Source organism: Hippoglossus stenolepis, chromosome 23 (assembly GCF_022539355.2).
Source record: "Hippoglossus stenolepis isolate QCI-W04-F060 chromosome 23, HSTE1.2, whole genome shotgun sequence".
NCBI lineage: Eukaryota > Metazoa > Chordata > Actinopteri > Pleuronectiformes > Pleuronectidae > Hippoglossus > Hippoglossus stenolepis.
This window is the reverse complement of record NC_061505.1, coordinates 9,070,820-9,325,587: the sequence shown is the minus strand read 5'-3', so window position 1 is coordinate 9,325,587 and position 254,768 is coordinate 9,070,820. Positions and strand designations below refer to the sequence as shown.

Here is a 254,768-nt window from a genome sequence, read left to right as displayed (position 1 = left end):
AATGCTTCCAGACCTGGTAAAATGCTCCATTCTCAGCAGGACGTTGAGGTTTCTCTGCTGTGTTACAACTGGAATTATAGACGACAGGCTCCTTTTAATGCAGCAAGGAACAAAAAAGTTTTGTTTTGCAGCTCTGGTTTTCATTGGCTGCTCCTGGTCTCATTTTTAATTGTTTTGGACAATGGGGTAGCGTCATTGCATCCTAAGCTTTGTAGTCCTCCTTCATTCAAAAGGATAAAAACTCAATCAAAAAACCTGAGTAGTGAATCTTACGCAGGGCATAACTCCATTGTCCAGGCTGGGGTCACGTTTTGTGTGGTTTATTTTGACATTTTCGCAAACAAACAAACGGAAAGCAATGGCGTCTGCGGTCTCTCTTGCCCTGGTAAAAAAACATGAACCCATGAATGTTAGCAGGAGGCCACCAGCGGATGTTAGGGATATAACCTCAGTTGTGCGTCTTAGCATCATAAGGTGCCCAAGTGAGAGTACACTGAGGCTTAAAGGTAAATCTGACTGGCTGCTGGCTTGTATGGTAGTACTATGGAAGCCATGTGGCCCACTCATTAGATCAGACATCCTTAGAGCTCTAAGTCTCAAATCAAATTAAGTTTATTTATAAAGCATATTTAAAAACAACCAGAGTTGACCAAAGTGCTGCTGTTGTTCCTGAAACACAATCAAATAAATGCAACATATGCTGCAAATACAGATAAATATGTTATTTAACGTTTATCGTTGGAGACTGATCACAATTGAGGCACAATTGGTTGAGCAAACGAAAAATTATAAACTTCTTTGTTCGGTTTACTGGCAGGTGGATCCCAACGTCAAGGTGCATTACCGCCATCTACTGGATCTGCTTCTCCCAAAAAATCAATTATCAATTAAATACTGCATCAATCAGTATAGCAGTCAGAAATCTATGACATCAAGGTGGCTCCCATGTAAAGGAAAAAGGGAAGGTAAAGGAACGCATTTGATCTAAATCTTAACTACACCTTGCACCTTTCCACTCCCTATGAACTGTACCAAAGGCATTTTGAAGCAGAAAAACACTTCACTAAACAGGAGCTGCATTCACTTGTTGGCAAGAGGAAAAGGTATATCAAACATCTGTTACAATCCATTTGCTCCTACAGACCCAGAGCAGGTAAGAATAATATATTAATTTCTTTATCCTATATGTAACCCATCCATAAATCCTGTTAGTTACAGTCTAGTTTCCAAATATTACATAAACATGACTACATCACTATTTTGAAATGATCTAAATTGTATTATTAATATAATTGATTCTTTTACCCTAGAATGGGCCCTTTAAATACTTTATATTTACATTGGCAGCGGGTCTTCTCTACGGAAGTCGCCATGTTTTTTTACAGTAGCCCAAACTGGACAATCTAAACATCTTTTGAGTTTTTATGACAACTGAAGGCTACCACAGGTTGTCTTTGATGTTTGGAAGGGGGGGCTGAGATGAGTGGTATTCAGCTGCAACATGCAACTTTACCACTAGATGTCACTTAACTCTGCACACTGAACCTTTAAATGTTTCACAAATATATACCTTTGTTTTCACCGTGGAAATTAACTAATGTGTATACTTTGTACGTTATGACAGTTTGATTCGGAAAAAAGCAGCTATAGACGCAGATAAACGGATGATACAACTTTAACAGACTGCGCACACTCCTGTGGGCTGCAATCACTTTCTGGAAGACGATGCCTTTTTGGAACAAGTCTGTTGCACCGCTTATTCGATCAAGGGTGCCGCCCAAAACTGCCTGGCAGCCCAACATTACACAGCCGACCCACGTTCCACAAAGCCCATCAATGTGGTGAGATGATCCTTATCTCCATATTCTTTTTCATGGGATTGTGTATGGACAAAACAATAGTTACAAACCTGCTTATGCTCTGCTAAATTTGACATTATTTTCAATGGAGTTCTTTGAGCTGCAGTTACAGGGAGTTAGTGTTTGTTGTGATGAGTAAAAAGGTGTGTTCAGACTTACTCCTGCATGATGCTTAAACATTAGGTTATCCAATGATATGAATGTTGATAAAAAGTTATACAGACTTAAATACAGCACATGTTGCATTATACATTTTCAACATGAGCTTTGTATGTCTTGTGCAAAACATTCTGAATTGCCTTGTTGCTAAAATTCAGTTCGAACTATATAACTTATATAGTATCCACTCTGTGCACCTGATATCTAGGAGGCAGTCCGGCTCTCAGAGAGCCCCGAGAGGGCCCCCTATGACTGCAGAGTACAGAGAGAAGTTCCTCCCTCCAAGCTGCTATAAGACTATCGTCTCAACCACAATAAAGAGAGACCCCTACCATTCACTCAGCAAGACAAAATACTTACCAATGACCACTTTTAGGTAAATTCTTTCTGTCACCATATATGTTCATGAAGGTATTGTGTATGGGGAGATAATGGGGTATGACATGTTATGAATCCCTGTGTAACTAATGGAAAATAAATCAGATAATGTAAAGCTAAGATATCTATGATTTCTGAAGCAAAAATTTAAAGTTTAATTCATGAGAATACATATGTTGCAGGAATTACCATATCCCCTGCAAACGGATAAAAGACCCACCAAAGGCCCAAAAGCCATATTTGCTGCCAAAGGCCCCAAAGTCATGTTTCCTTAATAAAAATTTTAAGTTTAATTCATGAGAATATGTTTCAGGAATATCTCGTACCACTGCTGATGGAAGACCCACCAACGGGCCCCAAAGCCATCTTTGCCGCCAGAGGCCCCAAAGATGTCATATGTGTTGAATAAAAAATAAGTTCCAAAAAAAAATGTTGCTCTAATGTGTATATGCACATCTTGAAAGCTCCAGTTCAAACAAAGAACAATCAGACGTTTTAACTCATTAACTGTGGTTCAAGTCGTCTGTCAAACAGATGTGCGTGCGTGTGTGTGTGTGTGTGTGTCTTTATTACATTGTGGGGTCTGGAACCCGATAGCACAATCACAGGGTGGGGTCCAAAATTTTTGTGGGGACCAAAAACCTTGTGCTTAGGTGTGCTTAGGCGAGGTAACTCAGTACCGCCCCCTAGTGGCAGGGGGTGGTACTACCTCAACACACACTCATACACAAACACATCCTTGTCTTTGTGATATTGTGAGGACACCAGTCAAGACCATGCATTTTGGCTAAAATGCATATGTGCAAGTTTGTTTTTTTCTGTAACCAGCTGCTGCTCTTCAGACCTACAACTATGAGCTGGTCAAATGTAAGTGACTTCATCTCCTGATGAGCTTTTATCAACAGTCGCTGAGCATCATGGGAGCTGGTTTGGTTTAATTATCACCACTTAGTTTAATATTGTAGAAGAAGATGTTCCTGTTCCCGGTGTTTTCTCAATGTAGCCACATCACCTTCCTTTATTCACCCCCATGGCACTGAGGTCCGAGCTGAGATCTACTTTCTTCTTTTAACCAAAACACACAATCAACTCTCAGGAAACTGACCTGAGAGAAAACACGTTTACATACATGTGTAATTAATTTACCAGAAAAACCCTGAACCAGCAGAGACATCAGGTTCCTACAGTACATTCACCTCTGCAGTAATTTCACAAGTTCTTACTCTAAATACTTGTATCATACTACAACTGCTGCTATCATCTCATCCTGCTATTTACTACATCCAACTCTTCATCCTTCTCAAATTCGTAAAACTGTGTAAACCAACAATGTTCAATTCCTATACCTCACGGACACAGGACAAGTGGTCCTGAGGAGGGCTAGAAACCGAATAACCTCTCCCTTCTCTTCCAGGAGGAATCTGGGAATAAAAATCTGCCAAAATTTTGAGTAAATGATAATAGGCCTTCAAAATGGCAATGTCCAGGTATGCCAAGACAGGGAAATTGTCCCAACAATTTCGTAAACGTAATGTTCACCAGCTTACAAGAAATAAACTCACAATAAACTGAAAGGAGGAGGAACCGTTGCCGCCTCAGGAGAAGTATTAGTATATAAGTTAGGAATAAACTCTCAAGACAAGCTCCCTAACGAACTGTACAGTACTCCAAATAAAATAAAAGAATTGCGATATGGATACTATGAGACAGCAAGGTCCCATTACAACCCAGGCGATTGGTACCATATGTACAACTATGCAGCGGATCTACAGAAACAAAGTAGACAGCTGAAGTATTTTTGAAGAATCAGTTTTAGGTGTTAGAAGGTTGCTTTGGAGTAACACTGGAAATGGTACAGGTTATCTTATACCAAATAAAGATGTATTTGAAAAGGTGGACATTGCTCCCATGATGTGGAAAAATACAACAGAGGATTTCGTAGTGGGAATAGTATGGAAGTTAGCGATCGCAGTAGCAGCTCTTATAGGTGTACTAATAGCAGTAAAAATTATAATCTGGTTGCTGCCTAAACTACTGAAGTGGGCATTTACGCCCCCCGGAAAAAAGAAAAAGGCTACGAAACTTCTGAAAACAACAAGGAAACTAACATCTCATATGCTTTTCGTATCTTACGAGACTTAGAGAACTCACAATCAGAACCTCACAGAGGAACTGACTTTATTTTTTAACTCCAATAAGGACTGAAGCGATATAACTCGACTTAAGAGTTTGTTAGCACAGGAAAATCTGTATCTTTTGCTTTTCTAAATAAATTTGCTGTTACCCATTGTGTAACAGTCACAAAACTTGTTACCAAAGTGGTGAAAATTTACGTTTTCTGGAGTAATTTTAATTATTATTGATGTTATTATTATGTCAAAGACAGATCTTTCAATACAATTCTACTGTGGGACTAATAAATGATTATCTTATGTTATCTACACAATCTGAAACTTTTACTAGACATACTTTATATACATGTGTTCATTACACATATGCAACTGTGATTTAACTTCACATGTCCAAATTATTTTGAGTGGAATAGAATTAACCTTTGTAAATGTGGTGGGACAGCAAATGATGTAATGCAAAACATAAAGACAGCAGATAAAATAATACAACATCATTTAAAAGTAAAGACAAACGAAAATTATGAAAGAAACATGGGTAATAGCAAAAACAATCATAAATAGCCATTGAGTTAAAGTATTTTTTGAGAGAGAAGTGTGTGATGTAACAGTAATTACATTTAGATTTTCATCAATTTGGCTTGTTTGTTTTTGTATTGTGATATTTAATTTCATTTGAGTCATGTTTTATTATATTGATATTTTATTCTAAAATTGATTGTCTATATATTCTGTATGTTTTGCAAATAAAATGACTGGGGGAAAAAATCTAATTTAAGTCTACATTTTATACTGTGTGTAAAGATACAAAGACTGTGTGCATGTGTTATTTGTGCTCAGATATTTCTCATGTTGATGGGAACTAAATCTGTTAAAACAATGTTATTAGAGGGACTTGTCTTCCTCATGGGGACAATAAGTAAGTGCCCATAATGCAAATCATTAAATCTTAAGTGGAATATGTGTTTTAAGGTTAAGAATAAAGGTTTTGGTTAGGCTGAATTTAACATTCCTGTTGTACTTTCTGCAACTGAAACCAAACATTGTTCACAATCCTTGTTCCCAACACATTCTTTGAAATGAATTGTTGACCTAAAGAACCTAATAATGATCTGGCTATCTGTCGTTAAGTTTATTCATCTCAACTCTGACACTCGTAAACCAGTTTAAATCAATGAACTTGACAGGAGTTTCCCTGCTCGACTCTGAAGAGGAGTCGCAGTTAGTTCTCCTGAGCTGTGTTTCAGCGGTTATCCTGGGAAGAGCGCGCCGTAGCACAATCAGCCAATAGAAATGCAGTAAGTGCAGGCTTAAATCTTGGTAGCGGTAGCTTGTAGAGGCCCAGGGTCAACAGAAACTGCCACTGATATGTAAATCGTAGAGACCCTTCCGGTGTCAAGAGAAACTGCCATTGATATGTAAAGGCTCCCTCCTCAGGTCCCAGCAGTGTCTCCTCTCAGCCTGTGAGAATGCACACGTTAGCATCAGTGACAACACAAGAGCAGTAACACTGCGCAGTAACCGCTCGGTCTGTAGCAAATAGATATACATAGCGTTATTAGGTTGCTCATGCTCGTGTTTGCCAATAAAGTTAATTTAAATTTGAATTTGATATCCAAAAAGACAGAGGGGGATAGAAAGAGAAAGAAATATAGAAATAGAGTGAGAGGGATACAGGAGGGCTTCACTGCACTTGCAACTTCAAAAGTTATAAAGCAACAGGTTTTGTGCCTTGCTGATTTTTACTCGCTAAGGATAGCCAGGAGGGACAGCTACGTATACTAGCTAGGTCGTTAGCCACCTGCTAACATTAATCAGCCGGCACCTGGCTGATTAAACATGGTGGGTAGTCTGGTTTGTTTTATCATTAGCTACTAGTTACTTGAATCAATAAGACACGAAAACAGTGTGCTGAATGTGACACAAGGAAACTCTGTTTCAAGTTTAACATGCTATCTATCCAAAAACAGCATTTTGCTGAGGGTTATGTTTAAAGTTCATGTTGAATTCAGATGCGAGGCAGACATTTTACTTAATGACACGTGATGATGGGGTAGGGTGTGGCACATCAAGTTGCATCTTTGTCATGCTGCTGTTTTTTCCAAGTTAGGCTTCAGTGATTGGGAATGGGTAGATTTTTTTTAACCAGCAGCAGCATCCTGTTACCCTGCAGTGGTCTAGATGTGATTGTCTTAACTGTCTTTTGTATATGTGTAAGTAAAGAAAAAAAGGACCATCACATAAAATAAGGCAGCAGTTCTATTGTGGTACCCTGACTGATTATTTGCCATGACCTTGAGACAGTTTATGAATCCTTTGCCGTATTGTATATATTACTTTAAGCCAATTTGAGTACTGGATCTGCTTCTCCCAAAAAAGAATCAATTATCAATTATATACTGCATCAATCAGTATAACAGTCAGAAATCTATGACATCAAGGTGGCTCCCAAGTAAAGGAAAAAGGGAAGGTAAAGGAACGCCTTTGATCTAAATCTTAACTACACCTTGCACCTTTCCACTCCCTATGAACTGTACCAAAGGCATTTTGAAGCAGAAAAACACTTCACTAAACAGGAGCTGCATTCACTTGTTGGCAAGAGGAAAAGGTATATCAAACATCTGTTACAATCCATTTGCTCCTACAGACCCAGAGCAGGTAAGAATAATATATTCATTTCTTTATCTTATATGTAACCCATCCATAAATCCTGTTAGTTACAGTCTAGTTTCCAAATATTACTGAAACATGAATAATAGACATAATAAATAGAAATGAAAATCGGTGAGTAGTATTATTGCCATTTATCACCATACTGTCTATCACCTACTGCAATTAACTCTGATGGCCTAAATTGTGATTTTGTTAAAGGTTCAGTGTATGAGATTTATTTGAAATGGATCTATTAGCAGGAATTGAATATAAAATAACCTTTGTGATATTTTCACTATTTTGAAATGATCTAAATTGTATTATTAATATAATTGATTTTTTTACCCTAGAATGGGCCCTTTAAATACTTTATATTTACATTGGCAGCGGGTCTTCTCTACGGAAGTCGCCATGTTTTTTACAGTAGCCCAAACTGGACAATCTAAACATCTTTGAGTTTTTATGACAACTGAAGGCTACCACAGGTTCTTTTTCATGTTTGGAAGGGGGCTGATATGGTGGTATTCAGCTGCAACATGCAACTTTACTACTAGATGTCACTAAACTCTGCAAACTGAACCTTTAAATGTTTCACAAATACATACCTTCGTTTTCACCGTGGAAATTAACTAATGTGTATACTTTTTATGCGTTATGACAGTTTGATTCAGAAAAAAGCGCTGTAGACGCAGATAAACGGACGATACAACTTTAACAGACTGCGCACACTCCTGTGGGCTGCAATCACTCTCTGCAGGCGTTCCACAAAGCCCATCAATGTGGTGAGATGATCCTTATCTCCATATTCTTCTTCATGGGATTGTGTATGGACAAAACAATAGTTACAAACCTGCTTATATTTTGCAAAATTTGACATTATTTTCAATGGAGTTCTTTGAGCTGCAGTTACAGGAAGTAAGTGTTTGTTGTAATGAGTCTGCAAAAAGGTGTGATCAGACTTACTCCTGCATGATGCTTAAACATTAGGTTATCCAATGATATGAATGTTGATAAAAAGTTATACAGACTTAAATACAACACATGTTGCATTATACATTTTCAACATGAGCTTTGTATGTCTTGTGCAAAACATTCTGAATGGCATTGTTGCTAAAATTCAGTTCGAACTATATAACTTATATAGTATCCACTCTGTGCACCTGATATCTAGGAGGCAGTCCGGCTCTCAGAGAGCCCCGAGAGGGCCCCCTATGACCACAGAGTACAGAGAGAAGTTCCTCCCTCCAAGCTGCTATAAGACTATCGTCTCAACCGTAATACAACCAGACAAGCATCAACTGAAGGGGACATCAAACTTATCAATGACCAGTTTTAAGTAAGTTTTTTTCTCTCACTATATATGTTCAGGAAGGTATTGTGTATGGGGAGATAATGGGGTATGACATGTTATGAATCCCTGTGTAACTAATGGAAAATAAATCAGATAATGTAAAGCTAAGATATCTATGATTTCTGAAGCAAAAATGTTTAATTCATGAGAATACATATGTTGCAGGAATTACTATATCCCCTGCAAACGGATAAAAGACCCACCAAAGGCCCCAAAGCCATGTTTGCCGCCAAAGGCCCCAAAGCCATGTTTGTCTGCAAATTACCCAAAGCCATGTTTGCGCCAAAGACCCCAAAGCCGTGTTTGCCGCCAAAGGCTCCAAAGCCGTGTTTGCCGCCAAAGGCCCCAAAGCCGTGTTTGCCGCCAAGACCCAAAGCCGTGTTTGTCGCCAAAGACCCCAAAGCCGTGTTTGCCGCCAAAGTCCCCAAAGCTGTGTTTGCCACCAACCCAAAGCCATGTTTGCTGCCAAAGGCCCCAAAGCCATGTTTGCCGCCAAAGGCCCCAAAGCCATGTTTGCCGCCAAATTCCCCAAAGCCATGTTTGCCGCCAAAGGCCAAGAGAGGGCCCAGCATGACCACAGAGTACAGAGAGAAGTTCCGCCCTCCAAGCTGCTATAAGACTATTGTCTCAACCACAACAAATAGAGACCCCTACCATTCACTCAGCAACACCAAATACTTACCAATGACCACTTTTAGGTAAGTTCTTTCTGTCACCATATGTGTTCATGAGGGTATTGTGTATGGAGAGATAGTGGGGTATGACATGTTTAGAATCCCTCTGTAACTAATGGAAAATACACCAAATAATGTAAAGCTAAAATATCTATTATTAATAAAGGAAAAATTTAAAGTTTAATTCATGAGAATATGTTTCAGGAATATCTCGTACCACTGCTGATGGAAGACCCACCAAAGGCCCCAAAGCGACATTTTCCACCAGAGGCCCCAAAGCCATCTTTGCCGCCAGATGCCTCAAAGATGTCATATGTGTTGAATAAAAAATAAGTTCCAAAAAAATGTTGCTCTAATGTGTATATGCACATCTTGAAAGCTCCAGTTCAAACAAAGAACAATCAGACGTTTTAACTGATTACCTGTGGTTCAAGTCGTCTATTTTTGTCTCCTGCAGGTGTGATATTGCAAATTTCCCCATTGTGGGACAAATAAAGGATTATCTTATCTTATCTCAAGTGTAATGGCTGTGTGTGTGTGTGTGTGTGTGCAGGGATGTGCAGTATTTACTATTTTCAAATCCCAATTTGAAACAAAAAATTGAATTTTTTAATTTTTATTAGATAGATCTGATGAAAATTTATTCAGATTTTGTATCAAGATACTTCAGTGTTTTGTATTTTTTTTTAATATCGTCTGTGAGCTATATACATGATGTGATGACGTCATAAAAATGAAAATCAATGCATGCAGCCTTTGATTGGTGTCTACTCAGTAATTTGCCCAGCCTTGTGGAAATCAAAAATTGATGATCCAGCAAGACACAAAGGAGTGTGAGAAACGTGTTGGTTGCCAGCTCTCCATCGATTTTTAGCATAAATTGCTGCAATTCTTAACAGTCCTGTTAGCTTATGGTGTTCGTTTTATTCTAGGCGAAATCAAAGTAATCTAAGTGTGTCACGTAAGCTGCTTTCAGACACGCACTGAACTCTGGTCAATGGATTTATTAGTATTTAATTAATTCTTTGGGTACTTTTATTGCCACCTAAAACTGTAACCAAGTACACTCAAATAATTTAGTAAGTTCAAAGTGTTTCTCCAGCTTCACTTCAGTCCCTGGGTGCAACGTTACACCTTTGGATTGAAGCCAACAATAAAAACTTAGCCAGAGATCCATTCATACTGGAAGAAATGTTTTTCACACAACACACAAATATAATTACAATTGTACGTTGTTATGCAACGTTTCATTAGATGGATAAATGTCATCCCCTCTAAATTTGGGCCCTTGTAAATTTGTATTTACAAATGGATTTACATAGTTTTGTTTTATGGATTTTTGGCTGTACAATAATTGAATCATGGACCAGTATTTTTTGGGGGGGCATTCTGTGGGGATGGACAGGAACTTGACTGTCCTATGTTGAAATTGTATTTCTTTTGGTACATATTTGGAAAATAAAAATACCTTAAAAACAACTTTGGCGTTAATAAAAACTTCACATTCCTGCAACATTGTGTTTTTGAAAGCTACACCATCAGACTATTTATCTACCACATATATAAAGCTAGTGTATCATTAATCTGGGTTTTATTTTGTTTGGGTCATGACCTTTACGTGCAACATTGAGAAGTCTTGCTTGTCAGCTACAAGAAGACATGAAGGCGTATTAACTTGGTTTGAAGTCAATTTAACTTCTCCCTGTTGTAAGAGAAGAGAAATGTATCCCATAGAGCAGCTTGTTTCCTTAAATTCATTCACTTCCACTTCACCACCACTTGCTCCCTCAGAATTTGTCATCCCTCTCATTTGTTTCCTTGCCCCTACTCCCCCTACTTTTCCTTGCAGCCTCCTGACTGATTTCCATACTATCCCCACTCACCAATTCGTCTGACTCACCCCAATCTGGCCCTTTGAAGGGGCACTGTGCGTGTGTGTGTGCATGTTGAAGGGGAGCAGCTCGCAGCAGCCTGAGAGCCTCTTAAAATACACACAAGTGGATTATTCTGTGATGCAGACCCAATGTCAAGGCAACGACCTTGTGATAATGGGCTTTTTTGGCGCGTCAAGATAGACAGATAGATAGATTGATGGGTGGATAGATAGATGAAGAGATGGGTAGATTGATGGATGATAGATAGATTTATTGATCCAGAGGGAAAATGTAGGCATCCAGTAGCAAAACAGATTCTGAAACACAAGAACCTAAAACCAAAACTGCTACAAAGATGTCACTGTAAAGAGGTATGTGCCAAATTCACAATACAAATATTTTAAGTAAAAGGTGCTTGAAAGACCCAAGTAACTGAGGCAGAGTATTGAAGCCAAACATAAATACATTTATACAAAGTTGTGTATTAGACTAACATAGCTTGTAAAATGATGGTACAGCAGATGTAGGTGTATTTCAAAAAAGGGCAAACACTGCAAAAGTAAAAATTTAAATACAACACGAGATATAAAAAAAAGAAAGGGAGAGAAACAGGAGTGAGACGGAGAAAGTGGAGAAACAGGAGTGAGACGGAGAAAGGGAGAGAAACAGAGGAGTGAGCCGGAGAAAGTGGAGAAACAGGAGGGAGACGGAGAAAGTGGAGAAACAGGAGTGAGCCGGAGAAAGGGAGAGAAACAGATGAGTGAGACGGAGAAAGGGAGAGAAACAGAGGAGTGAGACGGAGAAAGTTGAGAAACAGAGGAGTGAGACGGAGAAAGGGAGGGAAACAGACGAACAAAGTGGGGGAGTGGGATATAAGAGGGGAAGAAAGTGATTCTAAAACTGTTCAATTGTTAAGATGTGTTGAGATTTATTATCTGTAAAATTGGTTGAGCAAGATGTGAAACAGAAAAAGGGAAATTCAAGCTTTTGCTCCCTTTATTTTATTTTTCTGAAGTTAAGCCCTTTATTTGAACATGCACAATTTTCACATTTTATTTATTTTCTCTTATTTTGAAATGCAGCCCTACTTTTATTTAGTTAATGAGAGAACATTATACATATCTGCAATCATACATATATGTTCAGTTCTATGTTACGTGACAATAAATATTGTCAAAAGGTTTTTGAATCGTACTGAATTCATTTGATTTGACAGTCAGGTATTTAGTACATGCAGATGTTGATAGAACTACTAGGCTACTTAAATATATATCACACTAAATAGTTAGACATTATGATCTTCCGGACCTTTGCTTCAAGAAATTTTCTCTAACTGGACCTCTTTAAATTTTAGTTGAATACCCCTGGTCTACAGCATCCTAAAAAAAACACTTTTTAAAGTGACTCTTAAGTTGTGTCATCATGAGGCATTGGACTGTTCGGCCTAATTGTGTTCTTTTTAATATGCTGAATATGCAAAGTAACCCTGACCTTGTGGCCTTCACACACCCTGGGGTTTCCAAACAGATGCTGTCATTAGGGATTATTGTGTCCATAAAGTCAGTGGCATTATTGTGTTTGTCCACTAGATGACGTCCAAAGCTTAAAAATATTCAGACACTGAGATGACCGCATACCTCCATTAAAGCCTAACAGTCTTCGTATGAAACCACTTTTTAATTCACTAGGGTATTTGAATTAGCAGACAATCATAAATATCAACCCACTTAATATGCCAATATGCCAGATTTTTTTCCATCAAGATCCACAAATCATTCTCTGAGAAATCAAGGAAAATGGAGAGAAACACCTTAATGTTAAAGAGAGAGAAAAAAAGAAAATCCTGGATCACACCCCACATTCAATGGGTTCTTTCTTGGGTCATGCCCTACCTATCAACAAAATTTCATTGAAATCGGCTGAGTAGTTTTTGCGCGGTCCTGCTAACAATGTAACAAATAAATGCAAACATAACTCCATGGCCAGAGGTTAAATAAAAAGTTGTATAAACCTAGAGACCACAGATCATTGACATTAGATTGCTACAATTTAACCTTTGTGTCTTTTTGATGTCGCAATCTAGTTCTAGATAAGAATATAAGTGTACAGTATTTTTTTTTATAAGTCACAACCAAGGCTGTAAGTTACTTGTGCTGACTTTTATTTGAACAGCAAAGTTAATACAACAGAATACAATCAGAGCAAGAGTAGGAACAAATATAAAATGAGAGAAAATAGAGAAACTGCACATTTTAGGTAGCCAGTTTTTGATATTCAGTGCTTTTGGCTCATGTTTGCAGCATCAAAAAGCATCTGAGACTGTATTTAATTTTTTACCAACAAGCCCCCACTTATTTCCAACTGGAGGGGAAATTCTGAGGCTGTTAAATGAATCAACTTATTATTTAATTAACAACAAAGCACGGCTCAACAATGGAGTTAATCAACTGGGAAAATAGCAATTATGGAGTCAGAGAGAAATCATAGCATCAGAGGTGGACTTCCAACGTGTAAGGGGATAAAAGGTACAGTATTGGACCAGTATGCTAAAGCACTTGTCCAAAAGTCTAACAAATACATCACATTAGTTTGACTGGATCAGACCTGTTTCATTTAGTCTACATGGCTCATTGGACTTCTTCTCAGGCTGAAGTTGGGAATTACATTTTATTTTATTGCCCATATTCAAAAATCACAATTTGCCTCATGGGGAGGGTCGCAAGTGAGGGATCCCTCTCCAAGGACTGACATAAGTGAGGTCATATCTAAACCAATCAGATTAATCCTCCTTATAATATTAGTAACATATAAGTACACAACATATAAGGGCTCAAGTGACATATTAATACGCTTTCAAAAAGGTACAGATAGCATATGAGCCTGTAGTGTATGATTGTAGTGCAAACCGGAAAAGTGCAAAAATAGATTAAGCAGTGCACATACTTTATGGCTAATGTGCAGAAGTAATGGGTCATTATATGAAGCTTGTTGGGCTCAAATTGGGTCTCTGCAGACTACTGTCACTTGCAACTAAGTGTACATATACTAGTTTTTATTCCATACATATTTTTCTATATTTTTTACATTACCTTACACTTAAGTATTGCATGTTTATTATTACTTACTGATGTCTATTTTTGTCTCTTGCAGCTGTGATATTGCAAATTTCCCCATTGTGGGACAAATAAAGGATTATCTTATCTTATCTCAAGTGTAATGGCTGTGTGTGTGTGTCTGTCTGTGTGTGTGTGCGTCTGTGTGTCTGTGGACATTTGTCAGCATCTCTTCACCTGAAAAATCAATCTGGTACCTACTGCATGCCAGGGAGCCAAGAGATAATTTATGAATCAGATTATAGAGTATATTATTTTAGGGGTATTAAAGAGATAAAAATCTGACCTGATGAATGTCATGATAACCCACAGGCGTGCAGCTGTCCCTTAAGACTTACATCCATTCATTCAGAGTGAATTGGAGCGAAGACATATTGACATTAAAATGCAAAAAGGCTGAAGAGAGGAACCTCAGAATGAGGAGTCAAGAGTCTCTGGGAGGTTTATGGATATTTTAAGCCTTCTCTCATTAAGAATTCCTGACTGCACATGACAAACTGACTTTATTCAGTGTCACTCATATCACTCAAAAGACATTTTGGTATCATGAAACGAGTGAAGCGTGCAGAGAGATGAATATCTGATCTTACTGCTGCTGATTGAATATGGCTTTGATTAAGAGACAGAGGACACTTGTAGCCTGTTGGTGCTGATGTAAGCCAGGCGGTGGAGCCAATGCTCAGTAAATACATCGATAACCCCTCTGTGAGCCATTTAAACAAAATGCTCTTGGTGCAAGTGGATTAGAGCCAATGCAAAGTGCAAACATGTATGGAGTAAATGTTCCACTTCTGCATTTCCAGTATTTTTTATTGGAATTAAAGAGAAATCACTGCAGTTGTAAAAACCCATGTTCCAGGTTTGGATGTGGAGTTAACTCATTGTGGGATTTGCGCATTGTCCACTCGTGTCATCATCACAGTAAATCCACAAAATAGATAATAACCAACATCTCATCAGAATTCAAGACATCAAACAGTCCACACGAGAGACAGACGCCACAGGAGCACCTTTTGTCTGAGCTGCTGCGGGGCTCCTTCATGGATCTCTCCTCTCCACACGAGCTCCAGTGCACACAGTCAATCAATACGATGCGCTCTTTTCTCATATCTGGACTGTTTGGTGCGTGCCTTTGTCCAACCAACCCTGAAATGTTTTCATGCGTTTTTACGCAGCGCAAAAGGGCAAAATCAGTGTGTTTACGTTGCAAAGCGGCAGTTGTAGTGACTCTAGTTCTAAAAATGAAAGCAAAATGAATACACACAGAACATGAACCTATTCATGCTTTAGTATCTTAAGCGTGTTTGTTGTTTTATGATGCTCTTACTTTGAGCCATAAATGCGAATAAACATGCGAATATAGGCTAAATGGGTCTAATACGCAGTTTTTTCATAAATCTCACATGGGAACAATATCATAAGTGCACTTCACGTTAACTGAGAGCGCGTCAATAAATGATGATAATCAGTCAGGATGGATTGGAGGCGTGTTGTTGGCGTAATGAGGGGGAGCACGCCTGCACAGTGGTAACGCTGCCTCCACCACATGTGCGCTGCCTTGTGTTTCCCCAGGCTTTGACTTTATTGTGCATGAGGGCATTTTCCTGCGCGCGAGACTACTGTGCAAGGTTCTGTGCAACAAGTTTGCAGGAGCCCCAGCGCGCCGCCGTGCACACAGGTTCACTTTGCTTTGGCTGGAGCAGAGAGGAGAGGGTCTCCGCTCGTCTGTCTGTCGCTGTCACCACTAAGTCCCTGTACGTGAGCGCAGCGTCGCAGCCAAGCGCGCGCGCACACACACACACTTACACTTACACACGCACACGCACAGGAGAGTGTGCCACAAAATTCGTGACTCCGCGCCAGATGCAGTTTGCTCCCCACAGCGTGTGTTGCTGAATGGAGATCGCGAAGGCAAGAGGAGCATCAAAGTGCGTGGAGAAAATGGAGAAAGTGGCGCCTGAGAAGCGAGGGCATCGCCGCACAACACTGCTGAACATAATCTCGTCTTTATGTTCAGTGGCGTCCGTCGCCTTCTGCGTCCTTCTGAGCATTAACGCAGCGGACATTCAGAACCGGGTTGTGGATTTGGAGAGTGTGAATGGCGGGCAGACCTTGATCCGCGCCCCCGGTTCCTCCATGGATGACTTGAGCTCACTGGTTCAACAGAGAGTTGATGAGCTGCTCTCGCAGGTAAGTCTGGCTCTTGCACTTGCTCTCCATGAGTTAACTGTCTTCAGCTGCTTAATTGGCCGCGGCGCACTGACCCTGTTCAGGCAACACTTCCTCCAAACGCTTGAAATTTACGCAAATAATCTTGTGCACGTGAATTAAATCTGCTTTCTTTTAATATTCCAGCGCTCCTATGAAAATTTTGTCAAGATTCGGACTGCCAGACAAACCTCACCTGAATGCAACTGCCCTCCAGGTAAAGGAAACTACTTTCCCCAGTGCATTTTCTCTCTGTCTCTCTGTCTCTCTCTGTGTGTGTGTGTGTGTGTGTGTGTGTGTGTGTGAGAGATTTGAGAGTGGATTTGAAGCCTGTTTAAATTGATGTAAGAATGAACAGCTCCTTAATTTCTTCCATTCAAACCGATGACACCCACCAGTCTGGATATGTGTTGATAGTCTGGTGGAGCTGTGACTGTGAGGGATGCGGACAGCTGAATGGTCATTACGCATAACAGAGAGAAAGCTATTTAACTGTGGTCTATACATAGAGGTGCTGAGAGGTTTGACTTTTGATCTTGCCCGTCCACTAAAGCCACATGAAATTCTCTTTTCTCCCCAGTAGATGGAAACATTTATTCCTCCAGTGTGGGTCAGCACCCTGATCATGTTGGGACAAGGTTGGATTATTCAGAGCATCAGTGAGGGAGATGTTGTTAAAGAGGATGCTGCAGAATTTGAACAGTGATATCAAATAGTTTCCTATAAAAGTCATGGTTTTCACTGTTGTGCATCATCGTTATTGGGGTGAAATCACAAAAATGGAGAATTGACAAGGGATTGACAGCTCCAGGTTGATGGCAGTGAAGATTAAAATGGAAAGAATTCCACCTCTCTGGCATCTTAAACAAATAATTCATACAGAGTTTTCTGTTTTCTGCAATCTGAGTCCATTAAGACTCCTTTCCTCTTGTTGTAGATTTATCAGGGCTGTTCCTCATAAAATTCAGAGGAATAGAATTTTGTCACTGTTGAGTGAAAACCAGGTATTTCCTTTTTTCCCCCAGATAAAATTAAGGATTAAGTGCACTTTTAATGAGTTGAGGAAATTCTCCCGCTATATCGGATAGATAAATTATTTAAAAACCCATTGGATTGTGAGAACTTTTTATTGTTACTAAGCTGTACACATGGCTGGTTTTCTTGGCTCGCAAAGTTTACAAAATGAGTGTTTCCATGTGGATTTCTTCAAGATGCCACCAGACACCATTATTTCATTCATTCGCTCTTAGCCTTTTATACATTTTTAGGTTGAAAAATCAGTGATCACTGACAATTGGTTTCCACAAATGGCAAAGGTCTGTCAAACATGATCCTTTTTAAAATGAGATAAAACTAGCATGTCACCCAGTAGATCGCCTAACTCCGCAAAGGCACAACAGTCCCCTTAAAATTCAACCAAGTTGCACCAAATAGATATCAGATTTTTACATTTTTCCATCTAAATCCATGACTTGGATAACTGTGAAAATGACAAAAAACGCTGAAGTCTATACTCTCATTGCTTAGTGTGTCCATTAGCAATATCTACATCCATGTGCTCAATTAGCCACACGTGAAGCTCATGCTCGTTTTTGCTGTCGGAACTGCAAGGTTATTTCCTACATGCTGCAAGAAACTGCTGTGTTTTCACAACTTTTAAAAGCTTGATGAGGAGGTATGTTTCTGTTCAGCTTTGGTCACCTTTAGTTGGGAATGTGAACATATTGTCGGTAACATAGATACATAGTGAGAGAGAGACAAAGAGGAGCATTGTGGGTGGATCTTCTTAGATGGACAACCCAAGTGTCGGCAAGCATCTGCACTGCAGGGCCAAAGTGTCCTTGAGCAAGACGCTGAATCCCAACTGAAGCCAGAGAGTCAAACCATAAATAAAGCCATTAAAAAAATCCCTCTTGTGGAAACATGCAGCAACACATTCAAACGAGTATCATGTCTCATGAAAGAAGAACCAAGAGCAGGGAAAGTGATAATCGTAAATAAATGGCACTAATTCTTCACTTTTCACAAGTGGTTTATCTTTGGCGAATGACTCATCACGCTGAGTGAAAACGCCTGAATTAATGAGCCCCAAGTATTTACAAGTATTAACCGTAATGAGATGCTCTCAATCCCTATCATGTGTCATGCGCTATTTTTTTCTTCTTCTTTCTCTCCCACCACATTTCTGTAGAGGGCAGAAATAAAACAATGAAAACATTTCACATGAAATGAAGCACGACAACGCTAAAACCAAGGCGGTACTGATCTTGATCTTGGAAAACTGGTGGATGCCAGTTGCCAGTTTGCCCCATACTTTGTAAATGCTCTGCTCTGGGCTTTTTTCAGGCCAAATATCTTTATGAATGCTGAATGGGTTCACTCAATATTTATCCTCTCTTCTGTCGAGGAAGACTGCATGTGGCTCAGATGTGGTTTTTCTTTTTTCTTTGAGGGGAGGACAGTAATGTGCTTTTCGCAGTCTTCACTTTATTGCTGTCAAAGAAGATGGAGTGGTTGCATAGACAAAGCAATGGTCCATAGCTTGGGGATATTTTATAGGTTGTCTCTGAATCGGAGGAAGTTTTTCTTGTGCCATCTTTATCTGAGAATGTCTGTCGCTAACTTAGATTTAATGCTCATGTATAAATTAGTGAAAGAGGGGGAGGTTTTTGCTGATGTCTGTAGCCCCGTCATTTTAGGACTTGGTTATTAGCTTCTGCGTGACTGAAATCATTTCGACACTTAGACGGGTTCTCAACCTGAAATGTCTTTTCAGCCACGCAAGTGATGTAGCTGTAGGGACGCGAATGTCAATAGTTTATCACTTTGGTCCAGGCTGAAATAATGACTTCTCATCTCGGGCCGTCAGCTGGTAGAAATTTTTTATTTATGACTAAATGCATATAAAGACATTCCCACCAGCCTCTGCTGTACTTTGTGTTTATTGTAATGTGAGCATGTTAACTATGCTTGTGTTAACCTCAAAGTGCTGTTGTGCTTAATGTTAGTTCACCCTCACAGAGCTGTGTGTGTGTGTTTTTCCTTCTGAAATTATAACAGGGACCCCATGTTCAGATTAAACCCATGTCAGAATTTATGGGCCGCACATTGGGTTTGAAAAACAGTTTTCACACCATACAGTTGGTGTAAAATGTCTCTGGTGTAGGGGCAAAGAAAATAAATCTCAAACCAACCCGGTGTGAAAATGTCTATCGTCACACCCGCTCTTTGTGCCGCTCTGCGAAGCGAGTCCCCTTCTAATAATTGTCAGTGTTGGCAGGCTGCTTTTCTTTTTCCATTTTTTTTTTGTTTGTTTACCTTCTCCTCCCCTGGGATCTGAATTCCATGCAGGGCCTGTTGTTTAATGGGACTGTAATAAAATGTGCATTCTGCAAGCTCTGGTGCTTTGTGCTTTCCCTGTTTACTCACCCATACACCTCAAACCCCCTCCTCCCCCATACATCCCCCCTTTTCCCACTCTGCAGCATTTCTTGAAGTTTACGCTTCAAAAGGCCTGGCTGCTGAACAGCAGCTGAAGGTGCACTGCAGGAGAAACGACAACGTACAACTTGTTAATGTGCTGGACTTTTTTTTTTAACCAGGCAATAGTGGTTGTGAAGGGCGAGGGGAAGCAGGATGGTATGGACCAGGTTTCAAAATAAAATCGATAGTATATCCACATTCGATTCACTTCACAAGAGGGGAAACCACACACGCCGCAACTCTATCAACCCAATCACCTCTTTTCAACTCCTTTAGCCAACCCGCGCCCCCCCGCCCTTTCCCCCGCCTAACACTGTGTAATCCCAGCAGCCTGATACAGTTACAGTTGTGCCAATCCCCTCAAATATCAACTTGGTGGGCAACGGGTAATTAATCACCGACAGCTTTTTAAATTAAGCCCTCTGTGTGGTTTGGTGCTGGGAGGTGCCCTAATGGTCGTGTAATTACTGAGTGCGATGTAAAGCTAAACAGGCTTCCAGGTAGCCGCTGCTCCCAGCTGCTTCTGGTTAGGGGGGGAAGCTGTCGCTGTGAGCAAACGAGGCCGGAGGCTAACGGTGGAGCCTCGTTGGTGAATGGGCAATCATGATTTTGATTGCCTCTTAATTGCTTTAAGGGGAATCTACATGCAAACCGTGGGCATAATGTACTCCATTCAGTCAATAACATCTTGCAGGCATAACAAGCTTAATTCATTCAGCTCAGGTTTTACGTCAGTCCCAATAAATTAACATGACGTGGTTTATTGTGACGAAAAGTCAGAAGTGAGGCATTTCCTCTAATTTCCAATTCTCAAACACAGTTTATTTTAAACGGCAGGATGCTGGAAATAGCACTGATGGTCTCTCTGTACCTTTGACTCAGCATTTTTCTTTCTTTTCTATCGGAGATGATAAGGCATGCGAGCTGAAAGCACTAGAAGTGAGTGGAGGGTTTGAAAGGGTGGCACACTTTTCTCCTTTTTTACAATACACTAACCCGAGGGAACGCTCTGAATTGAGAGGAGATGACATGGTTTTTATACGAGCAATGTCACAACAGTGCTCCGCAGGAGATTGAAGGTACCTTAGGCTGGGAGAGCATTTCAAAGGAGGGGAGCTGAATTGAAATGCTCGCGCCTCATGGTCCGTCTCGTGTGTCCTTGACCGTTTCCTGACGCCCATCCTCAATCGTAATTTTTTTGTGTGGGATAAAGTAGGAAGCTTGGCTGGGATTTCCATCACCACAGTGCAACCCACATTTGAATGAAAAGATTGTCTCCAGTTTAGCATTTGCCCCAGAAATGGGCCGCGTTTGTGAGAAAATTAATGTTTTCCCTTTAGGATTCATTGCAGATTTTTACATCTTCAAAGCCCAAAGTTGGACAGTGACAAAACTGTTGAATGTGGCTCACAATTCTTCCAGTGTGTTTTTTTTTCTTTCTTTTTGGGGCCATCAGCCTAGGGCTTCAATAAGCTCCTAGAGAATGTCACCCAAGTTGTTTTGAGGACAGTTGAATGCTGAATGTGCTGCATTTAAACTTTTCCTGGTCCCTTAACTCAAGCATGACGCTCGAAGGAAGGTCTGAGCCAGTTATATTTGCAGTGTATTCAGTGTGGTGTTTGCTCATGTAGATGCTCTCTCTTTATCCTGCGTGGAAGCAAATTTGTTGTTTAAATATTGAACAAAAGAATTGGGGAGCATCGCATTGGCAGGGCTGGCGACGATCAACGGGCCCTTTTCTGGTGTTGATCCGACATGACCCCATCCTCCATCGCCCTGCATCATCCAGTAGAGGAGGGAAATCAGTGTCGTTCCCCCAAATTCATGCCGCTCCTCCATGGCCACAGCAGCTTGACTCCTCTGCCTCTCTGTCAGAGCTGGGTGGCAACTCCTCCACAAAAGGCCGCTCTCACACTGTCGCATCTGCACGGTGCCCTCTGACACCCCACTGAACTTTTCAGTCATCCTCCCTCTGAAGTCTACTGAAGTCTCCTTTGTGATGGCTCGAGTTCACCTCCCATCACGCGCCCACATGTCTCCCTCGTCCCTGAGCCACAAGTATTCAAAGAACGTTTAATGGCCAAGGAGGAACCTCCAGTGTGGCCCTTCTGGAACAGCTGGTCTACTGTTCAATATGGTGATTTCTCTGCGACCCTTTAAGGCTTATTTATGCTCAACGTTAGATACGGAAACGGACAAAGCCCTCTGTCCGTACTCTGCGTTAATTTCGTCCATATTTGTGCGCACCTTCTGAAAGTTTATGGATACATAGGAAATGGAGTAGTATCACAGGTAATCATGGGGGGGCAGTGTAGCCAATTGTTTGAGCGAGACACATAGACATTTCATCAATGGCGACATCATCTATATGATTTTACTTTGCCCTGGCAATAGGACAAACAGATGCTTTTGCCTCGTTATCACAACCTCCTCCACGATGCCATTTTTATTTTTGTGAGAGGCTCTTGACTCTGCGCTGCCCCCTAGTGGATGTACTCCTTAACAACCATGCCAATGCAAAGGATGATGGAAGTTTGTGGGCAGTGATGATTACATCGTTTGACGTATCTCTTCATACGTAATGGAAGTATGAATGAGCCTTAAGGCCGCAATGATGTTTGAGGAGTTTTCTGTTTACTCGAACTCTAATGATCTAATCTCATTTTAACACTATTTTTTTTACCAGCTTGTCTCATTTATGGTTTCCTGGCGAAACATCTGATATATAGTCCATATTTCCTCTTTATGAATCATTATTGGCGTGATGCATAAATCCATACTCTGTAAAACGCAATTAAGCACCCGACGCCTGTTTCCTTGCAGCAACCCTTATATCATGTGCTTTGACTGAAATTGAAGGAATGATTTTCCAGCGTCTGTCATCGGTTTCGAATCACAAGTAATGCACGGCGATGCCAGTGTTCGCCCGTGTCATGGAAATTCTAGGGCTCCAGAAAAGAAAAACGAGGAACCCCCGAGGCACTCCCTACACACTCCGCCGCTGCCCCCCACCCCTTCCCACCGCCTGTGGCTTTATGCCCCAGGCTTCTCAGCCCTCGCAGGCAGGGACGGATGGGGGGGTGAGGGCCACAGATGCTGCTGGTCTGCACTCCATCAGTCTAATAAGAACAGGCACTACAAATAAAACAGGCTGGTGTGCAGGAAAAAAGAAGCAGTGGGACGTGGCTCAGCAGGAAGCTATAATTTCACCAACGTGTGCCTGACATGCAAACTATGGTTAATATGGTTTTGCCACCATTCATGGGTAAAAAGATACATTTTAGAAAAACGATGCATGACTGGCATTTGCAGAGTCTGTTTATTTTCTTGAGGCCACAGACTTGGAGCAGCATTTGCTCGAGAGCTTTTCCTGATATCTTCAGCTCCTGAGTCCAAAAACAACGCACCTTGACACAGTCATTTGTCAGTTCGGTGCTAAACCTGTAAGGGACTGTACAGAAATGACTGGTGTGTGGAGGTGGGGTGAACTTTATGTTTCAAAAAATACCAGACAACCATCTACAACAATGGCGTTTTAACAATGTGCGTCATCAGAGGTAAAAAAAATTGGCACTTAACCTCTTCACAGCAAACATCCCTCCTTCACACTGTTTTTGAACTTTGAGCTATTATTTACATGAAGTGACATTGTCTATGTCCTGGAAGTCAACTCAAACTCGGTACCAGCTCTGGCTTCTGTTGATTCATAGACTTTGTTGGAGATAATTAATTAATTAATTAATTAATTGGACTAATACAGGAATGTTGGTGTCCATGTAAACATAGTCATTGTCTTTTGCTGAATTGGACATTATATACAAATGTCAATCCCAACCTCCTGTTGCGTCCCCTTCACAACATTCACTTTTGCAAAAATGTTCATTAGAGCGAACATTTTCTGCGAGTCCTCTTTTCAATTTCCAAAACCTCCACTTCTCGACAAAAACAAGCGAGCAATCCAAAGACAGCGGGGATTCTAGCGATTTTACTCAAAGTGGAAAAAGTGATGGAGGCAAGCAGAGTTTGCCCAGCAGCTGGCCAGATGATGTATGCTCCCAGACTCCCCGGGGGCGCCACCAAGAGGTTAGACTCAAAGCAAACCAAAACGGTCTCTAAACAGTTGGATCAGACTGTTTCCTGTCCTCTGAGCCACACATCACTGAGAAGTCCAGTATTTTTTTTTTTTCAGTTAAGGGCTTGCTCTTATTTTTCCCCTCCAGTCCTGTTCTATGTTCAGTGTGAGACGTCTTGCTTGAGATCTCCCCCCCCCCCCTCCCCTCCACACACGCTCCTCTCCACCACTCACCAGGGGACTTTCACTTCACTCGCTGGCTCTTCTTTCTCGAAGCCGTATGTGCTAAATGTGACATGAAATTTGAGTCATGCCTGAAGATCTGAGAGGCTAATAAACCGAGCAAACATTTGAGCCCGTGTGCACTCACAAACATGCTGTCGCACACTCACGGACACAACTGGATCAGGAAATGCACGCGCTCGCAGACGATCCCACTGGCGCATGTGTGGAGACCCCGCAACAACATGCAGCTGTGCATGCGTGACGCCCTGTGGTACCTCACTGTAGCTTTTGTAACTCAGTCCACCAGCGGCAAAGATTTTTGAAGTTACTGTGGTTGGGTTAATTTTATTTTCTAAAGTAAAAGCGGGAGAAAGCATAAAATAAATGGATGGAAGCCGCTCATTGTTAATTTCCTCAACAAGCCATGATGTTAAAAATGTTGAGGAACTCTGGTTTCTAATTAAACCATAGGCACCACTATTATTCCTTTTTATTTTTATGTATAGGATTCCCCCTGTCGCATGTGATTATCCTGAATATGCAATGAAATAATTGGGCTCAAACACAAACAGTACAGTCAGGAAGGTGCCAAATTTAACAAACGTCTGATGACCCCACTGTACATGCGACCACTGCGTCGGTGTCAGGAATGATGGATTGATACGCAGACGGTTCCGCTCATGGTCTGGACGTACAGCACAGTCAGTGTTGCTTTTCAGGGGCCCCTCCCCTTGTATCTGATGAAGAGGAGGGTAGAAACAGCTGTGTAAGCCACAGTTAAGGCCTGGAAACCGAGTGGTGAGACAGACAAGCCTATGCACTTTAATTTAACTGGCTGGTTATATGATATGGACCAAGCAGGCGAGACGGCTGGTTAGATTGTAATTTCTGACAGCTTGATAAACAGCGCTGATGCAGCCTGAAAATAGGTTTGTCTGATGTCTTGTCTTAGTTTGGGACACTGTGGTGTAATGATTTGAACTGTGCTCGTCTGCGGAGATCACTGATGCCCTTTATAGTGGAGCAGTTTTCAATTGTTCTTAATTCTGCGAGTAGAAATTAGATTGTGGTGATGTAAGATTAGATGTGCGGTGGTAAGGTCAAAGGGAAAGCACGGGAAACAAATTAATGAAATGATTGTCTGGGGGGCTAAAACTATTCCCTTGATATCAGGGTTTAGGATCAGTAACCGTACACAGCCGGTCTGTCAAGCTTTGGATTTCTTTGACATTTTGTATTTCAAGACATAGATAACGTTTGCAAGGGATAAATGAATCAGTGTGTTTGTCAGTGTGTCTCTGGCGAGGCAGTTTACCACCTGCATTAGAGAGGCATTGCGTCCAAAGCAAAGAAAATGATTTAAGTCTCAACTAAAAACAAAATTTCTTCTGGAATTACAGATTATTTATCAGAAAAAACTAATTTGGGGGATGAGCCCACATCCTCAAGTTCTCATGTGAAAATAACAAGTACAATCTGAAAACAATAAAGCATGTCATCTCAAGCCTTTTGAGCCTTGTCCCTGGTTTCTGGCTCCTCTCAAAGCCAAAATAAAATAATAACATTTTGATCTTGGTTAAACACTTGCACACGGATGGCTTAATAGATTGTTCTGTGGGATCATCTGGGGTTTTATCTCATGCCCCTTTTCCACAAAGGCAGTTCAAGAGCTTGTTTGGAGCCAGTGCCTCATATCGAACCACAGACAAACTAGTTGAACTTAGGCACCAAAACTTTGCTGATCTGGAAAAAGGAAGTGTTTACATGAGGGGCTGGGGGCAGTGACCAATAAAACCAACCAAACATTGTGACCACCAAAAAAAACCCCCCAGCTTGTGTCATCATGCAATTCCTGCAAAAATTGAATATTTTTAACCTTGATGTCAATGTGAAGCATACAGTACAGTACAATAAGACAATCCTACCACTGTCCAGTTGTGCGTCCCTGGTCACCACATGGACGCAGACCTTTTTACAGCTAGAAACACATTTTAACAAAATATAAGAATGACTAAGAATGAAACTGCTGATACTGATTTAAAGTTGGGGTTGGATTTGTTTTCCCTCTTCCTGTGCATGGTGTTGAAGAAAGAATATCTCGGCTGATAATACCATTCATCTGGATTCATGCTGTTCACTCCGAGGCTGATGACTTGTTTGTGTGTGTGTGCACGCAGTCGTGTTTGTTAGGTTTTAATGAATCGGGCCCACTGAGTGGAAATGTTATGAGATTGTAAATCAGAATATCTCATGCATATTTTATACATTCTGCTTGCAAACCTAAAAGTATAATGCTCATTTATGCCGAATGCAGCATCCAAATGATGCACAGACACAAACAAGTCAGTGAAGTTCCCTTTAATGTGTTCTACATTCTCGTGCTTAACATGGCTGCATTAATTCCTATATTTGTAGGAAATGACCTCAATTGCTTGCTGTGCTTGTACACAGATTAGTTATTTTTCGGTTGGGTTTGTCAGTGCTGTGGACTTTTTCTGCTCCAGTGTCGTCAGAAACATTGAGGAAAAGTTGCAAAATGAAATGATAGTGTGTTGTTGTGTAACAGTATTTTTTTTCCTGGTTATAGCTCATTAGGGACTGACCTTGATGGCTGTAAACTGCAGATATTGCACAAAAAGTCCCAAACAGTGATATGTTTTATCTTGTTTGCACATGACAAAAATATCTTAAGTTACTAAATATTCATATGCATCCCTCACGACTTCACATGCACACACTATGATGGAGAGATCAAGTTTTATTTTCACCTTGGAATGTCATATAATGAAATTCTTTCTGCTCTTAAAAGATTTAAAAGCAACTTACCTCAATGCGTTTCAATTAAATTGGAAATTAGAGGAAATGCCTCACTTAAATTAAACATTTACTATGCAGATATTAACTTGTTCCCATGAGATATTTATCGCGTGCGAACAAGTTATTATCTTGTGCACACAAGATAACAAAACATCACCTTTATGGGCTCCATAGTTTCCCTGACATCATCTAACCTTTTTGACTCTCCACCAGTCAACACGGCGTCCTTCGAGGCCCAGTTAGGATCAAGGTTAATGAGCCACCTCCCACGAGCCGTGCTGCTATATCTCAAACATTTTCTCATCTTGTGAGATTCCAGTTACTGCAATGCAAAGTTATCAGCGAGAAGGACAGTGTGTTTATGCTGGCTTGAGCTCTAAGTGCCGCTCATTTCACGCAGAATGTGGCACTTGCCACCTGCTGTGGCAGCTGCAGGGTGCTTCAGGTAGAGCATGAGCCGGATAAATTCAACACATGCTGGAAATTCTATGCATGTACCCGACTAGAGGTGTTGAAATATGCAGTGCAGTGTATTATATGTTGAAGTTCTGTTGTAGGTCGACTTGGATTTAAAACGTTGAGTTGTTGTGTGATCTGTTTGTAGCTGGATTTAATGCTCATAAATAGATATGGTGGGAGTTTAGATTATGCAGCGCTGAACTCCGGAGAATCTCCTGACATTCTCCAGAGGGGACTGTATGTGAGAAGGCAAATGTCAGAGAGAGAGAGCCTCCGGACGTGCTCGGGAGTTTCTCCAGCCAGCCCCCTCGTAAACAGTCAGCAGAATGTCTGAATGAGCCCAAAAACAGCAGGAGATCCTCCGCAGGATTCACCACCAGCGAGTGTAGTGCCACACATGTATAAGACACAGACAAAGATGTCAAGGGAGCTTTTGGTGATTAGGGCCGACACTGGTGTCTACGCAGCAGAATTGTAACTTTAAGTCCTTTTGTCTGCTTGCTGCACCACCCCTCACCTGAATGCTGTTGTTGTGAATGTGTACAGTAATGAATGGCTTCTGTGTTTAAAGCTCAACCAGAGTTTGGTCAAACCGCCTGAAAACTCGGTGGTGATGGCTGATGGGAAAACTGTCTGCCCTGAGTCACTGTGACTTAATGTAGAGGAGTCTGGTCAAGGTTATCTTTATTGTGAGTAAATGACAAGTGAACCCTCGTTCTTTCGCAGATATATGGCGTGTCAGCATGACTGATCTGAAGTGCTTGGAGTAGAGATTATCGCTTTTCTCTGTTCTAAACAGGAAAAGATGAGCAGGGATCCATCACAGCGCCCTTGACCTTCAAAACAAATTACCTTTCCACGCGGAGCTCGTGCTCCCCGGCCTCTGCTGCCACTGTTGAACGTTTAAATAGCCACAGGAAAAGATTATGGAGACGTGACTTTACACGACGTTGATTTCATCTGATTAAATGTGACAAGACATGCCAGCAGTTTGAACTTGATATCGTGTTTTTAGTGCCCAGGGAAAGATGGTGGAGCAGATTAATTTGTCTCTCTCCTGCTGCCAAATCTGTAATATCAATTTTAAAGAATACAGAACATTTTCTAAACATACTGACGCCCAAATTAAGAGCTGGATCGGAGCTGCAGCACGTGTTTGCTGTCAGCTTTGGCATCCTTTTTCCTCACTTAGGAGGGAAAGTTGTGCACATGGGAAAGTTTGTAGTTACTCATGCACTCCTGGCTGTCCCACCTATACTTGGAGCCGCTTTTTGAGGTGGAGGTCCTTGGGCAGGAGGTGGCAAAGTGTCCGCGTCACCGCAAATGTCACGTCCCGGTAATACGCAGGCTGTCGGTTTTGTCTGAGCGAGAACGGGGAATAATACGACATAACTCAGTGCTTTAAACCGAAGAGTCCCACATGAGTGAGGGCACTGCTGCGTGTGAATGTCATACCCATAAATCTACACTGCCGGGCTCTAGATCCAGTTGCAGTTTCAGCAAATGCTGTGGAGTTGAAATGAGTTAATTCAATCTTAAAGTTAACATTGCCAGTCCCTGCTCAAGACGGAAAAGGGAATACTGCAGACTCTACTCAGTACAAATCTTCAGCCTGTCATCACAGAGAACTCATCACCGTTGAAAATCTCTGATACCGTGATGTGTGTGGTTGCAGCCTCACATCCCCCACGGTTGTTTGTGCAAAGCAAGACAAAATCAATGGGCCGGATATGAGGCTACCTGTGAGAGGTGCCGCCCGAGGCACGGTGCGGTGCTGACAGAGGTCAGGGCTCTGCTGCCTTCGAACTAACATTTATCCAGCAGGAGAGTTTTTACAATAAATGTGTCTGTGAAGAAAACAGTTTAACATGGGTATATTTCACCATTACATAAAGCATTCTGCATTAAGCTGAAGTGCACGTGAGGAGAACCTCCGATCGGTTGCAAGTGCAAAGGGCCATCGTCTGAGTGCTTTGCGCGAGACGGAAAAAGGGGTTTGCACCACATTTCGCCCTCTCTGTTTTTCTGACGTGCCGCGCCAGGTAGACCGCTCCCCCCTGGCCTCTTCTCGGATTAGCGTGCGCCAGCCAAAGTCAACACGGGAGGAAGTGGGGATATGACTTCCCTCGTTCGCACCGCGGCTGCTAATGCTCCAGCGGATCTGGTGTCAGACAAGTCAGGTTTGAGAAGGTGTAATTTGTGTTCACATGTGAGGCATCATTTAAACCTGACAAATACGAATTAATTATTCTATATTTTTATTATTGTCTGCGACTTTGGGCATATTGAAGTGTTTGGTTTCTTATTCTAAAGAAGAAATTTATATTATTTATCTAAGGAACAAAACCTCTGATGGAAGAAGTGAGTTAAAAAAAATTATGTATCACTTTGAAATTTTTCTGGTTTTGTCCTTTTAATTAAAGTGTATAAAGAGATTGCAACACATATAATGAGTTTTGGGGTTAGAAGCTGCTTACATCATACACATGAGCAAAACTGAGATCAATTTATGGGAAAGGGGAATATTTTTAAGGGGGAAACAAATTACATTTAATAACTTTACAAGAATAAAGTTGTAACATTACGAGAAAATCGGGCTTGGAGGAAATTGCCTCTTTAGTGGGGGAAATATTTGGTAGTGGTCAACTCTTAGATTATCGATTTCTCATTGTGGTTTATTTCCATTTCTTTTTCTTGTTATATTATGACTTTTTTCTCATTTAATTACAACATCAGTCATGTAATATTATGACGTTCTTCTCAATTACATATTTTTTCTCATAATATTACAACAAAAATATTATTGAAATCTTTTCTTTTATGTCTGTCGTGGGACAGCCATCACAAGGAGATAGCTGCAGGCAAAGCATGCTGGGAAAGTATGTGTGCTAACTTCATTTTAAAGGAAAAGATACATTTTGGGGAGTATTACATCTCACAAAATAACCCCAAGGAAAAAGGCAATTTGTAATTTTAACACTTTTGTAAAGACTAAAAGAAACGAGAAACAGCACCTTATTGCCATTTTGTTACCTTCACACAGTCAGGCTAGCTGTCACCCCCCATTTTACAGTCTTTGTGCTAAGCTAAGTTAGCCTGCTGCTGGCTGTAGACACATTTTTACGGCAATGAAATTAGAGTAGTTTAAACTTTCCCATCTAACTCTTGGAAAAGTGTATTCCTTATAGGTTGTACATAAAATGTTGAATACGAACGTGTAAAAAAAATGGGCAACAGATGTGTTTAAAAAAAATAATCCATTACATATGTTGTCAACCTGTCAATTTCACTCGTAAATATCTGCGAGAATAAAGTTGGAGGGGAAAGTGTGATGCAGTGTATCTCTAGCATTGAGAGTTTTACATTCGGTGGCCAAAACGGAGGCGTAATAAGTCAGAAAATGAGGCGAGCTGCTCGTAAAAACGGGTTACGCAAAAGGCACCGAAACATCATCAAGGCGCTGCTTGCCACCTCTTGATGTCAAAATTGGGTCATGTGCGCGGCCCTTCCCAACCCACCCGTGTTTAATTGCCATGTGTTGAAGAATTTCCCATGTGCACACGAACCATTCAAGTCTGGTGCGGCCTAATAATTGTTCGCTTAAATCGCCTCTTTGTGCTGCTGTCTGCACTTGGGCTGCCAGTTCTTTTTTTTTTTCTTCTTTTTTCCTCCCTCCCCCTTTCTGCACGACCTCAAATGAGATCTCTCCGTGCTCGAATTGATGACGCCGATGGAGCCCGAGCGAAATATTCTCTAATGGGACGGGACTTATCTGCTCAAAAATCCCTCAATCGCCTCCCTCGGTTACCGTCCGCCACGACATGAAAGGCGTGTTTGACGATTTCAAACCAGGAGCAAAGCTGTCTTTTACAAGCGATCTTTGACTCAGAGGAGACATTCATCCTTTCCTCTGCAGGCCCCTGCTCTGCTCCGTCCAATCGCCTCTTTTCTCTGTTCAAAGGCTCTCTCCAGCCTCAGTGAGACCAGCAAGCTGTTAGGGGTCTCCGGCTATTGACTGGACTTATCTACGAGGCGAGACAAAAAAAATAATCAGCAACCGAAAAACACAAGCAGGCTGGTGGGCAAAAAAAACAACAAAAAAAAACACTTTAAGCGGAGCAGCCTGTGTGTGCGCTGCTGATATGGATCCCCCATGAGAAGATTCAGGTCACTAAATCCCTCCTCAAACAGGCTACGGAGAAAAAAAAATGTTTCCCTTCAAAGTTAGAGGAGAAACAAACAGGGCTTTTTTTTTTTGCTCTCTGCAAAAAAGAGAGTTTTCTGTGACGCTTCAGAATGATAAATTATATAAATGTCTTCGGAGGCCACATTAAATGGCTCATGAAAATAGCAGGCCCTGTGAGAGTCCACTGTGCCGACTCTGTGCACCGCGCTTTGATGATAGTGAATGTAACACTGTTTTATCTGCCGTGACAAAATGCCAAAGTCCTGGAAAGGTTTCATCCTGAGTAATTTTCCCTCTGTCGGTGTTTTTTTCACCGCAGCAAAGCACGGCAGTTCACCGGCGTGACTTTCAGCGATTGCTTCGGACTCGCCGATGACGGAGTATTGTAGCCGGAGAGCTGGGAGTTTTACCTGCGCTCGCCACATTCGTTAGAGGCCTCTGAAACTCTAAGCGTGTCACAGAGATGAAGCGGGTCAGGTTCTGCCTCGTATTGATGTCTTAAAATATTGAATATGTCAGTTAGGTCTTGTAGCTTGTTCGGCTGTTGTGTGTAGGTGTGTGTGTGTGTGAGTGGGTGTGTGTGCGTGTGTGTTGAAATTCAAGCTCAGGTCAGACGGCTCCGAGTTCAGACCAAGAAAGCAGCCCCTGTCAGACTCCCCAAAACCCTCCGGGCTCGAGATGAAACAGAGAAGAGAGAGTGTGTATGTGTCTATGAGCCCTGTACATCTCTGGTTTGCCCGCGCCCTGGACTGATATTTCCAACTTGTGCTGGTGTAAATAAGGCAGCCAAAGCCACAGCAGGTGTGGCGAGCAGGCCTCTGGGAGCAGGGGAGGTCTGTGCCCCTTCAACCATCAGTCTGCAGTAAAAGCGGCCTGGAGAAGTCAATATTTGCGCTCGCTATCAAAGCCGAGACTGTTTTTGTATCAAAATCCAGGCTGCACAGAGGCGAGCTTGTCCGTGGATCCAGGAGATGTCGGGGATAACATGAAATCTTTGCACTGGTGTCCAACGCTTGTTATGTTTTGTGGTATAAGCGTAAACTGTCTATGGCTGTTGACGACGTAAATTGAGCATACACTGGATTTGAGTTTTGTGGCAGTAGCATGAATTAACCCAAGGTTGTGGAAGGCGTCACTCACAGTCACATATTCACAGATACTTAAACGAAACCCTGACCCCTCACTCGACCGCATTTCACTTCTACGTAGCTTTTTAGCCTGTTTCAGCTTAACGTCCACCTTACCTTTTTGCAATATCTCAACAAAACTTTGCATAACATTAACTGATGCAGGGTTATGTAGAGCTTTAGCATAGCAGCTAATGCGGGCTAATGGTAAAGCCCCTGCATATCGGCCAGTAGTAGATCCAATGATCACACCGCTATAACCAATCCGGCTTTAGACTAGAGTTAAGCCCACCTACCTAATTAACATATGGGTTCAGAAATAAAGAAATACAGAATGAATCAATAAAGGTAAAAATACATAAATAAATATATGAATAAATGAATGCATGTAAAAATACATAAATATATAAATGTAGAAATACAGAAACAGCCTTTTTCCATCACAAACTGTTTATTTTTTCATTTATTTAAATATTTAATCATATTTCTACATTTATGTATGTACTTATACTTTTTATTTTTTTCCCTTTATATTAACGTGACCACGTCATTATTGACAGCTGAGCGTGACTCACGATTGGTCGGGTGCGTGTATTGGTGGGACCTCGCCACCGCGCCTCTGGCTCCAAAACGCTCATGATGGTGGCGTCCGTATTCCGGGATATTTGGGATTTTATTTCTGAATAGTGGGAGGAAGTGGAAACATGTCACCCATCTATAGATTCAGTGTACGGTTGGACCACACAAACTGTGTAAGCTATAGCACGAGTCTAATTTGAGACTGTCCATCAGTAGATTTATGTCTCGTCCAATCAATAGCCGTCCTCTTTTCGCTGCACATCCTTACCTGATTCCCATTAGAAAATTAACTCACAGAGAACATTTTAAGACATTCACAGGAGATCAAAGAGCAGTGGTCTCTGCGTCTAACCCTCCCTGCCTCTTGAAAGTGTGCGGAAAAACACTTGCATGGCTTTGCATTGATTTTCAGTGTTTACCGAGGGGTTTCCACCACAGCCACTCTCATGTGGTCGGCTGCTCCTGTCTGCTCACTGAAACCATCCGCTCACAGGACAAGGCGGTGTCCTAACTCGAACGCAGGACGTCGCAGTGGAGTTTTCACAACTTACAGTTTCTATAAATGTACAGAAGGAGGAATAGATTCATTGATTAATTGCCTCTGGAGCAGCAAAGAGAAACCAGGGAGAAAATATTTCAGGTAAAAAAATTCCACAACGTGCCGGAAAATGTAGCAGCATCCTGATTCCTACAAGAAAACAGTTTCTCGAAAGCAATTACTCTTACTATTGTGAGCAGACCACTTGAGTCACAGGCAGACAAGCTTTGGTTAACACCTAGTGAGAGCCTGCGAGGTCCAGTTTTAAATTTGGGAGAGTGCACCACATTGGTTTTCACATGCCCTCTTGCATGCGAAGCAAATCAGCCACACTTAGAGCTTTAACGGTTCCACATTAGCGGGGAGCTCGTGGTAAACAAGCCGAGCGGGGCGCTGCCTCGCCGACTCTCCTGTGCTGCAGTCTCTTTTTTAGTGTCCTTTTATAGCCTCCTTCCTTCCTCCTCACACTCCACAGTCTTCCGAGAGGCCGTGCAGGCGCACACAGGGGAGCAAGGAAGTCAGCATGCTTCATTAAGTGAATGCGGCACACCGCGGATGTCACTGCAAACAACAGAGGCTCTGTTCAGGAAAGAAATGACACTTAGAAATAATAGTGAGCCTGAAGCTACCTTCTTAAAGGACGGCTGGTGGTTACATGGCCTCCAGCTGTGGTTCGCAGATTTTTATACTACATTAGCAAACTGGTAGTGTTGAAAAAAGGCCCACTTCCTTTTCATGGCAGCTTTTCATTATCTTGAACATGCATTTCTCTACGCTGTGTTTGTAATGGCTGTAGTAGTACAACAGAACAGAACATGAAGGCCCTTTTAAGCCATTTCTTATTCAGATCTGCTATTTCAACTCTCTCAAATGTTTATATGGGGAAGTATTATTTTATAGTCATGTAATTCATTTAAGTATCCCATTCGAATTTTTGTTCGACTGGGTCAAGTATCACTAGATACTTAAACAAGAATACCATGATCAAGTCATTAAATAGTGGATTGACATGGCACATGTCCAGTGTATCTATACGTGCTGCCAAGATGGGAGATCAACACCTTTTCTTTAAAATAAGGTGGTGGGGATGGATGTCCACTAAGCTGACTCTAGTCCAGGGCTCAGACGTGGAATGTAGTACAGCTGTAAAAAGTTGTCTTTAAAACTCCACACGCATATTAGATGCCACAATTATCTGAGCTTTATAAGTGGCTCTTTGAATTTGTGCTTGATGAGTGACAATATTCATGTTAAGACAGAAAACGGTTCTACCACAATTCCCATATCCTATGAATTATTCAAAGATAGACATTGACAGACATTGTCAAAAATATATAGACGATTAAATTTGCTACAAAAGGCCAAAGAAAACGGTTTCTTACTGGCATGAAAACAGGCTGACGTGTGCAGTGGAGTTCACCCCTAAGATCCATGTTAACTAGCAAGTAGTCCACTTCTTCCTGCCCTTTGTTGGTGCATTTCTATACTTCTTTGCATGTTACTGCCACCAACTGTCAATGGGTGGAAACGCGTGAAAGAGTTGCGTGCTTCCTCACATGTGCATATCTGCGTCTTCAATACAAACATAAAAGGGACACACTCATAACAGCATTGCTCTGTAGCACTACTAGTGGTCAAATCTAGACAGTGTATATATTTAAAGCAAGACAATATAAGAATCGCTCTCTGATCCACCAGGGCCCCCTCCTGCAGGTGGAGGGCGTAAATTCACATTTCTATCAGTGTCTTAAATACTCTCAGTTTGAGCCTCTCTGTGAACTGATATGTTTACAAGCTGACTGAAAAAGAAGAGGCAACCTCAAAAGAAGAAATTCTCTTTGTGTATCATCAAAATAACTTTGAAGCTTATTTTAAGGTACAAAAACTACATTGTGTTGCTTTGAGTGGTTGTACAAGAAAAAAGGCAAAAAATCTCTCACTCCAGCTTTAAAAATGTGAGGATTCTCTATTATATATTTTGTGGAGGGCAATTTCAGTGATGACATTTCATCATACGCTTGCATCTTACATTTACAGAGCATTTGCATAAAACATATTGAGCAGCAAAGAGAATATTTATTTTTCAAGATATTGTATATATGCCTAATGACGGCCCAGGGTCTGGTTTATGGATGAGACTTAGTGAATCCCCTCAGACAGGTGCATGTCTGCAGTACCTCCGGGGTGGCTGCATGTGCCGGAGGGGGGGGATTAAAGAAGGGAAGAGTGTTGGAGCTCTGCCGCAGGGTCTGTCCTGCCTGCTGCTGTTTAGCCAAGACAGCACCAGCGAAACACAAAACAGATGACAGGGGGTGGAGGAGGGCTGAAAGTCTGGCTTGTGTGTTCCTTCTGTTATGTCTGTGTTTGCCCTCGAGGGGTGTCAATGGAATATGGCTACCATATTGTCTGTGATATTACCCATGTTGCAGCATGGTGTGGTTCCTCCAATTGTCCTGCTTTGCTGGTTATTGTATCATCTGTCAAGCCTTTCTGTGTCGAAACAGGCTCAACACTCCCCTTTACTCAGATGCATTTAAATGTTAATTTGTGTATTGCTTTTTAATACTTCTAACAATATATGTGTTCCTGAGAATTTAATCCTCAGTCTATCCTGTATAGAAATTCTGGTCCATCTTCGACTTAAACCTCATCCCCTGTGCTCGCTCAGGAAATTTTGACAGTCCACTCGCCTTGCAGCTGTGCAGTGGTCCATTTCAATGTGGCTTCTGCCAAGCCTGACAGCCTCAATTAGGACTCCTGTGCCACCTCAGTTCCTGCAAAGGCTGAACTGGTCCTTGCCGTAATCTTCGAGGATCATGTTATTTTTTCTCTAAGGATTTTTCAAATTATTTTATGTCGTGGTAACTTTTTGCAGCCGCAGACCCCGTTCCCTAAGCTCCATATCCTCTGAGGTTCTACTCCACTGGCTGCAGGATGCTGTTTGGGTGTTTGCTTTCACCAGCCTGAAATGGCATGGAGTGATTAATACCCAGGTTTGTTCCAGCAGCTTGTGTGTTTTGGCAGCCATTGATAAATTTGACTGCTCCGTGATCAGTATTTTTGGAAAGTCTGGCCTCTGAATATTTGTAATCTCCAGTTAACATACAGAGTACCTCTCCCAGTCCTGTGGATCATTAATCTTTGTGTTTCTTTGCATCGATCTGAAACATGACACACATTGGTAACTGTAGCCCTTACACTGATTAGTAATTTATAGGACTGTGCTGTATATATTGATGAATTTATGTATTCTAATCAATGACAATTTGAAGTTGACACTGCTGATTTGAAATTCAGACGTTCACGATGATGATCGCTCCAGGTTGCACTGACCTTAGGCCACTACCCGTGCCATCACATCAGCCACACAGTGATGACAAGATTTTGTCAAAGCATGGCCATGAATGCATGTGGGTGGGCAGGCGGACTATGCTTTCTGGAACAGACGAGGCTCTGAGGCAGACAGCTGAGCCGTGTTTTTCTCCCCCGAGCTTATCTATTAATCGCCACCTTTCCAAACCCTCAAGGTTCTTTGGAGATGCCACAGATACCGCACTCTCACGTCAGTGCTGACAAACCAAAGAGGAAGTTGGGAGATGGCTGCTCATTTGTTTATGGCCTGGTGCCCTCGGAATGGACAAGACCTTTGACCTTAGAGAGCTCTCGTCAGAATTGCGAGGCAGGCAGCAGCAAAAACACATGAGACTGAAATAGTAACAAGGGGGCAACATGAGATTCCGGCCCATCTGTTGCGATGCTTAAGTCCGAGAGAGATGGTGCTGAAAGAAATCTTAACAATACTATTTGCGGTATCTTCATTGTGATGCACTATAAGGTAGATGTTTTTGTCTTTGGTTGACAGTCGCCACACGAATGGATCAAAGTTACAGGAGCCTGCTCCACAACGTTTTAGGGAATGAGATGCATGCCCCACAATCCAACCTTAGCATTTCACGGAGTGCTGGTGAGGTGGCAGTGTGAGTGGGGAGATCAGTGTCCAGCTGGCTTTAAATCCCCTGAACAACCCTGACCAACCCTGTGCACCAGGTAATTTCGATAAACACTGATGTCAAATTAGTACCTTTACGACTGCGTTGAATATACTGGCTCTCTCTACATACGTTTTGAGTTGTTCTGGCCAGTGCACACAATATATAGTTTCTCCAAATGGCCTTAAAACAGCAAACCAGTACGAAACGGCAGTGTTCCTGTCTCTGTAAAGAAGTGCCAAGAGACCCGAGTGTCATTGGTTATATAGAAGATGAAGTGTTCTTTAGTTTTTTGCCCAAAACCAAAATAGAGCATTGGCCTTCCTCGAGCATATTTTCTTTGTGTCTGTGGTACAAACCTTGGCCTTGAACACGTTTTGTAAATCTTGTGGAGCCAGTTCATGTGCTGTGCTCTGTAGCTGCAGGGACAAGGATTCTCTTCCCTCCCTACAGTCCAGTAGTTACCCCTCCATCCTCTCTCCTTCTCACTCTGAAGTTACCAGTGCTGCCGGGGCCAAAACAGACTCCTGTACCGGGGGGGATTGATGGGTGCCAACGGCTGCCCCTTCTTCTGGGAAACAGATCCTTGAATGAAGGCTTGTGGTGAAATGTTTACAATGTGGTAACTATTAGCAACCTACGGGGAGAAACAACCCTGCATGGTGTAATCAATAGTTCTTTTGTTCGTTGAACCCGCACACTCAAAAACCCCAGCGTTTTCAACTCCATAGCTATATGGCCCATGGTCATTGTTGCAGTGAGGAAGCTGCTTTGTGTAACCAATGTAGTGAAGTGTAATAGTAGAGGTTTAAGAACATGTAAACAGGCTTACTGATGCTTAGCACTGAGAACATGACAGTAATGGTTGGATGTACGAATCAGGCTCTTGTTACTAGCACCAAGCTAACCTGGAAAACTAACCGGAAAGACGGTTTCACAGCATCAAGCTCTGTGACTGTTACATTGATTGAAAGTATGATGCCCAGAGGCCAACTCTGTGCAAATCCATCCTCTGCAACAGACACCGTCAGGGAATGTAAGCGATAATGGGAGAGATCAATGAGGGAAGCTCATGTGCAGGACTAGTAGTTAAGTATTGGTATTTCTGCAGCCGTCCCCGTGTGCAACAGCTGTGCATGTGTACAACATGCTCATTTCCGTGTGAGGACACATGCATGTCAGTCATGCGGTAAAGACCCCACAATATCCTGGATACGATCAAGCGATCTGGGTCAGTCAGCAACACCTGCCACTAGAATTCGAGGATCAACACTCACGCCACAGCAGCTGATTACCCCTTTTCACCCAAATCCCAAATGTATTGGGATGATTGATGAGTTGAGCATGTGCAGAGTAACTGTTTATCTAAGGCATCGTCTCTCACTTCCTTTTAAATTAGTCTCTCATGTACCTTTTGTTGTATTTTGCTTTAAAGCTCGCTCTAAACTGCACACAGTCCAGCAGGCATCCGTGGTAAAAAATTACCATGCACCTGTTCCCACTTTGGCACCCTCCTCAAGTCCACAACAACTTGGCTCAATGCTGAAAGCTTTTGGGGCTGAACTGAGATCAGTTTGCCAATGGATCCCCTGCAGTCTTCTGTACTCCCGACCAAATATCTCTCTGCAAAAGCCGACATTTTCATCTGTGCAGGGGAAAAAAATGACTTCAGGGACCAAGCTTGTGACTTATAGTTAAAATGTTCTAATCCAGTCTCTCAGCTTTAATTGAAATGCAGCTTTTCTGCTGTGAGGATTGTGAACGACCTCAAAGGTGTTACAGAAGCAATTTCACCGCAGCGAGGAGCGAGCACACGCAGCCGCTGTTAGGCTTCCAGGTGCCTTCAAATCAGGCAGATGGGTTATGTTTAATGAGGCAGTCATTGATTTATTCTTGGCAGGAAGGTTACTTGCCTAGTTAGAGAGGTGCTGCTTCTCAGAATATGATTTTATTAACTCGTTCACTTGCAAAAATACACTTGAGGCAAGGTCAGAAGAGACAGATTGGGATTCAACACTAGGTAAATAGATATATACAGTACATATATAAATATACACATGTTCCTTTTCAGGTAGACCTGTACAAACACCTTATACATTTATGATGACATTGATCTGCATAATTAGACAAGTATTGCAGTGCTAACCTTTGTAAATGATGAAGTTTAAACCTCAGAAAGATGTCTGGAGAAGCTCTTATTAAGTTTTCAGAGAGGGGAGGGTATGTTGATGTCTGCCAACTAGGCGTGGACAGCTGTGAACATGAGAGCCACAACAGAAGCTGTGTACATTTCCTTTTTTAGCAAACCCACGTTTTGATACTACACTGTGTGTGTGTGTGTGTGTGAGTTGAGCGCATGAACAGCCAATATTTCATAACATTCCCACATGATCAGTGTAGGCCGTCCAAGTTACGCTGCAATCTGATTATATTGGCTGTTAAACCGACAGTTATGTCAGAAGTAAGACATCCAGTCCATGTATGCACCTCACGTAGAGAGCGATCACACATGACATAATTTAAAGCTACACACAGCATTTACTCTTCAGTGTGAAATATCACAGCACTGTTGGTTATTAGGATTTAAACTGTATGTAAAGATTAAATCATTCAAATGTCTGTGAATGATACATGCAATAGCTGTCGTCAAAATCGCATTTTGCAGAAATGTTGCCGGTGCTTCTAACAATGTGCGACAAATTAAGTTGCCTAAAATGTGTTAAACACTTTACATACTTAAACGTGGCATGAGCTTGAGTTGAAAAGTTACTGTGCACTTGTTCATGATAATCCTGCCGATTAGCAATCACCAAATGGTGTATTAACTGTACACCAGTTTCCTTTCCGACTGGACCTATGTTATATATTTACCTCCATTAAATTTTATTAGCAACGGTGGTGAACACGACACTGCAATACGATATCTGACCCCTTGTGGCCGAAGTTACATATTGTGAACTTAAATTAAATGGCATGGGAAACAAAACAGCATTAAAAGACCAGCAAGATGGTTAAAATATGAAGTCAAGGCATGTGAAATGTCCCTGAAAGTGACGAGTTATTTATACGCTATGAACTTGTGGGTTCACATAACTGCAGAATATAACACACATCTACCAATCTGTCAAACACAAAATGGGAAAATAACCTAAAGGCGACTGTTGGATGTCACTAAGAAAGTTAAATATACGAACAGGCACAGACTTGAACACTGATTTGACATTGTTTATTTCTCTATTTATATTCAGTGGGCAACATTACTATTCTCCCTATATGGTAACAGTATGGTTTCCCTCCTTGGTGCTTGCAGTGCGTGGCAACTGATTTGACGCCAAGCCACCGGCATTGTTTTATGTTCGCCATTCAATGCACTTGACAGCTGCAGTCTCCGCTGCAGCAGCAGTGTCGTCTGTCAGTTACTTAACATCGTGTGCTAATAATTGAAACCTGGTTCGGTGCCTGAACTGTGCACTGTGGCCGAATCAATCAGCCGGCAGTTTACAACACCTTGCTACTGCCGACAGTTGGTTGGCAGGTATATGACCCGAAGTTTAAAAGGCAAAACATGTGATTCATCTGCCAAATAAAAAAGAATGTGTTTGTTTATCTCTTTGCCCAAGACACAACAAACATAAAGTATATCACCAAGTCAGAATGCTGTCAACTGTTAACCAGAGAAATCATGGTGACTTATTGTGGTCCAACCTGCGAATCATAACCATGTTAGGCATGCAGTGTTTTGCAAATATTGATATTTTAAGCAAGGGTTTAACTTTTTTCCTAAAGGAGCTCTAAGCAAGATGTAAACAAGGTCAGATCAATCTGGGCAGTGAGTTATAAACAAAGTCTCAGCCTGTCGTCATCATAACACAAGATCGACGCCGATGGTATTAATCACTGCCGTCTGTAATGACTGGTGCTCGGAGACTGGACGAAGCTACGCTCTGACTCTTGAACCAGCTCGGTGTTGTGCTTGGATTTTCAGTTGTAAACCAAAGGCGACTGCGGAGGAAGAAAGTGCCTGCTGTCTATGACTGCATTGTACCCTTAAATACCTCCACCCTTTCTCAGAACACTACCTCATACTGTGCACTGCTGCCAGCCAGCGCTGATACTGTACAGTACAGGCAGCCTCTTGGTTTCTTTATTCGACCAAAATCGTCCGACTGAGATGAGATACATGTTAAGTCAACTTTACTGGACATATACATATAACTGTGTACACCTGCATATCTGTTTCCTTACTTTTACTGAAGAGATTTAGCTCTTATGTTTCTTTTATCATTTTCCTTTGCCATACATTTTCAATTATATATATTTCTTTTATTTTCTGTCCTTAATTTTAGATTTAGTATTGATTTTAAATGCTATTGTATTATTTTTGCTTGATGTCTTTAATGTTTTGCAGTCTTCATTTGTCCTCTTTGTGAGGCATTCTGCAATAAGTGAATGAAAATAGATTGTTATTATTATTGTTATTATTATTATAATTATTAGTGGTATTAGTAAGTAGTGGTGGTAGTAACTTCTTTTCACCTGCCTCTTGGCAAGATAAAAGCATATAGGTGTAGTTTTTTTTCCTTTTATGTTCTCTGGTCAGTATCAGCCATTGTTATATCTGCTTATATAACTACCACATTTTATAGACTTGCTTTTTAGTGCTGTCTCTTATGTTTAGGTATAGGTAATAACCTGAGTACAATGACAACTTTTGAGAAATTGCATCTCATTAATGCGTCAACAAATCTGTGTTGTGAACCTGAGAGAGAACCTGAGGGTGATAGTCTTAGCAGGGAATGAGTAAACCATGGGAGCTGGATCACGGAATTCCTCGTAGCTTAAACCTTCTGCTCTTCTTGCTCAAGAAAAGAAAATCTAGCAGGAGGAATTCTTTACCAGTTTGCGAGAGACAAAGTGAATATGGCTCAGGTCACACTTAACTGCACTCTAATTATCTGCTGTTTCAACACAGTGGGATTTATTTCTTTAAGCATAAACGTTTTAGACCAAACCTGATCTATATATATTTTCAACTCCATTAGTTCCCGATAACTCAAAGCCTTATAAACTCTTTGATCTTGAGACACAAATGCACCCTGATATGCCCCCAGCGCTTGTCTTTCTTATTGTAGGAGAAACATTCTGGTATCACATTTTCATTAAGTACTCAATGTGGTCTTTGTGTGGCATTTTAAAGCGCCGAGACAGTCGCGGTGAGGTCGGGCACATGGCTGCGGGGTTAGAAACGGTGCCTCAGGGACGGCACCGAGTTGGAACTTGGCGTTGGTCAGATGGGGCTCAGGTTACCTACTACCAGCTGCCCACCCAAATTTGCTGGCAGGTTAAAGTGTCCAAAACCAAATCCTTGCCAACAGTGAGCTCAATCCCGAGGCCTGAGGAGAGTATTGTGTCTCTGGCACAATCCTAAAGTTCAGCTGCAGGAGAGGGGAGCCTAAGCTTTAACACGATGCCTAGGTTAGTGCAATGGTGCCCCGCCCGTGGAAAGAGAATCCCCATAAAATACTGGAAAATCTGTGTATGCAAAATCAAAGCTGTGATGGAGAGTGGAGAAGCTAAAGGTGCACAGGGAATTTTGGAATTTAAAAAAAGCGTATTTCTCACAAAATGATATAATTTGTACAGTACGTGCTGGTTAATTGGTCCAATTGCGTACGTGCTTAGTGCATTGAGTCTTATTGCACTGGTTGCTGTTTGTATAAAAGATGTGTGGGGAGCTTATTTGTTCATAGAGAGTAATGGAGTTGCCATGCAGCCTGCACACTGGCACACTGACCGTGAATATGTGAAAACTAATAAAAAAAACAATAACTTTGTTGGGAAATAAACCTGGTGGACCAAGCAGCAAACCTTTTGTGATTTTTAGAATTTCAGGATGAGTCTTCCATTAGTGTGCAGTTAATAGAGCTTGAAATGAAACGGCAAAAACTACAAGTGAACCCTTTTCTTGTTTCATGATCTTTTGCCTCTCTCCTGCGATCCAAGCCTTTCATTGCCTTCCCCTCCTCATGCAGCGTTTCCTCCATGAGCACTGCGCCTCCACTCTCCCTCATCACATTAATCTTTAATCAGAGTTAATCAAGCGTGTTTTCATTTGATTTTGATTTCCGGACAATGGCCTCATGATGGCCCTCTTGTCGGGCATTGCTCCGTTTGTGTTTTTGCCGCCATGACAACGAGTTGAGGCTTGGGGTCCGGCGGGGGTGTGTGTTGGATGGACTTCTGCCCGTTCCCATGCTCGTCCGATGAAAGGCCAACATTGTCAGCATCCCAAAGATCTCTTTGTGTGTGGATGTGTTTGATGGGGGCGGCTTGTCATCTTCATGAGACAGCATGTTTGTTGACTCACGACGGGAGGCTTTTGTGAGGGCCTGTCACCAGAAATGGCTGTTTGCTCCACTGCAAGCTCTTCAGTCTCTTACAGTATCCCAGTCCGGTGACCCTGAAAGATGAGCCATTACAATCATGAAGATCGTATCCATACCAGAGAGGTGGCTTCATGGATAGTAATGTCAGTCGGCTGGTGGGTCACTGTGCTTCTTCGGTGTGGACTGAAATATGATCCCTTTTCATGGTTCCCAGACTTTAAAAGCCCCGGTGATTCTGACTTTTCCCCTTTTTAATCATCTTCAAGTTAAACTTTTAGTTTAAGTAATACTTGGGTGTATTTCGAAAGGATTCCGTGCCTCTGACAACGAGTGGCTGAGACATTGTTGTCCGTCCATCCATCCCATTTTTGTGAACGTCTTGAGGGAATTTCTTCACATTTTTTTAACAAAAGTTCAGTTTGACTCAGGGATGAACAGATTAAATTTTGGTGGTCAAAGGTTGAAGTCACGGTGACCTCACAAAACCCTATTTTAAAGTTGTGAATGCATTATCTTAAGAACGCCCCCGAGAGAATCCGTTCAAATTTGGGTGTTGTGGTGTAATCCTGAGAAATCTAAATTTAAACTGGAGATTAAATTACTCTTGAGTCATATTGTCACATTGAAAGAAGACCTGTCCCTTTTTAAAGAGGTGTCACAACCGTTGTTGGACAGTCTGTCTCAAATCCCGTCATCTGGAGATGCTGCTGAGAGGGAACAAGTGGCCTCTGTGGAGTTGGGGGTCTGCTTGAATCACTCAAACCTTTTGGTGGAGTTATTTGTGTCCGCCCTGATCCACTGTATTTGCAGCCTGTGGTATCAAGTGTTGTCGGTGTGTGTATGTGTGTGTAAGGGGGACGGATTTGATAGGGAAGTTGAGATTTGGCGTCTTTGCAGGGGGAGTTGGTCGTAGTTGAGGTGCGATGGCAGCTGGTAACTCCACTCTCTGAAATGTCTGGCGCTGAACCTAGAGTCAGGAATCGAGCCATCCATTCCCCTGCAAGAGCAAACGCAGCCAGGTCGATATCTGCTATCACGGCCACTACACTCTCTTGGCCCCCGGCTCTCAGAGGAGTGAGTTTTTGACTATCTAGTTTGGCCATACAGGATTTAGTGTTAAGTCTAAGACAGCCTGAAGAAGGGCCTCTCGTAGAAGTTTTCCTTGGCACTTTAAGTACTTAAAAACTCGTAGTTTTCTTTATGTGGTCAATTTAATTGTACTTTAGCTAAACCATGATTTTCTCAGGAATTTTAAGAAGCATATTTTTCATTTTGAATGTCATGGTTTTCTATGACCATTGGAGTTCTAGGTTGATTTAAAATGTTAGATTTCAGTCCTTCGTCACCTTCAAGCCTGGGCCTCTGTGGTATAAACCGGCAGGACATTTCCCTTTATTTATATACCATTAAATTGCAAACATAGACATATAGGTGCTTTGTTTGGCGTTGGTGTAAGATAATGCATTTTAAGTTAATTGTATAAGCCTTTGTGAACCATGAAGCAGGCTTGGTTTGTAGAAAAGTAGAAGTTGTGAGACCAGACCTTAGTTCACACTGGCTACATCCACTGGAGAGCAGGACTGAAGCTGAGAGATGCCCTGGCTGTCACATTAATCACCATGATCAGTAAGAGTCTTCCCATCTGTCCGTGCACGGGCTGCTGTGATTAATGGTGAGGAAATTAGCCCCACTTTGACTGAGTACACTGAAATTGCCTGATCGACTCAGGGCAGTGCAGAAGGCCTTTAACTAGTTTGTCTTGTGTCACACGCTAAATTAGCAAACTAATGGAAGAGCCACATTACTTGTCCAGATGAAATCTGCCCAATTGAAACTTTGCTCTCTCTCTGTCAGGACATTTTTAAGACTCTGTGAAACTCTGTTAGGACCATAAAGTGACGTCAGATGATATCATATGTCATGTTACATTTGGGCTTGTGCAAGCGCCAGGCCCAAGATCTTTATAAGAATCTGCGAGATGCTAAAACAGCCTTGGCCCTGAGATGCCCTCAAAACAGGCAGGGAACTCCCATTGCTCTTGGTTCACTGAACACATTCAGGAAAAAGGTCCTTTTGAAAGGAAAATAAAGCAACGAGCTTACTCCGCTTCCCCGTCATCGGCCCTCAGGCCAAGTGTGCGACTGACTGACAAGGTTTTCAGTTTCAGACCCCTCAAAGCTGTCAACATCAGGCCTCAGCTGCCAGCTGCTTACCACACGGCCTGTTCATGAGCGCAGACACATTTGGTCCTCTGACCACAAAACGCCACCTTGCTGTTTTGACCGCGTGTTGTTGCTCAAACTGCTGCTCATACGGGGCTCTGTGGGTTCATCCCACAGCGATTTTAGATCTAACGCAGCAGCCGTTGTTTTACTCCTTGCAGATCTGCGCAACTGCACAAGAATTGCCATCAAACAGACATACAATCTCCCCTGTGCCGCCTCTCGTACCACCGCACGCTCTGGATTCACAGCAGTTCTCCAGACCTGCAGGACAGGGCCATTAGTCCCAAGTGTCGCAACCGAGCCCAGGTCACAAGCATATGTCAACTGAGCACGACACTCTGCCTGGTATCAGGACACCAGAGCTCCCAATCTTTTTCATTGCTGCCACTGCAGGACACCAACGGCTGCGAGTCCTCAAGAGAAATGCCTGGTTTGATTTATGAAAAAGTGATTCTGTTACACAGACTATGTTTGCAGCATGTATTTACTCTTCAATTGCTGTCGCTGGATCGACATCAGAGGGCAGAGTATTGGAATGGATCAGGGGAGGATGCTTCTCAGGCTGAGTCAGCCAGTATTCACACCTGTTATTTAGTGCCGTATTAAATTCTTAATCCTCCATACCATCATTATACAACATACCAAAATAAATCTGAGCATAGTTTGTTGATCATGTTGCCCCAAGGACAAATAACACAGAAAGACAGTCATGCACATTTAAAAATTAGGTCATCAAATATCTCCTTTTATTTTTAATCAAGCTGAAATCAGATTTTTCCTGTTTAAATGAATCTGAAGATGTCACGTTTTACACCAGGAAATTATAATGGGAAAAGATTAACATTAATTGAAAAGATAAACATGGAAATAATCACCACATAATAGTTCATTTCAGCTATTATAGATATATTGTAATGCTGGTCCAAAAATGTTGAAGCCAAATTTCTTTTATTTTTTATTATGACTCTCCTAGTAATGAACTGGATTGTCTCACACAAACATGTTATGACGCTGCCAACAAGCTTTATTAAAGATCTACAGTAATTCATAAATAATATTAAATACTCTGGGCTGTTCACAATAGTCAAATTCTCCCTGCAGTTTTATTCAGATGCCAGAAAACATTAGTGGATTGTACAAGTCAGCATTACAGAAAACACTGGCCGGTATACTAAGCTTAACCTGCCATCCCTCATGACTCATACATGGAAATAAAGTTGAAAATCATTTCTTTATATTTCCAAATTGCAACTGCTGCACGTGACTTCTCAGTTAACTGTTTGCGTTGTGACATTTGGAGGTCTCTTCAGAGACATTAGCACGAATGAGCACTGCCTCGTGAGCCAGAAAGAACTGATAGCAATTTGCAATCCCCCCCACAAACATACACACACACCATCTAATATCCTCAGCCGTTGTGCTCACACAGAGCAGAGTCGTTCTTCCATGTTTTTCTCCAGTATTTACTGAATTTCATTTTGTTTAGAAACTGGAGTGTTTGCAGCTGAGTGACAATCCAGGAATAAATGGCCTGATGCCCAGTGACAAGATGATGGAGGTTCTTTGAATCTCGGGTGTGGAATAAATTTGTCAGGGATTCAACTTTTTTGATTTGAATTTCAATTATTCGACAGCGACATCCAGGCCTTTGCTGGGTATGTGTTGAAGAACTGCTTAATGAGTCTGGGCTTATTTCACTGGCTTGAGGACGTTTCAGTATCTTTCCTCCGACCAGGACTATTCTAGGCTTACGTCTCATTTCCTTACATTTTTGCAACCATTTTTCAAACTGCGATGCTCTTTAGCGTTGTGAAGTAGAAATCGGACTGAAGCCCTCGAATGCCCCGGGGTCATGTCACTGTTATCCACAGCAGCAGGTTGCACGTTGTCTGCTTTAATTAATTGTGATGATTATGACTTTACTGCATACAAACCAGTATCTGCCCCATAAGTGAAACATAAAAGAAAAATGTACTTCCATCTTTTATGGTCATATGTACACATTTTAGATACATTATGTTCTTAACATTGTTACCTATTTCATCCATGTGGTTCTTATTACTGAGGACCAGTATTTGGATAATTACTCAGGAAGTGTAAACACACAAAGAAATTGACGAGTCGTCTTCGATCAACTTCTGGTAACACAACCAATAACCATGCTTGCATGTATTATTTTTAATGTAATTTGAGTGATTTTAAAATTGCACCGCTCACTTGAGAAAAACTGTAACACAAACGCAGAGGTCACGTAACTCTGTGTAACCCTGTGACTCTGTGGATTAATCAGTGTGAGTGATGCAGCTTCCACATTACACACAGTCATTTGATCCACTGTTGACTTTAACTATCAATCAGTGCCGTGTTGATTTAATGCAGATTGCTGAGCGTTTTCAGTCTTTACTTTAGGATGTTGCTGCTGTGGAGCATTCATCACTTATTTATGTGAGTCAAGGGTTCGAAACCTTTCCTATTCAAAAAGTGTCACACGCAAGATGATGTAGCACAACACAATATTATTCAGCGCTCCACTGGGAACTCATTTGGGAGGAGGAAGAGACAAACCTGCTCACTTCAAACTTTGCTCTTTCATATGACAAAGTGTCAATGTGCTGCAGTGCTCTTGAAGGAAGGAAGGTTTTGTTGAAGACTTTAATTTTGGGAGAAAACCAGACGGCTCTCAGGGCCACACAAGTGGATCCAAATGCAATTTAACGATGATGAACAGTAATTCTTGGAGCAGTGGATTTTCTGTTGACAGTTTTACTGCAAGTCTTTTAGTGATGGGATGTAACATATTACATTTACTCCATTGCTTTAGCGTCTAAACAGGAACGCTATCTCACGCCGTCCCATTTGGTTTCCCTTAACTTAAACTAGAATCTGAGAAGGAATATCTTGGCCGCTGTGCCTCAGTTCAGCAGCGAGGCACAAGGACGGTCTGTGCTCATCCTCAACAACCGAGGCAGCGGCCAACATCTGGTGGCCTCGCGCCCACATTGATGAGTAAAGGACTTTTAACCATGTGTTGTGGCAAACCAGCATCTTGCAGCATTATATTCTGACAAAAAGATGCATAAAAACCATCTGGATGAAAGTAGAGCTTGAAATTGCAATTATGTAATTAATATAACGACCACCTACCACATGAGACACTAATATATCTGATGAGTCATGTCATATTTTTAGACCAATTAAAATGCAGTAATGGAAAATTGGTCACTTTATGATCTAAAAAAAATAAAAAAATAAGATCCAACTGAAAGGCAAGAACAACTTGAAGTCTGAGACAACTGCCATCGATTTATAAAAATAAAAAAAAAAGTTGCTAACTTAAAACATGAGATGTGTCAGTTGCTTTCACACACGTTTTGTATAGCGCATGGTGCAACAATGCAGCTACGATACAAATTTAAAACAAATCCTGCTCCACGGCTCGTAAACGTTTCAGAAGGACCCCTCAGGACTTGCGGTCAAACAGAGACAAAGGACAGTGTTCTTTCTCATCCAGAGCACTGTCGATGGTGAAGTGTGTAACTCTATCTGCAGTTTTGGGGTTCTTGCAAAAGAAAACAGCAACAATATGGTTAAAAAGCTGCAGGTCCAAAATGTAATTCAATCTATTTTAGCGGTAGAATCTTTTTTTTTTGCCCTCAGTTTCCTCTTGCAGAGCTGGTTTTGACTAGGAAGTGATTTCATCTGATGCAGAAACATGACTCATCAAACGCACATCAGATAACAAAGCATTACCAAGAATTAGGAAGTTCAAAATATGCTAATCCAACACTGATTGATTTAGTAACTCTTCTCTGCTCAGCCAGTGTCCAGCACGGAGATTAAAGCTGAGCTGCTTCTCTCCCTGTGTACACGCAGTTTCACTTCCTGGAACATGTTTATGCTTTCTCTTTCCCCACTCATTACTCCTCCTGCACGCGCTTCCTGAGGTTTCTGCCTCATCCGAGATGCATGGGGCCTTTGTCTGCACCGTGCACATGAAAGCTCCGCGGTGAAGCGGCAAACCGCGCGGAAACAAAAGGATTCTTTCTCCTGCGCTCACACATTGGAGCAATCTCAAAGACAGCTGTTCCCCTCCCGGGTGTCCCGTACTCTCTGATTTGATCTCTCTCGCTCTCTCTCTCTCTCTCTCTCTCTCTCCCTCTCTCTCTTTCTCTCAATTCCATCCACCGTGCGTTTTGCTGATTTATGAAAATATCAAAAGGGAAATGAAACGGCCCACCAAAGTGGTACAGAGCAGAGGAGACGTGTTTAACCAAACTAAACCAACCCCCTCCTCCTCCTCCTGTTTACCCTGTCCTTGGCAGCTCAGACACTCCATACAGTTCAGATAGCTCGGATTCTGGAGCAGTGGAGCAACCCAACCACCGCAGCGGATGCACTCCTGTCACAAGTTCCCCTGGCTGATCAGGGCAGATGACTTTTCAGCACCCACAATTTTAACCCGTGGTGGGCGGGTCCGTGCGTATAGGGGATGTAAATCAAAGCGGCGTATACTGTAGCTGCAGCATGTGGATTTGTGCTTAGAGGCAGAGGGCACTCCAATTACTGGCTCTGTCACCCAAGCATGATGAAAGTCCTCTTAGCGCGGAGAGCGAGTTTCTCAACACACGGGGACTGAAGGAGTTTTCCAAGGAGCGGCTGTGAGTTTATTTGAACAGAGAGAACAGGATTTCAATTCATCAGTTTTTATTGTGCGTTATCGCTTTTTCAGCTCCTGCAGATGGGAAGACGGCCCGACAGTCGTGATCAAATCCAGTCTGCCTGGTTGTCCTCTTCTAATTAACACCAGTGGTGTCTGAGCTGAAGTGCAGTGAATTGCATAATGAATAAATTCCAATTCTCTCTAACTCATCGCATTTAATCAGCGTTTTCTGCCTTAGTTGCGATTGTGGATTCTGTGCATTAAATGAATAAACAAAGAACCAGGAAAAATCAGGTCAAACTTCAGGCTTCGACCTGGCAGCTCACCACAAACTGCTGTAGCTCGAGAATGAACTGAGCGGGAGAGTGCTTGCCTGCACCCTGGAGCTTGGAAAAAGCACGACAGGTTTACTAGTCCTGAACACAAGAACATATTAGGAATCCAAACAAAGGATTTATGGTGCTTCCTGAAGGCAACTTGCACAGTTGAACTTTATATGAAATGTGTAAGCCCTTGTGTGAAGCACCTCAGCAGCTACTTGGTCCGTGCTCAGCCCAACTGCAGCATAACACATCTGATTCCAAACCATTGATCCGGACATAGATTTGGAAAAGACCTGTATCTTTTCTCGACTGTATAAGTATCATGAACGAGTGATCATGATTCTGCTCTACTGTTCCACCTGTGACTGCTCACAGTCTCAAACAAAAACAAACACTCACACTGCATCCAAAGTCATAAGCCTTCCCACTCCCAAGATCTCAGACTAGAACGACAGAAACCAGCACTCACCGTTGCAAATGACACCGACCACCCCCTCACTCACCACTTTACATTACTGCCACCCGGACGGAGGCAGGGGAGCGTTTATGTTTTATGCTTTGTTCTGTCCTATCTGTGGGTTGCTTCTGTTTAAAAAGTGAGAATTTGTGTTTGGTCTGGCTGGGAAAACAAATTACCCTTAGGGGACAATAAAGTCTAAAGTCTAATCATTGTGCAAACTACTGTTTAAAGCTAAACGCGGTTTACTGACTTGCACCGTAAAAAAAGCTCGGGGGAATTTACTGTGGTGAAGTTCGGAGGAATTACTGCCAATGGGAACAACTTTTACTGAGGAACTGAGCGATCTCCTGAGTTAAGAGGAGGTGGTGCTGACCCTGCTGCTGTGGACGACCTCATGTTTCATGAATGAGCTGACTCATGGATTGGCTGACAGTGACGGTGTCTCATTAAATGTAGAATAAAATATTTATCAATTCACAGGGGCATGACAAGGAACAGAGATTGTTTTAATTTGACCCTATAGTTGATGTTTATTGCAGTTGACTATTAATTTATATGTAACATAACAGATTTGATCAAGACGTGAAGGAGCTAAAAGTTCTCGTTTACCAAATATAAGCACATATGGCACACAGAACATTCGACATAGATATAATTTTTCATTGAATTTGACCAAAGACTATTCAACAAAATATCAGTGACCACTTGGAAATCACAAAAACATCTTTCAGGACTGGACAGCACCCATGCAGCAACAATTCATAACATAAAAACATCCACAACAAAAGTGCATTTATTCCACACACATAACAAGACAACCATGCAATTGTAATAATGTTGGACAGATCACAAAATCAGAAATGAAAATTGAGAACATCCAAAGTACAACCACAACGGCAACCGTCCGCACACGCTTTGAATATACCAGTATGGAGTACCATAGAATAAATGTCTATCACAACATCAGATGTAAATGAAAAATATCCACAGTGCAGCCACCAGGAGAAGTGCATTACACACACGCGTCATACGGTACAATGGTGGCATGAGCACTCAGCCTGGGTTCAAGTTGGGAGCGAGTGGCTTTGTGGTTATTAACTTTAAAGTAGTCTTTATTATTTATATATTTATTGTAAGAAAAATAAAAATATTGCTTACTTAAATGCCTGAGGGGGCTTGACTGGGGTTGCAAATATGTGACATGCCGATAGCCCACCTTAGCCCTGGTGTAGCACCACCACCTGCAGCACCTCACACCTTGTGAAGTGGTCCTCTTGAGGTATGGAATCCTCTTAGACTTCCTCTAACCTCTCTGACTCGGCATTCATCATTCTACCTGCATGGACAGGCACATAGACAACTGCAGAAGCCACAAATTGTTCTTATTATACTACTTTCTAGTCAATTTGGAGACCACTACGAGGTCGAGTTGCATCCATCTTTCTTGCCTCCTCAATCTGTCTCTTAAATATGATCACTTCTGCCGACACGGTTACTAATGGAACCGATGATCGTAAATTTCAAACGTGTTGGATATTTACGGTTCGAGATCAGGGAGGCAACAACTCAATCTGTAGCATCGAGATTATTTTGTTAACCCCTCACAAAATCGGATCTGTCCGAGTTTATCCTCTAGTGTGCAGCAGCCTTAATTTTTACTGTGAATATGCTTTGTGAATTTCTCTTAAAACCAAAAGTTGACTGACGTCTCTTTTACTTGTGGGTAAAAATGAGGCGTTTCACATAGATACAGCCTTAAAGCCACTGAATCCTTTTAAATGTTTTGTGAAAACTGACCCTGATCAACCAATAAGTAAATATCAGTCTTGACAGCAGCGACCAACATCACTGTCATCTTTGTAATGCCGCCAGTCTCTAACAACCCATGTGTCAGAGACAATTTACAGTCTTAGCCCCTTACTCATGCACAGAATAGCATTAGTACATTGTAGTATGTACAGTGTAGATCAATGTGGAGACAGCTGGCTTCTGCAGGCAGCCAGAGATTCATGAAGGCACCGCACGGCGAGGGATCGATCGGCTTGCTCAGTCCAGTGGAAAAATGCAGGGATGTGAAGAAGTACTGGAGCTCATCGTTCATCACAAGCAATGCGTTGCCTTGTCGGAGCAAATTTTGCAAAGAAAAAATAATTGGGATTAAATAGAGCAGAATAAGCAGTAAATTAGGCTCGGAGTACATGCACAAAATATATAAACGTTCATGGAGTGTAAGATTTGGAAAGCCAAGATTTGAAGACCTGTTTGCACAATTCCCTCACTCAGCTGAGAGGAAAGTTACAATCTGGAAGACGCTGCCCTTTGTCCCCTCCAACATGTCCTGTATGTCTGGGACTCATCAGACGGGATGCTGGGATTGTTTGTGTTTAGTCGATATCCCATGTATTTATGCACGCTGTCAACAGCACGGCTACAAGGCCATGTAGCAAGTAAAAAAAAAAAAAAGTGTCAACAAATCCATCTGGATAGTTTTCTCTGTCCGGTAATATATCCCCAAGTCGACACCGCCTTCTCCCTCCGTCCCCGCTCCCCGCAGCCTCAGCATACTGCAATGAGTGAACCAGATATTTAACTTGGAAGAGTTCTTATCGGTTATTATGACGACATTGATCAAATATCAAAACGTGAGGAACTGAAGGAAAAAGAAGGGAAAATCAAGTGGTGCGCTTTGGTGGAATATGAAGTCATGTTTTTTCCATTAGCCTTGGTGAATCCCTTCTGTCTGTATTTGGAAATGGATCTGAGAAGTTTTGACTCGGGATGTTTTTAGACCGGTTGCTCTCGCAGAAGGCCAGTGTGTTCCATCGTGCACTTGAACTGTGTTGGCAGCTGAAGAATGTCGTGTGTGGTGTTTTGCAGACACCAGTTGTACACTCGCTGGCCTCAAATCAAGGACTGTTCAAGTGAAATTAAAGTTACTTGACCATGAAATAAAAGTTTGAACATGCTAACCGTGCTCTGCTCTCTCTTTTTCTCTTTTTCTCCGTCCCTCTTGGCTGGAAAACCAAATGCGTGTCTTGGACGGCCTTGGATGACTTCAGGTATGTCAAATCACTTTGCACCACTACTGCAGTCACTAATACAATGACCTCCTTTACCCATTGTGCAATGCTTTCAAATGGTACTTCAGTATATTTATACATACTGAATATTTGAATATACCAACAAATATAGCTTAACTGTTCTGCAAATGTTGCCGTCTACTACCAGCAGTGAAACTTGGGGTCGTTTCACATCAACATTCTTTGGTTCAGACCTTCAGACTTTTATGTTTAGAGTGAACCAAATTACCGTGTGTGTCAAAGGGGTTTCGGACCAACGGACCAAAATTCGACAATAAATATGACTTGGTTAAAAATAAGTGGTTAATAAAAACGTCTCCCGTGTTTTCACTGCAGAGATGAAGAGTGGAAGTCCCAGTTAAGCTCCTGTGTTCAGTATCTACAGTGTGTATTGCACAACCATCAATTTGCACCAGAGAACAAACGTGTGCGTCCAAACAGTCAGTTTGCGGCCACCAGTGCACGCGTGTTTTCTTAAATAAAAGACGTGATTTATGCAATAAAACCAGAGACGGTGGGAGTAGAGAGTCTCGGTTACATTGGATTTCCTTCAAACCTTCTGCACATATTTCTTCCAGTGTTTCACTTTGTAAAGGAATAAGGACGTGTATGTCTTATTTAGCAGAGGGGAGAAAAGAATGAGAATCTTGGCTGCAAAATAACGGTGAGAAACACCAAAATGGATAATGACAATATTTGGGAGGCTTTTGCTTTTAATGCTCAATTCAGAAGACTTCTAATACTGGGACTATAATCTGATCAATCTGCTTGATATGGTCATTATAGTGTGGATTAGAGTCGTGCATATGATCCCTACTTAGGTCGTTTTTTTCGCTCAAACTCTGAAATGCCCTCATTTAGTCTGAAAATATCCAAGCTATTGCTGCGAATATCTGCTCAGGAAAAAGCTGTCATGATTATTTATAATCCAAATTCCAAATTTACAAAAGACGCAGAATAGAAGCATGCGTTTGTGTGCGGCACATGTCAAAGCGATGACTAATTTGTGTTTGGTCTGAGTAATTAGCAGACGGAGCTACGGGGCCGGGGCGACGCTGCGCTCGGAGCAGCTTGTAGCACTTACAGCCTGGTTGTTGCTAAATCTCCAACATTCCGCCCCATCCTTCACCAACCACCATGTCTCTTCCCCGATTTAACCTCTCTTTAGCTCGCGCTGCTCAAAAATCTCCCTCCATCATGTCACCGCTCTCCTCATCTATCATCTTTTCCGCGGGGTCCTCTCCGTCTCGCTTCCCCGTCCCCCTCCCCGTCCAACTTTTCAAGTCCATTCTCTGACCTCCCTTGACTGCTTGTATAAGGTACCTCCCCCTGGTTTCTATTGAGACCTCTCCCTTGCTTCATTCCTGAGCCCCCTTCCACTTCATCCAGCTGACTATAAATAATGCCACCTGTTGGGCCGGGGCCTTCATTGCACTCATGCAGAGAAGGACAGTCCCCTCCCCACGCAGGCGATAAGCAAGTCATAGCACTAGCACAGAGAGAAATCCCTGGTTCTCACTGACTAGTGAGGCCCGGGGGGACAGTCTGAAGGTTAAAACTACTTTTGATTCCCTGCAGATATGGCGATTTGAAAAGGTTTTATGATTGCTTCTGTATTTTTTGCAGCATGATCTCAGTGCTTTCAAAATGCAGATATGTACAGCATGCTGTAAGCGTGATGGAGCTGCAATCCAATATTGCTTCTCGGAGAGGTTGCTCGGCGATGCTCGGCGGAGGAATTGAGTAATCGATACACGTCTCTCACTTTAAAGCCAAGGGGACGGGGCAGAGGGTCGAACACTTGAAAGCACGCACAGTGGGATGCGATAGGGGTGTGGGCGACGGGGTCGGGGGTCAACTCTCTCAAATAGCCTCTGCGAGTACAACGGGGCCCATCGGCTCCTTTGGCTTTGAAATGGGAGGCGGCGCTGGCTGCCGTCGTGCTGGAGCAGCGCTCGACATGCCATCCCACACAGTTGTCGTGTCAGGTGTCTTCCTGGGAGAGGTTATTTTTAAGACGATGAAGGATGGATTTATAGGATGGGTGTATTTGACAATCACATGATGCATTGGCTGTACAATTAGCAAATAAACAGTGCAGTAAAGAGCATGGATGTCGATTTAAGCCTTGATACGCAGCTATTTTTTGCAGCACCACAACAACTGCATGGCGGAAAATGCAATGATGATTCCATTCGATTTAGCTTCACCGGCTGGTAAATCATTTGAGTTACTAACTAGGAGGAAAATAAGCATGTGGTTAATCAGCTCCCTGCTACATATCCGTGAAGAAAAAAAGGCTCTGAAGCACGGAAAATCACAGCGTTGTCGTGACATCTGTCTTCCGGCCACTTCAGTTCATCTTCTAATTACTGTCTGATAACGTCTGCGAGGAACAAAGTGACACGCCGCCGTCAACCTGCTCCTGTATGCCAAATCAATTAGTCATCAAAAGTCCCTCGGTGAAGAACGGTTAACCTTTATCGCCATCAATGTTTCATTAGTTTTTACGCCCCCTTCCCAGCGCCACATTCTCTCCACGCGCTGAAATAAAAGCAAAGCCCTGTGGTGGTTCAATGTAAATAACAGTGTAAATGTGGTCATTAGTATTCTCTCTGTCCTCTCACAGAGATGTTGTTCAAAAAAAGATGTTTTAATGAATGTCTCTGAGCCACTTGCTTTCATGGATTATTCAGAGAGAACGAAGGCTGCGCCGCTTCTCCACGATCACGGACAATAACACAAATGCTTTCTTTTCCTCTCTGTTGCAGAGTCAGGTTCGCACAGTGAGTTCTACATATTTTATCCTGAAAAAGCACAAAATTGTCTTTGAGAAGTTTTTCTCATACTGACATGAATTCACAGAGAGGACTGTGGTTTCTTAGATTGGCTGTCGTTGCAAGAAAAACAGCAGTTCAAGCCAAAATTGTGAAACGAGACTTGTTCCCTTAGTTCAACATGTTTTTGTTTTTTTTACTGTTGTACTTCTGCTGAAGCGCTGTGAGAATTATTGTGGAACTGGGATTGCTTTTGTTGTAATTAGCTTGTTTGCTGCTGGTTTTGCAGCCACCACTCAAGTTGCAATTTAGTGCTCATCCATAACGCTTCCTCCTTTTCTGTAGGGAGCATCTTTTTAAAAGAATAGATCGGTATTCTGGGAAATAGGTTTATTCGCTTTCTTGCAAGCCTTCATACCATACTTATATCCGACCATTAGATATTAAACTATAGCAGCTTTCAGATGTTCTCCGGAGTTTCTCCTGCTAACCCCAAATTAGCACATTAAAATCTCCTGGGAAACTTAACAAACCTCATTATAACATTTAATAAAATGATAAATAACAAAAGACATGTGGATTGTGAGTATACAGCTGCTATAAAGCGTAGTGACACCAGACATGAAGCTGCAGCACAATAACAAAACTGTCATCGCCCCTGTTTCCAGAGTGCTATTTTTTTCCTTTGTGACCTTTTTAATTGGATCCTGAAAAGGGTGACGACTCGGTGGGAACTCCTGCTGCTCGGACTTCCCTCCCAGTTCTCCCAGCCCAATCACACAGTGCCGCAGCGCCCGTGTCCCACTCCATTAGGAGAGCCCTGACAGCAGGCGCAGAGGGGAGGAGCCGGAGCGCCGTCGTCTTCCTCTTCTCTGTCGAGCTCTGAGCTGTTCCGTTAGGTGGCAGCCAGACAGACTGCAGCTGATCACTGCACTCCCGGCTTCATGCCCTTATTTCCTACAGGGTTATTTTTTTCCTTTCCCGTCCATGCCTGAAACCACTTATTGTTGACATATGACAGGCTAATACGGATGAAGTTGGAGTCATTCATTTCTGGCATTGTCGGCGCTCCACAGAACGAGCTGAACAATCCTTCTAATGAAAGCTTTTAGAAATAGCATTAAGGTGACAGAACAGTTAATATTCTTCCTACATTAAGTACCTTGAAAGAAATTAGTTTGAATGCAAAATCATTCGCCATTCAGACTCACTCGAAGCAGCCAGTCAGGGCATTACATGTGATAATTAATATATCTGAGTATCAGTTTGTCTGAGTGCACTTTTACCTGCTTCAAACTCTTATGTTGTTATGCTTTTAGGAACAAAACCAAAAAGCTATATCTTATGATAATTGAAATGTCTTTGCTATATTGCATTGTTGTATTCCTGTAATATAGTTGACTAAATTAACCATATCTAGTGGAATGACCCACTGACTTTGATTGTTATCTCCACCAAGGAGATTGTTTGTCGGTGTGTTTGTTTATAAGCGGTATTAATGCGAAAACTACGGGACACCATTAAATTTGAGATCAGGCCAGATCCAGGAATCTTTTTGAACTTTACTTAACATCGGGAGATTTTTCCTGGATCTCGTGAATTTAAATGTGGTTCCACAAGCGGACAGAGGTCTGTGCTCTCTGAGTGCCATTCTTGTTGTGCCATTCTTACTAACTACATGAAAATCTATGCTGGCGCTGCTCTGCTAAGAGAATGTGCCAGAAAATGATGTGATAAGTTTGATATTTTTGGTACATTGCGGTGCATTGATGTATTTCTGCAATTAAGTTGCCTAAAATTAACCTTACAGTACCTGACCCACTGATATAGGATGTTTTGGAAAGTGACAAAAGACTTATAGTGGTTTAAGTTTTAGGGCTTTACTGTTTTTCAGAGATGCATTGGTTATTTTTTATCACATACAGGGTCTGAATTCACTTGCTGTTCATGCAGTGTTTAGCCTCTCGCTCCTGTCGACTCACAGATTAGGACAAACAACAAAGAAATTACCTGGATGAAGTTGCTTTACATACATTTTTCTTGCAGAAAATGTATTTAATTTAAGAAGTGCTTAGAGGTGTGTTCCTCCAGGACGTCCTCCTGAACTTGGCTCCTGCAAACCGTGTTGTAGAGCAGAGTTCGGTGTGAATTTTTCTCTCGCTTTTTATTTTGGTTTGGGGCCTGCTCCGACTCATTAGCAGCAACACAATTTGCCAGGCAGAGGCAGTCATGCAGATGGGCAAAGGTTCAAACTGATGGTCTTTTGTCACCTCACATTAATCCTGCCAGCGATGATTAGAAAGAATCCACCGCCCCAAAATTCCTAATGATCGGAATGCCCATCTCGATGAGAAAAGCCACTGTGGATGGTGCTTGTTTGCTATTGAAGTTACTTCCCAGAAAAAAATTTTTTTGTTGCCATGGGCATTTCATTAATGCTACAGAAGAAGCAGAGGGGGAAAAAAGACTGTGGCCCAGTACCAGGAAAGGTTAATGAATACGACCTTCCAGCGAATCCCCAGTGTCACAGAGTAATGATAGCACTTTTCACTGTCACTGCAAAGAGGCCAGATAATGGTTCTTAAACAGACTTTCTGTTATGTAAGTGGAAATCGCTGCTCATCAACCAAATTCCACAGGGAATAAGTCAAGTAGTAAACTAGCTTCTTTTGTGCAAGCTGGTTTATTTGTAAACAGTTTTCTGTGACAGATGCACCCCCCTCTATTTCATGCTCATGCACAGGTCCTGTCACAGCCGGAGAACACAGCAATCCTGCGTCTGCCGCTCTGTCACTGCATTCAAAACAAGAAAAAAAGAATTCACCTCCCCAAAATTGGAAGCATCCCCGGCAAACTTGGAAACAGCGCTGTGCACGGAATAATTTGTTTTCCCCCCGTCAGCAAATCAGCCACTTCCAGAACAAAGCCCGTCATCTTTTAAAGTCATTTTTTTAATGTGGCGTGCAAGGAAAACAAGGTTTCACTGAAGGATAACTGTTTGCTCTCAGCACAGGCCTGTCGGCAGGTTTTTTTGTTTTATGTACCAATCCTGTGGAGTCGCAGGATGCTGCGTCTTGCGGGGGGGCCCATGCTCGACTGATCCTCCTGATTATTATTTGAGTAAATACTGTTGCATTTCATTAAAGCGACGCCGTCTTCACCTCTTGTGGTCAATTAACTGCATTTTGAATAAACTGCTCATTAGGAGGAGCTGTCACGCTTGCATTGGCAGCGAGATGCTCTGACATTGATTGCCTCCCTGAGAAGATTGTTTTGGTGGAACATCCCCTTTCAAATTTATTCCCACTGTATCGGGACATCTTGCATGTTGTACTCTTAGTGGAAACTTAAGATTAAAGAGCGTTGTCACAAAATGAGGGTTTATTTGGTTAGATGAGCAAATAAGCATCGCAGTGCTACTATGAATCATTGCCCTGTTCGTGCTGATGACTGAGAGCTGCAGAGAAAGTTACGGATGAAAAAATATATGGTGTAAATTGGTTTCTGGCAGAATTGCAAATCATTGACAGCCTCTCATTTGGGGTTCATGAGCTTCAGTGTGAAGTATGATCAGTGGAGGGGAGCCAGTTCAGTGGGGTGCCATCAAGGACCCGTCTGCGCTCATTTGAAGTCACCCCAAGTGATTCATTAAATGATACTGGTGACCCAAGGAGGCTTTCGGGAAGGAAACCAAAACCGCCGGCATTCCCACCAACGCGTTCCCACCATCCATTCCCGCTCGGAGATGAGAAGGTCCGCTCGCTGCAGACATGTATTTGGTGGCTTTCCCAACTTCATTCTCTCCCTGTGCGCGAAACATCAAGTTACAGCTTCCCACAGACACACACACACATCCAAAGAAAGCAAAAGCCAGAGATCCTGTCTAATAACTCTAATAAGACACTAGAATGTGAGCAAACACATTTGTCTCTCATCCAGGGCTTAATTTGTGCTTTTCATGTACCTTTAGAAGTGAAAGCTGCGTCAGACCATGAAAACCCCCACCAGCAAAGTGGCAAAGCTGCTGCCAGCCCCAGACTCTAATCTCACTGTAACCCAATCTGTGCACGGGGGTTTTTGTGTACAAACGAGCCCCCTCGCTCACTTCAGCCCCGCAGTTTGTGGTCTGCATTCCGCCTGTCGTAGACACAAGCTGTCTAAATAAATGCTCGCTGTTGCCGCTTTATTCTGGTGGCAGCTTGTGTTTTGGGGGGGGGGGGGCAACATCCATGCTGCACACATGCTCGCGAACATCCGCAGACCAAAACAGTGGCATTCTACCAGGCTAACGCATACACAAGCACACAGCAGACACCAGCTGGGGACCTGTTAACAGCCAAATAGCATTGGTCTGTCAGTGAGCAGCTTGACGCTGGTGCTGCCTGTTCATTCTGGTGCCAAGCTGCTTTACTTACAGCGGCCCAGGGCTTTCAGCTGGCACTCAGGGCTGGTATCGCATGTGCAAAGTGTCACTGCCAGACACTATAGCCTTGTGCATACTGCTCCCGATATACAATTAGCCCGGAGGCCCCCTCCTCTGCAGACGGCATCTGCTGGGCGCCACAGGGGCTAAATGGTCCTTCTAGGTTTTTTAAAATTTCATTTTCTTCTTATTTAACACTTCTTATTTTAAGGAGTTGGCAAAGTGAGGCTTCATTTCAAAGCTACGTTGTTGTTCTGAGCGCACGTTTTAAACATTTTGCATCTGTTTTGGATGAATCCGCGTTCGCCCGCAGATCGATCCTCTCCGCATCGTCCCATACCGCGTCCTCCTTCACACCTCCCTGTGTGGTCTCCTCTGGTGACGTCCCCCCTCCTCCGAATGCCAAAACATGTCAAAGCCGTAAAAAAGGCTTGTAACAGGAAAGCATTTCACTTCATCAGCAATAATTACACTGTATTCTAGAGGAGAAGAGACCTTCATCCCTCTCTTAATGAAATAATGACAGGGGGGGGGGAAGCGAGCATCCAACAGACAGCGGATATGATTTTTTACAGATGTGCAGGTTTACAAGTACAGTTGATGATAATTTTTCTAAAATATTTTCATCTAATTCCCAGGAAACTAGCTTGTAATAAGCGCTCGGTGGAATCACTTGCTGCAAATTGTAGGATGCAGAATCAGATTCCTGATAAAGGTCAGGGGTCGAAACTACCGCAACACTTGACAAATGAAAGACGACAACAGCATGTTGTGGACGAGTTTTAATTCAAACCCAAGACGCAGGCATGGATTGTTCACACAGATGTATTTGTTTAATAGAACAAAAATCTTCAGTGGCTATTTGAGTGGCAGCACCATTTAACATTTTATATCTGAAGGATATTATGGTTTTTCTCTGAACTGTTATTTTTTTTTTTTTTTGGTTTAATCCCTAAATACCACACTAAGCTCTGCACCGGCCCATGAAATTGTCAACATCTCTTCCTGAAAATGATGAAAAATAATGGAGCTCTTGTGTTTGGCTACAACTCTGAGTGAACACAGGGGTATTAGTGTTGGTATTGATCTAATAACGTGGATGTGTCGGCTTACGCGTCTCATATTATCAGCGGACTTTTAGTGTCTATGATAGCTTCAGGATAACGAGGATGAGACTTTCTGTGGAAACTGAAGAGTCCATACCTCTTTTAAAACTGGCTGCAAAATGAGCTCCAAAGAGTGCTTCAACTTGAAATCCCCCCCTGCCCACCCCCTCCTGTGTCGAACCACAGAAGGAGCCAAAGCTTTGGTGAATCATAAGCACAAATTGACCCTGTTCCATTTCTTGTCATCGGGTCTCATTAAAGGCTTGGTTTTTGAGGCCACAAGCATCTGGATTTAAAAATAGGACCCTAAATTGCCTTGTTGTATTCCCATTTGGGTTTGTTTATTTATTCCGTGTAGGCCGTGCATCATGCAAAAGCACTTTCTTGGGCGCCTTTTCTTCATTATGCTTGTTTGCACGTTGTTGCACTTCGATGCAAATACCTTGATGAATCAAGCCCAGATGTTGGAATGCCAGAGGTAGGCCTTGGCAAAAAGTGCTCTGGCCACCCCTCAGCTCAAATAAATACAGTCAACGTTGAGCACGTCAATTATTTCTGCCTCCGTGGCCAGAGTCAACATCCATTGCCCTGTCCAGCAATTACACATCTCAAAATTAATTTTCTTATAAATCTTGACAGGGAAAATAAAATGGTAATGGTGCTGATTTTCTTTAAAATGTGGCTTCTAATGACTTGAACCGGCAGCTGCTTTTAAAAACCGTCCCACCCCCAGACGGCAAAGTTACAGCGAGGCCACTCCGATTAAAACTTGGCAACTGTGTTTTAAAGGGGACATATCATGAAAATTCCACTTTGTTAGTGCTTCTACACATTAATTTGGGTATCTGGCATGTCTACCAACCCAAAAACTCTGAAAAAAAACACTTGCGCGTTTGTTATGGTTCCTCTAAGTCAGAAACGTCATGCTTGAGTGACTGGAATGAGCTTCCTGTGTATTGTGTCGTCACAATACACTGGAAGTCTCCCTACATGGCCTTGGCCCACCCCCCACCTCATCCCCCGCCCCCCACACTGCGTTACGCCGGGTTTACACCGGACGCGGAAGCGCCGCGCAGCGCAGCGCCATTCTCAAGCACGCAGCCGCCTGGTTGTTCACATGGGACGCGCATTTCTCCGCCCTGGTCAGCCCGCGATTCTGCTTTCTCCGCTTGTTGTTGTACCCGTTGAATGTCGGGGTTCGGGGTAAATGATGGTCTTCATAGCCCCCCCCCACCCTCTTTCTCTCTCTGTCTGTCTGCTTGTGTGCTTGTAGTGGATGGGCAGAGGGGGACATTTAATTATGTGATTGGGAAAATTAAAACTCCAGGACAACAGAAGGGAATACAAAGTATGGGATGCATATTTGATAATTTATATCATATAAAATATGTAATTTATATCATTTAAAATCATGGGGGGAGAGGGGGGAGCTGGCTCACTAGCATTTAAAGGAACAGGCACTCAAAACAGGTCACTCTGTGGAGGGCTGTTTTAGACAGGGTAAAAAGGGTGCTGTTTTAAATGATCCTTGTGGTATTTTGACCAAAGTATGTTACAGACATTTCATTAAGACCCCAAGGAACCATATCAACTTGTGGTAAAATGGGCATACAATGTCCCCTTTAAGACCATCATTGTTGTGAAGTCATTGCGAGGTCCAGTGTAGATATGGTCAAGAAGAAGATGGACACTTGGAACCGTTTGTGGAAATCCCAAAGCTGATCGATTTTACTGCATTGAAATATCTTTGCTCAAGTTGAAAACCTTTTCAACTCTGGGAATGCTGCTTCCTCGCCATCTCCCCAAAGTATTTTAGTTGTACCGCTGACTTTTTGGTGGTCTCCATACTGGTTAGAATTTGTCACCACAGACAAGAACCTGCTTTGCAAACCATATTGGAGGAGTCGAGGTGCCTGCTGCCACTTTAGTGCAGATCTTTTTATGCATCAGCAGTCTGATGTAAAAAGGGTCAAAGCTGGCTTTGCCTCTTATGCCAAACACATTTCCTCAGTCCTGCTGGCCTGTCTGAACACTGCTGCATTTCATTCAGCTCAGCATTTCTTCTTGGGGAAAACGGTATGAAAATGCACCTGACTTTTCATCACCTTCCTTATGAGAATGGAGGAAACTTTCACATATACAATGGAATCCCCAGCACATAGATTGATGACACATGCATTGATTTATTGCAGCTGCATGCATCAAATATGTAAATACAATGAGTATTAATAGTTATTATGGCCTCATGGGTGCATGTGAGAGTATTTGAGTGAAGGTTATGTACCTGGCTGTTGATTTCAGGCAGATTAATTAATTAGTTTGGTAATCAAAAGAAAGTCTAACCTCAAAGTCCTGTGTGTGAATGCTCAATCGATTGTATTTGAAGATGGACGACATGACATCTCCCCTAAAGTGAAGCCAAAGCATCTTAATCGCTACCTGGTGGCTTGCTGCAGTATAGGTCATAAATCCCAGCTCCTCCATGTTAGTAGATGGGACATCGAACAATAAAAAGTCAAAGTTGGCTTTCACGTCAGTTTGGTTTTAATTAGTTATTTTATGCATAAAAACCAAGTGAAACGTCATGATTGACAGCTGAGACTAACTCACGATTGGTTAAGCAGATATTTCGACTGGACCTCGGTACTGTGGCTCCCTCCCCCGATCACTTCTGTGCAGATTCTGCTCCAAATGCTCAAGATGGCATCGTTCATATCTGTATATTTTGCTTCATTTCTGGGTAGTGGAGGGAAGTAGAGATATTTAAATACAGTCTATGGAATGTACAGGTGCCTGCAATAAGGCCCAGTTCATACCTGGAACAAAGTTCTATTTTGGGTGATCACAAGCATACGGCTCTAAATGCAAGTGTGAATGCACACAGATCATTTAGAAGTTTGGAGGTGGTCCCACCTCTTTTGCATTGTGTATGTTAGTGTGTCTTGGGCCACAGTGAAGGACCACATACTCAACTGACGACCTCTGGTCCGTTACAGTTTCATAATAAACAAAAACAATTTTACTTTTAGAAATTCTTTGACATTGATTAATTTGTGGCAGTTGAGCACCACATAATGTTTTTCTTTTTGTTTTACAGTTTCAAAGTGCAGTTTTAAAATCTTTCCCACCACACACACACACACACACACAAACAAACAACAGGCCCGTCCGTCATAGTCAGACCGACTAAAAACAACAAGGCATTAGGTAATGATGTTGGTGTTTATTTGCACACTGAGCACGGAAGTGAGTTATGATCATAAGTCGTCACTGGAGGCGTGTCTGGACTCATTCGAATGCCAGGTGTGAACTGACACACTCGTAGCTGTGATCAGATCACCTGAGACGCACGTTAATCTCTGGTATGAGCAGGGCAGTTAGGAAAGAAAATATGACACAGGCTGAAAGGATTTCTGCTGTGTTTTTTCAAAGTCACATTGAGTTGTATAATGTTAACAGGGGAGTGTTTGTGTCCGTTTGTCATAGGCCTTTCATTTCTGTGTCTACTTTACCTTAACCTAACTTATGTACTTGTAATTAATAGATAATATATTAGGACGTCAATTTAAATGCATAAATCCAGTGTCAAGTGATCAGGTGTCTCAGCGAACTAAGATCGATGACATTGATGTGACACTGAGGTTTGTCAGGTGAGGTCAGGTTGGGTGTCATGTTTGAAAGGTAATAACAAGGTAATTACCCCCCAAATATAAGTATGGAATGTGGCCCTCTTGTTTCCTCCCACTTCTGCCCATGCGATGCATACTTACTCGAGACCATTACTCTAATGATCTGCAAACTACCTCACATTTAAAGTCAACGCTCATCCAGTCCCTGGGCCAGCAACCGAGCGCTCAAGGGCAGCCTGCACTCCAGCAGACCTGCCTGTCGATAATTTCCCAATCCCCCGTCTCACTTTGCAAAGCAAACATACGTCTGCTGGCCAATTAACTACTACAGCTCCTCGAGTGTTATTGGTGTGTGTTAGCGGTGCCTCCGATTATTTAGTGCACGTCCGCGTGCGCTCAGGGCCTCACGTTACAATAACATTTTTCTTCGCCGCAATTATCACGTTGGGGCAGCAGGAAAATTGGGATCGTTTTTGTGTTGTGGGACAATTAACCTCGTCTGGGTTGACCTGTCAGGTTTCCAAATGTGTTCGAGGAGCCTTTAATATATTTTTGAACGGAGTGACTGTGCTCGCTCGGCTTCTGTGATCTCAACAGTTTATGTGAGTTGAGCAGAGATGCGGTCGTATCTTCTTATGACGCTCTTAAAGTGATAAACTGCTCCATAATGAGCTATGAAGTGAGTTGTTTTGTATTGAGTCGGACAAAACGTGGCTGCAGTTTTAACACCGAGGCAAAGAACAGTGTGGTATCGTAAAAGCAGTGTTAACACATTCAGCGGTAAGTGGGAACTGTATTCCCTTTTAGCTGGTTTGTCTTTAGTCCTAAGTTCCGTGGATAGTGCGGGTTTAAGGGGCAAGTGAGGTGACGTCGTTGGAATAGTTCCATGGGAAAACAGAGATGTGAGAGGTAATAAGAGGCCGTAATTATCAAATTAGTTTGGTTTTCGTAGGGAAATGGTCATTAATGTGGTGCTTTATCAGGCCTGTTTCCTCTGTCCGCTGTCTCCTTAGTGCCTGCTCCAGATTTATAGCCTCGCTGCTTTTTTTCCCCCTCATTCTCTCCCCTATTACTCTCAGATACAGACAGAAAAATCAGCCACATTATTGTGGCGTTAGCACCATCACCATGGAACCTTCCTTAACATGCAAATTGACCAACATGAATCCTCCCAATTCCTCACATCGTAAGAATTGAAAGGGATTCAAACTGATGGGGATCAAAAACACTTGTGTGGATGGAGATTGTTTTCTTTGTAGTATCGGGGAAGAAATGTCACGTTTCTGTGGATGTCAGCGCTGCACTTCCACTCGTCCTCAGCATCAGAGCCCGTCCGCTCTCTCGGTCTTCTTCCTCCCCTTCCACTCACCCTTCATGTCATCAGCAGTATCTTCCTCCCAGCAGAAGCTCTTGTTATCCTCTCTGGCTAATCAGCATCCCCTCTGACCCTCCTTGTTTACCCATCCTCTCCTTTCTGGAGGCTGGCACGGCTCAGTAATGATTCCCCCAACTCTAAGGCTGCTCCTCTCAAATCCCTGACCTCCCGTTTGTTGTGGCCGGTGGGCTCAGGGAGCTCTCCAGCTTTGATATCGCATACGGTAAACAAACAAAGAATTACTCCCCCTAAAATAAGCATTTACGAAACAGTAATAGCATTTTTGGGGATTATTACACTTGCAGCATGCCTTTGTTTTTCAAAGCGTGTGGTCGATGAAATGTCTCTGTGAAAAAGTGTGTTCTTCCAAACTGTAAAAAAAAGTTTGTAATTTGAAACACAAACGCACACGGCTATGAACAAAGACTGCTATGTTCTCTTCGGGATTGATTTCCCAATCATCACTGTAAGTGACGCCACCTCATTTCCTCGTTTTGATGAAAAGGCCGAGGTTGCCACTCCAAATGTGAGAGCACGTCTTGGGATGGTTTTCCCCTCGCTGTAATCGATATGTGTACACATGCCTGGATTTAATCAAGCTTGCAATATCAGTGTTAACACAGCAATGCTAATTTGCTTCCTGTACAGTAGACAGCAGATTCTTAATCTCCCCCGGCGATCACAATGTGACTCTGTTTTAAGGGATGTCTGAACTACTATAGTAGCTTATATGCAGTTGCATTTAAGATCATCTGATAAACGATGTCTGTCTGTTTTCTGTGCTGTAATTTTCATTAATTACAAAAATGTGGGAAAAAGCTAGTGCTCGGTTTTGATTTTCCATTTCGAATAATTTTTCACGTTTTGTGTTTGGCATGAGTTTACACTCCCTGTCCCAGCTCGATTTCGTGTTTTAGTGTGTTGTTGTCACAGTCAACGTTTTCACTTTTCCTGGATGTGACCAGTGGCTGCAATTTAAGTTCCCCCAAGTGGGGAACAATAAAGACAACTTTGAACCTCGAGCATGAAAGCGAATTCAAGTCCCACATGATATCCAACCCGCCCTTTCAAATAAGGTGGTCTGTTTAAGAGATCTGCCCACTGTATTACTCTGCCTGTGCTGCCTCTATTGCACTTCATGAGGTCACCTGCTGTAGTTGGCTCACTCTGAGAATCCTATTGTTTGTGCTTTCGATTCTGTGACTCCAGCCATGTCGAAGTGGAAGCTGTTTTCCTGTCTGACCTGTAGGGGGCTCTGGACCGTGTATACTCATTCTTAAGTATTCATTACATCTACCGAGGAGGTTATGTTTTCATTGCCGCTTGTCTGTCTGAACTGATTTTCTTGAAACTTGGTGGAAGTGTGGGGTAAAGACCGATGGAGAACCCATTCACTTTTGGAGCAGATTTAATTAAGGGGAAATAGATAAAGGATTTGTTTTATTTTAGTTTTTTGGGAATTTTTCAAGAAATAATGCAGAGATCTTGATGAAGAAAGAAAGAAAAATGAGGCTTGTGTAGAGTGTGAATCTGGATAGTAACCCAGATATTGTGAATCAAAATAAATATTTGTTGGGGGGGGTGATCTCCATCCAGTTACTGTAAGGTAACAAATATTCCTTTCATCTACATCTGAGAATGAATATGTTGCCTGTTTAGTGGTTAAGTGAAGCTTTATTTCAGACTCATGGGTCCATATCAATATAAATAAAATATATAGAAGGGATTAAAAACACTTCGACTTATGTTGCCCTCATGATTCCGTTTTTTTGAGTCAGTTAATTGAAACATAAAATTAGGCATCGGTTTCCTCAGCAGATCATAGAGGGTGTAATGTTGGCAGTCTGCAGAACATTACTGTGTACATGCTAGATCTGATATCAGTAGATGTATATGCAAAGTGGGCAATCAGCCTTGCTGGATGTATGTACACTCTGAGTGCCCTTCTGGTTCTCTATTCAAATACCCACCTCATAAAACGAAGGATTACTAATTTAGCCGTCTGTCTTCACTTTATCTCACTTGACAGATTTCACTATGGGGTTTTTAAATTATGTCTCACCGACTCGTAGTCCACTTCTATTGAATGAGCTGCATTAGCACAGCACAATTAGCCCAAACGCTTAACAGTTATTCACCCACACTGCCACAGAAGTAACATGGCTATCAAGGGTGTTTAGAGTTCAGTGTCTTGCTCAAAGAAACTTGGATGTTTAGACAGAATAAGTGATTCAAACTGACCTGAGATCAGTGGACGACCAGCTCTCCCTACTGCGTCTGCTAGAAACTGTTTGAACATCAGGATGCTTCATGATGGTCGTAAAAACTATGTGTATTTGTGGACAGGCTGATTTATTTATTTAGTTTTTACATATTTTCCTATTGGGATGTGTTGCGTTGTCTCTTGTTGATAGTTATGTTGTATCCTGGCTTTACGGCTGTGAAATAACTTTAGTTTTGTACACAGTGAGTTCTGAAGTCTTTTCTATTCTTGTTTAATTGTGATTTTTCGCATATTATATCTCGTATAATTCGAGAGGGAAGTTTATTCGGATTCTTGCTGAGCTCAGGCTAAGCTTGCAGGAAGTGACAAGGTCAGAACCTCGAGGGCGAAACTCGCATACTCTTGTTTCACCTCAGTGGACGTATTCGTATCCAAAATATCCCCAAAAAACAGCAAGTCTGCGTTAATGTTCCTTTGCCCCAGCGTGTGGTTTGGATGAGGGAGTCAGAGCCTGCACTGGGGAACAGGGAGGATGAAATACAGCATCTGTATTGTGCTCCAGAGAGGGCACTCACAGCCACTTCATCTTCAAATTAATTTCTGTCAAAGGTATAATGTACAGCCTTGGTTTAATGTCATTTTATGTTTTTCTCTCCTTTGTTGCATTGGAAAGGATGGATGATTTGGCGCATTATCACCTCGGCTGGGAAAGATCACGCCTTATCTCTGCAAGAAGGCTGAGACAAAATACAGCAATTACCCCGGAGAATTGAAATGTCAAGGCAGGTTTAGCATTTCCAGCAATAGAAATTGGATTTTCCGACATACCTACTACTTTGATAAAGTAAGATTTCGAAGTCTGTATTCTTCAGTGGACATGCTGCATGTAACCGTCTCTGCAGGTTGGAAAACAACCAGCCCCTCACTGTTGGCAGCTGTTGCAAACCACACACTGTTCCTCAGGCTGCGTTCACGCTGCAAGACTTGGTGCTCAATTCGGATTTGTTGCTCACATCCGATTTTCTTTTTAGTTTGGAATCAATCTCCTATGTGAACTGGTCATGGTCCTGAAGGGATGGCTGCAGGCACATTTGCGGGTTCCTGTTTGCCTGCATCGACAGAGCTATCACCTAAAACACGATGGCATGATTGGTTCGAGCCTTCAGCTTCTTTGAACTTAGCTTTCAGAAAATACTTTTTCCTCTGACATTGGAGCCAGATTGTTCTGTGGCACCATTAGGCCATTTATTGCAAGATGTTTTTAAACACATACTGGTAACGATAAAAGCCCCCAATAAATATATAAACTTTATTTATATTGCGCCTTTCAAACAGTTCACAGTTACAAGATGCTTTACAAGAAAACGTGCCAATAAAAGTGTGTCTCTAAGAGAGATTGAAAAGAGTTTAAGGAGTCTGCAGACGGATGTCCTCAGAAAGATTGTTCCACAGATTAGGAGCTCTGACAGAAAAGGCCCAATCACCTTTTGGTCCTCAGCCGGGACTGTGAAATGGCGAGCGAGGCCTTCGCTGGAGACCTCGGGTAACGACCAAGCACAGACGGTGTCAAAAGATCTGAAATGTAGTTCGGTGCAAGTAAAATCGATTCTGAAATTCCCTGGAGGCCAATGAATAGAAGCTAAAATGTGGTATCTTTCAGCAGATCTCCTGAGGAGTCTGGCTGCTGTATTTTGGACGAGCTGTAATTTATGTAAAATGGTTATTTTATAAAACTAATGCAGGCTAACGTCGCTGAAAACCTTGATCTTCCATTTTTGTATTAACAGAGTGACTCCCATCTCTCCAATATTGTGACGTCAAGGTCCTGTGGATTTGGAAAGCATATGAAAGTGGCCTGAATTGTAATAGATCAGATTCAATGTGACTTGTGCTGTTCACACTTTCATGAAAAAAAAATCCCAGACCTGTATCCTGTTTTTTTTATACATCGACTTCCTTTTAATTAGTAACGAGACCTTTGGTTACAGTGGCTGAAAAGGCCATTCAATGAGGATGATGTCATTTCTAAGGGCTTTTTGTTTGGAACACGTTCTCTTCATATTCTATCAGGCCAGCTATAATTACCTCAACAGTCGTAGCAACCAGTTCCATTACATGTTGCCATGGTTCGGAAAGCGTCAGCGTTTGGGGATAAAGATAATCGAGCAAGAGCAAACGTATCAAAACTCAAGCCGTGGAAAATAATCGACACCATAGACGGTGAAAAATGAAAAGATAAAATCAAACACATATATGGGAGTGACTTGTCAGAAGCAGCAGGAAATGAACACTGAACGATTATCATCACATGTGCAACTGGCCTGTCTCAAAGTTTGTCTCCAGAATCCAGCCTCTGCCTTTCGGAGATTTGAATCCCCCTCTGCTTACACGCCGCTGTCACCACCTGCCAAAGAATTTTATAAAAAAAGTGGAGCAGTCAAAACAGCCCGTGACCTCGTCTGCAGCGTCTAACCTCTCTCATCCCCCTGGTCTCTGGCATTCTGCATTTTGCACCATGGGAAGCACCTGTCTCCTGCTTTCCCCTGGAATACACTGAGGACATCACTCACTGCGGTACGCTTGGTCTTAAATGAGTCTTTAAAATTAGTCCGGAGGCAGGGAGCTTGGTGAGGCTTCTTACCGCCTGTTTGACATGTGCAGAACCGTCACTGGACGAGACAGGAACAAAGCATTGTCAGGAAGGAAAATTTAGTAGTTGGGGGAAATGTCTCCAGTATGGGAAATGTCAGCTGTCTGCTTACATGGATGCGTCATCAGAGGGCTTGAAAAGGAAAAGAGCGTTACTCGAGAATATGATGAGATTTCTCAATGTCGATTGATTTTTAAAATTCAAACCCTGAAAAAAAAGTGAATCATTTTCTGCTTGCGTCAAAATTATTAGAAAACCGTAATTCATACTTTGCCCGATAGCGTGGCCTTCAAAGACTAAAAAGAGCCCTCCCAGGGGGTTTGCCACTCCGCAGTGATAAAAGGCAGATCCGCTTACATCCTCTTCCGTCTCTCCACACCACCTCCACAGCCCCACTGTCTGTCATTGGGGCGAACACTGAGCAAAGACAGGTTGCATGGAGAGCTCTGAATTCCCACACCCTTCTCTTTACCCCTCGCTCCTTATTTTCCTTTGCATCATGCGCCTGGCACTGGCACAACTTGCAGCAGGGCCCATGATCTAAGTCCAACTACCCGCTCCACAAATCACACAACAACAAGCGGGTCGAAGGGGCTTTTTCATGCCGGGGGTGTACCCTCACCCTCTGCGGTAAAGTTTCACATGCGTAATGTCTTCTGGCAACGCCGCGCAAATGTCCTACGTCTTTTTATGTGACAGGATAACAACTGAGCTGTTTACTGATTGTACAACAGCCCCGAACAATTGCGCCATTGTGCGCTTTGACACAGCTTATACAGTTTTTCACCGCTGCACAACACTGGGAAGCTTTCGGGTGAATTTATTCCCCCGTGTCAGAGGGAAAACCAAAGGGTTGACTTTGCATTAAACATCTTAATGTCCGGGTTGGGTTCGCCTGTCTTATCCATCAGACTCTTTGGGAACAGAACCGTTCAAAGTATTTTCAGTAAAGGTTCAACATTTGGTGAAAGGCCTTTATTTGCTCTCTCGCCATGAGATCTGGACCACTCATAAATAAAAACGCTACAGCCAGCAGCCAGTTAGCTTAGCGTAGGAACAAGACTGGAAACCACTGGCCGTGCTCCGTCCAAAGGTAACAAAATTAGACTACCAGTCCCTTTAAAGCTCTTAACAGGGAGTCTTTCGCTCAGGCAAGCTTTGCTTTGAGGTAGATCATGAAATAAAATAGCTTTTTAAATTAAAAACACATGAAATTTAAAGGTTCCATTTTGTAGAAGGAGAGATTTAAATACTATGAAAGTATATAAACGCTCAATCCATGTAGAAATGCTCACAGCTCGGATTCAAAATCTGAACGGTCAATAACTTTGTGATGCTCCCCGCTGAAAGCTGAGCCCCCGGGGCAGCCCACTGTCATTGTTTGTTGTTGTCCTAACATGACACCAAGCAATTATTCTGTCGGGAATATTACACAATCCCTTTTAATGTCAGCCTAACCAAGGATGGTAACATTATACCAGTCACAAAAGTTTTTTATTTCTGACGTCCAAATTTGACCATCTGTCCGGATCATTATTGGACTCACTGCCTGTCGCCATTTGCAGTTTGTTACCGCCAGTCATACAGTGTTGGACTATAATCTGTTACCTGTGGTTGGAAGAAGGACTTATCGTTTCTTACATCTCGGGAGCAACGTGAAATATCAATGTTTTTTTTTGTATTGCGTGAGATGCATGCTGCTTCCGATGTGTTGGTTTCCAGGGTGTTTGTGAAATCAAACCTGACTCACCGGGGGGGGGAAAAAAACAAACCGAACGGGAAATTCACCCTGTTCCTTGCTTGAGCTTCACAGAGGAAACTATGTTGAGATGAATTTTGGGTCTTAAACCCAGAAATATATCTTATGGATCACAAACCCTCAAATAAAATGCAGAGAAATAGTTAGAAATGGGACCTTTTGATAAGTACAGACAGGAATGCCAGCAGGTTTTCTCATATTGTAGCAGCTTGTGTCAATTTTGTGATGCATGCATTTTGTCACATTCAAAATCATGAGTACAAACAGTATCACACAGAACAGTGAGGTAAGCCTTGGCAAATCCCACCATGGGCATCTTATTAGCACAGTCCTGCCCATAAAGGCCCATTGAATCAAAAGTTATGTGGAAACCAATGTTGCAGGATTATTGTAGTGTGGCTGTAAATTGTGTGTAAGGCTCATTATCAAAGGGGGCCTCCCTGGCAGAGCTTTGGCACAGGGGGAGCCCGACAAGCTAGGGTCTCACCATCTGTATCTGCGGTGTGGAGGGGAAAAGCCTCGCGCTTCCACTGGGTACATGCACTAGACAACTTTGGTTTTGGGCCGAGGCCAAAGCTCCACAAAGTTTCCCAAGCTTTATTGGAAACGGTAAAAAAAAAAACTTTGAATATGGTGGATCTAGCTGCAAGGAGAAGTGAAAAACGAAGCACATGGTGGATCAGCCGTGGTGGGAATTGAAAATTGAGTTTCCCCACAGGGTCAGTAAAGTGTGGTGTGTATATTTAATGGAGTAGATATTTTTTGAAAAAATAGGATCAGATGTGACATAACGTAATAACATACAGACACTTTAAATGCGGAAGTTGTGGCTCAAAGGGAGTTTTATAGGATGATCTACTTTAAAACGTCTCCTCCATGACATTAATCAGGGCATCATATTTGTTGACAGGAACAAAATAAAGACCAGTTTATCAAAATTAATTCCACAGAACAGGCTTTTTATCCTTTTTGCTATGTATGCACTGTTTCAGTATTATGACCACAGCTGCAGCAGGGATGAACATGTCGATACGTCTCATGTTTGCCCATGTGCTGCTATCTGGATACGTCAGTGAACGTTTTCAGACTCAATTGCTGCTTCTTGTACGTTGTGATAATTAATTGATCATAACAATGAGCTTATTAGATCCAGCAGCACACAGCGTAATGGCCTGACACCGCTGGCAGAGACAATCTTGGCAACCTGAGCGGAGTCTGCTGACAACCTGCACTAAATGGGTTATTATTAGGCTCTGAGATAAAAACAAGATATGGCTGTGATTATAGGATTTTCCAATACGGAGACGTCTGCATTTACTCTGCTTCCCTTCCAGCCTTGTTGTAACTCGGGCTGTCTGAATCAATGCAGCTGTATATACGACTTGAAGCCAGTCAGAGGTGAATTGTTGCACTCCTAATCATGCTGAATATATTAAAGCCTGTATATAAGAGATTTAAACATTAATAATTAAGTTTGGTAGCCGGGCTGGATGCATGTTTGTGTTTGTGCACGAGTTCCTCCTTGCACACATTCATAGCGCCAGCTTTAATCGGAAATGATGCCAACTTGATGCCCTGGTGGACACACTCATTTTATTATTATTATTATTCTTATTATTATTATTATACAGCTGCCTTTAAGGGCCCCTGAGAGTGTGCTGCAGTTGTGGAGTGAGAGGGAGAACGACACCAAAATCAATTCTAGAAACACACATTTAGTGTCTCACTCGGAGGCTCCGATGACCGGATCAATAACCCGCAGAAGAGAAGCGAGTGAACCACTTTACCAGTCTGCATGGCAGCTAGCCGAATAGTTTTTTGTTGACTCCATTAGTACGTTGTGCTTCTGATATTGTGTTTATTTCCGCTTTCACTGTAGACTTGTTGACTTTCTATATATACGAAATGTTGGGGTAGTTTGACGTTGTTGCGATTGTTTTGTTTTGGGATGCCGGTACTCTTGTGACATCTAGTGGCAGTAAATTTCATACCCTGTTTAGGAGTCTCTCTTTTCCTTCAGGTTGGATTTTTACCTGCTAATCCAACTGTTTTGTCATAAAATCACGAAGGCATATTTGCACGGACATGGCAAACCGCAAAACGTAATGATATCGATAATCCTTTCCGAGATGCTTATTCGCTTAATAGAAAAAAAAAGTGAAGCCAATCTCTTCTCCTTAAACTGTTTCCCAGAATCCCCTACTAGTACATATAAAGCTATCTTATCAAAATGTTACATCATAATTGTTTATGTTTACAAAATGTATTTGCAGATTTTTGTGCAGGCTGCAGTTTGGATTCAGAGTGGAAATGGCTGACTGTGCCACTAACAATGAAAACTGCAGCGATCATAGAGATGTCATTACAGACAGTAAATATATCAAAGTGGCTATTGCTACAAAAATGCTGACCACAAACGGAAACAAAAATCTTTTGAAAATCTATTATAAGTTTCAACAAATGAATTATATGATTTGTAAATCACTGATTAAAGCCAGTCATCAGTATCAAGGAGTTCAAGCAGAATCGGTTCTGACCCATCACAAATTGATTTATATGTTTCTTTATTTAGTCTTTAAGTTCTAAATGTGGAAAAAGTGTGATTCTGAGATCAAATATTTTATCTATGACCTACATAATTCTTCACGCCAGAGACGATCTTCAAGATCAACGAGATAAAAATCCTCCTCGCCTGCTTCTAATAATGCCCATCTGCAAGTGTTCAGTGTTTACGTAAATCACAACTGCCTTAGCACGCACCAAATGATCCCCTGAAATTACTGCTGAGGGCCTCTGTTCGGGCACTTTTCCAGCAATGATTGATAAAGTGGAGCTTGTGGAAAGCGCAGGCTGCCAGGGTAGGTGTTATATGTAAAACATCACAGGCAGTTAAGCAGGCGTCGCACGCACGTTACAAGACCCCTCGCGCACGAGCAGTTCCTGTGCCCGTTAGAGCGCTGTGAGAACGCGAGCACGTTGGACGGCGGAGGAGACGCTGCATACCAGGGTTTCCGAGGCCGTTGGATTTCAGAGAGAAACTGTCAGGGATGGCTTGGTGCTGAATTTGGACCAGAGCGTCTTGACATGCGGGCTCCGGAATAACCAAACCTCTCCTTGGGAGCGCAGCAACACATTGCCGCGTCTTTCATCTGCATCCCACAAGCGCAAGGCAGTGACAAGTTCTCATGGAACATATGCAGCAATAAACGGGGTAACATGGCGATTGTAATGCGAACAGCATGCTGCCACTCGAACGGGTAATTGACTTCAGCAGACCCACAATCAGTGGCCCGTTCGCAGACATAAAGCCCACTTTTCTCCTCTACAAGTGTCCACAATTAGGAGGAAGTTCGGCTCTTTTCTCTCTTTAAATCTCCTTACGGGTTGTGTAGGTCAAACGATACAAAAAAATTCTGCTTTTGTAAATGAGCATCATTTTTAGGGGGGATAGAATGCAAATTAAACCAGTAAGCAAAAATGAATCCTCAGCTTCAAAGCACGGACATTGAAAAGCGCTTTCTGCTATCGTAGCATCTCTGACGTCCCCCTTTAATAAAAGGCTTAAAACAAACTGTCTTTTTTTTTTTTATGTTCCGTGAATGGAAAGCGCACGCATGTCACGTGTGTGGCTTGGGTTGACGCCCAGTAGCCACCCCCACATACTGTAAATAAGGAAACATGCATATGCTACTGTCTAATTTCATTTTCATTAGTGTTTGGAAATTGGAGCTGCATGATGCTCGAAAAAGAGGAGCCAGCTACGTTATTCGGTCAGGAAAGAAAGCAAAATCTGATCTACGCCCAAAACGTTTTCAAGTTCCCTCAACGTCATCATCTTCGGCTCAGCTCTGTCTTTTCTAATGAAGCGACCAAAAAGCTTTGTAGTTTGATTAAACAGAGACTTTGTGGAGGGCGACAGCGACATGTATGTTCAATGGTCTGTCGACATTTAAGGCTTTTTTAGAGAGGGGGGGAAAATAATGAAGCAGAGAATCCGAAATGCCATGTATGAGCCGCTGAAGTAGAAAAATGATTTTCCTTTTGTGTTTCTTGGTTTCCTCGTTATGCCGTGAAGGTAATACAGAACAGCATGCGATCTTGGATCCTCGGTGCAACACATAAGCTCTAAATAAGAATAGATTTTTATCACCGCCCCATTCAGGAACTCAATAGCCGCATTGTGTGCTGAAGGATTTCTCCTTTGGCCTGGACTGGAACAAATGGGTGGCCTGAAAATAGCATCCAGGTTCCTCTCATAAGCCATTTAGCCAAAAGATCCTCCGCCGCACTGCTGGTTCTGCTCACTGTTTATCTAATAACAATCTCGACTCCTTTCTTTTCAGCCATGGTTATTAGTTTGTTTGCCATTTACTGGTACGGCCTGCCTCCTCAAATCTCTTCTGTAAATACCTCTCGCACTGAGCTCGGGGTACTCGGTTCGGTGTGCGGTTTCCCTGCCGCTGAGGTTAAGCGAGCAGGACTAATTGAATCTCGCATGTCGTCTTATGATTTATGAAGCAGCAGAATAGATTCGGAGGCTTGATCTCCCGTAATCTCACTCATTAAGGGAGATGTAAGAGGAGATGATTGTCCGTCTTTATTTGAAACGTCTGCGTATTTCTCATAAGCACTTTGACGGTGCGGTACGGCTGCCAGCTGGAGCCTGTGCCAATTGAAGGTGCTCCCATGCCCAAACTTTAAAATCTGTTTAGTTCACGAGCTCACGGAAATGCTGCCGTTTAGCAGAGTGGTTGTTTATGGGTAAAACATAACCACAATGGAAAGGAACTCATGTAGATCAAATAATGAGAAAATGTGTTTTCTATCACGTCAGCTGATTTCCAGCTTCCCTAATGTACACCTGGAGCATTTAAACTAACTCCTCTCCTTCATCCTACACTCCGTAATGGTGTTGAAATAGCAGGAGTTCAAAAAATCATTTGTGGATGCATGTGCTTCTCTAATTTACCATGCAGGCTCGTTTCCAGGACGTTTGAGTCACTTTCCCTGTTTACCATGCTTCACGTTTTACTGGAAATGTGTCAATAGGGGAGTTGAACATTTTCGGATATTTCATTCCATGGTGTTTTTGTTATTATTTGTCCGACAATGTATTGAGTGTTACAGTGGCAGTTTCTACCCTGTTCCTTATTCATGCAATTTTTTTCTGCAAAGGAAATTAGTGCCATTTTGGGAAATTCCCATATTTTCCTCTTTCCTCACAAATGTGTGTCTTATCAAATAAAGGTAAAAATGCCCAAATAACAATTTGGCGAACGGAGGATGCTCGCAGTTGCTCTGGCCAGAGCACGAGCACTTATATGTTGTTACAGTACCAACCAAATCACCACGGTTATCACAGTAATAAAAGATTGTAACAGTACAAATAACGGTCAGGAATAATATATAATATACTCATACAGTAACATACAGTATATATATTATCCATCGAACATTCTTCTTCACCCTCTTGCTCCGGTTCGGCAGCTCTGCAGTCTGACCTGTGAGCTGCCCACTAAAACCACATCAGTCCTCTATCAGGCTGCCGAGAGGCTCCGCTGCAGCAGTCGGGGGTTACGTGTGTTTTGATCAGGGAACTTTGAAATTAGTTATCGAGGGAGGGTACAGTGTTTCATTTCTCAATTCCTTTCCCAGCACATGTGCCGTATTTTCACAGACAGTGGAGGATTTAAACTGAGAGCATTTTATTTATTTTTAAACCCTAGGAAGCCTTACTTGAATGCTTATTAAAGTACCTTGATCAAAAAAACTATATATATCTGTTACTGTAGACTTATGTAATATATATAAAAAAGGGGGAGAGTGTTTATTCCAAGGCAGCCAATGCCATGCCTCAGAGCTGAGGCGCTGGCCAGTTGTTGGCATGGCTGCGGCTTCTCCTGCTAAAATCCTTCAGGATCAAACCCCGTAATGAGAACAGTGTGTCGTGATGAAGAGCCGGGGCCCCTCCACCGGCTTTCCTGTGGCCGTCTCACCACCTGAAACCACAGGTCAGGATTACAAATTATCCCGAGAGGATCACCCCTCCTCCGCCCCCTCCTTTGACCTCTGACCTGGTCAGTTTGACTGACACGTCGGGAGGAAACATGATGCAGAGGTACTTTGCCTGAGCGCTTTCAAAACACGCCGTGTTGTCTTTTGCTGCGGGACTTCAAGGGATTGTGAAAAATCTCCTCCAGTTATTTTCCATGTGGCATTGTGTTACCGCATCTGGCATTTCTTTGTTAATCACAGAAAAGAGTCCTCCAGCCCTCAGGTGTCACATATGATTTGTGTTTTTTATTTATTTTTTTATTACACAAGGTTGATGCCATCATTCCTGTATCTAACAACCTTATTCGGCACTAATATTTTGGTTAATTTAATAACGCTAATGCTTTTCCTCATATTACGTTAAGCTCTCCAAAAGTTTTGATTATATTTGCATGGTGGCGTGTGCCCTGCCTTTGATGTTTCTCAGAGCATGAAAACTGTGGTTCACGCTCTTTTGCCGTTGGTTTTACTCACAGCACTTTAGGGCCTTCGGTGCTGTGGTGATGTCAAAGTCAGAACCGGGATACGAAAGCGTCTGATGCTATATGATTTCTATAGGCTCTTTATTGTGTCTGCTTCAGAGGAGAAGTCGTGATTTGAAACGCCTTGGATTCGTGTTGCCACCATAACCAGACTTGGCAACACATGTCCTCGCTCCACTCAAAGTGAAAGAGCAGCGTTTTGGATTCAGCATACGTGTGAGTCCAGCGTTTAGCTCGAGGGGTGATGGGAAGTGGATTTTTGAAATCTTTGGTCAGAGTTAAGCTTGCTGTGACCCTGTAGTCCCAGTTCTTATGCTGAGCTCACTATAGCTAGTGAGCTGTGCCTTCACATGCTCCTCAGAGAGCGACGTTTCCCGAGTCTTAAAGTTGTTGTTCTGACTTCCTTGTGTTCATGGGCTTTGAGGTGTGAGTGCGGACACTGAAATCAAAACATCTTGTTTTTATGTGTTTAACACCTTTCCAGTATTTGCATATTGGTTCAACAAGCTTATAAATAATTAAAAACATATGCACGTTAATAATTAAAACATCCGTTTTGGCTTCAAAGTATGTAGGCACAAGTGAAACATTTGACGAGTTCACATTCAAAGCTACTATTTAGAGCTGATTTAAAAAAATATTTTAATTGGTTTATATGTGATGATGCCAGCAACTCAAAGAAATGAGAAAGCATATTTCTCAAAATGTCCCCAAACTAATTTTAATAGTAGCTTCTTTGCCACAAGGGTGAAAATAATGTAAGAATTGCAGTTGCCTGATATTGAGGCAATTTTTTGTAGAAATCCTTCCATGCTTGACCTTTAGCTCGAGCAGTAAAGTGCGTAGGTTTCTGCGTAATTTCCGTGCAACAACAATCTGCTGTTTTTCAAAGTTTTATTTGAAACAAGGTAAGCACAGGGAATAAACTTTTATACCTGTTTATAAGGCTCCCCTGACTGAATGCAGTGAAATAGCTTTTACACCATGTTCTGCAGTAAAAATGAACAAGGTGGTATATAAAGCTCGTTGTTGTCGGCTATGACTCAGCTCCGGAGGAAGGTTCTGCTCAGAACTGTGATTGCTTTGTAAAAAAAAATTACCCTCGTTAAGGGGAATTAATGGCTCACAAAAGTAAGTGAAGGTGCAGCGGTTGTGTGTATGTGTTGTTTTTTTGTTTTTTTTCAAAGGAAAGATTGACAGAGGTTGGGAAAAAAACGAGAGCCTTGTTCACTTGCAGGGAATTTTGGCTTTCTCACATTCATTTCCACTTGGAGTTGCCCTTCAGCTGCATGTTTTGTATTCTCACTGTTTCTTACAAGCCATTATTGTAAGTCCTCGTGGCATGTTTACCATATTCTGTGGTCTGAAATAATCTCTAATAAGTGTGTTTCATTTTCATTTACTTACTTTGGAGCCGTCCTTTGGAAACCGGATTCAGGATGCACATGTCTTAGAGCATTGCAGAGGGGTTTCCTGGGTTGGGAAAATAAACTCGCCTATGGCTGACTCTCAGTGAGTCCAGGGCTGACGGCCCAGTGATGACACCTTATTTTCGTTTCCACTCAGGACCCATGAAGGTCTGGAAGACACTTGCAGCATTCAGCAATCCCGCAGAGCTCATCTACGCCGTTTGTTTAAGGTCTTAGAGAAGTTGTTATATGATGGTGCACATGATGTGTTTGAGACATGTGCGTGCAGATACAGAAATCCTCCTTCTCTATCCTGCCAGCTCTTTCACCCACTTTGCATGCTGTATAGGCTTGTGAGAGGCAGATGATCAGTTATTTTGATATCCAGATGCTGCTGCTGGTAACTGTACACCTACCTGTCCCACTGGAGCATCGACCTCCCGTCTCAGCCTGTCATCACCCACTGTTCTGCTGAGACGAGGCCTCTCCACATGCTAGACTTTATACGGATAATATCACAGTTGATGTGACACGCTGCGCCATTGTTTTATGATTTGTCGGATTGAAAATCAAAAGTTGGATTTCATCCTTTGGCAGCCTGTGCCCAGCAGGGGGATACATTGGCAGACAAGAGAGTTTAGACTCCAGTGGAGCATCTTAATTTTGATGACGTTCTCATTTCAGACTTGAATTACTCCGGCTCGTCCTCATTCTTTCAAGTGAAACGAATGAAAAGATCGCCGCGCTGTCACTTAACGTCCAGTGTTCCTTGCCGGAGTGTAACATCTGGAACATCTGCCCGGACCAAGGAGTTTTATATGAACCCATGAATTCAACAACTTCACGCAACAGATTCAAAAACACTGCTCTCGACTTTCCACTTTGCTCTTAAATCTTTCATCCCTCTATTCTGCTATGAAATCCCCATCGCTCCTCCTCCTCCTCCTCCTCCTCCTGCTCACAGCCTCTCTATCAAACATTTTCCTCTGCTGTTGACAAGATAGGGTATCTATGACACAAGAGCCTGTGTATGCAAGCCTGGTCATGCTTGCATGCTCAAAGCGGCGCAGGAATAATCCAACATGGGTCACGCAATGCTCAAGTAAACACCGGCCTAAGACCACCGAGGCGGGCTGATAAGTTGAGAGATAATGAAAGCAAAGCCCTCGGGAGTAAGGGGGAAAAAATACAGTTGAGAGTCCGAGGGAAAAACAATATTTTACTCAAAACCGTAGAGGGCAGATAGAAGGGGATGTAAGCCTTAGTGAAGCTCAATGATGAGAAACAACTTTTTAATAAACCGTCAGCGGAGCCAAATTAATATAAGAAACAAAATACTCCTTCTCTTACTCATCCACCACGCCTTATATATAAGTGACATTCTGTTGTTCATTCTAGAGTGAACAGTAAATTGGGATTTCTGGATTTTTGCAGTTTTTTTGTTCTGTTGTCAGGAACTATATAGAGCAGTGGTCCAATATGTCCAAACCTGGACCCATAACCAATAAACCATCTAGAGTTGTCTCATTTTGACGGAGCGTTTCCATTTTAACTGGCACAGCTTTGTGTGGAGCCATGTGCTGTAAATCACTTCACGTGACGCCACTCATCCAGTCAAATGTGTGAATTGCACACTGAGGACTCCGACCAACTCCAACCCACAGTCCGTGGACAGACGAGAGAGACGGTGCGAGTCAGAGAGAAGCAAGGGAAACAACTTCACATGGCATGAAAACAGATTTATCTAAAATAAAGAAGTGAAACTTAATCTACACTCTTATTACAATTTCTTTTCCAAAATTAAGCACTTGTTATTTCTTTACTTGACATGAGAAAAGTGTATTTATTTTTTAATGGAGTACCCCACTATAATCCCTGCAGTTCAATCTGAAAATGGACAATATATATTGGGGGAAAAAAAGTATTCCATGATACATATTATTGTTATTTTGCTGAATCTCATACGTAGTGGTACTATTATCTGCAAGTCAATTATTTATTTTCTAATTTAGCAATATTTGGGTCGAGGCTTTAAAACAACCCCCCTCCTTGTATATTATAAAAAATATTTTAAAAAAAAATAGGAATTATAAGAATCTACAGGGTGTGACTAATTAAATACACAAAAAAATACAGAAATCATGAGGAAACAGCTTGATTATGGATGAAAATACACTCATTGTTGTGCAGGATTAGTTATTCAGGCAGATAGTTCTGTATGCCAGTCTATTAAAATAGTTGAGGATTGTTATAACATATTTGACTGGAGCGCAGTTGGCTCTTCTCCAGTGGCTTTGTCTTTGTTGAGGAACTGCGATGACTGCCCTTGAACAGTTTGGGCCCCTGCGGTCCACATTATTTAGCCCCCGCGTCTCTAAATCCATCCACACACGCACCACAGACACATCGGCACATGGCGAACGCTGGCTCGCACACGCCTGCCGTTGATAAGGTCAGCCAGCAGTCATGTCATCCGTTTGCAGCAGGTATAGAGTTACACGTGAGCTGGACGTGACATCCAATAAGCCACAGGAGTCTTTAACACAGATAAAGTATTTCATTTGAACTTGAACAAGAGAGAGGGATCGTTTAATGCTAATCGTGCGCTGTACGTCCCATTTGGCGTCCCACGGTGGACCATTTCTTCCAGTGACCATAAATGCTCCCGCAACTATTTCGAGCAAACTTTAGCGCCCAGAGGACACACAGAGGAGAAGGCGTGGACGCGTCACACACACCCACATGGGTCTATGTGATACTACGCGTGTCACCATAAGTATGCTTGGTGCAATATTCACTCCACACACACCCTCAGTAAGCTTCAAAAGCATCTCCTGGCCGATCCCCAGGAAAGAGTCACTGTGAGTCCATGTCATCTGAACGTTTTTCTGGAGTCAAATTTCTAAAAGGATATATCAGGACTTCAGCAGCCTGAATGGTCAAATCAGCTCATTTGTAGTAACTTCTACATGTAGCATACTTTAGGTTTATTTGCTGGCATCTGCACCTCAGAGTTCCATGATCTAATTAAAGCTATTGATTGATTAGCAGCATACTCAGACCAGAAGCTTAAATCAACCCCTGACTGTTGCGATAATCAGGCTGAGGTTGCTTTCCCCTTGTGTGTATATGTGGAGTGGGTTTATTAACTTTTGGTCAGTGTTGGCCTGTGATATTGTTGTTTGCAAAAATCGCACTTGTCCTCAGACCTTTAGATTCTCTCATTTCTGTTGCCGTCTCTGTTAACGTGCTTCCAGGTGGAAGGCCACTTTGTCATGACAATTCTATTCGGTTTTTGGATGCCAAGGTATAACTTGGTTAACAACCAAAAGAAGCCATTACTTTCCACTGTGTATTACACTCCAGCCGGGCCAAGCCAAGCTGGGCTCATCCTAGTGTTTCCCCCCTTTTCATTTACAACACATGAAGCCTTTGGATTTTTCTCAAATTTCTTGCTAAAAGATGATAAAGTTACCAAAAAGTAACACTCCCTCATATGCAAGCAAGCGTTTCAAGAAAGTTGCGCAGCGAGGCTTTCTGATAGAGCCGTCAGGATGGACGCCCGCGCCAATTTAACTCGCAGCATAAGGCGAAGGGGACTCAGCCAATCGATTGGCTTATTACTGATCTCCCCTCATCAGGGAGTGTGTTCTGCTTCCATCACGACCGCAGTCAGGACTGCAGGGAGAATAATTGCAGTGTGCAGTGCGCGGGGTGGTTCTCAAGTATCCCGGCACTCAGGCCTTTGCCAGAGGAAAACACATTGATCTCTGAAGGTGATGAAAAGGCTCTTGCAAAGGCCCCGCTTCCTCCTCCAGCTTCGACACTGAACCAGAACAAAAGCAGAGATGATCCATGCATGTCAGCCAGGCGTACTTGTATTTATGTTGTTTGTCTTCCCCGAGTGTGCGTATGTGCACGTTTGACAAAGACCTAAAGTAGGGCTGCTTGTTCTGTATTAATTTCCGGTCTCTGAATCTGTAAGTATGTATGCCTAAGAGTGCATCTTTATTTAGGTGCTACTCAATCTCATGTGCAAAACTTTGTCTGCTGGGCAAGTCTACTTTCCTCTGGTGGCGGCAGCAAGAGAAAGATGCATATTTAATACTAGTTTCAATCTGCTTGAAACCGTGTTAATGGAGCCTGCAGCGACGAACAAATTCCTCGAATCCCAGTGGGTTAATTCGTGATTTCATGAACTGATAAATGGGACCAACACATACACATTAAAAATTGCCATAATCATCAGGAAGGGGTGGACAAATGAATACATTCAACATTGATAACAACATCCTCTGACCACTGAGTGAGCACACAGACACTGACACAGACAATGCAATGCATCATTAACTTTTTTTTTTTTCTCTTTTAAATTTAATCAGTGGCTGCTTTCTGCGTGATAATGAATGCTGCTTCGTGTAATTACTTTCTGATTCCTGCCGGGTGATGTCTCGGGACTATGTGACATTAAGTGTCTTGTAGGTTGTGGAATTGGCTTTAACGTAATCACAACAACACTGGCGTGGACTCGTGAGCGATCAGAGTGATCAGGACGCTGTGTTTTGACGATGCCTCGTAATTGAAAACTGCAGAAGTGAGTTTCATTAGGGTTTGCATGGCTGGTGTCACTGTTCATTATCCCTCAAGACTATTTGTTGTGTTTAATTCAGCCCCTAATCAGGGAGATGTTGGACGCTTTACGGCTTTTATACAAATCTGTAAACACATGTCTATCTACATATCACAATACATTTATTTCATTCACAAAAAGATCACAATTTAAAGAAGATGGGCAAGATGACAGCTCCCCAGAAGTGAAGCTAAAGTGTCTCAATCTTTGGCTGGCTTTATGTATAGGTCGTAAATCTCTCCATGTTAGTTGATGGGACATAGACCAAGCTACAAAGTCAAAATTCACGTCAAAGATGGTTTCAAAGATGGTTTCTGTCATTTTAGGAAGTTCTTACCACCCTGATGCATGTTGCATGACACTGACTCATTATTGGTCAAGCACATGTATCGGTGGGACCTCGCTACTGAGGCTCACTTCCCTGATCGCTAGGGTGCAGACTCCGGCTCCAAATATGTAAGATGGTGGCGTTCGTATATTTTGGCTTCATTTCACTATATACAGTGTATTATTAAATCCACTGTGTATGTCTGTGTGCAAAGAGAACACATTACAAGAGTTTATGTGGCGACAAAATGTGTGGACCAAAAAAACATACGATGAGTACAATGTAAATATCCGACACAATGGGCTCTTTTCTGGGCAACAGATTAAATATAATTGCCAAGAACTATTTAGGAAATGGCTGCAATCATCATATTTATTCAGGAAATGGTCGCATTGCAGTTAAGTGCAGTTGGAAATCAGGATAATGAAGATATAGGCCACAGGATCAAGGAATAATGTGAGATATCCTTTAGTACTTTGTTTTTCGAGGTCGGCTAGGGATTCTAATGTGAACCTTGGGAAAATTGAAATAGGCCTCTGAATTCTTCTGCAGAATTTTCTGTTTATTTTATGTTGTCAAAACCCTTTGTAGCAACAGAGAACTGGATTTAACACTAAGGGCTAGTGGCCCAGCGCTCTTTAACATGGTTTGGAAATTATTGTACTCGTCTGTTTAACAATGCACAAGTTATTTTTGGCTTGATAATCCAAACAGAGTGGCTGTCATTTAAAGGCAGCTGAAGAACCGCTGTTGTTAAACAAAGTCGATAATAAGGTTGCTCTTAGAAATAGCTTAGCATTATATGCTAACCATGCTGTATCAGATTGCAGGCATTGGGAAACATCCTATTTCCATGAGCTGAACTTCCATTGACACAAGTAATATATCACATTTTCGCATTTAGAAACTAGAATAGCACCCGTAGAGCAGGTACCTCCCCCAAGGCCCAACAGTCCCCTTATGATTCCACATTTAAATTAGCTAGATAGGGATTTTTATTTGTATCTGTAGCAAATTGCAAAGTCATAGATATCAATCCCCTTAACATGCCTGTTTTTAAAAAATCCATAAATTTTACCTGAGAAGTTGTCACTCTTTAGTCTGTGTACCTGTCGCTCGGAATCTGTTGCGAATGAGAGTGCTCCAGCATCATTGTTACCCCCATATTGAATTGATTCAGTGGGAAACGCTGAACCAGTGCAGCTTTTGGGTGCTTTTTAACACAACCTAAAGTGGACGGCCGACAAAGTTGTGACAGCAGTTAAAAAGGTTGCTCTATAAGAACAAACTCTTTGTTCTGCTTTCTGTGTCTGCATCTGTTCTTGAATCGTAAGAGTCTGAGGAAGTTAAGGAAACAATGAAAGCAGTTAAGAGAGTCAGTCAGAGTTCAACAAGGCCGACCCTTGTGGAGCCAGTTTGCCAGGTCACAAGTTGAAAAGGGACTTTCCTGTGCTTCTCAGAAATATCGAATAGAGATGACCTCAAGAGGATTCTGAAGATACACACAGTTCACCTCTTTATCTCATTGTGCTGTTATCTGTTGACTGCTTGACCTTCCCAAGTTTTCAATTGGGCCTTTGTGCTTGTTGGGTTTTAAAGTTCAACTTCTGTAATCGCAGATAACTGAGTGGTCAGCACAGTAGTTCAATAAACTGCACATGCACTAAATTAGCTAAATGTGGACCACACATGTCTGCGAGGGCTTTGTGCTGCTACTCGTCTTCCTCCCACTGTTCAAAGACATAAAGAATTGGGTTAGTTTAATTGGAGGCTCTAAGACTAAGTTCACACAGCGGGCCCAAGTGGCCAGAATCTGTTTTTTTCCCCCCTATGTGACTTTTTTAATGACATTGTGAACGGCACAAATCACATGGAATCTGATCTTTTCAAATCAGATCGGGGCCACTTTCATATGTACAGGAAATGCTGACATCTGTGGCCTCCATGTCTATTACCGACTTCTTCTCCTTCTCCTTCTACTTACTTCTGTACACAACGTGCTGCGTGTGCCGTGTTGTTGTTCTTCTGCGCATTCGCATTCGGTGCTAATTCGTTTTTTTTTGCGATACGCGGGCAACCTGTCCAGGGTGTACCCCCGCCTCTTGCCCAATGTCAGCCCAATGGGATTGGCTCCAGGACCTGTGCGCTCCTCAAAGGATAAGCGATATAGATATTTAATGGATGGAAGAATGTGCAGTTTGAGTCAGCTGTTGTCCTGGAAACCAGACCAATCGGCAAGATCATGTTGATTTGCTCTTCTCCTTTCTTTCTCTCCCTCTTCCTCAGCCACTAGTCACCTTACCTCCTGTACCTGTCTCTTCAAATAAAAAGTGCTCTGCAGAGTCATTGCAGTGGCAAGTTCCTTATCTGAAATGGTGGAGGTGGAAAAAGTTTGTACTGACTGCACTGCATTCACAAATTAATCGCATTAAAAGTTATCCTGAGCACTTTTGTTTCTTGAGATAAGGAAAATCCCAGACAGAACAAATGTTTCATGTCATGTGTATTTTAGAATAGATATTTTTTCTTTGCTTTTTTCTATGGAAGTGAAGAAGAAGTGCTCTTGTTCCATAGTTGTAGTGGTGAGGCTCTCTGTGTTTGCAGCTAGACAACAAAACACATCCCTCTGAAGATGAGGAGAGCAGTGACATCCAGGGATGAGGCTGATTGTAAAATTGTGGTCATACGTTTTCATTTCCCCCCCTTGTACAGTGAACACATTGTTCCTCGAATTAGCATTTAATGCATTGATTTATTCATTGTCATGCTGAGTAATACGGATCTTGGATCAGAACGACAGTCCTCTCTGCCAGGCTTTTCCACAAAAATGTACTTGTACAATAACAAATGATTGTACGGTAGAAAGCCAGCTTTTGTGCAGCTTTGGTTCTGTTGACCTGGATACCCAAGTGCTGCCAGGTTGAATAAACGCATCCATCCGTGTTGTGGGATTAAATTGACCATATTAATGTCTGTTTCAAACTGTCCTGAAGCCTTGGACGGCTTGTAAAGACATTAATCAACATAGAAATATTCTGAACACTTCACCTAACTAAACTCCAATAGTTTACAAGCCAGTTAGAGACTTTTTTACTGCATATGTTGCACTGTTGATTGTGTAATTTTATTTTGACAGCAGTCCGGTTATATTGAATAGGCTACAGGTTTTAAATAATTTTAAATAGAACCACAATAAGTTGCAGCTGTGACACAGCCACTGTCACTTATTCCGACATTTTAAACAAAGGATTGAAAGCGTTTTTATCAAAATGGCTGCGGAACATTTCAAGAACCATATCACCGTTGCACATTTTTTATTTCCCACGGGAGGCACCTTCTACCCTTGTCGTAAAATTAACCATAGCTAAACCAAACACTGGCGAAGCAATTTCATGTCAGTTCCTAAAAACATTGGCACTGGACATGTAGCGCAGCCATGACATTTCCCCCAAACATTCATGCAGGGCATTGTATTTTTATGACTCATATATAAACAGCCAGGTCAGCAGTGCGTTTGGCATCCATAGAATAGGCTGGTTGTTTACAATTCAAGGGGAAAATAGTTTGAACCATGGAAACTGTTGTAGCTGAATGAATCAAACGTGGAATTATTTTAATGTTTGGCACTAAGTTTGATCTCCAGACGTTTTTTGCATGTTTCTGAAGGCAGCCTTTCTTACTTTCGTAATGTGTGATTATAAAGTTAAGTTTCCATGATGCGTACACTGCAATGGTTCACAAAAGAAAAGTGCACTTTGCTGTGCTCCTCCTCGGATTATTTGATTTTATTTGCACAAAGAAAACACAGCAATTGTCTTTCATTTCGCATTTGATCATGGATGATACAGATGCCAAACACATCTGAATTTCTTCGCTTTACCCATGAAAGGTGCTGTCGGGTTTGCACAGAAATGTAAAGTCACCCCTCCTCAAACCTGATTGACTTTGGAGGGTAGAGCTGTTACCCTGTTTGCTATGTTTGGCAGAAGGCTGACTTTTATTTCAAAGAATAGCTGTATTGCTTAGAGAGAAAGGCTTTGAGTGGTCTGATTATGTATATCAAGCTCAATTCCTATAAATGAGTCTGGGCCCCGGCTGGTTCACATAAATCCGATTGATTTCAAGGAACAAGAGAAATATGGCGGTGTGGTGGTGTTAACTGTTCTAGGCTAATCAGTATTTTATGGATGATGGGTTGGGGTAAAGCGCAATTTTGCCTCAAATACATGTAGTATAAACGAGAAGTTTATTATGTCAAGCAATGCATAACATTGAAATAATGTTGTAATGAAGAACATGAGCAAAAGTATTCAAAAACAATACACCCATGGCTTAGAACAGCATGTTTCACAATGCTGCCAATTACATGGGAATCCGTTGTGCCAAATAGCATTAAAATGACTACTGCTATGTGTTTTGGACCAAAAACATTCTGTGGTATTGTAGAAATCTTGTGTTGTTTGGTTATTCCTGAAAAAAAAGGGGGGAAATGAATAAATTCTGAGACTCTGAAGCATTGTGCTGATGGTTTCATGCTGCTCTTACAGCTAACTTGGTGCCATTCACGTCACAGGCTATTACCATCGTATTCACAGACACATGACTTTTGAGATGTTACACGATTCATGATGTCAGCGTGCCAACTTAAAAAAAAAAATCATGGCTTGAATATAATTGACCTTGACTGGAGATGAGGAATCTCAAAATTCACTGGTCAAAACGACAGTTTAAGATGTGTTGAGCTGTGATATTTGACAGTCTCCTGTAGTCCACATGTAAATGTAGTTTCTAACTTTGACTGTAGCCGCTGGTGTTCATTGCTTTGATCTAATTTAGCACCACAACATACTTTCAACTTTCCCATCAACCTGAAAGTGCAATCTCTGAGCCCATCGGCTATCATCTGACGAGGAATTAGACTCTGGGGGGGCGGGGTAGAAAGTGGATGTCCGGGTTTAGACTTGACATCTTCCGTTTGCAATACACTGTTTACAGTCTGACTAGTTTCTTTTATCACACAAGTCGAACATTTCTCCACAAAATCAAATCAAAAAGCCGATGCATTTTCGTCAATGTGCTCCATCTTCTTTTCTCTGTGGCGCAACCATTGATCTTGCTCAAACGTGATTGGTGGAACTAGAAACTGAAACCAGAATGTTCGGCCCCAATAACTGCTGTTAAACATTTCTAACTAAGTTGAGCATGTTAGCCTACTTTCATTTGCTAATTAGCACTAATTAAGCTTAAGGGAATTTCATTAGTTGAGGGATTTAGTCATAGGCAAGTTTTTACAAATTAAAACCTTAAGATGAGCTAGTTGAAGAGTTAAAGGATCATGAAAGACAGTCCACACAATGTAATATGATTGAGTTCTAGCTTCAGCAGGAGGTGAAGTCAGGGGATCAGCACATCATTAGAAAACGAGGTCTGGAACCATGAATGTCTGTTCCTTGGCAATCCATCCAAGAGTTGTAGAGGGATTTGAGTCTGGATCAGAGTTGGGGGGGCAACCAACCAGCGTTGCCATCTCAATACCTGCACTGCTGGCTGGCCAATAGAAAAGCCAAACGGCACTTACTTTAATGTCTTTTCTCTCTGGTTCTGCGTTATAAAAAAGCTTTCGACTGCCTATTTTCTAAAATTCAAAAGCCACCAAATAACAAAATGGAAAAAAATACCACATACACGTATCAGCACGAGGTCCATTTTACTTTGAATGCCAAAAGACTTTCCATGAACATTAAGTCCACTTTCATATTCAAAATCTGTGAAAAACTTGAGAAGGTTTCAGCCGATTGCTCATAGTTTTTTACCCTCATCATGGACTTTCATGCCGCATTTTTTGAAACCACTGTTCAATGACTGTACTTTGGGTACTGCTAAAAAACTTCAGGTCAATACAGTGTTTTCGAGCAGGAATGGTGCATTTCTTTGACAGGCAGCTGAATATCTCTCAGTGACTAATGACCACGTTCGAGGCCTGTTTGTTTCATTTATAAGCTCTTTCAATGCTCAGTTTTGTCCTAATTGATTGAAAAACAACTTTCTTGACAGGGCCTGATGGGCTTTTGTAACGTTTTCCTTCGACTTGTGTTTCATAAACTGAAATGTCATAGCGTTTGTGTTGGCCTTGCTTTTGTAGTCTTTCGATGTTGCTGGTACAGCTTGGTTGTATGGGAGTCTCTCCTTACAGTCTATAATCAGAATGAAAAATATTGTGATGAATATTGTGAATCCAGATGATATCTGAAAATGATGCGGGGTATTTTGTCTGGACCAGAAACTCCCATGTGGATAATGTTTTCTCAGCAGCTGTCAGAAATATACCATAAAATCAGGAGGATGTTGTAGCGTCGCATGCACAAAATATTCCTCTCAAAGGTGTCGAGTGTCATTTCAAAGTGAGCAATAATAAAGCGACTGCCAAGCGCAGTAAACCCCCTTGTGTTTCTTTTCAAACCTTAAAAAACAAACCTATGGAGAAAGCTGGGTAGATGTGAGCCATAGTAAAGTGAGAGTCAAACTCCACCTGTGGTTACATACTTTAAACTGCGCTTGGACCCCTCTCTGGCAGCGCCTGACATTATCCTGGAAGCTGTCCAAAGGGAGCATGGTCGGAGGCTGAACTGGAGCCAAACAGTGGGATCAAATCGAGGACTAAGAATCATACGATGGGTTGTGTAACATAATCTTGCATTTTGCACCCCAGTAACACATCTGGAGTATCATAAATCAGCCCAACGCTGTATTAAAGGGATTGTTTCGTCTTTATTTTACTCTTTTCTTTGTCACTTTTATTTCTTTTCCCTTAAGAGGGATGGAGATAACAAAGCTTAGAGAGGAGATATGGAAGGATATGGAAAGGAACGTTAATAAGAAGAATGTGCCCCTTTTACATTCATTGTGAAGGAGATTACAAAATAAATGTTATACATATATATAAAGGGTTGATAAAGAAGAAACAAAGATATCCGTATCTGTATACATACACTATGTGTGTGTATATATTCATACATATACAGTTTGTGTGTGTATATATATTTTATTACATATTCACCCAAACTCAATTTAACTCTCCCACATTGAAAAAAGAAAACTGTTCTCCAACTTTAGAAAATACTTATTTGAGTTCATTGAAGTACAAGTTATATGAACACACTTGAAACTTCATTTGTGTGTTATCAGATTATTAATTATTTTTTCAGTTCTATTATTCTGTTGTACCCCTTTTAGGGAGTTTTTATTACAAGCTGGGGTTGGACGTCGGGTCAGGTTGTTGGAACGAGCAATTCATCTGATTGTTTTATATTTTGACTCCTGTTTTTTCGCTGCAGTTCAGTGTCACAAAGTCATTCCTCGGAGCAACTTTTTACACCCAGGCAATTAATGTTGAGCTCTGTGGTCTATTCAAAAACTTTCTCCAATCCCATTACATGACTCTAATTATCTTGAACCCTCTAACATGATGACAAAAAGCTATTCTTTGCCAGTGCGGGGGTCAAAAGAAGTTTGAAAATGATTTGCATAATAACTCTTCACAGTGTTGTTGCTGCCTGAAATTGGATCTGGTTATTTTCTGTAACGCACAACCAGATGGAAAAGTTTGTTCCTCTCGGTTGCATTGACTTCCAATCTCTTTGATCCTGACAGCTGCTTTAATGTCGGGGGAAAGTGCAATTTTGCTTTTCAGATATTACCCATTCCATTGCAAGTTGACAAGTCCTCCTCAGAGGTGGAGCGTGCTCGTGCACCACTGTGAAACCGTATTACAAGAACCCGGCTTTTAATTTTCAGCTAGACTAAAAGTCATAGCCTCACCCTTTCGGATAAATTGTGACTGCGCCCGGTTTTATTAGGAGCCGAGAGCAAACAAAATGCCAGAGCCTGAAAATGTGTCTCCTGCTGCCAACCTCAGGAGAGGACTGCATGGGTTGCAAAGAGGAGTAGGAGGAGGAGTAGGAGGGGGAGAAGGAGGTCATTCTGGGAGAAATGCTCCCAATTTCCAATGTTTTTTATTTATTTTTTATCTGAGAACTACCTGTATACAAAACAACCCAGTCAAGTCGTCTACATGTAAAACCCGACAAAGCATGTAATTACTTTACTCCTCCAGCTGAGATTCAGCAGATTGAGGAGAATGGCAAAAAGGGAGAACACGTCTCGATAAACAAATTAAAAAAGCAGAGCATCCGTGCCGAAAGCAAAAACTGAGAAAAGAAAAACACACTTTTGTGTGTGTGTTCCCTTTTTTTTTTTTTACTCAGCTGGAGTCGAAATACTTAATGAACCTTGAGATTCAGAAGTGTTTGTATTCCAAATACAATATTTCTCAGCAGCTCTTCCTCCTCCTGCTGTTCGGTGGTTTGACTGAGAGAATGCTCGTAGAATAAGAAACATACACAAACACGGAGACAATCAAATAACTGAGTAAAATTTATTATCTTCCTTTTTTGCAGGACCTCCGGGAAAGCGAGGAAGAAGAGGCCGCGATGGAGAACCTGGTAAGTACATTTGTGTGTCTGTTTGTGTGCGTGTGTGTTTGTGGCCAAAGATCACTGTTCAGAAACGTTTAAGGAATAATTCAGTAGGACAACAGCAAATCATGCTGCGCTTACAATCATGTAAAAGTACACTGTATATCTTTGGAGGCCAAAATAGGTTATAGATGTGTAATTTGTGGCTCCTGTGGTTTCGCTGTTCACTCGGATTGTTTCAGCTTTAGTCGCCATAGAAACACTCGATTTTCACAGGAAAAACCAGGAGACAGTGAAAGTTGGAGAAAGTCAAAGCGATGCCCAAACTTGTCGAGGTGATGACGCCCGTGTCGAAACGTTGAGACATTCCAACCCTTCGGTGCCGATCCCAGACATGATGTAGTTATATTCGGGGACATACAATTCGCGTTTGTTGCTTTGCATAAATTTGGCAACAAGTGTTCCGAACGCACTCAGGATTTCCGTCCTCCCCTCCCTCCGCCCACACGCTCTCCTGAGTTGACTCAACAAACTTGGCCCAGCGGGGGCCTGGAGTATCTAGGAAAAGGACGTGCTGTGCAGCGACGCTCCCACTGACGGAAAGTGTCGCCGCAAATGGAATTCACAGCAAGAACATGTACTCGGCAGGGAGCTGTGGCTGCTCACCTGATAGTGATGATGGTGCTCTGGAGTGCGGTGGCGTTCCTGTGCAGTGCAGCGGAGCGCGGCGAAACGCTGTGGAACAAAAGCACTGCTCTTGTAGAGAGAAATGAGGGGGACGGGCCACGGGAGCAGTTTGGTTTCAAGAAACAAACAGTGTGTCTGTCAGGGGAGAAATATAACTGCTGGCTTTTTAAGATGCAGCCTCTACTTAAATCAGTTGAGGTCGTGCTATTCGAGAATCAACAATTCCCTCATTTTCCTCCAGGTTTGATTTTGCCAAATTAATTTAGGATCCTGTCTGAGGACACATTCAGCGTGGCTCCCCACTCTTTCTCTCTCTGTCTCACATGCTGCAGCACCAAAGAGATCCTGAAGGCCGCGGCGGAGGGAAGAATTAGAAATCAAATGACAGAAAAGACAACAGTTCAATGTTCTGGTCGGCTGCGCATCTGAAACGCCGCCAGGCTTTGTTTATGCAGCGCTCAACTTTCCAATAAACATCCACCGCGCCAGCGTGTTTTCAAATGGCACCATTGTGCGAAGACAGTTTGCTCATTCTCCAGTCGGCCAAAGCGAATGCGGAGAACGTGAATGGCTTCCTCATGACAAATCAATCGGAAACGAGCAAACAATCATAGCCACTCACAATGTCTGGACTGCAGAGGCACAGTGTCTATCAAGGGCGGACAATAGGAAACAATTGGGTTGACAAGCCTCACTATTCTGTTTAATAACCCAAATTACAGCGCTGAACGAGGCCGTTGTCAATATCAGACAGATTTGGCTCAGGTTTGTCGACCAGAAATAGTGCTTGTTTAGAGAGACTGTTTTATATTAATGTCATGAAGTTAAGCAGCTTTTTATCTGCACGTTCACTGGTTCTGCAAAAGCATTTAGATAGCATTACAAAAGCAATGCTTTATAGAGTGTAATTCAAAATATTGGCACTTTGAACGCTCTAAAAGCGATTGTGCATGTTTGCATGAAGTTTTAACTCACTTATTTCTGCTACATTAACTGTTTGGATATATCGGCGAACATAAAGTGGAGCAATCTTCTGTGTGAAACTCTCCAGGAGAAGAAAAAAACATTTAGGACACATTATACAACAGAAAAATGTGCTCCTTGACAAGCGCAGGCGTGCTGCATTCTGCACTGTAAGCCTTCTGCAAATCCAATTTCCCTCTTTTCTCAACACTGGTGGATGTTGAAGGGAAACATATTTAATTCATGACTCGCTTTAACCGAAAGTAACTAAGCTGCTGAAAAGTTCCCACATATTCATATTGGGGTGTTGGCGGGGGGGTGTTTTAGAGTTTACTCATCTACGACGACAGAGGGAAGCTTTGGTTCAGACTTGGCTGTAACAGGGAGAACAAGTAGGAAAAAGCCTTTGCGATATTTACCTATGCATTCAAAGTAAATGGGATACTTCATTAGGATCTCTGGTGTGTTTACTGGTGACATATGGAAAGGAAAATTGTGGCAGGAAAGCTTTGGATGAAAAGGTTTTTGGAGCAGCGAAGGCCGCGGTCTCAAACTGTTCTGGCAGCTGGTCAATACTGGAAAGTGTCAGACGTTCCCAAACATATTTTCCCTATTTGAAGAACGACGTCTTGTTACGCGTGTACCTGCGCTGACAAAAGGGGCGATGTGATGCTCAAATTGAGCAGCTCGAGCAATTTGCCATAACTGCGGCACATCAATTTCAGGTATGAAGAGAAGCAGCTTTTCTTCACAATAGATGTTCTGGAAAAATTGCATTCCGGTCCCCAGTGCAGCTGCATGAACCTCGGTGTCATCTAAGAGCATTCCAACCACTCTCACCGTGGTGTGAGCGATCGCATGCTCCGTGCAGCACGATACCTTCGGTAACCTTTACACTCGGAGCTGCAGGGTGGAAAATTGTGGAGGAGATGACTGATCATGGCAGCGTTAGAAGAGAAAGTGAAACTCACTCAGCCTGAATGGCTTTTTAAGTACATGTCATCCACTATTTATTTTTGCATGTATTATATACGCCATGAGACATTTGTAGTCCCCCGAAAACCTTTATGATGCCTATTAAATGTACATTAATATTGTACATATTTATCAAATTTTTGGGATATACCATCATTGTTAGTTGAAAACGGTGCACAGAGCCATTAGACACTGTGGGACATGTAAAACACACACACACACAGTGGAGCAGGTTTATTAAAAGCTAAGTGGTCCACTGTAACTCAGCCATCCATAAAACAACACTACAAAAGTGCAGCCTCCAATATGGCTCCTTAAATGCCTCAGCTGCAGGAGCAATTTGCGCGTTCCCTTGGTCGTGAGGAAGAACGGTTCAAGGGCATAGGAGCTGTAAAGAAAGAAAAAAAGCTGCTTTCAGGGTGAAAGCAGCTGGGCAACTTTTTTTAATAAGAACCAAAAGTGACCTGAAATGATTTGCAGGGGGTTTGGGGAGCCCTGAAGTAAGTTGGCCGACAGTCCTTTGAGGGAAAGTGTCACCTCAGAAAAATGCGGGGCTAGTTTTTAACAAGCGCACAACCCCCTTGTAAGAGTGAAATTAGAGCCACTTATAAATGTTAAATGTGATCGCCAGACCTGGTGGCCCGAATACATGCAAACTCGATTGGAATCTTTTTGTCACAATGCTTTTGTTCTATACCAAATATGGTTGCTTCCTGAAATGCAATGCCTGTCTATCTGGCATCGTCGGTGACTGCATCATGGAAGAGATATATCTCCGTGAAACGTTCCTTCCCAAGGAAATGATTCAAAACAAGAGCCTCCTTTCCCATCTTAAATACTTGGATATGTGGTTTCACTGGAACATTGATGATCTGAGACTGTTTGATCACTGATTGAAAACACACTAACCATGTATATTTTCCCCCTCTTTCTCTTTCAGGACCTTCTGTAAGTATGCCTGCTTCACATCCTCCTCCAAAATGTGATAGCCATGTGAAGGTAAAAGCAACGCAGCAACAGTAAAACATGTCGGCAGGACGCTGCAACAACACGTTACAAACATCCAGAAGCATTAATGTCAAAGACGGTTCACAAGAAAGAAAATAAGGGCTTAAAAAGAGAAGTTTGACATTTAGGAAGTTCTGGGGAAATAGACTAAGGAAGTAACTCATTACACTTGCAAATCTAGGCATTTTATTTCACGTCCCTCTGCAGCATTTCCCTCAGAATTGATTCAATCTGCGGGGGGTGCACAGGCATGAACGCTTCTCCCACATGAAAGTGACAGGTACACAGGCTAAAGAGTGAAAGACAAGTTCTGGTGTGAGGGAGAGAACTGCACTGAATGCCGCTTGCTAGTATGTGTACAACTGCAGCTGAAACTATTAGGTCTGACTGACAACACGTGCGAGCATGCAAAGTAGTGCAGCAATGGAGCAAAACACCAAGTTAGAGATCTCTTATGTTATGAGGAGTGTTAAAATTTGAATGGCTCACTATGAAACTGTGACGGGACAAAGTCGAATACAGCAGGCCGCCACAGGCCAGATATTTAATGGGAAACACTGCTTTGACATGGCGAGATAAGATTTTAGCCTTGGCGGAGGTAGGCACCATTCTAGTTCTGATATGGGTGAGATAAGAATTCTGATACTATTTTAATGTATCTAGGCTATGGTCAGCAACCAGTTAGCTTAGATCTGATTATAGCAAAGGTTAAGACAGAGATTTTAGTTGCACCGCACACTCCTACTCTATTATTAAGTATTCTCTTCATCCCGGCCCTCCAGGAATATGGACCCTCTCCCCGTCATCTGGCCAGTCTGGTTTGTAATATCCAAGCTACCGGCCTCCACCCCTCCTGCTCCCTGAACCTGAACAGATTATCTCACCTCATTATACTGCTGGGTGATCACAGATTCACTCCCCCTACCAGATGGAAAACTTCAGAGTTTCTCCAAAGATGAAGACAAACCCATACATGCATACATACGGCACCGGAGACTGTGACAGTTTGCTGCATAGCCGGGTCAAGCGGGTCCTGTGTGTGTGTGTGTGTGCGAGTGCGTATATGCTCTGTTAAAATTATTTATAGTCCGGGGGCAAGTGTGATTGAATAGGTATAATCGCGTGTGTCGACTGAGCTGTAAAAGTCGTAAGTTAATCCTTGGAGCCTTCTCAGACACTCGCTCCTGGGGTTCTGGGACGTAAGTGAGTGCAGGTGGTCTCACTTCTCAGCCTCTCTCTCGCCAGGCTTCACATCTGACAAATAAAACCATACAGCCAGTTGTCTCGGGAGCCGAATGAAATCCAAAAAGGGTTGTCTGAAATGTCCATACAGCAGGAGAGTTTGGGTTTGCCAATAAATGCATGGGATTCCTGTGTTTTCCATACTTCTGGGATGTCTCCTTTGGCCTCCGATGACAAATCACTCCCTGAAGTCCTTACAGGTAGCAGAAAGAGCTGTAAATGTTTGATAGGCAAAACAATTCCCATACTGCACTTAACCAAAAAGGTTATAATTTACAGTACAGAAAAAAACTGAAGTCTGGGTGAGGGAATGCATTTCTTCTTCGAAAAATGCAACGATCTGACAATGACTCACCCAATGGTCACCGCATCTGTTTCCGAACTGTAAAAAAAAAACTCTGCCAGTTTCTTAAAGACAGTAGTAAGTGATCTCATGTGGTTTCTCATTTAGAATGCCCACCCGGGGGATGGCAGGGGACACGTCGCTATGAATATTCAACAGCTCTCTTGTTGTCAACCTCTATAACTCTGGGAACACTGCGTAAATTGTACATAGCCCTCCGAGCCAAACAAAGCAACCACTGCTGAAGTCATTACGGATCTCGGTGACTTAATCGTTACTCAGCCGCTGATGAACGGACAGGGACCTGTGGTTGCAGAGACAGAAAGAGAATAGGCCTCCTCAATCACAACTCAGTAGGAAAAGATCCTCATTGGCGGTCCGTGATCAGCGTTTAGACATGGAAAAGTGATTTGCTTTGTTTGGATTTCCCTTCTTTTCCACCGCTTGAGTTTTTTGTGTCAGTTTTGCATTGGGATTGCCGGGTCGGTTGTCAAGTCGATTGGTTGGATATCGCTTCTTGTTCTCCAGACAGATTGGAAAAATATTAGCGGAGACATGTTGCAGACATGGGCTGAGGCGGTTGCCGCATCTCGCCACTGAAACCATATAAATTGGTATTTTTGTTGCCGTACATAAAGGTTAGTAAGGTTTGGGGAAATGATAGTTGATGCAAAAATGATTGGCTATCTATTTTTCTCATATCTCTGCAAGGGTGGTCCGTGTCAAAACATGAAGCACCCACCGGTGTGTGCACGCCGTTTAGCTCTAATCAAGCATAAAACACCATCCCCGAGGGTGCACTCGAGTACCCGCCAACGCCACCCGCTGACCCTGCTCCTTTAGCGCAGACTGTATGCCATCCTAGATTAAAATGATGCAGACAGGGTTAGAAACTAACACGCTTTGAAATCTGGTCAGAAAGAAAGGGGAAACATTTGAAAATGATACAGTGTAGAAAATATCAAACCCACTTCAGCCCGCTAAGCATGCCTCTGCACCACACTGGAGTCACAAGCCAGGCCAGCTACGGCTAAGCACGAGCCCTTCCAAGAGTTCACTCACATTCCCAATGAGAAGATAGCTGTATTTGCAGACGTAGCTTCCACCTCCCGTCTTTATCAGCTGAGATTCCAGCGACCCAAGTTGAGGATGATCTGTCACGACATATGAATTATGCAGCTGCAGTATAGGGATTAGAGGCAATGTGGGGGTGAGGCATATAGGAGCCCGGCACCCTCCGCCCTTCATCTGCTTTTCACCGCAGCTCCACACCTGTTAATAAAACATATTCCATCTGATCACTCTTGCCCTCCAGAGCAGGAGAAGGTGCCATTTTATCTAAAGTGAGACTCTAGTTAGAGATGGAGACATGGAGATATGCCCTCATATGTTGGTTAACACTGTTTTGCAAGTTGTTAGTTTAAAACAGAAAGGCCATTAACAGTTTCAATTCTGCACAGAGGGTACACGTACACAAACGCATGCATGCTGAAGAGGCTGCACCGAGAGCTGCATGTGGATCTATCTGACATGACAGCTATTATTTGGGCTCGTAAGGGCAGCGCTGCCTGAGGAGGCCTGCTGGCACTGGATGTGACAACAGTAAGAGTTTGACCTTTTTAGATGTCAGTCCTCGGCTCACGCTGTGCCCATCAGCAGCGCTTGTCTGTCAGCGAATGATGAGAGGCAGCGCTAGGGCCCAACGTGAGGTTCACTCTCAGTGATTTGAAGCGGTCCGTACAGAGCACTTTGGTTGGCTGAGCAGGCTGAACACTCGCAGGGAAAACTGACCGTCACTACCTAAGCGCGGTGGGAGAAATAACAGCGCACGAATGTGATGCTTGCAGTTTAAGAGAAAACTCAACATCTCTTTGATTGAGAGGAATTTTCCTCCAACTCGTAACATCAAATGATGAGAAGGAGAACAGCGGCCAGAATGCGGTTCTAATTGAATCAACAGAAGAAGTGAAAGAAATGCTTTTCCAACTGGAACATTGTCCCTTATTCATCATTTTATATCCATGACAAGAATTTTGTGGGTCCGAAATTTGCTTGTGAATTGCACACACAAAAATTGGCTTTAATGTTGGGCATTTTTCACCTAAGCTGTTTAAATGTCTCCCCTTTTCAGGCATCATGGGACCTTCTCTCTCTGAGAATTGTGCGTTATGAATCCTCCATGTTTGATTAGTGTCTTGTCACCGTACTAAGACGTCACACACCTATAACCAATAACACTATCAGTTTCACTTTACCCAGCTCACAGCGTCCCTGCTCCCACAAGAACATTCAACACGTAACAACAAGCAGACACACTCACAAACACATACACACACACACATTTAAGTCATTTTCTGCTGGCTAATTGTGATACACTGTGGATATGGGAACCAGATGCCATTCCCAAGTTAGTTTTCCAGTGTGGTTTTCCTATCCCTGCCTAACCTCTGCATACAGATTCCCGCGACGAGCACCAGCCACTTGTGGTCATACGTTCCTGCCCATTTTGCTCTGATTACTCACATCCCTGTCCTCCATTAGTTTCCCGTCATGAAAAAGGTTCCCCGGGGCCCACGGTAATAAGATTGAGGGTTCCCATGCAGAACTAACAGATGGAGGTGTACATATATTAAATATAAATATATCTTTTTTAACCAAAGGACTTTTAACTCCTTTCCACATTTGTGCAAGTTTGAAACTTAGTAAATTTCACTTCCAATGATGCTCACAGCTTTGAGCTATTTTACAGTATTTCTTGTCTTGCATTCGTGCATTTTCTTTATATTTCTCTATCCAGCTAACACTTGAACTGTATTGGTAGAGAGAGCTTATTATATGACAAGCATTGCGCTAATATTGGTGCTGCATCGTTTGTGCAAAGAGCTAAAAGCTGACAGAAACTTCTCATTGCTGGTTGGCAGCCAGCAAACATTGACTGTACATAAAGATGGATGGCAAATTTCCACATCCTCCCGGATACGAGCACATATAGCCAAAATATCCCAGATATGGCACATTTGGAGTCTGCGCAGTAGTGATCAGGGATAACAAGGTCTCATCAATATGCACTTGACTGATTGTAAGTCAGTCCCAGCTGTCAATCATGAGGTTTCACCCCATTTTTCATAGTCATCATAATCCAATTAAACTTTATAAGAAGGAGCCAAATTTGGTAAATTATTCCCTTCCACTAACAAGGAGTCGGAATTTAAGACCTATACTGTAGCCAGCCACCAGTTGGCAATCGTGATGCTTTGGCTTCACTTTTGGTTAATGGTCACGTTCATCGTTATGCACAGTCTATGCTACTAACTGATTAGCTTATCTTAGCATAAAGATTGGAAGCTGGCAGAAACACTTATCCTGCAGCTGCCCAAAGGCAACAAAACCTGCCTAGCAGGCCAGTAACTTCCACCATAAATCTAAGTGCAAAAATGCCAATTTGTAGTGTTCCAGGGCTCATTTTTGGGACTACTTCAGTTTTTGTTCATTAGCTGTAGTGGTGTTGGCAGTCAAACTTAGTTTCCTTCACACAGGGCCAGGCTAGCTGTCTCCCCGTCTCCATGCAGCCTTTATGCTAAGCTAACTTGCTGCTGGTGGCACTCTCATAGTTAACAATTTAGATTTGAGGGTGGTGTCAGTCTTCTTGTCTAACTTGGAGAGAAGAAAATAAATGTATAATGGCTAATTATTCTGGTGAGTCAGTGAGGTCAAACTGCATTGTGGGATCTAGAAATTCTTTTCACTTTGAGGCATAGCAAACACAATCTATCACTTTACTGTGTGAAGTGCGTAAGTCAGGGTTTAGTCTTTTCGAACTGTTTATTTGACCCTCTTCCCACTTTTGTGGTCGGCAGCACTCCTCACCTGCCCCCTCATCACTTACCCATTCCCTGTCAACACTCTGTGCCTGGAGGATTGCTTTGCTCAACTTCCTGTGTACACACATGTTTATTAATATTGTGTTGCTGTGTGAGAAAACCGTATGCCCGTAAAGGCGAGGTTGTAAAAGCGGTAGTTGTTGGCCTGTGCTCTCTGAGATGCCAGTGCTCTGGGGGGAGGTGATTGGAGCCATGTGGCCAGCAGTTTGGGCTACAGCGACGGCTGCCAGCCCGCTTGGCCCGCGTCCTCTCACGAGGATTTGAGCTCCGTTTGATGGATTGATTTCCTGGAGCTCGATAGGTTTAACAGGTCACTGTGACGAAAACTACAGCCGAGTCCAGACGGAGGTTACATGCAAATCCCACGTTTCGCATCTTGTTGGATTTAACAAGATCGCACTAGAGGCTCTCAGCTAAACCCTCAAGAATCACTCTGCTCATGTCAACAACAGCTACAGCCGTGGATGAGCGCCAGCCCATCTCCTCACACTGCAGAGTCAGACGAGCACTGTTGAGCTTTCATCCAGAAAATGATAGGAGAGTAGGAGTGTGACGAATGTTCATGAAGTTTCTTGACATCTTTTTGAGACCATTTTGAAATGAGGTGTGTGACTGAGTGAAAGCTGCCTTGATATTCATAATTAGTCATTCATTCATTCAGTTGTTTTATTATTTCATTGTTTATAATTGTCTTTGTTGATTGCAAGCTTGATTAAGAAGGAATGTTATCTGAGAAATCACAATGGACATACAGAATTTAATCATTACTTCAATTAATTAATTGTCTTCATACCAGAGCAGCCACATATTTATGAAGATAAAATATTCTGTGCATCAAAATTATAAATATTTGAGATATCACGTTCCAGAGGCCAAAAAGATTTCTTGTGAGGACCCATGTCTTTGACCTTTTCCCTGTCCAAATCGAGTCACTTCATCCTTTCAACGTTTTCACCAAATTTGAAGAAATTCCTTCGAGACTATCTTGAGACATTTTTTGTTGTGGATTTGGCCCTACTTCTCTCTGCCTTTTTTTATATTTCCCTGCAGACCGTTCCATATTCCTCCCCCGCTCCCTTTTAAAGGTGGCTGGGGTTTCCTCTTTATTTCATACCCACAGCTCATTCAGGCCATTGCAGGAGACAGTGGTCATGGTTTGGCTCGGAATGAGAAGCTAGACATGTACTGTATGTGGATATAAGAAACTTAAACTTGATCCAGTGGTCCACCAACTCGACAGTATCATGCACAGAGGATTTTCTGTTACAAATCATCTCATGATGGAAGTTTGACATAGGTTTGCCCAGCGTTAAGCAGCAGAAGATGTGAGGCTTACCATCAATGTGATGTGTGTCATTTTCAATAAGTAGATATAGAGCTTCTGCTTTGGGGCAGCTGCTTTTACAAAGACACATTTGATATTTCTTGACGTCACTTACACTGGGACTAATCTGGAAAGAGGTTTTCGAGGAAACCCATTGAAATACTATCGGACACACATGGAAATCCAAAATGTAACATTGTTCTCAGAAATTTGTCAAAGAAATTGTTTGACAGTTTCGGAAATAGGAACATTTGCCGATATGAATCTAATTTCTGCTAAAGGCAGTTAGCTTAGGTTAGCACCAGGCTAGCAATAGGGTTTACCAACATCTGAAAAGCTCCATTATTAAGAGGTTAGCTTGTTTGGTTAATCATCCACAACTCAAGCTTTTGCAACAGGGGACTGGAGTAGTTCTTGGCTCTGTGTAGTAACTTCCTGGAGTCCCCCCATGTTATCTGGCAAACACATGACGATGTCAAGACTCTCGCCATTCCTGTCCTCGCACGCAGTGACTCCTGCCAGAAATGACACCATTTCCGCTGGCATGCGCCGGCGTCCCAGCCTTAACTTGGTGCATGCGGTGCACTAACGATCGTGCTGGAGGCAAGAGTCTGCAAACAGGTCTTTCTCTACAGAAATCTCAATTTTCCCTCATCATCTCATTAATAAGGGAGTATAGAGATTCCCAGATGGCTCCTGCAGGGAGATTTCACAGACCGTAGGTAAAGACGAGGCATTTTGCAGGAAAAACCTCTGCAACTGGTTTGTCAAAACAAAGAAACAGGACAAGCCGGTAAACAAATTGTTCTGTTTGTGCTTCCTCTTCATCTTCTTTGCCTTTCTTAGGCAGTGTGGTTGTATTTTTCTTAGCGGCAACACCTATCCTTTAGGAGAAGACTGCACCAAGTCAACGTGCCTGAATCCCAAGTATAAAAGGGAGAGGCGTCATGTTGACAGAACAGTGGGCGCAGCTCAATACTACCTACTTACTGCTGGTAGCTTCTTATGTAAAAATAAGTTTATTTCTGAAGACAACATGATAGCGTTCTTTTTACATATATGTGGCCACTTAAGAACCCAGTGTTATAGTAAACACTGGGGGGTTAATCATGTTCAACAAACTAATGCATTGTGAGCAGGACGGATCAAACAGAAGCAGCCCGATGAGCCATGTCTAGCACCTGCTGGAGGGCTGCTTTTGAAAAAGAGCCAGAGCAGAAGCAGTAAAAAAGAGAATGATGTGAAAAGCATACGCAGGTGCTGATTAGAAACCTTCCTTGGGGCAGAACAAAGCCACAAAGCTGCAAACAGATACCCGCTGCAGTACAGTTCGCCCCTTTGAAATGGTCTTTGCAGGAGCTCTGTTTAATAGTCTCCATAAAAGACTCTCACTGTACTTGCTTAAACCTTTTGGAAAAGCCCCTGTGGATGCTGTCTGTCCAAGTGATGTGCAAATGATGGGCCGTATAATGAGCAGGTGCAGACTGTGCAGCGAAATCATTTCCACATGCTTTACGAGCAGGTAGACGAGCGAACTGAACAAGATTATGAAGAGGTGTATAAAAGCAGCATTCCACTCCTAGCGAAGTAAATCAGTACATGCTGTCTTTTATTTGACTGATACAGTTAAAAAGTACATTTGTTAAATATATCAAGCTTGGATGCCTCATACAGTGGCACCATAGACTGTATATAAAGATGGATGATTGTCGACACTCCCTCTCACTATCACGAAATGAAGCTAAAATAGCCCGGATGTGAACACTGCCATCTTGAGCATTTGGAGGCAAAGACTGCGCCGTAGCGGTCGGGGGATGGAGCCATGTTCCGCCAATACACACGCCATGATCGTGATTAAGTCTCAGCTGTCAATCATGACGATTTACCCCGTTGTTATAGCATCAAATAACAAATTGAAACCAAACTTACTGGAAAAATGAGCACTTGGACACACATCAGTGTGTTTAACGTGTAGTTTAATGTTTTTAGTGTTGTCTGTGTCCCATCCACAAATGGAGGAGGGAGGGTTTATGACCTATACTGTGCTTTGGCCTCACTTGGGGTTCTTCATGTCGTCCATCTTTCTATAAAGTCTATGAGTGATGCCCAGCCAGGAGATACATCTGCAGTTGCTTTGCTGGACACATTTATATTCTGAAGAAATGCAAAAAAAGATATTTAATTTATATACACACCCTGCGTCAACTGTAACACTTATCAAACGTTGACAGTGTCAGAAAAGTAGATAGCCAGCATGCAAAGAAGTTGAAATGGTTCAGTGTCAGCATTTAAGAAATCCTGGCATGCTGTTTTTTGCCCTCTCATGGAAGCTCAACAAGGATTTGATCAGGTTTCACTGGGCTGCTGCACTTGTCTTGAAACAATTTAGAATTTATTTAAATGATAAATTCCACAAAGTTTTTGTCCACAAATGTGCGTTGCCCAGTGATAAATTTCAGTATTCATTTTCAATCTGGATTTTACAGTGCCAGACACAATACACTACCCAGGCTTGAGCAAAGAGCGTCAGCGGGTGTATTTGTGTATTTCTTTGTTGCAGCCATTCACATGTTTGCGGTAACAGCTTGTCAATAGCCTCCTATTGTCCAAAGGCAATTTTCCCTCACAACAAATAGCCCGTTCTCATTTCCTTTAGCTGCCTTCCCTTTTCAGAAACATGCTGGAAACTTATTTTGCCGCGCTGGAATGTTGCCTGTGTTATTACCCCCCAAGGAACCGCAATTGGAAACATTGTTTTTATAATGGCACATTCTGTGTTTACAAGTGTGTTGTGGCTGTTTGTATATCACCTCTTTAGATGTGAGTGTGTGTGTGTAAAGCAGTATATCCCATCAGTGTTTGTCTGGGTTTGTCGAAGCGATCACAGTAGCCTTTTATTTAACTGGTACAATGCAGTATACGTGCTTGTGCAGGTTCACAGCCACATGACCAAGGCGAAAGTGGGCCCAGTGCCGATCCAGTTGGGACATGCACGACTATACATAAACAAAAAGCTATGCATAGTTAACTGCATCAAAAATAATGTCCAAAGGCACTGAGCAGGCAGAAACCTGGCTATGACTTACTTTCCCCAGAGCATTGTGGTAGATATTGGCTGCGGAAAACTGCTGGACTACCTCTGAAGCATTTCAGTTTTAAAACCATACTATAATGTGCCAATGCAGTGAAGGCTTGTCTGTGTCTGCAAGCCGACTGTTCTGGGTCACTGGTCCATAGACTCTTAAGGAACAGCGTCCAAACATGGGTCTTATTCTAATGTCATCAATCTATGGATTAGTGTCAGTTTACTTTTCTGCGTGTCTGATATCTTTGGAAACAAACCAGTGCGATCCAGGGAAAGTAGCCACTGCACAGCTACTACAGTTGCGTGTGTGACAGCAGAACAAGTTGTTCTTTTTACCTGAGGTCGTGTGCAACATTTTTCTGGCAGTTACAAAATCCTCAATCAAGTGATCGTAGTAGATTTGGATCTGGTCTTCGATACGGATTTGTCTGTAAGCGGAAATAAAGCCGTTTTATCTTATAAATATATTTGACAGATTAGCATTGGCCCAACAATCCCTCTCCGTTTCTCCAGGGGCTTGTGAACATTACCGTTGAGTGGGTGGTCAGTTAGTCGCTGGGCTGAAAACGAACCAACACCGTTTTTTCCAAAGATAGCTTTTCCCAAACGTCCAAACTCGGAGAAAGAAAGAAAGAGAACCCAACACACGAGACGTTCATCCGTCAATCTCAATCTTGTAGTACTTTATTTGAACTCTAGCTCATTAGGCTCAGGCGTATGGATGCGCGGCTCATCATTAAAATCCTCCGCTTCATCCCGTGATCTTTTTACGGAGCCCACCCAGGAGCTCTTTACTGCTGATTGACGGGCACTGGATGCAACGCCGCCTCACAAAAAACTGCTGCGTTTCAGGAACAAGAATCGTCCGTCTTGTTTGGGGCACATTTTTACCATGTGCTTGCCAATACGTGGTTTGGAGATTGCTGGATTTGATCTTCTAAGTAAACATGGACTTGATTTGGGTTTTTTGTTTTAATTGCATGTTTGTATAAGCCGTGCTTTCTACGATGCCTAACGCACCAGTTCCCAGTCTGTGACAGGGCATTTTAATCAAATGCTGAAAGTGATGTCAAAAAGTACACAATGTTGGTTTCATCAAAACTCAATTTCGTAATCTTATTATTTCAGCGCCTCCCTCAAACGACCACGACGTTCAAGTTTTGTTTAGCTTGTTTCTTGGTTACATGATTGGTCACTCTGGCTTTTCACAGTTGTCTTTGGGGTATTGTTACTTACCATGGTGCCACAATGATTACAACTAACTGACATGGTCATTTCTCATTGTCTTGTTATATATGCAGTGTTGACATTTTTTTTAACCACCCTGTTTTTTCTCTCTGTAGGGTACTCCAGGTCCAAAGGGTGAAAAGGTGAGTCATTTTATATTGATAGTTATTTATTCATATTTCTTCTTTTAGTGCTGAAAGATCATTTGCATTCTTGGACAGAACATTCAAAATAGAGATATCAATTAAAACAAAAAAGCATAGTTCAAAACAATTTCAAAAGAAAAGAGATTAAGAGGTAAAATAAATAATAAAAATAAAATAGAAATATGTAAAATTATAGAATAAAATACAATGCGTGACTTTAGGATTTCTCACAATTACTGTTAGGCAAGTCCTCCTGTCGTCAAGTTTGAATATTTAAATTCTCCTGTCGTCCACATAGCACAGAACATTAATGACCGAAAGCCAGAGCCAAACTTTGAGGCCCTTAAATTCCAGTTGAACATTCCTCTATAAAACAGCAGTGGTGCGTACAACATGACCACACTGTCTCTTTATACGTCCGCAGGACAAACGTGCGCTTCAAAGTCAAAAAAACCTGAGAACCGGATATCCAGTTGATTAAGTCCCTGAACTCCTGTATAATGGAAACAAGTGGATCTAAAGTTTTAAAACAGATATTTCTAAAATGCTACTGTGGAAGATCAAGGCCTGTCTCAAGATAGCAATTAATAAATAAACATTTTATTAAAAAAAAGCAATAACTTGGGCAATAATCTGTTATATTTTAGGGATTATTCAGCTATGAAATAAAATGAAATGGTGCGAGAGTGCTAACCAGAGCTAAACACAAACACAGAGACGCAGATTCTCATCTGTGTCTAGTTACGCTCTCTGGTAATTGATGATTTCTTGTAATGTGGGGTGTGGAAAGACGTTGGCGCTGACAGTCGTCATGTGTGTGTTTTTTTTCTTATTTGGTGTCCCTTGAAGCAGAAAATAGAAGACACGACCACTTACAGAACCATATTAAAAGGATAAAACCATATTTAAGTGCATCCGTTAGGGCAGTTGTGAAGAACGTAGTCGCACTGATCAGATGCACGTTCATGCCTCTCATGTGAACCGCTTCATCTGCAGTTTAATGAAATGAAAAACAACTGTGTTCGTTCCACCCACCCAAGATGAATAAAGTGCGCATCATTGTGGCCACTCACAACAGTTTTGCCGTTAAATCCGTTTTTTGGAGCGGCTGACTGAATACATTCCCAAAGCTTGCTTTATTTGAAATTTCACAGGGATTACAAGTTTGTTTGAGCGTAATTTAAATCCACGTGTGATAAACTGCTCATCTCAGTTTACTGCTGTGGCTGGACTGAAACCAACAGGCGAGCGGAGGGCGTCGAATCACACGGTTTAAGGACCTTGAGTTATCCGATTCTAGACCAGCATTTCGTCCTCCTTCACTTACCTCATACAAAAGTGTGCTGTTTTTGGTTTCACTCTAACGTGATAAACCCACAGTCCTCACCATGCAGGTTGATTTGAAACGTTTTCTACTTGGGGGAACGTGCTCCCTCCACAGAGATCTCACCCCCAGAGAAAAGGCAGAAAGCCAAAGATCTCTGGGGCATGAAATCTGGCCTGGTAATGCAGTTCGTCCACGCTCAGCCCCCCGAACCCACCAAACCTCACACCACTGCTCTCTCTCTCTCTCTCTCTTTCTCTCTCTCTGTCTCTCATACTCAATTCATGTCAGTCCCTGTTATCGTAAGTGATTTTACTCTGAACCACAATGAATTGCTGAGGGTTCCTGTATTATTTTCCTTTATCAATGTGTTCTGAATTATGCCTCAATGATTTTGGTGGGAGTCTTGCTTATTATTGGCACCACACTCGTGTGTATGTGTGCACGTGCGTGTGCGTGTACGACCTCTGTGTTTCAAGACAAATTATTTTTTTCTTGCCTTCCGCAGGGGGATCAAGGCGACCAGGGACCACGGGTATGCAGCTTACTCCCAACTTTTTGTGATTAGCTGACGAGTGTGTGTGTGTGTGTGTGTGTGTGTGTGTGTTGTCCCCCAGCAGAATTGTGGGTAAAAGGTTTGAGATGCATGAAATTCCGGGGATATTGTTCTTCCCATCTGGCCAAATACAACAAGCATTTCCAGCTCTGCTTATTTCTACAACAAGAATGGGCAGGAAAACGTGCATGATACCTCGGAAGGCACGGGGATGGTTTACTTTTCACGTGTAAAGACCGAAAGAAAAAATCTTTTGTCTTCAAATTGAACATTGAAACATCAGCTTTTGCACACGAGAAGAACAAATCTGCACAATCTCAACTATAATCAAAAGCCAACTAGCTCTGTATTTGTAATTACTCCTGATTCACTTCACTCTTATTCATATTCAGAGCCTTAATCATTTCCAGCTCTATAGTTTGACATTTCTAACAAAGTGTAGCTTCTAAAGGATGATAATGTGAGTGCTTTTTCATGCTTGACAGACTGAAATGAATGACTTTATCTCCACATAACAGTAAACCTAGCACTCATTTTTCTCAAATAATGTTTTAGCGTTCTCTGAGTGCACAGGTTTGTTTAAACTAGACTGCATTAACCGGGGTCACATGCTGCACATCGCTGTCGTCACCGAGCGTAAATCGCACGCATTCAAAGTCGCCCTGAACGCCCGTTACTGATTTGGTATAGAGGTTAGAGCGCAAGGACAAGAGAGCGCAACAACACAGAAGTCGCGTCACCAGAACGCCAGCCATCCCCCCAGTGGATCTGATCCCAGTTCAGTATGTGGCTTGAACAGTTTGCCGATTAACTCCAGCGCTCCTCTGGGCCGGTGCGGCGCGTCGAAGCACCACATTTCTAACGACTTCAAAGTCAATACAAGTGACCTTCCCCTGTGAAATTTGATTAGTGGTCTCAGAGTGATGAATCTAACGTTACATATGCGGGCTCTCCTCGAATGACAGCCAGGTTCAGAGAGATTGTGGATCACCAAGTGGTTTCACAAGAGCTGTGATATCCATGGTAAATTTTTAATGACATAAAAAGTATTGGATAATAGTTAAAGCTACAAGAGCTGAACTGCAGCAAACAGAGGAAATATCTTTGCTCCCCAGATGAATTAAAGAGACTAAACTCGCCCCCTTTAAGATCACATTTCTTGGGGTTTGCCCATAATTTGTACCCTTTTAACCTCGGAAATGGAGTCATCTGTCTCTATCAGCTCAGTGATTTATACTTTGGGAACAGCAGCGTGGCTGACAGAGTTGTTACAGGGACCAACCCGGCCCTATTTGTCTTGCAGAGTAAATAAATAAACTGTCCGAGTCGAGATAGTGTTTCATTAATTTCCAGTTACTGCGAAGATTGTTCCCTAACAGGTACAAATTAACACACGGTCACAGACGCATGTGAAGGACTGCAGATGCATGGAAGAATTCTCAGGTCACCACCAAATCGAGTTACCTCCTTTTAGAATGGAGTATTGACTTTTTGCAATCGATTAGCGGGTAAATGCAGCGGAACAGTATTAGAAAGATTTCCCTAATAAATGAAGGCATAACGGAGCAAGTGCTGCTTGACCTTGAATGTATCTGGCTGCGAGTGAAGCTCATTTCATGCCCAGTATTGCCTGTGTGCAGAGAGTCAATTAAACCCATATGGACACACATGTAAACAGAACATGTCAGGAATATGTCTGCTATGCTGTCTGCCAGATTGTATCGAATCCAAACAGATTTCAATTTCAAATCATTTAAAGGACAGACGTTTTGTGTTTACGCATCGCGTGCTGTGTAAGAAATCACTCACTGATCATTATATATAGTGAATCTGACATTTTGTAGCGATGTGCGAATGTTTTGTGGAAGTTTTTTATACCCTCCCTTTATAGTGGACTCATTTTTACCCACAATGCATCGTGAAAAGTAATGTACTACCAATGGTCACTAACCGATCAATATGTACGATCATGCATTGCGCACGCCGCGTTGCCGAGATAGACAAAAAATCGTATCTAAAATGTCCTCACTATAAAGTCATCTACATAAAAGCCCCTATATGGTGAGTAGGGGTTAGTGAATGGGGGGGCTGATTTCGGACACAGTGTACGTCTTTAAAGGGTCAAATCAGAACCTCTCAACCTTAGTGGTCAAAGATGTGTACGGGTGTTACTCAAATTGCCACATGGCCGGCAGAACTTCCCCACAGACACCCACTTCCTCTGCCTGTTCCGCACATGTCAGGGTCAAGTCATTTCTTAACCCCGAGGGTCACTGGCCACATCCAAAATGTCAAAGGTTAACCAAGCAACTAAATAATAAATCAGCCAGTTTTGGGCAAACAAATGTGTGGCCACTTCTCGAGCTCCACTGGTGGTATATAAAGGGAATTTTAACAGGCGTTGCTGTTTGTGTGCATCATCACAGAGGAAGGTGTGTGGTCTTTTTGAGCAATGGCACTAGCTACAGCTGTCAGGCAAAAGGTTGGTGAATTCCTGGGTCAGTCGGAGGAAAAATTCCTAAGATTTTCACAAAAAAACAAAAAATGCGCCCATGTTTGTTCAGGGCTTTTTTTTTCTTTCTCACATCTTGGGATTTGACAAATTTGCCCAAATGTTCTTCCAAAATAAAGAGGCTGGGGTTATGTAATTTCCAGCATTTGACTTTTCAGTTCTGAACAAAGAAGCGTTGTACAGTCGGCTGTTTGCACATGAAATCAGAGGCCTTAGATGAATTTCACTGGAGACGATTTGGATGTATCTGAGTATTGCCAAATCTGAGGCTTCAAATCCATGTACTATTCTACTTTGAAATGTATTAAAGACATCTGTAGATAAATATTTAGTAAATGCCACAGCCTGTAGTTGCTCTGGATGTTTTGTGATCCAGGGAGATGCTGGTTTTGGCCAGTATCCTGAAACGGCTGTTGCTGATTGTCCTCATATCGGACTTTGTTTACTACAATTGCAGTCATCTTGCTGCATGGCAATACATAGCAACAGAGCTTCTCACCGTATATAACCAATTTAATCCGCTTTGGAGGGAAAACATAAAAACAAAGCAATCGGTTTGGATTCTCTGTCATTATTTTTCTCATACATAGCTGCACAGAGGCAATGCAAGGTGAGAACTCTCCAACACCTACTCTAGTCGAGCTTTTCCCCTCTCTTGCCTCCTGTAGGGAAAGATCAAACTAGTTTGTTCTGTCCACATTTCAAACCCACATTGGTCAGCGAGGTTGTCAACGTGCTGTCGATCTGACCGCAGCTTCTCTCCAGCATCAAAATGATTGTAAAAGCAAGCAGGCAACAACCCAGGGAGACTGCACATGCACCACACATTTCCATGCCTGGACTCTTTGTATTGTCCTCTCCCCCACTGACCATGATCAACCACTTGTTCCCCTCCTTTGTCCCCAGGATGTCTGAGGTTGTAAATAACTTGAGAAATATTTCTAAGCACAGCATTGCTATTGTCTACAGTGTAAGAGTATCCATTTCTCTCTGTTCTGCTGCAGAGCTGATTTAAATCAGCCTGCGTTCTTAATGAGCCATGCTTTTTGAATTATCTTCGGGAAACCACAGACATGGCACCAAATCCATGTTTGGATAGGGCAGATTTTATCATATAAGCTTTAATATAGAAGTAGATTGATCTCTTACACAACATGCTAGTGTGCCAGTCTTTGGAGAGAAAAACTCAAGTTCATTTAGTTTGATTATTTACAGAATGAAGCAGTAAAAGAAAATGGGCAATCAGTTTGGTGCCATTTTTGCCTCATTGCCTAGCTAACCAATTAATTGATCAGGAGCTGAGTTGTTTTCCGGTGGAACTCATTTTAATATTAGAATCGATCTTAGACTGACAAAGATGGACGACAGGACACCTCTCCAAAAGTGAAGCCAAAGCATCTTGTTCACCCCCCTGGAGGCTGGCTGCATTACAGGCTATACATCCTACCTCCTCCATGTCAATAGATGGGACGTGGACCCAAATTAAAAAAGTCAAATTAGCCTATACACGTCAAATTACTTTTTCTCGAAGATGGTGATGGTAACAAGTTAAATTATGATTGACTGATGATGCTGACAAACGATTGGCCAAGTGTGTCTATCTGTAGGACCTCACTCAATCATTTCCATCCCCTGATCGCTATTATACATACTCAGGCTCCGAATGTGGAAGATAGCAGTATTAGTAAATGGGATATTGTGGCTATCATATCTGGATAGTGGGAGGAAGTAGAAATGTGGCGTCGTCCATCTTTATACACAGTATGGGAGAACTTGATCCATGATATACATTGTGGCTAAAGTCTAATGTTGTGGTGAAAGTCTTTATTGTCTCCTGTTGACTATCTACAGTATGAGGAAAATATGAAAAAATATAACTATTATTATTGTCATGCAGTTAAGATATGGTTGTTCCAAAATATTCATGCAATTACTCCCTTCTGAGATTAAGTACTTTATAAATTCATATTTTTTATGCCATGTGTTTGTAATTTTAACGTAGGGGAAAAGGCTTTTACTATGAGGACAAATCTATGTGCTGTAATGCAATACTATATTGTGAAAGTTTGGCTCAGGTAGATGGAGTTTAAACTCCCCCCAAATCAAATACAGAGCAGGACAGAGACACTAACATCAACCTCAACCCCTGATAGTGTCCAGGACTGCAGCTTTTTCCACAATCTCTCTGAACCTGGCTTTTAATCTGGTTTATGTCCCGTTTAAGTGTCGCTCTGTCTAGCGCCCCCAGGTACATTAAACCTGGAAGACTTCTCAAGCTTGTTTATAGTTGTTACGATCTATGGAGATTGGAGAATCGCTGTTTTAGGTAGAAATTTGCAGTCAATGCATTTTACAGAAAACCTAAAACTCTCATCAATATCAAAGGCCTTGTTTGACAGGCATGAAAGTGTCATAAAATGTATATATATATGTATATGCCTACGTATTGACTATCTCTAAAAGGAATCAAATTTAATGGTCTACATTTATGTGAGTGTAACATTCAAAACCATGTCTAGCTGGGGATATGTCAATGTTCCTGGACTCGTATCAAAGCTAATATTCAGCCATAAACCATTGTTGTCTCTTAACAAGCAGAAAACCCATCGCTTTCTTCTTTCTATTAGTTTTCATGAGCGGATCACATCTGTCATGAGGATTTTTGACAAGGGAATTTGAAACCAATTGTTTGAATTTCCAGTAAACGTCTCAATCCGTGTGACGTCCCCCAAACTCTTCGAACAATACCATACCTCAATCTATCAACGTGTCATAGCACAAAGTCTGTCGCCTTAACAAATGTTCTTATATGGATAGTCTCTACACAGGATGACCCCAGTGCCATTAGTTTCATGGCGGAGAGTTAAATTAAATGCTGGTCATGTTTTTGCCTTAACTGAAATGCCTGGTACTTAAAAAGAATTGGTTTGATGTTGGCTTTTGATAAATAATAAGGGAAAGCAGGAAATTATTTAAGATCACACACCCTACGCTGCCTACTTGATAAATGTGTGACTCTATTTATAAGTGGGATGCTTATCTTCTTCCACCTTCATCTGTTTTTGTTCACCCATGTGTTTGAATGTCATGCGTGTGTTGTGCCATGTTCTGCTGTTTGTCCCTTTTAGGGATTGCCTGGTCTCCCTACGCTGGCTGCTTTGCACAGCAATCAGATCCTGACTGTCAAGGTTTGTCGGCGGCGGTGTCGCCTGTAGCTGCTCAGTCCGACCCCTCTGCTGTGCACACTGGGAGTAAATGAATCACTGCTGGCTGCTTTTTCTCCGAGCCTGATGATAGAGTAGACACAGGGAAAAAACACCATCTAATTAATCACAGCCAGTCAATCGTCCCTTCCACACTACTGCTACCAGTTTTTCACTCCAGAGATTTCTGTGCATGTGTTCCGTGCTACGTGCCAAAGCAAAGGTGGCCTTTATAGTCCAGTAATATGTAGCGGACTGGAACAATAGGAATCCTGAAAGCAAGACATGGTCTGGCTTGTGTCCATTGATGCTAAAATGAATGGAAGGAACTCCAAGAGGAAAACTCGCCGATGAACCGAGGTGTTTTTTTAAAACCCGTGCCCATGGTTCACCACAAATCCTTCAATCCACCAATTTGGCCTTCAGGATTGTTTCAGCGATGGATGAAGCCACTTAATACCAATGGACACAAGCAGAATAAAGCATGCATTGAAAGGCACAAGGTTAATAAATCAACCCCAACTCAAAGGGTTCGACTAAGCTGGTGTCAGTCTGTGCAGCTCCCGGGGTCTGATTTAGCAGCAGGCATGATGATGATGATAATGATGACAGCGCTTTCGCAGGGGAGGAGAAATTCCCATTTTTCCGGGGACCGCAAGGACACTGTGGCACCCTTGCACCCCCGAGGTGGTAATTACGGTCCCTGGCTCCAAAATATAAGCCCAGACTTCCGAAGCAAACCACCTCAGTGCTGGAAAAGTGTGGATTTCTCTCTCCAATGTGTAAAGGCGCCGGAGCGCGGTCCACGAACACAGGCCTCTCTAACAAAATCTGTTTCTTTTTGCATTTGCCTTCCTCCTCCTTCTTCTTCTTCCGGGACCTCATCCTTCTTCAACCTTCTCTCACCTCTGTGACCTTCGACCTCTTGACCTCACACACCTGCTCAGATGGTCTTCCCTAAGATCAATCATGGCTTTCTTTCCGCTGACCAGCAGCTCATAAAGCGACGTCTCATTAAGGTAGTGGCTGTGTCCTCACTCGTCTCCTCCTGTCCATCGTGCCAAGTCTCTTCATATTACTTCTGTCTGGCCATTCTGCAGTTTGCATGCAAGCCTTCAGACAGACGTGTCACATGCACTCTTATAGTCCTTCTGTTACAATGAATCAATGACTGTCCTACTATTACTTAAACAATGTCCCTGCAAGTTAGTTGGCTGAATATTTTTTGACAATCCATTTTAATAATGGATGACACATTACCAGTATATTTTCACCTTGTAGCTCTACACTCTAAACAATGTGACTTTTTTCAGTCCGCACCTCATGCACAAACCCTATTCTTCTCATGAGGTCCGTTTAGGATTGCATGCATTATTATTTCAGCCGTAAATAAAACAACTGCAGCTCCATCTTTACTGTTGTATGCTACATGTAGCTTTAGCCGAGAGATTCAATAGCACAAATTCTACTCCATGTTATGAATGGAGGCAACCCACATAGCAACCTGCCAGAACATTTCATTTTTCTCTGCTTCATCATTATTTAACTGCTGTAGTCTCAGCTGATCCAACAATATCACAGCATAATGATGATGAAACGTTCGTTATTCTGACACACAGGGAGATCAGGGGCAGGCGGGAGCGCCTGGGCCTCCGGGGCCACCGGGCCCTCCGGGGCCGAGGGGGCCTCCAGGGGACACGGGGAAAGATGGGCCCAGAGGTGTGCCTGGACTAGCAGTGAGTATTGTTTTTCACCTGTCATGGGGAAGTTGGTTTAGCGATTGACATAGAGTTTTCTTTTGTTGTCAGAAAAACATTCAGATATATTTTTCCTGTAAAAATTAAACTGCATTGTTCCCATTAAGCTCATTCATAATGATTTGACTCAGTACCAGAGGGATTTATCCCAATGAAATCCTTTTTAATGACGAGCTACAGTGCAGTTCATTACCCAAATGTTTTAGGCTAAATAGGAATATGCTCTCCAGGAAAATGCTCTTTTCCATGTATTTACGTTTACTTGGTTGGTTTTCATTATAACGTAATATTTTCCATGTCTTTAAGTCTGTCACTGGCATTACACTAATTTATGTGAATTCTGCCTGTGAGAGAAGGAAGAAACAGAAAACGCCTGTCAATTACGTTGAGCCATAAAACCTTCCAAGGTCTCCAGCTGATCTTTATTGACTTGGCTGAGTTCACAGTGGGGGTGCAAAAATATAAAGTGTTGTTTATCCAAATCTTTCCAAGATTTTGATGACTATTGTTTTTAAGCCCCCCCCCCGATTTGCAGTTGCAATACTTGTGTATTCCCTAGGAATTAAACTTCCCTTGCTGCGGTGGTTTATTTTATGATTTACTTGTGCTGCAATGAATCACTCTGAGAGACGGTGGCAAAAATCCTCCGGTGAATGTCACAAAAACGGGAACACGGTTCAAGCATTGACTTTGGCAGAGCAATGTGGACATGGCTTGCGTCTCATTTCTACCCCGAGACCTGCATGAACATCCGAGAGCCAGGCCTGAACCAAAGAAGAGAACAAGGTTGTTGGACGGGGACAGTGAAGGGTACAGGTGGCACAGCATGATAAATGCCTCCCAGCCAACTCGGTATATGAGCTGAACAATGCTGAGCTCTACTTGGCAACATGGCCGCTACGCATCAGAGCAGCTGCTAAAAGAAATGGGGAATACAAAAATAATAATCTAGAGAGTGCTCTGTTGTTAACCAGACAATACTATTTATGATCATTTTGAAATTCTAAGACTTAGCCCGCTGCTCTTATATTAACTGTCTGTTTTCTATTTCCTTTAAGGGTGATCTGGGGCAGCCTGGAGAAATAGGACCTGTGGTAAGACCAATTTTTCTTTCCTTTCTGGAGTCTCACCTTGAATTTTAACAATCATCAATGAAATGTTTGGAAATAAAGGTGGTAGAAAATGTAGTCTTGAGAAATAGCGTGAACCCCTGTCTTACAAATATAGATTGACTGACATTTTGGGAAATAGACCTTCACTGGAAATGGGATGAAACTGCAAATAGCCTGGTTCTGCCAAAAGTTAATTTATTAGGTGATTTGTTTGTAGGAGGAGGGAATATCTGCAGGTGCCTATCTAATTCCAGAAATCTGTTATGTATTTGTCCAGCATTTCTCGAGAACTGTTCATCTTATTGCCGTTACACTTGACATGTGAACCGTTAAGGAACCAAGGAAGTGCAGTGTTGAATTTGATGCGATTTGGACAAATGATACGTTTAACATTAATACACTTTTAATAAACAGGCAACCGGTGCTCTGTAGCAGCGGCTGCTGGGACTCATCAACATAAGTGATGTTGTCGATCAACAGCAACTGATTCCCCAGTTCGGGGTTCTGCGTATTGACTCAGCCTTCACTGAATTTTGAAAAACAGGTGAAAATCTCTTTGTGCAGCAGCAGTGGTGCAGCTTCAGGGGTTCTGTGGACTGAGTCCAGCAGTCGGCCTTGACTCGCTGTGGCTCCATTACTGCAGGAAGGTCACGTTTACAGTTTGAGAAAAGAAAGTGCAACCAGATTCCCCACAGGCCAAACAAACAGCCCATTCCAAACAGGCAGGTTTAGAACGGGCACTGCACTTGTGTTATACCATTACATTCTGGGGTTAAGTGAACCTCTTTCAGCATCATCTATCAAAGCAGTGGTGTTCAGATGCTGCCATTTAGGATATTTTTAAATGTACAATATTTATGAGATATTCGTAAAGTGGTCTATGGCTACTATGATGAATATTAATGACACTTTTTATGACACCCTTCAAAAATGTAAGTTTCCTCAAAAACCTGTTATACAGTAGGGACAAGCTGTTCCAGTTAACAGCAACTGGATACTGCTTGTGGTGTTCGGCAAATAAAGCATTTGATTAAAGTTTCCCCATAAAAGCTCCGCTGGATAGGTCAAGCCAAATTCCAGAGAAGGCAAGGTCGGAAAACGGGACCCGAGAGAACATTTGGTAACTTCAGTCTTCACAAGTGAAGCGGAGGAAAAGTGAAACTGACAGAGGAGGTGTTATCAAGCGCTTTCATCTTCTAATTCCATCGCCCTGGACCTTTTCCACGGTGTGGGAAAGTCTGGTGGATCGGAAAGAAACGGGCAGAGAAAATAAAAGATGATGAGGCTTTATAGAAAAAATCAAGACACATTAACAAGAGAGGAAGAGGAGTTTAAAGCCTGGTTGCTAATCGTTTTCAGGTCAACATGCCGCCCTCTATAAAAGTCTTTATGCTGCGGAAGTTTTCAGCTTTTGTTGACTTTAATTATATCTTTCACCCGTTATCACACTAAGTGGCACACTTATGTTCCAAAATTAGCATGTCATGCTCATCAGAGTTGCAATAGATGGTCCCAGGTGAGCTGCCATAGGTCTCCAGTGCTCACACAACCGCTCGTGACAACTGCTGGAGTATTTCTCCAAAAGATGAACGTTGACTCCGATTCAAAATGAGCTTGAGATGTTTCAATAGAAAATATGGGCTTCTCGCTGTAATTCTTGAAATAAGAAACACTCCTTCATATATACACAGCGTGACGCTAATGTACTTTTAACAAGGAATAATGTCATCATTTGGAGATCAACCCCACCTCACCCTGTGTTAAGCAGCAGGAGATGAGCACGTCCCAGAGCTTGTAAAAAGACGTGACAAGGCTGCTCAGACGCAGCGGAGTTCAGAGCTTCTGTTTCCAGCCAACGGCGGTTTGAAGAAAAAAAGAAGCTAAGATAAGATAATGGACCAGAGAGAGAAGTTTCTGTAAATGATCATTTGGAACGTCAAATCTCTGGAGAGGGAATAAAAAGAAATTCTCCATCGAGAAACACAACACCACACCCTTGATTCGGCCTTTGGAAATCAATATGAATTAGATGTGCACAAGCAACCAGACTGATTGGCTCCACTGAGAGGCCGAGCTGTGATCGGCACCTCCGGATCTGAGTTCGAGGTCGGCATCCTGAGGTTGCTCCTTCACAAAACGTTGCTTCTTTTTACGGCGCTCTCAGACCCATAGCGTCCACTTGACACAGCTCAGCGTTTTTTTATGTAGATGCTATTGTTAAAGAGGCAAAAGTAGATTCCAGACTTTTCCAGCAGCCTTCCAGGACATATGGTGCTGGTTAGGAGGATTAAGCTCTTGTGGAGAAACAAGGAGGAGGGGGAGGAAGAAGAAGAAGAAGAGGAAAAGAGTTTTAGGATTCAATTTGAAATCATCAGTGCCATAAGGTGTCTCTGGGGCAAATTAAGGGGGTCCTGAGCTCTCTAAAGGTGGCTTCCAGCCTTACATACAGTTTTCATTTAGAACTTGATTTGGCTTAAAAAAAAAAGACAAGAAAAGCAGTGGTGTATTGTGTGCTGCATTCCATCCGTAAATGAAAAAACCTCCTCCAGCTGCCTTCTGCTGTTATTCCTTTCAATTATATCACAGAAGTTCACGGATCCACTTTTACATCCTACTCTTTCCATATAACTAACCCACCATGTGCTCGCGACTCACCTTGGATATTTATTTTAATGCACAACAGACATGCATGCAGGGATCTAGTTTTCTCAATGTGCCTGTATAATGTGGACATATCTTTAATATTTTTGGTGTCCTTGACTGAGTTCCCTTTTCCTTTACTGTGAAGCCAAACATGAGGAGCAAAGATGTGACTAAATGTCCTCGGACATGCTCTGTGGTCGCCAACTATGTTGGGGCAAATGCTGACATCAATGGGAAAAGTATTTTCTCGAGGCAAAGTTTTTTTTATAAAAACAACCTGGGTCTTATTGTGACAGGATTTTCGTATCAAGGTCATCAGGTCATGTTTATTGCCCAGGATTTACAGATTTAAAGTTGCTAGCTGCTAAATCTGATAAACCTGCCTTTATGTCAGCATAATATTGTACACACCTCTCTTTGTAGATAAATGGACATAGGAAAATCTCATACTGTAATGTTACACTCTAATCCAAGTATAACTGATAAAGGAAAATCCATCACAAATTTCTATATTTCGGGCATTTCAGAGCTGCCTCTTATTTAAACTTCAAAGTTGACTGGGTGGCCTCCTCCACCATGTGCTGCCGTGTTGTTTACAGTTGTTTTAGCCGTAAAGCTCGTGCGACTGAAGGGGCTTACGAAAGGGAAAAGTCATGTACGCTTAAGTAAAGCACACACGTCCACAATTTTTGAAATAATGGCGGCGAGCGCGTTGTTATGCTAACCTGCAGCTACCCACGGCCAAACTTAAGACCCAGACTGTCAAAAAAATACATTTCCTTTTAAGCAAAAAAGTACCATAATTGAATGCAAATAAAAGTGTAATGTCGCAAAGCCTTTTCACAGATCGTATAAGTCAAACAGAAGCTTTAAACAGAAGCCCTTAATACGCCAAAGCTCCGACATGCAACGTGCTTTGATCGTCGCAAATGTTTTTCCTATAAATGCCGAGTGAGAATCGGACATGCACACTGTGAGGATCTTCGAGTGGCTGAGGGGGTCGACTGCAGACCGAGTGTGGGAATTGACCTGGCAGTAGCCTCATTGTTTGTCATTTCCAAGTCATGAATGAAAGCATCAGACATTCAGGGCTTTGTGCTTGTGCTCGGATGCTCGACTTCAATCGGCGTCCGGTTGATATTGCACGTTTATGGGTTCTTTTCCCTTTTGTGATTGTTAAATGAGCTCAGGTGCAATGTGCTGAGCTTGCGCTGTTGCAGCGGAAATTATTATCTTTTTATCTTTTATTGAATGACCCTCAATTTTACTGTTCTTGAGATGTCAGGGCCCAAAGCTGAGAACAAAAGAAGCAGGATCAGGACTTCCTCGAGGGTTCTTGACTCTCTGAAAAAAATCTTTTCAGCCTGTAGGCCCTGAGTGCTCTCAGATGTAGCCAAGCTAATTAGCACTCAGGCGAGTGGCACATGCTTGCACATACCTAGTGGGTCATAAAGATGTTTACCAAGCCCCACTGAGGTTAGCTAACAAAGACTTTTAAAGGCAAGTGGGAGGAAAACCTTTCTCTCAGTTGGCCGGGATAATGAAAGTTGTTCATTGAGGTTTTTGTTATAAGTGCGGGTGGAATGCACCATAAATAAGCTGCAACTGTGTGGGCCGCTTCTGTAAATGTGAGAACTTGTTGCTGCTGCATTTTCACAAGCTAGTTTTTTACTTAATAAAAAAAAAAGAAGGGGGGGAAACTGAGAATGGGAAAGTGTTGAGCTTCGGTCTCCTGGTGATTGTGTCAGAAACTAAAGAAGATATGGAATAGATCAAACAAACCACTTATTCTCAGAAAACTGGTTATTTAGCCAAGCATCTATTTCATGTAGGTTAGGGTTGGCCGCCACCACCTCGCTCCCATTTCTTCTTCACAGAAATGTTTACAGACAGACAAACTTCAACTTGAACTTGTCTTTGTTGACTACCTTTTTAAAATACAGGCACACAAACCTTTCACATTCCACCACGGGACCGAATCTTTAGTTTTAAGCCAATTATACTGTGTCAACAAGTGTGAAGCCGAATAAAAAGTTGTTGCAGAGGGCTTGTAGAGCACAAGGTCGTCCTGGCCTTGACACAACTGCACGTGACGAGCCAAATGGATCCGTTCACTGTGAATCCCGAGTCGACGGTGAGAAAGAAGCTGGCCAACACGAGGTGTCACGAGGTGTAACAGCCAAGCGCGGAGGTGTTGATGAACAGAGTCTAGCTTTAGCCAACGTGGGAGGAACTAACTTTCAGCTTGGTTTTTTCCTTTTGTTCCTCAAGCAGTCCTGCTGTTTTTAGGCAGATTCGGCAGTGGCGGATCTAGGGGGGGGCAATTATATGTCCACATCCATGCGAAATCATTGATTTAGTAAGGTGCTCATTACAGTTATTCCTGGTTTTCTGTTAGCTCTGTTAGTTGAATATATTTTTTAAATGTTCCATTGTTACAGCACATTGTAACAATTTGTCATATATATTCTCAGTATTGTTAGTATGTGATGGGTTCATTTAAAAAAAAAAAAGACTACTGAGAGGACAGGGGGGACTTGAGGGGCCAATCAGAGTTCAGCTGGGGCCAGTAGCCCCTGGCCCCACATCAAAATCCGCCCCTGAGGTTCTGGTGAAGGAGGCTGAGGATCTGTCATGGCACCCAGTCTCTCTGTGGTGAAATAACAGCAGGTTGAAAATAGAAACATTCCTCCCAGACACATCTATCACCAACTTAGATCTCGAGAAGAGATGTGGCGCCTTTTTGCTCCGTCTAACCCACCGGCTTTGCAAGTCTTTCCAACTATCGGCTTGTTTAGGTAACGAACCACAGTCCGTGTTGGACCGGAGGCGCAGAATGTCGAACAGTCAAAGCAGATAACTTTTCACAGTTGCTAAAACGAACAAAGACAGAGATCAACATAAAAAGATTAAACCGTAAAATATTTAATTATTCACGGTCTCGTTAAGGGATTCACCGGTTTGGTGCAACTCAATGAAATGAGGCACAGAGTGAGTTGATTTTCGCTCTTTGTCGAAGGTATAAAACAAGGGATCGATGTGATTCTGCTCTGCCTGAAGGGGTGTGTGCGCTCACTGTATGAAATCCTACCAAAACCATGCCAGTCTCTGTGCTGTGACCATGTTGGCTGTGGAAATAACATTATTTCCTCTGACATATGCTGTTCTTTCTCTCTCCCACTCTCTCTTGCTCTGTCTCTTGTCATTTATAGGGGCCTGAGGGGCCAGAAGGGCAAAAGGTAAGTTATAAAAAAACATTTCTAGTCCTAACAGCACATGTTGCTTTTCTTTTAAATTCTTATTTAGTCAGGCTGAAATGTGCCTTTTCAGTCCATATGTTAGAATCCTAATGAGCCTAATTCTAACGTAAACCAACTGGGAATTTCTTTACCATTAGAATACTGTTTCGGTTTACATAGTAACTGTCTCGGGGGCGAGTAAATAGAACAACAGGCGAGTTGAGTTTCGACTGGCGTGAGGAGGCAAAAGGAAAAGAGTGATGGAGAAAGACACTGAGCAGAGAATCTGGAGCTAAGTGCTGCAATACAGGCGGCGGGTCCCTGGCGGCGCTGATGTGAGGAACAGATGTAAGCTCTATCCAGCCATCAGGTAGCTGCCAGTGTTTGTTCAGTGTAACCCAATCAGACACTTCCTGTCTGCGCTGTCATCTGTCGGCACGGCCTCCCGTCGGTGTGGGCGTTTGTGCGTGTGTGTGTGTTAAGGGTTCAACGATGACACACCGCCATGTTAATGACTCATAAGCCAGGCCAGAGGCTACTCAATTAGATCTGCCGCCGGTGGACTGCTGTGTTTAGCAGAGAGACCACACCAACGCTTATTCAAGTTTCATCGCCATGGTGATCGATTTGGTGTCATTACGTGAACTAAAGTGAATCATATATTTCAAACTTATCTAAGCTGGAACTATATATTTATTAACTTCCCCACCTTCTCCTTCATCCCAGGATGCTCCAGCTCAGGTTCCCAGTTATATTTTTGATATATTGGAGGAGACCCAAAATGAGTTAGGAATGTTATTCTTTTCATTGCTCCGAGTCCTTGTCCCAATATTTCACCCATCTCTGATATGTAAATGTAACCATGGTAACAGGAAATCACTCATATTATGAGGCAGCGCGAGTAGCCAACATAAGCAAACCACTGTATTTTAAAGCTCAACAGAATTATTCTCCCATTCTCGCCCTCTGCCTACCTACCCAGCAGATCTTAAAATATGACATGCAGTATTTATTTTTGCCTGGTTTTGTAACAAAAAACCAGTACGTGCAGAAGTGGGGTTAGGAAGGATAGACGGGCCAACCCAGGAACACTTCTTGGCTGTTTTTGTGTGGTGTCGACTTTTGACTGAAGTTTTGTTTTGGGCACTTTTTGTATAGGATTTTATTTCATTTTTTGGGTGTTGGGTCCATTGGGAGGTGGTTTGGACACCGCACAGAGAGAAAAGACCTGCATGGTCATATATTTATGTGACTTTTTGATGTTTTCAGTTTCTTTCCCAGCAAAGTACAGTAATTTTTTTTCTGCAATGATACCTAAAGGCCTTTGTGTTTGTTTCCCAGGGTTCCTTTGGGCTTCCTGGAAGCCCAGGTGATGATGGACTGAAGGTGAGCTCATACAAACAGCACTGTTCTGTGTATGTGTGGTGGACTTTTCTGCACGTTTCTTTTAGGATGTTAACTAGTTGTTTGGACTGGTTTTCCATAGATTAGAGAGTTTGAAAGGGAAAATAGTTCTACTTCATTACTTATACCTAGGTGTCTGCTTTTAATTTGAAAAGTTTCATAAGTAGGTTGCTCAGTCAGCTGTCTTGTTGGATTGTTGGTGTGTTGGTGTGTAGACTTTATTGCCACCTAGTGGCCAGGCATGCTCGTTTGAGCATTGGTTGTCATTTTTTGTGTTCTCGTCTAGACAAACTACATTATTTTATAAAAGGATTTTTTTTAAAAATGCAGTAGTGTAGTATAATTGTAGCCTTAGTATGGAATAATGATTCCCTCCCAAAAAACACATTTTTAAAAAGTTGAGAAAGACAACACCTGAAAGTATTTTATCTTCAAACGACCAACTTTAACACTCTTTAATGTTTTCACTAGTCTTTTTTTCTGCACATATGTTGCACTTTTCATATAAGAAAAGTTCCGACTATTCCAGACCGCTCTCCTATACAGGAGAAATCCCCAGGGCCACAAAATACCTTTTGGAGCTGCCTGTGAATCTGTTCTCACACTCAGCTTGTTCCTGCATCTCATTCTCGAAGCCAATTGAGTAGACACAGTGCAGGTGTTTCACAGTGGGGAAAAATGGAAAAGCATATTTATTCCAGAGCAAACAACGGCACAAGTGAAGAGAACGAATGAGGAGATGATTTGAGAGGCACCGTCTTTCTAATCTCAAGCACACATTTACACAGATACGAGTGGAGAGGCACGCACGGCCGTAATAGGAACCAGAGTGAAGAAGTTACATTTTGAAGGGCGCTCTGGAGAAAACAAAAGCTGAAGGCCTAATTCCATACTTGTGGAAGGAGTGTGGTCTGCCAGCACCCATGAAACAGAACTCCAATGCAGTTATTAAACAGAATATGTTATGGTATGTAAGTGTCGCTCATGCAGAAAGTTGAACTGTACACAGCATTGAGAGCAGTGGCACGTTGACTGGCAGACGTCATATTGATCCGACATAGATATCCACCGAGAGTTTGCTAATGCAACCCTTATCAGCTCCAGTTTTATGACTCCATCATCATCACGGCAATGACTGCCATATGTGAGCTGATAAAGATACAAGATTCAAACATTTATGAGGAGATTCACGGCTAGTGTGCAGCGGGGGTGTAGGGGGAGGTGTTTTTGGTGGGTTTGGGTTGGATACTCCCTAAACACAGATCATTCACAGATATTCCCATAATGCTTTATCCAGATGGGTGGGTTGCCATTTGGTATTCCCAGTATTCAGCAGCGGGCCCCTAGACATTCATTTTATGAATGTTAATAAATCCACTTAATCGATTTCTTTTTTTTTTTCATCCTGGCTAAATGTTAATCAGAATCACACGGTTTAAGTCGTGTGTCTGGGATGAGGAAAAGCCACGACTCCTGTATAAAGGATAATGAAGTGGTGGTTTTTGCAGAGGTCCACAGGTTAATTGTTTCTGGCAACAGAGGGACTGAGGCTGATTTCTCAGTTAGAACTCCGACTCACACCAACAGCGAACTCTTATTCATCAGATAGACTTGGCTTTCTTCTTTTGCTCATACTCAGAACCAAAGCGGAAATAATTAGACTTATAAACAGCTTGTTAATCCTTTCTACAGTATGTCTGGGGTTTTAAAATGTATGATGTTTTGTCTAAAACCAACTGTCATGCAAATACCTACCTGTTTACCAGGGACACAGACTTAACCTCTCTAAAGGTCAAAGGTTATCTATGTTGAGGGAGAAAAACGTAAACCTTTTTATATCTTCTGATCTGAAATCCCTGAAATCAGAGTTCACATTGCTTAAACATCACACTCAATACAGCCACTGTGTGTATGTTGTGCTGTCCGTAGGGGGATGTTGGAATCCCAGGATTGGACGGTATCCCCGGAGTCAAGGTCTGGTGCGCACATGTTCTGTGTGCTCTTATTCTTGTAAATTCATCGTGATCATATATATTTTTTGTATATTTCTTTTTTTTTTAAATGCTTTGTCATTTTTCATCCTTCCCCTTCAAAGAAACATTGTTTTCCCGATAACTTTTTTTCCGACTTTACCTTTTTTTTATTTTCTTTACACATTTGTTTGAATTTTTTGCATGAACTGTATTTGCAAATAAGATGAATATGAACATGTTATCTTAATAGCAGATATTCATGTGTATCATTTAAAACTATATTGGTACCTACACATAGGTTTTATTAAATTAATTTATGGTGAAATATATATATGAATTGGGATTTTAGCTTGTTCATTGTATTGACTGTGAACATTTCTAAAAAGCAGATACTTGAGGATCTGTCTGGGGAAAAGTCAGACATAACACGAGAGAATTTCCATGATCTAACATGAATTTAACCCCAGATACAATCTGACCCTCAGTGGCTGCAATAATTCTCCCAACTGAACCCACCTCCCCCTGAGCTTTTCTGCATCTAACACTCTGCTTTCTTTCCCAACAGGGTGAAATAGGAGAGCGAGGTGAAAAGGTAAAGCCCTATTTGACACCGCCAAACGTTATTGTTAGCATCACTCTCGATACCCCACCTTGTGTTAGGACGGCCATCGTGATCAAACGATGGCATCGGCTCGGCCTTTCCTTCTCACAGCTCCAGCTTGTTTGGTTTTTTTCAAAGGGGACTCCCCCTGTGCAGGGAGCGAGTCGGTGATTCAGAGAGTCTCAAAACTGAACCCCAGCTCCTCCGGCTCCAGGCCTCTAAACAATAGCCTCACTGAGGAGAAGCAGCCGTGTTCTCGCCTGCTCCCTAATTCTAATGGTGCCCATTTTCTCTGTAGTTGGACAGCAGCGAGTGGGAGGTGTGAACACCGAGCGAGTCGAGAGTGAGGCAGGCTGCATGGGGAGGTTGGCGATGACTCAGCGTGCTTCATCGACCACAAAACCTGCCCTCAGGCGGTTTGCCTCAGTTGTTGATCCGAGTCTCTTGTCAAACGGAGACTTATTTCCCATCATTAATACTCCTGATTCAGTGTAATACTGTGGTTCAGCAGGCAGCAACCATTGTTCACAGTAACATAACTGTCCTGTGAAGAATAAGCTGGATGGAAATGAACACAATATCGCATAGAAGCTGTAAACTGACTAAGCCATTGGAGAAAGAAGATAATGACGGCTTTTGTTATGTTTCTGTGTCACAGGTTGCATGAAAGCAACTCACAGACTAAACCCTCCTTAGTTTTTAGCGCCCTAAAAAAACTATCCCAATATTTTATAATAAAGAAGCAAAATTTAGAGCAGAGTAGGATAAAATCAAACCAATTAAAGTTATCCTTTGACCCCTTAAAAGGTCTGGCCCTCCCAATTGGGAAACACTGCTTTAAAGTACAATGACAATGCTGCTATCAGACATTATATGAAATTGCATCTGGACAATTTTCAGACTTTGCTTTTCACATATGAAGAAGCAGGAGATTGTCCGGGTCAGACAAGTTCACAACAACAGGGGAAAAAATGTGAAATTAACTGCTGTATTATCACATGAGCTCAAAAGTACATTTTACTAAGGAGCTGGCGCGAAAAGTTACTGAAAAAGGCGGACTCAGACATTTGGGCTCTCAAAGCCACTCAGGAAAATTTCAGGTAAAATGTCCGGACTTCAGTGCTCGTCTGAAAGCAGTTATTAAACACTTTTTGGCTTTGTTAACTAAGAGCCAGCAGGGAAGTTCATGTGGAACAAATACTTTCATAGGGAAATGTCATAATTATTTTGTACAATGTACATTAATGTCTTTGGCACGCGCGCTCAAGAATGTTAGTATAGGACATGAATCAAATAGTATTTGAGATTGATTGATATTTCAATCAACCACAAGCTCATGGTGAGACCAGAGGAAAAGTCAGTAGATCCCCAGAGTGTTCTGGATCCATTTCTCATGGACGATGAATGTATGAACAAAATTTAAAAAGGCAATCCACCCAATTTTCTTGGACCAAAGAATTTGACCCAACGCCGCCATCCCCAGAGCCGCTAGTGTGGCCAAATACAGCCCTGACATCCAATCTGCTTCATTCTGCTCAGATGGAAAACACGTGAATTTAGAAACCATACTCTTCCCAGCTGATGCCAGGAGTTCTCTGATCTCCATTATGCCCCCACGGAGTGCATTACATCATCTGAAATCAGTCCTATTTGAACCACGTGTGACGACTCTGCTAGTGACCAAAGGGAATTTAACATGCACAGTAATGGCACTTCATCTTTGCTGCAGCGTGCTCGGATTTTCCTCCAAGCGTCCATTAAGTTGTTTTACAGTGCAGTCAATCACAGAAAGGGAAGATTTGTCAAAGTCCTGCTGTGTGTTATGCATGTCCAGTCATGCATAAAGATAAAGAAATCGTGTTTTTCTTTAGATTTTCTGTTCTGCACTGACACATTCTTTTACGATTTTTTTGTGATTGCCTCTGTGTGATTTCATCGCAGGGTGATATGGGTGAAGACGGTCCGAAAGGCGATATGGGGGAGAAGGTACGTAAACTCCACTTCTATCCTTTCATTCTCTTTTGTTTCTGTCTTGGAACCTGCTCTGAGAAAGAGTCTGGCCGTGGCTGGGAGACTTAAAAAAAAAAGAGGTTGATGTCGGCCATCTGAGAGGAGATCTGTGGAGAGAAGTAGCCGAGGTCAAGTGCCATCAGCAGTCCTTTGTGCTTAATGTAGACTTAATTGCTGTGCTACGCCGACTCTACTTCCTTCTGCTCGGATGGCTCCTACAATAATTTGGGACCATTTATCATCAAGACAGCTCGTCAAGTTGGGATCCATTTCCAGCAAACGGCAGAGTCCAGCTCGTGTGCTGGACAGATTGTTCAGATTCATAATTCTCTCAAAAAATCTTTTGTTCTCGAGATTGTTTTGTTTTATTTTGCGTTAATTTACGGACTTCGTGTCCAGAGTCAGATTATACATCCCTTCCAGAACTTGCAACACTGCCTTTGTTATTATTATCTCGCAACAGCAGTATTTATGAAAATAAATCATTCCTATTTGTATTGGGTGATTCCACGGCAACATTTGGGCGTCTCTGCCCTTCAGATTTGATTTAAAGCATTTCACAAATTAAATAATTAGAGATTGGAATAAATGATCCTTTGAAAATGTTGATTCAGCTTCTCACACTTCTGGGAAAAGATAATAATTGTTTCCAAATTTGCCAAAAACAAGGTACACATGGTAACAGAACAGGCAGCGGAGAAATCCTGGATTAGGTATAAGAAAACAAAATATAACTGATAGAGCAGCAGCAGAATAGAAGCAGTGTACTCAAAATGTCAATGTCAATTTATTGCTGTGCAGCAGAGAACAACTTTGATAACTTCTCACTTTATGGGTACTCTGGTTTTTAAAAGAGTGCCGAACACGGCTGCCAAGAAAGACACCATTTGAGGGAAACAGATGCAGCATATCATCTGTGGAAAAATGAGCGAACAAAAAGGGAAAGTGGAAGGCGATAAAAGTTTGCAGCTCCAGCGCAGCTTTGATCTGTTCCACCTTAGCGCAGTAAAAGGAAGGGGAGAGGGGGGGAGAGAAAAAAGAAAAACATTTTTTGCAGGAATGATAAAGAAAAATTGAGCGCCATGGGAATTCAGACTCCTGTAGCCAGTCATCTGCCATTCATTCTTCGAGAGCAGACGGGCCCGTGTATTTTTCAATAAAAAGGGACAGAAAGTTGTGTAAAGAGCTGGAAATCCTGCAGATCTTTTCATTAGATTAGATGCGATGACCTTATCTTAGCGTTTTTTTTTACAGTGTAGAACACATGGCGGGAATAATTGCTTTTCAATCAAGACGTCTACCCAGATGAGTTTAACATATGTCACACACACACACACGCACACACACACACACACACACACACACACACACACACACACACACACCATGGGCTGATTTATTTTTCAAGTGAGCACGCTGAAAGACGGGATGGGCCGGTGGAGAAAAACTGCACGTCGTTCCACAAGCTGAAGCTCGACAGACTCTTGACTGCTCGTCCCTGATATTTATTGTTTTATATATCAGAGAAGAAACCGGAGAATAGAGGGGGCAGCTTGAGGTGTGGGGGGAGGGCATCTTCACTCCTCCAGGCCCGAAGATGCCAAAGTTAACAATACACAGCACGCACTGCGGGGAGAGTGTTGTAACATGGGGTGAGAGGTGAGGCAGCGAGCGCTTCAGGACGGAGAGCAGAGAGACCTCAGGGAGAAGTAGGATGGGGGGGTGGCGATGCAAAACTTTGGATGATACAAAGGGATAATGATGGGGGGGGTTTGTGGAGTGCAAAAAAGACAAATATACATTCTTTAAGATCGAACTGTGTCCCAAATCACCCACTAATATAGTGAGTTCACCATTTTGTGATGCAGTCCAAGAGTTTAGTGACATTTTTTATACCCTATATAGTGAACTTCTCAGATAACATTTATAATGAGGTTGTTGTACGACATAATCCTGCGACAATGACTTAATTAACTTTAGAGAAAATGCGCCGAGTAGTGTCTGAAATTGTTTTTTCTCTTATGCCAATGAGTCCCTATATAGTGAGTAGGGGTAAGTGAATGATTGATTTCGGACACAACCGAAGTCTTGTACCTTTCATCAAAAAACGACATTCACAAATTACTCCGATCCTTAAACGCAGGGTTGTTAAGTTGTGTCTGAAACACATTTTGTCTTGTTGGTTGAAATCCTCTTTACGTCCCGATAGGAGTTTAATAAACTCAGCCAATAATTTCCTTCAGACTGAATAACGTGATCGGCTGGCTTACCTGTCTCATGTGTTTTTGGCGCGTAGCTTTGACGAGTGCACCAATGGGAGGGGGTGGGCTGTATCAGTTGCATATTTTCAAAGTGTAGCTTGCTCTTGCTAACTTTTCCAGGATTACCAACCCTGGCTTTAAAAGCGTATCGGTACCTCTCATTGATTTGCAAAGTCGGTATTGATATTATCAAACAATATAGTGGAGTTAAAAAGTATCTTGAAATTCTACCTCAAACAGTGTTTGAGTAAATGTCCTCTTTATATATTTACTACCTGCTGCGTTGCTTAATCATCAGCTGTTTCCGACGGCCTGTTGTCCATCTCTGGCCTCCTTTTAAAACAAATCATTACCACAGTTAAAAGCTGGAGTTCTAAACCATTTACCTGTGCTGCACTCTGCCTAAGTGTTTAACTAGGTGTGAAATTAACTTTGACTCTTCTCATTGAAAAGTCGAACCTCGCAGATAGGAATATTATTTAATGGTTTAGAAAAAAATAAATAATGACAGAATAAACTCGTGAATTGGTTTTGGGAAGTTCCGGGCTGTGAACGCTTGGCTCTGGCCGACGTGGCACAGCGATTTGGTATAAATTTTGAATCCTGAGAACCGGTCCAAGCTCTTGTGAACTGGTCTGGGTTCAGCCTGTTGGCGAGGGCCTCTCTCTAGCCAATCATAATCCGTGTTGCCTCACATGTATCCAGGTTATTTAGCTGAGGCCTCTGAATGTGGTCACCTCTGCTAATGATCCTAATATGAAGTATGATTCGAGGGCGGCGACGGCATTTAAACGTGACATTTCGTCGCTAACTCTCGCTCCGGCTTCTTTGCTCGCTGATTAATTCTCTCCATCTCATTCGCTCTCACCAGGGAAACAGCTGGGGGGAGGCCCTGATTTACCAAACATGCATTAGAAGATCTTCACGCTATTATCTTTAAATATGCAGTGACAGCTTTGGGTGCCTATAATAAAATGGAGCTGCGGCGACAGCTCTCCGTCCTGCTCTGCTCTGCGGTTAAATCACACGTTGTGGCCCCGCCGTGGTAATTGGCCCAGCTGGGACATTTCAGCGCCGTGCGCCACACCTCGACTCACCTCCCAACTCCACCGCTTTTTCCGTCTCTTCGTACTTCACATGGAAGAGATCGAACCAGCGAGAACTCTCACCCGCTTCTTCAACTCGGTTTGTCATGACGGGAAACGTCAGTGGTGTTTATCAGCTCGGCGGCAGGGGAGGGGAGTGTTAATTGCGTGTGTAGCGTTCCCCGATACTTGTTTTCACATGGCGTGTGGTGACTCTTGGATTAAAAGTGTGTAAACTCTGCTGTTAAGTTGATTTCTTTCCTGGAATTAGATCCTCATGGTGAAATTTAACAACACACGCTAGCTTCATCATGAGCTTTGCATCTTTTTGTACAAGATATAACAATGAAGCACAGATGTGGGGCATTCTTATACATCCTTGCCAAAGAGAAACAGGTCCCTACTTTGATGTATGTTTGTGGAAACAATTATTCAATGGAGACACAAAAAAGTCAGAATAATTCCTCTTTTATTAGGATTTTTATGTCAACCACATCATGAACTCCATGTTGTTTCTTAAATATGTAACCAAAATCATTTTTACTTCATGAAATCATGTGAAATCACGATCCTCTCAGGTCATCTTCATAAAAATGCACTTGTGAAAATGTCCATATTAAAATTGGAATTATTAGTGTTAGTTTTTAAGATGGGGATAGAGGCGCCCCTAAGTATGCAACAAAGCCCAGCTGTAAATGGTGACAGTTTACTGTAAAAAAAATAAATAAACGCCATAATTAAACATGCCTTGTGTGCTATGCCTCGTAATGACTCCCATAAAAAGCTGAGGGCGAGCGACATTCCTTCTGCAACTTCTGAGCATTAGGCGTATGTGCAGTGAAACCACAGTCCACACCAGAGCTACAGACCCCGTCTCCTTCTCTGCAGTCCCTTTTCCCACCAACCGCCCATAATTACGCTTATTGGCCCCTTATTTTATGTCTGTTTTTACTGTACACTGCAGTAGTAACGCAGTGCATCAGAGAGGGCTTGGTTCTGGCCGTCTGGGTTCTAGAAAAGTGTGATATAAGTAGCGCTGTCGCCTTCTGGTTCCACACCCATACCTGAAGTGATGCATTGAAGAAAGTGATTAAATGGCTGCGTTTAGTGCAGTATATCTATCAGGCTCCTTTCCTCATGTACTGTTGGGGATCTTTATAGTGTCAGACTCTTGACAGTGTGAAAACCACAGCACTGTAGTAAAAAATAAAAGTTTTCTCAAGCTTATAACAGCATATAATCTTTCTAATGTAACTTTTCACCCAGTTTTGTCAAGACAAGTCAGTAAATACAGAATAATGTCCTGCATTGTACAGAAAAACTAAGGTTCTTTCATTGCTTTTGTCACTGTAATTGCACAGTAATAAAAATTCCTTTTGTGACTGTAGAGAAATCCCTGTTGAGTCTCACATAACCTCTGTCACGGCAGTTTTCCGTGCTGTACCTCTCTGATTTTTGTTTTTACTTTTATCCTTAGGGAGACGCAGGCTCCTCTGCAGCTGGCATCAAGGTAAGAGCTAAGCTACTGTCAGTTTCTTGATCTTCATAAGGAGTTGGTTGCCCCAGTATTTTGTAAAAGTGTCATTCTGATGTTCTCTCACACTCACTGGTGCAGCAGAGCTACACTTGGACAGACCAAGAAAGTGTTTGCATGTGTACAGTTAGCTGTTAGGTTGAGTTGAAGTCTGATACTTTTTATATTTAAAAATGTAAGCATCGGACATTTGGGTCTCATCGCTTGCGGCCGACAATGCGTCTCTGAAGCGCAATGAATCCTGGGATAGGTTGGCCTCTATCCACCCGAGCTTTCGTTGCTCGGGGATGAAAGGACGCATTTGTCGACTGCATCTGTCAAAATGGGACGGCCTAGTCGCACCGCTGCGTTGGAGTCGGTCTTAAAATGCAAACTGCCCCTGATTTGGGATCCAGTTTATGTTGCACATAAAGGGAACCTGGACAAAGCCCTGTTTTTGCTTAATATGGCTCGTAAAAGGGGTTTTCTCCTCCCCTGTATTGCTGCATGACACTTAATATAGTAGGCCTACACTTAGGTTAACTTATCAAATGGTCGGATCATGGAATCTCAAAGCTTAATGCTTCCTCAAATAGGGTTGGGGGGTTGGGAGTTGGTGATTTGGGGTAAGAACCTGGAAACAAAGATTCACTCTTTTGTAAATTCAAACTTATTGGAGATATACCTACACATCCACTTAATGACAATAATTTGAATAAGACATACATAAGTACACACCACCGTGTTGACATATAGTTACATTCAATTTACTAGGATATGCCGTAGTCATTTGCATCTTCATACATTTCCAGAACATATGCGTGTCTGTGCCCATTTCTGAATTACATTGAATGTATTTAGAGGAGCCTAGTGTCTCTGTGGCATCAAAATGCTTTTCAATAGCAACGTAAGCTTTTGTTAAATGAAAATATCTATAAAAATATGTCAAACTCGAATCACAAAACGTTAAGCCAATGATGCTGGGAAGGAAAACCTGGATTTACAAATAACCAATGCAGAAATGAAGCGATTGAAAAGAAAACTCTTTGCATGTATTACAGGGTGAACCTGGAGAGCCTGGACGAAGTGGATACAAGGTAATGACTGCATTTTAATCAAATATTGCTTTTAATACACAGTAGATAGCATTAGATTCACCAGTGGTGGTAGAACAGTTTTAATCATTAGAATCCCTTGAATATTTAGTGTTTGTTAATGATTTCTGTGTTTATACGTGAGCTAAAAAATATTTGACGACACAGCAGCAGAAAATACTTGAATGCCGTTTTCATGGATACGCACACGTTTTACGTTTTCACGCTAAAGCTCAAGTCTGTTGTGCAAGAAAGTATAATGGGCCTCGCCCGGGTTGTGACAACAGCATTCCTAACTCAGTTGAACCTCACAGTTTAAAATGTAATAAGGATGGTTGTACACGGCGGTGGGGGGGGGAGGGGCTCACTGAGCAGACCCCGACACGAACATCACAGCGCTCCGACTCGTTTTACATTTACTTTGGCTTGATACTTGTTCTGAGCCCGTGTAAGCTCCCAGGTATTTAACCAACCCTTCTGAGCACAGACTGAATCTTTTGGATGTTTTTGCTTCAGCGTAACGGGACCTGTACGTCTGGTGCAGGCAGGTCATCCCGTGGTTTTGCTTTGCATTAGTCCAACTAAGCCGATTTTCGCAGTTCAAGCCATGTTTGCCGGTATGATCTCTTTCTTGTTGGTGATGAGGTACTAATAAAACAAGCATGCAGCAGAGAAGGAGCTATTTTCCTGCAAAATCAAGTCCAGTATTTGTCCCCAGAATGCAACACTGCCCCGTTTAATTACACTTTTTAATCCCAAGTGCTGCACCCCATTAATTCCCGCTTCTCTTTTCTCTGTTTGGACAAACTGGTTCCAGAAAGACAGAAAGGCTTTTGGCAAATGTGGTTTTTTTTTTTTACTCTGTGTTGCAAAGAAAGCACTCGTGGCCGAACTAATTTTTTTTCACTGCTTATCTTATCTCTCATTTTACAGACATTCTGCTTGTGCTGACAATTTACAAATTATATTTCTCATCATAACTGCTATCAGGAGATTGAGTTGTTGCTCCTATTACTATTCAGATGGTGTTGTTGTTAAAGTATTCGTCCACAAGAAAGACATTTTGTTCATTAGTTTTTACAATGCTTTCATTGGCCATAATGTAAATTTACAGCCCTGTGTCTGATCCCCAGAGTGCCACTGCACTTGATCATTCTCGTGCGGCGCTAATCAGTTCTTTTCATACGTCATAAATACAATGGTCTTAACAGAGCGTTAAATTATCTAGAGCTTTTGTTTTTGAAGGTGTCGACGAGGCCTCAAGAGAGACTTGACCTCAGATTTTTCCACAGTCGGAGTAACTGACTGTGCCTTGCCCAAACTCGTATGTAACGGGGGTAAATGGAGTTCTCGACTTGACAATGACCCGACCTTGCTGACGGAGAAAAAGGCCGACTCTCGACTCCTCGCGCTGCCAAGCTCGTAACGGCCTCGACAGCTCTCTCCATCAGCATTTTGCAGCTTCAGTCCAGAGTATCAGACAGTTTTTCCTTCCAGAAAGCAGAACATATTACACCTGCCCGAACCAGTCAAATCATGAAACAATAAAACCTACTGTTGCACTTTGTGGAGGGCTAACAACCACTAATCCCGCTGTCGAGCCGCGGCTGCATGAGTTGCTATGAAAGTGCATGTGAGGTCCCTTCTGCTAGTGCTCACCGCAACCAAACGACAGTCAACTTACACTCGTGGACAGCAGAGAGAGCACTTTTCAGAATTAGAGCAGAAAAGAAAACGTTTTAAATGAAGCAATAGAATCCCAAAGAGCCAGCCGACAGATGAGGCTTGACTCAGCTTAGCTTGGCTTGGCTGTAACATGTCACACTCTTCCTGTGTAGGGAGAGCCAGGACTTCCAGGGCTGCCTGGACTCCCAGGGATAAAGGTAAATGCTTCGCTGTTTTCACCCTCAGTCATTCCACCCAGTGTTGTCCCCGTCCATCCGCTTCAGCCCCGTCCATAGCAGATCCGAACTCACCTGACCTTTCGTCTTGCATTATGTACGACACGTCCGAGGTCTCATCATCTTGCCTCTTCTGCTGTGTGGGATTTGCACCGAGACCACAAGGTTACATGTGCCGCAGCGGCAGAGGCGCAGTCATACCTGTGCATTCATTGCAGAAAGAAAAGGAAGTAAGGAGCTTAGGCAAACTGACGAGGCCAAACAGTCTTTAGATCTGACCGTGCCCCAAGTCAGCAAGAAAACGGACTCATTAAGGTTTGTGAATCGCACAGAAGTCTATGAATTAATGATCAGACCCCTGCCTCCCTTGAAAACACTTTCTGAAAGGGGCACCAAGAGGCTCACTGCAAAATACTACTGCTTATTAGGGAGAGGAAGTTTGATTTTTATTTATTTCCATTTTCTCCGAACTAGGCTTTTATTGTTTTAGCTAAGGAGCTTGTTTTCTTTTTTTTTTACTGCATCATAAAAGAACAAACTCAAATTCACATGATAATGATAATTCGCTGCCATCAAGAATAGCAATCACCCCAATGTACTTTCGGATCATTAGCTTCAAGTATATAACCTGTGAATGCGAGGAATGCTCAAACAAGCATGATGACATGATGCTTGTTGCTGTTTTCGACTTTTCGTCTTTTTTTGCTTGTAATGTGCTGGCCTTGTAAAAAAAAAAAAAAGCTCTTTCGTTTTATATTTTATATTCTCCTGTTTTTACTTAAGAAGCCTGAATGCTTGATGGGTTTTAACAATATTTTGCTGACGTAGCACTCACGGGTTCCGAGTGCGGCTTGCCTTTTTGTTCTGCTGCACATTCCTCACTGTTTATCCAATCAAAACTTGAAGCCAGCGCTAGTTACCAATCCAAAGGCTTCCACAGCGGCGGCGGGGAGAGGGGGGGAGGGGGCCCTGGTTGCAGATGGTTTTGCAATATACTCCAATTAAATCATTTCACAATCAAATTGAGCGTCGCGCCTCATGAAGCTCGCTCCTCGTAAGTGAAAGTGCAAATGCAAAAAACGCTGACACTTTTCAAGTGGCGGCAAAGAACCTGGTTTTTCGCAGAACACCTCTTCGTGTCCTGATGAGCTTCTAACCAGTTCAGTCGTTCCATGGATTATGGCTCATAAGGGGGTGTCGTTAATTTAGAGAAACCAGGGGGATGAATTAACAAGTCGCTGATTATTTTTCGCCCTTGTGTGTGTGTGTGTGTGTGTGTGTGTGTGTGTGTGATTTGTGCATGTGTCCCTGAGTGCGAGTTTGTGTGCACGTGCCGAGTTGTGAGCAGTAAGTTGCATGCCTGTTTGCCCATGCATCTATTGTAGTGTTCAGTCACAGCAGGTGGCGGTAGAGCTACACCAAAAAAAGAAAAATAACACTTTGTGGAAAAAGTTGTAATATTTGCTTTCTTTTACTCAGGGTGAGCCTGGGTTCCTCGGCCCCCAGGGAGAGCCAGGGCTTCCCGGACTCCCAGGAACGAAGGTGGGTGATGTTCGGTGTGATTTCTTGAGGTCTGACAATGCTATTCAACAGCTTTGAGATACTATTTTTCAATCACATCCCATCATTAAGGTCACTAATTCCTAGTTGAGGGTCTTATGATCTGTTAATATCACCATATCCATGTGTTTAAGCTTCTGTTTCGTCAAAATGACCCAGAGAAGTTGTCAGAGGGAGTTCATCCTTTGCCTCTTTGACATTATCACGCTGTGGATCAGGCCGTGATTGTCCTGACACAACAATTAGTGTTTGCATCGTAATTGGTTGTTTTGCATTGATTATCAACATGTATTCGCTTTGCATCAACCTCTGACGTACATGCACGTCTACATCTAATTTAAAGCTATAGCAGCAAGTATTTGATTTGATGGTTTTTCCATGCTCAGGTCTGCTCACATGTTGGAGATTTTATTTAAACATCTCACCCGCTATTAGTCTGCGGGTTTATTTTCAGGATGTCATTACCGAGCGGTTATTTGAAAACCAAACGGTTTATTGACTCAACACTGCTGAATAATGGTTGTGTCCCACTCGGGTTTTGAGTATCAGCAATAAGTCATCAAAATGTATGGGCCCTGAGTTATACCACAGCCCCATCTATTGGCTCTATTCTGCCACTTCGCTGTAAGAAACTTGAGTGGCACTCAGTGGAGCCCATACCTTCACCGAGTCAGCAGTCTGCTTATGAAACCGCATTTAAACCAACTAGATCTGGATTTTTATCCGTCATATCTCGTAAATATCAGATCAAGATCCATGAATTTTTCTCTGAGGAATCAACAAAAATGTTGACATCGCAATGTTAAAGAAAGTGGGGGGGAAAATCCCCGGATCTGGCCCATGGTCGGTTCTTCCCTGACCACATCCTTCCAACAAAGTTTCGTGGTAATCCGTCCAGTAGCTTTTGCGTTATCTTGCTTGCACCCAAACGGACAGGGACGAATACAAAAGGAATATCACCCATTTGCATTTTTTCCTAAAAGATTCAACTTAGAGGAAACAAAGTTGGATGCAGATTGTTTGTTTGGGGGTTTCCTTTAACCTTGTCAACCATCACAGTCTACCTGCAAGCAGATTGTGCTGATTCTGCATAAATATCTACGACTCACTATCTGTTGAGTAAGCAAACTCATGAGAAGGGCGGGATGTTCTTATGGTAGATTCCATCATTATGTCAGCACTGCATAACATAAAGGTCATTGAATCACGCCTGATATTCCGAACGTGCACACGTCAGCAGTTCCCTCGAGCTCTTAGGTAATCCAGGTTGCAGGAGAACTACGCTTACACACTTTGAGCATTTTTTTGTTGTGTTTCTTTTGCCTGTTTAGGGTGAGAGAGGAGACCACGGGCCACCAGGGAAGGGTGAGCGCGGAGAAATTGGATATGTTGGACCAAAGGTGAGTGATTAATGTGCTCATGTGGATATTTCAAAGTCCTTTCTCTCATGTGGGTGATTGGTATTTGCTGCCATCTAGTGTCTTCCTGGTGTAACGACACAACAATATCTCAAAAGTCTCAGTCTGTGTGTAATGAGATTTGTGAATGTGTACATGGATCTGAAAGACAGATTTTTGACAGACTCTGAATGCACAAGACATTTGTGGGAGGAAGTGGAGATTCGTCGTCCATCTGCGTTCCCAGAACAATTGTTTGTTCAATGCCTCTAGTATTGAATTCTTATAACAAAGAGATCTGTCTTAACAATTATGGCCCGAAATAAGGTCAGGGCCTTTCCCTGGGGTCTGTGTAAAGTAAACGAGCTGACCATTGTTTATGTCTGGCACTGAGACAGCAGGTAGCTTAAACCAGTCTAAACTTCAGTGACCCAGAGATCCGTTTCACGTCCAATTAGAAACCCCACAAGTGAAACCCCTACTTGATCAATGCCAGAGTTCAAATAAACACTTTCTCCATTGCTTGCCAGTAATGACAAATTAAAAGCTTGTTATATTTTGCGGAGCTGACTGTGTTTCACTCTCAGGAGGAATAGGAGGTTGATATTTCTTTTGTGAAATGTGGACTACCTTGAATTATTTCTGGTGAATTTAGGTTGAATCACTAAAGAGGGTTTGTTTTGTATTTTGAGGTTTATGTTTATTTCTCTGATACTTGGCTTTTTTTTGTTTTTTTTTGTTTTAATCATTCCATCATAAATAAATAAACAACCCTTTCCTATTCATGGCAGGGGTCACAAGGAGAGACGGGTACACCTGGTAATAAAGGGTCGAAGGTGAGTGCGGCAGCTGTGTTTTCTTTAAACACGGTGCACAGAACATCCGATCTAAGTGAGCCATGGTGTTAGGATCAGCTAATTAGACTTTGCAGCTGATGCAGATATTTGATTTCCACTCTTAGATTAGCTCAGGTCAGAGTCTTGAATTTATTTAGTTGCAGAGATGTCAAACACTATAAGATCCTCGTTCAACACATTATATGCTGTGCCAGGTTTTTCCAATGCAAACATTCGAATGACATAAAGTTAAATTTCCAATGCACCGCTGTTGTCATTAGAATAATACTTATTGTTGTTGTTAAAAAAAGTGCTAACCAACCTTTTGAGAACTGCTTTTAATGTTTGATTATGACATGTATCTTATATTTATAATTCTCACTTATATCTGCTTCTTTGAGCTCTGACATTTTTTGCTTGTCTTCTTAAATCAGGGGGAGACTGGAGATAAAGGAGACTTGGGAACCTTCGGCCCGAAGGTAAACATCTTTTTGAATCATTATAAATAAATATTAAATTATGAATGTTAAAAATTCTAAATGTATATATTCATAACATTAAATGTTACAAATACCTCTATTCTCCTCTTTCTTTACTGATTTTATGAGGCTGCATACTGATTAATATTCAGATTTTTATTTCCTGGGAGACAGATTGTCAGTGTAACCACACATTCTGTACCACAAGGGGGCAGCGGTCAATCCTGCCCTGGGTCTTAATGTCTCTGATGTTGTGCTTAAATCAAGTGTGCAGTATGAAACAACATGCGGTGTTCCAAAGGTGTCTCTTAATGTGAACTAGGGGCCCCCTGGGCAGAAAGGAGACCAAGGGGCCACTGAAATCATCGACTACAATGGAAACATACAGGAGGCTTTACAGGTCAGATAAGTCTTTATTTAGCGCAGCTCTTTTCCCTCACGTCTGTTGGTTCAGAATGGAATATCTGTAATAGTGCATGGCACAATGAAACATGACTTTTGACTTCGATCTGCTTACTTGTAAATGAAAAAATGTTTCCTCGATATGTCTCAACTCCAAATGCAGGACGGGCTGCTATATTTATTAATATAGTGGGGATGTGGATACGTAGTGCGAGTGACGGATGGGCATTTTAACAGCTGCCCTTATTCACAGATGTAGCTTTGGTTGATATTGCTGTCAATGGTTTTCACAACGGTTCCCACATGGTTGTGAATGTGTTAAATCCTCAAACCACAATCAGGGATGCCAAAAACAGGCTCAGTAACTTATTTAGTAAAAGAGGAGGTTGCACCTTTTGCAGTTTAAAATGTGTTTACGCACGACTGAATCAGTTCCTGTGTCTGTGTTTGATAAGAAAATGAGAAATGTCATGAGCAGGACCCCGAATTTAACATGATTCACATTCTGTCTTCTTCATATAGTCTAACATGTGTTGGTTAATGCAGAACTAAATGTGTGTGTGTATTGATGCAGCAATGTGCTGACGCAAAGGTTTCTTTTCTGTGTCACCTCTGCAATCGTATCTCTCATCTCCTCCCCCTTTCCACTCCTTTGGCCCACTGCAGAAGATTACCACTATTACAGTAACGGTAATTAGGCTCTGTGTACTCTGTGTATTGTTTTCATCCCCACGAGTGATTCATCTTCTTCCCACGCATGGGCATAACCCAACCCAACCCAACCAAACCCAACTCCGGCCTGGCCTGCGCTGCCTTTTTGTATTCGTGCTCCCTCACCCAGCAACACGTTTGCTTGGCGATGAATGAAAGTGCATTCGGTGCCTTGTTGATGGTTCTTTGTGACCAAGCTTTCATGCTTCCTGAGTTGCCGGTTGTCTCCTTGAATGTCTGTTCTCCAAAACTCACACCGTCCATTTGTGGTCAAAATCCTACTGGTTTAATTTCATTTCATTTAACATTTGTTTTTGGGAAAATGCACCAATCTTTACTGGCTTATATTGACATTCTGTCTTGAACAGGGCCTCTGTCATAATCTTTTAAGGTTAAAGGTTCAGTGTGTAAAATTTGGTGACATTTAGTGGTGAAATTGCATGTGGCAGCTGAATACCCCTCACCTCACCCTCCCCTTCCAAACATGAAAGAGAACCTGTGGTAGCCTTCAGTTTGGATAACTGTAAAAAAACAAAAAAACATGGCGACCTCCCTAAAGAGGACCATCTGATGTAAATATAAAGTATTTAAATATAAAGGGCCCATTCTCGGGTAAAGAAAACAACAATTCGTACAATGTAGATGAAAAACACTAGTTAAAAAAAAAGTCAGATTATTTTATATTCACTTTCTGCCAATAGATCCCTTTCACCTAAATCTTACACACTGAACCTTTAAAGACTATATTGTGTTTGTATGTATGGTGCCTGTTACACTTGTTGTGTTTTCTTAAAATTAATGTTATTGCAGCACTGAAAAAGTGCACACATTGCAGATAGAGGAGAAAGAATTGGAAATGATTCGTCGCAGCAGCTCATTCACTTTATCATGAATGCAATGAAAATCCATTTTTAATATATTTCACCTATTATCCCGTCATCAGCTAAGTGCTAGTCAATAAATACCAACTCACACAGGAACATCCAGTGAACCCAGACAGAAAACCTCAAAGTCGACATAGTTCAAATATCTACCTCTGAATTAACTGACAGTGGATGAGAATTTAGAAAACATTGCTGTTTTCAAATAATACCACCAACTAAATATAATAGACCTACATTCATATTTCAAACACTCAAGCTAAGATTTGTGTAATTTATCCTTGAGCAAAACTCAACTCATTTTTGGATTATATTGGTTACTTGGAAAATGAGTTTATTTAGTCTATATATATATATATTCTAGTGCCAATTTGGTTTTATAAATATGTAAGATAAGTGATAAGTATATAGTGTATTCTTTGGTTTTCTCTGGTTAGTGCGCTATAGCTTCATTTGTGCCGGATGTGACAACAGTGTTATCGTTTTAGGATAACTTACGCAAAGTTGAACTATCTTGAACATCCTCATTTATTGAAACTGAAGTTACGAACATTTTTATTCACTTGCTTTTTCTACATCTGCCATCTGTAAACCTTTATATCAGTCCTCCATGAGTAAACATGGTATAAAGGTCACATCCTAACATCAAAGTATATAATTCTGTCAGTGATAATATTACATATCCAGTAGGTCATTTATTTCTCTACAAGGGGGACGTCCCAATGGTTGCATCACCCAGCTCCCACACACGCCATCACACACATCCCCCCCAAAAATTGACCTCCTGTATATTTCCAAATGGAATGATCCAGCTAACATGTTCACGACTTCAGCATGTGTCTTTCAAGTTGAGCTTCCTGTTAACTGATCACTGATCGCTAACATATTTTGCACTGTTTGCCAATGGTCTCAGAGTGATGGTCAATGATGCAGTGTGAAAACATTTGCTTAGCAGATGGTGCAGAGCCTAGTGTAATTTGTATGTTGACTGGAATTGTGTTGAAATTTCCTTTTGTGTATCTCCTCCTGTGCAGGGGCCTCCAGGGCCTCCGGGGCCAATCGGACCTCAGGGTGTAAAGGTAAACAATGTCTTCTGCACTTGTGATGCTAATGTGGAATTTTCCCCTTGTGTGTGAATGGTACCTTTTCCTTTTGCAGTCACAACTTAAATCTGCCATGCACTTGCTATATCAGTGAGCATTTTATAATGTGTCTGTAAAAACGTTCTTTTCTCTTGTCCCAGGGGGATCGAGGTCTGCCTGGTCTCCCTGGACTCGATGGAGAAAGAGTGAGTTCTTATATTCTCATGTTCTGCTGAGTTCTATTTTGAATTGGTTTTCAAAGAACTGTGACCTTTAAATATGTCTTTATATTTATCAGGCTGATAACTATAAATTTGAGTAAATCTTGCACGCAAGGGACATTTTAGATCTCAAGTGCATTTAAGGGTGATTAGGTATAATGGTCCCTAAACCTTTTGCTTTCTTCTCTCAGGGCTATAAAGGTTCAAAAGGAGACATGGGAATGCCTGGAGCTTCAGGGGAGAAAGGAGGATCTGGTTTAACTGGTCTACCTGTAAGAATTGTGTTGTTTACGTCAACTACTTTTTTTAATTTTTTCTTTTTGAAGTTTATTGACAATTGAATGTCCATCCATCTTCTACACGTGTGTCTTTTTGCCCGTCAGGGTGTGAATGGGGGAAAGGGGGAAAAGGGAGACCTGGGTCTACCTGGTACTCAGGGTACTTCCGTAAGCCAAGTTCGACACTCAACTTTACACAAATATCAGTCACTTGTATTGAAAATGCTGTGAAATGCTTTCAAAACTTGTTTAACTGTAATAAAATGTTTATATTGCAGATTATTGGCTCTCCAGGGCCTCTAGGGCCCCATGGACCACCAGGACCCATGGTGAGTTTTTAAAACATTTATTTTTGGCACATTCCAAAACTCAATTAATTACATACTATAAATCTAAAAATGAAAACTTTATACATGGGATTCATACTCATTAAAAAGCCCAACATAATAAAGCATATAGATCACAATGGTTACAATATGTCAATAATTAAACCTCCATTTATGCACTGACATCAGTTATTTTCTCTTTGTTGTCTTATGCTTGAAAAAACCTGAAGAGCCTGCCAACTGTTCATCATCGGAGCAGTTGAGGCCTTGTGTACCAGTTTGTCTTCATGTTTGCACTTAGTGACCTTGGTGCGATCAAACAAATCAAACTCTTCACAGTACATTCCCGTGGGAGTTTTTACGACGCTGCACCCGCTCTACATGTCCCGTCCTGTTCAGCTCCTCTAGCTGTTTACGGTTGTGTGGTGTAGCAAGTAACACAGCGATATATTAGTGATTAAAAGACCAGCCAGTTGCTTAACAAACTAATATTCTTTGTCTTTTGATATTTTTCAGGGACCCCACGGTTTCTCCGGATCAAAGGTAAATCTCAACAACACAGTAAAAGCTCAGTTACTTCACAGAAAGCAAAGAGGGACACGTTAAAGTCAGTATGTCTGTTATTAAACCAACAAATTAAACTTTTAAATGAATCCCTTAACTATTATCAAAATTCAAATTTGCTTTAAGTTACTAAATTCTTGATGCACATAACTAAAGTATTTATTTTTTAGCACTATTAAATGTATCTTGACAAATAGCATAGGGAGACCTTCTAATTACCTGCTGTTTCCAGAGCTTTTAACCACATTTCATAGTCTTCCTCACTGCACCTGTTGTTTCTACTATCAAGAATAAACCTATAAACGTACTAATTCAGTATTTCTTATATTGGCAACCATAGAAAAAGCTTTTTTAAGAAATTATTTATCTTCTGGAGAGAAATTTAAGGACCCAGTTAGAGGCCTTTCAGATATCAGGCGTTTACTGGTGAAGCAGAGGATGACACACACAGGAGAGTGAACGTACAGTAGGCAGACAAGCAAATCCTACAGGCGAAGTATAATAAAGTACTCAGAGATTGACTGATTGCAACTGTGTCATCATGTGTGCCCTTGTTCCCCCCACTTCCCCAGGGTGAACCTGGATTGCATGGTTTGAAGGGGATGCGAGGGGAACTGGGTCACAAAGGGGATCGCGGACCTCTGGGTCTCCCTGTAAGTACGGCCACGCACCAGTGGATAACTCCAACCACCCAGCCTCGTCCCTTTGTATCTCCAGACAAACATAGAAAAATGTCTTGATTAGCCCTGTCTGATTTTTTTTGTTGTTGTTGTTGTTGAGTGTGTGTCTGCGTGTGTGTGTGTGTGTGTCTGTACTGCCTTTGACATTTTCTGTCCTCATGTCCATTTGCCCGGCCTGACTACTTCGCCAAGCTTCCTGTAACGCACAGTGTAATTTAGTCGTTGTGAACCCTGCCATCAAGCTGTCCTAATAACAGTGTTCATCTGGTACTAATCCCGCCTTGTTCATGTCACTCATACCTCCATAACCACGCAGGGAGCCTCCGGCTTGGACGGCAAGCCCGGAATTGGGGTGAGTGTCAAGTGACCAAGGGGCTTCACCACCCGACCTCTGTCTACCTCTCTCCCGCTCACCCTCCATACAGTCCCCTGTCTTTTATGAAGGACAAAATAATGACACAAGTATTCATAAATAAATAAATAAATGCAGAAAGAAATAAATACATAGATACATTTTTTTTAAAATACCTAGTTTGCAATGAAAAAGTAGAGTTCTGTATTTCTCCAGTAATATATCTTTTGCCACAATTTGTATTTATTTATTTATTTCGATATTTATTATTTAAATTATTTGTTTCCGTATTTCTGAGTCCATGTATTGATTAGGTCGACGGGGTTAACTCAATCTAAAGACAGATTGGTTATAGTGGTGGGATCATCACCTGTGTCAGGTATCTCTGTGGAATATTTATTTATTTATGATTGTGTCATTTTTTTCTCCTTCTTTGTCTCCCTCAGACTTTTTTTTACCCTTGTCACCTCATTTTATTGTATCTCATGAAAAGAAAGTTAGTTGGATGTTTTCCTTGTTGTTAGGTCTCATGACGTGAGCCACACTGAGTTCAGTTCAATGACCATAGGCACAAAGCTGTTAGAGCAGACACTCCGAGGCTCTCGTCTGTCCCGTGTTTCATTAACTCAGCATTAACACACACTCATACTTTAACTGTCAGCAGTGTTGTAAATGTCCTTTGTGGCCAATGCACGTGTATTAGCTGTAAAACCTATGTGCTGGTTGTAGGTCAAACCACGCGGGGAACTACATGTGGATGTTAAACATGGTTCTTGCTCTCCCATCTATTCGCTTGGAAAATCAACTTTATATTGAAATACCTGCTACAGTTGGATCATGTAAACTCACTATGACGACGCTGCTCTCTTGCAGGGAATGGATGGACCGTCGGGTCCAGCTGGTCCCGCTGGGCCAAAGGGCGACATAGTAAGATGGCCATTTATTTTTGATGCCACTAATCACACATTTTTAATATTACCTCATTTTAAACGGATCATGTGGGATTTATATGATTACAACACTGATCCATTTGTGTTAGGGTGAGAGAGGAGCACAGGGTGAGCCAGGACCGAGGGGACCTTATGGACTACCTGTGAGTATCTATCTCCATTGTGTGTGTGTGTGTGTGTGTGTGTGTGTGTGTGTGTGTGTGTGTGTGTGTGTGTGTGTGTGTGTGTGTGTGTGTGTGTGTGTGTGTGTGTGTGTGTGTGTGTGTGTGTGTGTGTGTGTGTGTGTGTGTATAGTTGCATAACTTTATCTCAATCCATGTATGTATATTTGTGAAAAAGACACTCCAAATACTCCATTTGCAAATCCATACAGGAATCTGCAAGTGTGTATTCAGGACCTATCTGTAAATGTGTAACAAATCTGTGAATGTGTACATAGATCTGTGAATGTGTGGATAAATCTTGGTTGAAAAGTCTAAGTGCTTTACTCTGAAAGCTGGGAATACATTGAAGTTATCAGTTACAACTAAAGCCGGCCTTTTACTCGTGACTTTTTGCCACATGTCTGCTCCCTTCAGAAACACCTCCACCTTCCTTGCTGTAGTCGAAATAATAGTTCTAGCTTTGTGACGCCTGATGTTCTTTATTTTCAGGGAGCTGCTGGAACACCAGGCTTGGACGTAAGTCAGTGGAACTTCATCCGTTCAGAGACACAAAAACATGAATAATGTTACACTGAGTCGAATGACCTCCTCCAGTATAGGGATGCTTAGACAAGAAAAAACAAAGCTTTAAAATAAAGAAAAGAACGAGAAGGTGTAACTCTCCAGAATCAAATGCAACAACACAACCAAAACCACTTTTTCCTCATTAAAAGCTCAGTGGAAGTGAGATGAGTTTCTGCCTTTGCTTCTGCAGTGGTTACAGTTATGTGTCCCTCTTTCCATCAGTGATTGGCTGAATTGTTATCAGCTCAAAATGCACAAATAAACACAACTCAAACCAGCATTTTAAACAAGTAATGGAAAAGACCCCTTTTCCAGAAGCCTCATAAATGACATTTCCATGGAAACCGATACTCTTATTGACCCTATTCTGAAGAAGACATTACTCCAATTATGATGTTTTACTAATGGAATATTCCTTTCATTTTCCTGTTTACATGTTACATAGAAAAGTCTGATTATGACTCATGTCAACATTTCACCCTACTACTTGTTTCCACTCAATCCGAGGGCATGTGTTGTGTGTCGATGTTGCAAAATGCTGTGAAAACACCAATCATTATATTATAACACATTATAATGTGATTAAGATGTCTACATGTTTACATAATGTGACTACGCTCGGAATACTCAACTTTTGCAACATCTTATCAATTGCTTATTCAAGTTAATCAGAAAATGTTGTTTACATGACATAGTTCTTGCTCAGACTATTAATATCGGAATATTGATACCCATGTACAGATAATATATATGTGATGTTTATACGGCGATAGTTTCCACAATCCACCTGGCTACACTAAGTGCAGAGTGAGTCATGCTTCACCTCTGGGTGCTAACCGGCCGATCTGGGATCAACAGAAGAAACAGGTTTTTCACCCACCCAGCTTTTGTTTGAACGTTGTTGCATCTGATTCTGGAGATTTGCCACATAGCATCAGCAATATTTTCTTTAAGACTCTTTTTCTCCCTTTCTAAAATTCAGATTTGTTAATTCTTTTGTTTAAAAATTTTTATTGAGTCTCGTTACGACGATGAAAACCCCTTTTTGTGTTTGCTCAGTGAAGTAATGAAGCAGAGTTGTACTCTTACAGGGGTTGCCGGGCTTAAGGGGAGAGAAAGGCGACGATGGGGAAAGAGGAGAAAAGGTAGATGTAGATATGATGTGATGAGTTGCTTTATAAAGCCCTTAACAGTGCAGAGGACTGATGTCAATGGACAGTGATGGGACTTGTTGAGGTGTCGATGTAGATGTAGTCGAGTTTGAGACACTGAATACTGAGGGAATAACAGCACACTGTGAAATGTGAAACATATTTTCTGCATCCTAATGAATTGATAGTTTGGTTCATGTAGGCTTCACTTTAAGTCTGGTTTCAGGATAGATGAACCCATTGGCCTTTGCATAATGAGTCATCACCAGTCCTCTCAGATCAGCTTTTGTTCTCCACCTTTGAATGATTTGCCATCTCATTCCTCAAAGTCACAAGTCCAGGCTCATTCTCAGCATCCGAACGTGTCAGATCCAACATGTCCATTGACAGCAGGCTCTTAGAATTCACTCTTCTGTTGTTCCCGTGCATGAACTCACATTTCACTCCAGCCTGTCGATAACTCTTCCCTTGCTTGTGCACACAGCAGTCGTTCAGAGCGTAGTCTGTTCGTCCCACCTTTCACTCGTTTCTTAGATGTTTTTGTGTTGTTTAGAAACTGTTTCCCATTCCTGGAACACAACGACAAAGATACTTCGTAAGTAAAGGCCGAACCGAAAGGAGACGGTCTGGAGGATTTCTGTAATCTGTGTCAACTGCTGTCGCCTAGCAACAGTTGGACACAGTTGGACACAACAGCCCTTGTTTTTTTTATATATGTACCGTCAGCTGGTTGATTGAGTTACTTGCGTTTAAAAGTGTAAGCATCGGACGTTTTGGTCTCGTCACTTTCATTCGCCATTATCTCTTTTAAAATGAATTTGTCACCGCAGCGCAATGAATCCTAGGATAAGTTGGCCCGAGAAGTGTCCACCTGTTGGAGCCATTGTTGCTAAGGGAGGAAAGGCCGCCCATGGAGGAGCCTTCAAAATCAGAAAGCCTCGTCACGCCACTGTGACGCAATCAGATTTTACGTGCAGCGAAGCAAATCGCAGCGTGGCTTCGCAGAGAGTTCAACGTCGGTGACCTTTGACGATGTCTGCTTCACATTCACGCATGTGTGGCCGTTCCCTTCGGTCCGGGTGTCTAATATCTACACATTAAACAACAGTTTTCTGCAAATTCATCCCGTTTGAAAGTAGCATCACATCAAACATCTCATCTCATGACGGCTGGAAACGGACCTGTGATATTACATCTGCTACTTAAATGTTCTTGTCACACTCTCATTTATATCGACTAACATTTTACAACTAATAATGTTCTATCCTGAAGGGATACAGTTTGAACTTTTTCGGTGTGTCGTAGTATTTAATTCTGTCTCTCTGGAGGTTTTTTCCCTGCTACTCTTTCTCATCCTTTGTGCCCTTGACTCCCCCTTTTGGCAATCAGCTGTTTTCCACCTCTTCCCACTGTATTACTCCCCTTTTTTGTCCTCTGTCTGTGCTGAGGAATGTTTTTTTAGAATAGCCAGTACTGTCTGGTATCCCCTCCTATCTAACACTGACCATGTGTCTTTCTCCTATACATGGGCCTCCCTGTTTAATCACTCCCCTCCTAATAGCAGTGCTGTCCCCAATGTTCAACAAAAAAAAATGATTTTAACTTGACCCAACCGTTGTATCCACAGGGGGAGAAGGGAAAGAAGGGCAAAAAAGGGCCTAAGGGGGAGAAAGGAGAACAGGGTGCCCCTGGATTAGATGCACCCTGCCCATTGGTATGTCCAAACTGCACGCTGTAGTGCAGTCGTCCCGAACAAGGGCCGAGCGCCCTGTGGCGAAGCAGATACCCAGCTTCCGCCAGACAACCTGACACCAACCAGATACCATTTATTTCCAGAAACTCTAAAACATGTCATTAAGTATTGATGATGACGTATATCTGGGCTGGAATGTGGTATCGGCAAGCTCACAGGGCAGCTCCTTCCCTCGCGCCCCCGCCCGTGTATCTGTCGTAGCGGACAGACGCAGGGGTTAAGGGTCGTCCACCTCTCTCCCAGTAACACTCCCAGGTCATCTTTGCAAACAGGGTTTCCGGGGATTTAAGGGTGAAAAGGGGGATCCAGGGCAGCCAGGTCTGGACGGGCTGGATGCCCCATGCCAATTGGTACAGTATTTCTCTTTTTCCTCAACCTTGTAACCCATGCATGCCTCCTCACCTTCAGTCACTGCTGAAACCAGAGACCGTGCATGACCTGAAAGCACAGCAAGCATGAGTACACATTATTTTAACCACAACTACATTACAGTTATGAATTCATTAAAAAAGAACACGCACCACCAGTCATCTCACTAACTCTCTGATCGCAAGCAGCCTCCTTTAGTGACATCCTTACAAGCCAAATATACAAATCTATTCCTCTAACTGAATCCTTTCATTCCCTGGATTAAAACTTGAGAAAAAAAAAATTCTGCTTACTTCCCGTTTCCTACGAGCTGATTCTTCCAGTGACCTTTTAACCTGGCGCTAACACAGACTCCCTTACTGATGAGTTGCAACAGGCACATGGACCCCCTCCTTTACTCTGTTAACTTCCCTTTTCCACCCTTCCTGTATTTGTACCAATTGGGCCAGACCGTGACAAGAGGGGGAAAAAAATTAAGAAATTTGGAGTAGACAAAAACTTAGAGATTCTTGTGATCATGGATGATTTCTTTTTCTGGAACAATGCTGTGTAATGCATGGAAGCTGTGGTCAAATATAGAAGTGATACTGAAGGATAGCATTTGGGTGTAATGAAGCATACTGTGTGTAAATAACGAAATGAATAATGGTTATAGGTAAGAAAACATCACAAATGTCATCTCATTTAATTACATCTCCAGTCATTTACATGAACCAGCTGCCATAACTTTCTATTAAGATAAACTGCTGCTTTTCTTATAGTGGCCCCAAATCCCATTGTTTTATATATTCTCTTTGCTAAAATCGTAGTATATATGTATATTCATATATTGCCATGCATGAGATATATTATGATGTGTACTGCATGCATGTATCTGGAATTTTGATTTGGAAATAGTTAAGGATGGAAAATGTCCCCTTCAGTTTACAGTTTGGGGAAGTAGAGTAGCTTCAGTGTCTCAGTTAGGCATGATGGGAGATTCTGTCATATCATCTCCAACTTTGTGATGCAGGCTTGTGTGTGTTTTTATTCATTTACATAAAAAAATAGGAATATGTGGTGTGTAATAGCACAAAGTCGACTCATTTATCACGCTCTTCATCATCTTTGTGTGATCTTCATGTGTTACCTGTAGCAAACCCTCCATTTCCTCTGCACTTCTCATTGTTGTTTTCCCTTCCCTGCTACTCTTCCTCTAAACAGGGCCCAGATGGATTACCAATACCTGGATGCTGGCAGAAGGTAAGACAAGTGTACACTGTCTTTTTCTGTTAAATGACAGACTTCAGCAATTGCAGGTGTACAGAGTGAAAAAATATTAGTCACGTCTAAAATGTTAGAAAACATTATAGTCCTCTAAATCCTGCATCTTCATCTATAGATTTGGAAAACAGAGATGTGATCTGTGATCACTTGTTCACTAGCAGGACCACGCCTCAACAAATTGTAATTTAAAGGTTGTCATGTAAAATGGATGGATGGTGAGGGAAGGGATTAAGGTAAGGCTGATGTCTGATAGGCTGGTCAGGAAGGAGGCCGGGCAGACGGAGGGAGGGAAAAGAGGATGTGGGTATGTGGGTATGGATGAGGGAAGAGGATGAAGGGATGAGGGAATAGGAAGAAGGATGAGGATGAAGGGATGTGGGAAGAGGGAAGAGGATGAAGGGATGTGAGAACATAGACCCTATATAAAGATGGATGCGTCGTCCAGTTTCTCCCACTAACCAGAAATGAAGTATCCCGCAAACAAACTCCGCCATCTTTAGCTTTTGGAGCCAGAGTCTGTACAGTAGTGACCGGGGGATGGAAACGCTGTAACGAGGACCCATCGATACATGTACTCGACCAATCACGAGTGGGTCTCAGCTGTCAATCATGAAGTTTCACCTCATTTTTTATAGCATCCATTCTGGAATGCTACCTAAAAGGACAGAAACCATCCTTAAGAAAAAATATATTTGATGTTCACTTTTGTGACTTTCCATCTGATCCATGTCCCTTCAATTAATAAGAGGAGGCAGGATTTATCACCTATACTGCAGCCAGCCACCAGGTGGCCATTGAGATGCTTTGGCTTCACTTTCGAGGAGCTGACACGTCATCCATCTTGATACACTTGTCTATGGTTTGGGTGAGCAGAGGGAGGGATGAGGCAGAAGGATGAATGGATGAAGGGAAAGGAAACGTTGGGTCGAGAAATCAGAGGCAAACAGAGCGTGATGTGGTTGAGACGTGGCCCTGCTTCAGAACTAGTTCACTTAAGTTCCTGCCTAGTGGATAATATAATACATTTAGCTCTTAATATTATCTTCACTTGTTCGAATCTTTGTGCCTCTTCATGTTTGCATGGATTTCCTGTTCAGTCAGTCGCCATAGCGCTCGATGTTTATACCTCACTCAACATTGTACAAGTCATGAAACACACTGAAAACGTCTTCATGTCATTCTCTCTCTGTGTTTTTCTTGCAGTGATCACTCTAACCTGAAACGCATGGAGTTTGTAAATAATGCTTCTTTTATGGTATTTATAGTTTTTTTTAATGGGGAAAAAAAAAAAAAAAAGAATAGTCCAAAAGAGAAAAGAAGAAGTCTATGTGTACAATGATACAAAAGAGGAAAAAAAAAGATAACCGTCCCTAAGCTGCTTCTACTCACATCGCTGTGTGAAAAACAAAAAAAAACAAACACGTGTGTGTGTGTGTGCTCTCTCGCATCCACGTCGTGGTGGTCGAGTTCAGATCCTCGGCTGGCGGCAGAACTTGTCTCTTTAGAGTCTTTGCATGGCTCAGAGTGGAGTGTCGCGGCCCACCCAGATTCTCGAGGGGGGAAAGGAGACGGAGGAGACGGAGGAGGAGAGGAGGAGGAGGAGGAGGATCTGGACTGGCTCTCTAACACCAAACGCTATAGGTGTTTTGTGTTGTTTCGTCTCACCACCCCCTTCACGCAGCATCATTTTCTAGAAGACTAAAAAAAAGACTGTGCCAAACAGAACATTGCACCCCTGACCCCCCCCCCTGCAAAAGCATGAGTAGTGTACTGAATCTATATTTATATGTATTGTACATACATGTCACTGTTTTGTGGTCGCGTCATGGCTTCTGCAGAGAAAGAAACACAACACTAACATAGAAAAACAAACCCAGAGCTCTAAATCAGTAATTTTTTATTTTATTTTTTTTGCTTTCCTTCAATCCTCCCAAGGGAATCACGCCATGGCTGGTAGCCTGAAAACCCCCCCTCCCACAGAAAGTAGACCTGTTGGTTATTGTTGCTTTATTGTGGTGCAGCCTGCAGGAGGGTCTGACATCTGCAGGGGTTTTTTTCACTGTTGCACTTGTGGCCCAGCGTCAGTGGCACCGCACGTCTCCGGACAGCCGGGGGCAGGAAAACAAAACAAGGATTTGGGACCGGACAGGTCTACTCGGGACCCCCCCCCTCTCTTTTTCTCTCGAAGGATTCTGCAGGGGAGTCGTGGAGATCTGCCTCTCAGGGTCAATACTGAGAGCGTCAACAGATTGCAATCACTTATATCTTTACTTTATTCTTTCTTTTTTTTGTTTTTTTTTTGCTCTCATTCTTAAACATTGTTTGTATTTTGTGTATAATAGCCTTTGGTGCCTCAAGCTTTTATTCATTCCTTTTTATCAGAAACTTTATATGATGTTTTTAATTTGAGGGAATGGTGTTGATTTCAGAAGGGGTAAGCTTTGGTTGTATTGTATTGAGAAGATGCTCTGTTTCTCATATAATTTTTTTACAGGATGTTGAAATAGTGTGAAGGTTGTAGCTTCAGATTGTGTCCATCAGCCTCCGATCTCACTCTTGTTTTTTTTTCTTTGTTTGTGTGGAACACATCCTGCGTTGTTCACTCTGGGATGTTATTTGTGCAGCGTTGTCAGTTCACTGCATGAACGCAGTTTATTCTTGGATGTTGAGCGTAAGCGTTGCGGAGGAGGAGCGCACAGTTTTGTTTCATGCAGGGACAAACAGTCACTGGTGTTTCTGATGTCGTATTAAGGCAGATTATTATCTGTTCCACCTCAAGAATTGTCTTAAACATATAGAAAACACAGAAAACATGTCAGGAAAGCTGCAATTGTCTGTTTCCATAAATGGAACCACAAGCTAAAGCGTGGCCAGTTATGTCACATTCCATATCGGATGGAGCAAAAATAATCGGAGCTAGATTTATTTTTCAGTTTTCATGAATTCAGATTCCTCCCGTCGCAGTTTGTGCTATGCGAGGTGACACTCGCAGTCTTTTTCTTCAACATTGCAAACGTATGTGTGAGTGATTTACTGTCAGGGCAGATGGGAAAAAACAAAAACCAACATTTTGTTGTGATGTAGCAGCAACCACAGGTGGACTGGAGAGGATGTCTGGTTCCTGTTTGATTGTACAGTTCATCTCGTCATTATAAGGAAAGGAGACACACAGATTATAATGGTGCTAACTGATAGTCGGCCCAGTTCACGTGCTCTAACAGTGGCAAGAACAACACAACAGGTTTCTTTATTGTTGTTGGTTTTTTTTATGTATGTAACAATTTAAGGTTTTTTGTGCATATATTTGTGTCAGTATTTTAAATGGTACGTTATTTATTTTTTTCTATAATTTCTTACATGAAGGCATTTTTGGTTCGGAACAGCATTCCTCTCAGTAGTTTTCTTTTTTTGGGCTTTGTTTCTTTTCCGCCGCGGCGAATTTTGGATCGCGCGAAGGCATTGTAAAACAGTTATGCTAAGTGGCATAATTGTGAAACAGTTATGCAAAGTGGCACAGCGTGAAGGAAGTTGGTCATTTTTTACAAATTACAGTGTGCATTCAGATTATAGGCCTTTATAATGGAATACATCTGCTTTTATTTAATTTAGTGCGTCAGAACGCTAAGTATGACAACAAGGTACTGGGGCCCGAGCGTTGACGGGCCCAGCCAATGCAACCACGCTAAACATCACAGCTTTTTCTCATGCTCTCTCTCTCTCTCTCTCTCTCTCTCTCTCTCTCTCTCTCTCTCTCTCTCTCTCTCCTCTTTGCATTGAATGTAGTTTGATATATGTATAGTGGATTATTATTACTGTACTGTTAAGATGTGTGCTCATTTGACAATAAGTGCAATTTATACTTTGGTTAATGTGTGTAGCATCAAATGCAGCTGAACTGTCACACGACCTGTGATCTCTGTAGCTCCATTTGTTCAGTCATGCTACCCTGTGTTACCACTTCCTGGAAAAAGAAAATGTTTATTTACAAAGAAACCATTATGAACACGGACCTTTCATTAAGTCTCAAATTATTAACTGTCCCTTCACTCATGTTTTAAAGTGATTTTCCAATACTTCATATTTAGGTTTTTTTTCATCTTGTGTTTTGACATCCGGACTTTGTTACAGTATTTGTTCTCACAAGGTGCTGTATCTTTAGCATGTGCAGCTAAATTTTTCTAATTGATTTTTTTTTTTTATTTGATTGATTTTGTTTGCATTTGTTTGATTGTAGCGTTTCCTGGATGAAGTTTCACATGTAGATTATTCTGCTGTTAGCGGAAGTGCCAAAATGTTATTTCCGTTTCAGTATTAGCAGAGCGACTGCACATTTGTCAGTGCTCGGCGGTCTTTCACCTTTCAGAACAAAGGCGTCGCTTTGGGATAATTGACTAATTTAGCGCATTTTTCTGAAAGACAGCACCGGTCTCTGGTTAGAAATCGGAACATCTCATACTTCTGTACCCTTCCGATGCACTGCAGCCTTACTGAAGTAACTATTTTGCCACATTCTCTCCAAAATAAAACACAGTTGTGGCTCAAAATGCAAAGTAAAATCCACTTTGTGGCTTTTTTGAGTCACAACCTCCCTTTTGTTGTGTTGTGGCACATGTTAAATTTATGTTCTGCATTTGTGTTACTCTTTCCTTTTCTTTTCTTTTTTACCCACTTGATTGACATTTCTTTGAAGACCCTTGTGTTCACACAATCTTATATTTGAAGATGACATTTCATATGACTGTACTGTTGGAGCCAAATAAATGCAGTCTTTCAAATACATCATGCAACAGACGTGTTTTTATTACTGTTCTTCAATATCCTGTTCACTGACCGATATATATATATGTACATAGTCTGACCACTGCTGTAAGGAAGTATACTGTAATATATAGTGGAATGCTGGTTAGTTAGTTTGTTAGTTAGTTTTGTTTGTATGTTTAGTTTAGTTTGTTTAGCTTAGTAAGTTAGCTTAGTTAGTTAGTTAGTTAGTTAGTTAGTTAGTTAAGCTTTGTTTGTTAGTAAGTTTGGCTTAGTTAATCTTTAAGAGGTAAGTTAAGTTTGTTTGGATAGTTTGTTTAGCTTTGTTTTTGTTTAGCTTAGTTAAGCTTGGTTAGTTAGTTAGTTTGGCTAGTAACCAATGGTAACATATATTAACATTAGCTAATTGGTGGAATTTACGACACACATGTTGTAGTTTAAATATTTGAATTAAGTTTTCTAACCCCTCTACTTAAAGTCCTGCAATCAAAATGTTAAATAAAAAAAAGAAATGACAAAGGTTGTAGAAGAACACTTTTAAAATACTGGTACCACAAAAATAATAAATGTACTTTGTTTATTCCACTATTGGAATAAATTCAAGTAAAATGGAAATACTCTGGTATTTTTAAATGGGACTTCAGTAAATATACTTCAAATACAGCTGAAACAACACAGTGTGCAGTTCTTCCTCAAACAGCTGCACAACACCTGTCGAAACGCCAGTCCTCACACGTCACTGCGCGCGCGGCACCTGTCACAGCTGGAAAATGCTGGGTGGCGCGAGTGTGTGCGTGTGTGTGTGCAAATAAAGCCGTGTGGGGTGGTATCACCTCTTCATTCAGCGCAGTGACGAGCAGCTGGACAACATCAGCATGGCCGCTGCGGTGATATTCGAGAAAAGTAGGACGATAGACCTGCGGAAGAAGCACATCGGGTAAGATGAGTGACATGAATTGCTGCACCACAACGACCATGCCGGCTCCGAAGTTAGTTAGGCTCCGTCTAAGTGCTGAAAAACAACTTTATTTAGGCTACGGTCTGTCTTCTAGACTTCCTCCAGAGACGCAGTTATGTCACACTTGAAGTTTGTTTTGTTGCAATTTTGTTGCAGATCAAACCAAATATATATTTCTTTATGTAAATTCATTTGTAGCTAAGCAGATAATTCAGTTATTTTTATATACACTGTTATATACCTCTTAATCTGCGAGCAGCAGTAATCATTTATTTGTGTATTATATGTAACATAGTCAATGCATATGTGTATATTCATATGCATACTATATTGCAGATACATATGTGTATATGCGTATTATATCACAGATAACATTGACTATGTATATATATATAATGTTGCAGACACGTATATTATATTTCAAATACATGTGTTTTTTGTACTGCTGTATACAATTGTTCTGTTGTGCCCTTGACTCATTACATTCTTTTTTACGATGTCATCAGAACTATATGCAACTATACCCTACAATGATACACTACACACACACACACACACACGCACACAGACGTCACTGACTCTAGCTCCTCCGCAGGCCGTCTTGCAAGATCTTCTTCAGCCATGACCCGATCAAGATTGTCCGAGCCAAAGGCCAATACATGCATGATGAAAATGGGTGTCGCTACTTGGATTGCATCAACAATGTGGCTCATGGTAAACAAACGCACACATGCACGCACATGAAGATGCACAAAACTATGTATCACCTGAAACACAAGATAAGAGTTTAAGAGCATAAGGGGTTATGCTGCCATTCAAATGTGGAAGCAAAGCGAGAGGTGTTGTAATAAAGCTGTCATGTTCTGAGTGCACGCCTTGCAGACGGGGACGGGAATCGTAAAAGCTGATGTCACCACATTCAACAGCCTTTAATTTCAGCTCATGGCATCCAGTTGTGATCTTTTAATCTGAGTTGTCATGGCACGCTGTCATTTGACATCACTGTAAAGCGTGTCATCCCGACACTGCGGACCAATTCTAACCCTGTGTGCGACTTCTCTTCCTTCTCCCTCAGTGGGCCACTGTCACCCGGACGTGGTGCAGGCGGGAGCTCGGCAGATGGAGCAGCTCAACACCAACTCACGTTTCTTGCACGACAACCTCGTATTGTACGCGCAGAGGCTGCAGGCCACATTGCCTGAAAAGCTGTCTGTGTGCTATTTTGTCAACTCCGGGTATGTCTGCCTTCCTTTCTGCCACTCCCTTATCAACAAAGATAACATCAAGGAACTTGAGCCATTCTTTTTTTTTTAATTCTTAGGCGTGGATCAGTGAGGTTAAGAGAAGGAACAGTGCAGATAAAGTCCCATATTGGCACTGGACTATCCCAGAGAGCAGCAATAAAGGTTGTTCTGACGTTGTGAGATAAGAGGGTAGAGTCCAAACAGGTACGGCCATCAGGCTGTAATCAAACAAGTGACACTTAAAGGTGGAAAAAGATTCTAGATTTATCATTTTAATCAAAGCATCTTGAAAATCTAAAAGTGACTGTCCAGCATCAGTGTTCCTGGTTGTTTTCTTCACTGCAACCTTACTGCAATGCATGTTCAGCATTCTGAGCACTGACACACACAAATCATCACACTGGACCATTGACACCACTTGCTGCAGCTCTGCAGTGTGAACAGGAATGATCTGGTTTAAGTTAATAATGGTACTCATAAAAATCCATATGCACTCAACACAAGACACAGTATCCATTAGTCATAGGGGAATAAATAACCTGACAAAACAAAGGAAAGGGTTAACGAAGGGGTGGACATCCCTGAGATTCCACACTGTGCGCATACCTCTGCTAAGGCTAACGCCCTATTTTGCCATGAATACTGCATCTGCACGTTTATCTCCCAGACCTCCCGCAAAAGCTCATAGAAATTGGTTCCAATTTTTGAGAAATCCTGCTGACAAACAAACAAACGGCATTGAAAACTTCCTTGATGGAGGTAACAAGAGGGAAAACTATGGCTGTAAAGTGCCTAGACAACTTGGCTGGCGTGCACACCTCAGCTCAAGCCAGCACGTCTGGGATGATGTAGCACACATCATCACCGTCACCCCCCCACACACACACACATCCATATTGCCAGCTCATGAGATTCCTGTTTGCAGAGCTAACTTGTTAATGTGCCAGAGGTAGATTTCGCCTTTTAAATCACAAGTTACCATATAATAATTCACAATTGTAACAAAAAAGAGCAGAACAGGCTCATTCTCCGCTGAAGGTCAGATACCTACAGCTCCTTTTAGAGTTGATATTTAAGTAGGTTTCATGGTTTAAACTCTTGAATGAATAAGTTTTTAACTCTTATTTTTTTACTAAGAAATAGGTCATCATCTCTTGTGCCCATCTTGTGGTCAGTAAAGAAAACACGAAACTGGGTCTGACGTCGGAGCGATATATAAGCGGCCTCTGCTGTGTATTTTGTGGTGACTGAGTAACTCAGAGTAACCCTTGCCCCTTTTGAACCTCAGCTCTGAAGCCAATGACCTGGCCCTTCGACTAGCATGGCAGTACAGAGGCCACAAAGACATCATCACGTTGGAAAAGTAAGTGCTGCTGCTGCCCCGTCACTGTTGGGGAAGAAACGATATCCCCTGGTGCTGCACCAGACGAGCAAAATTAAAGCACATAAATGACAAGGAGCTGTGAGAGTCCTTTTGTCATTGTAGTACTAATTTTATTGTTGTTACAGTCGAGGGAACAGGCTGATTCTGGTCCTGTGTTGTGTTTGTTTGCAGTGCTTACCACGGCCACCTCTCATCGCTCATCGACATCAGTCCCTACAAGTTCCACCAGCTGTCAGATGCTGAACACAATCCATTTGTCCATTTGGTGAGTGCTTTTTTTCTTCTCTCGCCCGTTTGCCTGTGTGCACACCATCAAAACTCCATCACTCAACTTGCTCTACCGGGCTGTGGCAGGCAGTTGAGTTGCCTGCATGTGGACACAAATGTGTGTGTGTGGGTTTCAAAAATGGGAAGATTGAGCAGAGCAAGATGAAAACGGGAAGAATTTTGAAGGGAAGCCAAGGTTAAAGTTTTACACACCCATTCTTAACCACAGAGGACAGATAGGAGTGGCAAGACAGGTAGGAAAGGCAGGTTATTACCAAATAGCCAAATCCTGCCTATGTCTACTAACGTCATATACGTGTGTAAACCTGAATTATCTTTCCCTCCTATATTTGACTGCACCATTTTCTTTCTCCATATGAGAACATTAAAGAAACTCTACCATCCACATTCTGCTCCGGTCCTTTAGATCAGTGGTGTAGTTTGACATGTCGACCTGTGGAACACCAGGCTCTTGTGTTACAAGCCAATGCTGAGGCAGCCCAGTGGTGCAGGTGACTTGGCTTGCTTGTTTTATTCATCATCACAGACACGAAGAAATTGAGCAGTGGTTCCAATGTCGACAGTTGAGGTCTTTGCTTACCCCCTTAACAAAACTCTTGACTCTCTGGAATTTACTCAACAGCTGTCAAACCAGCTATGTACTTTCATCACCTACAGTATGTGCACGTGAATGTGGATGGACGAGAACGGCCAGAATGTTAACCAGATGTGGGACCAGATAAACTCACTAGACAGATCATTTCCAGGATATGATGTTACATTGGTGCTGCAGAAACTTTATTCATTTCATTAAACACAATGTGAGAACACTGGAATATTTAAAGACAGATTTTTGGGCTGTTAACCTTTGATCTGATAATTTCTGTGCAGTTTTTATAAACGTTTTGCATGTTCCGATCAAATCATCACTATTGTTGTAAAGCTACAACAAATGTAAAAAAAAAAAAGGCTTTTGGTGCGAATCATCGATGGGAAATAAAGATGGACGACGTGTCTCAACTTTCTTCCACTGTACAAAAGTGAAGCCAAAATATCCTGCACACAGAATCGAGGTCCCGCTGCTACATCGTCTATCTTTATATACAGACTACGGTTGAAGTCATGTACTTTGTTGTTGTTTGGCGCCTCCATTTCCATCCTGCAATGCATTTTGTGAACACTAATGACAACTTTTGAGAAGATCGTACATAAACACTGACCTTTAAATTAATTTGATGTCCCTTTTTTAAGAAACTATTGGAATAAGGCTTTGTTCTTGCTTCCTAAACAGGCTTCGAGCCCAGATGTGTACAGAGGCAAATACAGGGCAGACCACGCTGATCCTGCAACAGCATATGCAGATGAGGTCAAAGATATAATCGAGAAAGTTCACAAGAAAGGAGGCAAGGTAAAGTTTGTGTCTCATATTGTTCTGCTATCAGTTCATGCACTACATGAATAAACACAGACACTCTTTATCATTTTCTTTCTTAAGAATAACCTGTTTCCTCGGGAGATGGCTCCGGATTACAATAAGCCAAATGCAATGTTATACAACTGGTATGCCGAATGTGTTGTTGTGCACAAAGGATTGAGATGGAGGGGGTGCACGATTTAAGTTGATCACTGATCTAATATCTCCAATACAAGACAATCAGAAAAATGTCACAGTGACGTCAGAAAAAAATATTTAAAGATTTAAAATGTCACATACAGTATACTCAAGCAACTTTATCAGTTTGGAATTCCATGGCAGGTTCCTTGTTACCCACGTCTTGTACGGGCGCTCATTTGATTTTCCTACTTAACTATTTTCCCTTTTCTCTCCTCTTTCACCTCCTCTCACTGTTCTCAGGTTCAGGCCAAGGACTCTCTCTCTTTTAGGGTCAAACACCAGATCTCAAATACATGTGTAGCGGACTCTGTGTCCAAACTTGTCGGCCTTTAATCCAATGGTTAAAAGCGCAACACCGAGGGTATGTCCATGCATCCAGCGGCGAGGGGGACATGCTGTCCGCACAGAGATTACACAGCATACGTTTAGCAGTTTGTAATGGATGTTTGTGCAGATGATGCAACCACAGGAGGAGGCCTATATTTTTTTTTAAACGACAGGGCGATACGGGTGTGTTATTAAATGTCACATCCTGCTGATCTTGTTTCAAGTGAGTACACAACTTTTAATTTTTCACCACTGTGAGCCTGAGTAACATGCGTTCTCTCTCTCTTTGTGCACTGCGCACCTAATTACTGAAACAACACTTATTGGGAGGGTCATCAACAAGCCAGAGAGTCCAGGACTCCTCCACTGAACCTGTTTATCTGGTTCTGTATTGACAGACCTGATCTGTTTTTTCTCTCCTGCACAGATTGCTGCTTTTATTGCTGAGTCAGTGCAGAGTTGCGGTGGGCAGGTTATTCCCCCCTTGGGCTATTTCCAGCAAGTGTCAAAGTAAGAGATGCATTCATGTTTGAAGAGTATTTGTAGACTCGTCTCACGGAACTGTAACACATGGGCTCATGCAAATTATGCTCTGACCGCAAAGTATGTTCAACACGTACATGATGCAAACAACAACAAAATGATGGACACTAATTTCGACCAGCTGCACCAGGATGCCTGTTTGATGGGTCGTGTATTTTTAAAATAAGATAAAAGAGCTGTTGCCGTTTCGCGGCCCCTCCACAGACACGTCCATGAGGCGGGGGGTCTCATCATCGCCGACGAGGTCCAGGTGGGCTTTGGGCGCGTCGGCACCCACTTCTGGGCCTTCCAGCTTCAGGGAGACGACTACGTGCCCGACATCGTCACCATGGGGAAGCCCATCGGCAACGGCCACCCCATGTCCTGCGTGGTGACGACCAAAGAGGTGGCGGAGGCCTTCATGACGTCCGGAATGGAGTATTTCAACACGGTAAGAAACTGGAATCTGTGAAAACGACAACAGCAGAGAACACACGTGATCTTTGCTCTTTGTCCCACATTGACGAGAAATGACACTGACCCGACCTCATCCTTGACATTAAGTCCATGTTCATATTTGCAAAGTGTATCGACTCAAACAATGCAGCAAGCTCAGATCTCTCTTTCTTCATATTGACTGTGTTTTCAGTCAGTTTGTGGCAGTTTTCCAGAGTTAGACTTTGTCTTTTTGGTTTTGTTATCACTTAAACACACAAAAAAATAGTATGCTGACATATAAAATGTGTGATATATTAAATGAATCAAACTGCATATTGGTCTGTTTCTCATGATGCATGACCTCCCTGTGCGAGCCTAACCTTTGGTGTGCTCTGTCCTCCTTTAAATTTCTCAGTTTGGCGGTAACCCAGTGTCGTGCGCCATCGGCCTGGCCGTCCTCGACGTGATCGAGAAGGAGGATCTCCAGGGTAATGCGCTACGTGTGGGCCGATACCTGATCAATCTGCTGCAACAGCAGAAAGAAAAGCATCCACTGATCGGAGATGTCAGGTTTGTAAACAAACACACACACACACATTTTTTGTGCACGTCGTGTAAAGCTAAGGTCAGGAGGTTTGTAAATGTTCCTGTGAATCCTGGACCAAAATGCAGTCAAGTGATATAACAATGAAACATTCAGCTGTTCTTTTAATGAAGTATTATACTGCACGTCCCAGTGACTGTTGGTAAATATAGTGAAGTGACTAACAGCTGCCATCATCATCTAACAAACGTAAAACTCATAAATCACTTTTGCAAAAATCAATATCTCTATAAACAATGGGTTGATATCAGTAAAAAGTGCTTCATTTTTGGTTTAAATCATCATGATCCAGAAAAAGGTTTTGGCAAAGAATGAAGCTGAGTGCATTTTTTGTGTCCCATCATGCAGAGGCTGTGGCCTTTTTGTCGGGGTGGAGCTCGTGAGGGACAGGTTGAAGCTCACTCCTGCTACAGCAGAGGCTCAAGAGGTCATATATAAGTAAGTGTAAGAGTATATGGGAGCTCACGTTAAAGTTCGGCGTCATGAAGAACAACGTATTAAGCAGCATTTCAACCAGGAGAGGCTTTCACTCGGCACCATTCTCTAATCTAAAAGCTCCACTGGTGTTATGATCAGGTCTGCTACACCTGTCATTACTTTTCAATCAAGACTTTTCTGTTTGTCGCAGAAGTCAGGACTCACATCATAGAGTACTCTGTCTGCCATTTTTCTTTCATTCAGCATATGCTCAGTGAATGATGGTATACACTACTAAGTTAGTGACCATTGGTTGTAAACTACTCTCCCAGTGCATTGTGGGATACAATGAGTCCACTATATAGGGTATAATCATTCTCACAGCACCACAAAATGGCAAATTCTATATATAGTCACAATACAGTTCACTAGATTGTCACTATATAGTTACTAATTATAGTGGCTAGATAGGAAATCGCCTTGTAGTGAACTATACACTATATATCCTACAAATTACTATATAATGACTATATAGTGAGCAGGTAATGATTTCGGACACAACCTTTGTTATTCATTTTACTTTATTGTTCAGATGTTTTGTCGCATTGGTGGAATCAGCAACACTTACAAAAGCTGCATCAGTTCAAGTGTGCTGATTGGCTGATTGTGACATCAATATTATTAGTTCTACCTGTGCTTTTCCTCAACTAGTGCAAAAATGATTCATATATATTGTTCCAGGCTGAAGGAAGACTACATCCTCCTGAGTGCTGACGGACCTCATCGCAATGTGCTCAAATTTAAACCCCCCATGTGCTTCACCATGGCGGACGCTGACCTGGTTGTGGAGAAAATCGACCACATTCTCACGGGTACTTGACATTTCCTCATTCGTTTCTTTCTCCACGGTGTCGCACAGGACGCCGTTGCCAGAATGTGTTGTCGTCTCTCTGGCTCGTGCATTTTTTATATAGTCCAAGGTGTGTAATGGCTAGAAGAGCTCTTGCTCATGTGTGTTACTGTGTCTGTGTTTCCAGAGCTTGAGGCAGCTTTAGGTTTGAAGTTGTCGACCCCGGTGAACACAGAGAATGAATGTAGAAAGGTAAGTGTGACTTTGCAGCATCCAAACACATTTTCTTTACTCTCCAAAAAACGCCTTTTATCCCCTCTTTGCATGTAAAGTGCAAATACATAATACTCAGTTTTGTGCTTTTCCACAAAAAGTGCAAAGAATCTCTACATTTCTCATTTTTGTTCACACCTTTTCTGTTCAGGATTCTATGTCAAGCTGCCGACCGATGAGAACGGACACCGTTATCGCAGCGGTTTAGTTCACAGCAGAGGAGGCAGTCTGCAACAAACCAAACGCCTCGCGTATATGCAGCACTTCGTTAAACAACTGATTACAGATGTCATAGATTCCGGAGGTGACAGAATTCTGTGGAAAAGGTTCTTTAGCCTTTGAGAAATGTATTTTTTTATGTTAATGATGTTCTGAATGTCTTTGAGATTGCAGTGTCCTCTCAGGTATATTTTAGGAGTCAAGCTACTTATTCAGCTCAGCACATTGAATATAGTTTTACTGTGGTACAACAACTTTATTGTGTCAGAAATCATGCTACATGAAATGTATTTTGCATAATTTTTTAATTTTTGGCCACAATTATTTGACCGTGAAGGGATTCGTGATTTTAAAAAATGTACTTTGTGTGTAAAACATGTGATGGAGTCTCAGTGTGGCTTTTGCATTAAAACACAGCTTATCTCATTGTGGACATTGGTCACTGTTGCTGTTGACCCGCAATGGAAATGTTTATGGTGACCTCTGCCTTCCAGGAGGGTCGGCTTGAATCAAGTGTAAACTAGTACTTCTGAGTATTATGTATCTTATTCCGCTCCCCCTCGGCTAAATAAACACGGTCACCACTGTTTGACCAGTCTGCAACTATTTATCTAAGTTCCCATGTTCTTCATTAACAGAGAATGGACGTGGTTCCAAAAAGCTAACAATTTGTTATTTGCGTGCTGGAGTGCTCGGTCCCCTTTTCTCCTGCTGCTCAGAGTCAATAAATGTGACATCGTCCGTGTTTGGTGTCGATAAAAGAACCAAGATCTGCCTCAGAGTTGATCTCAGGGTTAATTCTCCATACAAAAGGAGAGGAGCAAGTGAACCACTCAGTGTGTATATTTTGATAAAGACAAGTTTTAATTGTCTTTCCACATTAGAAAACAAGATAAACATTAGTATTATTATAGTAGTAATATTAGAGTGTTTGTCAAACAAGTCTTTATTGTATATACGATATAAGCTCCTTTTAAATGTGTATTTGATGAGAACATGATGCGAGTACTTCCCTGTTGTATTTTAGCTGTGTAGATACTGTACTTCATATACACAACATGCAGTGTTAATCCAAACTTTAACTGTACACAACAATCTGTGAATCAGATTTGTATCTGTATCTGAGAACCCAGTCATTTCTACTGTGAGTTTATAACAACCTCTAAAATCCTTGGCCTTCATTTGAATGTGGCCAAAATCTGAATCTTTAAGGCTCTTGTATCTTGTTGATGGGACTTGCTGGATCAATGACGCCACCTTCTGGAAGGATAATGACGCTGTTTTTGTGGAAACCAAGCAAGCAGACCATAGATCAGCTTAGCTTTATATCCCTTACAACGGCTGAAGTCATGATACTCTGCCTCCAGTGTTTGTAGCAGAAATGGATGTTTCTGATAAAAGTATGACAGTCATAGCAAAGAGCTCTGAAAAGGAAGATTTATTTCTCAACCTGGTACAAAACAAATGTATCTGTGACGGGTTAAAGGCTTTCTTAATGACTTCTTGACAACTACACACAACTTTGACATTATTCAGAACCCTCTCTGAACTATTCACATAGATTTTAAAACAATGGCTCCATCCCAACAGTGTCCAGTAACTTCCTCTGTCTTCTCCAGTGCAAGTGATCCACTGCAAAGTACTTTTAACTTCTCCCAAAGGAAAAATGAAATGCTAGATTCCGTAAAATTGGGAAAAGGTGATGTTCCAGCACCATGTGGTAAAATAGGTGTGCATTCATGTTAGATCTAACAATACAGGAAGAGGTCTGCTATGAATCTGTTGCATTAACTTGTTGAGAAAAGAGGAGGAAGTCACTGCACACTAACGAGACATAGCCAGCGTGAGTCAGTGCAGCTGGGAGGAATTTCTTCAGCAAGGTCAGTGCTTTCAGTCAGGTTGAGTTTATCTATAATTTTAGCTGAATCTCTGTTGAGCCCCCAAATGTCGAATGTCATCCGTCCAATCCGAATTCTTTGTTGAAGTGTGGTGTGTGTGTGTCTTTAGCCCATGAGGTATCCTCTGAAAAGACAAAAAAACAAACTTGTAAAGACCAGGAAATGACAACGACAAACATCTGGCAGTTCAGACGAGTAGAACTCAAAGACCAAACATGTTCAAACTTACGGCAACTTCATGCGCATGAAAACTCTGGCCATGAAGAAGCTGAGGAGGACACTGACAAAGCCAATGAAGAGCAACAGGAAGCGGTTGAGTTTGGGAATGTTGGGCGCATTGGAGCGGTCCAGGATTATGAAGCCCAGCCCTCCCATCGTGAAGAGGAAGCTGGAGGCCAGTCCCTCCATAATATACTGGCCATTTACCCTGCAAAACAAATGTGGCTGCGTTAGCTCCGCTTAATTCATACCAATTTATGTGCTGTAAATATGTTGAGATCATCAGACAGTATATAAAGATGGACTCTGCTTTCTCCCACTATCCAGTAATCAAGCCAAAATATCCCAGATATGAATGCTAATAGACCTGTTTGACCCATCGTGGGTCGTTCTGAGCAATCGATTATGTAGCATGAAACAAATAATTAGACAATCAGACAAAATACAAAATGACAGAAACCATCTTTGGGAAAAAAATGTGTTGATGTGTACTAGGACTGTTTAAGACAGGGTTTATGACCTTTACTACAGCCAGCCACCAGGGGGTAATCAAGACGCTTTGGCTTCACTTTTGGGACTCTGTCATGTCGTCCATCTTCATGTACAGCAAATGGTTGAGATGTGTGAGGAGTATCATACCTGTATGCCAAAAAGGCAACTGGTCGCTGGTGTCCATGCTCGTCCGTCATTGAACCCACACTGGGCGGCTCAACAATAACATCGTAGATGATACCTACAGTGAGATAAGGGTTTTGATTAGGCGTCAATCAGACCACAGCGCAACTTCCTGTTTTCAATCGGCTTTGGCCTACCTGAGGAGATAAGGCTCTCAGAGTCAGTAACTTCTATTAAATCACTTCTTAAAACCCATTTTTATAGACTAGCTTTCACGTGATGTTGTGTTTTTACTTGTTTTCTTTAAACCTTTTATTTTACTTGTTCATTTATTCTCAGTCATATAACTGCTTTTCTGTGACAAAGCTATATATTTATTCATTAAATTTAAACACAAAGTAGTATTTCAGACCACCTAAACCTCCTTATCACCTTGCATCCTGCTGATTGTGATTTATCTTATATTTACTTTTCTTGATTTAGTGGCACAGCACTTTGTAATTTCAGTTTTTAAAAAAGTGCTTTATAAATAAAGTTTATCATTATTATTATAATGTTCAACATGACAACAGAGCGATATATCGATCTTGAGATTGTGTTCAACTACAATCGATGAACAGTATTCACTTGTCAAGCACAGATGCCATCACATCTGGTTCTAACTTAGCCAGAAAGCTGTTGTTAGCATACGTGCTAGCGCTAACGTTAGCAAGCTCATTAACAAACACAACCAATGCAAACAGTATCTGACGTGATGATCTATCATTTATCAGCAGCACATGAAAGAACACTGGTAGTTAATGTAATGCTAACAGATTTAGCTATAGCCAGCTAGCCGCGAGAGGTTAGCTTAGCTCGTTCGTTTACCTCCTGTGATGAGAAAGTAGGACACGATAACGATCGCGTACACGGTCATGGCTGACGGCATGTGCAGCCACGATGGTTTCTTCAGTTTAACGTTGGGACACTCGAGCACAGAGAACGGCAAACTGTATAAAGTCTCCATGTTTGTACTAAAACTGTCGCTGCACCACAGCTGCTGATGCTGTTGCTAACGTGACGTCCAACCAGCGGCTCTGTTGACGTGTCCCGGAAGTATATGCTGTATTTTTTTTTCTTTCTTTCTTCTGCTTCTTCTTCTTCTTCTTGTTTAATGGCGGGTGGCACCTAGCGTTAAAGGCGCATTACCGCCACCTACTATGCTGGAGTGCGGGTCAGAGTGTTTGGTCGGCGGGAATACATAAATACTAAAAAATAAATAAACACATAAAGACAACTTAAACTTAAATCCTCTACATTAATCCAGTTTCTTTTAAAAACTCAAAAAATACTTACTATTTAATATTAATATTAATATACTATATATATATTCTTCAAAGCTCTTCTATTGGCTCCACATTCAGACCCTTTGAGACATCTCATTACATTAGGAACTATTAAGTATTTTTTTCTCCATCTTATTTATGTACACATTCCAAGTCAGCTTTGTGTCAAATATTGAAACGTGCTTACCTGCTCTAACTGTTCCCCATACATTTTTAAACCAGCCTCTCTTATCTTTTTCTAGAAAATATCATTAATTTTGTTTGTTCCACTGAAAACCTAAATCTCCATATGACCATTTCTCTACCATCCTGATTATATTTTGTATCTTCCCTTGGATTAATGTTACATTTTTACCCCTTTTCCATAAAAACACATAATGATCTTTCTATATCAGAACCTATGTCTGAGTACACATCATTAATCCTGATGGAAATAATTATTGGGCTCATCACACTGCCCTGAATTTCTGCAAGCGTCTCAAACATTATTTCTGCCATGTCTTCATTTGTTATTGCTGTTTTCTCTCCAACTTTTAATATTGGGTATTGCCACTCTCTTCGGATTCCCCTCATCTTTTTGATCATTCCCCATACATTGTTTACAGGAGTTGATCTGCCTATTTTGCTACTGAACTCTCTCCAACATTCTCTCTTTTCTTTCTTCACAACTTTGCCTGTTTCTCTTTATATTCAATTATCCTTGTTAAATTGTGGGTTCTCTTTACTTCTTTAAAAACTCTGTTTCTTTCTTTAATGGTTCTACTACACACCTCTGTCCACCATGGGACGGCTTTCCTACTCATTTTTCCGTTGCTTCTAGGGATTGATAACTCTGCTGCTTTTAGTACAATTTCACTCAACTTTTCTTCCACTTTTTCCATCTCTTGATTTAGGTCTATTTCCCAATTTCCCATCTCTCCGATTAACTGATGTCACCCACAGTTTCCTGTCGGATGTAAATTCGTCTTCAGGCTAAGGCTTTGAGAAGGTGTAACAACGTCGGTCTCTGCACTGCTGGTGGAAGCAGGGGAGGCTCCATTGAGGCTGCGATGTTCAAAATTAGCACTAAATTATTGGATTAAATTGAAAGGATTTGGAACAGCTCTTCCATCAATCTCTTTGCTCTCCGAATGCTGGGAATTTATAGAAGGTAGTAGTAGGATTAATAGGGGTCATTTGATCTGTTCTGTAAGTAAATATATAGAGGATTTGGGATTAAGTGGAATTACAGTAGGGCCCTCTGTATGCTGGCCATCTGTCCCTCCATGGCTGTGGGCAGAAGCTGATGTGGATCTGTCAATTAAAGAATTATTGCAGAAAGGTGAAATAGGAGATCTAGCAGCACGTGTAGACAGACATCTTAAGAACAGATGGAGTAACTATCAAAAATATTGACGCTGATTGTTCAAGGGATCCAGAAAGCAATAGAGTGGGATGTGGTCATACATCCCCCATGTTCAAATCTGAAGACTACCCGATGGATTTAAATATTCACTGCAGAGATAATTGCTTTATTGTGTGGTGGGTGGAAGATGGGATAAAGTTGTACTGTGCACAGATTCCTTATCTGCCCTCGTGGCATTGGTGGGGTGGTTAGTACTTTAGTTTCCTCGTCGTCCTCCAGTCCAGCAGGGGTCACTATTTGCTCTGAACTCGGAGTATCTGTTTTCCTGCCGCTGGCTCTCTTTGCTCGCTCCGAGACTCAAAGTGCGCAGAAAGGAGGAACATGTGCGCCGTGCAGCTGCTGCGGGTGTCGGTACATGAGCGGATCAGCGCTGCCGCTGAAGACTTTCTGCTGCAGGTGGAGAAAGGAGGAGGAAAGGCTCAAGTCCCGGCGATGAGAGCGATGCTCACCGAGCGGCTAACGGCGGCGGCGGAGGAGATCGTATCTGTGTTTGAGGAAACCGTGGCGGAGTACGACAGAGTGGAGCGGTCAGAGCGGGAGATCTGCCGCCAGAGGAGGCTGCTCGATGCCGTGATGCAGCCCGAAGTCCGGCTGCACAGAGCAGGTCAGTCCCTACTCACTGGAGCCGGAAAGCTAGTGGAGCTAAGCTGCTGTTTGGTAGCTAAGCTAGTGGAGCTAAGCTGCTGTGTGCTAGCTCAGCTAGTGGAGCTGAGTTGCTCTGTTCTAGCTCAGCTAGTGGAGCTGAGTTGCTCTGTTCTAGCTCAGCTAGTGGAGCTTGCTTTTCTAAGACAGACACAGGAAACATTTGTGAGTTGTGGCTCTTAAATCTATTTAATTTGAGCAGAGCAGCTCATCACTAACTGCTTCAGGAAGTTGATCTGAATTTTAACTAAATCTTTAAAAGCATTAAGACAAAGTGTAGAAGACACAAATATAAACAGTCAGGTCCAATTAAAAATCATTATTAAAGTTCAGAGAATAGAAAGTAAAAAGTAGCATGAGATAAAATAGGAGAATGAAAGTCAGTCAATGACTGAATATAAAGCCTCAGATGTGACTTAATAAAAGGCAGCGACAAACAGAAAAGACTCGATTTAAAAGAAGGAAAAGTTGTAGCAGACATGAAATATTTTCTATTTATTCTTGTGAGAAAATAAACTCAGTAAAATCTGTTTTCATGGATTTTTCCACTGACAGTTGTCATTCCCGAAACTTTTGCTTTCATTTAGCAGTTGTACTCACTGTCATATTCAACAGATAAACATTACCTGTGCTGAAAGATGATTCTCTCTGTATATTCTGCTATGAACTGCGCACAGAACAGTGCACATACAAGTACATGTAAGTACGTCGTAGGTACATCATACCTTAAAATAAAGGCTACTTATCCAGTGTAAAAAAAACACCTACATGCATGAAAGCAAACAAGAAAACACTTAACAGATATTCTACAATTTATTCAGCATGAAATAATGAACATAAATGACCATGTAATTCTGGCATTTCAGACCCAGGATTAACCTGCACACTACTGTAGCCTCACAAACTACATATCATTCTATCAAACTACAGAAGTCTGGTGTCACTGGCTCAGATTGAGCCACTCTCTTATTTCAGAAGAGAATCGATAAAGTATTGATATTGTGACATTGTTTGAGACCCAATACATCATACTTCTCTACTCCCCCTGCAGACTTCCTGCAACTGGTGGTGAGTAAAGAAGAGGCTCCCTCTGAGCAGCAGCAGTGGAGCCCCCTTGTGGACCAGGAGGACCCAGAGCCCCCCCACGTTAAAGAGGAACAGGAGGAACCGTGGACCAATCAGAAGGGAGAGCAGCTTCAACAACTGGAGGAGGCTGATATCAAGTTCACATTGACTCCCGTCGCTGTGAAGAATGAAGAAGATGAAGAGAAACCTCAGTTGACACAGCTTCATCAGAGTCAGACTGAGGAGAACAGTGCGGACTGTGGAGGACCAGAACCAGCCAGGAACTCAGGTCCTGATGGACACTTACAACCAGGTCCTGAGGACAAGACTGAAGACTCCTCTGAGACTGAAGACTCCTCTGACACTGAAGTCAGTGATGATGAGGATTGGATGGAGACCAGGGAACCTCGGTCTTGTTTAAATACAAGAAATAACAAACAGCCTCTAAGCGATATGAGATGTAAAACTGACAAGAAATCATTTAGTTGCTCTGAGTGTGGTAAAAGATTTAACCGAAAGTACAATCTAACTATACATATGAGGGTTCATACAGGAGAGAAACCCTTTAGTTGTTCTGAGTGTGATAAAAGATTTTCGCATGATTGTTACTTAAAGCGTCATGTGAGCATTCATACGGGAGAGAAACCATTTAGTTGCTCCGAGTGTGGTAAAACATTTGGACTAAAGGGCATTCTAAATATTCATATAAGGAGTCATTCAGGAGAAAAACCCTTTAGTTGCACTCTGTGTGGTCAGAAATTTAGAGCAATTGCTGGTTTAAAGAGACATATGACAAGTCATACAGGAAAGAAACCATTTAGTTGCTCTGAGTGTGGTAGAAAATGTAATGATAAGAGCAAGATAACTGAACATATGAGAATTCATACAGGAGAGAAACCATTAAGTTGCACTAAGTGTGGTAAAACATTTAGATATAAGAGCCTTCTAAATCGACATATGAGGAGTCATACAGGAGAGAAACCCTTAAGTTGCACTTAGTGTGCAAAAAATGTAACAAGACGTCCAACATTATATAAGTGACTATAACACTAATAACTTCCCAGTTTGATTTATTTAGTACATGAGCAATATAATTTTTTTCATCATATTATTTTCAGTATCATGTGCAAGATTACTTAACATTTCCACTTACTGACACTTTTGTTTTGTATGTTTTTTTCTCATGTAACTTTATTTTATTTTTGCTTCCATTTATATTTACAATTAAGCCCTGGTTCTCAATTACTCAGTATACACTTTATATTGCATTTGCCATACACTTTTATTTTCACTTATTCTTTTTTATTCTGCAAACGAGCAAAAGAATTTCCTCCAGGATTAATAGTCTTATCTTCCATTTAAATGGTTCCTATCACTGCATGATGTTTTCTCCTTCACTGTGGCAATATAATCTTTTTCTTTTTTTTTATATATATTTCTTTCTCCCCATGTTGCACCGACTTGTTTCTTGACACAAATGACTGCTTATCCGTATGTGGCTTGTGTGATGGTGCACTACAGAGGCCCCTTTAATTTGCAATCTCTTTGCACTCATGATTATAACTTATCTCTTCAATGCTGTAACCGTTGTAGGGCAGTGTTTGTCTCATTCGGGTCTTTGTCAGAGCAAGTGGGCACCTCTGAGGATGTGGTCCATGGTCTGGGGAGTCTCACCACAGGGGGCTTGGTGTTGATTCCCCTCTTTTGCCCTGGCTGTTTCCCAGTCCTCCCTGCTGAGAGTAGGCTTAGAATTTGTGCTTGGCAGGGCCTCGTTGTACAGGCCAGTCACTCTCCCTTCACATCTGCACTTGACAAAACTGAACTACTTTTCCTTCCTGGGAAAGGCTCTCCCACCGATGACCTGACTCTTACCTTTGACAACTCTGTTAGCCCCCGCCCAGACTGCTAAGAACCTGGGTGTGACACTCGACAGTCAACTCTCCCTTACTGCCAACATTATTGCAACGACCCGTTCCTGTAGATACATGCTGCACAACATCAGGAGAATATGTCCCCTTCTCACTCAGAAGGCGGCGCAGGTTCTGGTCCAGACTCTGGTCATCTCACGCCTAGACTATTGCAGCTCCCTCCTGGCAGGTCTACCTGCTAATGCCATCCGACCTCTGCAGCTCATCCAGAATGTAGCAGCTCAAGTGGTCTTTAACCTACCTAAATTCACTCACACTACTCCGCTCCTCCACTCCCTTCACTGGTTACCAGTAGCTGCCCGCATCCGTTTCAAAACAGTACTTGCGTACCCTGCTGCGAACGGATCAGGTCCAGTCTACATCCAGGACATGGTCAAACTTTACACCCCAGCCTGTTCACTACGCTCTTCATCTGCCAATCGGCTTGTTCCTCTCTCACTGCGAGCTAACCACTCAACAAAATCACGACTGTTTGCTGTCCTGGCTCCTAAATGGTGGACCGAGCTCCCCAATGTCATAAAGACAGCAGAAATCTACACATCTACCGCTGCAGACTAAAGACACATCTATTCCGATTTTACTTTCTTGATTCTTGTTCTGGGTTTGTACCCTCATGGTTGAATGCACTGATTGTAAGTTGCTTTGGATAAAAGCGTCAGCTAAGTGTAATGTAATGTAATGCAATGCACTCTATAGGTTGCTGCTGGTGTCGGATGCATGCTCTCCACTGTTTTGAAGCTTTTGTGGGATTTTAAACACACTCGCGGTACCTTGACTTTTTTGATTCAGTCAAGCATTTAAACCCATGTTGTTTGACCTGATGTAAATTCAACAATAAAAATAGTGATGTTGCATTTCCTATTTTCAAGCATTATAAATCACAGCAGGCAATGGACTTGTTTGTCATTTTTTTTATTGTGGCAATACAAATACACAGTTTACTTCGATTTCTGGCACTGTGCCTGTGCCTTCAGCACCTTGACGACGATCTTCTGCTCCTCAATCAGGAAAGCACGCTTGATCCTGTAAATAAAAGGCAAGAATGGATAAATGCATAAGCAGTTCCAAACTTGCACAAACATCTATGTGCAAATATTTTATTCATAATCTGTTTTTAATTTAAAGTTCTTGACACAGCCGCAAATACTAGCATTGCTCCAGTTTCTCAGTGGGGGTCAGGAGATGCGAAATCCTTTTACCTGTCAAGGACACACTTGGCGCACATGGAGCCTCCGTAGGCCCTGCTGACGTGCTTTTTGGTCTGGGAGAGTCTCATCCGAACCTGACATCTAACAGCCCGAATCTTCGGGACAAAGAACACGGCCGTGATCAGAACACGTTAGCAACAGTGGAAAAGCATGATTGTCTGCACGCTGACAGACAACCAACTTCTGGGTTGTAAGCTCAGTAGAAAAGTCAGCTGCTATGTTTATAACATACTAAGGAATGTATTTGGTATTTGCACTTGATTGCAGTGGATACTGTAGTAGCAATCTGTACAGGCAAACCCGAGGATGATGATTTAAGCAACCTGCTGAGAATAGAATATGATTCAATAAAATTTCAGAATGCAACATCAGTTGCACCAAGACTTTACCCTGTTACTAAATCCATCCACGTAATTAAAGTGCCCATATTTTACACATTTCTGGGATTTAATTTGAGGTACTGGTACCCCTAAAATGATATATCAGTGGATTAAGTCGAAAAAACTGCTGCAATGTGTATTTCCATGTCCCCTCCTCTGCCTCTCTGGCGCTGCAGAAAGAACAGGCTGTTTGCGCCTGCCTCATTAATTATTTATGAGCACTCCTCCATTGGCTGACTGCACTTTGAGTGCCACGCTACCAGGCCTATCACAGTTCTCATTCTGGTGCATTGACGATCTCTCTGGTAAACACAGCTGAAAGACATGTTATTCTTGGATACAGCTGTAGAAGACCAGCCACATATTCATGGTCGGTTACAACAGGATGTTTCTGAATGGTAAGTTGCACCGTCCTCATGTTTGTTCAAGTTTTAGCAGGACAGTCGGCCAATGTAGGAGTAACATCCCGAGTTTCAGTACGGAGTTTCACTACGGAGTAATGTCTACGTTACTCTGTACTGCTGCATGTAGAGCATGCAGTGAGCAGTTTGGAACAGCTGTATCCTTGACAAGTTGCTGTAGGTTGAGCGTCTGTGGTGAAATGAGCCGAGCGAACCGACACGACACGTCAGGAGAAATAAAAACGTATCCACTGGTCTCAAACAGTAACTTTCTTAGGATGAATGTTCACGGACACGTTCTCTTCCTTGCATCCCTCCACGCTGCAGTGTTTCTTCAGTGCTGTTTGTTGTGGTTAGCCTGTGGTAGCTAACAAGCTGCTAGCTCAACAACATGTCTGCTTGGTGTCGCGTTCAGTGTGGAGGGGGGGGTGCTGAGTGCGGAGCTTATATACAGTCTATGGTTTGGAGGCTGGACTGGTACCGGCTGGGTGGGGCTGAGAGAAGAGTGCGATTCCATGATGACATCATACGGAGAGGAAGTACGAAACACGACGTTTCAATAACATATTTCTTAGAATGGACTGAGTGAAAAAGTCTGCGGAGTGACTGCTTTCATACATTGAGGGTACTTACTGACCCCCTTCAAGTCTTTATGGATAGTAAAAGCCCAGAAAATGAATTTGACACAACATGGGCCCTTTAATACTGTTTTGACTCAAAAAAACATGTTTCTTCTGTCGGTGTATAGCTTTGATTTCAGATATGGAAACAAATTAATAACTTGGGGTGGCTGTGGCTTAGTGGTGGAGCGGTCGTCCTCCAACCAGAAGGTCGGTAGATGGATTCTCCTAAATGGCCCCTCCATAGATGTTGAATCCACTAATTGTAAGTTGCTCTTGATAAAAGCGTCCACTGACATGTAATGTAAAATAGAACTTAACTTCTTATCCTTGTTTTTTTTCTCTCCAGTAACTTTGACAATGTACATGCATGAGAATTACTTCAGACCCAAGTGTAAAAATAAACGAATTTTGATTGTATTACAAAAAGCCACAAGTCCCTCCTTACTTACTCTTTTTTGGCAAGAGCGTGTGAATCAGCATTACAACATTTCAGTCTCTGAAATGACAACAGTTGACAAACACTGATAGGATAAGCAGATCATAAAGCAATGTTTTGAGGCTAATTGAGCGGCTTTGCTTTCCACAACAGCACATTGAATAATCCAAAAGCAACAGAAGACATCGCATAGATTCATCCTGCATCTGATATATATATAAATATAGATATATATATATATTACTTTTACTTCAGGGTTAGGTATTTGTTGCCTATACTTTAGTAATTGTTTAACATGTACTCTTGACAGACTATTTCTACTGTGTAGTATTAGTACTTTAGTTTCCTCGTCGTCCTCCAGGGGTCACTGTTGGCTCTGAACTCGGAGTATCTGTTTTCCTGCTGCTGGCTCTCTTTGCTCGCTCCGAGACTCAAAGTGCGCAGAAAGGAGGAACATGTGCGCCGTGCAGCTGCTGCGGGTGTCGGTACACGAGCGGATCAGCGCTGCCGCTGAAGACTTTCTGCTGCAGGTGGAGAAAGGAGGAGGAAAGGCTCAAGTCCCGGCGATGAGAGCGATGCTCACCGAGCGGCTAACGGCGGCGGCGGAGGAGATCGTATCTGTGTTTGAGGAAACCGTGGTGGAGTACGAAAACAGAGTGGAGCGGTCAGAGCGGGAGATCTGCCGCCAGAGGAGGCTGCTCGATGCCGTGATGCAGCCCGAAGTCCGGCTGCACAGAGCAGGTCAGTCCCTACTCACTGGAGCCGGAAAGCTAGTGGAGCTAAGCTGCTGTTTGGTAGCTAAGCTAGTGGAGCTAAGCTGCTGTGTGCTACCTAAACTAGTGGAGCTAAGCTGCTCTGTGCTACCTCAGCTAGTGGAGCTAAGCTGCTGTGAGCTAGCTAAGCTAGTGGAGCTAAGCTGCTGTGTGCTAGCTCAGCTAGTGGAGCTAAGCTGCTCTGTGCTAGCTAAGCTAAGACAGACACAGGAAACATTTGTGAGTTGTGGCTCTAAAATCTATTTAATGTGAGCAGAGCAGCTCATCACTAACTGCTTCAGGAAGTTGATCTGAAGTTTAACTAAATCTTTAAAAGCATTAACACAAAGTGTAGAAGACACAAATATAAAGTCAGGTCCAATTAAAAATCCTTATTACAGTTCAAAGAATAGAAAATAAGAAATAGCATGAGATAAAATAGGAGAATGAAAGTCAGTCAGTGACTGAATATAAAGCCTCAGATGTGACTGAATAAAAGGCAGCGACAAACAGAAAAGACTTGATTTAAAAGTTGTAACAGACATGAAATATTTTCTATTTATTCTTGTGAGAAAATAAACTCAGTAAAATCTGTTTTCATGGATTTTCCACTGACAGTTGTTGATGTGAAATCTTTTAATTTTGCAACAACATTGACATAATTGTCTGTGTGAAACGACCGAGTCATTCCCGAAACTTCTGTTTTCATTTAGCAGTTGTACTCACTGTCATATTCAACAGATAAACATTACCTGTGCTGAAAGATGATTCTCTCTGTATATTCTGCTATGAACTGCGCACAGAACAGTGCACATACAAGTACATGTAAGTATGTCGTAAGTACATCATACCTTAAAATGAAGGCTACTTATCCAGTGTAAAAAAAACACCTACATGCATGAAAGCAAACAAGAAAACACTTAACAGATATTCTACAATTTATTCAGCATGAAATAATGAACATAAATGACCATGTAATTCTGGCATTTCAAACCCAGGATTAACCTGCACACTACTGTAGCCTCACAAACTACATATCATTCTATCAAACTACAGAAGTCTGGTGTCACTGGCTCAGACAGAGCCACTCTTATTTAAGAAAAGAATTGATAAAGTATTGGTTTCGAAACAAAAATTGTTGGAATTGTGACACTGTTTGAGACCAAAAAACATACCTCTCTACTCCCCCTGCAGACTTCCTGCAACTGGTGAGTAAAGAAGAGGCTCCCTCTGAGCAGCAGCGGTGGAGCCCCCTTGTGGACCAAGAGGACCCAGAGCCCCCCCACATTAAAGAGGAACAGGAGGAACCGTGGACCAATCAGAAGGGAGAGCCGCTTCAACAACTGGAGGAGGCTGATATCAAGTTCACATTGACTCCTGTCGCTGTGAAGAATGAAGAAGAGAAACCTCAGTTGACACAGCTTCATCAGAGTCAGACTGAGGAGAACAGTGTGGACTGTGGAGGACCAGAACCAGCCAGGAACTCAGGTCCTGATGGACATTTACAACCAGGTCCTGAGGACAAGACTGAAGACTCTTCTGAGACTGAAGTCAGTGATGATGATTGGATGGAGACCAGGGAACCTCGGTCTGGTTTAAATACAAGAAATAACAAACAGCCTCTAAGTGATATGAGATGTAAAACTGATAAGAAATCATTTAGTTGCTCTGAGTGTGGTAAAAGATTTAGACATGAGACCTGTCTCACGAGACATATGACAATTCATACAGGAGAGAAACCATTTAGTTGCTCTGAGTGTGGTAAAAGATTTAGACATGAGACCTATCTAACTAGACATATGACAATTCATACAGGAGAGAAACCATTTAGTTGCATTGAGTGTGGTAAAAGATTCAGACTAAACGGCAGTCTAACTTCACACATGAGAAGTCATACAGGAGATAAACCATTTAGTTGCTCTAAGTGTGATAAAAGATTTTCGCATAGTTGTCACTTAAAGCGTCATGTGAGCGTTCATACTGGAGAGAAACCATTTTGTTGCTCCGAGTGTGGTAAAACATTTCGACTAAAGGGCTTTCTAACTGAACATATGAGAAGTCATACAGGAGAGAAACCATTTAGTTGCTCTGAGTGTGCTAAAAGATTTGGTAATAAGGGCGATCTTACTGTACATAGTAGAATTCATACAGGAGAGAAACCATTTAGTTGCTCTGAGTGTGCTAAAAGATTTAGTCATAAGGGTGCTCTTACTGTACATAGTAGAACTCATACAGGAGAGAAACCATTTAGTTGCTCTGATTGTGCTAAAAGATTTAATAATAAGGGCGATCTTACTGTACATAGTAGAATTCATACAGGAGAGAAACCATTTCGTTGCTCTGAGTGTGCTAAAAGATTTAGTAATAAGGGCGATCTTACTGTACATAGTAGAACTCATACAGGAGAGAAACCATTTAGTTGCACTCAGTGTGGTAAAACATTTGGCAAAAGTGGCTCATTAACTGTACATATGAGAAGTCATAAGGGCGCTCTTACTGTACATAGTAGAATTCATACAGGAGAGAAACCATTTAGTTGCTCTCAGTGGTAAAAGATTTATAGGAAACTTTGAGTTAAAGAAGCATGTGACAATTCATACAGGAGAGAAACCATTTAGTTGCACTCAGTGTGGTAAAACATTTAGCCAAAGTGGCAAATTAACTCATCATATGAGGAGTCAGACAGGAGAGAAACCATTTAGTTGCACTCAGTGTGGTCAAAGTTTTTGAGGAGACATTAGAGGTGCCATCATTTCTTGATTCTTTGATGCATCATGATGCGGACTTGGGCGACTTCATCTATGCAGTGACTGAACGTAATTGATATAAGTTTACCGCTACGTTCGTTGTTTTAACAATGTCCTTCCTAAGGTTGGGAACCCAAACTCATTTCCTACGTTGTAGCAGTAACGGGCCCGAGCACGCGCACTTTGAAGCCTGTTGCGGTTAGTGGAGAGAGCGATCATTGACCAAGCGCACGTCTCCGCGTTGCATGCGTTTTGCGCACTGCGGCAAGGATAAACGCTTCACTTCCTGCGTCAGTCACGCGATGTCGATCCTTGCCTGCTAATTGCTCATTGCGGTCCACGCTATCAATTGCACATCACACTGTGAACATTTTATGTAAATCAAATGATAGTTGTAAAACAAAGCTTACTTCCTGTTGCCAGTAGGTGGCGCCATCACTATTATTAGGTACAGACTAATCGATCTGTTCAAGTAGGGACTCTGATGTAGCGTGAGCAATTTTGTGTCAATTGGACAATGTTACAACAACTTAATTATCACACTGATCAGTAGGTGGCGCTATGACCATGAACTAATATTAATATATGGAGCTGTTCAGGTCAGGATTGTGATTATAGGTCAGCATTTGGGGGCCGGTTGGATTATGCAGAGTGAAAGTCCTTCCTGTTTCATGGCGAATCAGTAGGCGGCGCTATGACACTGAGGAAATATTGACACATAGAGCTGTTCAGGCTTGGACTCTGATCATGAGACAGAAGTTTGGTGGTGATAGGACAATGCACAGTTGAGTTATGACAACATCGTCTCCTTTGGCAAAGGATGAACCTTCGCCGCACCTCAATGTTTACACGGTTTGAGGAAATGTCACAATTCTGACCATGATCCAATGACTTGACTGAGCTCTTTTGAGCTGTATATTGTAAAGCAGCCAAGAGCAGTGCATCAAAGTATAAAACATGTCACTTCCTGTAGCCAGCAGGTGGCGCTGTGATTTTAAGTCATGATTTCTGTGTAGATGTCATCAGGCCCGGACTCTTGTCTTACATGTCTAGTTTGGACTTGATTGGACCAAATATGTCCGAGATACAGAACCTCATGTTTTGATGGCGTGTAATCAAACTTCGATGCCACGCCACGGTCACACCGTGTGATGAAATCAAATATACCGAGTCAGTTTATATCTCCATCTTGTTGAGATGACATTCCCAGAAGTTGATCTGATGAAAGCCCAAGGACAAGTTCATCAGAGTAAAAATGTGGAAAATGGCCTCTAAAGTCAAAATGGCGGGCTTCCTGTTTGGTCTAGCATATCTAGCCAAGAGACTTATTTATTTGTTTGTTATGAAAAGACACATGTCCCTATCGATTTTTGTACATGTCGGCCAATCGTAGTGCCGGGGCTGCACTTTAGGGCGCGCTAGTCAGTTATTTTGCCACGCCCATTCCTTAAAACCATCTGAATGTCTGCAGGGGGGGGGGGCTGTTGTTACACAAATGTAGTTTGAGTGAGATACAACCATGAACACTGAAGTTACAGCAATTTCGTGTGTCATGGCGAGTTGATGAACTTTGACGCCACGCCACTATTATGGTGTTTGACGAAAAGTCCCAGTAATCTTATGCCTTCATTATCAATGTCTTGAGACCCTTTTGACACAGTTTGACATGGTTTCTGGCAGTGGGTGAGAAGGAATACCTCCAAGTGTAAGATGTTCAAAAAACAAGACTTCCTGTTGCCATCAGGGGGCGCTGTGATTTTAAGTCATGATTTCTGTGTAGATGTCATCAGGCCGGGACTCTTGTCTTACATGTCTAGTTTGGACTCGATTGGACCATGTATGTCTGAGATACAGAACCTCGTGTTTTGATGGCGTGTAATCAAACTTTGATGCCACGGTCACACCGTGTGACGAAAAATCAATCTTTGAGATAGTTTTTATCTCCAACTTGTTTAGATGACACTCATCTCAATTTGAAGTTGATCTGATGAAAGCCCTGGGACAAGTTCGTCAAAGTAAAAATGTGAAAAATGGCCACTAAATGCAAAATGGTGTGCTTCCTTGAGACTTTTTTGTTTGTCTGGTCATGATACACCTGGGCTACGATTTTTGTGAAGATCGGTCAAAGGGAAACCTAGGGGCTGCGTTCCAGGTGGCGCTGTTGAGCCATTTTGCCACGCCCATTTCAAATGACTCCAGAATATGTAAATTTTCACCACTTTCTAATTTTCTGCAGAGTTTGGTAAGAATTTGAGCATGTTAAAGCCCTCAAAAAGCCAATTCATTTGGCATAGAATAATAAGAATAATCCTTACAATTTCAATAGGGCCTCCCACCATCGGTGCTCGGGCCCTAATTAGATCCGAATCCAAAATGCCATGTACTGGGTACCCGTTAAATCTTTTGGATTATTTCCGTCATGTTTATCGGTTCCTAAACTGCAAGGATGCCATATGTATCTGCCAGGACGTGTCTGGTGGAGGTCCCTACCACCAGACATTTGAAACATTGACTCTCTCTCCATTTTAAAATCTCATCTAAAAACTCATCATTTTAAACAGGCATATTCCATTTGATTGTCTTCCATTTTGCAAACTACACGCTTTATTCACTGTTAATTTTATTTATTTTATTGATGTTTTTGATACATTGTTTTTTTATGTTTTTATCTCTGCTGTGTAAGATGACCTTGAGTGCTCTGAAACGCTAGAAATAAAATGTTGTCTTGTAAAAATAAAACAATGTATTTTATGTATTATGAATGCATGTGAAAAAACTGGTTCTCCAAAGAAGAGGAGCAACATCCCAACCAGCCCAGACCCTCATCAGTTTGCCTTCAGAACCAACAGATTATCAGTTTATACACCTCTGGCGGAAAATATCACCTACGTCAGAATGGATACTGGACTTCCTCACAAACAGACCCCCAGGGCTGTGTACTCAGCCCCCTCCCGTTCACACTGTACACCCATGAAAATTCATATCGAGAGGAAATCAATGAATCAATATATATATATATATATATATATTACTTTTACTTCAGGATTAGGTAATTGTTGCCTATGCTTTAGTACTTGTTTAACATGTACTCTTGACAGACTATTTCTACTGTGTAGTATTAGTACTTTAGTTTCCTCGTCGTCCTCCAGTCCAGCAGGGGTCACTGTTGGCTCTGAACTCGGTGTCTTTGTTTACTTGCTGCTGGCTCTCTTTCCTCGCTCCGAGACTCAAAGTGCGCAGAAAGGAGGAACATGTGCGCCGTGCAGCTGCTGCGGGTGTCGGTACATGAGCGGATCAGCGCTGCCGCTGAAGACTTTCTGCTGCAGGTGGAGAAAGGAGAAGAAACGGCTCAAGTCCCGGCGATGAGAGCGATGCTCACCGAGCGGCTAACGGCGGCGGCGGAGGAGATCGTATCTGTGTTTGAGGAAACCGTGGCGGAGTACGAAGACAGAGTGGAGCGGTCAGAGCGGGAGATCTGCCGCCAGAGGAGGCTGCTCGATGCCGTGATGAAGCCCGAAGTCCGGCTGCACAGAGCAGGTCAGTCCCTGCTCCCTGGAGCCGGAAAGCTAGCGGAGCTAGTTGAGCTAAGCTGCTCTGTTCTAGCTCAGCTAGTGGAGCTTGCTTTTCTAAGACAGACACAGGAAACATTTGTGAGTTGTGGCTCTAAAATCTATTTAATGTGAGCAGAGCAGCTCATCACTAACTGCTTCAAGAAGTTGATCTGAAGTTTAACTAAATCTTTAAAAGCATTAAGACAAAGTGTAGAAGACACAAATATAAACGTCAGGTATAAATGTCAGGTCCAATTAAAAATCCTTATTACAGTTCAAAGAATAGAAAATAAGAAATAGCATGAGATAAAATAGGAGAATGAAAGTCAGTCAGTGACTGAATATAAAGCCTCAGATGTGACTGAATAAAAGGCAGCGACAAACAGAAAAGACTTGATTTAAAAGTTGTAACAGACATGAAATATTTTCTATTTATTCTTGTGAGAAAATAAACGCAGTAAAATCTGTTTTCATGGATTTTCCACTGACAGTTGTTGATGTGAAATCTTTTAATTTTGCAACAACATTGACATAATTGTCTGCGTGAAACGACCGAGTCATTCCCGAAACTTCTGTTTTCATTTAGCAGTTGCACACTACTGTAGCCTCACAAACTACATATCATTCTATCAAACTACAGAAGTCTGGTGCCACTGGCTCAGATGGAGCCACTCTCTTATTTAAGAAAATAATCGATAAAGTATTGGTGTAGAAACAAAAATTGTTGGAATTGTGACACTGTTTGAGACCAAACAACATCATACCTCTCGACTCCCCCTGCAGACTTCCTGCAACTGGTGAGTAAAGAAGAGGCTCCCTCTGAGCAGCAGCAGTGGAGCCCCCTTGTGGACCAGGAGGACCCAGAGCCCCCCCACATTAAAGAGGAACAGGAGGAACCGTGGACCAATCAGAAGGGAGAGCAGCTTCAACAACTGGAGGAGGCTGATATCAAGTTCACATTGACTCCTGTCGCTGTGAAGAATGAAGAAGATGAAGAGAAACCTCAGTTGTCACAGCTTCATCAGAGTCAGACTGAGGAGAACAGTGCGGACTGTGGAGGACCAGAACCAGCCAGGAACTCAGGTCCTGATGGACATTTACAACCAGGTCCTGAGGACAAGACTGAAGAATCTTCTGAGACTGAAGACTCGTCTGAGACTGAAGTCAGTGATGTTGATGATTGGATGGAGACCAGGGAACCTCGGTCTGGTTTAAATACAAGAAATAACAAACATTCTCTAAGTGATATGAGATGTAAAACTGACAAGAAATCATTTAGTTGCTCTGAGTGTGGTAAAAGATTTAACCGAAAGTACAATCTGAATACACACATGAGGGTTCATACAGGAGAGAAACCCTTTAGTTGTTCTGAGTGTGGTAACAGATTTAGAAATAAGGCACATCTAACTATACATATGAGAAGTCATACAGAAAAGAAACCCTTTAGTTGCTCTGAGTGTGATAAAATATTTAACCATCAGGCCGAATTAAAGATGCATATGAAGAGTCATACAGAAGAGAAACCCTTTAGTTGCTCTGAGTGTGGTAAAAGATTTATACATGAGACCGATCTAACTATGCATATTAAGAGTCATACAGAAGAGAAACCCTTTAGTTGCTCTCAGTGTGATAAAAGATTTTCGCTGAATGCTCACTTAAAGCGTCACGTGAGCATTCATACTGGAGAGAAACCATTTAGTTGCTCCGAGTGTGGTAAAACATTTAGACTAAAGGGCCTTCTAACTGAACATATGAGAAGTCATACAGGAGAGAAACCATTTACTTGCACTCAGTGTGGTAAAACCTTTCGTCATAGGGGCTTTCTAAATATTCATATAAGGAGTCATTCAGGAGAAAAATCCTTTAGTTGCACTCTGTGTGGTCATACATTTAGAGAAATGTCTGGTTTAAAGAGACATATGACAAGTCATACAGGAGAGAAACCATTTAGTTGCTCTGAGTGTGGTAGAAAATGTAATGATAAGAGCAAGATAACTGAACATATGAGAATTCATACAGGAGAGAAACCATTGAGTTGCACTAAGTGTGGTAAAGCATTTAGATATAAGAGACTTTTAAATCAACACATGAAGAGTCATACAGGAGTGAAACCCTTAAGTTGCACTTAGTGTGCAAAAAATTTAACAATACGTCCAACATTATATATATATGTATATATATCATTCATCCGTTTCTCAAGTCACTCTAACACTAATAAGTTCCCAGTTTGATTTATATAGTACATAGGGTATTATTATTATACATATTATTGGTACATATTATTTTCAGTATCATCTGCAAGATTTCCACTTACTGACACATTTGTTTCGTATGTTTCTTTCTCATGTAACTTTGTTATTTTATTTTTGTTTCCATTTATATTTACAATTAAGCCCTGGTTCTCAATAACTCAGTATACACTTTATATTGCATTTGCAATACACTTTTATTTTCACGTATTCTTTTTTTATTCTGCAAACTAGCAAAAGAATTTCCTCCAGGATTAATAGTCTTATCTTCCATTTAAATGGTTCCTATCACTGCATGATGTTTTCTCCTTCACTGTGGCAATATAATCTTTTTCTTTTTTAATATATTTCTTTCTCCCCATGTTGCACCGACTTGTTTCTTGACACAAATGACTGCTTATTCGTATGTGGCTTGTGTGATGGTGCACTACAGAGGCCCCTTTAATTTGCAATCTCTTTGCACTCATGATTATAACTTATCTCTTCAATGCTGTAACCGTTGTAGGGCAGTGTTTGTCTCATTCAGGTCTTTGTCAGAGCAAGTGGGCACCTCTGAGGATGTGGTCCATGGTCTGGGGAGTCTCACCACAGGGGGCTTGGTGTTGATTCCCCTCTTTGCCCTGGCTGTTTCCCAGTCCTCCCTGCTGAGAGTAGGCTTAGAATTTGTGCTTGGCAGGGCCTCGTTGTACAGGCCAGTCACTCTCCCTTCACATCTGCACTTGACAAAACTGAACTACTTTTCCTTCCTGGGAAAGGCACTCCCACCGATGACCTGACTCTTACCTTTGACAACTCTGTTAGCCCCCGCCCAGACTGCTAAGAGCCTGGGTGTGACACTCGACAGTCAACTCTCCCTTACTGCCAACATTATTGCAACGACCCGTTCCTGTAGATACATGCTGCACAACATCAGGAGAATATGTCCCCTTCTCACTCAGAAGGCGGCGCAGGTTCTGCTCCAGACTCTGGTCATCTCACGCCTAGACTATTGCAGCTCCCTCTTGGCAGGTCTACCTGCTAATGCCATCCGACCTTTGCAGCTCATCCAGAATGTAGCAGCTCAAGTGGTCTTTAACCTACCTAAATTCACTCACACTACTCCGCTCCTCCACTCCCTTCACTGGAAACAAATTAATAACTTGGGGCGGCTGTGGCTTAGTGGTCGTCCTCCAACCAGAAGATCGGTAGATGGATTCTCCTAAATGGCCCCTCCATAGATGTTGAATCCACTAATTGTAAGTTGCTCTTGATAAAAGCGTCCGCTGACCTGTAATGTAAAATAGAACTTAACTGATATAAGGTTACCGCTACGTTTGTTGTTTTAACAATGTTCTGCCTAACGCCGGGTTTACACAGGACGCGGAAGCGCAGCGCCGCGCCATTCTCAAGTGCGCAGCCACCTGGCTGTTCACACCGGACGCGCATTTCTCCGCGCCGGTCAGCCCGCGATTCTGCTTTCTCCGCTTGTTGTTGTACCCGTTGAATGTAGGGGTTCGGGGGTAAATGATTGTCTTCATAGCCCCCCCCCGCCACCCCTCTCTTTCTCTCTCTGTCTATCTGCTTGTGTGCTTGTAGTGGATGGGCAGAGGGGGACATTTAATTATGTGATTGGGAAAATTAAAACTCCAGGACAACAGAAGGGGAATACAAAGTATGGGATGCATATTTGATAATTTATATCAAATAAAATATGTCATTTATATCGTTTAAAATCATTTTTCAGTGTGTTTCCTGGCGTCTCTGCGGCAGCGAAAAAATAGACTCGGCCGAAACCAACGGTGCAGGCGCAACGCGCGCTCGCGCGCCGCATCGGGCCTATGTGAGCGGCACAATTGTGCAACAGGGGGCGGAAAGGAGGCGCCTGGCTTTCCTTGGGCGTAAGGTTGGGAACCCAAACTCATTTCCAAATTAGATCCGAATCCAAAATGCCATGTACTGGGTACCCGTTAAATCTTTTGGATTATTTCCGTCCTGTTTATCGGTTCCTAAACTGCAAGGATGCCATATGTATCTGCCAGGACGTGTCTGGTGGAGGTCCCTACCACCAGACATTTGAAACATTGACTCTCTCCATTTTAAAAACTCATTTTAAACAGGCATATTCCATTTGATTGTCTTCCATTTTGCAAACTACACGCTTTATTCACTGTTAATTTTATTTATTTTATTGATGTTTTTGATACATTGTTTTTATCTCTGCTGTGTAAGGTGACCTTGAGTGCTCTGAAACGCTAGAAATAAAATGTTGTCTTGTTAAAATAAAACAATGTATTTTATGTATTATGAATGCAAAGAAGAGGAGCAACATCCCAACCAGCCCAGACCCACATCAGTTTGCCTTCAGAACCAACAGATCCACAGATGATGCCATCTCCACTCAGTTTATACACCTCTGGGGAAAATATCACCTACATCAGAATGGATACTGACTTCCTCACAAACAGGCCCCCTCCTGTTCACACTGTACACCCATGAAAATTCATATCGAGAGGAAATCAATTTGTCAAGTTGTTTCAATGAATAAATTAAAAAACATGTCAAAATTGAGTTAAACAACTATAATTGGTCCATATTTTGACAAATTGTGGTGCTAAACCCGCACTTAAAAGTCACTCAGTGTAGATCTATTGTTTGAGTAGGACACATTATCAGAACAGAGAGAAATGCCATTTATTTCACCTAAAAGTAAGACTGAAATGAACTTATCTCATTATAGTAGACATTGATCCTGTCCAGCTGCAGGTCACTGTCTGCATGGTATGTTCCACTTACGCTTTTTTGCATTGTGCTACCGTTAAGTAGCGGTTTTAATGAATTAACATATCCTCATTTAATCCCAGCGGTAACGTTCAGACGGATTTTAATTGGTTACTACAACATCTGATAAACTTACAATGGATGGACTGAATGATTTCAATGAAAAATTTTAAACATGTTAAAATGGCTTTAATTCGTCCACATTTCTACAAATTGTGGTGCAGAGAACACTGTGCTGCTTAACGTGAGCAAAACCAAGGAGCTGATTTATGACTTCAGGAAAAAAGAGGAAAAGACATACAACCCTGTTTACATCAGTGGAGCTGAGGTGGCGTAATATCACAGAGTCTGTCACTGTCATCCCACATCTCCACTCTGGAATATTCAGACAAGAATCATGCAACAAGTTGAGCTGGAACCAAAGAATTAAGACTTGAACCGTCTGTAGTTCTTTTCAAAAGGGCACATCCCTAATATTACATTACTTTACATTTCATTTAGCCTGCGTTTTTATCCAAAGCGATTTACAATAAGTGCATTCAACCATGAGCGTACAAACCCAGAACAATGAGAATCACGTTAGTACAATTTGCTTCAAAAAAGCCAAACTACTAAGTGCTACATGTAAGTACAATTTTTCAATCCAAGGTGTAGTTGGTAGAGATGTGTCTTTAATCTGCGGCGGAAGAGGTGTAAACCTCTCAAACACTTGAGTGAAACAAAATCTTAGCTCATACAATTCAAGGTAAGAACAAACAGTATAAACAAGCAATCTAGTTAACCTCATACTACAGATGCAGTAGTATTCTAGCAGATAAGCTTATTTAAAGAACATACTCAGCAGTCTAATAGTATGAAGCCCCCAGAAGGCCAATGCACATATAAATAACTAATAATATAATTAAGCAGTAAAAAGTAAATAAACAGAAAACCACAAAAAATATTTATGGGGGGGGTTCCTTGTCAGAGGAAAGCTTAAAGGGATAGTTCACCCTTCAAACTAAATAAAATTCACTTTTAAAAGGATTTTAAAATCTATACTCTAGATTATAAATCTAGTTGGTCTCACCTTGATATCCAAAATAGATTTTTATGTGTGGTGGATACATTTCAAAATCACGAATTAACATTACTTCCCAAAGAAAAACATTAAAATGTTCTATAAGTCATGATCAAATTTGTGAAATTATAAAAATCTGGGAACTTAATTTGTGTTAATCTTTTGAAAGTCGATGTAGGAAGCCATTTATGTTTATTGTTGGCATGTCATTATTTTGGTTAGATCACCTGCAGTATTATTTTTGGGCACTTGGTGGCGGTCATTAGATGCACAGGGCGTTATAGGTAGGGGCATCGATGACAGGAAATGTCAATAGTAAAGTCTCACTTTACTAAAACATTAATAATTTCTCAGTTTGATCTATTTAGAACATGTGCAATATTCTTTTCATCATTATTTCAGTATCATGTGCAATATCCTGTGTTACTTATCATTTCCACTTACTGACACTTGTGTAGTATTAGTTTCTGTCTCATGTAACTTATTTTATTTTTGTTTCCATTCATATTTACAAATAGGCCCTGGTTCTGCATTACTCAGTATACACTTTTTATTTCATTTTCACTTATTCTGTTTTATTATGCAATCTTGGAGCAAACTGGTTAAAGAATTTCCTCCAGGATTAATAGTCTCATCTTCCATTTAAATGGTTCATGTTTTCTGCTTCACTGTGGCAATATAAAATATTCCTTGTTTTTTGATATTTCTTTCTCCCCACGTTGCACCGACTCGTTTCTTGACACAAATGACTGCTTATCCGTATGTGGCTCATGGGATTTTAAACACTCATGGTACCTTGACTTTTTAATTCAGTCAAGCATTTAAACCCTTGTTTGACCTGATGTAAATTCAACATAAAAATAATAATTGTTGCATTAACTATTTTCAAGCATAAAAAAAGAAATCACAGCAGCCAATTGATGTTTGTCGTTTTTTTATTGTGGCAATACAAATACACAGTTTACTTAGATTTCTGGCTCTGTGCCTGTGCCTTCAGCACCTTGACGACGATCTTCTGCTCCTCAATCAGGAAAGCACGCTTGATCCTGAAATAAAGGCAAGAATGAATAAATGATTCATAATCATTAAAGTTCTTGTCACTAGCATTGTTCCAGTTTCTCAGAGAGGGTCAGGAGATGAAAAATCCATTTACCTGTCGCGGACACACTTGGCGCACATGGAGCCTCCGTAGGCCCGGCTGACGTGCTTCTTGGTCTTGGAGAGTCTCATCAGAACCTGAGGTCTAACAGCCCGAATCTGTGGGACAAAGAACACGGCCGCGATCAGAACACATTAGCGACAGTGGAAAAGTGTGATTGTTTGCACGCTGACAGACAACCAACTTCTGGGTTGTCTGTCAGTAGAAAAGTCAGCTGCTATGTTTATAACGTACTAATGAAGACATGAGCTCCGGGTAATATCCGGAGAATTGGCTACGGAGTTCACCCAGGGTTTCCCTTTCACACATGCACATCGCAGAAGGGGGTTTTCTGCACAGACACGTTTACAACAGCATCGAATCCTCCGTGTTCTTCAGACGAGAGATAGCTGCGGCTCTTTAATAACTCAAACTCTCGTGACATTTATCTGTGTGTTCTCCTGTATCTACGAAGATATGTTTTTTAAGTTTTTCATTTTTGCATCTGTTGGGTGTTAGGAGCGCCATCCACTTACACAGTGAAGGCAGCGGGGATCCCCTGCTGTGTTCACACATCGACTTCCCCTGGATTTCTACAAATATTATACTAGGAGGTCAGGCGGATAAAGTCTGTAGAAACTGCGGAGCGTCTCACTCAGACGTTTGCGCTCACACGTTCACCTCCTCAGGGGAAAATACAGAGGATCCTTGGAGTCCAGTGCATGTCTTAAAGTAGTATCTACTGATAACTAGTTTAGTGCGTTTGTGAGAACTGATGAGTCAACTTTACATTGTTCTTACAAAACTTAAAAGGAAAAGGAAATACAGGGATAGGAGGCAGGATTCAGTGTTTTGTCATCCATCACATACAATTACTGCCAACCTAAATTAGAGATTAGAAGTTGAGGTTTTGTATTTAAGAATTCAACTCTGGAGAACCACTAGAAGTTGGTCAGGTAGCTGTGGTCCATGAAGAGCAACCATCATGTCATATCTGACACTGATGTAGCCGAGGCAGGAGACCCACATGTATTAAAAAAGGTCCCAGCCCCCACACACACACACACACACACACTTAGAACAAGGACCCTGGGCCCAAATACGATGCTTGAACTTACTCCACGCAGTCTTCCTGGGCAGATGCCACATCCTGACTTGGGGGCCTTGCCGACCTTCTTGGTGTACAGGTACACGATGCGGTTACCTGGTGTCCGGGACCTGCGGGACAGGACGGTAACGATAGTTTACAGTCACAGTTTCAGCTTCACAGCCACACATCCACAGATTTCATTAAAAAGCTCACTCACAGTCTGGTTTTGTTGGAGGCGGTGTTGTAGGACAACCTACGGCGGTAAGTCAGGCGCTGCACCATTTTGAAGCTGTAAACAGACAAAACGCTCCCGGTTAGAAGTGGTACGTGATGCTAGGACGCTAGCTCTGCTAGCCATGCTACGAAGTCACCGCTACTAACCAAAGTATTACACCAATTCATTACATTGTTTGTTTTGTGCCACAGGAGCATTATTTAAAGCTTGAACTACACGTTAAATACGTCCATTATTGACGTAGTTGTGCACTACGGCCATTCTCCATCGCTCGGAGACTGGGGACGGCATGATTAAAAAAATACCCATAAAGCCCTCCATCTACTAAAATCACTACATCGTAGAGGACAGTGACGTTTCTCTTAGTGATATACAAACTTTTATTTGACACGTTTACTTCTAAATCGAAGGATTGCGGTGGATTTTCAGACTATAATCTTTGAGAGGTAAGCAGAAGCCGCCATACCTGCTGTCGCCGAAACCGGAAGAGGAAGGAGCTAGGCGTGTGTCACAGGTTAAAGTTCGCCCCGCGCAAGGACCGTCGCTGCCGCTAATTCTGCCCCCTGCTGGTGCTTTGGGTTCCTCCACCTCAACATACACGAGGTCAGTATGAAAACCTGTCGAGTGTAGAAACTTAATTAAATGCTTTTATTTTGTTGTAGTTTTCAGATTTGTATATTTGATGGAATGGAAAATTGTGATTTAAAATTTTGGGGGGGGCGTATTTTCAGTGGGGCAGCAAAACGCAACTAATTTATGGGTCGATTTACAAGGTTGCAGTCATTGTTTTGTTTTTCTAAAAAAGGAACTCGCACAGAATAGTATTATATTGTAATAGAGGACAACCATCTTAATTGTATTAACACTGCCCATTCATGAGATAATTGGAGGAGTCCTCCAGAACTGAATTTTACTCTCAAGTTTGTCCAGCAGGGGGAGGAAGTTTGCTATTTAGGTGAAATTTTCCAGTTTTATTCTAAAGGGGAGTAAATTAAGGCAGTTGTAATCTGACAGCCTCACAGGCATCAATTCATTCATTCATTCACATAATTTTTTTAAGTGAAATTGTGATGTTTAGTCAGTTAGGCCATTTTATTAACAGGACAGGTTACAGTGGGTGTCAACTATAGAATGATTTAGGATAAGATATCAATATAACTCCAACTAAAAGGTAGACTGGACTCTTTTTAAAAGTAATAAATTCACTTAATCTGACAAACATTTCTGAATAAAATCGAACTACAGACATGCATGTGGACTGTAAGTTTGAGAGAAGTAGTGGGAAGTAACATTCAATTTCAATCAGAAACAAGTGATTTGAATGAGATATTTCCCTAAAGACAAAAATGTGAACAATTTTGCAGGAATTGTTGCAATCATACAAAACACAGGAAATCTGTCTATCATGAACAATTTCTCGTGTTTTTATTGGCACACTTATTAGTGAATAGTGAGATTAGCACCTGGGAAGTTTAGGCGTAAAAAATAAGTCATTTCATTTTAATTGACTGTGAATCTGGAACCTTGTCTCATTCAAAACAAAAGGAATTTGTTTCTGTTTTGTCAGGATATCAGATTTAAATCATCCCACATTCAGCATTAGTGTTGTGTCACAAAAATCAAACCAACAGCCTCTTTCATGTGTTTTGTAACACAGGACAAGTCCTTGATGTTGCAATTGCAACACGTTTGGTTAGTTCATGACCTGCGTTGTAACACTCATCAGACAAATGGATGCCCCATTTAAAGCAACACTATGTCACTTTTACTAAGCAACAGCGCCCTCTGCTGCCAAAAATATTTTTTATGTAGAGGTAAAAAATACAGCCTGTCAAAAGACCTAGAAGTCATTAAAAACCAGCGTTTATCTCCAATATTCAGTGAGGAAACGTTTAAAATATGAATAATTCGAAATAGAGTTTGGTGGATTTGTTCCAGCTGCAGCTCTTCTGGTTCAGGAAGCCGGGGATCATGGGTAATATACACAGTGGGACTTACACAGTCAGAGCTCCGGTCAAAAGATTGATAGGATTTGTTATTTCTCCAGATGAAAACCACTTTAACGCTCAGACACGAAGCCGAACAACATTCATCACCACTTGTGGCTGCAGAGGGTGCTGTTGCTCAGGAAAAAAATAAATAGTGTAGCTTTCAATACAAGAAAGTGTCAGGAATTATTTTAGAGACAGTGTTGTCTGAGGGGGTGAGTGGCTCTTTTTTTACATGTCCCAGCAGAGGAAGCATAGGCGTCATCTATAATGCGGCTTATACAACAATGGCCGCCCTCCATGTTGTGTTGTTGTAGTGTTTCCTGCCTGACAAGTCAAACTGTCCAACATGGAAAAAAACCTGTTCAGACTTAATGACTGAGTCCCACCTTTTTCTACAGGCGAGGAAACGTATTTTAAACACAACTCATGAGTCGTCCAGCAGATGGCAGGTTGCAGGACGGCACAGTGAGTATAATGAAGTTCTCAATCTCTGGGTTGTCATGTAAATCTCATCATACTGCACGGAACATACCTTCTTCTCCTGTACCTGTGCAAATGAAAATAAACATCTATCTATCTATCTATCTATCTATCTATCTATCTATCTATCTATCTATCTATCTACATACATCTAGCATGTGCAACCCTCTGCACAGTGCTATCATTACACGAGCCAATAGATCCTCTCTCTGATATAGCTGAAAGGAATATTTTTTAACTGAATGAACCTCCCTAATACAAATATTTATTTTGATTTACAAAATCTTGTTCATTATCCAAATTTCACCAGTTTGTATATTAGCACACTTCGCATGCCTTATTTCTGCCTTATTTCTTGCGAAGTTCACCAAAATGTGTCTGGAAGTAACCAGGCAGAGCTCCCTTCACACATCTAAGTGAATACTCAGGCACATAGAGGGTTAATACGTCCTCGAAAGTATTTAGGAACGAGGCATTTATTGCTTAAAAAGTGATGATTAGGTTCATCATCACAAGCATTCCCTTAAATCCTTTTGAAAAGTAATTTTTTCCAATATCTTTTAAATGATCTTAGCTGGGTTTTTCCTCAACGCAATTTTCAAATGACCATTACTAAGCTAAAGAGCGGGAAAAGCATCTGTGCCTTTTGAACAGTTTTTTGTAAAAGAAACAGTTCATGCTGACATCTCCAGGCACTGGAAAAACTGCAGCGTCCAAACGTCTCTAAAAATAAGTGAAACTTCCCTGAATGTGTCCGTCATCAAAGAGGTGCTGTGTCACGAAGCTCCGTTAACAGATGGTCAGCTTGGCGTCCTGTTTGTTGCAAGTGTTTGGCAAAAGCAAAGTTCAGTGACAACACGAGGCTCTGTACAGTGTGTCTCCACATTTCATCTTTTCTAATGGAAGACACTACCTGTCTGGCTTGTGCTTCACTTAGTCTGAACTCTTCATGGGCTGCATTCGGTTTTCACATGTAATTATTTTACACAGTTTCTTTTTTTATTGTTTCATGATCAACACTAACAGAACAAACCACTTAATGATGTTTGACATGTCATTATTTAAAGCTATATAAATATATACATATCTTTACAAATATTTTATTTAAGGGACACCTGGACTCAAATTTACATCTATATTTAAGACCTTTTTAGAAAAAGAGTACTGCACAGTTAAATCACCTTATTTATCCTTCTATATATAATTTAAATGACCCTCAGCTCCTCATACACAGAAAGTCATTTTTTTGATTGGAAACTTTTATTTTTTTCATTACCGGTGACCTCTACAGGTTGAAGCTAGTTCTACACGATCTGGTAAGGGATTGATTTGATTAAATCCAGATGTGATGTGACCTGGGATTAACCCGTTGTACACGAGAGGTCTCCGACAAAGGGTGTCAAGGAGATTCGCGCCAACTCCGGGGCACACTGAGGTACACGCGCGCACAAATAATTAGTAGCGCCCGCAGGCACTAACTAATTTCCATGTTAATCCAAGAAATTCATGATTCTTAGATAATCTTAGAGGATTTTTGTCTTTAAATTTTGAGGAAGCCCTACGTCGCCTCCCCACTCCGTCAATCCTGACTAGTCAAAGATGAACCACATCACCTTAAGTGCACTTGGTTATGCAAGCCTCCCCACCCTCCCCACCCCAAACCCCCACCCCTCCATATCTCCTTGGGCCTTCTGTGTAATCTGCTGAGATTTAAACCTGCTGCTCCTGTTTAATAAATCCACTGCGATTAAAATAGGATTACAGCTCTGCTTTCGCCTTCCTAATGACATCAGAGCATGAAACATTTTTCCACTTTTTTTTTTCCATTCGTCTGGGTTTTTTTTTTTTTTTCTCAAACTCACTCGTTCACTCGCCCCCTTCAACTAAACAGAAGGGCGGTGGTGATTTTCAACTTCTTTCCCTCCCCTGCTTCCAAAAACTCATCCATGCAGCCCAGCAGGTCGGCCCATCTGTGGGACTGTCGACGGGAGGATTAACCTCATAATGCAGCACACATCCTGTATCAATGCCGTCCTTCTTCACATCAGACTTCTCAATGACCGATGGCGGCCAAAGAAAATATGCTGCAGCGTCTGGTCGTTGTTAGATCGAATCTTGAAAACCTTGGTGCAAAATCGAATCTGTACTTTTTGGCTTTGTCTCATGGATGCAAAGCCGTGAAATATTGAGTAACAGCCTCCAGAGGTCATAAGGACAAACCGCACATGTTGTCCTGCCTGCTTTTAGTCATGTGAAGGAAAGGATGGAGCGAGCAGATCAATAAGACTCCTCTGTCCTGTTTGTCCTTCCGTAGCATCGTCCTGTCCTGCGATGGTTAAATGTTGTATGGTCACAGAGGGCAAAGATTGATTGGATTTTTTACTTGTTTACTTGGGCTAAGCTCATGACCCCAGCAGAGAAATCTTTTTAAGATAATGTATTCTACTTTAATACTGTAGCTTAACAGCTTTCAGCCAAACGTAAAAAGTTGGACGTGAAGTGTTTGATTCTGCAGCTTCTACGGAACTTCCAGTGTTTGCTGATGATGTAAAAGGCTCATGACGGCGATCACGTTTTGAGTTAGAAGTCTCACCTCAGACAAAATACACTAGTACCTCCTCCCTGCAATGGTTTACGGTCTAGTTCAGCAGTGACTGTCTGTAAACATGTGAGCAGCTGATGGATACATCTTTTTGTTGCAGTTCATTGTTGAGACTAAGGGGATTAAATGGTTGTATGCAGTTCAAAATTTAGTATAAAGGTTCACGTTTGGTATTAGGAGACCACTGTTTCATTTGTAATTAACATGATCAATCAGAAATGCAAACGTAGCACAGAGGTTAATCCTACTATTATGTCTCGGAGACTTGAACTGCGGTTCACATTTTATGATTAAAAATACATATAGTGGATTGATTTTCTATGCTGGTAGTGTGCCTCTATAGCGGTGGCATGACTGAAATATCTACCCAACTGGCCTATTTACCCATCTATCCAACTACTGGATGCATTTCAACTCAATTTTGTACAGACATTTGTGATCATTTTCAGACATGAGCTCCAATAAAGGTCCAGACCCAATCTTCTGGACTTTGTCCTTCACATATGAAGAACGCGGCAGGAGATTGTCGGCGTCAGACACTTTCACAACAACAGGAAATGTTCGAAACATGGGTAGATAATACAGGAGGCAGGACATAAAAATAAAAAAATCACATGTTTTTGTTTATAGCACATCGACAGCTTCAGACCTCCAGCAGCTCTCGAACCTTGTGGTCTTTCTATGCTGACATCTCTGTCAGCGTGTTCTACATGTATGCCAACTTCTTTAATTCCCTAGATATGGACTCATTCCTGCTCTATTCTCATATGGGCTCACTCAGACATTTCACCAGGGGGCAGATACCCTGACTTTTTTTATATGGCGCCAATCTATACGTGCAATAGCTTATTTGGTTCCTGACCCAATACCTGCAAATTTAATTACATTATAATCAGTATTTATTGCTAATTATCACATTTTAGCATGCTAACATACTAAACAAAGATTGTGACCATGTTAAACATCATTATGTTACGTTAAAGCATACTGAGACTCTTGCAAAGCTGTAGAAAAAACGAAGATCATATTCTTTGGGAGGAATGTGCTGAAATGTTTAAATTTTACGAATATATATAAATACAGACATTTCCTCACCAAAATTAAATATAGGCAGAGTAGAGAGAACAATAAGTAAATGTATTATGTGCTACAGGAAATCCAACAATTACAAAACACGATCAGTAGAACCATGCAATTGCAAATGTATTCAGTGATGACAAATGTGAATTAGTTTGAAAATGCTGGCTGCACTACACTGTATAAATGTTTACTTGGACCACCAGTGAAAGCAGGGTCTTACTGATCAGTGGATCATCATAATCATTAATTTCTTTAAGAGCTACTAATGCTGCTAAAATGATTATTCCCACCCTCCGCCTGTTTTTTAGCTGAAATGGTCTCCCCATGTTATCTTTGAACAGTCTTGCTATTGTGTTAGTACTCAGGCCATTTGCCTTTAAGAGTAAAATTAACTCGGCCTCATTGATTCACTATTTACAATCCGAGCATCCCATTGGTGCCTGTGCACAGTTTGTTTTGCTGACTGCATTTTCCTAAGGGGCAGGTGGTCTATCCAAGCCTCTTTGTGGAGACCTGTGATGGTGGGGGGTTGCTAATATGAGGGTTTCAACATCTAATCCACAGCAAGTCTCTTAGAAAAGACTCTTATCCCAGGGCTCTCCACTTTCACTGCTTCCCTCATCTAAGCGTCAGTAAAATGTCCTTGTTTAATAGAAATAATTCAATACACTGCTTCAGTCAATTGTCCTTTCCTCTCCACCGGAAAAAACTTGCTTGGTTATCATCACCCTGTCTATCCCCCGCTGCCCCCTGCCCCATTGCTGACAAATCCATTCAACTATGTGGGGCACAAAGGCTCGGATTTAGCTGTCGGGCCAAAGCGAGGGTGGGCCGGGTGGGGGGCAGGGCCAGCATGGAAATTTCTGTTGTTTTTGTCAGAGCACAGATTTCAGACAAATCAAAACAATTGCCGCCATCACCCCCTCCAAACCCCCTTCCTCCCCACCACAACCCACCTGACCGGTGACAAGTCATCACTTTTATGCTGGAAACGTTGCCAGATGGGGGCGGCCCGTGCGGGTGGCGTGCAGCGGAGGCTTGCGTATGCACTGGGGGGGCCATTGTTGAAAAAGAGCTGACGGCCTGGATGGGATCTCATTTGATAGGCAAAAATATTGACAGATCTAAGTCGAAGAGCCGGGTTCACGGGCACTTTTTGTGACGATGATGTTTACAGATCAGATACATGTGCTCATGCAGCTAATTATATCAACACGAACCAATCTGATATTGTGACAGTGTGTGTGTGTGTGAAGAAGAGTCAATATTCAAACAAACTTTTTGATTCACTATCTGCAGACAGGTTTATGACACAGGGTCGACATACAGATAATTGGGCTTAATCCCAAATTAGATTTTATCTTTTCATATTGTGTCATCCTCACTCTTTGAAGTCAAAATGTAATTTCCTCAAACTTTAAAGCTAAGGGTACTCCGGTGATTTTTAATATTGGGTATGTATTAAGTTGGGGTAGTCACAAATGACATAAATTAAATTTAAAATGTCAATATTAAAGCAGCAGCAGCCGAGATATCTTGCACATCTTTTAACTGTAGATAATTCTGGATCCTACATTTCCCATAATGCATCTTAGTAATGCTCCCTTTAATTGGAACTGGAGAGCATGCGGTTTTCGATGTGAGAAGTCCCACAATTCAAGGCCTGCATCCTTCATCGGCTGCATTCGTAGACTGATTGCCGAGTGGATCCTTCCCGGCCCAACATATCCCATGATTCATTGCTCTTTAGTGACGAACAGCTGACTGGCTAATTGGCTAACTGGCTAGCAGTGTGTTTTTCTTTTGTCCCGGAAGTTATAGTAGAAGCTGCGGGTAAAGCATGTTGTGTTACCTTGAATAAAATTGGAAATTTCTTTCAGTGTGAACATGATTGGAAACATTTTGGATAATATCACTGCATTAGTCAACCAAACATGTAACAAAGGTCTTTAAAAGTTTTTAGACATTTTAAAGAAGAATTCTTACATATTATATCTTTAACTTACCATCCAGCAAAATATGAACTTCCATGGCCTCTGAAAATGTCAACAAACACGTCACAGGTCATGAATATCCCAACAGAGGGGCGTTCATGTGGACTCTTCTCATATTAGACCCCTCCTGTGCTCTGAATTTAACCTTAACCCTTCATTAAAACCCCACTTCTCAAGTTTATATGTTGAATCTCAGTTTGAAAAACTCTCTCCAAACCACAAAGGACGTTACACGACACCTTTCACGGGTTGGAAAAATACTCCTTCTGAAAAGTAAACTGAACTTTGTATGTGAAATTTACTTAATGCTCTTTAATTCTTCAAAATGACAGATGGGTGGTGGCGAAAAACCCTGCTGCTCAGTCCAGTCTTATCAAACCCCAGCCATCTGATCGATGCAACCTACTTATGTGTTCATTCACCACTCAGATCCTCTTTATAATCAGCTTGACAGTCGCCACCAGCTTGTTCTTGTGGAAAAAAACTTGGGCCTGGCTGGTGAGGAAGCCCAGTGGCAATAGCTCCAGTGTGAAAACCAGTGCATTATGGATGTAGCGAGGGAATCGATCTCAATCACTTTGAACAGAATTAATAGTCGTCTGGACATTTGGGTGCGAGCGCATTCCACTCGGGGCCACTTTGGGCTGGTGATAGGGAAACGGGATTGACTTTACTCTATGAAGGTTAAGTCTTCATGGGTTATTTTGACATTAGATAAATGAGAATTCGCTTTGTCGGAAAGAGTTAAGATGAGGAGACCCTCGCAAAACCACAACAACAGCAGTTTTCCTCCTATTTCTAGTGTGAAGGCTAAAATAAGCTAACCAGCTGCTGGTTGTAGCCTTATATACATAATATGTAACAGTGTAAACAATCTTCTTATCTAATAAACTGTAAAGCATATTCCCCAAAATATCAAAATACTACTTAAAGCAACATTTTGCTGTGATGGAAGCTTTCACATCTAATGTAATGCATGATGTATTTATATTACCTCATCAACTATTAAAAGGCATTTGGACAGAACATTTTCTTATGGCTACCAAGAACTACCAAATCAGCTAATTTTGCACAATCAACAAAACGTCTGACTATTGACAATCTTAGGTAACTCAAACTAATGCTCTGCTCCCTGTTAGGTAACAAGAGGCAGCTACTGTGGAGAGCAGAGCAGAGAGGGGGCAATCAATGAGGTCAGTGAATCATGATTTATCATACAGCACCAGGACATTAGTGTCACACATACTTTGTCACACTGTGTAGAGTTGCATTTCTGCGTCTCCCCAGCAGGGTTTGACCCGCCGACTAATGCTAAGTTGTTGGGGGAAGCCTGGGTATTGGTGAAAAAATTAAGCAAACTGGCACATAAAGAATGCACGACTCTTTCCATTGGTACTAAGTAATGCCAAAAACCTGGTTCAAATATTGGCGAATTTGTTTAGTTGCTTTCTTGCTATGATTTAGAGAAGAGGATTGACACCACTATCATGGCTGTGTAGTAAACATCGAACTACACCTAGGAGCTGTTAGCCTATAGCGTAGCTTTGAGTTAGCTAGTTAGTTGTATCTGTGCTCTATAGCTCTGTGATTTTCAAATTGCTTTTAAATTGTTTGTCTGCTCACTCCCTATGAGGCTTTTTTTTAATTTTGAGGAAAACATATGTCCAGGTCCAGGAACTCAAAGTGGTTTGAAAAATGTAAAAGGCCTTTAACTAAATGGGCTTGAATCATTATAATACACCAACGTCATCAGGGTAAACTGACACAGAGACAAAGTCATTTCAGTCACTACAGGTGTGCAGGGTGAAAATATGCAATATTGTACCTGGCCTCTAGGGGGATTTTACAATAAATACAATATAGTAAATAGAAGAGACAAGGTCCTCCCACATTTAAGGTTTTTCCTTGGCCTCTAGGGGCATGACACAACAAAATGGAGGAAGTCCCCCTACTGGCTGTCAAGAACACCATTGTTGTTAACCCTTTAATACACAACAAGGGTCAAAAGTGACCCGTATTCATTTCCTATGTTATTTCATGCATGGTATAGTTTCTTTACTATATCTTTGAAATAAATATATTCTATCATTGAATATTCAAGGTATTCACTAAATATCTTGTTTTACATTCCCACAAATCATTGTTTATTTCTCCTTTATTACTTATCAACAAACATCAATTTTGTACTTCTACATCAATTCTACACGCGTGGGGCAAAAATGACCCATCCAGTATGTATTCACTAAGGAACACCTGCCATACATTTGACACAGCTGCTTTTGCACATCTGATGCATGTTAGTCTTATTTTACAATACATTAGTGAGAAAGAGAAGTATGTACAATACTTAGCTGTTGATGTATTCTTTTCTGGCTAGCTAACCATAGCTATAGATCAATAAAATAAAACTCGAAATAGAACAGCATATACTAAATAGACTGAATGATGTGTGTTTGAAAATATTCTTGTGCTTTTGATTTCCTTTATCCAGAGTGTTAGTAGGGCTGGTCGCAATCATTCCAGATTTACGGCTGAAATGGTCATAAAGATGCTGCAGGATGATGAGGAGGCAATTCTTGGTCTTGATTCTGAGTCTAAATTCTCTTATGCTAATGACCTAGACAAAACCACTTCGAGTGCCTGAACCTGGATTCTTCATACATAAGTTTTTTACATTTGATTCCCTTCCATGTGCACCAGGGGTTTGAGGGACACCAGAAGCCACCTCTCTTTGCTTTAACATTGTTTCATTGTTTGCTTTTCAACCATTGTTTTTTTGTTTTCATTTTCAACTTGTAAAGCACCTTGTGTTTTGAAAGGTGCCATACAAAGTTCACTCTTCTATTCTTCTCCTTATTATTATTATATAGTTCACAATAGTATACAATATGATATAACAATTGTATGCAACTAAACTTTAATATATAGAATCCAATCTTACAAAGTGGTGTGTGTGTGTGTGTGTGTGTGTGTGTGTGTGTGTGTGTGTGTGTGTGTGTGTGTGTGTGTGTGTGTGTGTGTGTGTGTGTGTGTGTGTGTGTGTGTGTGTGTGTGTGTGTGTATTTTGGTGGAGCAGCACGTTGCAGGGTGATCTTTGAGAAATGGATCCACCTCCGTGCAATGCATAACCTTGAAATGACCCGAGCTCTTCTCACATGCACCAGCTGCTGAGCTGTAACACGTCCACCTGTTCCGTCACCAGAGGAATAATCCTAATAATAATAATAATAAATAAATAGTTCCTTTGCTGTGTAACCACGGCAACTCCTCCCTCAATACGCACCGTCACCAAAGCCCCCGCCGCGTGAACGGAGCATGGGAGGATGCGCCTTCTGCAGCTCACCTGGCTTCATGCACACAGCAGCCGCTTCACGTGCTGAGCGCAGCCCGGTGACATATTGTGCTACACGGTGATTTATTTTATTTTGTAATGCTCTCTCATCCGACCCGGGAGGGATGCTGCTGCTGCTGCTGCTGTGAGGAGGCACAGAGGTGAGCGCAGTTTTCTCCTCTCCCCTCCTCTTCCAAAGCTCCTCCTCTGTCGTCGGAGAGCGGTCACAATTTTTTTTGATTTGCTCAATGAGAGCAAGAGGGCACCGGAGAGGAGAGCGGATTTCAACGTGCTGCCGTGCCGGAGCATCCTGCTTTTCCTCGCCTCTGTCAAAGGTAAGGCAATGACCGCGGCGCGTCCAGCAGCCTGTCCGCGCATCATGGTCATGCGCCTCGCCGGGGGGGGGGGACTGATGCTGGGCTGCTGTGGTCGGGGATGATGATGATGGTGCTGATGGTGCTGATGGTGGTGCGCTGTTTGTTGTGTGCTGGTGCCGCTGCGTAAGGGCGCAGGCACCAGTGAAGGGCAGACAGGGAGGGTAGACAGAGTTGTGAGTGGAGCCGGAGGGGCCGTGCATCCGCGGGAAGTCGAAACAGGACTCGTGTTTTCTATCTGCTTTTACCTGAGCGGCGGCGGCGGCGTCGGCGTCACAGTGTTCTCCGTTTTCCACTGACTGCAGCCAAGTGGTGTCCGTGCACCGTCGGCCTTCACATTCCGTCCCAATTTCCCAGGTAAAAACAGGAGATTGCACATTTCGAATATCCGTCCGTGCGTCTTAATGGACAGAATATTTCTATCAGTTAAACCACCATCATCATCATCATCATCATCCTTATCTCTGACCAGGCAGCAAGTTTCTCTGCTATGTTTGTGTTTCGTGTGGTTTCAGTTTACTTGCACTGTAGTTAAAACACAAAATATAAAAGTATGGAGTTACCGTGAGTCTTTGTAATGACTGCAAATCTCACTTAGATCCTCTTTATTTATCATCAGATTTACAATGTTGATTGATTTTTCATTTCATGTGATATAGAGATTAACTTCAGCGTGCTGGGAGAATGATCCTTATTTGATTACTGTCAAAACCACGCATTAAATATGAATTTTAATCTGAGTATTCCACATGTAACTGGTCATTTTTTACTTTAATATTTGGATTAATCTACAACGATCTCTTCGGGCTGTGGTCAGGAGTAGATTATCCCTGATTTATACATTGTCATCTCTTCAACAGCGACGCTGATGATGGTATTAATTGATTTGGCTTTTGTTTGTTAAACTTTTACATTTGATGTATTTGAAGGAATATTGGAAATATTATTAAATTCTGTTAGTATTAAATTCAATTAATATTTGTCTCATTTAACTTTCCAGTGTTTAAAATAAACAGTGTCATCATATTTAAACCAGTATTCTAATTACTTTTGTACTCTGTTGACTTTATTTCCTAACTTAATAATTTCTCTTCTTCATTCTTTTGACATTTGCCAGCAGAGGCTAATATGAAGACATCATTTGGCAAACCAGACCCTGGAAAGCACCTACAATCTATTCAACTCATTCGAAACTGAAGACAACACCATGCTTTGTCTCCAGTAAAACCTGCTCCGCACCCTCTTCCTATCTAGCCACTGAGAGTGAGGACACTAAGAGCTGCATAGCCATGGGTTCAGATAAAGGCTGCATGGATACACAAGAGCGACGACCCATATTGGGTGCTGCCTGCAAGCGGCAGGGTCACCGGTGTCTGCGGAAAAAGCTGAGGCCCGTGCGAATCTTGGGGTTCATGTTCAGCCTTGTGGCCTTAAGTGCTCTCTCCTTCAGTGCCTTGACCAGGAGCTCAGGTGGTCTCAGTGAGCCGGCGCTCCCCCAGGAGAGTCTCCACCAGTCGGCCCCCCACAGAACTCTGCTGTTCACCCAACACCAGATGGACCCCAATGTGTCAGCAGACATACCAATAGCCATGCAATCTACAGCAAATAGCAACAAGAGCCAGGGGGATTACCCACCAGACGCTTTCACCCTTGAGGAGCGGCGCCAAGGGGCGGTGGCCTTCCACATGTTTGGCATGATCTACATGTTCATTGCCTTAGCCATAGTGTGTGACGAGTTTTTCGTCCCGGCGCTCACAGTCATCACCGAGAAGCTGACCATTTCGGATGACGTGGCAGGCGCCACCTTCATGGCGGCGGGCGGCTCAGCCCCAGAACTCTTCACCTCCATCATCGGCGTCTTCATCTCACACAGCAACGTGGGCATCGGGACCATCGTGGGCTCGGCCGTCTTCAATATTCTCTTTGTCATTGGGATGTGCGCCATCTTCTCCAAGGAGATCCTCAACTTGACATGGTGGCCGCTCTTCCGCGACGTCTCCTTCTACATCCTGGATCTGATCTTGCTCATCATCTTCTTCCTGGATAACATCATCTCCATGTGGGAAAGTATCACGCTGCTCTCGGGCTACGCCGCCTACGTGATCTTCATGAAGTTCAACAGCAGTATGGAGGGCTTCGTCAAACGTTGCATGAACAACAATCAAGTGGTAGAAGTAGCGGTGCAGCCCAAGGTGAGTTGGCTTCTTGATCCGTATTATTATCATTAATGTTTATTTCTCCCACCACCTTTCACCACCATCTCCTCTTACATATAATCATGTATAAATTGTCAGACTATGTGGAAGTTCCAGTAGGTGGGCAGGAGTGCGTTTAACTATTTTGGTTGAAGAAAATGACCTTAAATAGTCATAGTCACACTCATCCTTTTACACATTTCATGAAGCCAATGTGTTCGTCAGACTTGCTTTGATACGTGTTTCAGTTGAGCCAAAAGTGAAAATGAACCCAGTTTGTTAGTGGAGTTAGTTGTTTTTCAACTCCACACTTTTTTCCTCTCCGCAACCAAATTACCATTCTCAAAGGAAATCCTCACAGATCTCCTGCTCCTGACCATTTATTGTGCGACAGCTGACACCAAACATATGGTTTATGACACTGGCTCATGTGATATATGTTCCTCACATTAGCATGAGGAAAATAAGAGAAATTCCAACTTGCTTTCAACAGCTAAACCGACCATTGTGCGTTAATATGGCTGGAGCAGCGCTGGCATACAGTATTCCTCTGTGGGATTAATAAAACACAGTCAAATGTGTAATTCTGGGTTAAGCTCTACAAATTGTGTCCCAGTCTGACAAACAAATCCCTTGGGAAGTCTCAGGAGCTATTGTTTTCCCCCAGTTAAAGATTTCCCACATAAACACTGTATTGAAATTGTTGTGTAAACATGTAAACCACATGAAGCTTGATGAGGTGAACCACACATAGTAAACAGGTTCAGGTTTGCTGCGATTGTCTCGTTTGTCCCGTGCTCTCCTCCATGTTTATTCTCTTCAGGCTATTTACAGACAGTCAGTGCGGTAATTTACTTAAAAATAAACATCTAACAGTCAGACAGCAGAAATTGTTGCATTACTTCACATAACATTCGCCCCCTCAATGACACTTGAGGGCAAAAGACGCTGCAGTGCAATTTGATACCGGTGTAGAGATTATCCGGACGGATTTAGATTTCTTTGTGACATGAGATGGAAATGAAATTTAGAGAAAGTTATATTGTAAAGCCTTCATTAAACCAGGATTTATTCTAGGTACATAAAGGATATCTAAACGCCAGGTTGCACAATGTGGAGAGAAACTCTGGAAGAAACCAACGCCGCCATTTGCTCTTCAGCGTGTTCACCAAAAATGCTAAAAATAATAACGCACTCTCTTCTTTTTAAAGAGCAGTTGTTTTTCTCTCTGTCCTATTTGTGCTGCATTACTTTGATTCAGAGACGAATGAGAAGTGAGGTTCACAGGCTGAGTGCCAGAGAAAGACTGAGGTGACCTTGAGGTGCAATGGATTCTGGGTACTTTGGCCAAGAGAGAGGTGTGCGTTTCTGTGTGTGTGTGGAAAGACAAACTTTGACAGTTCAATCGATCAGATCCTGCCATCATGTCTCATATCCCACATTGCTTAGAGCACATTTAGATTCTCCTCTCTCATGCATTGTGGGTAACAATCCCTCGGCCGCACCCCTGAGCCGCCTGCTTTGAAAACGCATACAACATCAAATGATTTCACCAGGTACAGACTTCCTGTTAACCTCCTTTTTAGTTTCAGGGTCTACAGGGTTAATGAAACCAGAAAGGCACAAATATTATTAGAATATGATCATCTAAACACCCTTTCTTAATCAAGCTCTGACGCTTTGGGGACGGAAGAGTGTTATTTTGAGATTTAATTGGCAATTTCGCAGGCATGTGCGTGTTTCATACATGAGCAGAGGAAAGTAAGACGAGAGGGCAAGGACAAGGATAAGCGAGAGATTTTCCTGCAAAATCTCGGAGCTGCTTTGTCTCTCTGTGTTTTCAGGTGGCAGTCACAACTATTATTTATAGAGAACGTTTCGAAACACGGGTTGCCTGTGTTACACGAGTTCCACAGCAGAGGCCTGGTCGCCTTCAGTGGCAAGTCGAGCTTTTTGCAGCCGTGACTCCCCGCCGGAGTATCTAAAGCAGCGATCAGCCTCATAGGGAGTGAGCAGATCAGATATTGGCAGGAGTCACCATTCAAGGCTTTAAATACAAGCAGTCAAGTCTTAAAATCTAAATCCAAAACTCACAGGTAGCCAGTGAAGCAAGGATTGTCGTGATGCGCTCGCTAGAAGCCTCGCAGCAGCGTTCGGAACGGCCGTACTCCCTCCATGTTTTGATGAACCGAGAGCAGCTTTTCTATAAGTTAATAATTTGAGCGTCTCTCTCAGTTGATGCTGTGCCCTTGAAATGAACACTTGATTAAAATGGGCTTCCCTGAGATTACTTTGTGCATTATGATATTGGGATGTCCCTGTTGTGTGTCACATTGCACAGGCAGTGAGCAAAAGAGGAGAGGTGGTGCTTTGTCGTCCGTGTGATGTTCTACATTTAGAAGTCACCGGTCAATTTTGTACCGTCTGCGTCCGCTGCCTGTTGTGTTGTTGCGTAACCGCCGCTGCTGTGTTCTCGTTCTCTGAAAGGTTTCTTTTGTGCAACTTATGTAAAAGTAAATGCCTTTGAAAATAACTCCATTGCTCCTAAAGTGTGAGAGCATTTTTTAAATGTATTTATTTATTTTTTGACGCCTAACATTATCAATAGAATACAAAGACATCTCACTTCTACACAGAGGATGCTGGCTTCTTCAAAGTCATTGTTAAATCAGCAGTTCAACGGTCAACCTCATCAATCAAAAATAAATCTGCAATAATCTCTCAATCCACTTAACACAACCGTGAGTGCTACATAATCCTGTGCATTTACGACTGACTTGGAATTACGGCAAAATTGCATAGTAGAGTTTATTTTCCCAACAAGGTTCGAGGTGTGATTAAATGTTTTAAATCTTGGCTGTAGCAAAACACCTGCATATTTGAAATCCTCATGAAATTTACTGTCAGCCAAACCATTAATGATGATGATAATGACAATTTGGGGAAAATAGACTGAAATAAACTTAGCTTGAACGTAAGACCATACTATATCATGATAATTAAATCAAATATTAGGTTTACTGCTTAATGCAACTGCCAACAAATTAAACCTTAATTAGTTGTTTGTTTGTTTTTTTGGCAACACTAACAAGCCTAAAACATAAAATTGACATTTTAAACTGAGTTTAATGAGTGCAAATGTATTATTCACTCCTCCTTTTGCTCAAGTTTGGTCTCCTCCAACCCTTCAGGAAATATGTCTCTTAGCTGCTGAATGTGTTTACTAGCTAGCCGTTAACTAAAGCCACTTTTTCCACTGGTTCTAACCACTAACTTTTTCGGAAATGGGAATGGCAACAATCTACATTCTCTCTCGGGTCAAATGACTCAGTAGACGTGGAATTTGATCGGCTCCTGTTCCGGCTCCGATCGGCAGTGATGGAAAAATTGCACCCGGGTGAAAGTGCTAATTTCTTTGTCTTTATTTTGGCATACTTGATTATTTTTTTTGATGTTATGACTCACATTGACCTTCCGGGCATTGGCGATTTATAACCTTGAAGTCTTCTGTCCCTTTTAGTTTCCACTTCTCAGGAAAAACGTGCAACAGCGTCTTTTTTCTTTGTATCACGTAAGATGCAACCCTGGTGAGACGGCGAAATACCAGCTCGTTCGTTAAATCTAACATGATGCACCGAGGGGAAACAAACGAAAGGCAAACTCTTCCCCTGGTAATGGGAAAATAGTTAATTGCCTCTTTTTAGTGGCAATACCCACATTTAAAAAACCTGCGCTGTGAAAGAGAAATAAGGTTGTCTGGCCAAAGGCAGAGTACAGTTGGTTTTAATAGCTTTTAAAAAACAAATGCCTGTTACATCAGTGCACAACAGTGCAATTTCTTTCTGTTAGAAGTTTCTTAAAAAGTGATTGGGCTGAATATGCTTAAAAGTTGTCTATAGTAGAGTGCTAATTCTAACAAAGTAGGTTTGTTTCAAAGAGCATTTCAAATACATACATTCATTTTACCCACTGAGGATATACAAATGTTGCTTAAACTTCGACTACATAACTTAAAAGGTGAAGAGAAATCAAAGTATAACACAAAAATCTGACCTCAGCTCAATAATTCAGTTTCATATACAGTGATAGGATCTTGTAATCCTGTTTCACTTCACTTGATCCTCGTGCATGATGTGATTTCATCTGGTTATCAGTGACCGAAGCAAATGTTGATGGAAGTATTTATCTATTAATTATGGCCTGATTGGTGGTTAATACCTTTGTTTACCTAATGAGTGCTTAGCTGCTGGTTAATCTTAAAACAAGGGCACTCGTCCTCAGCCCAGAGAGTTAGGACGCCACCTCTGCAATCGTGACTCTAATGAGTCACGGCCCTGTAATCTGTGGCAGTCATCCACGTTTATTCCGTTTAAAATCATAATGTTCTTTTTAAAATCAATTTAAATCCATTTACAAGACCAAAATGACAAAGCATATACAGGTTTAGGGGAAATGGTGTCACTTTAAACTAGTAATTTCCGATAATAAGGCTTCAAAAGTGGTGTATCCCCAGATAGCATAGATGTAGGCCACTTCAGGCAATGATGCAGCACTTCTGACCTTCTTGTGGCCTGGACAAAATGGATGAAAACCTAAAGTTGTCCACTTGTAAAATAGCAAATGTGGCCTAAATATCCCCAAACAAACGTGGGCCTTTTTTTTATAGCAAACATGCAGTGTTCTAGGCAAGTTGTAATCTGGATGTGAAGCTAAAGTAACCCATGTGGTAAATATGGCTAATATGGTCCAAATAGCACAAGACAAATTTAAGCCACCTTTGGGTGACATGTGGTATTGCTATGGCTTCCTTTGCCCCAGATCCGGCAAACGGGAGGGTACCGCTCAAGTGCCATCATGCCACGTGGTATGTGGGCCAGATGTGGGCCAAATCTGGGCCAAAACAATTATGCTATGTGGGTCTGGAAAAAAGTAACATTAACACATCGCAGTATGATTTAATCCAATACAATTCTCCTGCAAAATACAAACGTTTTTTTGTTGTTTGCTTGCAGTAAATGTATCGTGCTTCCACAAGTCAGCCCCCTCTGCGTTAATGCCAAAGGGGGAGTTGAATGTCAGCCATCTTGGCCCTGCAGCGGTTCGTAGGTCAAAGACGGCCTCACTATATAATATTGCTGCCTTTAATTGTTGCACGTTCCGTTACAGTTAAGCCTCTTAGTCTAGTTGTGTGGTCGGTGACTTAACGGGACCGAGTCGACTCACGCTCTGTGCACAAAGGTCTGATTACTGAGCACTGGGTCACTCTGCGTGTGTACAGGGGCCGGAAAAGGTCACCCAACGCCCGATGCCCTACATGCCCCATCTGAATGCACGCATCTCACGCCCACGCACTCTGTGAATCCTCACTGTACACGCTGCAGAGGCACAGCTCAAGGTCACAGAGGAGCCACAAGCTCGAATGATCATGGCGGCACAAGATGGAGGAGTGCGAATATCTCTGATTCAAGCATTTTTCACTGGAGGAGCAACAGCTGCGTTTGTACTAGAGTTGGCTTTTGCATGCGGATGGTGTTCCACTGGAGCAGCCATTTGTCCAAACTCTTTCTTTCTGCATGCAAAAGGAATGGCCCAGTAAACCATGCCAATCAATGCTGACTTCTGCGCAAAAACTCCACAATGAAAGTAGTATTATTTTCCCATTCCAATCTGGACTTCTTTTCCTCACACACCTATTGTTACAGATTTTATCATTTCAAAACCTTGTGTATCTCTGAGAGAGGTCAGGTCTGACATGGCATGATGTCAGATTTATTAGGCGCTGCAGAGTAGGCTTACTCCGGCCGTACATGGCATTAGAAGGGTCTTTCATCATCTGCACACCCCCTCCTCAGGGCCACCTCACCAGGCCGGCCCGGGCTTATCTTGTTATCTTGTGGCCTCTCATTGTTTGGCTGATGGACTGACTGGCTGCTTTTGAAAATACGGGCTCAGACAGATCAGATTAGCCAGCACTTTGTGCACTGTGGCTTCATGAAAGACAGAGGAGTGACACCCCCACCCACTCCTACTTGTAGTGATCGTCGTGACGTACCGAAAATCAGGGTTTGTCAGTCATGACGATGAAGCCAAAGTCAGTTTGTCATCCTCAGGAAAGAGCAGCACATAGTAGCTGAATAGTTGGTTTCATTGAACAATAATTGAAGCAAAGATGGTAGCTCTTTACATTAAATCATGAGTGTGACATCAGTAATCGATTGAAATGATAAGTAATGGTGAGACATTCAAGGAAAACATCTGTTACTTGTGTGCAGATCAGTGTCTAGGTAAGATTCTGCATCCAACCACAATATTAGATTCCTGCTATCATCGAGCCTGGATAAGCCAGTGGGTATCGAGGCAGATGTTGGTTCTGCTGAGATGGAAGGTGTGACCTCTGATGCATTACCAATCTATAAATAGCGTCACAGAGGCGAGATCTTCCATCAGGATGCGCTTCAAAGATCGGTTACAAACCTGATTCTGTGCGGGGAGCAGACTGTTTGTGTTTCTTCCCTGTGGATTTGGGCATCTGAGCACCAGTGCTGATGCCATACACCTTCTGTTCACACATAAAAAAACAGTTGTTGTATGCTGCTGCTGGCTGTGCTGCTTTTCATTTTTATCCAAGTGAACTCCCACCTCGCACACTGTAATATCAGGCTGCGCCACATGAGCTACCTGTTTATCTTAGTCGTGGGTGACGTGTGCATGGGATTATCTTCCATTATGACGGTTGTCAAGCTACAATCCAGATGTGCACAGATAAACTCCTCCTTTTGGGCTTGACTGGATAATAAAAGCAGTTGTAAAGCTAATTGCAGGGAAATCCCATTTTGAATTACCGTAAAAGAACCGTACACAAAAACATAAATCTCCCTTTTCAGTGCAGGGATGTTGAGGTTCAAAATAATTGAATCTATTTCGCTTTGCCTTCTGTGTGGTAAGTGCCCTCGTCCTTGATTTGAGCTCTGTATTTCTATGGCAGCAGTGACGTTATGAATGTTTGTATCCTTTTTAAAAGAGAAGTTGTAGTAGTGACCGTGGTTTGAAGCTAAATTTAAAAAATAAGTGGAGGTTAAATGTTTGTGTATTGGCCAAGGTTACTGAGTGGTGGACGGAGAGAGCAAAATAAAAGCCCTCCACAGCTACAGGAGCAGAGTTTGATGGAAAGTAGAGGAAAATTCACTGTTCACTGATGGTTTGATGCTCTAAGTCTAATTGTAAAAAAGCTTTGCTTAGTTGTCCTTGTTTATGTGTGTGGGCCTTGGCGTTGTTTTAATGTTATATGTGCGCACCTTTGCAAACATGTGCAGCATGTACTTCATTCTGTAGCTTTAGCTTGGCCCGTGACAACAGGGAGCCGGGGTCTAAAAATATAAAAATATAAATCCTGTGACTTGGCTCTCACCATGACGATGAGAAGGTTTTATCACCTGTTCCAGCTGTGGCGTACTTTCTATAGAGGAGGGAGAGGTGAGTGCGCTACTGTAGACCCTATAATTAGCTTTCCTGTTTCCGAGCTCTTACCTTGTTGTTGCGCTGTTTGACCAGTCAATCGAGATAAAGGTATTGTTCAGATAAATCCAGAGCTGAGGCTGTTGCTACTTTCACCCTCTCTGCCTCTATTGTCTGCAATTATTCCGCAAGCTCTCTTGGCTGTGTCGTTACCCGCCGACGCCCCGCTTTTGTCCGAACGTAATTTAATCGCATTCAACGGAAACAGTTGCACACATGAAGTTCTTATTTGCATCACAGGGAGCTGACAGCAGCTTCTTATGTTGTCCTTAATTGGCTGTTGAACAATTTGGCTTCCCCCTCTTCATTCTTATCGGAGTGGACCGTGGTTCTTCACTGCCTCCTCAGTGTTGTTAATGATTTGAAGGTCACCCCGTCACTTACCCCAGTTGCTGTGTAATCATGTAAGAGCACAGTGTCGTCTGCCTTGAAAAGCAATGCATATTATTTTTGTCCAATAGAAGAAAAAAGAGAAGCTCATTATCTGTCTCTGCATAGAAATTCACTCTTAATTAAATTTTGTAATATCGTCAATATTTACATTTTTACGAAAAAGATAATTTTTCGTCTTTTACAGTGCGATGAATTTTGTTCAGTTGCTCATGGATTGTTGACGCCAGCACTCCCGTACTGAGTCTGGAGCTGAAACGATTACTTAATTAATCAATTAGTCAATTGAGAGAAAATGTATCAATTTTGATAATCAAGAAAATCATTATTACGTATTTTACATTGAGCATAAATGAGCCTTTAGTTTAAATCCATATGCGTCATCATTTTGAAGTATTGTTTTCTCCCCCGCCAGCTGCTAAGATCAGTTCTTTTGTAGTCTTGATGACCACTCAAAGCACACACACATTCATATAGGGCATCTATCTAAAGTCACAGCCTTAAGGGCCAATCAGTATCTTGCCCAGGACACTTCGGCATAGGGAAAGACTGGGATCGAACCGCCCACCCTCTGGTTAGAGGACGACCCACTCTACCCCTGAGCCACAGCCGCCCTAGATTAAGGTTGTAAAGCATCAGTTTGCTGCAACTCGAACCCCATCTTAAAAACCTTTATAATAAATGTATTCCCAAACTATTATTGTGCTAGTTCACATTGAGCCCAATCTCTGCCATTGGTGCAGCACCATGGACAGCACCTCCTCACCCTTCTCTCCTTATGTTTTCTTAAATGTAGTGGTACCAATTTTCATCCAGGGCTACCCATAATACCTTGTGAATAAGACAAAGAGCTAATAATGCAGCAACAGGCCTTGTGTTTTCCATTCTAGTGGAGGACTCCTCCACATCCTTGTTATCAGTCCTCATTTACGTCTCCTTTGTTTCGGTGATGTGGGTGGATAAGTCATGATTGGCTGACCACTACTGATGTGAGGGTCTTTTTTTGTTGAGGGCCACTCCACACTTGATGCAACTCTAAAACAAGGGGAAGGGTTAAAGGAGAGATTCGGGACAAGTGGAGGGTGCTTTCCTGAAATGGATTACGCAGAGTTTTTTTTCCCGAGAGGGCACCTTAACTTAACTGCATGATAGAGACATTGGATTTTAAAAAGCTGTCACACTTTATGGCCCAGGCTGAGCAACTGATCTCGGTACAGGCCCAGTCATGAAACCCTTTTTTGATGTGGCAGAGACAGCCTGAACTGCTCTGGCTCCAGCTGTAACTGCTGTCCTCATTGGAGGCCATTAGGACTTGAGTGTTGTTTTAGATCATCGGATATGATGTGAACTGTTGTGGTCTTAAAGGGTCAGAGGAAGGTTTTTTTTATTTAATGCTTGGAATTAATTATTTTCCCACATTTACCTCATCAAATTAAATCAGGATGTCAGTGTTATGAAGAAGGCCAAAAAAAAAAAATGCAATTCTTGAAAACCTGAAATTAGCTTTTTTGTTTTTTTCTTTTGTGCTGAGGGAGAGCCTGAAGGTGAAATGTTGAGGCTTGCAAGAAAATGAAAGCCTTATCGATCACGGGCTATTTTTGAAAGCGGGGTCAAATTAGCTAATGTAACAGCACTGTAAAAGCATCATGTGAAGGGCACAGAGATCTCTATCTCATGGGTGTATGAAATGACAGCCCAGCAAGATAGAATCGGTGCATACTGTATGTGGCCGAGGACTGGTGGGCCTTATATACATACATAGCCCCTTCCTCGGGGGGAGTTTTGACCCTCAACGTCAGCCTTACTAAGCCGCAGCAGCTGACCATTACATCAGCTCCGATAGTCATGGTTCCTGTAATACCCGTAATTTGTGAAATCCATGGCGATAATGTCTGCGCATCATCTGGCGTATAGATCTCCCAGCTGCAGACGCATGCAGCCACACACAGAGAACCACAGAGGAGCTGAAAACCAAATTTAAGAGAGAAACTCTTAAAACGGAAGTGATTGCAATCAGACAGTCTCTAATGAGCTAATTAGAATACGCTTGGTGGTGTAGTGAATCTGCTGAGAGGCTCTTCCCGCTCTGTCATCGTCTGAGCGTGTTACGTCCATCACTGATGAGATTGATGCACAAGATGCACGAGGCTACCCCCTTACCCAACGCCATCCACACTCAAGCCCACCAAGGTGACCCCAGAGGGCTCTATCAGCATATAAGCCCGTCATGTACTTAATGTAAGGGGCCAACGGGCAGGAAGCTTCCTTTGGACACACACACACCTCCAGCTCATCTCCAAGTTGAGGTCTGTGGTGTGACGTGTGTGTGTGTGCGCGTGTGTGTGTGTGTACGTGTGTGTGCGTGTGTGTGTGCTCTTTCACTCGATCGGAAGTGACTACGGTATGTGCTGACAGTGCAACGACTAAACAAAGCCTTTGGTCTTTGGTCAGGATTATGTGGGTGAGGTGGAATAAAAGTAGTGGTTGCTGTCTCGATGGGAAAATTGACCTCAAAACATTATCTCATTTTGATCTGGACTTTACCGGGTCACCATGATATTAAAGTAGGATTTAACTGCAGAACTAAACTAAAACTAAAGGATAAGACTGCTAATAATTTTATACTTTTATACTATATTTTATAATGTCATTAAAATTAAAATAACAATGTTGAAAAAAATCTTACAACATTAAAGAAAGGGGAAAATTAATTTCTGGATCCGTACTAAACTTTTATGTGTTCTTCCATTCCCCATATCATCCTTCCATTTCGAGGCAATCCCACAAATGCTGTCCTGTTGCCATGAATTTCACGACAATATCAAAACTGTATTAATCCATTAGACTCCTCACAAATGCACTATTTGCTCATACATGCTTTGAAGCCCTCTTGATTTGACGAACACAAAACGCGTCCTTGTTGACATTACGTGCCCTTGTGGTGTAAGGTGGACTCCATGCAGCAGTACAGTATTGTGCTTTCAGTTTACATTGGTGGGCAACTTGAATACAAATACCGGCAGATACCTTTCACCTACTGGTGGCTCGGATTTTGTTGACGTTATAAAATAGTGAAAAAACACATCATCAGTGACTGGCAGACTAAACAAAGACTGCAGAAATACTGAGAAAGCTGGAAAGTACTGTGGAGGCTACATTTTAGCCCTGTGACGAATACCTGGGGGAAAAAGCAGGTTACCCAAATGCCTTAGGGCAACTAGATTTGGACCATGCCAACAATGGATTGTGGTCTGGTTGTTGCTGTTGAGAAAGCCCTTCTCTCTGTAAAATGAAAGTCTCAGCATGAGGAAATAGCAGCACCATATAAACCTAAACCAAAAACAAGAAGTAAGTCACTCTCGGAGCATACAGATAAACAGGAGAGGGCAGCTAAATAAAAAATCTGGGGCAGAGCGTGACGCAGTGGGAGCGCGTTCGACGAGGTGCAGGATAAAAATCCAGATATACAGGTGAAACTTCCCTCATCGACAGCAGAGAAGACACCGGCCTTGTGTTGTTTACCGCCTGTGCCGATCAAAACCAGCACTGATCTAACGGGAATGACGAACAGCGGGTTTGATCAGGAGGTCATTACTCCACTTCATGCTCTCGCTCCGCTGAAGCATCACCACATTTGTAGCATTATCATTAAGGGAAGGGGAAACGTAACCGGGTGCCCGTTCAAACTCCGCTTTGTGTCATTACAGTCACTTGCAAAAATGACACAGCAGTTTTTCTTCTCCCATTAGTCTCCCAAAAGCCTGAGTCTGATTGGTTCACGGGGCGGGGGGGTAAGAGGAAGCAATTTTGGCTCAGTCCTGATGAGCGCTGCCTTGTGGGAAATCAGCATCGTGGCAGCTCCTGTAATTAGTTCTGCTTGTTAGAAAAAAATGAAGGGGTTACTAATTAGCAAGTGGATGGCTTCTTGACTTGTTGTGCATCTTTTCCCTCCTTTTCCTCGAAGATCATCATTATCGTCTCCAGGCAAAACGAGAGAGAGAGAGAGAGAGAGAGAGAGAGAGAGAGAGAGAGAGAGAGAGAGAGAGAGAGAGAGAGAGAGAGAGAGATGCTGCTTCGTCGTGCTGCTCAACAGTTTAGCTCTAACGCGATGAATCTAGATGGACAAATCTCGAGGGGCGTCCTGTCATGCTCTGACAGACAGGCTGCCGACTGTAAGCGCACGTGAAGGCAAACGCCCGGAGCTGTGCAAGATTTCCCTTTTCCAGTTTGCGTAACAAGCCGGGCAGTGTGGTTTTCACAGATCTTTACATTCGCAGGCTGACACATGCTTTATTTATAGAAAACCCACAGTCACAAAAGTTTTCGATACGATTTGTCATGCAAAACCATCCTTACTATGCTGTTAATTCAGATTCACGCTTGGCTTGTGCACTTCTCCTCCACATGGTCTTGTGACAACCATTAAAATACATTTTTAACGGTTTACGAAATCATGATTAGATTTTGACTGTTTGACTTGCACATTTCAAATCTTAAAAAAATAAGAAATATACATTTTAACCCCTAAATCTATCTAATAAATCCAGAAATCGGTCTGTCTGTCTTAAAAAGAAAGCTGCACTAGTTTAAAAATAATTTAGAGCAGGGGAACATACTATTGCCTTTTGCCACTGCTAATGCTAAGCTAAGCTCCCTTTATCCCAGCAATAGCTTAATGTTTCTCATGCATCTCTTGAAAATACATTTAAGATATTTTACAATATGGCAAATTGTCAAAAATATGGTTATATGGTTATAAAGTACAATTAAAGTTAGAAAGTAAGGAAAAAAACGTTGACTTTATTGTTTTAATGAGATAAATCGGTTCAAAAACATTCACACGTGATGCTGTGTGCGTTTTGGAAGTTTGATTTAATGCTCTGGAAATGACAGTATATTTGGATGTAGAGTGACAGTTAGAAGTAACATCCCTTGCCTTCATTTGATGACTGCAAACTCCGAAGAACCGAGTAGCACTGAAACAGACGTGGTGGAAGTGATACGGAAAGTGGCTCATTAGATTGATGAACAGTAAGGCTAAGTACTATTCCTGTATATTTTAATATATCTAGGGATATATTAAGGAGTAAATCAAGGATTTAAGGGATAAAGCACAGCTATGATGGATTTAATCAACCATTGGCAAACTAGAGGCTATTATTCTCCGAAGTAATTTGGCTTGGATGTCGAAGCATAAAAGGAAAATGCAAATCAAATTCCTCCAGAAATAGCCTCCTTTTGTGCCCCGTCAGATTTCATACGAGAAGATGTATAATCCGCCGCTGATGCTCGAAAGTCAGGACTTCCAGCTCCGCTCTCAGCGTTTCAGCAGCGCGCTTCGATTCCTCCTGACCCCCACCCCCTCCTTTTTTTTTTTTTTTAAAGCTGTGGGCAATTTGAGTGCTGAAAGCGGAAGTATTTCTGCTTGATGCCACACTGTCGGTCGATAATTCTCTGTAGCGCGTCGTTACATGAATGCGGCTGCAGAGGAACATTTATTTCCCTCAGCTGATCCGCTTCCAAGAACGATTCTGATGTGACATTATGTAAGAACTGTACGGCCGAGCTGCTGGAATTAGAGAACACACAAACTGCCGGGAACATACTAATCTCCCTCTGTGATTATTAGTCATAATATTTAACGCTGGCTTAATGATCAGCCCGTTGGTGTAATCTCTATCTGGCACATTCACCTGTCCCCCCCTTAACCCTACTGACTTTCCTTTGAGGATGGTGGTTGGGAATAAAAGTGAAAAATTATACCTGGAGTGTGCTGGGAATTTCCCTGGAGATATAAAATGGGGGGACTATGAGGTTATAGTTGAATCGCTGCATGATGGAAAATCTCTGGATTAGCTCAACTTCTGTTCAATTTTTTGGGGAAAAGTATAATTTCAGCTCCAACATTCCTATAACTGATGTGCAGCTAACCTAATGCATAGAAAATGACGAGCTGTTAAACAGTGGAGCACAGTGGGTACTGATGTTCACAAGGAAACCAGCTCCCCAGTAAATGTTCTGACAAGTTGAGATTAATTTGATTTGATGAGCAAAACAAAAGGAGTCCAAATAGTTATTGTGTTTTTAAATCCAGAAAATCTGTCGTGAGGAATGTTAACACCCACGAAAGCTTTCACCTCGTGGACTGAAGTTAACACCACTCTCCCCCGTCCTGTTATCGAGAGATTTGTGATTCAGTGCGATGCTCCGTCATTTAGCATGCAGATGAATCACTTGACAAGCCCGAAGGCCGTGTTGTCAAATTTGTATATTTGCCGTGCAGTTAAAAAAATCCACAAGATCAATTAGAATTTATTTATTTCTGCATTAATCCACTTTATCCACACGTTCTACACATTACTGTATGAAACCTGTGTAGGCTGCGAAACAAAGCCTGGATATGCTAAGATCTGAACAAAAGCTTTGTGTTTGTAGTTGAAAACAGAGGCCTTAAGCGACTGTTATTTCACACACACTCGTGTTTTTTGGAGATTAAGTGAGCGCAGTTCAGTCAGACAGTTGGTGAAAGGCTTTTGTTTCAAAAATAGACCGTGTTACAGTGCTGCACATGGCACAAAAAAAAAAAAAGGCCCGCTGAGAACGATGGCAGAGAACTGAGTGATTGTTAACAGACTGGAGTCAGTTTGACATGATGTGGCACATACCCACTACCATTTAACAGCATTCGACTCTTGAGGCAGTTACACTTCATCAGATTGAGACAGAACTAATAAGATAAGAACATTCATGTCATTAGCTGAGCAAGAAGCCAGTAATCAGACTTAATTCATGTAGCATTCTCAATGCAAACAATGCAACACAAAGGGCTTGACAGAACAAAAGCAATAAACACGGTGCCCACTGAGGAAATGCTATTGTAAATCCATACAATACAATACAATAAAGAGTAAATACCAAAGACAAGAAGATAAAATACAAATGGAGATGGGAAAAAGATAGAATACTGACTACCTAAATACTGACTAACTAAAAACGAGAACTTTTACTTTATTAGTTTGAGTATGGATTAAACAAACGACTAAACTAAGACAGGGGCACAACATTTTAAACCATCAAATGTTATTTTCCATTTTCACAGCTGTAGTGAAAATTGTGGGTCTATTAAAAAGTTTTATCCTTCATCATCACCATTACTTTAACTGTGCTACTGTGATGTGCCTGGAATTGATACGAGTCAACATCCTTGAGTCAAATGAATGAAACTGAAACAACATTTTGAATGAATTTCAAGGAAATGCAAGTCGACACCGTCTAATCTCGCTCAGCTCGCGACTGACACAGTGGGCAGCCACAGTAGTGGGGAGGAATGTGTCCCACAAGTCTTGTCCACTTCCATCACAGTCAGTCATCTCCATCTCTGTAACCGTGTCGTAATGTCTCTCTTTATCATCTATTCGTCTTGTCTGTGTGGTTGCGTGTGGTATGCTTCACATCTATGTCCTGTTTTCTCTTTCTCTCCCTCTTCCCACCTTTACTACGTCTTCTCTTTGTGTTGGATGAGAAGGCAAGTCCTGGGGCACCAGAGGATGACGGCAAGCTGTCGGTAGGTCCTGTCTGATTGACACTCTTCCTGTCTGCTTCAATGTTTGTCCCCGTTTCTATGTAGATGTAGTAGCGTAACTTGTCTTCCCCCGGTACTGTGAACGAGACGTGCACCGTTATCTCTAACCTTCAGCCTCCCTGTGTGCAGAGAGCAACTCCGTCTGGTTTCTGAACCTCTTTTATGTGACAATTACATTTTGTACACAGCAAGCTAACGACAATCAAGGAAGCTGCGTGTTCAGAGAAAGCTTTAGACTCTTCTAATGCTTCTATTTTTTTCGAGAAAAAAAAAAATTGGAACCTGCATCGTCAAGGAAGCAAATAAAACGGAGCAGCAGAAGGAGAATCGTCAGGGTCACATTGAGAAGCCACGCCTCCGAGACCCTAACACAAGCCATGCCACTTCATATGTCTCCCTTCCCTCCCTCTCTCACCCATATGGGCCTGTGAATTAGCACCTGACAGCTCCTGTGCTCATGCATTACCTGTGGGCAACCAAAGGCGGACACATTCCAAACAGCTGCTTCCTGCAACGGTGCCTAATTTCCCACAGTTCTCGAGTTGAGCTTGAACTGCAGGTGTGACCTTGGTTTGGGGGAGAAAAATCCACTTTAACTGCAGATGCCTGTGTCAACACATGGGACTCGTGTTTTCTAAGATGCTGTGGTGCTTTGTGCTTGTTTTACTTCTGCTTAGAGGTTTTATGCAAAAGAGGATTAGAGAATCTTATTCCAACCAGCAGCATGACTGGAGGTGGTGGAGCATATGCATGAACAAATGTTGCAGTAACATGAATCCTGATCTCTGAGCTTGAAATGTTCTAAAGGAACAAGAGTCCAGCACACGTATGTAAAATGATCATACTTTATAATGTAAATAAAAATTAACTTTAAAGAGCATGGTTTCCTTTTAGTTGAACAAGAAGTAGCATTTGTGATTGGCTAATTTGCTTTTTGACAAAAATAAGATCCAGTTACTGGACGAGGAGAAAGCATGCCATACTTGAAGAGCCCCATCTTAAGCAGCAGGATGTTTTATTCACACCTTGTTTCTCCTCTCGCAGGCGAGGCCTCGGCTGCAGAGGGGGGGTAGCTCCGCCTCCCTGCACAACAGCTTGATGAGGAACAGCATTTTCCAGCTGATGATTCACACATTAGACCCTCTAAGTGAAGGTAAGACGGTCAAACCGTACACAGACGACACAACTCTTCAAGTCTCAAAGACCCCAGAATGTGGAGTGCAGATGTTCCTCCTATCTCTCTGTCTCTCTCTCCCTTGAAATGACCTGTATTCTGTTTTCAGATGTAATGGAAATGTGAATAAGGTTTTGAAAACTTACAGAAAGCAATGGAAATAGAAATATTAGCTTCAATCATTTGCAAATACCACCATGAGCCCTTCAAATCCAGAGTCTCCACCATCAACATCAAGAAATCCTTTTTTTTAGCCCCTATGCTGTACGCCAAGATTGAATTGATCCATTTTTAAAAACGGTCCACACGAGACGAGACGAGCTTAGTGCTGTGTCAGAGCACAGCCGAGGTGGAAGATCATTTTCCTTTAATCCAAGATGAAGGCCCATTAGCTTAGCTTGAGGAAATGTAAAACGGCAGTGTCAGTGCTCGGCACAGGGGATGAATATGTTAATACGGCAGGGGAGGTGCAGTGTCATCCCACTCTCATGAAAAAGATGAAAGAATAAACTGTACGTTAATGGTGGGGGGGGGATGGGCAACAGCGGTTTAAGGCGGGTTTGGAGAATTTCTCGTTAGAGAGTCTTGCTTTTTAGCTTCGGTGAAAGGTGTTTGAATTCGGTGCGGAAGGAACATCTCATGATGTGATGAATCCTAATCCCTAAAAATGAATATTAATGTTGAAAGCTAATACCAGCTTATGTCGGATGATGTCTCTAGTTTTCACAGAAATGTATGCTCAGTGTTTTAAAGCATCAGTGTTGCTTAACAACAAATTCTCACACAGGACAAGGTCCAAAAGCCAGTGATGAGCATAAAACTGTGTCTAGTCAGACTCTGTATTGCCTCTCTGGCAGGGGCTATCTCTGAAATGACTTTGCATTCCTTGAAAGCCAAACCTGGAATGAGTCAGCTCAGGAAAGATTAATACGCCATGCCAAGACGGACCTTTAAAGTGCCCATTAACATGCATCAAATCATTGTCGTACACAGAATCCCGGGCGTCCCGTCTGAGTGTATTCATCTTTCCATCTGAGTGATTAAAATGTAAATCATAGCCTGCTGGGGGAATGGAAGTCGGAATGGAAGTCGGAATGGCTGGTTGTAAATGTACAGCAGAGGGCTATACATACTCCAGCCTGCTGCTCCGTGTAGAGCCATTTGTCATATGGTCTCCACAGGCACATCCAACATGCACTGATCATGTCAGAGTGACGCATTTACTACTTGTTCGACGTCATAAAAATGAATTGATTCAAAATGGTCAAAAAGGCAATTTCTTGCTTCTGTGAGAAAACAGTAGAAATGTGAGGATGTTAGTTTAACACATTTGACCGATGAGTCTTTTGGCAAATTACAGACTGGAAATGAATGCACTGAAACATCGACTGCAGTGTGACATGACGCAAGGATTGAATTAATTACCGCAGAGAACAAAAGCAACCCTTCGGGCCCCAGCTTGGTTGGAATATATTATTTAGAAATTTCCATTTAGCACATTGGAAAGTTTTCACCTGCTCCAGTGAACATGGAACGACGGACTCATCACGGGCCGTATTTGTTTTGAAGCGATAAATAATTTCATTGATTGCGAGGTTCTAGTGACCGTGTCCTATGCACAGTTACAGATATCATTAATGCAAAGGAGCACTTTGTTGGCGAGCTCGCAGCGTGGAGGGAGCCGGAGCAGGTGCATCCATCAAAGATGGAGGCTGTGCTGCTTGTCCTTGCCTGCTCTTAGGCTCTAAGTGTAGCTCAGCGGGGCCACGCGGGAGCTGGCAGGACTCCATCCATCCATTTTTCATAGGCCGTTTCTCGAAATAAAGTCATCTTCGCTTCTGAGCTGAGGCAGAGTCCAGGGTTGTTTTGCTAGTGCTGGGAAGTGGTTACCGTTCTCTTGTTAGGCTTTTAAAGTGGGCGTAGTTAGAGGTGTGTATGCCTGTGTGTATGTGTGTGTGTGTGTGTGTGTGTGTGTGTGTGTGTGTGTGTGTGTGTGTGTGTGTGTGTGTGTGTGTGTGTGTGTGTGTGTGTGTGTGTGTGTGTGTGTGTGTGTGTGTGTGTGTGTTTGTGTTTCCAATATACTCTTCACTCCTTCATTACTCCCTTCCTCCTGCAGCAATGAATCTATATTGTGACTGACCAAAGACAGTGAAAAGGTTTGCTTCATCACAGTATTATCCTGCTATGTTGGCAGAGGTTGGATTGCAAACATGTTCATGTCCCTTTCTTTCTTATGTGAGGTTACGTTCCAGACTATTTCCTGATCTCTTGCAACTTCCATTTTCATAGTGAGATTCAAAGGTGCTGGTTGGCAGGTTTTTATTTTAGCCTTGTTAGCTGTCTTTATGCTAAGCTAAGATAACTATCTCTTTGCCCAAACTTCATATTTAGCACATGAGAGTAAAATCAGTAATGAGGCAAAATCATTATCCCCCAAAATGTCAAATTATTCTTCAAAATTTGAATCATTTAATACATTTACCAGCACAATAAAATGTGCTATTGACTCTTTTAATTTCACATGTCGCACCCATTTCTCGTCTTGAAATAATACCTATCAATGCTTAAATGTACCCTATCAAACTAAAGATCACCTGGATTTATTTTTTCTCTGTTTCTGTCTTCCTATCTCTCTTTGTTCTACTGTCCCCTCAGAATTTGCTGACTCTGGTGAGTTACCCCTCTAATTTCTGTATCCCCAACCTTCCCTCCGCAAAAAAGAAAAGAAAAATCTGTTTGTTCTCATTCCAACAGCCTGGAGACAGTTCTCTCGCCCTTCGTGTCCCTTATGTATACATTCCCTAAGCGCCGCTGTGCTGTATGTCAACTCTGTACTGTCCATCCCTGCAGACTCCTTTCAAATATCGCCTTCTCTTCTGTGGATGTATTCTCCCTGGAAACCCTCTGTGACCATTTCAGCATTGATTTTCTTCATTATCCCTAATCCTCTCTCTCCTCTTGTGAACTGCTTGTTGTTCTAGCTTGGTGTTACTGTTCTCTGCGACACAGGTAGAGGCCTAAGACGAGTGGTTTGAGTTTTCCTGCCAACACCGTCCCTCTACTCTATGTTCTTGATGATTCTGGAAGGTCTTTTACACTGCATTTATTGAGTCTGAAAGGAGATTCTCTCAATTTTTGTGCTTAGTTAAGGAACTGATGTACTGGGAACATAGAGAAAAGTTGTTTTCCCGCATAGCAAAATAGTTTTTAGCCCAGATTAGACCACTGAAAACCGCCATCCGGCCCAAATACCGCATGGAATGATGCCACTTGTGCAGTCTGCTCCTTTTTGCCAGATCTGGGCCACAAATACGCCATAGCAATACCAAATGTCAACCAAAGGGGCCATAGGTTTCCCAAACTAGTTTTGTCATATTTGGGCCACATTCCCAATTTACCACATGGGCCACTTTAGGTTCACATCCCGTTTACACCTTGCCTACAACACCGTGTGTTTGCCCAAAGAGGCCCACATTTGTTTTGGGATATTTGGGACACATTTGGTATTTTTACAACAGTTGGGCAACTTTAGGCTCGCAATCCATTTTGTGTGGGCCACAATAAGACCAGAAGCGCCGCATCTGTGTGCCAACTGGGTTCTGCAGAGGACCTTTGTCAGCAAGAGCTTTACAGAACAATTAATGCCAATGGAATAAAATCAGTTTCTTCCACAATTAGCCGATTCAACAACTTTTCCGTTCAAGTGAAAGGCCTTCAGTTTAATGAGAGACCTTCAATCCTGCATGTTTTTTGGTGGAAAGAACACTGTAAATAGTCTGGTAAAGTCAGTTCCAGGTACAAGTTCCCGCATCTCTTTTTCCATCAGCGTGGAGCTACAGACAATATAGCTTAGGAGTGGCATAAAATATTGAACCACAGAGAGAGCTGGGGAGGGAGACGGGCAGAGTGGCTCTCAGTCTGCTGTCTGAGCCCTCAGTGGATGACTGGCCCCCTAAACAGCACTCAGCATGCAGGCTGCGCTCACGCCTTTGGCTCAAACCCCCCAATAGAAAGATTTCATCCCAAGATCTGAACTCTATGGCGACTCCGTGCATACCCAAGACTGAAGTCGACCTCATGGAAGAAGATGAACACCTGTATATGGCCGCAAAACATTTCGTCGTGGATAATTAATGAAACAAGATGAGATAAAACTGTATTGATCCACACACATAACAGCAGCAGGCAAGTCAGAATGAGGAAGCCAAGAGAATAAAGAAATATAAAAAGGCAATAGAATAAATATACAAAATATAAATTAAATAAGAAAATGCTGAGTATGTACATTATATACATCTTTCAACATAGTGGTTTGTATGAAATGTTTTAAGTAAAGTGAGTGGTTTGTGTGAAATGAAATGTATAAATATTTAATAAGAACCGAGACAATATTATTAGCTGGTGCTGGTATTGACTTCAGATATCTGACTGTCTCCGCTCGTTTCTACATAACATCACTGCTGTGTGACAACGCAGTGCGGCGTTATAAAAATGGCGGAGCCGAGCAGCCATCTCATCAGATGCTTCCCTGCAGATCATTATCTGAGATGTCCTGGAAGGATTGCTCAACGTGCCAATGTTGCCTGGAACATCTTTGATGTCGGGTCATTTTGAAATGATTCATTTTTTAAAGGGATAGTTCACAGAAAAATAAAGAATTCACCCTTTATCTACTCACCACTATGCAGAAGTGTTTGAGACCACAAAACACTTCTGGAGTTTAAGGGGTAAACTTTGTTGCAGCCTAATCGGATACAATTGAAGTCAATGGCGACCTCTTCTTCAGATGAAACCAGGTCATTTACACCAAAAAGAGATGTAACGCAACGTTACATGATGGCTTGTGCTTTCTCTCCCATGACTTTTTATTATTTTAATATCCATTTAGTGCTAGGAGTAAATCTATGAATCCAGCCAGCATTTCCAATTTGCCTCGTACTGTTTCCTTCTCCTCTCTCCAGCAGTACTGTCTGTGACCCAGGGCCCCATTGATCACACAGCTCAATAATGCACTCAATGTTGCTGACCTCCAACCCCTTGTGCAACGGATATATATTTTCCATTTATGTAGATATATATTGATATGCAGCTGTAGGTTTATGCTCCATTTACTACTGTTCCCTTCACACTTTTGTAAAGTACATTAAATATGACACATACACCAAGTGTGTGAAATGGTGGCATCTTCATGTGTATTTAAAATGATATACTGAATTTGCATTGTAATTGGACACTAATGAGCCCTTGTTTCATAAATTGTTAATCTATAATGTTTTTGTTATGCATTTATGTCTGGATCCCGAAAAATAGGCGATGTACAATCACATTTTGTCGCATATTCTTGAAGAAAATGACAATATCAGTCTGATTAAATACTCTGTATGTCGGAGTCTGTAAACAATGAATCTATATAAATGGGAAATGTTCTTTTATTGCCAGGAGATAGAGGTGAAGATCAATACCATTATATTATCTGTGCTATAAATATTAAGCTATAACTCGCAAAACGGAAAACAGCTATACCGACCAGCTCCACAAAACCACAAACTTTCGCAAAACTATTATTTTATACATAAAATGCGAGAGGTGCTTGTAGCTAAGCTACTGCTGTATCCGACTTCATATTAAAGGGACATGTATGAAAGAGGAAGGCATCTTCTCGTTTAACTCTGAAGACCACAAGCAAGGTGTGTTTCTTAAAAAAACATTCCTCTAATATATGATAATATTCATGGGGACTCCCTTATTGCCTGATAACCTTGCCCTCCCATTTTTTTATTTTGTTTTGATACATAATCGCACCTCCGGTATGTTATGTAACTGTGGCCAGCTGACTACACTTAGTAACTCATGATCCCTCCAACCATACTCCTACACCAACACTCACACAGACACACACACACATCTCCCCAGCCCTTTGAGCCTCCCTGTGCTGGGCGGGTGAAAAAAAATCAATGTTAAAAGCCTTTTTGCCTCAGCACAGACTGTGAATTTTCCTGTCACACCAACCCCCAGCAGACAGGCCGGGCATGCACACACACGCAAACACTGTCTCGTACACGGCTCACCAGAGGTTTAGAGGTCACGCAACAAGGACAAGAGGGCCCGTGGTAAACAACAACAAGTCTCCCTCTCTCTCTGTCTCTCAAACAGGCGGCTGTGCGGGGGGTGGTGATTGTGCTGTGGGTTAATTCCCCCTTAGGGTAGCACAAGTTAGAGTGCACTTCAAACCCAAGTCACCTAATCATATGGGTTTGCGGCACTTGTCTGGGAGCGCAGCAGACGAGCAAGACACTGCGATGGGAGCGGGATGTGTTTTTTATCTCATTAGATTGTGTTTTCAGGGCGGCCAAGTCTCGCATTTGGCTCGAGATTCGCACCATAATCCTCTCACATGTGAGTGGGGCGGTCGCCCACTGTTGGGCAGAGGCGAGTATTCGTGCATGTGGGCATATACAGCGCTTGTGTTGCACACCCACTACACGCACAAAACTCTTCAGAAGACAGGGACTATGATTATAAAACGCATTGGATTTGCTTAACGTTTGTTTAAACAGAAAGAGAGTCACACATGCACCACATACACGCAGGAGCTGAGTGGCAGAAGGAGAGACCGTGACAATTTAAAACAGCTACATTTTTCATGACATGGGTTTTGAACATGCTGTTTGCCATGAGGGTGGTGCTAAAATTATGTCCGTCTTGTAAATTATTACTAGGCATATTTATAGGGACTACTTCTTTGGTGGAATAGTTAATGGCTCAAAGCAATGGGTCATTAGTTGTCAGACATATTTTGCCTTTCACACACGCACAATGCAGCTGGAGGTTCTCTGCTCAGACGCATTCACAACAGCAACAACTCCTCAGCATTATTCAGGAGAGAGGATCTGGGTGCAGCAGACAGAGGCAGGAAGCGATGTATTAATTCCGCTGCGGTGATCACGTGATTTCTTTTTGCGACACATCGACACCGCTGTCGGCTCTTATCAGCATAAACTCTCTGGACACATTCATCTGTGTCTTCTACTTGTATGGCACCACTTTTCAATTAAACACATTTGTTTTCTTTTTGGTTTATTTAAAATGTTCTTTCTACGGACTTTACGCTAGGGGGGCTGGTGGAGAAAGTCCTCAGTTAATCCGGAGCCGCTCACTTTGCGTTCTCACGTGCACCTCCTCCGGAGAAAGTGCGGATAATCTCTGGAGTTCAGTGCATGTCTGAAAGCAGCTATAGTGTCTTTACAAAGATGTAGTTATGATTTTTTATGGGTTTGAGCACCTAAAACATAATTTCCTTCACCCTCACTGTTTTGAAGTGGAAGCAGAGATTTCGTAGACAGATATATCGGAACCTGGATTATAGCTGTTGAGAAATGAAAAGAGCTTCGATGAACTGACCCTTTACAGTGGGCACTGTATTTTCCACCTATAATATTAATTATAATGTAAAAGCGAGACTTTGTTTGTTTAGTATGTGGCGACAAGCTATGAGTGAGGAAAACTGGAAAGAGAAGTGCTCTAAACGCGGGCTACCTTTCCACCACAAAGGGCATTGTGGGAGGCGGACCCTTGCGGCCCGGTGTCTTCTGTGCTCTGCCCGCTTCACGTTCAGCTGCTCTGCTGCAGGTTTGAATTCCACGCTAATTCATCATGTGCAGATGTGCTGACCGTCTATTTACAGTAGCACGGGAAACTGCCTCAGTAAGGGAATCAAATTAATTGTTCGGGTTTCATTGTGGAAATAAATCGCTGAATCATCGAGCCTTTGAATAAGCTTGCGTGCAGAGGAGAGGAGGACTCATCTTTTTGTTGCATGGTGACCCAGTAAATTTTCTTCTGACTTTCCTGTTCTGTTTGTTTTTTTAATGATACCATTGTATGAACCTCTTATTATTATTATTATTATTATTATTATTATTATTGGTACAGTAATATATCGACCGCCCCTTCTCCCTCCCTTACTCTCACAAATCTTCTCTAATAGCCGCAGCCTGGCCACTGGCAGGCTCTTTATCAGACTGAATTACTGTAAGGCTATAATGTATTTTCCTTGTAATTCAATCCTTTGCTGCTTTGTTTTTGCACTTATGCAGTGACGACCTGGAAGAGACTGTGTGTTTGTGTGTTACGTTGTGCCTGTGTGAGTGTACAGCATGCGATTGTAGAACCAGCAGACCTGCCTTCTTCTTCTTCTTCTCCTGTCATGTTCACTCTTTTCCTTTTTTCTCTGTGTGTCCGTTGCCTTACCCTTGTCTTTTGCTGTGATGTTGTAGAGCTTGGGACTTATGGGAAACTAAAATATTATCACTCAATGACTGAGGAAGGTAAGCCTGAAAGTTTTCACTACTTGATTCTTTGAGTCCGCTTCTGTTCAGTTTTTTCCTCCATCTCAGTCATGAAGCATCCGTCGCCCCGCCTCATTTTTTTTAGTTTGCTTGTGGCGTACAGTTTGCACACTTTTTTCGTTCCACAACCTCTCTGAGATTTCACTGGCATAAGTGCAAATCATGGTGGCCATGCCATTTTTTATTTTATTTGTTTACCTTTCTACTAATTTTTTTATTATTTGGTTTATATTAAATCTATGCCCATAGATATTGTGTGTTACTGTGTGTAGTGCTTTTGTGGATTTCTATGAAAATGAAGATATTTTCAGGCAGTTAAAAGCACAACACACATTCAAATGCGATGTATTACCACCCCAGCCCACTCTCCTCACACTCTGAGAAAACACGAAGCACAAGGTTTTCTTTTTCCTCCCCCCCCCTCCCCGATTCTTTCTTTGGCCCTGTTACCCTTCTGCGTCGCTGAGAAATACATCATCCACGCCTCAGCGCTCACTCGGAGGTTTCACTTGCACCAGCAGCGGGTGCGCACACGTAAGACCCACATTGCTGAATTTGTGCAAACCGGAGTGACTCATCCACCCAGTGGTTGTGTAACAGGCGAAGCTGACAGGAAACGAACGACTCAAGCAGGGCCGGACTCAGTTATTCTGTAAAGACGCCTTTGAAATTGCTTCATTATTATGCAAATTGTGCTGTTTAAACAACCCGTGCACCTTAAGTGGGCCTTCCATGATTTTTCTTTACTGTACGACACAGAGTGAAGACAACCATTTAATAAAGAAAAAATAGCATAACTAGTTTTTTTGCTTTTGAGACCAAAATAGTCAGTCTGTGTGACTATGGATGAAAAAACGTTTGCTCGTACAACTTAAGCATAAAATCATTTTTAAATAAACCCTTAAAAGGCTAAATGCCGTAGGAAAGCTGAGCATTCAGTCAAAATGCATTGAGACTGGAATCTATCTGAATCTGTTCCACTAAATGGATATCATGCCATATATAAATGGGTTTTTTTTGTAGAAATATTTTCCCAGCCAGCCCTGAAACCACATACCAGAGTGGGGTTCTTCAACATTAAAGAATTTCCTTTGAATACTTACAAATGAAAGCCCAACCCTGCCAATTGTCGAGCCGTACCTCACACCCACATTTGTATAAACGAACACGCAAACCCACGCTCGCAGACGCACACACAGCCAACCGCCAATGATCACTTAAGGTGAGTGATGTCAAGGCAGAGGAATGTGTGATGCCGTCTTGTGAACATGTACAGTGTGTGTTGTGTGGTGTGTGTGTGTGTGTGTGTGTGTGTGTGTGTGTGTGTGTGTGTGTGTGTGTGTCTTTGTGTGCGTCTGAAATAAGACAGGGAGGTGGGGAAGCGCTGTGCATTGCCAAACATCAAGGAGACAAAATGAGAGAAAGACAGTGTTTGCCTGAGATAGATGGGCGAGAGAAACACAAACGATGGAGTGAGATAGAAGAGACGGGAGGAAGGCCAGTAGTGACTTGGGGTGGTTAATGATTTTGCCAGAAGGTCACAGACAGTGTTGACATGGCTGGGTGGAGTACGTATTGATGCGTCACTGTGTCAAGCACTGACAAATCAGCCGTGCCCTCTTAAAATGAAAACGAAAAAAAAAAAATCTTTCAAATTGATTGCAACAGGCTGATTGGGACGAGGCAGGACACGCATGCAAAGACTGACACGCACAGGAAGTCGGTGAAATTAAATATGGATGCACAAGAGTGTTTTACACCAAAAGAGCTTGATAGGTCCGTCGGACTTCTTTGGTGTCGAATGAAAACAATCCCGCAAACTTGCATCAAATATTAAAATCTATCTTGTATCACACAAGAACCTGAAAACCTGCATGCCATGATTGTGCTCCATTTGGAGTCACGTTTCCTCTTGTCTCAGCTTTAGATTTATTGTTCCTGAGTGTCTCGCCGGGGGATTTCGGGTTGCGGGTATTTCGTGGAAAGTTGTTTCACAAACCAGCGGTCAGTCATCGCTAGTCATTACGTCATGAGCAGAATTGCCTGGAGCTTTTATTTATAATCTCAAAAGGGCAGCTTATGTAAGCCACAACTTCCCACAAGGTCATGTTGTTCAATTGATGACTGGTTTTAATTCAGTCTGCTGCGTCTCAGCACTGTATGACAGAGGTTATGGAACCTGTCAATATTACCAGGAAATACGTTTGTTATTTATTTAGTATCTCTTCAAATTCTCCATCTTAATAGTATAAGTCATAATAGCTTTAATAATGATTTAATATATAGATACAGCTATCATTTCACTGTATTCCCTTTTTTCTTAAGTGCTGCCCCCAGCTATTGACATCACTTGACTTTTTGATTTTAGAACTGAACAAGAACGGGAGTGTGTCTGACCTCCAGGAGGCAGATCTCACCCTGCTGGCTTTTCCTCCAAGGACCAGGACATTGCAGAATCATCAGTATATGATATGCTATGTTATATTGACTGTTGCTTCTGTTTCGATGGCAGTTTTGTGTGAACCCCTGCCCTGCTTGAACGGTGCTTTTTGGAAATGTGACCCGTCCGGGGTCAAAGGGGACAGAGGGGCGCCCTGAAGATGCTGCTGTGTTTCTTCTATAACCACTGTGGCGATTCTTTTGCAGGTAAATTCCGAGAGAAGGCGTCCATCCTTCACAAGATCGCTAAGAAGAAATGCCAAGTGGAAGACAGTGAGAAGGCTAATGGAGTAGCAAGCCGTTCAGGTAAAAGAGTCACAGCTACATTTATGTTGCTCAGAGATCAGAAGGGCTGCGTCCGTTTCTGTGCCTTTATCTAAAGTTAACCGAAAACAAGCCTTATAGCAGTTTTGGAGGGTGATGACAAATGAGGTTATCCTGCCAATCGGGATATCCGATCAGAAAATACTTTTCAGTGTTATCACATTATTAAAACATTCTACCTCATTTGTTTAATTCCTACAAAAGCAAAGTATAAAAGCAGTAGTTTGTGTTTTTTGTTCAGATTAAATAAACAACTACAACTGTGCATATTGCCAGTCAATTGTAGTCATATAATTATTCTTAACTATTACTTTAGTTACATATTATATTATTATTCATCAGTTTTCTGTTGCTGTTGCATTACCGGCCTTTATTTTGCTTCTATTGGATTGTCCCCTCAAAGAGTTAATGGGCAACACGTCCGATGTTAAACAAGCATGACATTATCAAGAACTGCCAAATTGATTGCAAGTGTTGTCTTCAAGCAGTATTTAAATCAATCACAGTCACTGCCAAGTGTTATTTATGTGCGCTTTTCACTTGAAAGAGCACCGGACCAAAGGATAAACAGGAGGCCAGAGGAAGAGCTTTCATGGCCCTCAATGTCGTCCGAGCAGCAGAATCAAAGCGAGACTTAGATGTTTATCAACAAGGCTAAATTATGCTAACGGTGCCTTATTAACATATTACCATCTCAATCAGAATTCATGACTGGTGTTTTACGCAGCACATCTCAAATTTAGTCGCTGGTGTCTGAAACAAAAGAAGATTTCCTATCAGCATGGGATTAGATTCATATCGTACTTTATACCTAATATCGCAGCATCCAAGAAAAGGAGCAAGGTCACGTGTCGGACGAGGGCGATATCAAGTTGCATTATATAATCCAGGAATCGTACTAACTGTGTCACAATCACACTCGGATTAACGCAATTATAGTTTTATCATCTGATTACATGGCTTTAGGCTCTTTGTATTTTAATAAGGGCTGTTAAGTAAGTCTGGCCTCAAATGAAATGGAGTCCTACCAGCCACCAGGAAACGAGGAGGGAGAGCGAGGATAGAAACGTGCACGTTCCCATTCAAACACAGAGGGAGGATTTCAAAAGCTTTTTGATCATGACATTCAATGTTAAAATGACTCTCGATACAAGGATGTGATTTTTATTTGGATTTAAATCACTGTCCTCACTTTTTATATTTTTACACCTCAATCCAAAATGAAAATGTTAATGGAGCCTATAATATATTGACCTGAAATTGTCATTAAAACTTTTTGACACTCGTCCAATCATACAGGCACCAATACAGGCACCCAGAGTATTTTCAAGGGTTAACTCCTTACCATTGCTGACATGCTGCCTCCCACCTCTCTGCACGTCACGACCACTAACACCGTGTCTATTACGAGCACTGACAGCTTTTGTTCCTCCTTAATGCTTTTTCACGTTAATTATTCTTCAAATGTCCCGCAGATAAGAACCTTCCGAACAGCTCCAGCGTGGAAGTGGAAGTGACACCACCCATGAACGGAACGGCAGGGCAAGAGGGAGAGACGGTGAGTAATCGCAGCACACATACGTGTATTATACGCACACAAGAACGGAGTAAAATTCTTATTTCCACCTTAAATATGCCCGAGCCAGCTAATTGGGTCGAGTTATGAGGATGGGACAAAAGTGAGAGACTAATATCAAAGTCAGAGAGACATTTATAAATATTTGATGCCTCTCATCTGTGTCTGTGTTCCACCTTGGGTGTGATTGATGCAAAGGTTGCATTGACTATGGCACAGGTCACTGCTGCTGGTAATTTCCCAGCATGCACTCGGGCAAGTTCTTCCATCTTCAGGCAGACCTGCCAAAGACCTGCCCACTCCCACTGAGTTCTGCAATCACACTCCTCACTCAGCTGCTGCTCCCTGCCGCTGGTCGCTGGAAACGAACTCGCACACAGAGCCAGCCCTAGTCTTTTTGGGGCCCTAAGCAGAATTTGATTTGGGGGGGCCCCCCCACAGTGCCGCTATTGACCATTGTCAATGCTTGATCATTGACAGATTGACACTTGTATTATTTCTTGCTGTGTTGCTTGTACCAGTGTTAGCCTTTATACTTCGATGGTTTTTAATCTTAATAGCTAGCAAACGTCCAAGAGTGGTCTAGTGTTAATTTGCACTTTAATATTCAAAGTACTGAGTGGTATACTGACTGTGTTGTACTGCAAAGTAGCAAAATAAACCAGCAATGCATTTATTTTAAACAAGTTAAGATATACTGCATCTTCTTTTATAAATAAAAAGGTAAATGTAAAAGACAGACAATTTTAAACCATCAACATGTTCAAGCTCTGACAGCGACGCAGTAATTGATTAAACCAGATGTATTAACTTGTCAGTCCGTTAATATAATATTGTGTTTTTGTATGATTGCTGCCACTCTATCTTTCTTGTGGGGGTATTCAAGGCCTCTTGGGGTCCCTCTGGTGGCCACGGGGGCCTTAAGCAACCTCTTAGTTCGCTTATGCGACTGGCACTGCTCACAAATGTGCGTCAGCACCGACTCGCACGCACGCACACACACACACACAGACGTTTGACGCACTGCCCGGACAGAGTGAGTCTTGGAATGGCACCTGCAGCTGTTGTGCTGGCATGAGTGATGGAGGTGGGATACAGCGACCCGCCAGGCCAGCAGACGGTCCTGGGGCAAGAGGGCAGCGATTCAAAGTGGCACACTGAGAGCGAAGCAGGCAGAGGAGAAATAGCGTGCCCCTCATTGTTAATAGGTTATATTGCCATGAATACTTTGCCATTTTTTACTTTCAACTTAGTGGCTGAAATATGTATTAGTTTAAAACTAGTTATTTTCTGTTTCCATGTTATGGTGATTAAGTGCATCACAATCATTCTGGGAGTTTAATTTATACTTCATTTCATCTATAAAAAAAGTAACTAAAATGTATAAATACATCTAAAGGTTGCAGCAGAATCGATCATTGGCTACCGTCTGACCACAAATTAGCCTCTGGGGGCAACAGCCAATATCTCTGGGCCTCCAGTGCAGACAGTGGATACAACAATTCCCACAGAATCAATTCAATCAATTCAATCAATTCAGTAACGGGGGGTGCACGTGCATGAAGGTCACCCTCACGTGCAACAGATTCTAAGTGACAGGTACACAAACTAAAAAGTGAAAGATCTTCACGTGCGGTAAAGAATTGCATTGCATCACACAACTGTCTGCATGGACACTAAAAACATTATGGACCATAACGAAAAAGAGCCCACCGTCTCTTCTGCTATTATGAGAAGTGGAGAAAATGTCTTGGTTCTTTGTGAAGCTGTGATGGGACAAAATAGAATAAGGTGGGCCTTTGGCTGTTTGTGCAACCAAAACCTGCTCAAACGTGATTGGTCAAACTAGAACCAGAAACCAGGAGGCTTCGGGTTCTGTACATTCACATGCAGAATCTGTTTATAGAGCTCATATAAATACCCACCGTTAATAGCTTCAAAATTAGGTTTGATATGAAATTTTACTGAATTGATTTGATGCACAAATGCTGCCACAGTTTTCATTCAAAATGATTCCTCAGTTTTACTATTTAAAACGATTTTCGTTTTTCATCTCAGATATCAGCACCTAGTTGCTTTCTGGGTTAATCTTGTGCAGTTAACCTCGATTCAAGCTACTCACCCACTATGAGATTATTTTTTTTTCCTTTCAAATAATCCCGTGTGTCACAGGGATTTGTAAAGGTTTTGCAAATGAACTGTAATAAATGTAATATGGCCCGTAGCTTTCCGTACAAAGGTTTTATGTAACAGATTGTCGTCTTGCACGATCCTTGTTGGAACCAAGAAATTTCTTCAAGGACTAAGATATTTCTGCATCTCGAAAAATACTGTCGATGCTGCAGCACTTTGACATCCCTCCTACGTAAGACGGAGCAGTTTATAGACACACTCATCTGTAAATACAAACTCGTGTGGATGCAAATAGGAGGATCTCAGAATAGGCCATGAGCTCTTATTTGAAGCATGACCAGGTGTGTATTGATCTGTTCCGTTGCACGGAGTTGTTTTCAGATTGATCTCTCACTCTTGGGTTAAAAATAGTCTTTGCTGATGAAACTGTCATCACTCTCCCGAGGCTGAAATATTTGTGTCTGTAAAAAAAACGAAGGCAACGCGCCGCAAATTTCTAGAATCACCTTAAAACTTTGTTTGAGGCGGAAGGTGGGTAAGCTGATGGATGGAATATGAGAAAAGAAGCCGGACCTTTATTGGCACGCCTGGTTCTCACATGCTGCTATTTTTAGAGGTCCGTCCCACAGTGCACCTGTCTGTGTCAGCCAGGAAGTAGCTGGAAACAGCTCCCACCTTCACACGCCGCCAGAGGCCCTGTCATACTAATTGTCCAATTCCTCGTGGATGCCTTGGCAACCAAGATGGGGGAATAAGGGGCTATAGTTAAGGTCAAATTAAAACCTGCTCAATTTCCCTACTCCCTTTGTTGTTGTTAAAACCCTTGAGAGGCTAACAGAAAAGATCTTATATTGTCGTATGATATTATTATGATGAGCGCATTCAGTATATGACTCATAGCAAATTCTGTAAAAAGATGGATTTTCACATTTTGAATATTCATGAGCATGTAAATCTCCTGTAATCGTTCCTTGAAATAACTTACAGGGAAACCACAACCAGCAGGATCCTGTGACTCATCCTACTTATTCTACATAAAACTACATAAAACATTTTTTTGTATCTATTTGCTTTTCTTTCTGATCTGAGCATTTCAGATCCAGATGGAGCCTCTGTGTCAAAAGAAAAAAATTGCAGATGTTGATATTCTCACCATGGCAGCTGTTCCTGCAGTACATGCTCCAAACAGATTAAACTGTCATGTGAAAAATGGGACACTGTTATCAGAGACATAGTCAAACTATTAAAAGGAAGACAAGCGTAAAAATAGTGAAATTATACTTTTATTTTATTTTTTATTTTAATCAACATTCTGTGTGATACGAAAAAGTTGGATTAACAAAGTAATGCATCATGTTTGGTGCTTAAAGCTGGTAAAAAATACCTTCAGACAACCTTTAACGACACTTCTTTAACCATTTGTACCTCTTGTCGCTGAAGTGCCTTACACCAGTTGCCGGCGCAAGTGCTTCCCTTTCGGGTAGGCAAAAAAATAAAATAAAGCAAATGTCACACCTCCCCTCACAGTGCTGCAGTAAAAGTCAGTCCCTTTAAGCTCGGAGTTGGCTGTGTTGCCAACTGAGGCACCGCAGGGCAGGAAAGGCCCCCAAGGGGCTGGCATTTGGTAACCAAGTCAGAGTAGGGAGCACCAGCTCTATGGGGTACTTCAGCACGGAAAGCAAGTAAAGAAAATCATAAACGCACAAATGACAGACTCACGTGTGCTGTATTAGCCAGAAACACCTGGACTCACCTACATGCAGTCGACATATCCACAAAAAAGCTGCAATGCAATATATATGCAGCTTTACCTGTTTGGACCTAAGAAGAAGCTTGTATTGCTATTATCTGGCAAACACTGCCGTCAGTACATCATAACACTAATGAAAGCCTCTCGTACCTTGACATCATTGAAAAGCAACAGATTAGATTTAGAAGTGATCTTCACCGAGCCTCAGGCTTCTGGTTTTAGGCCTTTTAACAGAAAACAATGCAGCCATCTGGATATGGAGAAGAGGAGAAATGAGGAGGCTGAGCATAAGTAATGTAAGCACGGCCTTTTGTTTGGCAGCTCTGATTACCAAGGTTACCAGGCAATACTCGACAGCAGTAGCTGTCACAGTAGGATAAGCTCCATATGATTCATGTGCAGAAGCCATCTTCAATGATCTTTGACTGCTTCACTCTCTGGGCACGCTCAGCTGAGGCCATTGAAGCTATTAAGACTTAAATGATTTTCCTGAGAAAATGATTGTTAATTGAGCAACATCTGTTATCAACATCTGTCCTGTTTTATGTGTGTTCTGTCCCCTTTATGTCTTTTGCACCATTCTGCCTTTTTACCCTCTTTGCTCACCCTCAAAAGGGCAAGAGACAAATTCTAGTTCATCGGTGTGTCCTGCTTGGATCTGCATGTGTGGACCTGTTCTCCGCAGGTCCCCACGGCTCCTAGCATCCTATATAATTGGATTCAAAGGGATCCCAGTCATCTTTCCAATCTCAGAGGGCCTTGTTGTTGTACCATTAAAGTACCAGTACCAGAATGTTTAAATGAGAAGTTTGCTTTCGCATAAGTCGGCACAAAAGCCAAACAGGTCAATGAAAAGCACCCCTCAGTGGTTTACTGCGCCTCATCGTCAGACAGTGGTAGCTTACTTGATGCTGATCTGCACACAGGTGAAGGGTCCTGAACTCACTTGGCATTCCAGTGGCAGGTCCAATCAGACCCCGGGGGTCTGCCGCTGCAGCCGGCATCAGCAGTCGGCAGTGATGAGCCCCCGGTGCCTGGAGAGCCAGAGCACTTCAGGCTCGGTGCAATCTCCCAAATCACAGTCATCAGACTCCTCTGTCTCAGAGTCACTACAGAGCAAACGCACATCGAGGTCCTGCCATCAATTTCTGCAGGCCCCTGTGCTGTCTCTTGAAGTGCTTGTGTTGCCCGCGCACTGCCTGACTCACTGGATAGCTGCTATCGTGAGGTGGATCCCCAAAAAGTCGACTCAAGCTCAAACTTAGCCTTATTTTTGCCTGATATTCCCATGTGGTAAATAAAATGATGTGAACACGGCGGCCGTGTGTGACAGCTCCAGACCAAAAAGAAACTAAAGTGCATATTATCTTTTTGTTTCTCTCTCTCTTTGGTGTCTCATCTCAGGCCGAGGATGAGGAGGAAGAGGACCAGCCTCTGAGTCTGTCCTGGCCCGAAACCAACCGCAAGCGCCTCACCTACCTCTTAATCATACCCATCGTCCTCCCCCTGTGGCTAACGCTGCCTGACGTCAGGAAACCGGTGCGTGTGTGTGTGTGTGTGTGTGACTAAGACAAATTAAATTCTCAGAACCAACAAACTGGATAACTCTGCATTTTCTTCTTGTCTTTTAGACGGCAAAGAAGTTCTTCCCCATCAGCTTCTTGGGCTCCATCACCTGGATCGCTGGCTTCTCGTACCTAATGGTGTGGTGGGCTCACCAGGTACTTAGCTCTCGAAGGCCTGTGTGCCACTGAGGACACGGCACTGTAAAAATGACTTAATGCTGTGCGGTCATGACAGCAGTCCAACAGCAAAAAATAGTTTTCTCATTTCGACATAATCCAAGTCAAAAAAGATGCAGCTGTCTTTTATCCCAATTTCCTATCTTTGACATTTAAAATGGAAGCACATCCTATAATCCACCCACTAATAAATAATAACAACGGCCCTATTCAAAACAGATGGGTTGTCGGAGCCCAGAGTTTTGTCACCTCCATCCGCTCCCGAGCATCACAAGGAAATTGAAAATAGCTGCAATAAAAGATTAGATTTTATTTACCCCCAAAGCTTAGTTTCCTTGTTTTCTTTTCCTTTTTTTTTACAGGTTGGAGAGACCATTGGGATTACAGAAGAGATTATGGGCCTGACTATATTAGCAGCTGGAACCTCCATCCCTGACCTCATCACCAGTGTTATTGTGGCACGCAAGGGGCTGGGTGATATGGCTGTCTCCAGCTCCGTCGGCTCCAACATCTTCGACATCACCGTCGGGTACGAGTCCGTGCAGCGTCTTACTATTTTTAAGGCCGTGTTTTTTGGATCTGTAGTCTGGAGGTTATGCATGAAAGGAAATGAGATCCTTTTTTACCTTGCGGCCTGTGCTCAGGTCTATTCTGAGAACAAATCCAGCATCACGTATACAAGCTAAATGTTTGTAGATCAACAACTTAAGAACTACTTTAATAATATTATGAATCCTGGGAACATGGATACATTGTTTAGTTAGATAGGTAAATATATTGTACATGATTTTGCTATATAGCACTTAAATATTATACCTCAAAGTCTATGTGAGCAACTTGATACCAACCTTGACCCTTTAAGAAGAGGGCAAAAGTTAGCAAGTGCCAAGTAATAGTTGAGTCTGAGCACAGGAAGAACTGGGGTGATATACTTTGGGGTGACTCAGGAGGTAGAGTGGGTCATCCACTAAGAGAAGAGTCAGCGGTTCGATCCCCAGCACCTCGGTCTGCATTCTGAAGTGTCCTTGGGCAAGACATTAAACCCCAAAGTGCCAGTGTAGGATTGTGAGAATGTGTAATAGAAAAAGCGCTGCATCTAGAAGCAATGCATGAATATATGTGTGTGAATAGATGAATGTGACTTGTACAGTAAAGCGTTGTGAGTGATTTCACATTCAGATTTTGTGATCAAATATACCCGCTTGTGTTTAGATTTTCCTGCTGCTTCGGTGCAGGAAATCTAAGCACAGGCAGTGTGTGAGCGCAGGGTTTTGAGTGAGAGCGTTACCAAATTAAATTGTGAAAGTCCTGCTTTCAAAATAAAAGATCATGCTTTTGAATGAAGAGAGGGGAAAAAAAACACATTAATGTCCCAGAGTAACCCTAAAGATCAACATGTGAAATGTGTGTGTTTGTGTGTGTGTATTTGCAGACTGCCATTCCCCTGGCTCCTCTGGTCCTTCTTCAACGGCATGCAACCGGTGAAAGTCAGCTCCAACGGCCTCTTCTGTGCCATCGTGCTCCTCTTCCTCATGCTCCTCTTCGTCATCATCTCCATCGCCGCGTGCAAGTGGCGCATGAGCAAGCTGCTCGGCTTCATCATGTTCATGCTGTATTTCGTCTTCCTGGTGGTCAGTGTCATGCTGGAGGACAAGGTCATTGCCTGTCCGGTGTCCGTCTGAGGGACGAGCGGGGACCGACTTCCTCTCCCACGCCGCCACAACCACCACCACCACCACCACCACTACAGCCATCTTTATTGTCTGCCATCACTCTCACCTGACCTTTATGATCCTTTAACCCTTGAATAAAAGAAGAACTGGATGAGAGATTCGAATAAGAATATAGAGTAAAAAAAGGAACGGACTGATATTTTCAGGAGGCAGGTGGTGGCGGGGAGCGGTTAAACCAAAAAGGGCACAAGACTTTGGCTTGGCTGATTAAGCGTAGGCCGAACTTGAGTGGACTTTTATTTACTATATTTATTAAATTGGCCGGTGAGGGGGATTATGGGTGTATCCGCCAAATATAGAAACATTATGCATGCCATTAGTGTCACTAGAAGGCCTGAACGACCTCCTGCGAACTTTGGGGGTAAAAAACAACAAATCCACTGAATAAAACTCTTAATTCTAAATGCAGTGATTGAGCTGAAATCCTGAGCATATTTGAACTAGTTCAACAGACTGAGATGCTGTCTGCAAGAGTGAAGAGGAGTTTGGGGGAATGACGGACTGCGTGGATGAACATTTTGTGTTTCCTGTCTGACGGTATTCAGCGACAAGATTCACCTGTGGGCTTCGCACCTGAGGGAAGAAAGACTGTTGCTTGGCAGACAAAATTCTTCTTTATTTCTTCTTTTTTTTTCTGTAAATGAATCCGTGCTCTGTTTGAGTGACGGGTCTAAGCTTTCCCCTCCTCCCCGCCAGATGTTGTTTTTCACCGCTGAATGTTTCTTCGGAGGATTCCTTTTCATTTTTTTGGATTCATTTTCATGAAATATATAAAAGTAGCAGTAGTTGTACTGTAGCAGTATTAGACGGTGTAGAGTCCTCTTGACAATCTGCTCCTCTGTTTTTTTTCTTTCGCCCTGGACACACACATTCTGATTGTACAGACGTTTTCATGCTTCACACACACCGACTGATAACAGTGAGAAAACTGACGTTTAGCCTCTCAAAATATACAGTAGCCTTCGATATCTTTGGGGGAGAATAAAAAAAGCTTGAGTAATTCAGGCTCATTAAAGCTCCATGATGAAATCGATGTCAAAAATAACATATTTGAGAATAACTTAACAGTGTTTAAGCGTCATGGTTGGTTTAGATTAGTAAATGTCTAGTGCTTTGTTCACGATAGAACTGGGCTCAACTCAAGCTCCTGGGTTCGTAGTTTCAAGGAGTCAACTGCATGTAAAATAAAGAAAATAAAAAACACACGCAAACCAATCAACATTTGAGAAGTCGTATACCAAACATTTATCCGACATCTTAACGCAAACCAGTGCTCAGTCTCTGTGTAGAAAATGTCAACATGTATGGTCAACGATATCTATCGAACTTGTGCAATTTCTTTCTCTGATCAAAGGTGCTTTTGTGTGCATGTGTGCGTTTGGAGTCATCACACAACGACCATTCCTTCGATTTATCTACGAGTAGACGCGATGCTGCAACTACCTGCACAAAGAAAACATGAAAAAAAAATCTAGAAACCATAATCACAATCTCTCTTTAAGCTGCATAGAATGTGGAGAACACCGATTTAACAGCAATATACCGTGCGTGTCACTGTTGAGAACTGCACCCCCGGCCCCTCACCCAATGCGTCTGTCCCCCGCTGTTCGACGTGGTCCACAAGGCCACCCCCCCCCCACCCCCGACCATTTCTCCTAAATCGGACCTACAACCCCGTTCCTGTTAGCTACGTGGCCAGAAACACCCGCTTTACCTCAACACAGCCACTGTACAGCAGCTTCGTAGGAATACTGTAACTGTAACTGTAAAATACTAGTAAATAGATTCTCCGAGTGCGTGAGGAAAAAATGCATGCAAGGAATTTGGGCTGGTTACCCACCGACTGTACAGCTGAGCTTATCCAACTATGTATGTTCACTTTTATGCATCCATTCAGAGATGAACACCTAAAACGCATTGGTTCTACTTTGTAAATATAAACCAACATGTATTGAATTCACTTATTGTTTATTGTGAGCAAAACACAACACGCAAGCGTTTATTTTTAGACTGCTCGACATCCAATTGACATAAAACTGTAAACGTGCCCATTCAGTTTCTGGTGAGAAAGGAGTGTGTAAAATACCTCGTACCCACCTCGGATTCAGAAGTGATGCTGCCACCATGGTTTCTGACATTTGCTACAGTTTGCAAAAATTACAGGAAAAAACAAAATGACGATCCCTGCACAAAGCAAACTCGTATGTGAAAACTGTTATTCACTGTGTGCTCTCATTTTGTAGATTTCCTCAAACATCTTCCACCAACAGGATTCAACAATTCAACTGAGGGCCTCCAGGATGACTCATGTGCTTTGTGAAATTCTCATGTGGTCATTCGCCAATAAACCTTCAGAGTGCCCACACGCTCCTCTTAACACGGTCACAACATGGAATAGTTTGGGAAATACACTTATTCACTTTTTTTAGCCAAATATTAGCTTAGAAGTAGGACGGAGTAGTAGGGCCACTCATAGGGAGAATAAAGTTGTAATATTATGAGGAGAAAAGTCGTAAACTCATTGAAATTAGGAATTTAATATTGGTAAATTATACATATTATAGCTTTTCTCAAATGACAAAATACTTAATCTTTCGGCTCATCAGCATCATATTACTAAAAGTATCAGGACTTTGTGGAGAATGAAATATTGGGTCGTGGCTATCATAAATTACATGTGTGCTATTCAAAGGGGTTTTATAGTTTCTCAAGAATTGATGTGGTTGGTTAGTCAAGATTTTGGATCCAGAAAAAGTTAAACTCTTTATTCTCGTAATATGACTTTTTTCTAGTAAAACTACAACTTTGTTCTCGTAATATTACTTTCTTCTTAATTACAACTTTCTTCTCGTAATTATACGTTTATTATATATTATACATTTGACTTTATTTCCGAGAATAAAGTCGTAATATTATTACTTAATTCTCAACTACGACATTATTCTTGAAATCCAAGACTTTTTTATTCTTAAATAAGGTCCTAATACTCCGTCGTAAGGACATTAGCACTCTATTGTCTATAAAATATGTCTATATAAATACGAAGTTAGCTGGTTAGCTTAGCTTAGCTGAAGAACTGGACACAGGAGGAAACCAAACTAGCTCTTTCCCTGTTTCCTGCTAAAATAAGCTAATTATTTGCAAGCATGCAGACATGACAGTGGCATCAGTCTTGTCTTCTGACCTTTGGCGAGAAAGTGAATAAACTTTTCACAACTATTGCTTAAACAAGTGAAGAGATCATTTGTTCAAGTATGGTTGACCTTCTATGGTCACATATGCATTCTGTATCTGTGCACGAAACCCTTTCACGACAACACTTTTCTTTCTTTCTCTAAAGTTCCCATGAAGTTTTTTGTGTGAGAGCATGAATGGTGAGAATTAAAAAAAGGAAAAAAAGGCTAAAACCGGTTTAGCACGTGAGCTTGGCATTGATTGTGGTTTCCAGGGTAAGCGACCGTGAAAGTTGGCCACTTGTGAACATTCTTGCACTGTAAATGTTTTATTTTCTCGGTGTTAATGTAAGATTTATTTAAGGTGTACATATATACAGATACAAATTAACCGATATAATCTATATGTGTAAAAGAAATATGTCTCTTTATGTAAAAACACAAAGTATATAATATATCAAATAAAGACAATTGAAATATGCAACAATGTGTCTGCTGGTCTTATATTACCATCAGTACTTGCACACATTTACACATATATTTTTACTTATTTCGTAAAGGTTTTGAAGAGTTTCAATCTATCTCATAACTATATTGTGAAATGATTTGTCTCAGGTTTCATTGTATTCGAGCAGTTGATAGTTAAATCAATAAACACTCAAATGTCGTTACATCTGCGGAAAATATTGATTTTATAAACCATTTGGAAACAAAGGAGTCAAACATTCCTTTGCATTACGGGAAAAGCAACATTGACTTAGTACTACAAAATAAAAGTCAGCAAATTGGTCTCTTGTGAGTTTAACGTGCACTGTTACATGTGTGCATTATTTAATCGTATCACATATTAATCTAGTGACACACAAGTACGAACTCCTCCAGTACACAGGCCCCTGCACACGGTACACACACAAACTCATCTTGGAGGATTCAGAGCATCTTTGAAATGCTCGAATCTGTGTCGTCACTTCCAAGTCGTGCAAAGTTGTGCAGCAGGATGCAAACTTGGCCAAGTCTTTAGTCAGCTTTTTCCTTTTTGTCCTCTTTGAATTTCCTGTAAGAAAGACTCTTCCTGCACTTTCCATGTATGATCGCTTCCAAAAAGCAAAACAAAAAGCAAACTCAGCTGCAATGAAAACACATCATATCCAAAGCAGGTGGCCTCAGTGATGACGTGAAGAAGCAATCAGCGCTGTGGAGCAGAAGTGAAACATCCTCCATGTTGTGTTTCCTTACAAGGGCAGTGATTCGCTTTTTGTTCACTTCCCATATAGTTCCTGTGTAGGAGGATGAGTTTCTGTGGAGTAGGGCGCCCTCTTGGGATCAAATTTAGAAGAGGCAGTGGTGCTGTTCAGATAATCCACCCACAAGTTTTTTTTCCCCCTTTCCACAGAACTGTTGTCTCATAGTTTTACATGAAACTCTATAACTCCTTGAAATTAACGGGAAACATTTCACAGCGTGAGTCAGACGTCTGGCCTTTTGTCCGCCTTCACCGTCTTTGATGTTTTGTTTTTCAAAAACAATTGATGTCAGAAAACAGACAGGGTATTTTTCCAAGGTAGAGGCGATACCAGTAATGTACTCTTTGAGTGATCCGACCTTGAGTCAGGAGACATCAGGATGTTTCTCTGACACTGCAGGTGGGGGGGGGGGCACAGACGCTGGTAAACTTTAGGTTTTAGAAAACGAGTGGCAGCAGCATGTGGGTGAGGTCGCATAAGGTTAGGATTTCAAAACACGACAAGACACGCATGACATTGTTTAAACAAACTTTGATGGCCGTGTCAAAGTATTCTAACAAACTCACTTGGGCCTCCCCCCACAGATATTCCCACAATTCCACATCAGTTCTTTAAGG

At 42.0% G+C, this 254,768-nt stretch overlaps 8 protein-coding genes and 1 long non-coding RNA gene across 33 annotated transcripts; 6 read left to right on the top strand and 3 right to left on the bottom strand.

Annotated features, from left to right (window-relative positions):
- Window positions 1-15,745: 15,745 nt before the first annotated feature.
- Window positions 15,746-162,160, top strand: LOC118102448 (collagen alpha-1(XXV) chain). Of its 15 annotated transcripts, none has more exons than XM_035148635.2 (38): window positions 15,746-16,379; window positions 16,545-16,614; window positions 96,309-96,353; window positions 99,892-99,899; window positions 111,178-111,204; window positions 113,040-113,066; window positions 118,728-118,787; window positions 120,422-120,538; window positions 121,618-121,653; window positions 127,527-127,553; window positions 128,895-128,939; window positions 130,887-130,931; window positions 131,496-131,522; window positions 133,473-133,517; window positions 138,365-138,397; window positions 139,462-139,497; window positions 141,333-141,377; window positions 142,875-142,937; window positions 144,287-144,355; window positions 145,144-145,188; window positions 145,623-145,667; window positions 145,990-146,067; window positions 146,736-146,759; window positions 148,696-148,740; window positions 148,905-148,949; window positions 149,156-149,236; window positions 149,348-149,410; window positions 149,521-149,571; window positions 150,085-150,111; window positions 150,705-150,785; window positions 151,129-151,164; window positions 152,038-152,091; window positions 152,204-152,257; window positions 152,768-152,794; window positions 153,934-153,987; window positions 155,621-155,707; window positions 157,319-157,357; window positions 159,317-162,160. In XM_035148635.2, exons 1-38 carry the CDS (start codon window positions 16,086-16,088, stop codon window positions 159,341-159,343), a joined length of 2,082 nt encoding a protein of 693 aa, XP_035004526.1. In that variant the 5' UTR covers window positions 15,746-16,085; the 3' UTR covers window positions 159,344-162,160. The 15 variants fall into 15 exon arrangements, with proteins under 15 accessions (XP_035004526.1, XP_035004533.1, XP_035004529.1 ...); XM_035148633.2 differs by lacking the exon at window positions 118,728-118,787 and adding an exon at window positions 119,750-119,821 and having other exon boundaries at window positions 15,748-16,379; XM_035148636.2 differs by lacking the exon at window positions 118,728-118,787 and adding an exon at window positions 119,750-119,821 and having other exon boundaries at window positions 15,748-16,379; window positions 158,585-162,160.
- Window positions 162,161-162,760: 600 nt separating this feature from the next.
- On the top strand, window positions 162,761-171,688 carry etnppl (ethanolamine-phosphate phospho-lyase). 2 transcript variants are annotated; one of them, XM_047338784.1, is made up of 13 exons: window positions 162,761-163,076; window positions 163,693-163,811; window positions 164,173-164,332; window positions 165,630-165,704; window positions 165,897-165,990; window positions 167,284-167,400; window positions 168,362-168,444; window positions 168,682-168,907; window positions 169,310-169,464; window positions 169,847-169,936; window positions 170,657-170,787; window positions 170,953-171,017; window positions 171,204-171,688. In XM_047338784.1, the coding sequence occupies exons 1-13, from the start codon at window positions 163,015-163,017 to the stop codon at window positions 171,378-171,380; spliced, it is 1,554 nt and encodes a 517-aa protein (XP_047194740.1). In that variant the 5' UTR covers window positions 162,761-163,014; the 3' UTR covers window positions 171,381-171,688. The 2 variants fall into 2 exon arrangements, with proteins under 2 accessions (XP_047194740.1, XP_035004539.1); XM_035148648.1 differs by having other exon boundaries at window positions 162,768-163,076; window positions 171,190-171,383.
- A 992-nt stretch (window positions 171,689-172,680) lies between these two features.
- ostc (oligosaccharyltransferase complex subunit) lies at window positions 172,681-175,091 on the bottom strand. The gene is made up of 4 exons (XM_035148650.2): window positions 174,857-175,091; window positions 174,014-174,107; window positions 173,385-173,582; window positions 172,681-173,279 (listed from the first exon to the last, which is right to left on the bottom strand). The coding sequence occupies exons 1-4, from the start codon at window positions 174,993-174,995 to the stop codon at window positions 173,261-173,263; spliced, it is 450 nt and encodes a 149-aa protein (XP_035004541.1). The 5' UTR covers window positions 174,996-175,091; the 3' UTR covers window positions 172,681-173,260.
- A 1,881-nt stretch (window positions 175,092-176,972) lies between these two features.
- LOC118102644 (zinc finger protein with KRAB and SCAN domains 8) lies at window positions 176,973-180,463 on the top strand. The gene is made up of 2 exons (XM_035148979.2): window positions 176,973-177,323; window positions 178,413-180,463. The coding sequence occupies exons 1-2, from the start codon at window positions 177,041-177,043 to the stop codon at window positions 179,423-179,425; spliced, it is 1,296 nt and encodes a 431-aa protein (XP_035004870.2). The 5' UTR covers window positions 176,973-177,040; the 3' UTR covers window positions 179,426-180,463.
- Window positions 180,464-181,251: 788 nt separating this feature from the next.
- On the bottom strand, window positions 181,252-181,639 carry LOC118102645. Its single transcript, XR_004694724.2, has 2 exons — window positions 181,554-181,639; window positions 181,252-181,377 (listed from the first exon to the last, which is right to left on the bottom strand). It is a non-coding gene; the product is annotated as an uncharacterized LOC118102645 (long non-coding RNA).
- Window positions 181,640-183,798: 2,159 nt separating this feature from the next.
- On the top strand, window positions 183,799-186,841 carry LOC118102642 (gastrula zinc finger protein XlCGF57.1-like). Its single transcript, XM_035148976.2, has 2 exons — window positions 183,799-184,143; window positions 185,349-186,841. Exons 1-2 carry the CDS (start codon window positions 183,858-183,860, stop codon window positions 186,704-186,706), a joined length of 1,644 nt encoding a protein of 547 aa, XP_035004867.2. The 5' UTR covers window positions 183,799-183,857; the 3' UTR covers window positions 186,707-186,841.
- Window positions 186,842-189,750: 2,909 nt separating this feature from the next.
- On the top strand, window positions 189,751-193,273 carry LOC118102643 (zinc finger protein OZF-like). Its single transcript, XM_035148977.2, has 2 exons — window positions 189,751-190,438; window positions 191,236-193,273. Exons 1-2 carry the CDS (start codon window positions 190,153-190,155, stop codon window positions 192,579-192,581), a joined length of 1,632 nt encoding a protein of 543 aa, XP_035004868.1. The 5' UTR covers window positions 189,751-190,152; the 3' UTR covers window positions 192,582-193,273.
- A 4,162-nt stretch (window positions 193,274-197,435) lies between these two features.
- On the bottom strand, window positions 197,436-199,531 carry rpl34 (ribosomal protein L34). Its single transcript, XM_035149653.1, has 5 exons — window positions 199,448-199,531; window positions 198,964-199,035; window positions 198,775-198,874; window positions 197,672-197,775; window positions 197,436-197,564 (listed from the first exon to the last, which is right to left on the bottom strand). Exons 2-5 carry the CDS (start codon window positions 199,026-199,028, stop codon window positions 197,480-197,482), a joined length of 354 nt encoding a protein of 117 aa, XP_035005544.1. The 5' UTR covers window positions 199,029-199,035; window positions 199,448-199,531; the 3' UTR covers window positions 197,436-197,479.
- Window positions 199,532-210,472: 10,941 nt separating this feature from the next.
- On the top strand, window positions 210,473-253,391 carry LOC118103017 (sodium/potassium/calcium exchanger 2). 10 transcript variants are annotated; one of them, XM_035149666.2, is made up of 12 exons: window positions 210,473-210,794; window positions 211,954-213,025; window positions 228,459-228,497; window positions 229,560-229,668; window positions 232,345-232,359; window positions 237,966-238,016; window positions 240,684-240,782; window positions 242,276-242,358; window positions 247,664-247,798; window positions 247,891-247,980; window positions 248,364-248,530; window positions 249,434-253,391. In XM_035149666.2, exons 2-12 carry the CDS (start codon window positions 212,123-212,125, stop codon window positions 249,681-249,683), a joined length of 1,941 nt encoding a protein of 646 aa, XP_035005557.1. In that variant the 5' UTR covers window positions 210,473-210,794; window positions 211,954-212,122; the 3' UTR covers window positions 249,684-253,391. The 10 variants fall into 10 exon arrangements, with proteins under 10 accessions (XP_035005557.1, XP_035005553.1, XP_035005555.1 ...); XM_035149662.2 differs by having other exon boundaries at window positions 228,450-228,497; XM_035149664.2 differs by having other exon boundaries at window positions 211,951-213,025; window positions 228,450-228,497.
- Window positions 253,392-254,768: the final 1,377 nt, after the last annotated feature.

What these genes read in the sequence shown, in the direction of transcription:
- LOC118102448 (XM_035148633.2), top strand. Translation starts at nt 16,086, where the DNA reads ATGGAGATCGCGAAGGCAAGAGGAGCATCAAAGTGCGTGGAGAAAATG. An exon ending in CCGGACTCCCAGGAACGAAG is followed by an intron (nt 142,938 to 144,286) that starts GTGGGTGATGTT and finishes TTGCCTGTTTAG; the next exon opens with GGTGAGAGAGGAGACCACGG. An exon ending in CTGGGCCAAAGGGCGACATA is followed by an intron (nt 152,092 to 152,203) that starts GTAAGATGGCCA and finishes CATTTGTGTTAG; the next exon opens with GGTGAGAGAGGAGCACAGGG.
- etnppl (XM_047338784.1), top strand. Translation starts at nt 163,015, where the DNA reads ATGGCCGCTGCGGTGATATTCGAGAAAAGTAGGACGATAGACCTGCGG. An exon ending in TTCACAAGAAAGGAGGCAAG is followed by an intron (nt 167,401 to 168,361) that starts GTAAAGTTTGTG and finishes TCTCCTGCACAG; the next exon opens with ATTGCTGCTTTTATTGCTGA. An exon ending in AATCGACCACATTCTCACGG is followed by an intron (nt 170,788 to 170,952) that starts GTACTTGACATT and finishes CTGTGTTTCCAG; the next exon opens with AGCTTGAGGCAGCTTTAGGT.
- ostc (XM_035148650.2), bottom strand. Translation starts at nt 174,995, where the DNA reads ATGGAGACTTTATACAGTTTGCCGTTCTCTGTGCTCGAGTGTCCCAAC. An exon ending in CTACTTTCTCATCACAGGAG is followed by an intron (nt 174,108 to 174,856) that starts GTAAACGAACGA and finishes ATCTCACTGTAG; the next exon opens with GTATCATCTACGATGTTATT. An exon ending in GTTGCCTTTTTGGCATACAG is followed by an intron (nt 173,583 to 174,013) that starts GTATGATACTCC and finishes TTTGTTTTGCAG; the next exon opens with GGTAAATGGCCAGTATATTA.
- LOC118102644 (XM_035148979.2), top strand. Translation starts at nt 177,041, where the DNA reads ATGTGCGCCGTGCAGCTGCTGCGGGTGTCGGTACATGAGCGGATCAGC. An exon ending in AGTCCGGCTGCACAGAGCAG is followed by an intron (nt 177,324 to 178,412) that starts GTCAGTCCCTAC and finishes CTCCCCCTGCAG; the next exon opens with ACTTCCTGCAACTGGTGGTG.
- LOC118102642 (XM_035148976.2), top strand. Translation starts at nt 183,858, where the DNA reads ATGTGCGCCGTGCAGCTGCTGCGGGTGTCGGTACACGAGCGGATCAGC. An exon ending in AGTCCGGCTGCACAGAGCAG is followed by an intron (nt 184,144 to 185,348) that starts GTCAGTCCCTAC and finishes CTCCCCCTGCAG; the next exon opens with ACTTCCTGCAACTGGTGAGT.
- LOC118102643 (XM_035148977.2), top strand. Translation starts at nt 190,153, where the DNA reads ATGTGCGCCGTGCAGCTGCTGCGGGTGTCGGTACATGAGCGGATCAGC. An exon ending in AGTCCGGCTGCACAGAGCAG is followed by an intron (nt 190,439 to 191,235) that starts GTCAGTCCCTGC and finishes CTCCCCCTGCAG; the next exon opens with ACTTCCTGCAACTGGTGAGT.
- rpl34 (XM_035149653.1), bottom strand. Translation starts at nt 199,028, where the DNA reads ATGGTGCAGCGCCTGACTTACCGCCGTAGGTTGTCCTACAACACCGCC. An exon ending in GCCCAGGAAGACTGCGTGGA is followed by an intron (nt 197,776 to 198,774) that starts GTAAGTTCAAGC and finishes TTTGTCCCACAG; the next exon opens with ATTCGGGCTGTTAGACCTCA. An exon ending in GCCAAGTGTGTCCGCGACAG is followed by an intron (nt 197,565 to 197,671) that starts GTAAATGGATTT and finishes CCTTTATTTCAG; the next exon opens with GATCAAGCGTGCTTTCCTGA.
- LOC118103017 (XM_035149662.2), top strand. Translation starts at nt 212,123, where the DNA reads ATGGGTTCAGATAAAGGCTGCATGGATACACAAGAGCGACGACCCATA. An exon ending in AAGTAGCGGTGCAGCCCAAG is followed by an intron (nt 213,026 to 228,449) that starts GTGAGTTGGCTT and finishes CTCTTTGTGTTG; the next exon opens with GATGAGAAGGCAAGTCCTGG. An exon ending in CAGGGCAAGAGGGAGAGACG is followed by an intron (nt 242,359 to 247,663) that starts GTGAGTAATCGC and finishes GTCTCATCTCAG; the next exon opens with GCCGAGGATGAGGAGGAAGA.